The sequence below is a fragment of the Amblyomma maculatum genome, chromosome 2 (genome assembly GCF_055883805.1).
Source record: "Amblyomma maculatum isolate TAMU_Amacu chromosome 2, ASM5588380v1, whole genome shotgun sequence".
Taxonomy (NCBI): Eukaryota; Metazoa; Arthropoda; class Arachnida; order Ixodida; family Ixodidae; genus Amblyomma; species Amblyomma maculatum.
Window position 1 is genome coordinate 95693776 of NC_139345.1, and position 286952 is coordinate 95980727.

At 45.1% G+C, this 286952-nt stretch overlaps 1 protein-coding gene across 1 annotated transcript; it reads right to left on the reverse strand.

Annotated features, from left to right (window-relative positions):
• Window positions 1–20153: 20153 nt before the first annotated feature.
• Window positions 20154–210257, reverse strand: LOC146199309 (neural cell adhesion molecule 1-like). Its single transcript, XM_084592097.1, has 12 exons — window positions 210161–210257; window positions 197902–198252; window positions 173132–173242; window positions 131107–131316; window positions 85876–85979; window positions 75528–75714; window positions 37749–38129; window positions 34138–34274; window positions 30323–30476; window positions 29440–29757; window positions 23673–23783; window positions 20154–20275 (listed from the first exon to the last, which is right to left on the reverse strand). Exons 1-12 carry the CDS (start codon window positions 210255–210257, stop codon window positions 20154–20156), a joined length of 2283 nt encoding a protein of 760 aa, XP_084448223.1.
• Window positions 210258–286952: the final 76695 nt, after the last annotated feature.

Genomic DNA, 286952 nt, shown 5'->3' on the forward strand with positions numbered 1-286952 from the left:
AAAACACTGCAAGTCCGGCTTAATTCCTCCGTTCCAGCTTTTTGAACTTCTGAGTAGCGTTAATCGGCTTGGTCTTCACCAACAAGGAGAGGTTTTCGGTTTTCGCAACCCAAAGAAGACATATGCTTAAGCTTCAAGCCACGTGTGAGTGCTGTAAGAAAGGAGAATGGGAGCACGGTGACACAAAGTAACAGAGGCAACGTCAGAGGCCCGGTTAAGAACGCTGAGGCAGAGCAGCGCTCGCCGCTGTATAAGCACACGTACGGAAACGACGTGATTGTACAGACGCGTGCTCTCAGCATGGTCGCGTGCGGGTGCGAGCGAGCCAGGCACGCCACTCGCGGCCTCTGTATGTGTGCACATTCATTTTTGGCCCAAGCTCCATCTACGGCGGCAACGCTCAGCGATCCGTCGGGATACATAGGAGGTGTATTGATCTCGTCCAACTGCGTCTGCCCTTTGCGCGGTATTTTTTTTTCTTTTTCTTTTTGCTTTCGCTCAAGGAGAGGCTAGGCGCATGCCGAGCTGAGTTCGAAGGCGTTAGACCCCATCCTTAAACGGGCCCGTTTGGCGAACGGCCCCCTCTCGACTTCATCCTCCATCCTCGATTCCCTTGCTCCCCTCTCTTTTCTACTCCATGTGTGGAAAGCGCCCGCGCGCTCGTGGAGGGAGCCGAAGCGTGTCATCTTTCTTCGGGGGATTATTACGGCCGTTTATAGTGGCGGGGGATTTCGCGAGCCGATACCTTTCGCCCGCTTACTAAACGCTGTCGAACCTTGAAAGAGCGTAAACGCTCGCGCTTTCTGTCTTCCCTGATTTGTGCGCATGGAGAGGAAAGGATGAGAAAAGTTCGAGAGAAACGACCACTTTCGGGTACGTCTTGCATTTTGGTCTCTATCTCAGCGTTCCGCACCGCCGCATTTACCGGTTCACCATTCTATTTTTTCCGCCATGACGTTTTACCATTCAGGCTTGTCGCAAATTTTGCCGTGGGTTGTTGCTCACCGCTCTATAGGGCCGTATCGTGTAACGAAAATGCTGCACAAAATTTGGATGATATTTATTGCGAAATTGAGGATCTTAAGGTCCTGAGGTACTGAAATTCGCGGTCGTGCGACTCGTGCCAATTTGTTTGTCGTTCAGAAGACAGCACACGTCGCTTTTCTCAACTCCTCCATTGAGGAATCACGACTTGATTGTTTTGTACCTCTTTTCCGTTTAGTGGAAATTTTTGCACTCTTTTTTTCCCCCACTCAGTGTTGCTAACAACCATCCCGATGCTGGTCCAGTTTACGGTCAGCCTCTTTCTCTGGGTCCGTAGTCATGCAAGGGGATACAGCCGGCTGATAAAGAAGAGGGGTTTGTGTGATTACGTAAAACTGAAATAAGGTGTTCGCCATAATTTCTTTCTTCAGAAAGAATATCATTTTTGGACTTGATGACAAGACCACGCACTACCTCGTCGTTTTCGTGGAGTGTTACACAGTCTGCACAACTGAGAAGAGGTGAATGAGGACAATAAAAGCTGCCTATTTTGTACCCCACTTTATCGGTTCAGTAAGTGTATTTTGAACGACAAAAAGACACCAGTTTGCGTAACCGCAACATGAGAGGGACCTTTCTAGCGGACGTCACGATAAGTGATATTGCGCTGCCACGTGTTTGAGCTGCTTTCTTATGAACCAGGGATGGGCGGAAGGCATCGTGTACTGCGCCCAGCGACTAACCCGCTCAAAATGCTTCTAAGTGTTGGTTATTTCGGTCGGCACACGTTCTGCCGTGAACCACGACATGTATAATAAACCCTTTGTAGACATCATTGCATCTACACAAAACTAAGAGTCTAGTCGACATGAGCGGCATTTACATTGACTCGACAGAAGTGGGTCGACATCAGTTATCGGATCGAAAATCGATTAGGATTCATGTAACGCTGTTGGGTAGGGTCGAAAGATCGAGGGGTCGAGTCGAGTCATCTCAGGCCCAGGGGATCGGTTGACTCAACTCGATCCAGCCTGCAAACGCGGTCGAATTGAGTCGGCTTTGGGCACAGTGGAAGGGGAGAACAGTGCAGAAAGCCCTAGGGATGCGCAGGGGGAAAAAAGAACCAGAATCGGATGCCGCCTGCTAGTTCTTCGCCTCGACGCCAGGCGCCGCCGTAATCGCCACTCGTCGACGCTCGTCGGGTCTGGTCCATGTAAACCCTGTAGGGTCGATTCCATTCACTGAACTCAACTCGACCACCACTCTCTGGTCCATGTAAACAGGGCTGTAAACATCAAGATCAGCTTTTTAAGCTTCTTCGTGCAAGAACACGATTAAATCTAGCAATTTTAAGGCGGAAGCATTTAATGCCTCATCGTTGTAAGCAGGAGTTGTCGACAGAAATGCCATGCTTTTCAATTGGTCGAAATAGTCGTGATGTCACAGTGCTCGAATTTCAAACGGGGCCGATTGTACTTAAGCTAGTAACCATGCAACAAATTAAAGGGATGGTATAGTGATGCTCCAAGTAAGAATAATGACTGAGTTTAGCTAATTAACTAATTATTCTAGTTACCTAACTAGCCTAATTGATTAATAATTAGTTTCCTAAATGTAGACGCTGTCAAGCGAGGGTGCACTTACAATTGAGCGAAATGACCGTCATTTACATTAAATAGCTAATTAGGATAGTAGTGCTAATTAGGCAATTAGGGCAAGTTTGTGCTTCTGAACAGTAACTAAGGTTTACTACAAGTATGCCTTGTACTGGTAACTGACTGAAGTACAATACACCAATTAGCTAATTAATGTGCTTGTGATAACTAGACAATTGGTTATAGGCAATTAGTGTAAGTTTACGCTTACAGAATCGGGACTTTTGGTTGCCGATAATTACGTCTTACTGTCGAATGGCACCCGTCTCTAATTGCGGCTTCCGCCTTGAAGCACTTTAGTGAAACAAAGTTCCCCCTATATTCTTCTGTTTCTTTAGTCTTGGTTTGACAGATAAAGAGCAGAGGAGAAAGGTGAAGGAGAGTATATACTATATTGTTACGGGGAAGATACAAAAACGATAGTATTTCGCACAACTAGGGTTGATGGCAGCTCAGATCTGTCTTCTCTCAGCGTCGTCGTCTTTAGGCAGTCTGTCTCACTTAATCGTCCTCTGGCGCACGTTAAGTAATAATACGTATATAATAGCGCTATGACGCTTCTTCTCTCACATAATGGGAAGGAGTGGAAGTGACAGAGTACTGAAGGAATCCCGAGGAATGCATGTTATTGAGATAGTGTGCTCAGCGCTTTGAAGAAAACAAAAAGAAAGCCCAACGCGAGACGGCACGAAAGAGAGTGTACTGCGAAAAGCAATTGGTCACTCTGTTTTATACTCCGCCCCCTCCCTGGCGTGTTATACCCCAGTCACACGGGCAAGTTTAGTGACACTTTCACGAAGTGCACTTACATAGGAAGAGTGACACTTTCGGTGCTCTCTGTCACACGGCAAAATAACTCCTTCGAGTTCGATCGGGATTGAAAATCTCGAAGGCTATCGACTCAATCGCCTTTTTAAGTGACCGTGTGACTGGGGTATCATTTTGAAATGACGACAGTGCCCATGCGGATGCTGCAGCCCTATGTGGAAAGTAATTAGTTTTCACGAAAATACCTCAGCAAGCAGAATTACCCCAAGCTAATGCTCAGATTATTTGTGCATTTGAGTTCATGGTTTTCACTAAAAAAAGCATCGCGATGTCGCACGCGCTTTTCGCTAACATGCATGGTTACTGCTGTTTACATGCAAAACCAACCTCGCTTATGATATATAGTTACGCTACTAACTGCGGTAATTGGGAACGTAGCTTTGCGACTGATTTGCATCGTTAACAGAGAAAATGCCGGTAGCGCCTACGTATGGAACGGAGTCACCGGTGTTCGAGCGCGAAAAGTGCACGAGTTGTATGATTCAGAGCAGCGTGCATTTTTAACACGAAATCATGTCCGACGGCGTTTCTATGCAGCCTAAAATGTCCAGCTGTGAAGCACCCACGCACGGCAGCATCATCACGTCTTCACAGCGTTTGCTTGGCGGTAGTTGTAACACAGCGTCGAAAAGTGTCCAGTTTCCGCAGCATCACGAAAGTAGGCGAGAAGTTCGCAGCGTTCACGGCACCGGATGCTACTAGCTTGCCGCTGTATGCCGCCCGTGAGCGCCCGTGAACGGCAGAGCGCGCGGGGCAAGTAGCGCTTGGCCGTGCGCTCCTCCGTGCTCGTCGCTAGGCCTATAGTTTGTTTCGCATCGAAAGTATCAGTGGGCGGCGTTTTCGCATGGCCAGCTTAATAGGATATATGGCTCACTTGTGGCACTGCCTTGAAGGAAATGAGAATAATGAGAGAAATGTGCAATTCAAATCAACGACTCCTTAGGAGCGTAGCTAGCGTATACGTGTACTACAAGGGTGAGCTGCGCCGCGCCGCCGGCGACGATGGCTATGAAGTAGTGAGCAGAAATTTGCTTGTATCGCAGCAACTCCTGCTAGCGACTCGGTACGGGTCAACGATCCCCAAGAAGGATTAATTTCTGACATTGCTTTACTCCAGGGATTATTATTTACGGGAAAAACTAATTATCGCACACTTTTCTGACGCCGATGACAGCGGGGCCGGATGCGCCGTAAAGGTGCTAGCTTGGAGCTGGCGGCACTGGCGGCTTGCGGGAGCAAAAGCGGTGCTGTCTTCGGCCGGCGCTTGAGCGAAATGCTTCCGTGTCAAGTGACGACTTTCTAGAGATTGAGTTACAAATAACTCCAACTTCATTGATGCAGCTTGAGATACCGCATACCATCGAGGTGCAGCAGCAGACGAACGCCTTCGCCTTAGCGCAAGAACTGAGAGCGAGGGTAGCTATTCAAGTGTACGCATAGTTTTTAGTTCGTGACAGCTTAAATCCCTTGCCTATTAATGGAAACGCTCATAAATTTACAATAAACATTTCAAAACATTGTAATTCTCAAAAATGTATGAGTAATATGAAGTGCCCTGTTGTTGAGACTACACACTCGCCTGCCAGACAATGTGTAGGGAGTTCGCCAAACTCACTTCACGCCGAGTGTGTTCGGCAGCGAGTGTCATTAAAGTTCATCGTGTGACACGATGCGAATGACACTAAAGGCGAGTGCACTCGTTGAAAGTGACACTTAACTTGCTCGTCTGACCGAGGTATTACATTATTTTGAAGCGCAGAAATGAATACACGTAAACGGCCGAATTGACATTCAGCGGCTGAAATGCGTCGTTCTCTTTATTAGACGGCTTCTTTTCTTCTTTTTTTTTTTTTTGCAGCACACACACACAAACAAACGTGCAGCAATCGAAGAGAGCAGCACCGTAAACAGCATCGGGGTACGTCCATAGACCCTTATGCACAGTTATGCACTTGCAAACGCATTCATGTCGCTTCTTATAGACAGCACTGTTCGACAATGGGTCTTCTTCGGCCGCGAGCGTCAGAGTGGCGGCAGCTGCCCCAAGGAAGTCGAGGGAAATCATTCTCTTCTTTGGACCCTGCGTCTTTGGCCGTGCGTTATGGGGAAAGTGCCACTTCGTAACGCATCATCATCTGCACTGAAGGCTAACAGCAAACACACTGAGCAAGCGCTTCGGTGCTGACCTTCTTCAAACAGACATTATATTTCATCTTTAAATCGGGTGCGGTACTTTGTGAAAGCGAATGACAAATCAGAATAGATAGCGTTATCCATGAAAGTACGTCTATCCCCAGAGGTAGTTCTGAAGTAGTTGCCAGAAAGTAAAGGGCAAAAAAAGTTATGAAACACTGGGAAGGACGTTTTCGCCTCCATATAGACTTGCCGTTCGCATTTTAGCGGAGTTGGGACTGTACACTTTATATACCATAAAATAATCTCTAAGGCATCCAATGGACATTTGAAAGCCTTGTAAACCATAACATTTATATCCTTTCTAAAACTCGAACAATTTACGCCTCAGATGCAGCATGACAATGTAGACTACTGTCTACGTACATGATTGCTTTATAGGCACCTTCTATGGCCATGGCACAATTCAGTGTCACTGTTTGGTCATTAAAAATGGTAGGCCAGCATCGCTAACTTCAATCTGTTAAAAAGCAGTCGCTGCAAAAATGCCGACAGTCATGAAAGTAAGGACAAGATTTACATAAGATGTGCTTAAGGAAATCACCTTCACTGTTCTTAGTAGATTACACACTGTTCATTTGGAGATGCTGCAAATTTCTTGGCTTGTAAAAATCACAGTACTCGTTCAAAAGTTATTGAAAGCCTAATTGCCGTTTGCTTGCACAAGATCCATTGCTGGAAGTTATATTGCTCAGCACAGATACCACGGGTGTGGATGTAATGAGCCCCTACGAAACGGATATTTAATGCTCTAACTGAATGCAGAATTCTGTGCCCGTAATTCATTTCACTACGGTGAAGAAGAAAAAAAGCACCAGAAGCCAGTGGCGGGATAGTAAAATCAATTATGCCCAATTCAATTTCGTTCAATTAAAGAAAACGAACGGTTCTGTTTCTGTGATCGTCCACTCGACAGAAATGATTAAGGAATATTTTCTGTATGCTGTCTTTGTCACCATACATAAAGCAATGATTTAAAATATTGCAGCAAGTTTCAGCTGTAGAGTTGCAGCTGCAACCTGTTCTCTTGTGGCCTGGAAACTAATATTTTTTTTTTGTTTTTTTTTTTTTTTCAATCGCCCTACGCACATGGTCGAATTCTCGTCACCTACGACGATGGCCATCGGATATTTTTGTTTCACAACCACCCGATACGATTCTGGCGTGAAGAGATAACAGTTGCGTTGCAATCTGAGAAATAATTCGCCAATGAGAGCCCTTAGCGTAGTGTAGCTTGCAACAATGGTGGCACGGAGTCACAGATTAAGGCAGCTTTTATTGGCCAGGAAGTGCTGCATGAATTTGTGCCTCTTTGAGTTCTTTACCTTCAGTTAAATAACCACTCTTACCCAGCGCATTCACAGCACAAAAACCCAGAGAATGCTCAGTTTCTCTCCGTAGCCTCTAAATTACTAGAACATTGACCGACTGCAGCTTTTTTGTCATCTCTGCCGCGTTAAATAAACATCTTGCGCCTGTAGCCTTATTCTCTGTTCTTCCTTCATTTCTGGTTGATTTATTAGCCTCCAACAACGTGCTCTTTTTTTGGAGACAACGAGTATTTATTTGAACATTAATAACATCGCGTGTAGTAAAAGTACTATCACTGAGCCTCACTGACGGATAACAACAAAACGCAATAACAGTGCAAGTGGAAAAAAAATTTAAACATTAGTAAATATTCCGTAGCGCAATGAAATGACACTAGATGACTAGAAGCAAACATTTCATCCTGTACAAGAGCCTCATATTGGGGCCCATGAACAAAATAGAATTAAATGAAGAGGGAGCACTACGATGTAATAGCTAACTTTGTCATTTTTGCGTCCGAAACGTGTCAGTAACGATGGTTATGAATTCGCGCGAATTTGCTCAAGCAGAATGTCACACATGGTTGCACATTTTCGTCCGCGTTTGATTCGCCGGGACACGCAAATGCAGTACCTGCCCGTCACAATTCATGGTTTCAAAATACGCTTGCATGCACTCTCACTGAACTTATGCGCAGTCTTCAGAAAAACTGAAAATTGGTTTAGGATATTTTCTTGATACTTCAAGACGTTTCATGCGCTCCGCTAGGTGCCGTCGTGTAATTGTGCACACGCGGGATAGGAGTTTCTGCACTTGACTTCAACCAATAACTGAGAACTTATTATTTAGCTTTAGGAGTCCACACTTAAAGAAGGCGCGAGCAAAAGAAAAAAAAAAGACAGCCGTTGTACGTATTGTTTTGCTCGGGTGAAGTTATATCGACTAACTTCATTTTAACTCGACTTAAAGCTGGCCTCTTGGTGGCCTTCAGACTAAAGTCTCTTCACTGCTAAAAAACTGTCGAGATTGCAGCTTTCCTTTTCTTCTATTTAAGTATATCTGTTACGAAAGCTCGTTAACTCATTTGTGCAAGTGCATTTGTATTGCTAAGGGGCACGTATATCACTTTTAGCAGGTTCAAGTAAAATAACCGACATGGTTTGTTTTTTGGATTTTTTCAGCTTGTGAAGAAAACAGCACATTATTCGGTGCGACGCTCTACCAGGCAGACAATTAGCATGGCTGACAAAATAAAAGTTTAGAAGTGATACGAGAACATGTCAACAAAACAGTGAATAGATCTCTTAACTGAACTCACATTGAATCATATATTAATATATACATATATATATAATTTCATTGGCAGGCACGTGCGCTAGACGACGATGAAGCGGACGAAAATCCTGGAGCGCCAATTGTTTATATTGCTTTGATTGGGACCCCATTGAGACCTCATTGAGACAGCACAAAAAGAATAGACTTAAGACTATCAATGTGACTAGCACTGGTTATACCCGTAAGATTTGTTGCAATACTCAGTGAAACAAGCTAAAAGTGAATGTGGAACAAAAAAAAAAACAGTTGTGCACACGATTTCTCATGTTCTATGTTCTCCACCTTGCGTAATACGGGATATATTGCACCCAACACATCAAATCACTGAAACTTGAAAATCTCATTTAGAAGCAGTTCCAGTTCCGCAAACAACACTGCTTCTCGCCTGGTGTAGAATACCTTGCAATGCTCGATAAAGGGCCTCACACATTCACTGCCTCCACGGTTGTGGCTGCTCACAGGAAGTTCACAGGAAAGTATGTCGGTTTTGGGCAGTCCTCCTATGATAGAAAGTCCATAAAAGGCTACACAAAGCCCCTTCAGTATCAACAATTATCCTCCTGCAAGAATCTCCACCTCTCCATTGTCGAGGCAGCACGCCTGCTCGGCATTGTCGCATTCAATCGAGTCATTCGACCGCCGACACCACGCGACAACATCCGTCTTCTCGTCCTGAGTGAAAGAGAACAGTGGATCGAACACAACCAAGCACCGCGGTACCATCACAGAAGAAACTAACGCAAAGTCGGCAAAACATCACACGCACAACACATTTAGCCGATCACAGCGCGGCGTCCCCGGACCTCGTATAAGGCACACAGTTCTGAGACGGCGTCGGACGCGCTGGTCAGGGGCTTTTTTTCAGGCACGGGTCGCCCTTGCTGCGGACATCCCTCTCTACTTCCTCTTCTTCTTCGGGCGCGATGCTTGATTCCCATTGAACGGAGGCGCTGCGGTGTGCAGGATGCACTCTTATTTGTTCCGTGGCTTTGGTTCTTTCGCTAGGCGCCCAGGTAGCTCGTGGGGACGTATGCCGATCACCTGACGTCAAGACAGCTCAAGTCTGCGAGGAAGAAATACAGTTCGGTGAGACATAAACAATTCACGTTGAAACAAAGTCAAGGTCGACAAAAGTGAGGCCAACGGGGTCAGTTTCTAAGGTGAGCTGGAAGAACTAAGTTTACAACTTCATAATGTAACACCCTAAAAGCACAAAACTCTGTGGGTTTGGTGAACTCCTTTTTTGTGTATGAAAGAGAATTATGCTTAGTACTCGTATATGGTGTTTAATGTCACATAGGTCATACATAGGCTGTGGGGTGCCGTAGTGGGGTGTGTGTGTGTGGGGGGGGGGGGGGGGGGGGGAGGGACTCCAGTTAATTCAGGCTATTTGGAGGCATTTACTTGCACTGAAATCACACTGCACACGGGCGCCATGCGTTTCGCCTCCGTTGTGACACGGCGCCGTGCATGGATTCGAACCCGCGTCCTCGGTCCCAATAGTCAAGCGCTCTAACCACCGAGCCGCCACCGCGGTGCGGCTAAAAAATGAAGTTCTTGGCAGCTGACTGAAGATAAATGACAAAAGTTCATAGCATTCAATCCAGTGAATGCATGAAAACTCGTCTGAAATTGCAGAAAATCATCTTCGAAGCGTCCTTCTCCTCTGCCCTAAAAGCGCACAAAACAGCATTGTATATGCGAGGCCTGCAATATGCCACGCACTAATACACATGGCGTGATATTCGCAACGGCTCGCGTGACACTAAAAATTGGGTTTAGTGATTTGGCTTCAGAAAGCTTCCAGGAAGAATGAATATTTCATCCATAATTCATGTTTCTTTTTCTTTTTGCCGAGTAGTCAAACTCGTTAAAGGTATTTTTTTTTTTTTTTTTTTTTTTTACATTTCAGCGTTCTGTACTTCCATAGTCTGCTCAAAGTTCAGAGCCAAAATGGACAATATGTTTTCATTGCGACCAAGGAGGAGTAGGCTCCAAACTGGACAAATGGTTCTTCATGAGCTTTTGCAATGTTCAGAAAGTTTTACATTAATCTGTGCTTGAAGGGCATAAGTGTGCGTTTCAATGCGTCTGACGCGAATAAGGCTTCTAGTTGAGCGGCGCACTTCAATGTGCCTTAAGCCACTCAGACTGAACACATATTTACTTCTTATTGATCGTGCGTAAGGGCAAACACAAGCATGCATACAGGCCTCGTTTGTATGCACATGCATTACCTTTGCTAAAGACTTACGACACAACTTGGAGCTAGCGACCCCGTCTAAGCAGATTGAGGAAGGCAGCAGCGCCCACTACGCGTAACGCGTGGGTTCAGCCATAGAAACTCGACTAATTCGCCTCCCACCCTGTTCTGGTTTTCCACTTCGTTGTAACACCTTCAAGAAATGTTAAACTCCTATTCTTCTTTGTAGGAACCCTATAATATTAGGAAATAAATACCAACCAATGATATAACGTTGCGCACAGGGGATTGCGCATAAAGTTATATGATCCATCAAGGACAAATGTCGAGGAGGTGTCTTACGTCGATCGTTGAAAATAAGGCGCGAATCAAAGGGCGAATACAGTGAACTTCACACTTTGAAAGAATAACACAGAGCACTTGGTTATTGCAAAATGTCAGAGCGCAGGATGTCGTCTCATTTGGAAAAGGTCTCATTGAATAAATATTGCATTCATACGCGCGTACACACGTACCGTGTCGAGCTATTAACTATATAATTGAGCACAATAAATGAGGAAAGCAGGTGGCTATCATTGGCCGCGTAAAACAATTCAGAAGAAGTAAGCACCGCGTGCGTATTTAAAAGCACCATTTCTTTCTCTAAAACAACAAAAAAAAAATGACTGGGACAAATATAATGTTTTTAATACAGGATCAGTAGCTGCGATGTGTTGCAATAACCTCGCGGCACGTTGCCCTGAGCGGTCTGTTGTGACCCCAATTGGCTCAAATGTCACGACCTGGGGCACCCTCTCCAGTGGCGCTTTCTAAATAGGCGTGCGCGAGGGCCGGCATACAGCGGTGCCGCGGAAGAGAATGAGACCAGCTTTCCGCGCTGCTTTTTCAACGCTGCCATCTTCGTTCATTGTTCAGCTACTGAAGCATATTTGTCTTCCCTCTCCTGCTTCTGCACCCATTGTAGCTGCGATCATGCTTACATAAACAGCGTTGAGTACGTCATCGTAGCCGCCTCCCTACGTTTTTCCTTTCCCTTATTTTTTGGTCGTTCTTTGAAACCTCCTCTTTTTCCAAATCCCTTTTAACAACAAGCCCCGTCGCCTTCCGGGAAGGCGTGATTTATCGTCTCCAAAACTTTGAGCCGCAGACGACGGGAGCGACTCGTTTTTCCGTTTGCAGTACCCGCGGCGCGCTGAGTGCAAGCAGTTCCCTTGTTCATTCCCTTTCCCTTCTCCTGCTCCCTCTTTTTTATCCGCATGTTCTTTCGGTCTTCATTTCTGGCTCGACTGTCCCCGTCCCCCTTGTCCTTGCCTTCCAGCATTTCCCGTGTTTTGTTCTATCCTTCCGTCCTCGATGTCTTTTCCTCTTCTCTCCCCACTCCTCGTAGCCCGAATCCTTCCTTTCTTCCGCGCTAGTCTAGGCGTGCGGGGTTGTCTTTTTACCGCCGTCTCATCCCTTCCCTCATCACATCCCGAAAGTTTAGGCCAGATCAGGCGCGCAAGCGAAAACGTCGCGTTCATAGTCGTCGGCTGGCTTGTTCTCGCTTGACGGAGGCAGTTCTTCCAGCCGTAACGACGAGATGGCGCTCACATCGTCGTCATGCTGCGGTTGATGGCCGACAGAGCGGCAGGCTCTTTAGGGGACAAGAAGAGGGGCTTACCCTCACCCATTTTTCTTCGGCTATTTTCTTTTCGAGCGATTATTTGTGGCACTCTTTTTCTCTCCGTGCGCACAAGAATGCGAAGAGAGCCGGGGCAGAGGCGAGGCACTCGGGGGATATCTCTCGGCAGCCGACTTTCACGAAGGAACGAAGCTGAGAGTGCTGTGGCGCTGAGAGGAGAACCGAGAACAGGGAAACGGGGTTAGTTATGCGCCACAGGAAACGACGGGTGGATGTGGGCGATGAAGGCTGGCGTGCTTTACGGTCCACTTGCGCTGTCCACGAAAAAGCAGTAACCTCCCGCTAAATATGCGCGGTTTTGTGGCATTAGCTGAGAAGGCCGGAGTAAATCTGCTTGTCTTACTTGATTCCGAAGAGCGCACACAGATCAGGGAAGTGAACGCGACACCGTCCGTTGCTCGAGGGCGAGGCGAGGCAGAGCTGGAGCAAAGTAGAGATGCGGGGAAGCATAAAGAGATGTAAAAAAGTCACAAAGAACAACGTAAAAAAAAAAATATAGACGACATTCACGAGTATACCACACATTAAACTTGGCGCTGCTGTTGAAAGCGCTATAAACAGCAATACAGCACAGCGAATTCTTGCTGCACTTATTATTATAGTCTCCTTGAAACATGTTACCTATCTGGGAATGCAGCTAGTCGCAGCGAGAGAAAATTTGAGCTTACCTAAAGGAGCGTATTTTATGAGAACAAAAGCCTGAAGTCGCAAGCAGCCATAACTGATATGAACAAGAAAAGGAAGAAGTAAATAAACGGCATTGCAGGTCAAAGTCGGGAAAGAAGATGGGAATCAACGCCTTTTATTTATGCATAAAAAGGAACCTTGGAATTCCTCCTTGCAGGTGTTTGAAGCGCAATGAAAAGACAAGGTTGTGACCAGCATTGCCGCTTTTGCAGGTTCACTCGTGTTTCTGCATTTCTTCTAGTTTCTGCAGTGAGCTTAGCATGGACGGTGATGATAAATAATAATAATAATAATAATAATAATAATAATAATAATAATAATAATAATAATAATAATAATAATAATAATAATAATAATAATAATAATAATAATAATAATAATAATAATAATAAGCTTTATGAAAAGAATGGGATGGGGCAAATGGGATTGATGTGCGAGTTGGTTTGTAGCTATATTCGCCAAATATTTTCTTGTTCCTTGCTTAATTCGTTTTCCGGAAGGCCGAATTCTCTCTTGCTAAATATACGAGTCCGAAGAACGAACGATAAGATACGGAGCGCATTTGGTGTAACTGTGCTCTTTGTATGTTAAAGAGCACGGGATAGAAGTGTACGGGCAGCGGCGTGAACGCCTTCATTTATTCAAGAGATCAATATACGAGTGCCCATATCAGTCGCGCCCGTACCTTCTTGTCTGCCATGCTTCCCTGCCTACTACGCAACCTCTAATGATGTTTATGCGGGCTTCTTGATAGTCTCTAATTATATTCTGGTTTGGCTAGGGAGCTCAACGTCGCCACAGCGACTTAGGTCAGGAGGCACGCAGTAATAGAGAGCTCGAGATAATTTCCACCATGGGAGATTCTTTAACGCGCACTGGTATCGCCCAGCACGTGGGCTCCTTGCTTTCCACCCTAAATGCGGCTGCTGCGACGGCGATCAGTCCCTCCTCCCCTGGCTCAGTAGTTGAGCGCGCTCATTCGTGTGTCGTCTTCCATTTGTCTCTGTATATCAAGTAGCGCAGTATTCCACAGAGCGTATTAATCACCGAGACACCGCCATGGGGAGTCTGCTGTGATAATCGCGCTACCTTGCGTAAAGAGGGCCACAGCAATGGTCGATTCTTCTGTCAGTGCTAGGTGTATACTATACTGATCGATCCACATTTTATTAGCTCAGCGAGCGAGTTAGCCACGATGATCGTCAAGGCTTGTTGACCGACCCAGCTGCGTCGGTGTACACCCTCTTTTCCTCTTTCCTCCGTCTTTCTTTTATGGCACGAACTGTGGCTGCCCTTCTCTCCTCATGGAATAGCGGTTGCATGTTCCTTGTGATGGGATTGACTCTGATAGGTTTAGCTACCCAGTAAGGTATTTATTGCTGACTCCTAACGCTGCAAGGAACCGGCGATACGAGTTTTGTAGCGTACTGACCTGCTCGCCCTGCTAGTCTCGGCCTCTGAGCCCCAGTGTTGAGGATCTTTAACTTTATAGTCTTTTCGCTGAACCGACGATTGGCATGTACAGTGATCTCTTTTAGGCTTATTGCTTTATTGCTTTAAGCTTCTCTTCTTTCAGCCTCTTTGAATTAATATAAGGCGTTAGGTAGGAAAATAGGCTAATACTAAAGACGTGAACCAATCGGATGGTATATTTTCAATCATGCGTTATCTGTTGGAGTAACTGTCATTCGAGATACCTACTTGGCTGTCTATATTCGAGGTGTATAATGTTCTTAATTGGTGGTTGATGACTTTTGGTGGCTATGTTGCGCAAGCCAAAAATGGAACATTGGAAATCGATGAGCGCTCAAAAAAGTAAACCTCCACGGGGCGCCCTTCTTTCATCTTATTGAAGACGGGAAGTTGAGAGCACAGCCTATGTGAAAGGCAGAGGCGCCCCGGCCCAATCAGGATCACGCGCACTACAATAGGCAATTGTGCTCCTACGCCCCTCTCATCCTACAAATTGGCGGCGGGGGTAGCAGTAGGAGCACAATTCTCTATTATAGTGCGCAGGGACGAGAGGCACTTGTTAAAAAAAGTGCCTCATTATAAAAAAGGGGCACCTCTGCCTTTCGCAATGCTGCAGATATCTTGTGAGACGAAGTATAAGGTCACAACTTGCTGACTATTCCTGTGAAAAACACGTCGCTTCCTGTAGGCTGTCATGGAATCTAGCCTTTGTTTTTCTTTTGCGTCCAAATAGTGAAGCTGTCGTCGTAGATGACGACTATTATAAACAACGGGCCGTTTTCATAACTTTCTTTATGCCGTATGATTCCTATAATGACATTATATTATTTAACAGCGAACAGATTAACTACAATTAAAACTGTGCCTTCAATAACCACTTTTCTTTTTCAATACTCGAGGCGCTTAACACCCAACGCGCGCACAAATTACCAATGACTGTTTTGGACAGTTCTGCTTAGGCGATTTTAACCAATTTACACTGAAAACAATTAATTACGAATAAAGCATAACAGTCGTCCATTTATTCGACAATACCATTCGTCGTAATGAATGCCACTGAGACCGAAATTGGTGATTGCTCGATATGGTTGTTCAAATCAGTCTATACTTCTTGTTTCTGGACAAATGTGCATCACTTTCTAACTTTTTTTTGTATGTAGGTGTGCACTACGTCAGCATTCAAACTTCGAATTTAAGAAGTATGAACGGCTTATAATCAAACGGTGTAGAAGACAGCTTAGAAAAGGAAATACAATTTGCGGGTCTTTATGCATATTACCTCCTGATTTTTCCGAGAACTTGGGTGAATTAAAGTATAGCTATCCCCTTAGATGTCTAGCTTGTTTACATTGCTCGAGTGAATATAAGCAAATAAAGCAGCAAAACAAGGATTTGCAAGTCTACAGCTTCTTTTTGCCCAAACAAAAAAAAATAAATTCGGGAAAAATATTCTTCAAACTTTGTTCTGTTAATATTGGGATTTGATCTAATGGATGCAATCAAATGGCCTAAAAGGGAAAACAGAAGGTGGGGGAGGGGGTAAAGGTTCACGCAGCCATACCGGATCATACGCATACCATGCCATACCATTACAGACAATACGAAAACTGTAAACACTGCGGACAGAGAGGTACTTTAGATCACATAATCTGGCAATGCGCCTTTTCGCCTGGGGCAGTGGCCAACATTCATGACACGGAAGCTTGGGAACCCTTCTTCAAAGAGAAACCTTTGAGACCCAAAAAGAAGTCGTCCGCCTGGAAGCTGAGGCCGCGAAGAATCAATGTATCCTTGCGCGCTTCTAGTCGCGAAGTCCCAGCCCCCTATTCGGGTCTGCGTACCTGGGTGGGGGAGTCCTGTATCGGCGGCAATAAAGTTTCAAATAATAAAAGATGTTCACGCAAGCAGGTTATTACTCTGTCAACGTGAAAAGACTTAATTGTTCTTGAAGAACTGCAGCCACTCTACAGCAGCGAGCTGTGGAAGATATTCTCCTTCTGCGAAGTCGTATTTCGGCGCTGCAGCTCTCGAAAACCTATCTGAATGAGAATACTGTCGCTTTCCATGGGAGCATCAATCAGCGCATGAGAGCTCCTCGCAGGCGAACATCATATCGCTCTCTCCTTCATCTTCTTCAAAAGACACGCGCCTCCTACGTCCCCCGAAAAGCAAATAGGCGCATTCAAATCTAGTCTGATAGGATGTGCACCCTACTTCGTATTTACGTTTCGCATTTGGGCATATGCGTAAACCAATTTCACCTTCGCAGAACCAGCAGAGCGGCCAGCGCTGTCTGCATATATGCAGTATGCAGCCAGCGCTGTCTGCATACTCGTACTTCCAGTTTCTTTTCCTTCTGAAATCTTCGCGCATGCGCTCTCTGCCTGTGCCCACCGGTATACGAGCATCATCTCGTGAGCAGCCCCCTCTTGGCAGGAGCGTCACATGATTTGATATAGAAGCTGCGTAACTGCCTTAGCCATACTCAGCACGAGAGGTTTCTTGCTTACTCTCTCTCTCTCTCTTTCTCTCTCTTTACAAACACGGCAGGGTCCGCCTTTTCCTTTCGTCGCATATAAGGATCGTTGTTCCCCCTTCCCTCCCGAGGTTTCTTCTATTTCACTGCGCACTCCTTCCCGTCCTGCTTTGGTACGCTTCAGACGGAATCCCCTCCTCGCCTCCTCTCCAGGCTCTTCTGTCATTCTCGAAGTTATACTGTCGTGTTTATTATTTTTTTTTTTTATCGATAGAATGCCGAAGCAATAAAAAAAAGAAAAACGTTAGAAATGTGCTTCTGTTGAACGGAAGAACGGCACATTCGTTCTAAAAAAAAAAAAAAAAATGGGTGAATCGTGACCAAATGTCCAACGATAGAGCCTCTGTGAACCGGTGTGGCGAAAGTGCGTAGACAAAGCTAATATCTGAGGTATGTGACGGGATAAACAAGTGAAGTATGGCGCTCGATGGAGGCGTGCAAAGAGGAAAGAGAGCTGACAAAACGGGGAGGAGGAAGGAGAAGATGACGCAAATACGAGACGTAAGCAATCTTTTCAAGTGTATACATTGCGACAATGCTAACGTCTATTACCAGGAGGCAGCTGGACGGAAGGTAGTTCCCGTTCTATTTCTTTTCTCCCCTCCACGGCTTTTTTCTTTTTGTTTTCGCATCTATCGCCGACTAGATGGCGCACGTGATTGGGAAGACAAGTTGTCGGTGCCAGGCACACATCCAACACGTTTTTTTTTTTTTTTTTTTTTTGGTGCTGTTAGATTCCACGTTTTCTTTTTTTTTTTCTTCTTTTTTTTTCTTCTTATTTTTTTTTCTTTTTTTTTTTTTGCGGACAGGCCAACGTTAAATTCCTCGCCAGCCTTTTCTGCGCCCCCTTAAGGTCTTTGATTAGATGTGAGTAAACGTTACCTGAAGGTAACAACTACACCTTTGCGAAGCAGGAATGTATAGTTAATGTTATATAGTTACGAAAGAGACAGCAGCGTTATACGGACCCACTGTTTCCCCCATTTAACTGCTGCGAAAGGCCAGAATACCATGAGAGAAAGTACTGACAGAAGAAACTCTCGGCGCGCCTGCTTATTGGTTGCCTTGGTGCTGTAAAATGTTACGGCTACCTGCAGCAGTTATGCACTTCATCGACGCTTAATAAACATTTTTTAGAAAAAAGAAGGCTCTTATTTTCGAATGTAGCCACTCTCAAACTTTAAACACGTGACAGCAAATTGATAGCCCCTGTGTTAAAGAGGGCGTGATTTTTGGGTTTATACTTCTCTAACATTGTGAATAAATACAACAGTGAGCTGCGTCTGCTTGCACCGTCAGTGGCATGACCGTGTATGCTACTTCGGCTGTATGCGCTATGTGTACTCAAAAGAAGACCAGAGCAGCCAGCCTTGCTGTCCAAAAATAATTAGCCCGGTTTAATTAGTCTTCTCTAAAGTAAACAAGAATTGCCAAGTTCTTTTCGTAAGTGCTAATTTGGAAGGGCCCCGCGTTACGCTGTTCTAATGACCTGAGCGTGGCGCAGGGAGCTGTGTTCATTGCGAATCAACTGCATGTAATCAGTGCTGAGCGCTTATCGTTAACTGCTTATCAAGCGTGCGTACAAGAAAATACTTGATAACAGCAGAGCTGCGCGCCTATGCACGAGAAAGAAAACAAATTATTCGATGCGGTGTTTCTTCTTTTTAATTGTCATGCCAGTTTATTTCTACCGCCGTTAATCATTCGTAACGGAGAGCTGTGCTACCCCCCATAAAACGCGTACGTACTACAACGAAAAAAGTAGTGATTCAGTAATAGCAGCATTAAAGACGGATACTTGATCCTCGTCGTGAAGGAAGGGAAGGATAACAAGAAGATATGAAAAAGATGCTACAGTAGAGCCCTCTGGATTATTTCGATATTGATGAGGCTTCTTGAACGTGCAATTTCGTCGATTCGCAATCAGGAGAATAATCTATTTTGAACTACGATTTTGTTTTTATCGTGGTGTTGGAAGAGGTGGTGCACGGCATTGTGGTCCTATCGGCCTGATAATGCGCGAGCGTTGACCAGGAGCGACTATAAGGACATGCTATTGTGGAAAGGTGACACAGCAGAGTCATAGGCGACCACACGCTACGAATACAGAAACGCCGATAGCGGACAATTTCTCAAAAACAAAAAGAAAACAAAGTGTGTGGTGCAACTACGCCGTAAAATGTATTACAGCCCATGTATGTTAGATTACGAAGCATCACATTATACGGACATTTTCGGTTATTTTATTTTTCTCGGGAGTTCATCGGAATCCATACCCAGTATGATATCGTTGAAACTCTCGCCTGACACCATTGAAGAACACGCCTACACTCAAGCGAAGTTTTGTTGTGGTTCAGCGTCCTCGCATAGCTTACATAACATAGTCAGTGCGTCTGCGCCATTTCGTGATTTTTTTTTTCGTTCGGTTTCCATTCGCGAAGTTTTAATTCGCGTTCGGTTTCCATCTTGCTCTGCAACTATCCGAGCATGACGCACAAGGTGCTGACAGCGAGTCACTGCAACCAATGTGGAAATTAAAAAAAAAAGAAGAATCTTTGTTTCCCATGCAAAGAACCAGCGCGAAGTAAAGTTCATGAACTTTCGAGTGGAAACGCGAACTCACACTGGAACTCTGTACTGCAGCTAAGGAAATCGAGATTAGGAGAACAAAAGGAAGACGCTTGGTGATTTTGCTAACTTGTACATCTTTCCAAACTGAAGCCGTACAAACTGCCTATGGCGCTTCGTTCCTTCACCACCGTAACCCGGGACCAAGATCCTTGCTGAAGCCCGAGGGAAACAGGAGCGAACTCCGAGCGCGAAAGTTTGTTCCTTCTTGTAATTCGTCCTCAAAACGGTGAACCGTTGTGCGAACTGCACTTTGCATCGACTAATCAGGTGGGTGTTTTATTCAGAACAGATATTCGCGCCACAAAAATCCCCATAATTGACGGGCTTCTCGGCGGAACCTCATCTTATATGAAAATTGCTCGGATGCCAACTGGGAGTGCATTAATTCTACGTAAAAATAAATCCGGTACACTTTAATTAATGCTGTCAGTCAACCGGGTTCTCCACTGCGCCGATTTAGATATTTTAAGTGCAAATGTATTCGGGGTAAAAAAATTACTGCCTCTGCCGCAATCGAGAGATGCAAGCATGAAATGATTGCGGGCATAGCATGTTGTGGGTAGCGGCTAGCACTCTTCTGCTGTGGCGCATCACTGGTAAACCGATCGCTTTCCAGAACTTTTCTTGTCTCCCATTTCATGAGGCTTCATTGCTGGGCTTAAGAAGCTGTGATGGCGACGGCATTACAAGCAGAAGGGTACCCGGCCATGACGCGACGCAGGCCTGACAGTGCTCTCCGAGCGTGATGATACCGTCTGCTAAAGAGGGAAACGCCATGAGCTCACGCCTCAGCACAGTGACACACTGAGAGTGCGAAATCGTGACGCCATCCTTGGGGACGGCGTTGAAGACGTTTTTCCGCGCAGCGCTATTCTCACCCCTGGGCGCCAGAGAACTCGTCACGTTAAATCTCGTTCGATGATAAGATAATGCTGTTTCATGTCCCGGATGATGGGAATTCGGTTCACGGATGCTGGCTCTCGGTTTTGGCTTGACGTCACTTCAAGGTTGGTGACAATGGCAGCTAAAAGCATTTCATAGCTGAAAAATTACTGGTCGCTTTGCCTTTTTCATCAATAAAGAGTTTTAGCTTACCGTGATCCGCGATCCGCTACCGTGATCCACCAATGCGCATACCCAGATCTCTTGACGCCGATAGATGGCGCCGCATACTGGATGTCGGCACATAGACTTGCCGCGTCGGGACCAATCAGCTTGTGCGCCCCCGCCCGCGCACGGTAGCGGGTCACGGTGGCAAATCGCGGATCACGGTAAGCTAAATTTCTCTAACATGTGATGGCGATTCAATCTGCCGCTATTCAAAGCGTCTTTTCAAGTTAAATAATAAAAGTAGCTTTCCGTTTCTTTATTACAAATGGTGTAAATGGCCTTTTTCTTAAAATTCGCGGCAAAAGGAAAACGAAAGCTGGCTTGGTATCCGAAAAAAATATAAACTGCAGCTACTACTCTTGAGGGCTGCAGGGTATAACAAGCCAATTTTTTTTTAGTATGGAGTGCCTCATAGTTTTCGTAATATGTGCAGATTTTAGCTTATTTATCTCTTTTACGATGCCTTTTATGGAAAATTTACTGCATGTGCTTTTTTCGAATTGGATCAAAAACAAAAAAGCAAGCAGTATTTACCCAAGGAAAACTATAACTCCACCGAATATACTACCGTCCCACGCTAATGCACGTGCGTTTGAAATCTATTACGTTTTTCCATCTTCTGGGATACGAGTGGGACGCCGAGAACTACGAACAGCGTTACTGCGAAGTTGTTTTACAAAGAAAAATGAGAAATGCGAACGAACCTATTCGAAGGAGATGACGCATCTTTCTGCCGCAAATGGGATTTAGATCGGTCGTGCGAGTATGTAAGCATTCCCAGCGTTACTTACCTGTTGGTCTCCGGCCGGGATATACCCGTTTTGTCAAAACCGAAAAATAAAAAAAAGAAAGAAGCGAGATGAACGCTGCTTCCTGGTAGCGCGAAACCTCGTTTAACTTTGAACCTAACTACAACGTATATGGCTCGGAACCTCGTCTGAGTGGCGCAAGAAGCTGCAGTAGAAACTGGTTGAACGTAAAATCTCGTCGTATAAGAGGCTGTAATATCTTCTTGCAAAGAAAGGTCGCCTACTTTGGACCTAAATCTCGGTATTAAATATAATAAACAACCGCTTTCCTGATCTCGCGTGAAAAATAAAAATAAATGGCGATGGTGCTTGAAAGGTAGCACTACCAGCACGATGTGATTCAATAAATAATTGCTACGGTAATATTTACTGTGTTTTCTAAAATATTCTAAATACTGATCATTTACTTCTTCAGGCGATTGAATGAACTGCTTCAGTGATTCGCAGATATCTGTCACTAACTACAGCGCCGAGTGGGCGATTTTGCCGGAATTATTTTGTATCAGCTTATTTCTTCTCCAAGCGGATATGACTTGCCTCGTGACATTGCAGTTTTCTATTTGATTAGTGCACACATGGTCCGTCGAAAATATTCGGATCGAATCACAATCAAAAGAAATACAAGAAATCAGGCTTAACAGGACCAGTGATATACAGGCTGTCTACAAACAGCCCCTAGTTAAGTCTGACTACATACCCCGCATCGAATTTGTCGAACGCATTTCCTCTCGTTCGGGAACGTCGGCTAATTCTTCCTAACCGGTGCATAAGTTACTCTCTTACTTGAGAGCGTTCACTTCACGTCGTCCCCTGAGGGCGTGCTCGAGCGAAGAAAGCCCATACGAGCGACCATAAATCCCGCTCTTCAACGAGTGCGGCGGGTAGACCCGGGCGAGAACGGTTCTCCCTCGGATTCTCGAGTAACGAGGCATTCGGTTGCGCGACAGTTTCACGCGTTGTGTCGTTCCGTGCTGCCCTCTGTTGAAGCCCGGAGGAGAAGCCCGCGGGGCGGTGATGGAGCGCTAGCCCGTACCGCCTTCAAGCCTTCGAGATAGCAGCGCTCGAATATCTAATTAAATTCCCCGCATTCCTCAAGACCCGGACTGTAACGATCGTCGCCTCTCGACCTCGCAGGGTCGTTCGATCTCCGCACGGAGCGGATTAAAAGCCCCCCTCCCCCCTCTGTGCCGCCATGGGCGCCCATAATGAACCCCGCTGAACTCTGATATCCCCCTTCGCTTTTGCGCGCCCCGCACTAATTTGTAATCCTCCGGGGTAGGCTTTCCTAGCGAGAAACTGTATGGGCAACAACTGCTCGAAACGAAGGAAACAGAAATATACTCCTGCTCTATCATCGTCGCTTGTCGTTTGATGCGATACAGCTTGACATTCAAGTCGCGTCGAGACACACATATGCGTCTGAACGCTATGAGTGCTTAGCTAGCAAACTGCTTATTCGTAGAAACTCTAACTTTCGATATGATGTCACCACATCGAGCTAGGAGGAGGAATACTTTAATGCGACGGGTTGCTTTGTGTGAGTACGAGGGTATATGAAAGGAACAACACGCACACCAAACTGTCGTGCACTCTAACACACGCATGCAACCTTCAGACGTTTCTTTCCCTGCAGAACCGCGTTCATAAGAAAATTTATTGAGGTGGCGCCGAAGCTGCGTCACGTCAGATACCTACACTTCATGCTCAAGGCTTAGCTTACTGACCTGTCGGAGACCGAGGGCAGAGCTTGTAGGCAGGATATGTTGTATATCTTTTCGACGTCGGCATACTTGAGTCAGTGAGCTATCCCATGACATAACATGTGACTCTGACTTGGTGCAAAAGGATTGATTCGCTCTGCTATGCAGCTGGTAACCTTTCAAGCCAGTTAGCAAAGGTCTGCTGCTTAGCACAGCATTATTAACAATACCACGATTCGACAATCGTGGTGCTTGCTGAAGACGAATAAACACCAAATGGCCGAGTTAAGGTCGCAGCATGTATAATGAATGACTGTGCTGCTGCTCGGAGATCTTCATTTCGCTCTGCTGATGACTCGAACAGAGCTGCTTACAGCACTATTATAAGACAGGCGTTAGTGAGAGAACAGCAAAGCTTCAGTGTCACACTGTTGATAAGGCGAATATGATTTCCCATACATTGCATAGCATATCGTTTTTGTCACTATTTACAACTTCAAGTAAAGAAGGAAGGCTGTCGCAGAATGGGTACTTACGGCATTTGGATAATCCAGGCATCCACGTTAGTGACACCTGTCTTAGGAGCAACAGGAGGACGGTTAGCGTCATCAGGTGCGTCGTACACCTAGTCTTGGACGGAACAGCGCCTGTGAAGGGTAAGAATGGGAAGTGGGAAGGAGAAGAGACAGTGACAACTGTCATTCTGCGCTCTGAATCAAAATGAAAAAAAAAAGCGTGGTAGAACCAAAGGCTGTATTTTAGGTCCACAGGTTCTATATATGTTTACACCATGAAATCCCAGTGATAATAAAAAAAGAAATGAAGCCAAATGTCAGAAGGTGTGCTTCATAAGACGTTTTAAAATCTCCGTAAGACAATAGCAAGGCCAGGGAAAGAAAATACAGAAACTCTGTAGTGGTACTATCTGAAACCAAATGTTTTTTATCCTGCAGAGGGGAAATGACACATATCACTTCGTCCAATTCGATAATTCTTTAAATTGTAGCAAGCTCCTTTTAGTCGAGTAGATGAAATGGTTGCAACAGGAAGCTGAAATGTGAATGACTACTACACACTTCCCCAAAGATGTCAAATGGCAGCATATAATTAGCAGAAATCATCAAGAATACTAGGGCACTCATAATAAGTATTAGGTCTGCATAAAATATCCGATACTCTCTTCGCAGCAGTAACCTCGTTTTTGTCAATCAGCCCTAGGCGCGTTTGGTATCATTGCGAGCATGTAGACTCCTGATAATCCTCATACAATCCTGTATATGTGCATACCGACCGACCCCTAGTGTTCAAAAACGGTTCTACCGAAATCTGCTGCTGAGATTGGATTATTATAGAGAAAGCGATCGGGTGCCCTCAGAATCGTGAATGTGACAATGTTTTTGTCTCCAAAGTGAAGAAGTGCTCGGGTGCTCGAAAAGAGCCGCGTTACGTGACAAAATGTGGTCATAAGAAGGACGCGAACGTGTCCTAAGGGTGCTGAAAACACCGCTACAAATATCTAGCCGGGTCTATCTCAAAGAGGGCGACTGGCAGATACTATGGCACGCGTCCTGGAATGTGACACATGTCATGTCTAAAAAGCGCGCCGTCAAAGATTTTCAGAGTTATCTAAGCATTACGCAGATGAGTCCCCAATTTTTGAAAGCATGTCCACTGTTTAAAGACATTTCTCTTCTCTTCTCATCCTCTCTATCCGAGGTGTAAGACGGCTCTGAATAAATCTTTTTTTCACGAAAACCAACGTTTCGAAACTCGTTGGCATTCTGCACAGCCTTATCTCAAAGATGTTGGGCCCTAAAGAAGGTGGGTCCCAAAACTAATCCAGACGATGTTTCATACTCCGTAGGAAACTATTCCTGCAGTTACAAAGACGACGCGTGGACCTGTAGACGTGTCGTGGAGTTGAGCAATTTACCGGATATGGCATAGCAATGGGCGCTCGAGAAGCGTCATCAGCCAGAGCCACCTAGACTTTGCATCACTCGGGGCCCACTGTGTGCGAACAGTCTACAAATGGCGGGCAGTCAAGAGCTTGAGGCTGAAACTCGTCTTGGTGGTAGCAGGTTTGTTACGCTGAAGAAGTTGTTATAATTTCCACTGAGATTACTATGCCGAGACAGTGTACAGCCGGCAGGGACAGGAACGCGCGAGGCGTGCAAGAAACGCGCGGCATTGCATGCGGTTCGTTAGTGAGGAATCCACGTTGGTGGTTCGCTTGTGTTCGCAGCGCTGTCATTTCATACGTTCGACGTTCACGTATCTGGAAACAGTAGAATAAAACTCGTGCCATCGTTGATGGGTTTCTGGAAGAAGTAACAAGCCGCCAGTGCGGTATAACTACAGCGCCAGATGGTTCTATATCTGGTTCGATTGCACCCGTTTCTATGTCATTTCCGGCTCTCAGTAACGACCGCCCTTTTTCCAATTTCGGTTCAAGAAACGACGGTTTTTGCGTGTGATTCTTGAGATACTCGTTTCAGTTACGAGTGCTAAATTTCGTCATCAGTACTCTACCTTGATGTAGTACAAGAAAACGCTCTTTTTATGAAGCGTGAATGTTCACTTGTCGTTCAGTTATTGAAAATGAAAACACGCTGTCTTTTTCAGGGCGGTTACTAGCGATAATGTCTCATGTTTATTTCTCTCACGGGCATCGGTTGTTACTAAGGTAAACCATTATTGGAGTTACGTAAAACGCTCTAAGCAAACTGAATTTCTGTGTTCATTTTCCTTCACTCGCTGCTTGACATATACGCGAAGCGAACTGTAGCGGTATTGAAGAGCACGGGGTGCAACTCTATTGAACTTTTGTTGCTAGAAAACTCTGATACTTCGACATTTAATGCCTGCATTGTCGCTTTTCTGGAAGCACAATGTGTATTTATTGCTAGGAGATTGTTATTCGAAGTTGTAAAGGTTTTTACCGCCCCTTTGATAAAGAAGTCGTCAAGGAATCGCGTAAATCATGACGTAATCGCACATTCCATTATTGTTGCCGGTCAAGAGCGGCGCCGTATAGCAACATGAAAGCTGAAAGCTGCCGTCGACCATAAGTTGTAGGAATTCTTTAATGAACGTCTAGCGCCCCTTTGTCTACACAAGCCTTGCTATGAATCACATCATCGATGCCGATAATGGAGTTTCTAGCCTCTGTAGCTCCATAGAGCATGCCATATTTTTGAGAGCGCCAGGGTGCGGCTGGCTGTAGTTGGACAGTACGAATAGCTCATTGCAGATGAGTAGATCGTATCGGTCTCAAGGGAAGATGTGCGTGCTGTAGTTGACATTGCCACGCTACCATCACAACGTTTGATTGAATACACATCCCGTTTTCGTCCGCTAGCGCTGTTGCTTAAACATGAATGATCACCAACCTGCCCAAACCTCCGTTATTCTTCTGTTGAGTGGAGACTGCTAAGTAAACCAGGGGGTGTGACAGTCGAAGAAAAAATAGTTCGGGGTCAAGCAGTCTGATCATTTGTTCATTTTCTTTCCTGATGAATTTCTTCATCTGAACCAGCCGAGATGCCATTAGTGCTTACAACTGAAAAAATTTTCTCGAAAGCGAGCTATTATGTTCTTGCTCCACAGGCTGCATGTGAAGCTAAATGACGCATTACGCCATGAATTGATGTGCAAATATCTCGGATAGCAATTGCTAGAACTACATGCTCTCTGAGACGACAGTGCAAAAAAGAGGATTTAGAGATTAAAAATTCCAATATTTTTAGAGATTCCTGCAACTTCTGATGCCTATCAAAGGTGTTGGACATCGGTATAACACCTTTTAACAACTCCCGATCCTCTGCACCCCCCCCCCCCCCCCCTGTTCCGTTCCCATGAAGAAAAAAATATGCTTCAACGTGCATACAGGGAAATCGGTAAGCTACGACCGCAATTTGCACGCTTGAGCACAATGCGCAAATTAAAAAAAAAAAAAGCACGCACAGTTAAGCTAAAAAAGAAAAAAAAATGTGCGTTCAGTCTCAGTGTTTGGCATGGCTTAATAGTAAAATATAAGCTGAGGCTTCATAGATCAGCAGTTGAAATCCTTTCTGGCTTCTTTCTTTTTTTCCTTTTCTTGTTTCTTCTAATTTCCTAATTACCCAAACAGGGGCCTAGAGCAACCCCTTTCACTCAAATAAATGGTTTATAAATTCACTCATTTCCTTTTTTAAAGTATAGCGACCGTATTTTACAGCTGTGAGTTTCTAGAACGAAAGCATTATATCACAAGGTCTGACCGGGTCTTCTGAATCGTGTGTCTCTATATATTTGAGCACCTGCCGATTTGGCAGGTACTGCCAACTCGGGCTTCACAAATTAGCAAATTAGGAGAGTGAAATCGAAATGCAGCCACCCAGGATTCTTGGATCGCGAGTACGATACGCTTCCCATAGGTCACGCTGACACTATCGGACGGCTTGTCGCATTTAGGGTTAATCTCAAAGCGATGACCTGAGAACTAATATTTCCTGCCGACACTGGCTAACATTATTTCTTTAAATCGAATACAATATATTCAGCCGTAAATGTTTCTCTTTTCTCAGTTTACCGTAGTGCTTATTACCTCAGTCATGTGTGTTGCTCTGATCTCTCTCTGCGTAAAGTACTGCGCCATTCAATGCGTCAATTTTGTAAAATGCGCGGATATTTAATGCCTACCAATCTGATTTGTAGGCTTAGCTAAATGCGTCCCATCTTGTTATTGTTCAAAATATATTCTTCTCGACAGTATAATGCTTTTATTTTTCGTGTGAACTCTAACTGACGAACATTCCAATATTGCGGAAAAGTAATATGATATCCGCGGAGAGATGCACGTCGAATCAGCTGAAATGAACGCAGCCATTCGGCCGCAATTTATCCCCTTCCGCCCGACCGTCACGGCACGCGGAAATGGAAGGCTTTGCCTCAGCTCAAGCTTTTCCGGAACAATACCGCATGCGCTCGTCGAGCAGGAGAAAGCAGAAGCACTCGGCGCCCGAAAAGGGAAGTTAAAATGAAAAAAGAAAACAGCGCCACAGCATTGCTATTCGTCATTTTAGTTCATGCAACATGAAAAACTATATAGAAGAACTCGGCTGCTATTATGCCTCCTTGTCTGCCCTCAAATGTGGTTAGGCAAAATTTTTCTTTGAAACTCCCCTCCCGTTTCTGATTTCTTTAATTTTTTGTTGAGTTTTTGCAAATAGAACAAAAAACAAAAAGCTTATCTTAGTAAAATTGATTTTCTTCCCCACGTCTTCTAACGTTTTTCTAATTTCTTGTAGAGTGCTTATTTTCTTATTAGAGTTGAAATAAATATATATAATTTATATAAAAAAAGCCTAGTTGCAGCGACCAACAGCATATAAGTAAGGGCTAAAGAAAAAGAAAGAAATAATGTCCAGCGTAGCTGAGAGATTGGAATAATAAACGAAGGCAAGTATGAAAAAGATCCCGTAACACTGAATCTGGAAGGATAATCCGTGTTCTCGTCCGCACGGTCTTTTCTTCGGACATTTGTCCCGGGGGAAATGTGAATGTGCGGCTATTCTACGGGGGCAACGAACTTGTATTATTGAACGGGAGAAACCCTAGCGATTCCGGCTTTAACGTTTTGTTGAAGCGATACATGTGTTCAAATTAAGCGCGTATTCAAATTGGAGCGTTTGTCTCATCGTGCTACCCTCAACGTGCATAACTGCCGATACTTAAAATTGGCAATATGACTCAAAGGATGACTTCGGCTCCACGGAAGTGGTTGTTTGTCAGAAAAAAAAAATAAATTACCTGTATTCGGAGGGATTTTAAATGAAGTAGAATATCAGTACTGGAATACCGGAATATGTAAGCATTACGGAGATATTTTAATTAAAGTAGAATGTCAGTACTAGAATACCGGAATATGTATACATTTCTTTTGTTTTTTGGTCTTTTATTGTGAAACAATGGGGTGAGGGGTTTATTTATAGAGAACTAGATCTCTGGACATGTGACAGACTCTTTGCCTTGGCGCTCTTTCTTTCCTTTTTCTCCTTTTGTTCCCCTCCCCGCATGTAGGGCAGCCTACTGGACATCGCCTAGTTAACCTCCCTGCCTTTATATTTTATTCTCTCTTTCTCTCTCTCTCTCCCTCTCTCTAGCAAGAACGGGCGGTTGCTCCACCTTTTCTTCTCGCCTTATAACCCCCTTCTGCTCCAAATTTAGGTACTCTTCAGGACGTTTCCATCCCTTGAGCATCAAGTAACTGCCCCTTGAAGGGACCCGGCAGCGCGCATTGTTTCATGGTTTCCAACTCACCGCCCGTGAGGAGCTTCGAAGGCGGCGGGATGGCCTGAACGACGACTCGCGCCGGCTCCGAACGACCGCCTCGTTCGTTGACGGCGTACGCAAGAGCCAGGCATTCGGTGGCCGGCGGTATGGAGTCCACCTGGAACACAGGCCTGCCCCGGGAGCTCACGTTTCCCAACAGGGCGCCCGTGTCCGCGTGGAAAACCTCGAGCAGGTACCACTCCTGGCCTGCCGGACGGTCTTCCTCGTCGTCCTCCGAGCAGCGAACGAAGAACCACGTCATGGCCTGGTTCACCACCGCGCAGCCCGACAGTGCCTTTGGGGCCCCTGCGTTTGTCGGGCCCCTCTGTCAGCGGTCTTCTTCATTTCATTCGCCAGGGAGTGTTATTCCTTCAGACTAAAAGTGTGGTGGGTATTCAAAGTAAGGACACCTCGTAGTATTCCATTCAGAGAGGACAGTCACTAAATATTGTCGATGGCGATGAAACGTACTAATTCTGTGCGGAAATATGTCAGTCTACTTTAAGGATACCTGGGTAGTCGGGAAAAAATTGACACTCTCCACTAATCGCAGCATCGGGATGTTAAAGCCCGCATAGAATACCCCGCGTTAAGAAAATTCGGAGGGTCGAAAATCCGAAATGGAACAGCGCGGAATTATAGGCCATAATTTCCGAATAGGTATTTACGCAGCAAGTGCCACATAAAGCGGTTACGTAGAAATGGTAAAGACTGTGTAACTGCTTGAATGTTCTCGCAGCTATCTTGACGTAGGAAATTACGGCTGCGTGTGCTTTCATTTTTTAGCAGTGATTAGTGCGCAGGTTTCAGTTCACAATTATTAAAATATCTAGGTAATTCTCAGAGACGCGCAGAGTGACATAAGTCGTACCGTGCGGCTCGACGAAGAAGTTGCAGGGCTGCTTCTGTGCTCCGACCGAGTTATTGGCCCAGCAGATGAGCGAGACGAACTCAGTGGCGACGGCCGGCTTGTAGCGTGCAACGCTGCGGCTGCCGTTGGTTGTGAATGTCAGGAGGTCTCGTACCTGCGCAAGGGAAGCACTCAGCCGCCTATGTACGCTTTTATTCTTGTTACGCAAGACAGTATAAATGAAATAGCAGCGCCTCTCCAGTAGTACTAAGTCCTAGCTAAACATTGCGCTCGGGGCTGTAGGAAAGCCCTAGTACGTACAAGTTGCAATATTAGTATTAACATGATTACTAATACCTACAAGTGCCGTATTTTCAACTGTATCAGGGGCGGATATTTCTAGAACACTTTTGGTAGTGCATCCCATAAAACGGTTAGTGTTATACGCATTTGGTTTTTGGTTTTGCGCAGCGTTCATAAGGGAACTTTATTGTTGTGAAACGGTAGTGGTAGCGTCTTTAACGACTAATAAATCTGCAGCCATCTCATATGCCCCGAGAATCAGTAATACGAAGTGATGAAATATGATGACGTCCGCGCTCCTCGCCTATATCACCCACACTTCCAAGGCAAGCCTGGATAATCTGACTCAATTATCCAGTTGCCACTTACAAGATTGTTTTGTGGATACTGGATGCGAGTTTTCCACTTCATTCGTGCAATGTGCAGTAGTGCCCGAGCCGTTCTACCACTAAGATGCGCGAGTGTCGTAGTGCTTAGCGCTTAGTTACTAAGATGGTGACGATCAGAGCAGCTACTCTGAGTGCGAAGGTGTCTCCACAGTGCTGTCGGCAGATAGCGGCTAATATTTTGATAGAGTGCTGGAAAATGAATTTTTTGAGTAAAAATAAAGTGCTGCTGCTCTATCTATGCAACAGGTTTTCATTTTTATTTCTTCTTGAGGCATGACAGGTACCTCTCTCTCTCTTTCTCTCTCTCTCTCTCTCTCTCTCTCTCTCTGATTTTTCTTTTTTCAACGTAAGGAGGCAGATAACAATTCGCGATGGTCCCGCAAGTATGCGTAATCAAGTCCCACTACCTGACTGGGTAAATTGGGGTGCGTCTTAAACAAGGGCGCGTCTTATACATGCCAACATTTTTGTGTAAAGCTTCTAAATATAAGGGGTACGTCTTGTACACCGTAAAAGACGCAGTTGAAATAAGCCCTAGCGGACAAAATAAGGTTTCTGTTAAGTTCTAACTAAACGTTTGTAAGCCTTAGTGCATAAGTACAGTAAGAGTGTTATTACTACATTGTAGCTTCTGGTCTAACTTCCCCTTATTTTCTACGGCTTGTCGCTGTCATTCAGTAAAGCCTGCCTAACTAAAGCCCAGCTTCGCTATTCTCCCGGCGCACTTTGTTCGATTCGCTGCCGTAGGCGTTCCAGACACCAACAATACCTTTACTATAACGAGATTATTTTATTTGGCGTATTAGTGGCGAAAATTTACATCGTATAATTGGAAGGGGCCAGCTTGAAAGCACCGTCCGTTGCAGCCTCAATGGGAAGCAGTTTAGGCCTAAAAACCCCCAACGAGCGGTGCGCAGAAAGAACACCGGCAGGAGGCTGTTCGCTGCAGTGCAAAGAGGACGAGTGTTGGTGGACTGCATTGTTGCCTCTAGGCTGCTATCCCACCTGTAGTTATGTTTTGTACCTATCGGATTAACAATATATCAAACTACTTCACGCTCCCCTTGAATTTTAAGGTGCCCAGATTCGGCTGTACTAACGTATTGACCTGTAGTATCAAATTAGAGGTTTCACTTGTTCAAATTTACTTTTCCCACGTTTTGCCCTTTATCTAAAGATTCACCTCTCCCCACTATCGCTTAAAAAGCACACAAGTGCAACAAGACCAAACAATTCTGTAACCAAGAGAAAACCAGACTAATATTCTGGCAGTCATAATCTATCTCTCCATGAATTAAGCGGAAACTGCAGCTGCGAAAAGCCCTTTGCTTTAAGCATTTTGATTGTGAAATTAGTGTCTGCACATTACGCTCAGTTTTGCTTATCTTGATAACTCCTTTTGTTTTGTTGCAATTTTTTTATTATATTATCCGTAATTGTGCTTTGTCTCTCTTTGTATAACTATAGTCATACGATATAAGTTATAACTTATAAGGCTGAGTTAATTTTTTGTTGTTGTTGTTATTTTTGTTTGGGGATTGCACCACGGTTTTATTTTATTGCATTAGCTAATTTTCGGAAGTATATTTTTAACGACACGATATCTTCCCCCGCAGGCGCATCGCAACATGCCGCCTGTATTCCGTCTTGATTATTGGACAACCTGCCGCGTATTTCCATGGAGGAAGCGTAATTATAGGCTACAAAATATTTATTCACGTCAGCACTGTAGAGCAGACGACAAACGGCGATGAGTTAATATTGATTGTGAATGCGTTTTCCACGTTAGCGAAAACGTAGGAAGTTTATCTCGAGGTAAGTCAGCTATGTAACTATATTGTCGTACTATATAATATGTTTAAAAACTGCGGAAGTATTATCAATACTCTGAGATAAAGTTGCTCGCTTGTTGATTGTTGTTTTGGCCTGTAGCATGAGATCTATATACGGTTTTGTTTTTATTGTTACGATGTTACTAAAGCAAATCTTGCAGTAGAAAAATATGCTATAGTCCGAAGGAGATGTTTCTTCAAAGGCACGAACGCTAGCAGTCTCAAAAGCACATGCGTGCTCCGCGCGCTGCACGCGACATAACCGGCTCGCTGGCTCGGAAGGAAGGTGAAATCCAAGCTTGTACTACAATCGTACTTTATTTAGGTTCTTACTAAATGGTTGTGCTTCATTTATATTTGGTTTGCATTTACGAAACCTGCGACGCGAATTAGGTGCTCCGTGCGAGTAGTGTCAATCGAGCCATAACTAGGATCGCTTTTGTATTGCACTTCCAACATATTTTGGTTATGAATAATAATAATGTTGGTGCCTTTATTGGCCAATTTGCGGAAATCTGTAAAAGCGGCTCAGCCAAGCATGTTTTCTACCCCCCCCCCCCCCCAAAAAAAAAACAAAAAAAAAAAACGCCTCGTTCCTAGATATTTTCTTGGTCGTAGGGCACATTCACACATCATTGTCGATCGCGGACGTCGCACGCTGGATATCTATTGATTTGGTTGCTTTCAGAGTACTCGCAAAGCAGGGCGAGAGCACAGAAAATCGGCAAAGCAAGACACGCGCGGAGCGAAGAACAGGATAATCCTCCACCCCCTTCACTTCGTATACATGGTGTTAAACCATTCTACTCTTTTGATGCCTCTCTAGACGTCTTTGTAAACTGTCGACATTTTTGAGTTTATGGAGAAGGGCAAAATTGGCCCTTTTCGTTTCCACGAAGAACGCGAGACTTCTCAGAATGCCGTCATGCGGCTGGGAAACAGGTCTTGTGGAAACGCTTCCAATGAAATCTGCAGTTTCACACTTGAGCCCCGTCTTTTGGCGCTTCGCCTACTGTTGTGGCTACCCATGACACAATGCTGCTTAGTATCTCCGTTTCGCATCAGCGGAAGCGTTTTTCGTATCGCCAAATAACCGCCAGGCGCAACTCGATCGCCGCACGTGCACAGGAAGCTAGCGGAGCGTCTGCTCCGGCGACGTCCCATCGTTTCACATTTCGCCACCATGCCAGGAATGCGGCGCTGCCATCGCGCAGCGAAACTTGAGCTTGGGTTCCCTATACTAACATAGCACAATAGACGCTGTATATTTGAATATTGTTTTTTAAATATGAACCCCGAAACTCGTTCTCACCTCAGAGTTGTTTTTCATGACCCAGTGAAATGTGAGGTCTTCTGGGTCAGCGTCCATTTCGCAAGGAATAAAGAGCTCTTCCCGTGATGTCGAGTACCGGAACACTTCCTGCATCCCCTTTCTGCAGCGAGGCGCGTCTGCGTAGAAGGAGACAAAGCGGCGGCATATAACGACGTTTCGTTGTACAACATGAACGAAGCTGAAGGCGATTTCAGAAAAGAGACAAAGAAAATTCTGAACACACTATAATAGTTGTTTGCGCAAGAAAATCTAAGACAACGACTAACTCAGCTGAGAGGTCATGTAAAGCTGTGTTTATTTGGGTTTTAGGTTTCAGTAACCTAGGCGACGACATATGCGAAGCTGTTGGCTAAGTGAAAGGTCAGATGACGCGATAAGAACCAAAGCGACGATGGTGTCCTGCCTATGCTTAACAACAGCCGACTAGGTAAGGGCGCTTTGAAAATAGACGTAGGCTTCTGCTCCAACCTAACAGATACTGCAAGGAAAACAAAAGAGCGGCAGTGACGTTAACCACACATGATCTATTTGCTTGACATATGCTAAACATCAAACGGGCAAGGCGAACCCCAAAGCAGTTTTCATTACGAGTGGAGCAGCTGTTTTTATAGGCTTCCCACAACGCGACCATTACAGAGCTTATACCGAGAATGCAATAACGGATGCCTGACGAACACGATCAGTTATCTCGCAAGCTGTACGTGCAGATTTTTTCATCTTTCGCGTATAAAACTAAAAAAACTTTCATATCAGAATGATTACCTTTGCCGAACCGGAAATTGATCACTAGGCTAACCCATATAACAGAAAATTTACCCTCTCTCGTCGCATAATGCGCTAACTAGTCCAAGAAAGGCATAATGCGGTTGCTATGCGACAAAGCACGCTTCTTGCTCGCGTTTCCGCACTTCAAACGCGTTCAGACCAGAGAAAACCGTCGCCTTGTATTGACGAAGTTGTGGTTATAGTAAAACCGCAGCCAGCGTGTGCAGGAAAACGCAATTTTGCAAGCACCGAAATTATACCGGTGTAATCGAAAGGACCTCCACAGCACTCGCTGGCACTGTTTTCTCAAGAGAAACATCTACAAATAAATACAAAAAACCCCGGAGCAATCAAACCTGAGGCGCATTCGTTGCTGTCGACGGTAACTCAAGCCGACAGGCTGGCGCTCAAGCCGCGTTGCGAAGCGAGTTCTTCGCGATCGGACGTGAGCTTTATTTCCGTTTTCTTAAGACAAACGTGAACCTATACTCCTAGGAAGAGTCTCAGTGACCTCGGACACCGAAGAACAATGGCATTCCCAGAGAAAAGGGTGCGGAAATTCGATAGGACAGGTCTTATTTCTTGACGGAACTAGGTTTGCTGTAAACCTGCGACTGGAGGAAAGAAATGATATGCGGGGATAAGGAAGCAAAAACGTTTGGTTTTATAGGCTTGGTACATCAAAGAGCAGCAAACAATGCATTTTTGAGACAGTACATATGGGGAGATGAAAGAAACGTATAGAAAATAGACAGCTCCGAGGAAGCTCGGTGTACACGCATGCAAGGGCCCAAGCCACAAGAAATGGTATTCTAACGTAGTCGCCTTTCGCATGCTGAAACCTGCGCACTATAACTAGGTAGACGATGCCACATAAGGTTAGGTTGGATGATTTATTGTGGTGTTTGTGAAAAGTTCAGCTGAGTTAAGTCAGTAGTTTGAAATTTAAATGACATTGCAAACTTTCTTCCTGCTAATATTCCAGCCCGCTTGCAGGAGAGATACCGGATAGAGGCGTAAAAATAATCAAGACCTTATGTGGCAATACGGGAAGAAATTCATGTTTGGAAAAAAACATAGGCACGTGTGCTGTTGTGAGCAAAATGGGAAATAATATTTACGAAGGCTAGTGCGACACGCTCGAATCAATAAAGTCTACTATCATATCCATGTGACTAGTCTTCAAGAACTAGCCACCGCTTTCATGCTATGTTAAAAGGATCAAGGAGAACTAAACAATAGAAAAAGGCCCTCGATTAAGGCTGCTCAACGACAAGTGCGGGTTGTTCGAGTCCGGAAGCAAGACCCCTTTTTTCACTGTTCGCGAGCATCGCGATGGCGAGTGTCTCGTAACACGAAAATAAAAACAATATACGAGATTGTCTGTGCACATAGCAGGTAAAAAAAACAATAAAATACCAAGGAAATATAGTTAGTGACCCCGCTACCAGTTCATTCGTTTCCTGACTTGTGGTACCACCTGCAACTTGCTGCATGTCCTTTTTCGTGCATGTTGTCACAAGGTAACATTTGCAGCAGGAAGTACACAGAATAACAATTGGCCACCAGACATTGCAAGTTAACGTAGCTGATACAAATGCATTACTGTATAGTGTGTATCGCCACTTGTCAGCTCCGCATTGCTGAGCGATAAGCACCGCAGAATCGAACAGTCGCCGGAAGCAAACGATCTCCGCCTCCAATCCAGGCCATTTTTCATCTCGTTAAGTACATATTTGTAGTACAGCTTATGTCAGTATTTTTCAGGCCATGTAGTCTGATACGGATAAGTGATCGGGCCTTCTTTTAAGATCTGATGACTGCCTGCGTCTCAAGTGTTCTTGGAGTAGGAAATTATTCCGCTCACAGCAACTTGAGGTATCTCTAACAAAGCTGTGAGGCGGTATCCCACCCCTAAATTTCTATATTAACTGGTCTGGTTTGACCATTCCTCCCTCCTGCACAATTTGCAGTGAACAAGCATCATTAAATCATTTTTTTTTAATTTTTTGCCGCCGCTTCACCACGTTGAGAAGACGGTCGTTGGAAAAGCCATTGCAACAGCTTGGTCTTGGTTTAAGTAGCCCGATATTATTGTCATTTGGCACCACCATCCTTGGCCACACTCACAGGTCTGCTGTTGCGCCTTGCAAAAATTTTTTACTGGAACCAAATCATTTTTTTGCTTACTTTTTCTAATATTACGTATTCTACAAAACCAAATTTTAATCTCCCATGTGAGTTGTGACTTTTCCTTTATTTCATTTGCTTCACCTTTTCGTTATTTTTCTTCGGCTTCTCCAATTATTTTCTCTTTAGACACGTAAGTATACATCTAAAACATTGTCTGCTGCCCAATTCTTGGCCGATCCTCCTGTGTGGATATGTGCCCTTTGTTATTTGGTTAACAAGAGCGACCCTGCCACGGAGTGGGAGATGCAGCTCGCCGGAAAAGAGATTTAAATGGTGACAAATGCGACCCCTTTCAGCCACCGACACAAAACTAGGCGACCATAGAGGAAAACCCGTGCAACATCGCGCTTTCGCTATCCGAATTTTAGCGAAATTTCAGCATTTTTTTTTTATGATAGAACATTAGAAATACAGAAATATTTCCTTGGAATGTATCCCAGTGCTTGCTGAAGCAGTGAGAAGTTAATTTTAAGTCTCTTTTCGAGCAAGCCTTCCTAGCACTGTCGTGATGCACCGTGGAGGACTGGCACAACATCCTCATGGCACTTTATTGCCTTTGTCCTTGTGCCCTCAGCACGCGGTTCATTTGAAACAAGCGCGTGTCATCCAAGAAGATTATAGAGTGCACTTACATTGGACGCGGAGGTCGAGCGAGTTGCTGACAGCTTCGCCCCTGGCGCTGCGTACGTGGCAGGCGTAGCTTCCGGTGAACTTCGACGTGACGTTGCGCAGCACCAGGTACTGCTCCTGGAGAAGAACGTGCGTCTGCGGCTGCGCAGTTGCAGCGCCCGCCGAGGCCGGTGAAGACGCCGACGGCGCCAATGCCGAAGAGGATGCGGAGGAGGCGTTGTGCGCCGCGGCCACGTCCTCGAGCGGTTCGCCGTCGAGCGTCCAGAGGACGTCGCTGATCCACGGGTTGGCCCGGATGGCGCACTCCAGGTACACGTCCTGTCCTTCGTGAATGCGCTCCAGGTGCAGCCCTTGGCCCAGCGAGAGGCTCGCGCGAGGCGCGTCTGTACAAATGAGGAAAACAGAAATGGGGAAATATGAAGGGCCCCGCCGGGTGGTGCAGTGGTAAGACGCCCGACTACTGTCCGGAATACCCGGGTTCGAACCCGACCTCGGCGGCTGCGTTTCGATGGAGGCGAAACGAAGAGGTGTCCGTGTGCTGTGTGATGTCAGCGCACGTTAAAGATCCCCAGGTGGTCTAAATTACTCCGAAGCCCTCCACTACGGCTCCTCTTTCTCTCTTTCCACTTTCACTCCCTTCCCTCACGGCGCGGTTCAGGTGTCCACGGGTGGTGCAGTGGTAAGACGCCCGACTACTGTGCTGGAGTTCCCGGGTTCGAACCCGACCTCGGCGGCTGCGTTTCGATGGAGGCGAAATGAAGATGCGTCCGTGTGCTGTGCGATGTCAGCGCACGTTAAAGATCCCCAGGTGGTCGAAATTACTCCGTAGCCCTCCACTACGGCTCCTCTTTCTTTCTTTCCACTTTCACTCCCACCTTCCTCCCTTCCCTTATGGCGCGGTTGCGGTGTCCACAGAAAACAAGTGAGACAGTTACCGCGCCTTTCCCTTCCTATAAATAAATCAGTTTTTTAACAAGTGTGACAGATACTGCGCCTTTCCCTTCCTATGAACCAATTATTAAATATGAAGGCAGGTGGAAGATAAACTGGAAAAGCTTACTTCTGGCGGTTTAAGGTCTAAAAAGCTAGCATATATTGTCGAGTCCTGAGGCAAAATTTTATAACACTTTTTTTCTCATTCATTATTTTTCCTTGTCATTGACCAGTCTCGCCTGTGATAGCACAGCCAGCGAAAGAAATTTCTTTGGAACCACCAACACTGACGTCAAAGGCGTCAGCTGCCAGGGACAATGTGACAAAGAATATCAAAATCAGGAAATTAACCGTCACAAAGTGCAGGCACATAAAGAATTAGCGAATATATCACTTATAAACATGGTATTCTGCGAAAGCTTCACAGCATGACCAAGCTCGGTAGACCTTTTTCGTAGCCTGATTCAAATAGAATCAATAAGATGCGGTAAGCGCAGCATCATCGTCGCTGGCGTCCATAGCTGACTCTGAGCCGAGCCGCGATTATTCTTCGTTATTGGTTTGGTAAAACTTTATTTCCCACAGTAGGGGTCCTGGAGGACACTCGGGTAGGCGCCAGGTGTAGAGGGCAGCTCCCACGTCGGCACAGAGAGTCCGAAGCTCTCCGCCGCCGCGCGGGCCTCCTGGACAGCCCGAAGCTGATCATGTAGTGAAGCACTTTTTAACACTTTGTCCCCAATGTTCCTTGTTCTTGGCGTAGGCGTCGCTCGATGCACAACCACACAGCATATAGTTTTAGTCTACACGGTCACTGCACCGTTCACACACATGTCCGTCGTAGTCTGGGTCGATGTGCTTCATGCGCCAGGGGTTGGGGTATGAGTTCGTTTGGAGCAAGCGTAACGTTATACCCATCGATTGACGTCGTGGCTTGTTTTGAAGTAAGGAAGGCACAGTATATTTATAGCTACAAGTTGTCCTCTGGCTCCTCGAAGGTCAATGGCTAGCCCACGCTGACATTGGGTGTTGGTTTATAGGAAGGAAAGGCGCAGTATCTGTCACACTTTTCTGTGGACAACTGAGCCGCCTAGCAATAGTTTGTCCTCCTGCTCCTTGGTCATATCATAGTCATATGAATGTCGAATCGAAGCCCACGCGAACATCGTCTCTAACTAGGCGTAGCGAAGCTCTCGCTTCAATAGGCTAGTCAGCTTGTTGCAAATGATTCGAAGAAAAGGAGGAAGTAATTCCAAAAGGCCGTCAATTATGCGCGAATCTCAGCGTTATGTAGGCACTTAATCCGCCTCATCAAGACGTTATACTGAAGACCGAATTAAAACGAGGGTATAAAATCGGTTGTCCTCATGACACAAGATTAATTAACAATGTGGTTTGTGGGGCAGTCTCCTAACGGAGAATCTGTATCTGCAGCAGCGGCAGCTGAGCGGATGCTGGACTTCGTTGAGCCGGCTAATAAATCTGATACAAATAACGGTCTAATAAAATACCAGTAGATTGCTACATAGAGACAGGTGGGCGGATAACGTAAGGAAGTCTTCGGGGATAATGTCGCCGCAGCTTGTACAGGGTACGGTGGATCGGTGGATTAGGGGAAAGGCTGATTTTGTTTTTTAATTTGAATTTTTGCATGTGGCAAACAAACAGGCATTTGCCTTGATATTAAATCAATTGTGATAAGGAAGATGAAAGAAATGATAATGATGTTTGGTTACCGTAAATTCCGCAGTAATAGTGCCAGCCTCGAGGGCCACGCATGTCATGCAACCACACTTACCAGCACTTGATCGGCTAGCTAAATATCCCGAAATCTTCCCTCTATAGCACCAGCGAAACCGAACCAATTTGTTTTATTTGTGTGATTTAACGTCAAAAAGCAATTAAGGGTGCGGGGGATGAATTTCGACCATCTGGGTGATCTTTAGCGCGCAATAGCGCTGCACTGCACACGGGTGCATTGCTTTATTCCTGCATCGAAAACGGGCTGCAGCAGCTGAGATTGAACCCATTTCGTCGTGATCAGCATTCGAGCGCCCTAACTATAAAAAAACACCATGGCGTGTGCTAGTCCCAGTGGGACGTTACTTGCTCGACATATAGAGTACGTATAAAACGCCCAATCATGGTTTTTTAACTAGAAACTGAGGAATGAACGACAGATTCAATTTGTATTTTAATTTGCGCGTTAGGTACCGCCTTCACGTGCGCCACCCTACTGAGAGTAGTGATTGTGAAAGCTATGAAGACACTAATTTAAAGTCATGGTGCATATAGAGTTCTTCGTGTGTGCCATATATATTCTTCTTTCTCTTCCTATTTCTTTTTACTTTTATGATGATTACATTTACTTGTTAAAATGGGTTGTACGTGCTCGCATTTTCAAAAGCCTTAGAAACTGTTTTGTTGTATAAATTGTTGTAAAGAAAGAAGCAAAAATTTGTCGTGGCTCAAAACGACCAAATCTAGTTTGATAGTGTTGAAACGGCCAAGTTCGCATCCGATCGCGGCCGGCGGCCAATCGATGGGGGCCAAACGCAAAGGCACCTGCGTGCTGTGCGATGTAAGTGCACACTTAAGACTTACAGGTAATCGAATTCATCCCAACAGCCTCCTCTACGGCACCTCTTTCTCTTTTTTTTTTTTTAACTCCCACCTTCCTTTTTTCCTAATTACAGTGCGGTTCAGGTGTATGCCCAGGAGTGTTACAGATGCTGTGCCTTTCATTTCTCATCTACATATTACAGGTTCGTTATAGGAAGGTATCAACGCGCAATATCGATTTCGCCCGTATCGGGTTTAAAGGTCAAAGCAGGATAGGCAATTGATTTCCGGGTTGGCACCCTTGGAGTGCTCGATGGTACGCTTTAAAAATGCATTGCCACCACATATAGTCCCGCAAAGAGATTTGTGCGCATCACGTTTTTTATTATAATTTTTTTCGCCGAAATGTTTCACTCCCTAAAAACTGATCAATAATGACTGAATGCCTCTTCACTCAAGAGACTTTCTTGATTTCGAAAGACCAGTGCTACGCGATGTATCGTTTCAAGACGAGGTGGTTTTGCAAGCCTGCATAAAATGAGGAACAAGCGTCCATCTGAGCCAAGGTGAAATCTAGGGTCGCCTTTAAAACGTCTTCAATAATCAGTACCACGCAGAGCACGCATACTCACGCTTGCTCCACTGGCCGAAGCCAGTGTTCAGAGAGTTGTTGTTGCTAAGCTTCGCACTGACCTCCTTGAGCGCGCATATGTTTAAGTTAAATTATCATTGCGACAATGCGGCCTTCGTGGCGTTGCCACTCGCCAAAAGAACTGCACATCGAGCTGTTCCCGCTAGAATTCCAGGGCACACAAAAGGTTCGTTTAATAGACATTCTTCTTCGCGTCACCATTTCCTGTTTCAGTCTCTGCGCGAATACCTCCCGTAGGAAATAATTCCCCATGGTGATTGATCGAACCAATTACAGAATAGATAGGGTAGTCTTCCGTCAAAAAGGGGTTGGAAAGTATATCAATAAATGTTGCATTAATCAAGCTTAGCCGAAGTCGGTTGGACTCGCCAGGAGGTGGGATTTGAAATGAAGGTTTATATGCTGCACAACTGCGGAAACGTCCAGCGCTCTTGAATCGGACCTCGAATGAGCCGTTCTGCGCCCGATCGATGACGCGCTTCTTCGCCTGCAAGCAGTGTACGCTCCGCTCTGCATTTTAACCCACTCACCTGTATTAACGAACGTCAAGTCCATGCCTCTGTTCAAACCTAGCATTTGACTTGACCTCAATTCAGTGCGCGCCAGCCAGTGCCGCATGGCGATCGCTTTCTGCTTGCCTTTGTTCAGACTTTTTATGTCTCAACATGGCTGCAGCAGTTATACTAATCGAAGCATAAAAAGGCTAAACCAACCAGACAACTCGAGCTACTTATCGGTCAGGGCTGTTGGAACGATCGACGTATCGTGGGCGACTGAGGACTGCCGTACACAATAATTGATCTACTTCCGACTATAGGCTAGATGACTGTCACAAACACATTTCCGGGCTGAATACGAGACTTAATGTAACGTGCAGCACACCAAATGGGCATGGAGATGTCGATGCGCAAGCATTTCCTTGCGAGGCCGGAAAAGAGCACCACAGCGTCGGAATGCTCGTGGTTGCCTGCAGCAAAGCCAAGCAACAACTGCTCGGCACCGCGGGGATAGTAGGGCTGAAAATAGGTTTGGCTGCATCCAATAATGCAAATGACGATGCCGCCGGCTGCTGTATCAGCCAATTGCAACGCCGCAATCATCGCACGCAGAAGAAAGACCACCTTCATTGGACGATCAACTATTCTGTGTCTTGAAGCGCAAGAACCCCGAACGTTCTCGGTTCGCGGGACGGCTTTGACTGGAAAGTGCCCAGACCTGCATTACTCTAATTCATTGCTTCAGGATCAGTTCTTATTTTTTTTTTTCCTGCTTTCCTTCCTTCTAGGGGTGTAGCGTTTGCGCAAAGCATTACCAAGAGTACCGTGGTGCCTCTGTTCTCTCTCGCTACTAAGTATTCTCCTTTCTGCTAGGCTATAGCTCATTTGTGCATGCGGGTCCCCATCATGAGCGTTTTCGTGCATGAGAGTATATGTATTTTGCTTCTGCCTTATCCGCGGGAGAATACCGACAGTGTTAGCGAGGCGCGAGCAATACGACGCGCCCATCCAAGTTTAATAGAATTCCTCGGAAGCCAATCCGGGATTCAGCCGATTCGGGATTTTAAATTGCACACCTACTACTCTTCTTCGAGTCCACCCATGGCGACAGCGTGGAACAAATATACGGGAAGACAACGTAAAAAGGAAGAAGGCCTATCTGAAAACAAAACAAAAACCAGTGGTGTCGTTGCTGTCAGTTCCAAGAAAGGAGGACAATAAGAAATTGATTGCGAAACCGCCGAAGTACGCGAACGGAAATGAAGGGACGGAGTGAGGGTCGAGCGCTCTCCCAGAATTTGAAAGAGTGAAACAGAAATCAAAAACGACCCAAAGACGCAGTGGCGAAGAAACGGGCTTTTTGATTTTCGCAGTTGCAATTTGAATAAAGTTTAGAGCACAGCATGTGTTTTTCTTTCCTATACTGCATTCATTGAGCCACTGTCCTGATTAGGTGGGCGTATTTTGTACAAAAACGGAAAGTTTTGCTTTCTTTCGTTTCATACATGCGTGTGCGTAACCCTTCCTCACTCTTCATTAAGCGCACGCGAGCGTTCGTATGCGTGTTACGACAACGAATAGGCGCAGACGTATATATATACTTTCACTTTCTCCTTGACCCATTCCTGATCTACTGTATCTCCTTGCCTGGACAGTCGCCTCAAGACTTGAGGCGGGAGGCAGCCCCTTTCTTCAGGTGCACACATCTGTATCGATGCCCCCCGATACACACTCTTTTGTTTCGCCAACCTCTCTGTCCCCTGTGAACGTTTCATGCGTCTCTTCACACGCTCTCTTTCTTCATTGTTCGTTTCGCTCATTTCCGACCCGCAACACGAATAACCGTGACCCTGCTCTTTCCACTCAGCTATACTCAGCTTTCCTTCCTTTCGCTGCAGTCTCTTCTTTAACAGAGGGCGCATGGCGCGTTCCTCTTCTGGTGAGCCCTTTCCCTCCCTCCTTCACTCCGAACGGCCGAACGAGAGCCCAGCTTTCTCCGTCCCAGAAGTGGTCGATCACTGATCGATGCCTGACGCAGCGGCCGAGTTCTGTAAGCGGGGCCGCCAGTGCACCCCTCCACACACCCTTCGCTACAACCATTCTTCCTAGCCTGTACCCACCTCTCCTTCTCAATCGTTCCGTCTCTGGCCATCTACCGCACATCTATAGTGCAAGGGTGCTGTCCCTTCCCATTCTCGCCCTTCCCTCCTTCCTGTGCTCTCTGGCTTGGCACCGGCCGTCCTTGTCTGGCGGAGCGAAGCGAACGGAGCGCAAACAGAAAGCGACAGCGAATGATGCTCTAACCAACACTGTGACAAAAAAGAATGGAACAGACAAAAGCCCTAGCGCAAGAGCACACGGGAGTAGATCGGCAACCCGTTATACCGCGCATCCATTCGTGTAGCACCGGTGCTAGGCTGGCGGGACAGGACCGGACCGCGGCGCACTCTGCCCGGGCCAGTCGACCCGGCGACACCGCCGGTCCGCTTCGGGGAACCCGGTGGAAATGACACGAGGCCAGAGCGACGCGTGAGGACGCCAAAAACAACAGCGAGAGAACAGAACAAAGCGAGACAAAGAAGTAGGCGGATCGGGCCCTGCGGCGAAGCTGGCAACGAAAGCCGCCGCTAAGGAAGTGTCCGGCTGCCTCTCTCGTCCTTCTGCCCGGGGCTATGAAACACATACTCGCCCCTAACTGCTAACAGTTCTTCCGAGTTCGGTAGTAGGGAGTTCCTGCTGGGTAGCGTATATGCTTTGCGATCCCCGTTGGTAGCCTGTAGGTCTAACGCCCCGCGGGACACAGCACTGCTACGGTGAAAGTGAAATTATTTCTTCGAGGTAAAGGAGACGCTGAAAAAGGCTATTTCGTTCACCCCTAGCATACAGCACAAAGTTTACAGGTTGTCTGCTGTATGTGAGCTCTAATGAGAATGCCACATAATTTGGTTTCAAGTTATATGCAACTGCTCGGCAAAAAAAACATTCTTTTTGCAGCTCAACGCTGAGTGTGCAGGCGCTGGAAGAAGTTACAGAGCATTATATGGTATTCTGACGATAATTACACGTCCTCTCTTAGAAATCGGAAGGAGAGGAAAGTGCAGGTTTCAATGTACAGCACGTTATTTTGTTTTTTTTTTCGGTCTGTCATTGTTTCGTGCGGGTGCCTGTTTATTCTAGATATTTGTGTCTCGAGATCTGTAAGACATGAGTTAACACGCTGGCGGTCAGTTACATTATAGATGCTATCAGTGAATGGGTGTTCACCCGCTTCACGCCTAGACATTGTATTACCAGCAAGTGAAGGCAGGTAAAGAAGTCCATGCGTCTACTGCTCGCTCTCGCACCTGCAAATACGTGCCTCGAGCTCAATTAGCGACATGAACGGGCTTGTCTCGAAGCTCTCGATTGGTCTTATGCAGATCAAACAAAGTGTATTTCTACATCAGAGGCTGAGCTTCATATGTTCCCATACAGAAGTGATACTGCGTTGTAATAAAAGGATAGAACGAGCGCATTGGCTTAAACGCATCATTTCCTTGTTAGATGGCGTTCAGCAGCACACCACTCTATAGCACCGTAAAGAAGTCTGCTAACGAGTGTACACGGTCGTCCGTCCACCTTAGGGTGAACACTAGAGCAAGGAGTCGACGTCTTTCCGACGCTGTTGTGCACAATAAGACCGCGCATCGAAGCAAAATAGTACTGGACATATGGACATCCAAGTGGTGCTTTAGGTGACCCGCCACTTGGATTCGCGGCGCGGTCGGTTCAGACGTACACGTGTTCCAAGGGGAGCTGCTATGTGACTGTTAACCTTAAAGGGACACTAAAGACAGCCAAAAATGGTATGAAAATCTAATAAACTACATTTGGTGACACTGTCGCCGCATATCCGGCAGCAAAAAATTGAATAATTGCTGAGATATTGCGATAAGAAGTTGAGATTTTTTCTTGTTCCCGCCGGCCGAATTCAAACTGTGGCCTCCAACTACGTAGTTGGAGTTGAGTGACGCACACTATGACGTAAGCGGAGACTCCGTGATAGCTAGCGAGCCGGCGCGGCCCGCGGCGTCGCATCCCTCAAGGGCCAACTTGGCAACAGCGTACTCGCAATGACGGCCTCAGCCGAAATAAATAAAACGATGAAGAGAGTAATTTACCGAGCGATGGGCCCATAAAGGAAGGAAAAAAAAAACATAGAGCGCTTGTAATGCACAATACTTTACACGTTTCTCAAGCTTTTGCGCTCCTTCTTGCACTGTGTATAAACAAACCGAGCCCTCGGTCATCGCAACGCTTCCTGACATGTTTACATACAAATAAGATTTAGTTATCAGCAAAATAGTGTCCTCGCTGCTGCGCTTGTCAGTTTTGAAGCTTCGTCGCACTTTTTTCCTTCAAGGTTTGGGCTACAGCTCCGTGTTCAGCGAAAATTACGTCCACGGTAGCAGAACATGACCGAAGTGCCGGCGCCACTACATTTGCCAGCGCTGTGAAATTCCACACGTTAAAATGGATCCAGTGCACAATATAGTGCGCATAGGCATCCAGAACATTAGTTGCAAGACGTGAGAGCAGGCAGCATGCGCCGATGATCAAGAAGTTGTAATTTTTAGACCGGCAGCAGAAAGACTTTATTGTAAATGGGGTCATGACATAAAAACTAGAAATATTTCCAAGGTTCTCGTGGAGCGGCGTAGCCGAGGTCGAAGACGTACCCTATGATTTAATAATGCTTCTGGGCCTCCACAGCTTGTGGAAAACACGGATGCAAGTAAGGCATGAAGATATTAACATTCGCAGTGTACGTGAAAATTTTGTTGAAAGTGTTGTTTATCTACGGGAATGTATCTGCGCGCTCCCCAACCCACCACAGTGGGCAGAAGTTCTGGATGACCTGGTAAAATTGAAGAAATTTTAACCTCACACGCGTCACCTCAAGGGCAGCTGAAGTGTTTTATTAAGTATGACAATTTGTTGTTCATGTATACCTCGGAAATAAAGAAAAAAAAAAAAAGCGGCGTAGCCGAGCGGTTAGCGCCGAACGCTATGGAGCAAGCTGTTCGACGCTTCCGGCGTTTTTTTTTTTTTTTTTTACACAAATTGATCTTTTTTAACGTTTTGTAATGTATTTCTGGTGCTTCGTTATTTTTAGTTTTTACTTTTTACCCAAGGCCCTTTTTTTCGCCGGGCGACGAGCGCAATATATCGACGCTCTCCTTGGTATGGGCGGCAAGTATGCCCCTTTTGTTTACGACGCCTGCAAATTGCACGTTGAAGGTCTTGTTGACGCAGTATATGTTGGTCAGATGTGCCATGATTTAGTGAACAATTGAATGATAATGCGTTTTTCCTTCGGTACTTAGCATATGTATGCTTTTCGTGGCGTACGTAGCTGCAGTCAAGCGGTCAGGTCGCAGTCGAAGCGGCAACGGCGGCGATATGTTGGCGCAGAAGTGTGAACGAAGGAGTGTATCGGCGGTAGCGGATTTCGCTCGCTCGTGCCTCCGAATGCTCAAATGGGAACCATCAAGGCGCATCTGCTGCTCCAAGCTCGTAATTCAGGCGCTGCAGGTTCAAACAAACTAACCGAGTGCGCACGAAATGCCTGAGCCGAAACATAACCAAAACTGAAGTGGGCGCCTGTGGCGCCTCCAAGTATATTTTTGTAGTTGCCTTGCAACGTTTACGTTGTCTTTTCGCCGTCGTTTAAGTATGATAAAAGCGTGTTATCATCTTTGAGAAAAAATGTACTACCGCATTCAAACATGCAACGTAATTTGCATTTGTCAGCCTCCGGGTTCCCTAGCGCGTCACGTGATTTGTAGTTGCGAGCCTCGGCCGTTTGGCTGTGGTGGCGATACCTGTATTTCTGTTATTCTTCTTTACTACCTTATAACAGCTCTGTTTTCAGTAAGAGTGGTCTTTTTTTTTATCAGGAACTGGCATTCTATCGATGCTAAACAACAAAGCTAAACAAAGCAATAACAATCAGCAACAGAAGCCCCCCAAGCAGCACGTCAGCCGGAGAGATCAGCAGATCAAGCCGATGGAGCACCGCTGGTTTTCATCGGAGGAGGAGGAACAGCAGCTGGCAGAGAAACAGAGACCCCAGTCCCGATCGAGATCCAAGGGACGGGACTTGACAGCCTACTATTCCCAACAGAAGACACAACAGATCAGGCCCAACCAGCAGGGACCACCAGAAGCGATAGGGGCGACGCCAGACAAGCTAGAGCACGACAGCAAAAGGGTAAGCTGGGCTCAGGTTGCCTCTCCCACTGCTCTAAACGGGTATGGTCCATGCCAGGATTGCACTAGGCTCGAGGAACAAAATAGACAACTGAAAATAAAACTATCAGAACAACAGAAACGCCTTAATAAGGTGGAACAACAACTACAACAACTGCTACAAATGGGTCAGAAGCAAACTGCCCCCAACCCTCATCAATAGTATCGATACAGCCACAACTGGTACAAAATGCTGTAAACACCTCCGCATCTCAACCTCAACAGGCGAGTGTACTCCAAACGCAACGGCAGAAAACGCTTGCGCAAACTCTCGGACTTCACACTCAAGAAAACGCACCTAGCATTCTTACTCAAATGCAACAAATGATTATTCAAATGCAGAAGACCATGACACAACTAACCAAACAACTCCAAGACCAAAAAATTGCCACGCAAACTCAATTTGCGGCAGTTCAAGAAGAATTCAATTCGAAAATCCAAATAATAACTCAGGGGGTGCGAAAACGCACGGGAATCCCCGATGACCCTCGACTAAAAACCCACCGAAGGTCCGCTGGCATGACAGATCTCAGCGACTGCGAGTCAGTGGCGAGTAACGCTAATGGCTGCCTCCCCTAACCGGCAACCAAACCACCTAGAGCTCTGGCAGTGGAACTGTCGCTCCTTCAAGAGGAAACGCAGCTCCCTGCAGATGTTTATTCAAAACCAACCGATACCTCCGGACGTCATCTGTCTCCAAGAAACAGGATGCACAACATACCTCAAAGGATACCTCACATACACCCATGACACGGCACCTAAAATAGCTACACTAGTGGCCCCCACACTAACAGTCATACCGCACGACCTTCCCTTCAGTGAAATTAATCAAGTTCTCATCGAGATCATCTCTCAAAAAAGAAGAAAGCAGAGTGTGTTTGTTCTAAACCTTTACAGTCCTCCAAGCAACACGCAGGAAGATTTCAAGCCACTTTTACTGGAATGCACACGCATAGCGGGAACAAACCCCCTTATTATTATGGGGGACCTAAACGCTGTACATACGGCATGGGGCTACCACAAGGACACCCCGAAGGGAACCAAGTTGTTGGAAGCGGCTGAGCAGCTGGACCTCTGTCTTATGACGGACACCATGTCCCCCACTAGAATAGGAAACAGTGTAAGCAGAGACACCTGCCCAGACCTAGCTTTCATCAAAAACATAAGACATTGCACCTGGACCAACCTAGAAGAAACACTTGGCAGCGATCACAAAATCCTTAGCTTATCCCTAATGACAACCCGTATGAAAAGTAACATTGGCTCTACTAAAATAACAAACTGGGATAAGTTCAGACAAATTAGACGGCCACACGACGGCATCAAAACAATTGATGATTGGGTTCAAAGCCTGAAGGATGCTCATGCAAAAACGACCAAGACTATCAACACAACGACAAAAACCCCAGAAGTAGACAGACATCTCCTACATTTATGGGAAGCCCGAAAAGTCTATTAAAACGGTGGAAAATGCAAAAATTAAATAGAAAACTTAAAATGAAGATAGCACAGGTTACGGCTGAAGCACAAGAGTATGCTTAAAGCTCGCCAAGCAAAACTGGGCAGATTTCTGCAATTCGCTGAAAGGTACCCTAAGCACGGCTAAAGCATGGTCAATATTAAGAAGCATGATAGACACATCAAAAACCAAAACGGCCACAAGAAGAACCTTCCACACCATAGCCCATAAATACCCGGGCACAGATGCAGAGTTGATCACCGCCATGCACAAGAAATACATAGGAGACCCTACTCCGGCTTGCCAAACTTCATATGCGGGTCAACCAAACCCCTCCCTTGACTCCCCCATAACACTGGCGGAGGTCTACTCAGCCGCCCGTACATTTACAAGAAACACTGCCCCTGGAGGAGACAAAGTCACCTACGCTATGATTAGGAACTTAAGCACCGAACATCTGCAAGACCTAACGAAGTACATCAACGAAGAACTGTGGGAGAAGGGACAGGTCCCATCAGCTTGGAGACACGCGGATATCATCACCATACCAAAGGCTGGAAAGCCACCGGCTGTGGAGAGTCTCCGTCCTATCTCCCTCACTTCTTGCCTGGGAAAACTCTATGAAAAAGTAGTCCACCTAAGGCTCCAAAATTACATCGACGAAAACAACATCTTTCCTTCCTGCATGCTGGGCTTCCGCAAGGGACTCTGCACGCAATATGCTTTCCTCCGGATTAGGGAAGAGGTAATCAACACCATACCCCGAAAAGGCGAAAATTTCATTCTGGCACTAGATCTCAAAGGAGCATTCGACAACATTGGCCACCAAACCATATTGCAAGAATTAAACAATATCAACTGCGGAGAGAAAATATTCAAATACGTGAAGGCTTTCCTCTCAGATCGCACAGCCACCATAGGAATTGGAGAGATCCGATCACCAAAAGTACCCATGCCGAACAAAGGTACACCGCAGGGTTCAATAATCTCTCCAATGCTATTTAACATAGCAATGATAAATTTAGCAAAAAAACTGTTGACCCGCACTGATATTGGCTTCACTTTATACGCGGACGACATCACCATCTGGGCTACTCAGGGATCCTTGGCGCAAAAAGAAGCTCTGCAAGCCGCTATAGACCTAGTCGAGGAATTTGCCGGGGAGAGTGGTCTTCAATGCTCCCCAGAAAAATCCGAACTTATCAGGCTACACAGAAGAAATTACAAGTCCCCAGGAGAAATTCAGCTCTCTCTAGGAGACCAGATAATTCAAGAGAAGGACAAGATCAGAGTTTTGGGGCTGTGGTTGCAAAGCAATTTGAGAGTGGATTATACAATCAAAACACTCAAAACCACAGTCAACCAAATTTCCAGAATGATTAGAAGGGTGACCTGCCACCGGAAAGGGATGAGGGAGGAGGAAACCCTACGTCTTGTACAGGCCCTAGTCGTTAGCAGAATTACCTACGGGCTCCCATATCACGAAATTAGATTCACTGATAAAAGGGCCATTGACACTATCATAAGAGGAGCCTATAAAACGGCCCTAAACCTCCCGCCAACAACATCAACGGAACGTCTTTGGGCACTCGGAGTGCACAACAACTTCGAGGAGCTCAAGGAGGCGGTTCTAGAGAGTCAGAAACAACGCCTAACAACAACGCAGGCGGGTAGGGAAATCCTGTCAAAACTAGGGCTATGGCAGGCACTAAGAACTTCTGAGATCAAATCACAAATTCCGACATCCACAAGAAACAACATCTATGTGAACCCGATACCCAGTCACATGCACCATGAGTTACAGAAGGGTCGAAGGAAAGCCAGAGTCAAATCATTGGAAAAACAATTGTCTAAAGACGCGGAAGTTGTCTACGTGGACATAGGGGCTTACGGCGAACCTGGCAAGTTCACAATAGCTGCAGTTGACCACAAGAAGAGGCCAATTATTCAGGCTTCGATCTATGCCAAGGATCCTGCGGAAGCGGAATCACTGGCAATAGCCATCACCATAAAAACACAAGACAACCAAAATAAGTAATCACACGTAGTGACGGACTCCCAACCAGCCTGCAGGGACTACCTGGCCGGGAAACCTCACAAAAGAGCGTGTGCAATATTACATTCCATCTCCCAGACGCACACAATTACATGGACACCTGGACACGAAGGCCTAGAAGGAAATGAGGTAGCGAATGATCTAGCCCGAGCTCTTACAAACCGGGCGGATCCCCATCCCTACCTCACCCCTCTCCTAGGACCCTACGGCGACAGGCTGGAACACCTACGGTTAGAAAGAAGAATTTTCTCACTACCACACAAACACCTTCCTTCCTCGGACGCTATAGACTGGAGAAAAATACAAAAAAACACATTCCCTAATCTTCAAATTTTAAATAAGATAAGCCCAACAAAATACACGAGTTACTCTCCTTGGTGCGGTGCAAGCCCCACACTCTTTCACATATCTTGGGAATGCCAGGACAAACCTGACCCAACGTTAATAGTGCCATGCCCGACACGCGAGCAGTGGGAGGCGGCCCTGACCAGCGACAACCTGGACCAGCAAGCCTGGATTATCCAGCTAGTCCGCAAGTCAGCTGCTGCCAGCGGAGCCCTGGACTAGGGGCACCGACCACCCAGCTCCTGCGAATATTTACTGATTATATGCTCATTAAAAGTTTTCTCTCTCTCTCTCTATCGATGCAAACCCACTTCCTTTCTCTCTTTAGTGTCCCTTTAAGAGCGGACGATCCTGTACATGCAAGTACGTTGATTGCTCGGTTTACATGATCGCCACGTGCAAATGATACTGAGTTTCAGCCTTTGGTTCATTCTTCTTGTCGAGGTGGTCAAAATATTCTGCCAGAAACGATAGAGCTTCTTTTATTGACCCGTTATGTTGTGAATAATTTCCTACTCATAGGCTAATCGAAAGTCAAATTTGTTTTGTTGTGGACGTAGACAAGTTTCCCGACGATGCCGAAATTTCTAACTTTGACTATGCCTTCAGTATCCCATCAATATGCCGAGAAGCAAGGCGTAAAAAACAGTATAGCACGTACTCATTGATGAATACGTAGGACTATCGTTTCACATCAAGATGCTATTGGCTGTTTATTGAGAACGAAACTTAATGAGAGTCATAACGTGAAAGGGAAGCAGAGCTTGTTGCCAAGAGAGCCTGGTGAGTTAAATTATTGTGTCTGTGTGAGATATTTAGCAAGAATACAGAGGACTCACAAGGATCAGGCTCGCTTTTGACATGGTATTTTTCGTTTTTGCGCGCTTTGCATCCTCACTTGCTCCTCTATTATTTTATTATTGTTGTGGCTGTAGGAAGAAGGAAAAGAAAATGCAAGTGTCTGCTACTGCAGCTGTAGCCGAGCCACCTCCGCTGCCTCGTGCGGAGAGACGAGAAAATAGAGAAGAAAAAGAAGAGTGAGAGAAAGACGCGCGCCGCAACAGCCGTCGTCCACCACCGAAGCGGTGGCGCGGGTGCAATGACGGCCTACAACAGATAATTCGGTGGCAGGCTAGCTAGCCCCCGCCGCAAGCGGCGGTGACCAACCGATCCCAGCCCCATCAAGGTCAGAACCAGCCACCTACTCCTATTTTATTATTACAAAAACAATACTAGTCCCATTTTTAGCCCTTCGCGTAGCCACGGTCGGTAGGCCCGTTCGACCTTTGATGACCCCAGATGGCTGGGACGTCATACCAGCTGCGAGAGATGGGCTACCAAGTCCAGTCGTCGGGTGGTGGCGGTCGATAGAAAACAGAAAGAAAAGTCACGCCGTCTCGATGAAGCCAAGAAACGACAGCGGGCTACAGAGACAGATAAAGAACGGAAACAGCGTCTCGCTCGACGGCGCACTCAAGTTGTAGCTAGACGAGCGCGTCGCGCTTCTCTTGAGTCGTCCTCAACAGGTGACGACTCCGAATGGAATATAATGGACGCTTTGAACAGTGAAGACTCTCTGTCGACGTATTCACTCAGCAGTCAAGAACGTAGGAATGCAACTAGGCGGCAACGACGCGTTCAGAAAACAGAAGAAGAACGGCAACGACGGCTACACTACGAGCTGAACTATAGCGCAGTCTTGCTATTACCGCTTTCGCAAACTATAGCGCAGTCTTGCTATTACCGCTTTCGCAACCTACCGGGCTTAACTAAAGCTAAGCCCCAGCTAATCTTTTTTTGGTCCCACTCATTTTGTAAAATATTCACTAAGGCAAATATTTTTGATGAACCAGAATTGGAGATTTCATATCAAGTATATCTCCGAATACAACAGTTCTTCTATTGGCGCGAGTTGTACTGCATGAGAATATTCAAGAAAGGGAAATGTTTGAATGAAAAACAAGGAAGGAAACGTCAGGCTTATAAAGGTAAAGAGAATAACCTTTCTTGAAAAGCAAAGATAGTGTCGGGGCGTTAAAACTTCCCCTATGCCAGTTAGTAGCTGAGGGGCTTGGGAGATGAAAGAGAAATCGTATAGTGCACAAAGCGCCGTTGTTTGAAAGCATTGCGGCATACAAGCGTCTGCTGGCTCAGTAACATTTTAAACAAATGCTGGTTGCCTGTCAAAAGCAGTGAGCATTCTGGGCCATCACAAAGGACCAGGTAAACAATGCTCTCCGATGCTTTCTAACTACGCAGTCAATCTGACAAAACAAAAAGAGTTTGAAAATGTACGTTTGATGGAGGAAGGGGTGAGGAGATGAAACTGTTCGGTGTGACAACTAGAGAAGATAATGTGCGCAGGAAGGGTCTTGCTGTGTGTTTAAAAACTCTTCCGCGTAAAGTCTGCGGTGAACCGTTGCCTTTCTCTCAAAGAAAGGAAGAAAGCCTGAGCTGGAAACAATGCCTGCTCTTCAACCTATAGAACGCTCTCGGAAACACATCTTACGAACCACGTCCTACTCTTCCTTGAAAACGTTCGTCAAATACTTAGTACGTGACTTGTTTAAATAGCTTCCCTTTCCCGAACCGCGCATGGCTCAAAATAGCCTTGAAAACACATTCCGCGAACATAACGAGGCATTACAACTTGCAACTGCCAACCCCGGGTTAAATCTCGCCTCTTCATCTAGACTTACTCATCCATGAAAATTCATGTCGCACGGAAAGCCGTGGCAATGTCTGTGTCCGCTCTTCCAAGTGTCCAACTTCGATCCGTCGGCACCCCCGATAAGCACGTTCTGCGGTTGCATACGAATGCGCAATTTTCGCGTCGGTGGAAGAGAGGGGAGAGGGACGGAAGGTGAGAGAGGGTGATGCCAGAGTGTGCATACCAGACGGCTGCGATGGCACGCGTTCCGCAGCTGGCGTAATGGGCCGCCCAGCTGTTGCGGAGCGTGTCGACCGACTGCAGCGTGCCGTGAATGTGACGCTCTCTCTTTGCCGGGGTCTTAATACAAGCCGAACGGAGCAACACGCTCCCAGAGCATGATGCCCGGCGTCACGAGATGAAGGCAAACTGTTGGCCTTCTCGTCACGGGGAGAAGTTCGCAGTGCCGCGTGCGAGCTTGTACAATGGACGTCCACGGAAAGCGTCGTCGCTTGCTTAACCTCACCGGTTGACCTGTTTGTTGGGGTAGTGGTCGCACGAAAGTATCTAGGGCCAAGGCCGAGTACAAGGGCCAGGTGAGGGTATAATGTAATTGCAGTCAACTACATCTCGGGCGTAAGAAAATCAGGAAAGCAAAGCGGATATCAAGGAGGTAGCACGGAACGTTCCGAAAGTCATGAAATACAAATCGTACTCCAAGAAACGCCAGTTTCCATAATGCCAACCGTAGACGGGTAGTGACGTGAACTCTAAATGGAGGCACAACAAAGAAGTTGCAACTAAAGAGCTATCCCAAGGAGGACTGCAAAAATAAAAAAAAAATAAAATAAAAAAACAACTGTTTTTGATTCTTACCTTATAGCTTGTGGTTGTAATGGGTAACAGTTTTGTTGTTTATTTGAAAGTTTTTGACACATAGTAACTACATTTTGAAGTTTGTTCTGGCCCCGTTACATGCACGGATTAAAACACGCGACAGCATTAACGTAGTACTGAGTGGTACTGGCGCGCAGGGGACTAGACACCGTTTCCAATTTTGTCCATTCTTGTCATCGGTCTCTTCTTAACTATCTTTGCTCTGCTTGAGGTCAGCCTCGTACTCATTATATATTTCTTTACAATATTCATTATAAGAGGTCCCGTCCACAGTCTTTGACTTTGGGACCTCCTTCTGTATTCGTGTTTTGTTAACCTTTTACGTACAATAAAACTTCAAACTTCAAACTTACTGTCACTGGTAATAGGTGACTCCACTGAAGCTTATTTCATCTCTGCGCAGGTGTACAGCGTGAAATTTGTCACCTCTCTCAATCTGATGCGTCACTGAAGCTCATACCTGATGGCACTTGCTTCTGGTTATCAGCTCAAGCGTTCGTTATTATAATAAATCTACCTTAATACCGAGAAATTCTAAAAGCGGTAGCGTGAAAAATCACATGTCGCGAAAAATAGGTGTCGTCACCGTTGGTGTTTGAGTTGATAGCCATGCTCGACAAATGCCAATAGAAGCAAAGAGTTGCCAAAATTTAAAGGTTTGGTTTGGTTTGGTTTGGTTTGTGGGGTTTAACGTCCCAAAGCAACTCAGGCTATGAGAGACGCCGTAGTGGAGGACTCCGGAAATTTCGACCACCTGGGGTTCTTTACCGTGCACTGTCATCGCACAGCACACGGGCGCCTTGCTTTTCGCCTCCATCGAAAAGCGGCCGTCGAGGCCGGGATTAAATTAAAATTTAAATTAAAATTTAAAGGTGGGAGGGGGTAGCTACTAAAGGAAAGTAATTGAGCTGAAAATGAAATTGGGTTATTTTCGGTTGGCGTAGCAGTTGAACCCAGGGTCTTCAGATTGCGAGGCAAACACGCTGCCCTTAGGCTCGAAAGGTCCTTATTGCCTGTTTTGGAAAGTACTGAAAAACCTGACCAAGGTCCGTTGGCACTTTGGCACGTTGGTACTTCAAAACTTAGGCACTGCATTTTTTGAAGGACATCTATAAAGTCAATAAATTTCATCAGTGCCCCCTTGGTTCTTGAGTCAATTCAGTACAGGCGCACCTTTAAAAAACTAGAACCAGCAAGGCTTTGAAAATGCATAAACCATATATAAAGGCACAGCGCATAGATAGGAATCTCGTTCTAATCATGCAAAACCATGCTCTTTCTTATGAAGACGAGGTATGTGCGGCGCTCCTGTATAATGAATCCAGCAGCGCTGAAGTTTATTTTGGTGCAACGACTAGTGGCTGGAGCGACTAATAGGTTCATAGCAAGAAAATCAAGTTGTGTGTACGCGTCTACTTTCCCCCTCCAGAACTGCGCTTTGCTGAAATGACTGAGCAAAAGGTTGATTCTGAGGCCAAATACTTGGTGAGCTCGTCCTTTTCATCGTGCGTATTTCACGTATGCGTTCGCGTGCGCCTTTCAGGGCGTCGGCCGGGAGATGCTGCTGTATTTCCTGGGCCTGAAGCAAAAGACAACTTAATAATGGTCGATGTTTGGACGTAGTGTTATGTTCTGCTTCCATCGAGGCTATGTCGAAATTATAGGAGCAATTCACAACAATGACGCGTGAGAGGCTACAGCGTGATGTGGACCACGAAATGGCTGACACGAAACCTGAAGCTCAAATAGCCCACAAGTGGCCCTTCCAGCTGTTTAGTTGTTAGCGGCCAGCAAAGATCACTTCCCGCCTAGGGCATGCGAAGGAAAGGGGGATCGACGTCTGGAGATAACCACCGTCTTTATTAAGATACCAGTAGTGACAGAAGCATGAAACTCCCGCCCGAAAAGTATACGCAGGAAAGCAGTTCCTGTGTGCATTCGAATGTCTAGCACACCATAGCTAGATTCAAGTTTTGGGAAAAGCTTCGTGTGCTTGGAATTGTGTATAGCCAGGCCCGCCCGAGACAAATATAGGCTGGCTCGGGTTGGTCGAGGCAGAGGGCCTTCGAGCTGGCCTGAGCCCGTTGCATAGGACGGACATCATGAAAACTTTCCTCGCATTGGAGGCTCACGAATGGTGCCTTACAATAATGCCTTGTTGCGTCAAATTACAAAACATAAACGCAGCCCATTTGCTTTCTACAGCAGTTATATTTATTTATTTATTTATTTATTTATTTATTTATTTACATAAACAATTGAAGGTCAGAATCAAGCAGAGTGAGCAATAACTTTAACTACTCGCTTCGAGGAGAGGAAAATTTTCAGAAGAATTTGCTGACTATCGTAAACATAGAATATTTATATGAACTTCCTCGCAAAAGTGTCTTGCAGTATTCCACAGTTGCCACAGAACCTTTAAGCTATTCTACAAAGCCATAGCAGGCAACATTTCGTGTCTTCGTTACACCGCTCTGTCGCGCAGAAAAAATCACTCTGCTTGCTTGTAGTTGGGCTGTTGGACAAGTTACGCATTCAGTGCAGAATGTTTATTATTACATATTTTGCTTGCAGCGGTGCAGCGGTGGCGTAAAGGTAGAAAATCCGCCTTGCATGCAAGAAGACCGTGGATCGAATCCCGGTGCTATGCAATTCTCCATCGGATCAAACATGAAACAAAAATTCGCATGTCGATGGAATTGCATAACCAGATTCGGAGTGTGACTTGATGCCAGTGCACACTTCCGGCAATGAACTCCTTCACCAGAACAGGAGTTGGCCGCCCTGGTGCAGTAATTGGCCACACCTTTCATGATTAGTCCTATTAAACCCCGGCCCTCAGTCACCAGCGGCTGCGGAGCAACTGACCACGGCGGCGGTCAGCCCAGTGACGCAGCGGGGCTGCTAACAATTTCTGGCTCCGCTGGACCGGCCGCCATTGGAAACTGACCCTGGCAATCTTTAACGCTAGAACCCCAGCTAATGAAGATAGTTTAGCAGCGCTGCTAGAAGTACTAGAAGGTATGAAATGGGACGCCATAGTGCTTAGTGAGGTTAGGAGGCCGAGTGAGGCATATACTGTACTGAAGGACGAGCATGTATTGTGTTATCGAGGTTTGCCGAAGCGGCGAGAACTAGGAGCAGGTTTTCTTGTCAATAAGTATATAGCTGGCAATATAAATTAAATCTATAGCATTAATGAGAGAAAGGCAGGTATAGTAAGTAAGATTAATAAGTGGTATAAACTGAATGTTGTACCTCCATGCACCTCCATGTAGTCCCGATGATCAGGCAGTTGAAAGTTTCTGCGAAGATGCAGAATCGACAATGCGGAAAGGAAATACGCGGTATGACGCACTAATGAGCGACTTCAATGCCAAGGTAGAAAAAAGCAGGCAGGAGACAAGGCAGTAGGTGACTATGGCATAGGTTCCAGGAATAGCAGGGGGGATTTACTAGTTGAGTTTGCAGAGCGCAATAACTTAGGAGTCACGAATAACTTCTTAAGCAAACGAAAGAACCAGAAGTGGACATAAAGAAGCCCTAACGGGGAGACTAAAAATTAAATGTGCTTCTAACCCGCCGTTATTCAGGAGGTAGAAGTAATCGGAAAAGTACGATGCAGTGACCAAAGAATGGTACGGTCTCGATTTACTCTAAATTTGCAGAGGGAACGAAACAGATTAGGGAGAAAGGAGTCTATCAACGAATTAGCGATGAGGGAGAGGGTAGAAGAGTTCAGGATCCCGCAACAGAATAGATATTCAGCTCTAATCGAAGACAATGACATTAGACTAGAGGCAATGAACAGTTATTTGAGAGATATCATTACTGAGTGCGCTGCGGAAGTAGGTGGTAGGACAGTTAGATAGGATACCGGTAAGCTGTCTAAGAAGACGAAACATTTGATTAAGAACACCAATTATAAAAGCTTCCAATTCACCAGGCCAGATAAAATAGGCAGATATATCAAAGCTATATCAATAAGCTCAAATTGGCCGATATAAGGAAGGATAACATTGAGAAAATTAAGCATGCTGTAAAGAACGGGGGAAGCCTTAAAGCGGTAAAGAAGAAATTGGGCATAGGTAAAAACCAGATGTATGCGATAAGGGACAAGGCGGGCAACGACATCACGAATATGTACAAGATAGCCAAAGTAGCCGACTAGTTTTATACTGATCTCTACACTAGCCAAAGTAACCAGGACAATAATGAGATTGGCAGTAGGGCAACGTGGTGCGACGTTCCGTCAGTGACGAAGGACGAGGTTAAGAAACTATTAGAAACTATGAAAATGGGGAAAGCAGCTGGAGAGGATCAGATACCTACAGATTTGTTGAAGGACATGAGTGGGGGGGGGGGGGGGGGGGGGGATATCGTGCTAGAAAAACTGGCCACCCTGTATACGCAGGGCCTGGTGTCATCGATGGTACCGGAACCATGGAAGAACGCAAACATTATCTTAATCGGTAAGAAAAGGGGATGGTAAGGACCATAAGAATTAAAGACCAGTCAGCTTACTGTCTGTTACGTATAAGGTATTTACTAAGGTAATCGCTAATAGAATCAGGACAACCTTAGACTGCAATCAAGCAAAGGATCAAGCAGGGTTTCGGAAAAGGTACTCTACTATCGATCATATCTATACCATCAACCAGGTGATAGAAAAATGCTCGGAACATAACCAGCTCTTATACAAAGCATTCATTGATTACGAAAAAGCCTTTGACTCAGTAGAAACATCGGCGGTCATGCAGGCATTGCGAAATCAGGGTGTAGACGTGCCATACGAAAGAGTGCTGAAAGATATATACATAGTGGCTGCACAGCAACCATAGTTCTGTATAAAGAAAATAACAGAATGCCTATAAAGAAAGGTGTTAGGCAAGGAGACACGATCTCCCCAGTACTCAAAGACTTGGAATGAGAGCAATTAGGGATAAGGTTAGATGAAGAATACTTCAGTAATTTGCGATTTGCTGATGACATTGTCTTGCTAAGTAACTCTGGGGATGAACTGTAAGGAATGATTGAGGACCTAGACAGGAAAAGTAGAAACGTAGGCATGAAATTCATAATGCATAAGACTAAAGTAATGTTGAACAGCCTCGGGAAGGAACAGCAGTTTACGTTAGGTAGCGAAGCATTAGACGTAGTACGCGAATATGTCTACTTGCGACAGGTAGTAACCACAGATCCGGACGATGAAAAGGAAATAACAAGCATAATAAGATTGGGATAAATTGTATTTGGCAAACAGTGGCAGATTATGACTAGCAGCTTACCAGTATCGCTCAAGAGGAAAGGATACAACAGTTGCATCTTTCCTGTACTCACCTATGGGGCTGAAACATGGAGGCTAACGAAGAAGGTTCTACTTAAGTTGAACACAATGAAGAGGGCTGTGGAACGAAAAGTAGTAGGGGTAACATTAAGAGAGAGGATGCGCGCAGAAAGGGTCAGAGAAATAAGTCACTGACATTGTAGTAGAAATAAAGAAAAAGAAATGGGCACGGGCAGGGCATGCAGTACGAAGAGAGGAAAGCCGATGGTCGCTTAGGGGAACAAACTGGATTCCAAGGGAAGGAAAGCGTAGCGGCAGCGACAGAAAGTTAGATGGGCAGATGAGGTTAAGAAGTTCGCAGGGGTCAAGTGGGTGCAGCTAGCACAGGGCCGGGTTAATTGGAGGAATATCGAATAGGCCTTCGCCCTGAAGTGGGTATAGTCAGGCTGATGATGATGATAATTCCGCTTCTCCATATCTTTTATCTAATGATCAAGCAAAAGCAACACCAAACCGGACCGCATAACTTTTTGACAAACGGTTATGACTATAAGACAAACTGCTGTTGCTGAGAACCGAGTTCTCTTTGGCGCTGCAGGCGGCATTCGGGCAGCCGATGGGCTACGCGCTGTAGTTTTCAAAAGAAGGGTCATTAAGGCCAACTGTTCGCGTGTGCTTCATTGTGTTTCGTGATTAATGTTTCGAAAGTAACATAATGTTAGCAGTCTTTGCATGGTGCAATTTTCACCTGTCTACTCAGCAGGAGTGTTTGCCAGCGCTTACTGTGTACGCGGAACGAGATTTGGGCGAGCGCTTTGTACGCACGTGCTCAAGAGGACGTGAAACTCCGCGAAAACACTATTGTTGCGGTACACCGCTGAGGTGTTGTTTGGGCCGGCGAAACAACCACATAAACATGCCCCTTCCGACGAAGTTCACACAAGCCACTCACTTTTCCTAGCCTATACGGCCTATACTTGAACGCCGCCTTTTGTTAGCATGCTTAAGCGAGTGGTTGGTTGACACAAAGCTCAAGGAGTGCATAATGCCGCAGATTAAAACTAGAGCAATGATGCGTTTGGAGGACCGTTGAGAGTTTTAAGGATCAAGGGGATTCAAACACAACAATATTCAAGGTGAAAGCCTTTCTTGTATAAAAAGTGGTGTTAGCAGAGTGTGTTGACAGAGTCTATCATCAGAGCATGTAGGCAGAGTGCGTCCGCACAAACTGACGTCTAAGAAGAAAACACTACCTTGACTGGCTTTCGAACCCGCGCGAGAACGAACAGTTCGGCCCACGCACGAAAGCAATGTATAATCACCGCTTCTCTTTGTGTACTCAGGATAAGGAAAATTTACAGAAGAACCGTCAGCCGTATTTGACTGCCGGAACATTTTTTTTTTTTGTACGCAAGCTTGCCATAAGGCATATTATAGAAACTCATGTAAATGGTTTTCCGTGAGGAACCGGAGTAGGCTTCGGCTCTTAGCGTTGTCGGTGAGCCATTTAGAAACGTCCTCTTCCTTTGTTGTGGTTAGTCCCACTTCGCTCAGAATTCGTGTCCTTGATGCCCTTGTCTCTGCACAAGTTCATAGCAGGTGGCGAACCTCCACTTCTGCAGCTGGTGTGAAACAGTTCGGGCATGTGGTTGGTCCGATGTCTGCTCGCGATTCCCATCGGCATTTTACCGACGGGGTAAGGGCCGCCCCAGCTCTTATCCTTCTAAGGGAAACCTCCTCCAATCTCGTTAAGTTACAAGGGAGTGGGAATGTACACGGGGGAATGAGGGCACGTGTACTTTAAAGAAAATGCTAAGATGGGAACAGCGAAGCGGGCATCGAAAGGGAGCCTGGTGGGGGGCGCATTAGTGTTCGGAACTTCGTGTGTGAGGTGGTCAACTTTTCTCTGCTCAGCGTTCTCAGCATCTTCTTGTGTCCAATGTATCTGGATGCTTATCTTTGTTTTTTTATTGAGTGCGTGGATTTCCTGGGTAACACATAGCGAATTCGTCACTTTCTTCAGTTGCTTTATGGCGGCTAAGGAGTCTGCATAGATGTGGGCTTCTGGTATGGAATGTTTTTTTTTGTTTATGGCCTCCATAGCATCGCGGATTGCATAGAGTTCCATCACAAGTGGGTCCGGGTATTCTGAAACATATTCTTTATGTACCTTTAGTTCGCTGTGTGTTGGACTAATAGCTGCTGTTCTACCGCCATTTTCTATAATTGATGCGTCCGTATATGCAATGCAGGTACCTGGAAGTGCATCAACCAGAGGTCGAGATGCCAGCTTTTCTTTGCGACGAAGCCGAGTGGTCTTGTTTGTCGTAATAGTCGTGAATTCCCACGGAGGGGGGTCAGCCATTGGTGGTGTTTGAACTGTCACTTCGTTGTACAAGGATGTTAGGGGCGTAACGTACTTTCGCTTCATATTCCTTGTTGCCTCTCGTTGTTCAATTAATTCTGTCAACGTATTTATCTGTGCAAACTTTTGGATAATAGGGATAAGGGTAAGTTTTGGTAAGGCCGTGATAGTGCGCATTGCGTTTCTATTTATTGTTTCCAATTTCGCCCACTGCCACCTCGTGAGTCTTTGGAATTGGGCCTGGTGTAGTATCCTCGGCTGTAACACCGATTGTACAAGACGTCTTGCCATGTCCGCTCGAGCTCCTCCTCCACTAGACGAAATGCGTTTTATCAAGTTTAAGGAAGTCGCAGCTACTTTTTTCACCTTATGAACTGCCGGAACATGGCTAACGATATTTAATTAATATTAAGGTTTCAATGCACGGAATCTAGGAAGGTGCAGAGTTCTGCAATTTAGATAACTTCACAACACCTTACGATAGCTTCCTTAAAGAATGGTCTCACTGGACTTGCGTCCAGACCTGCGTGGCTCCCCATCATCCTGACCTATATACTGTGCAGGCCTAACGCCATTACAAGATAATGTGGACTAGCGTCTTTGTTTTCAATGGGGAGATGCCTGATACCACGAGGTTTAGCGAAATATCCTTCTTAAGAGAACTTTGGAGAAAGTCCCAGAAGAAAACTGCATTACAGCAGTCCAAGAAAACGTGCTCAATGGTTCATTCTTTTCGCACAAAATACAGTGTATTCTCGAAAGCACAAAAAATGGTTTTCCAGCGACCACGCTTTAACCAGCAAAGTCCCGCTACCTGCCCGCTATCCGCCCAAAGTCTGGAGTAGTGTTGCGTTGATCATCTCGAAGACTGATGAGCGTTCGGAAATCCATATTATTGGCCAGCGTTAGCGGTGGCTTTTGATGCTTCCCTAGCGCACCTGCTCCAGTTCTTCATGCAGAGGTAACCCCATTCCTCGTGCTGCAGCTCACGCCTCGTCATCGTGTAAAACTGCAACGCACACTATGCGCTGTGCAGTAAACATTGCCTCTTTCAAGAATTTCAATCTGAGCCGCTTCTTCATTTCAACTATAGGATAAATACACCATGCACATACACCATCTGGGAGGGTATGGACACGATCGGCGAGCGTAGTGCCACCACCGAAAGTACTAGTCCTCCGGCACTGAATTTGAGTTAACGGCCATCAACGAGGCCCTTCAACTCTGCATCAAATAAACAGGTCGTATCATCCACAGCTAGCACAGAACCGGGTTAATTGGAGAAATATGGAAGAGGCCTTCGCCCTGCAGTGGGTATAGTCACACTGGTGGTGGTGGTGATGATGATGATCATCATCATCATCATCAACCCCTAGTACCGACGCAGTGCCGATTCCAAGCGCAAGCAAGCGATGCCAAGTGCCCTCATATACTTCATGTCGGAGTCTGGCGCCCTCAATCACACCTAACCCACCCACTTCCACTCTAGGCTTCAGGTCATCCTTGATGAATGAATGAATGAATGAAGCCGCCAGGCGGTGTCACAGAACAGAATGAACAGAAAAGGATGCCGACGCGTCTAGTGTCGCAACAGCAGCAGCAACGCTCTGGATTCACATTTCTCCAGTGCTGGGTCTGCAGTGCTCTCAAAGGTTTGTTGTTGTTGTTTTTTTTTTAACTTAGAAGGGGGGGGGGGGGGGGAGACGAAGCGTTCTGGGGCTAGAAGATCCCGTTGTCACCTAACTATTCGCTTGCATTACCGAGCTATTCTGAAGATAAAAAAGCAAATGATCAAGCTCACCTTAAAAAAAAAAAACAACTGCGCTGCGGTTATTCTGCGTTGAATAAATAGGAAAACTATGCAATAAAATGCTCACCCGAAACAAGGATTTAACGAAAACCAACCGCGTCAACAAAGCAACATAATAATGCAAGAACGCGATAGTTATTTGACTGCTGCAGGAACCTGCGTGTGAAAAGTACTAACCTGCACACAAAATCGCCTAGTTTGTTGGAATGTCGGCAAGCGTTAAACCTTCGTCTTGAATAGTAATGCGCAAGTGCACGATCAGTAGGTTATGCTCGAAAGTTTTCAAATATCTGGTACCATTATATAACAAAATAGAATAATTCACTATGACATTTTCCTTCTCATCTCACTGCACATCGCGACAGCCTCTGCATTTTCCGCATTCTTGGCCAGTACCGACAAGTCGAGCTTAGTGCACCACTTATTTTTGCTGATCCGCGCGCGTGTCGCACGTTTTACACGACTTTCTTGCCTGCTCCATGGAAGCTGTTCTGTTTTTACTTTGTCAGGCTAACCTACTATTTTCTTCGTGTCGAACAAGTACTAAGGCCAGCCATGGCTGTCAATGTCCCTGCTGTTACTCTTCTTAGGACGGCCACTCCGAACCGACAGGGCGTCCTCTTTCACGCGGCCCGCCTTTTCTTAAGCGCTGAGCAACCAGACCTGCAAGTTGGAAACGCCTAAAGTGGGCGCCACTTGATCTTCTCTCCACTTGTTCTTCGATTTTATATTTTCTTCTATTGCTTCTCTCGTTGGTTCCGGAATGCGAAGGGTGGATCGAGGGGTGCATGAACGGACGCAAAGGAGCAGTTCGAAACGACGAATATTGAGCGAGGGCAGATAGGAGGCTTGTCACAAAGGGCAAAAGGAGGAAGGAAGCTCTTACGGAGGAGGCCAAGCAGACGTCAGAGAATGTGCTAGCTCAAACAGCCCATCGATAAGCGGGAAACCAAAACAACAGCAGTCGCATCTTGCAGAGTGAAGAAGGACGGCAAGACAAAAAAAAAAAAAAAAAGGAAGTGAGAGAAGCTGCCTCGGATTAGACAGCCAGAAGAAAGCAGCAATGATAAGGCAACACTGTCGCAGCGTAGCAGATGCAGTCAGCTTTCTTTAATGGCCTCTATCGCCACGCCCTGCGCATCGGGTAAAGCGCGCGCTTCCTGCGTGGTGGCTGCGTCTAAAGAGCCATTTTCCGCTTCTGCCAATTGCCATCTTTTGATCGTTCCTGTTCGCGACGCTGTCGCGTGGATGGCAGCACTGTCGCTCTTTTTTATAGCGACGCCCATATCGCTGCTGAGCAATATTGTTTCTTCGTGTGTAGGGTTGTTTCGAAAGTAGTTCCGAAACAGAACTTAAGGAACCATCATATAATTTTTTTTTTCTTCTCAGGTCCGGCTACACCGCGGTAAATACGCGCGAATAAGCAATTCAGTCCGTTGCCTCACTTTGCTACAACAACAACAACAACAACAAAAAACAACAGCCTTCCATCCCGGTTTGAAAACAATTTCAAGGACAACTCAGGGAGTCGTAAATATATTTTGGACGATATATAGCGACGATATATACAAAAAGCTTGCAGTCCTAACGGAGTCAGAAAGCTCTCAAAGATGCACTTCTACTGGGCTCAGGACTGATAAATACGATCTGGGCTTTGAAACTATTTCGAGACTTTTCAGACTCAGAGCGTTCCGCGGTTCGGCTCCCGGCAACCAGCTGCCAGCATGACTTTTTGCCAACTCAGCTTTGTTAAGACTGTTTCAGTTCAGTTCAGTCGTTCAGTCGTGTACGACTCTTCGTGACCCTATGGACCATGTCACGCCATGCTTTCCGGTCTCTCACTATCTTCCTAACATCATCTAACTTCGTCTGCAGTGCCTCGAGGATGCCATCTAACCATCGCGTTCGCTGCCTACCCCTTCTCCGGCAACCCTCAACCTTTCCCAACATCAAATCGTTCTCCAGCGACTCCTCTCTTCTCGTCAGATGTCCAAAGTAGCTGAGCATTAACTTTAGAATTTGACCCTCCAATGAGCAGTCAGGGTTTATGGTCGACAATATCGACTGATTTGATCTTCTGGCAGTCCAAGGAACTCTCAAGAGTCTTCGCCAGCACCACAATTCAAACGCGTCAATTCTTCGGAGGTCAGCCTTTTACACAGTCCAACTCTCGCATCCATACATCACAACTGGAAAGACCATATCACGAGTTATACGGATCTTGGTTGGCAGACTAATGTCTCTGCTGTTTACTAGGCGGTCAAGGCCAGAAGCAGGCGTCTCCTAATTTCATGGCGGAAGTCTTCTTCCGAGGTAATCTTGGAGCCCAAGAACAGAAAATCTGAAACAGCTGCCACTTCTTGTCCATTGATGCTCCAGGACTTGATAGGGCAAGGCGCCATGATCTTTGTCTTTTTAATGTTCAGTTTAAGCCCAAACTTCTCACTCTCTTCTTGTACGCGCATCAGAAGTCTCTTGAGCTCCACTTCACCTTCTGCCACTGAAGTGGTATCATCCGCATATCTAAGGTTGTTGATACGTTTTCCAGCAATCTTCACTCCAGCTGAAGACTCGTCCAGACCGGCCTTCCTCATGATGCACTCTGCATATAGGTTAAATAGGCAGGGCGACAGTATGCAGCCTTGCCACACTCCTTTCTCGATCGGAAACCAATCAGTAAGACCATGCCCAGTTCTGACTGTGGCCTCTTGCCGTTCATACAGATTCCGGAGGAGACAGATGAGGTGAATTGGAACTCCCATCTCTCGGAAAGTTTGCCACAATCTGCTGTGATCTACGCAGTCAAACGCTTTCGCATAATCAATAAAGCAGAAGTAAATGGGTTTCTGGAACTCTCTTGCTTTTTCCATGATCCAGCAAAGGTTGGCAATTTGGTCTGTAGTTCAAGCGCGATCGTGCGGTAGTTGGAACAATCTTTGGCACTGCCTTTCTTTGGATGGAATGGGGATGTAAATTGACCTCCTCCAATCCTGTGGCCACTGCAGGGTTGTCCAAATCTTCTGACATAATGTATGCAGAATGTTAACAGCCTCATGGTTGAGGTTTTGAAGTAACTCAGCTGGAATGCCATCAATTCCGCTAGCTTTGTTCTTAGCAAGGCTGGCTAAGGCCCATTCAACTTCACTCTTCAGGATGCCCGGCTCGAGATCAGTAATCACAACCGTCTTATGTTGGGTTTGCACATTCGGGTCTTTCTTGTACAGTTCTTCTGTGTATTCCTGCCACCTCTTCTTTATCTCTGAGGCTTCAGTGAGGTCCTTGCCTCGTTTGTCCTTTATCACGCCCAGCTTAGCACAGAAGCTTCCTTTGATATCTTTGATTGTCTTATACAGAGTTCTTGTGTTCCTTAATTGGCTGTTGTCCTCAACTGCTTGGCACTGTATGTTCAGGAAGGTATTCTTATCTCTCCTTGCTATTTTCTGAAAATCCGCATTGAGAACCTTGTATCTTTCTCTTTCCCCCATAGCTTTTGCCATCCTCCTTTCCTCAGCTATTTGCAAAGCCTCTTCAGATAACAAGTTTGCTTTCTTGCATTTCTTTTGCTTTGGAACCACCTTAGTAGCAACTTCTTGTATTATATCACGAACATCAGTCCACATCTCTTCGGGCTCTCTGTCTTCTAGATCTAATGCTTGAAATCGATTCCTCACTTCCACAGCATATTCTAATGGGATTTGATCCAGATCATACCTTAAAGTCCTTCTAGTTTTCTGCGTTTTCCTCAATCGAAGCTTAATTTTAGCAACAAGAAGCTGATGATCGGTGCCACAATCGGCCCCAGGCCTTGTTTTTACTGTTTAGACTTATCTAATTAATTCCATACACAGGTTTTCATAAAACTCCAAAATGCTCATGCGCTGAAGTTGGCTCAGGGTCAGTTCAATGCGTGCCTAGTCGGTAAAGTGAAAACTTGTAGAGGAGGAGAACTGGAACTGACAGCTTGTACTCACAAACAAAAGAGTGCGAAACCAACGCTGGCAAAGGCCGATATAATTGAACGAGAGAAGTCAAGAGACGCCATATATGTTATATCCCGAAGGGCAGCTGTTTCACGTGCTCCTTCAGCAAGCAATCTTGAGTCCACTTCCGTCTCTCACGAGCTAAATGTCAGCTGCGCTACAATAAGGGGATTGTGGACCTTGTATACTGCCTTCGTGGACACGAACTGTTGATCGAAAAGCCCCGTATGAATATTAACGAACACGTCAACGAACCGGGCGATTGAGTTCAATAGTCGCGGGCGACTATTGAACTCAATACGCGACCAGGTCCTGGCATCGCTCTCCCATCGATCCAGTGATCGACTAAGGGAACGGGGCCGGAACGATCGAGAGCGAAAAGCTGGTCTGAAAAATGCATTCGGTGTTTCTCGCCTTCCCCCTGCTGGAAGGAGAAACAATTGTATAACTTGGTATAGGAGAAAGGTTGGGCACCACAAATAGGCGCTGCATTATTAGCAGGAAAAATAGCGCTGAAGCGATACGCGTTACCTTGTTCGAAGGACCCCTGGTGGAGCATATTTTATTTAAAAAGGCTGAAGTTTGTGCCGCCAGCCTGCACTGCCCGAATGTGCTCAATTTCGCTCACCAAGTCGGTCGGATAAATTGTAGAGATTTTGATGATAATTCTGGTCGATTTTTTTTTCAGGTGCGCAGCTATGGTTAAAAACCTCCGAAGAGTTAGACAATAATACGGGCGTAGTACCTGCTGAAAAGCTAAAATAATTTGCAAAATGTGAAATAGATAAAAAGGTTAGCACGTTACGGCATAACATTATTTTCACAGCAAGGAATAAAATCCTGTATTCTGAAAATGGGCAAAGCAGAAACTTAGGGCACTATAAAGCATATTTCTAAGCAGAAATTTGTTCAAAAATCTCGCAGCCTGAAGGAGACAGAGTGCAAGAAACAGCGACGGGACATCCGTTGCGTTTATCTCGTTTTTGCGCTGCCTTGGCTTAGTGCTGTGCAACCACCACCCCTTCCTTCTTATAAATGAAGTCTGTTGAGAAAAGTCTGAGAAAAGTCTGTTGAGTTGCCCCAGCTGACAAAGACTGTGACAACGTATAGCTCAACAGGGGGTACCGTTTAACTCAATACAATGAGAACAACGCGAAAACACACGCACACACCCACCCACACACACACACACACACACACACACACACACACACACACACACACACACACACACACACACACACACACACACACACACACACACACACACACACACACACACACACACACACACACACACACACACACACACACACACACACACACACACACACACACACACACACACACACACACACACACACACACACACACACACACACACACACACACACACACACACACACACACACACACACACACACACACACACACACACACACACACACACACACACACACACACACACACACACACACACACACACACACACGCACACACACACACACGCACACACGCACACACACACACACACACACACACGCACACACACACACACACACGCACACACACACACACACACACGTACACACACACGCACACACACACACACACACACACACACACACACACACACACACACACACACACACACACACACACACACACACACACACACGCGCGCACGAGGGCTCAATATGTATGAGAAATGTGTTTCAGGAATTTTTCTCTTTGTCAGTTTATTTCATTGGCATTTCTTAGTAGCCTTTCTACGATTGATTGCTTCACCGGTAGAACCTATATTTATGATCACTTGAGCTAACCTGCCAGACCAGAAATAAAAACAATGGGCGTTTTACTGTGAGGTAACGTGTACTTGGAAACAGCAAATAAATTTTAGTTCTACTTGCAGCCGCAGTGATCGTTAGCCATATCTACAATATTGGAGATTTTTTTTTTTTTTTAGAATGAAAGCATAGTAGCCTTGTAGATGCATGGCGATTTTTTTTATGCCTACGGCGCATACGCAGTTTCACGGAGTGAAGCAAGATGCGGAACGCAAACTGGAAGGTGAGGTGGCAGGTAAAAAGCCCACTTTCCACAGCGAATGCGTAGAAAGCGTGCGTTAATGCCTTCTAGGTCTAGGCTGATACGCCTTCGCCATTTTAAAACGCTGCAGTGTACTTCCGGATGAGGTTCGTGTTTTTCGTAAACAGTTGTGTCTGCTAATGTTTTCATGACCTCTCTATACGGTTTCGAGCGCTAATAATGGCCCTGAAAGCTAACAAAAATTGTCGTTTACTTAGGAGCACTTTATCGCAGAACGGTACGCAGTACAGTCCTGTAGGCCATGACGACAAGAGTAAACACACGCGAGGCCGAATTAGAACATCAGATATTTATTTGTGTACTGAGACTTCTTATCTGCGAACAATGCTCTGCCCCATGCAGCTCGCCCGGATCATTAGCGGACGAAACAACATCTATAGCCAACGCTACCATAAGGAATAAGGCTCGGAAATGCATCGGTTCCTTTGCATGCCCCCTCAAATCTCTAACAAATGACGTTAACTTCAGGTGGTGCCGATCAACGACACGAGGCCTAGACGAGAGAAGGGGACAAACTCAGCGCTGTGTTTGTCCCCTTCTTTTGTGTAGTCCTCGTGCTGTGGCGCTGCGTCACCTGAAACTATGTCTGACCAGCTAGCCCACTAGTTTATGAAGTAACGTTTATATAGCACATACAGGGTGTTTCGAATTGTTCGACAGATATTTTTTTCACAAGCCTTGAAGCCCATGATGGGGCTCTCTGGACAGGTGGATTGTACATACATCGAGGTGGATGTTATTTTTACGGTAAAACACGATGGTAATACCATTAATAAAATAAAACGCAGTAGTGCACTACTTAATTTTTATTTTAGGGCACAACATTATATTGTGAAACTGAAGGTCTTCAACACTGAAGGTGAGTCGAGCTTACAAGATTTCTTAATCGGCATCGTGGTTCTAAATATCAAACGTGAAAAATACGCTTTTTCAGTATGCTAAGTTGGCTATTTGCCTCACTGCACAATGCTAAACGACATCCCTGTGCGTTATATTGTCATCAGAATAACGTAAACGTCTTCTACATCATAAAATGCGGGAACTCTATTTGTCCTTCATTCAAGCGACTCGAATTTACCGAAATGTAGAGCGGCAAAGAAATCTTTAGGAACTTCGAAAGCCAAATTTTAACTTTCTACCGGGATGCCTTTATGAAACATTAAAACCTTGGCTGGTCCTTTATTTTGACAGCTTTTAACTTCAGCTTGCATTCACAGCTTGAAAATGGCCGAATGGCAAATTAGGCCAGTTTAACAGATTGGAGTGAAGACCACTTGCATGCTCTCTGCTGCCTGCGTTGACCTTTCCTGACTTCGTTCTGGTCTGTGTTCCTCTTAATTGTGTCTGTGTTCCTCTTGAGCGCGTCAAAACTAAGCCTAATGTTATATATTTACACTGTGGTAACTGATGATGGCTTCACTAGAAATGGCCGGAGCATTGGTGGTAGGGCGAATGTTCCTTTATAGGCTATATGCAGCATGCAGGAGATCATACTGACAAAACGACAGCGCTCCGTGCCGTAGGTTCGAAAAATAAAAAGTTAGATGGATGAAGGAGGATTGAAGTTGATGGTAGAGGCGATGTGGTGAAAAAGGTGAGAGTGATGTGGGCGTGGCGCGTGTTTTCTTCGATTGCAATACAGTCGAACATCGCTGCAACAAAACTGAGCGGACGCGCGAAAAATTTCGTTGAAGGAGAAATTTTGTTGTGGCGAAAGCTGCCCCAAACACACTCGGATTTGACTGTATGCTTCATAAACAAAAATTATTCCCAAAAATACGACCATCTTCTTGTGTCTTCGTCCTTCGCATACCAGCGCCGTGGTGCGATGCTCGCACACGGTAAGAAGCTGCATCGCGATGTCGTCATCGTGGTCGCCAATGAAATTGAGAATGACGTCAAATGCGCAAATCACATCCAGAGCAGGAGGCGGGACAAATACATCTTATGCCTTACTCCTATTGTCCGAAGAATCGTCGTTATGACGAACTTCAAACTTCAAGATGGCGAATTTAGAAATAGTCTACAGCGTTTTGTTGAAGATTCGAAATTAAGCTGTAAGGGGCCCCTTGTTTTCTGCCGCTTCAGCCTCGTTGGAACTTTTTGAACTGGAAGGAACGTCACCTTTGTCGCCGTGCTGCTGTAGAGAGCATAAGGTACACAAGCCCAAATTATGGAGCAGGTGGAGGGATGGAGCGTGATCTAGAATTAATGCGAATTGACTGTCGCATCGGCTTGGAAAAGCAGACCTACGCCTTTTCGCCAGATGGCCAGCCAAGTCGTCATCAACATTGAACAATGACACCAATGTATGAGTTTGTTTACGAGTGCTTCACGTAGGTACAAATGTTCATTGAAACTAAACGGAGATAAGTTACATACGGCTGGCCATTCTGCTTAACTAATAATAAATATCCAGCCCCAACTCACTCAGCGAAAATTTCGTTAAAGCGAAAACAAGCTCGAAAAACGATTAGTTGTGACGAGAACTTGGTTACATTGAATTCTGTTGTTAGCTGGCGGGAAGCTAGAAATATTTTGTTGAAGCGGCATTCTTTGTAGCACGGTTCAACTGTATATCGGAGTCCATGACACCTCGCGCAGCTCGCAGACACCTTAGAAAATACAACCACTTGCCCACGTCTATGACAGGAACCCAGTAGACAAGACGCAGTATTCGTACGAAGAGCGGGGACAGCGCACTTGTCACAGATCACACGACCACACACCGGGATGCGAAGTATTAACAGCGAACAGTCCTAAGCTATTGTGGCTTCAATCTGAACGTTTTTTTACGGCAATGTAGGGGGGTACAGTCCTTGTAAAAAGTGCAGATCCCAGGGGGTCTGCTTCTGAACAACTTCATGCGGTTCGCGATGCATTTCCAGTGCTCCGATTCTCTTGATGTTAAGGCGATTTTTTATACTATCCTCTCCAATAAGAAGGACCTCCACTAAAGGTTAATCAGCCCCATTGGACGGATCAGAAACAGATTCCCTGGGCTCTACACTTTTGACAAAGGCTGTACATATAAAACTGTGCAATTCGCAATCAACAAACGTGATTCGCTTTCCCGCCGCAGTAAGTCGTGGCAGCGGATTAGAGAAATGCGATACCCTAAAACAAAACGACAGTTGAGTTTCTACGTTTAACGTAGAGACACTGCTCAGGCTGCAAAGCTGTTAATAAAGAAGGCGGAAAAGGACGGAAGCGCTCGCGCACACACTTGTTACGACCGGTTATTTAAGTGGGGCCGCTTATGATGTACTGTATGCAACAAAGGTTTTGCGCGATGCCCGTTCTGGGAACAATAATTTATCGCAGCTTTGGCTGGCAACCACACCGCTTGATCCTGTGGCGAGGGTGCAGAGCATGTTCTGTACATACGCTCATATTTGGACCTATTTCATATTTCAGGCGATTGGATTAAGTGCCTTCGCCTGATTACATATTTTTGCGTATGCGCGCATTCCGTGAAGCTTTATTTGCTGATAGTACGTTCCGGCTAACCCAGTTTATCCTTTCTTTTACTCGAAGATACTGAGGCAAGTTATACAAAATTAAACCTGCCCAATTCTAACTAGTTTGCCTGACAGCCGTTGTTTTTTGTGCTACTGTGTCTTAGGGCGGGTCAAACTTGCAGAAAACAAAAATGAAGATCAAGTCTATGAGCCATTGCTCATAGACGGGATTCTTTCGCAGGTTAGCTTCTTTGCAGCGCATAGGAGAATAAAAACGGAGGCCGTCTCCCACTCTAGTTAAAGATTTGGAGGTATGTACGTATTCCTGTGTTGTACGGGTGTGCTTTCAGCCAAAGTTAAGGAAACATGTGCACGCGAACGTGAGCAGCGCACGGAAAGGCGTGCTCCGATTCTTTCAAAGTGAACTCACGGTAGACGTTGAGCAGTAGCGTGTCCTCCCACACCTCCCCGGGCAGTCGCGTATTCAGTGCTCGGCACGTGAGCGTCGCCTTGTCGGCACGTGCCGTCAGCACGAGCAACAGAGAAGTGGCTGTCAAGTTGGTCTTCTCTTCAGTCAGATATGGGTCCAGGCGTTCATCGTCCAGCCACCATGATACCTGGGTTGCGCGAAATAGCCACTGTTAGTTGGGGCAAACAAACAGCAAAGGCGATACTTCAAACTACGTTGGCTATACTTAGTGTCCACTTAATCTTCTTAAGGATAGTTGGTTCCGCGTTTTGTGCGATGTCAGTGCACGTTAAAGAACCTCAGTTGGTCGAAATGTCCGGAGCCCTCCACTACGGCGTCTACTCATAGCCTGAGCTGCTTTGGAGCGTTAAATCCTACAAACCAAACCGATATTTGTTTCCGGTTCTTTTTTTTTTTTTTTGATAGCTGCATTGCCTTGCAGAGGTCTGACAACCACTAAGACAAAAGCGATCGCATAGCGGAAATATTCGGGCCCTGTGTGCTCTGCGCTCAGTTTCCACAACTGCCGGGACGAACATTGCAGAGCAAGCATTCATTACGGCGAGTCTCAGACAAGCGCTGTCTAGCCGAGGAATTTCAAATCACCGGGCACAACTGAGCACTGGAACTTAGAGCACGCAGAGCTCATCCTATGATGTCACCCTCGGGAGTGGAGTGGAAACGTTTCGCAACCCACGAGTGTCTGTTCTCCGTTTGCGGCTTTGGAGAGCGCGCAGGCTTCGTAGATATTACTGGTCTGATCAACAACCTCTTCTTCCAGGTATTTGCTGACTCTTCTGTGGTGGAAAATAAACCCGAGAACTTCCAAACACGACTAGGAAAATTTTTAATCGTTCGATTACTCTATTTGTAGCAATTACGGAGACAATCATATGCATAGATGCATTCCAGGTAAATGTTATAACTTCAGGTGATTGTTTTATGCCATTGAATATAAAGTGTTATTTCAAGGTTTCTTTTTTTTTCTTCTGAGCCGAAGAGAACGTGCTACGAACACACTGACGGCAAAGAAAAGAGCTAATGAATCATATTCTAGTCTATATTGCGCACGTATTCCCAAATTCTACCGTTTCCCTTTAAATTTCTATTATAATTTTCTTCTAGCTCTCATCACGAAACCCTGGCTAACCCACTCTTGAGGCTGTGCGTCATTTTAGAAGAGCTGAACAACAACGCATATCCTGCGCAGAACAATAATCCATAGAACATTCCTTGCTTTTCGCAGCCGTTTCACTATGATGAGAAGGTTTTTCGAGAAGCCACTGCAACAGATTGTCTTTAGCCCGACCTTTTTGTAGTTTGGCGCCGCCATAATTAGTAGAGCCACAGGTATGTTTTTAACTCCTTTCAAAACTTCTTAATAGAATCTAATCTTCTGCTTTGCTAATATTTTTTGTACCATCTGGCTTTACAAATTCCTCACTGTTCGTCTCCGGCGTGAGTTATAATTTCCCCGTTTTATTTCCATGAATAATTTTTTATTTACTTATTCCTCATTAATAATTTTATTTTTATGAAGGCAACGACAACACGCCACGTCTGCGGACCAAAGCGTATCGTTGATGCGGCCTGTTTCTTACCTATCGGTACGCCTTTAAGGTGTATAGAAAGACAACAGAGAGAAAGAAAGGGTGGTTTCGTCAGGAGGCTCCACTTTAACAGCAGATTGACAAATGTCCAATGGTGTTCTGGTGCTGCAGCACGTAAAGTAACAAAATGGCACTGCGGGCAAACTAATGTGGTTAGGTTGAAACCTCATGAGGTTGCCTACCTCAGCAAGAGGCATTTAAAAACCCCCTCAAAGCCTGTTATTTTATCGATCAGTCCGTTCAAGCTAAGTCAGCATGTCAGCTTCAAACGTGGAGAAAAGAAAGTAATCAACTTGCACAAATACAAGTTTATTGGCCGAGAGGAAAGTTCTTCAGGTAATTTACTTCCTCTGCGATTTGCCACTCCCAATAAATGTACTATGTAGTAGGAGGCAGAGCAGATTTTCTTTTTTTTTTTATCGTTTTGTCGATCATTCAGGTGCACGTAACGGGGGCCCCATAATTAACGAGACACTTCATCGGGACTCTAATGCTCTGTACCTATTGATTACGGGAGTGCGAGAGTACCATTCAGCTCCCTGTCGCGCTCTGAAGACTTTAGTTCGCTGCCTGGTAGGCTCTTGAAGTGCCTTCCGACTGTCAAGCATTAACGCCTCTGATGTTTTTCGGTTCAGCAGAAAATGTTATTCAGTAAATATTTCAAGTGGCGCTAATGCCGAAGGTTAAAGCGGCAGGATTGGACATGACTTCAGAAGAGTAGCGAGAATGCCGCGGTACATGATAGGCATCGCAAAATAATCCTATTTGTTCATTCAGTTTAGATAAGCAAAAAGAGTCAAAACTGGAAGAGTTCTATCAAGCGATAAAATTGAGCTATACCTTTATTAGAAGGGAGCTAAGGAAACAAAAAATAAAAAGTCGAGGTTAAAAAGGCAAAAGAGGTACCAGATAAAGAAAATAAAAAGACAGAGAAAAGGTTGTTATGGGTGAGAGATTGGAGCGGGAGTAATAGAGAGTGCAGAAACGGTTAGCCGGCTACGTCAATTTCATACCAGGAAGCCGGAAATAATGTTGCCACACTAATTAAAAACGAAAGTTCTAGTTGGTTGTACCAATGTTTTTCAAGGAAGCCGACAAATAAAAGTGATAAAAGGGACAGCTAGCATTATGACTTACTTGAAATATTATTACGACTGTTATTTTTAAACCAAGCCACCTCAAAACACATCGTATTTGCCACCTCTCGAATTTTAGCTTTGTACATTCGCTTATAAGCCCATTCTGTTTACAGCCGTAGGTGAACAAATGAGATCAATAGCTATAATTGCAAAAATAAGAAAACAAAACTGGTAAGTTCTTCTAAATCGGTAATCTAAACTGGTAATTTCTAAGTCGAAAATTTAAGAGGAAAAAAACAAGTTTCGAGAAGTACTTTTTACATTTTTCTCCCTATATTTCTTTCCTGTCACGTTTCTTTTTTAGCTACCCCTCAGAGATCAATGTTTCTTTACTGGAGTCTTTGTAAGGTATCATATCGGTCAAGTTTTCATTGTTTTCCCGAAGCAGTGACTCATTGTCGATGACCTTCGTGGTCAGAACTTAAGTGTACCCTGTTACGACCCTGCATCCGCATTTGCGCGCTCTATTGTTCGCCTGTGGGCATGGATAAGTGTTGTGGATATGTGGTGATGGTCCAATGGCTCTAAGTGAGCCTGTTTCCAGGAATCCTGTTTTGTAAGCCTGTTTTGCTTTGTGGACACCCTGCAAATTCGCCTGTGGGCATGGATAAGTGTTGTGGATATGTGGTGATGGTCCAATGGCTCTAAGTGAGCCTGTTTCCAGGAATCCTGTTTTGTAAGCCTGTTTTGCTTTGTGGACACCCTGCAAATGCCAAATTGACCCTGTCAAGAGAACGTCTGGAAAAACACAAAGAAACGTCCCCCTGCGGGAAATGCAGGAAGTGCTTTCTTTCTTTTGTTCACCCTTCCAGTCGAGAAGCCCTATCGTCCAGTGAGGAATGCCTACTTTCCAAAGGAGACGACAGAGTGACATGTCCGCTGACGTGCAGGACAAGAAAGGAGCATGACGCATACAGCCATTAAGTGATTTCCCAGGAATGCAGGAAAGATTTGCAATTGTCGAAAACGGACAATGCTGGGAGCGTATGCGGCGCCCACGTGCACTTGGGTTTCTGAGAAGTAAACCCACTAATCAGAACCAGCCTGTGGTTTCTTTGCTGAAGAATAGAAATGTACCTCCTCTCCTCGCCGTTCCCAAGCTTTTCCCGCCAACAAGTGATCACGCCCAACGAATTAATGCCGGACCAGTCAGTGCTTCAGACCATCAGTACAGTGATGTGTTCGATTGGATGCCGATATCTGAGGGGCGTGCCCTGGATTTGGTTGGTCAGCATCTTCAGAGAGGGGCTGGACATAGGGGGTTTTAAGGACAGTGCAGAGCCGAAAAAAGGGCTCTGGGCCCTGGGTAAACGGCTCATCCAGTCGCTTCTCGCTATGAACTCTTAACGCTTGCCATTTTGCTGATGTACCCTTCTTTTTCGTGTAAATAATCTTGTAAATAAGTTTCTCAAAGTGCCATTAAACCTGCTTGTACATATTTCACCAACTTCGAAGATTCAATCCTACTTCAACCCCGAGTCTCTGCACGCTACCAAGTGAAGGCCGGGTCGACGTAGCCCCAGCGTCACGACAACTGGTGACCAGCGGTGGGATCTGAATCTACAAGCCACAACATCTGATGACTGGAGGTGGGATCTGGATCTACAAGCTACAACATCTGGTGATTCGAGGTGGATCAGAATCTACAAGCCACAACATCTTGTGATCGGAGGTGGCATCTCAAGCAACAAGCAGGAGCAACAATCGGCCAACAAGAAAGCAGCTCGGAACATCGATCGCATGTGTGGGTGAGTGCTTGGCTTTTCTTCTGATGTGGACCAGGTTCTAGAACAGGGTTATATTTTAGAACTGGTAAAAAGTGTTGAAATGCCTTTAGGTTTGGTAGTTTGCACTGTTGTTTTGGAAGTAGCCGACACTCGGAGCGATCATGGACCTACAAAAGCTGCAGAAACCGGAACTGTTGCAATTGTGTGAGGAATTGGGAATTGATACAAGTGGTTTGGCACGAAAACCTTTGATTATAAAGGCAATCACAGATTTGGGAACCGATGATGAGGAGCTCAGTGAAGCATGGAACCTCATCGGTCAAAAAAAGGAGCAGCTCAGACAGCAGAAAGAGCGGGAAAAAGAGGAAAAGGAGCGGGAAAAAGAGGAAAAGGAGCGCGAACGTGAGAGGGAAAGAGAGGAAAAGAAGCTAGACATTGAGCTCCGGAAATTAGAACTAGAGTTGAGCAAGAGGTCGGGCGATTGTCCCCAGCTAGCGGTACCTCGTCTCAACAAGGAGGCAGATTTCAAGATGTCAAAGTACATGCAGCCATATGTGATATCAGGGGATATCGGTCTGTATCTGGCTAACTTTGAGCGAACCTGCGAAAAACTGTCCTTCCAGCGAGACACTTGGTCTCAGAGATTATTGACGGTTCTGCCCTGCGAGGCAGCGGAGGTTGTCGCGCGGCTAAGCAAGGAGGACGCGGACAACTACGAGAAGGTCAAAGCTTGCCTTCTGAGAAAGTATAGGCTTAGCGCCGAGGCGTTCAGACAACGTTTTCGGAATGCTACTAAGTCCAGGGACGAGAGTTACCCTGAATTCCTGTACAATTTAAGAGGTAATTTGAGCGAGTGGCTAAAGAGCACTGATTCCTACAGTGATAGGGACGCTGTAGTCGAGCGAATTCTTTTGGAGCAGTTTTATAACTGCCTCCCAGAAAAAGAAAGAAATTGGTTACTGGACCGAGGCGACATTAAGTCGGCAACTGAAGCTGCTGAACTTATTGAGGAGTATGCTTCGCGCCGACAATTCAGCAACCCAGCAGTGGATAGGCTCCGCAATCCCAAGTTCAGTGTGAATAACCGTCAGAAAAGGCACTTTGCTAGATTTGCAAACGAAGAAAGGAAGGCTTCTTCAGGCAAACGCCCTAGAAAGGACGGCAGTGAAAAAAGTGGGGAAGTGACCAACGCGCAGAACACAAAGAATAAGCTTAAGGCTAGGAAGCCGCTCACATGCTTTAGGTGTAATGAGCAGGGTCACATTGCCGTCAACTGCCGGAAAGAAAAGATTGCTTTCTCGTATGTCAGTGACTGCGATGAAAATATTCAGCTTTTGGAACCCTACCTGCATGACCTAGTAGTCAACGGGAAGCCTTGCAAGGTACTGCGCGATTCGGCCGCAACGATGGATGTTGTCCATCCGGCGTATGTGTCGCCTTCCGACTATACAGGACAGTGTGCATGGATCCGCCAGGTAGTGGAGGAACAGAGTGTGTGCTTGCCAATCGCGAACGTGGTCATCGAGGGCCCTTTCGGCAAGTTAACAACCGAGGCTGCCGTTTCAGGAAAGCTTCCTAAGTGCTATCCGTATTTGTTCTCCAACAAATCGGACATGCTACTGCGAAAGAGGGGCATCCTTTTCGGAGACAGAGTTGTGCAAGCCCTAACACGTTCAAAGGCGCGAGAACTAGCTACACTGCTCATACCAGAAAATTCCACAGCGGAGGAAACGGCAGTTAAAACAGTGGTCTATGTGGAAGATAGCGGGTCAGAAAACTTTGAGAGCGAGGCATTTCAGATAAGTCAACATGAAAGTGAGCTTGATAAGACACGGAATGAGGACGTTCTAGAGAGTAACCTCTTGCCGCCGGTGTCTAATAATCTCACGAGACTTTTAAGTGGAACCCGAGAGGACTTAGCTATGAAGCCTTATGTGCAGAGGGAAGCCGTGGTAAATCTAACGTTAAACCTTCCCGAGGAGATGGGGGACAACGTGATTTGCATCAGCGGAAAAGGAAGCAACGCTCAGGCGCTTCTCAAAAAGACGGAGCAGAGAGGAGAACTAAAGAAATCCCAGCTGTCCGATCTGGGCGAAATAATAACAGAGTTTGAGGCCTGCTTCGTGGACAGGCCAGGCAGGACTGATTTGGCTGAGCACGATATTGAGCTGACTTCAGACGTGCCAGTGCGATCAAGGTGCTACCGATTTTCTCCAAGGCAAAGAGAAATTCTGGATAGGGAAGTAACTCGCATGCTGGAATTGGGAGTAATAAAACCCTCGGAAAGCGATTATGCTTCGCCTATGATCTTAGTAGAAGCTCCAGGTAAAGACCCTAGGCCTGTGGTAGACTACCGAAAGCTAAATTCTCTCACCAGGGATCAAGTGTATCCTATTCCGAATATTGAGGAGAGAGTAGGACAGGTCAGTAGAGCGGCATATGTGACTACGCTGGACCTTACTCGAGGATACTGGCAAGTACCGCTCACTGAACGCGCCAGCAGATACGCGGCGTTCGTCACTCCGACGGGCAGCTACCAGCCAACAATGATGAGTTTCGGGCTCAAAAATGCTCCATTTTGTTTTTCCCGACTCATGGATAGGGTTTTAAAGGGGTGTGAAACATTCGCGGTGCCTTATTTAGATGACATTGCGGTTTTTTCCGACTCATGGGCGGACCATATGGTACATCTAAGAGCTGTACTGAGCCTTTTGCGTCAAGCTGGACTAACCATAAAGGCCGAGAAATGTTGCCTGGCAAGGGCGACCGTGGACTACTTGGGTCACAATGTAGGTCAAGGTTTCAGGAAACCCAGCGAGATTAAGATTTCTGCGGTAGCAGACTACCCGCGGCCGAGCACGAAGACGGAAATTCGAGCATTCCTGGGTCTGACGGGATACTACAATCACTACATCCCTAACTATTCAGCTTTGGCTAGCCCTCTGACCGACGCTCTCCGCAAGACAGAACCGACAAATGTAGTCTGGGACGAACAAAAGGACGCCTCCTTCGTAAACCTGAAGGCTGTGCTGATTAGCCGACCGGTATTGCGAGCTCCAGACTATGCCCGAGAATTCACGGTCCAGTGTGATGCCAGTGATCGAGGGTTAGGTGCTGTTCTCTGCCAGAGAGATGACGACGGTAATGAGCACCCCGTGCTCTACCTGAGCAGAAAACTGAGTTCTAGAGAGAGGGCTTATTGCGCGTCAGAGAAAGAGTGCGCTTGCATTGTATGGGCCATTCAAAAATTGCAGTGCTATCTTGGAGGGGCCAAATTCACCGTAGAGACGGACCATTGTCCCCTGGCTTGGCTGCAAACTGCGACATCGAAGAACAGTCGCCTTCTTAGGTGGAGCTTGATTTTACAGCAGTACAATTTTGAAATAGGATACAAAAAGGGGAAGTTAAATGGGAATGCGGACGCGCTTAGCCGCTCTTTCTAAGCGGTTCGAGATGTTCCTCACCATGTATCCAAATTGATAATCAGGTTTTTTTTTTTTCTCGTGCGCTTGTATATGTGTGGCTATGTAAAGCAGCACGTTTGGTTTTCTAGGAATACGTGGGTCCTGAACGTCTTGAGAGTGGGCTTTTCTCGAACAACAATGGCAGTTTTCTTTTGACCTGGTCTCTTCAGACGGGAGCCGAGTGCTTGTTTAGACATGTGGTTGAGTTTCAGACAGCTCGAGCAATTTGGCCTACAACAATCAAGACAACGCGACAAGCAACAGCGAGCTTCAAGCGTTCACGTGCAGGCCATTAAGTCGTCTCTTCATGCAGCAGCTGCGACTGCTGCCCTCCGAGACTCTTCTGGCGGGGGAGGAGGCTGTTACGACCGTGCATCCGCATTTGCGCGCTCTATTGTTCGCCTGTGGGCATGGATAAGTGTTGTGGATATGTGGTGATGGTCCAATGGCTCTAAGTGAGCCTGTTTCCAGGAATCCTGTTTTGTAAGCCTGTTTTGCTTTGTGGACACCCTGCAAATGCCAAATTGACCCTGTCAAGAGAACGTCTGGAAAAACACAAAGAAACGTCCCCCTGCGGGAAATGCAGGAAGTGCTTTCTTTCTTTTGTTCACCCTTCCAGTCGAGAAGCCCTATCGTCCAGTGAGGAATGCCTACTTTCCAAAGGAGACAACAGAGTGACATGTCCGCTGACGTGCAGGACAAGAAAGGAGCATGACGCATACAGCCATTAAGTGATTTCCCAGGAATGCAGGAAAGATTTGCAATTGTCGAAAACGGACAATGCTGGGAGCGTATGCGGCGCCCACGTGCACTTGGGTTTCTGAGAAGTAAACCCACTTGTCAGAACCAGCCTGTGGTTTCTTTGCTGAAGAATAGAAATGTACCTCCTCTCCTCGCCGTTCCCAAGCTTTTCCCGCCAACAAGTGATCACGCCCAACGAATTAATGCCGGACCAGTCAGTGCTTCAGACCATCAGTGCAGTGATGTGTTCGATTGGATGCCGATATCTGAGGGGCGTGCCCTGGATTTGGTTGGTCAGCATCTTCAGAGAGGGGCTGGACATAGGGGGTTTTAAGGACAGTGCAGAGCCGAAAAAAGGGCTCTGGGCCCTGGGTAAACGGCTCATCCAGTCGCTTCTCGCTATGAACTCTTAACGCTTGCCATTTTGCTGATGTACCCTTCTTTTTCGTGTAAATAATCTTGTAAATAAGTTTCTCAAAGTGCCATTAAACCTGCTTGTACATATTTCACCAACTTCGAAGATTCAATCCTACTTCAACCCCGAGTCTCTGCACGCTACCAAGTGAAGGCCGGGTCGACGTAGCCCCAGCGTCACGACAACCCTTTCTGCATAACAGCAATACCTTATCTCATCTATATATGCAACATTGCATGCTATTTTCATCTACATTTCTATTACAATGCTTTCTAGTGCAGCCCTTTATCGTAACCTTTCAGCCTTGGGATACGGCTTTCTTACCCACTCGCATAACGAATTGCTTACTTTTATGAGCAAAGTATGGAAGCAGTTTGTTTTCTTCTTCGTTTTGTTTTCTTTGCCGCGTATTCTATGCCTATGATACAAATGACCGAAGCAACGTGAGACGGCCGCGCAAGAATCGATACCTGCAGGCAGCGGATTGAGCGGCTGTGCTCGGATTACCGGCGTACAGTGAGCGGACAAAAGGGACGACCCAAAGAGCACCGAATGAAATGCGATCTCGAGGCATTGCACTAACGGCGACTATACGTTCTTGTGACCTTCCATAATTTTTCTAGCCCTGTAGCAGCAAGGGACCACTTATATAGGCTCAAACATATGTATCTGCCGCACGAAATTCCTAGAAGCGCCCTCTCTCAGAAAAACTCTACAGCGTGCCAATAAGCGTGGTAAATAATAATAATAAAAAATGAGACATTCAAGTGGTCAGACTGGAACTGAAGCACTTGGTCGTTGTGTTTCTTTTTATGCACACAACGAGAAGTGCACTTGGCTCATTAGTTTACCCGTTACTACGCTCACGTTTCCTTGAAACCGTACAGCATTTTCGCTGAGAGATCGATAAACCGCTTCCATGTTGGTATTCTTTTCAGCTATTTTTTGTCTCCGGCTACGCCAGAGAAACGATTCCTAAAACACCAACCCTGGTAATATCACAGACGGAAGTAACAAGCATCTAAGCGCTTCATATTTTTCTTCCCGAAAAGGGAGCGAGACAAATGTTGTTGCGTGTTTCGCCTTCACAAACAAGCTTCGCCGCCAACTTTACTGGAATATCGAACGGTCTTAGTTATATAAAAAAAAAAAAAGTTCCATACAGAAAAGGAGAGGAGAGGATGTTTCAAGTGGGCGTGATCGAAGAGCTCACCTTCGGTGGAGGTCTCGATCCGACCACTTCGCAGCGGAACTCTGCGGAGACGTCGACTTCAAAGGACCGGTGTGTACCGAGTATCTTCACCGAGACGGGAGGCACTGCGAACGCAGAGAATAATGAGGCGTATCAAAAACACGCTCGAGTGTCCAGTGTTTTCATCCTTGTACAGTGAGTAGCATATGCGACTAAGACGCCGAGCAGTAACTTTTGAAAGCTATGCGCACAGTAAGAAAGATTTGCGGACCCTTCAACACACTTTCTTTCGATCTTGGCGGTTGCTATTGACAAGTTATAGAAAGAAAAAAAAAAGCGCTCCCTGTAGCATATGTGCCAATTTAATGATAGGCTTGCACAAACAACAACAACAACAAAACTTCTTATAGCACATCGAGATGCCCCTTTGTTTTCACATTTTAGTACCAATTAATGCTGATCAACCCATGACCGACTTTCGAATGGTACACACTGTGATTTCCGAATGAAAAATAAAATAGTTATGATTGCCGTTGCGATCCTGAATCATAGCCGGTGTGCATATTGAAGTGGCGGTCAATTCTCGTGCTGCTTAAAAGCCTGGGTGAGATCTCAACGACTTCAATCAACATTTATTTTTGAGAAAGCGTGGACAGGTATTTGGCAATCCAGAAAGCTACAGCAGAACCTCCTGAGTGGCTCTCAAGGCTAGAGACTTTATTGTGTAAGTGGGACTTTTAGTGTGTCATATGTAAATAGCGTATGTAAACAGCATTTGTGTGATTTTTGTTGATTTGTTTCTCGTGAAATGCAAAGTGTCAAAACCAGGCATTAAAAAAAAAATCGAACCAGTTAAGTCTATTTTTTTCTCCATCTCGTACGCTTCATGTGCAAGCTACACGCAAAAAAAAAAAAAAGAAAGAAAACACATGCCCGCAGGCAGGCTGACATGCCTGAACACCACTCACTTTGAGGCAGCGGTGCCGGCGGTTAGCAATAACAACTACATGACAGGAGCAAGCCCATACTGAGCACTGCAGTTCACGTAAATTAAAGTCTATGCGCTGGAAGTACTACTGCACTTTCCGCAAACAGATATGATTAAACGAAAAATTGATGACGAATGTGGTCCTCATTTTAGTCGATGTAAAGCATATTATTGGTTTCCGTTCACCTAAGTGGAGCATCGACATTTTTTATTTCTGCCTCGATGGCCTCCTTCGGTTACACTTTTCTGTTTGTGGAATGAATGCTAAGAACTGGCAATAGAGGGAACAGACCATCGTATAAACTCAGTGGCCAGATACTTTTGCGACATTTCTTCTGATAAGCCTGTATCCATATCATGCTACTCATTACTAGCCAGACCTCGTACCATAATGTAACCTAGCTATTAAAACATTCGGACCGTCCTAGCTCTGTGGAACCAGCGAATAGGCGCTAAGAGTCGCGTGGTCAAATCTGCATAATATATTCTTTTCCCAAATTTTGTTAATTGTGAATAATAATTGCCTAACCATTGAAATATTGAATTCAAAAATAAAATGTCAAGGAGTTATAGGTGGTCTTGAAAGCAACTGACTGTATTGTTTGTACCAAGCTACTGTTTACGTAGTCCTTATAAGCGGCTTTAAATATAATCATCACAATAAAAAAAGCATCCACCTGGCAATAGTGCTACATATTAGCAACCCCAGAAGCCTCTCAAAGAACAAATACCGTGTTTTTCAGGAGCGCATTCGCCTATGTGACTTTACACACGCACTGTTCAAAAGATATGCGCCAGCAGCTGGTCACGTGATTGCTCTGTTTTAATACCAGTAAATATAGCTTGGTAAAGGATGTTGTGGTGCAAACAGTATAGCCCGCTAATTTTTGACACGTTCTATAACATCTCTATTAACAATTTATTCCTGATGCCATTGCTTGATAAATTGACCAATTAGTCGCTACTAATCGCTTCTGTTGGGAGAACGAAAAAAAATATTGCAGACTAGGCTGCCTGACTCCCAACACCCCTTAGTAGCTTTCACTTAAGCAGGACACTCATAGATATTAATAAAGTTCGGTCACTTTATGCTGGGATAACTGACTTACAAACGTCGCTATTTTCTATCCTAATGAATATGCACTTTTAAACTCGCATTTTGATCACGTCGTTGCATCCCATTGCACTTGGCTCTAGCGGTCAAAAAACAACCACAAACTTTGGTCTCAGTAGCCAAAAGCCGTGCATGCTATATACTTCATGTTTAACCGACTACTGGGAAGGCCCGGTCTGCATTGTCGATGCCTTCATTTCCTTGTAACATGCATAACGGGCGTGTATTTGCTTATAAAGTAATCTCATCACACGCAAGAAAGCTCGTATCAAAGTTTAAAACAGGAATCAGACATCAGCGTCAGTCAGGGCGCTTCAAAAGCTTAAAAAATATATTATTTGAAGACCTAGAAGAACTGGGATGGGGACCCTGCCGTACTTGGGAGACCCGGACGTGCAGATAATCGCAACCAGGTGGGCCGCCAGTATTATGATAAAAAAGAAAACACAAAAGCTTGAGGGCAGTGGGGTCATGCGAGATCCCGGGGGCCTGCATACCACAAATTCATGAATTTGTTTTTCATTCATTCACTTTATTTATTGGTATAATCTGCAAATATATATTGTTTAATGGATCTATAGCCTACACTAGTGCCGGATCCGTGTTCATAAATATGAAGAGTGAGGCGGAAGATTGCCCGCACGAATACAAAATAAAATGACTACATACTCCATGACATTAACACACACGCACGCACGCACTCACACGCACGAACACAAACAAACACACGCACACACAAACACACGCACACACGCACACACACACACACACACACACACACACATACACGCGCGCGCGCGCACATGCAGACGGAACACGCACACACACACACACACACACACACACACACACACACACACACACACACACACACACACACACACACACACACACACACACACACACACACACACACACACACACACACACACACACACACACACACACACACACACACACACACACACACACACACACACACACACACACACACACACACACACACACACACACACACACACACACACACACACACACACACACACACACACGAAGAAGTATTTAAAGCAAGTATTAAAAAGCGGCCACCACGGCCCTGATTTGATTCTGCGCCCTTGGGTTAAGCAGTCGAGCTCCCTGACCCCCGAGCCATCGCAGTGGGGTACATAGCAAGGAATTTGACACGTACAGGAGAAATTGACACGCACAGGAGAAAGGGACTTCTTGCAACCTGTAATCCCTGCAAATTGAGCTGCTCCTATAACAGAATAATTTACAGGACTATCGTATGACATGCACAGCTGAAAAATGTATGTCTTAGCGTATAAAGTTTTATTTTGCTGGGGAATGTAACATACCTATCCCAGAACCCCCCCCCCCCCCCCCTCCGTCTCCTGAAGCGACGACATGTGAAGGTGACCGGCAGACCCATCCCTCCTGCATCGATGTTCATTGCTAAAGTATTCGTTAAAACCTTTAGCGCCCCTGGTTGTGGTCCGCAACTAGCTCTGCGCACGACGCCCGGCGAAGGAGCAGTTGGCAACTGACTTCTGAGGGCGTTCAGCGCAATAAATCAGTTCGAAAGTTAACGTCATTGGGGTTAATTTGGAACTGATTTATGTCGCTGTACGCGCTGCGAGGCCAGGTGCCAAGTCCTTCAATGACGGCCTTCGCAAGGGAAGTTTACATATTTATTTATTTATTTATTTATTTATTTATTTATTTATTTATTTATTTATTTATTTATTTATTTATTTATTTATTTATTTATTTATTTATTTATTTATTTATTTATTTATTATTGTGTAAGCAATAGTACGCCAGGTTTCAGCCCGTCGCATAAACCGGGCCGGTAGCCGCGTTTGACCTTTAGAGAGACCGCAGATGGGGCGCAGAACAAGAAGAGGAAAGAACCGAAAGAGGAAGCTACGTCGGCGTTGCTTACGCAGCCTATTTGGTTTAAATAAAGCTAAACCCCAGCTAACTTTATTTATTTATTTATTTAGAATTTCCCATAAACAACGCAAAGTCCATTAGAGAGGGTGTCTGCAGCCAGAGCGTGACACGAGGGACGTCTACAAAATCCATGATGGCACCATTTCTTTCGACACCACCACCGGCAAACGACCGGGGCAACAAACAGTCGAAGTTCAAGGAGTAAGAATGTACTCATGCGAAATGCACATGAGTCGCCGTGGGCAATCATGTATGGCTGCGGCGGTAAAGAAAGATTCATCACACATGGCAAACAAACAAAAAAAGAAAACCTAAGATTATCGGTAAAATACAAGAACATAAATTGAAGCTGGCTCTCCTAAGTGTTCAGCCTCGTCAGCTAAACAGGCACCACTGAGTCCCGTCGCTGTTGTTGCTCAAGGAAACGCCGGTTCTGAAATAATACAGACGTCGGAAGCAACGTTGCGAGGAGGAAACGGTTCTAAGCGCGCATTGCCTCTGACAAGGTTGTAGCAATAAGCTCCGGAAACAACGTAACAGCCATGCAGACACCAGGCAGGCTGCTCGTCAGAAATATAATGCTTGTCTTTTTTTTCTTCTTCTTCTTCTGTGCTGCGGTCAAACGCATTAGAAGAGGAATTAAGCCCTGGTATTTGCGGCTCTCTTCAGTATAAGGGATGTTCCGGCATGGCTCTGCTGTGGCTCCTTGCGAGAAGATAATACTGTTTGCACCGAAATATCCAGAAAATATCGTTTAAGAGCTACACTTACTCTTGCATACTTTTGTTTCTTTCGCACCACTGACATGGCGTAATGTGTTCCTTCAAGAGAGACAAGCTGTTCCTAAGGACGACGAAAATACTAGTATGCAGGGCGTTTCAAATTATTCAATGCATATTTTTCTTTCAATACCTATGAAAGATAAGCCGGCGTGCTCACTTCAGATGAATTGCACGGCAAGGCGAACGATATGTAAGTGCGTTATAAAGCTTAATGATGAGATGATTAATTAACTAAAATTAACTAACCAACTTGTTATTTTATATTTTAAGAGGTATTGTTATATTGCGGAATTGGAAGCCTTCAACATCAAAGATCAATGCCCTTTTACATTTTCTTAGCCGGCATTGTCGCTCGAGCCCTGCCGGGATGGTGCAGTGGTAAGACGCCCGACTACTGTGCCGGAGTACCCTGGTTCGATCACGACCACGGCGGCTGCGTTTCGATGGAGGCGAAACGAAGAAGCGTCCGTGTGCTGTGTGATGTCAGCACACGTTAAAGATCCCCAGGTGGTCGAAATTACTCCTTAGCCCATTACGACTCCTCTTTCTCTTTCCACTTTAACTCCCACCTTCCTCCCTTCCCTTACGGCGCGGTTCAGGTGTCCACAGATCAAGTGTGACAGATACTGCGCCTTTCCCTTCCTGTGAACCAATTATTATATTATTATTTGTGGCTCGAAAATCGAACGTCAAAAATACGCTTCAGAAAGCTCTTTAAGTTGGCTCTCACACATTGCATACATATAAAATGGCGTTGCCGCATGTGATAGTGTCACCTAAATATTATTTACGTTCTCTACCTCATAAAATACACAGATTGTGGCTGTATTTGGTGCATAATAAAGTCAAACGACCCCATTTTGTCTTTAGTAGCTCGCGAGACTATCCAACTGCAGAAGGCTTCGTCGCACGTAACTTCCGTTGTGACTTCTCAGCGAGTTAAGCTTGCATTCCTAGCGCGGTTTCAGCGAAGAATCTGCAGGCGCTCGCTTTGCCTGAGCCGTGCGTATAAGGGCATCGGATAATTCAGTGAAAGCTTAAATTGGTACAAATAAAGGTTAATGTAGACCGTTGTGGTTAGATATATTTATTATCAAAAAGAGCGGCATAATTCACTTCTTTTAAGTCTCTGGCATCACGGATTGCACTTTGGCACCACTGCGTTGTGTCCCTCAATAAAGCGATGCATTACCAGAAAAGTTTTCATCGCTTCCTTCATCGCACTTCGTGCTGTTTAGTCTTGAAACCGGGATATGCGCATAGTTATACTTCCCTGATGCCTTACCGAACCACTAGGCGGCGGTAAAGGAGCGACACTGAAAACGCACAGCTCTACTCTATAGACGGCACCCGTCTCTTTGTGGGGGTACACCAGCCGCAACAATAGGCAATGCATGGCGTCGTCACTGGGCGACGCCCAGCCACGAAACATCGCCTCATGTGGTTACCACTTTGCTTGACTAGTATCGATTATACTTACCAGACAGCGAGAACGAAACTCGGCAGCTGAAAGAATATTGTATTCTTGCTGACGCGGATTTTGTTGCCGCCTCCTTTTCGCACACGTCCGACACATTATGCGCATATATGTATGCAGTGCTTTGGTGGTACGAATGGTTATGGTTGCGTCACTTGTCGTGTTATCTTTCGCGTTTGCGTAAGTATTGTTGAAAGACCGCTTTTACTCGTTTCAGATAAGAACAAGTATTATATATATATATATATATATATATATATATATATATATATATATATATATATATATATATATATATATATATATATATATATATATATATATATATATATATATATATATATATATATATATATATATATATATATATATATGCATATATATATATATATATATATATATATATATATATATATATATATATATATATATATATATATATATATATATATATATATATATATATATATATATTTATATATATATATATATATATATATATATATATATATATATATATATATATATATATATATATATATATATATATTAACATCCGCAAACTAAGAAGTAGAAAGGCAAAAACACGGTAGAAAACCACTCGTTTTCGTCTCACATTATCAAATTCCACCGCTACTGTAAGAGTTAGAGCGCATTGTGACGTTGAATATGTTCTCCTCAAGTTTCAGCACAAGCGGTAAAGAGAAAATTTCTGCAGGGATATTCTGGAGTCATCACTGAACATGTAAATCGTATTCTGTATTAATATACGCTATTTGGTATTGGTTTCGGTGCATACCTCGAGCTGAAGAGTGCAAGGGATATCCTATAAGCCAACAAAACGTGAAAACAACGGCGAACACTAGTGTTTGCTAGCCGTCGGCTTTCACTTGACAGAAGGGAAGAAGGAAGGAGAAGGGGGGGGGGGGGGGGGGGGGAGAAGGAGAAGGGACGAAACGGAGGAACGGGGAATTTCGGTAAACTGTGATGAGTGCCTCTATGCTTTCGGTGACTGGCCTGATGTTATTAATGCCGTCGTTATTTTTTTTTTTTTCCTCACTCTAAAAGCTTCGAGCTTTCACAGGCGCTCCTCCGGCCTTCTGTGCTGTAAAACACTGGGTTAAAGTTTGTTAAATCTAAACAAGAGCAAAGTTCCTCTTTCAACGAGTAAGCCTCTTCTCGTGGCGTAAAAGCAAGAATAAAACAGCACCGACACCGTTAAATTTTTTGCGTTGAAATAAAAAAAAATAGTTTTGCTGCGTCGAATTACCTGGCACGTGCGCTAACAGTATATTTTTATACTTTTTAGGCAAACATTATTATATCGCATGAACAGTCACCTAAGAATGCGAGGAAATGCAAAACAACAGTGGTTCTCCCGCCCCGCTAAACACAGTGCGTGCGGCGGGGTCAGAGAATATGGCCGAGAAAATAACCTTCGCCCGGCTCCGCGATAACTTCGCAGTCCAGTTCGGGATAACGACTGTGCTGCCACGCTGTGCCTGCCTCCGACAGCGCACCACGTGTGCACACACTCGATTCACTGACAGGCACCAGCGTGGTGAAAGGAGCCATTACCGCCTAATACTCATCTTGTTTTTAATCGTCCTTGCCGCGGCCATGGATGGTTTAGCCGTAACGGCGCCACGCCTGGCTAGTGCGCCAAAATCGCTTTCACGCCAGCCGAAAACGCTTGCTGAACCTTTACGTAGAGAAAGATTACGAGCAGTAGGGGCATATTTAGGAAATAAAATTTGGGTATGCTAACTGCAGAAACTAAAACGCCTCGGGCTAGAAACCGGAGGCTACTTTGTGCACTTGCCTATATTAAGCACGTCGTTGTAGAGTAGAACAAGAACGCTGGTAGGAGAAAAACATGGCACTTAAAGTGAAACTTGAGCGGAAAATTATCATTTAACCGTGGTGGTCACGCCGACCGTTGTCGTGAGGGCTGATGTAAGCATGTAGCAGCCGCTCTTTTTAAACGGATAAGTTATTTTTCTGCGATCGTCTTGTTTTCTTTTGTCTTTGTTCGTATCGCGCTTCAAGTAAGAATAGATTTGCGATGAGTAAATGAACACTTCCATCAGCGAACTTTCTTTTTCTCATATTGACCGCAAGAAGAAGGAGGAGTCCGCTATCACAGCCCGCACCCACAGTCAGAGTTCCTCCAAAGAGGTGATGGCAGCTGACAACGGAGAGCTCCTACAGGCAGAATGTTCCTGACGTGCTCTCACCATCGTGGCCTGATAAATGGAGGATGCCAGGCGAGCTCTAAGATGGCGAGAGATCACCCTTAATGACCTCGTGAATCTACTATTATTATTATTTTTCGGCCATGGGTTCGCTCAGGCCGCAAAAGAGAAAGTTTATTCTAGCTAGAGAAAAAGAACAAACCAGAAAAGTTCAAAAATGCGATGATCGTAGGCGAAAAAGAAGAAAATTTTGTGTGTGAGAAAAAAAGTGAAAGAAAAATAGAAATCTGTAGCTCGAGCTGGCATTAGTGCACTATACAGAGGCTAGCTCGCGCTGGGAGAAACAAGGAGGGAGCAGCAAACAAGAAACAAGTTACACAAGCGAGCAAACAGGAACTGCGATGAGCGTTGCGCGTGTGAGTAGCGAGCGGAGAGAAAAACTCCGCGTGATCTCGTTGGTTGGTTGGTATAGCGTCATCACAAGCTCGTTTCTGGGCCGACTTGTAGCAACTGGGTTTCTCGAGGGTTTTGGCTCGAAGTGAGCGGCGGGAGCCGTCGTTAACCCCCCCCCCCCCCCCCCCCCCCCCTCATCTCTCTCATATGCTCGTAGCAGGCCTCTCCAATCTGTCCTCCCTATACTCTCAACACGTCTATTCCCTCGTTTCCCCCTTGCCACCTACCGGTCCTCGCTCATCTCGCCTTTCCGGCCCGCGGAGGAGCATCGCGCACCTTTTTTGGCTGTAGCAGCTAGGTAGGGTTTTCCATCACTGAGCCCTCGACCAAAGGTGCGTGCCGGCGCAGCAGCAGCGGCACTCGACGCCGCGGCAGCTAAAGCGGGGAGCGGTATTCTTCCTTTTTCCTCCTTTTTATTTCCTCCGGAGCCGCAATCTCCCGCGCGTTTCTCGGCTAGGTACCCAGCCGCTGCTGCGCTGGTCCGATCTTGAGTAGGAAGAAAAGTTTTCCGTCTACCGAGTTTCTCTGGCTTGCCCACTGCTGGACGCAAACAGCAATCGAGAGTATCGGAAGGCTACTACTGCGTCTGGGTGCTAAAGTATAATGAAAAAAGGAGACCACAAGCCATCCTTTCTCTGTTTCTATCTCTATCTCTCTCACACACACAAACGCACGTACTTTCGATCCGGGCGCATCTGCAGTGCGGCTCAGGCCGCCTGACACGCTTTCTGGTCGTTCGTCGTCCTGACTGATTATGTGGAGGGCGAGGGCAAAAAGTTGGAAAGCCATCACTCGGAGCCTACGCTCCGCAAATCTGCATGGATGCGACCGGCACACTTCCTGCCTTGTTTTGATCTGCTTGTTAGTCGAACGCGTTGTTAGTGTTCTCTTACAGGCTGTGTTCTCCTTGTCTCCAAGACGGTCAAGGTCACAGCATTAAAGGCAGTAGGCGTCGTACAAAGGCCTAAGGAATGAGAGGAAAAGATTACTGGCTGCCTTGCATCTGCAACAGCATACGCGGAATGCAAATTCCCGCTAAACGGATGCAAAACAGTGCGAGAAACGCTCACCGGTGATTCCGGAAAAGGCCGGCAGTACAAATTTTTAATCACGAACACAAATCATACAAACCTTTCTTCACTTCTCCCTTTCGGCTATATCTGATTTTTTTTTCTTGTGCTTTTCCAGCACATATGTACCAATAAATGTAAGTGTGAAGCGGTACCCTGCTAGAAAAATACTGCTCGCTGTCTCGATATCTGTTGCCTTGGTACAGCCGAAATGGAACGAGAGAAAGGTGATGGCTGTTAATTCGCAAGAGGAGATAGCGGTGACTGAGAAGGAATGGATCAAAGGAAAAAGCTCGTTACCTCACACTATGGGGACACCTGAAACGCGCCTTGAAGTGCGAATTCGGAAGCAAAACAAGTGGGGAACAGAGGATTGCATAGCTAAGGACTGCACAATCCTTGATGGGTGTTTTTGAGAAAGTGAGTTCATCCGACGTATAGTTAGCGTCGAGCTGTTTCAAAACGTCACATGCTATCTTTTGCAACGTTTCAAGAACACCAGCGCGGTGGACTGAAATTAAAACCGCGATGTCAGAGAGTAAATTCATAGCGAAGCCGTAGTGTCTATAAACGATATGTGACGACGAACCTAGACAGAAGGGAAACTCAGGCTATAGAACGAATTTCCATCAACGTTGTTATGCGTTCTTGCTTCTCTAATAGCGTTGTAGAAGTACAGCTACAATAACTTCCTTGCAGTAGCGTACCGATCAGGAATAACTAATTCGAATCTGGAGATAACTACCGATTTGCTGAAGGACGGGGGGGGGGGGGGGGGGGGGGGGGGGGGGGGGGGGGGGGGGGGATATCGTGCTAGCAAAACTGGCCACCCTGTATGCGCAGTGCCTGGGGTCATCGACGGTACCGGAACCATGGAAGAATGCAAACATTATCCTCATTCATAAGAAAGGGGACTCTAAGGACCTTAAAAATTACAGACCGATCAGCTTAATGTCTGTTACATATAAGGTATTTGCTAAGGTAATCGCTAATAGAATCAGGACAACCGTAGACTGCAATCAAGCAAAGGATCAAGCAGAGTTTCGGAAACGGTACTCTACTATCGATCATATCCATACCATCAATCAGGTGATAGAAAAATCCTCGGAATATAATTAGTCCTTATACATAGCATTCATTGATTGCGAAAAAGCATTTGACTCAGTTGAAACCTCGGCGGTGATGCAGGCATTGCGAAATCAGGGGGTAGACGAGCCGTACGTGAAAGTGCTGAAAGATATATATAGTGGCTGCACAGCAACCATAGTTCTGCATAAAGAAAGTAACAAAATTCCCCTTAAAGAAAGGTGTTAGGCAAAGAGACACAATCTCCTAAGTACTATTCACAGCTTGCTAGAGGAAGTATTCAGAGACTTGGAATGGGAGCAGTTAGGGATAAGGGTAGATGGAGAATACCTCAGTAACCTGCGATTTGCTGATGACATTGCCTTGCTAAGCAACTCGGGGGATGAACTGCAAATAATGATTGATGACCTAGACAGGAAAAGTAGAAAGGTAGGCTTGAAAATCAATATGCAGAAGACTAAGGTAATGTTCAACAGCCTCGGGAAGGAACAGCAGTTTACATTAGGTAGCGAAGTACTGGAAGTAGTAGACGAATATGTCTACTTAGGACAGGTAGCAAGCGCAGATCCGGACTATGAAAGGAAATAACAAGAAGAATAAGATTGGGATGGAGCGCATTTGGCAAGCACTCGCAGATTATGACTAGCAGCTTACCGGTATCGCTCAAGGGGAAAGTATACAACAGTTGCATCTTACCTGTACTCACCTATGGGGCTGAAACGTGGAGGCTAACCAAGAGAGTTCTACTTAAGTTGAGGACAACCCAGAGGGCTATGGAACGAAAGATGGTAGGGGTAACATTAAGAGATAGGAAGCGTGCAGAGTGGGTCAGAGAAATAACTCAAGTTACCGACATTCTAGTGGAAATTAAGAAGAAGAAATGGGCATGGGCAGGACATGTAGTGCGAAGAGGGGATAACCGATGGTCGCTTAGGGTAACAAACTGGATACCAAGGGAAGGAAAGCGTAGCAGGGGGCGGCAGAAGGTTAGGTGGGCGGATGAGGTTAAGACGTTCGCAGGGGTCAAGTGGATGCAGCTAGCACAGAACCGGGTTAAGTGGAGAACTATGGGAGAGGCCTTCGCCCTGCAGTGGGTATAGTCAGGCTGATGATGGTGGTGGTGGTGATGATGATGATGATGAATTTGAATCTATTAGCCACTCACCGGCGTTGCATTTCTTTGTTCCCTGTTCAAGCGTTTTGTGCGTACAAAACACAGAACCAAAGAAAAAAAAACATTCGTTACTAAATTGCTCGATCGTGACAAATATATTCTTGCCGCGTCACGTGACAAGACCACCAGACGACGACAATTCTACTGTCGATGTATTTTGCTTTTTTCCCATTGGGCTATCAAAGTATGCCACGCCGAAGGAAATGACATCGCCCACTATTATAGCCACTGCTCTGGAATTTTGCCGCAGTTTTAACAAATGGTGGAATGGCGGTTGCCTTATCCGGAGAAGAACAATCGTAAAACACCAGCCGTTTGGAACAGATTTACCAGCACTGCATGCTCTCGAAAACAGCGAGAGATAAAATATTGTTACGTATATAAAACACGCTGCTTTTTACAGCGACCGCTGTTATTCGGGGCTTGCCTACAAGCCTCAGCCGTTGCCAAGTTTAGCTGGTAATTATCTTCTGCAATGATCATTCAAATATCGTTTCAGGAAACGCAGCTTCACTTCGGCCAGGCGTCCCAAATAGCAGCGTTCCAAATAGCATAGAGCATTTCTGAGAACGGTTCGTTTTTTTCTTGGTGGGCATACCACGATCACGTTTCGGCATTAGCAGGCAGAGTAATTATAGTTTCCCGAGCTACAAATTAATCGTCAAAGAGGCAGTACAATTTCAATAATGTTTGAACCTGGCAGAGCAAAAATAAAACTGCGGAAAAACGTTTGCTCAAAACGAAACCAACTAACAGGAAACGCATTAAATGCGAATATGCAAACCGATTTTCGCAAACCTGCGCCAAGCTATTGCATGAGCACTAACAACAGCTCGACCACAGTGTTAGAAGGAAGTAATGAGAGACCGAGGGAGGCAAGCTGCCCGGAGCGGGAGCATCATTACGTGCAAGCCAAAACACTTGTGCTTCTTGGCGAGCCGAAACAGGTCGTTAATGATCTTGAAATAATGAACGAAAATAAAGAGGAGGGAAAGACGATGCTCGGATGCGGGCAGCAGCAGGCTGGTTTAGACATCGGCCACTTAAACAAAGAAAGGGACGAACGCATTAAAAGTAGGAGCTCGAAAGTGGAAGGGACGGGGGAAAGTTTCGTGGCAGACACGAAGCGCCCACACACTCAAACACCGCCCAGGCTATCTCTCTCTGAAGAGCAGTGAAATTAAAAATGAGCCAGGAAGAAAGGCGATACAAAAAGCAGTCCTCCCGACGAAATCCAAATCCATTAAGACGTCGTCTTCTCTTCTCTCTCTATCTCTTCCTCTTTTCCAGAGAAAGGTTCCCGTCGCTCATTGCCAGGTTCTCATTACGCCTGCCGTTCTTGATTTTTTGCCGAGCCGCGTCCGGCTTCCCTTCTTTCTTTAGTTTCGCCACAATATTTCTTTTTTTTTTTTTTTTTAGAGAACGCGCGCTACCGAGGGCTATCCTTCTGTCCGGCTTTCGTTCCTATTTTTTATTTGTTCTTAAGAGCTCGCTCAAAAGCCGGCTTCGCTCCGGATAGTTTACCCGGCATGCTCTTCATATCCTCGCTCAGCCGCCTACCACGATATAAACGATGCGCCTCGCTTAGGCCTAACGATACATCAGGCCTCCGCTTTTGTGCAAAACTGGCCGCGCGGCCATGCGCAAAAATAATAGGGAGAGAAAGGAGGAGAAAATCAGCGTCCCCCTTTTCTCTCCTTTTTTTTTTTTTTTTCCAGGAAAGTGTCCCTGCGCTTAAAAAAAAAAAAAGAGAGAGAGAGAGAGAGAGAGACGCGGTGAAAATTGGAGGAAGGGAAAGAGGCAGTTCCTTCCAGCTCCCCAGCCATCAGCAGGACATTCCGCCGCGACCGCCCGATGTTAACGCTGAAGGCAGCAGCGCCAGTTTAATGACCACCACCCAAAGCGTGAATCTGAAATGCAGTCATAGTTGAATTGGAGAGCGAAAGCCGCTCCGCGCGAGACGATAGTTGGCCGAAAGAATTAACCCTGCGCGGAAATGTTCTCTGGCCTGTCGACAAGAGGAAAACGAAAAAACGACGCTGAATTCGGGATGACGAAGATATACACTTTACGAAGTAGAAATGTAAGAAAAAAGCTGTGAAAGAAGCTCTGCAGACGGGAAAATTCGTAAGGGCATTCATATGTTCATTTGCACGGCTTTTTTTTTTCTTGTTCGTTTACCACGTCTTTCCTTTATTGCGTTTACTCGAGAGACGCTTAGCAGTTTTTGCTTTTCGATAGCCGTCTGTGGATGAGTGAATGTGTTCTTAATTAACCCTAATTGCCCTCCGACAGGCCCCAACCTTCCCAGGCGTCGATGTTCGCCGCTCGTATTGCGGTAGAAATAAACGCTGGCGACGAAAGGAAGCCACTCCGCGCATACGAATGAGCCGAAATAAATACAGCGCTGATTTCTTTCGAAATAGTCTCTCCTTCGTGAGCCACCCACGCTTAGCACTAAGGTCAATAGGGTATAACCTACTTTGGTTCACAAATTGTTTTAAACGTTCAGCTTATTACCAGGTAGTGTTTTAACCGGCCTATTACCATAAATTTAAGCCAAAGCTGTGCACCTGTGCAGAGTTGCGTCTTGTTGGAATGTTACGATTTGCGCTGCAACTCTCTTCCTAACTGCTTGAAACCTTCTTCTGTTTCTCTCTTTTTTATCATCTATATTTAAGTGATAAAAAAATATAAGCTGGGTACGTTTCCTCACACGCAACGTGGTCTTCTAGTTTCATGGTTACTTCTGTGCGACTGAGTCTTGCGAGCCCCGTTAAAAAGAGAACAAGATTTTACAAGTATTCCCGACGAGTGCGAGGGATATATTTCGCAGCGCATGAATAATGAGCATTGCTAAAATATCGAATTAAACTCTGCTAATCGGTCTTGCTAGTGCTTGATGCTAGGATATTTTTGCTTTGAGGAATGACGTAACTTCTCTTTACGTATAAGCTGCTTTGGCCTAACGTCCGAAGACAGGTTGCAGGCGTTTACCATTTCTAATGTACAAAACTCCTACGAGTAAAAGAGAAAGGGTCCCATACAGACGCCCACCAAGCTCGTCTTCGTTGCTCCTCACCACGAGCTAAAGTAGAGTACTGCTATAATGCTCTCACTTCAGGTTGGTTTGTGAGGTTTAAGGTCCCAAAGCGACTCAGACTATGAGAGACGCCGTACTGGAGGGCTCCAGAAAGTTCGACAACCTGGGGTTCTTTAACGTGCACTGACATCGCACAGCACACGGGCGCCTTGCTTTTCGCCTCCAGCGAAAAGCGGCCGCCGAGGCCGGGATTCGATCCCGCATCCTTGGGAACAGTAGTCGAGCGCCCTAACCACTGCGCCACCCTGGCGGGGGCTGTTCTCACTTAAGGATGTACTCGAGTCAAAAGGCAGCACTGAAAGTTTTAAGAACAAGGAATAGCGCCACGGAGAGTTTTTTTTAATGTGTTTCAGTTCGTTTTCACTTCATTTTTTTTTTTTTAAGAACAAGCAATAGCGTCAGGGAGAGTTTTTTTTTTTTTTTAATGTGTTTCAGTTTGTTTTCACTCCATTTGAGCAGGATGCTGAGAGTCCCTCGCACTGAGTCCCTCGCACTGAGAATATGCGCACTTACTAGCGCACTCACTAGCGCACTAGTATACTAGTATCATCTGCTTTGGAAAAATCGAGAACGGTAGTACATGCGCGTGAGACGGAATATGCACCCACGGAAAAATAAAGCCATTAGAAAACGCAACCCCTGGATTACACGTGCTGTAATTCATGCAAAGCGCCAAGTTAATAGTCTTAAAAAATCGATGAAGATAAAATCTTGCTCAGGAACAAAAAGTAAACTACCTCGAGCAGTACAAAACCTAAAGGTACAAATAAAGGCAGCCAAATTACACTACTTTTCCTACACTCTACCCAAATTTATAAGAACTGCTCCAGCAAAATTTTGGTGTTACCTTAACCCCAAGGTTACCAATGATAATCCTGTCGGAGAAGTAGATATCACTAAAAAAACGAATACATATTGAATGGTTATTTCGCTTTGGCGTTCATCAAGGATGATGGTATAGTTCCTCCTCTGAGTAAACAGACATCAAAAAGTATTGAACCTGTAAATATAACTGAGAGTGGAGTACTGAAACTGCTACGTACTATATCTGGACACTAAGAAGGGGCCAGGGCCAGATAAAATCCCAAATTCCTTTTTGCATAGGTATGCCGAGTGGGTATCCAAATACTTACATATAACATTTATTAAATCCCTCACAACTTGTGCTCTGCCAAATGAATGAAAAATAGTCAAAATAATACCGATACACAAATCAGGAAACAGGTCAGATGTTACTAATTACAAGCCCATCTCCATCACCTGCACCGCGTCTAAAATCCTCGAGAATTTATTCCTTAAGCACAGAAATGTTTTTCTCGAAACTAACAACATATTGTCTTCATTCCAGTATGGCTTCCGTCAGGAGTTTTCAACCGTAACTCGGTTATTAGAATTAGTGCACAGCTTACCTCAAACCATAGACAACCAGAACCAAACAGACCTAATACTCATGCCTTTTCAAAGGCGTTTGATCGGACTTGATTCGCGCTTGTAAAGCAAGCTGTTGTGTCTGTATATATATTTCATATGCCTTCTCCCACATCGTCACCCATCATGACCTTCTTTCTTCTCTCCTTCCGCTTCCCCAGTGCCGAGTAGCAGGCCAGATTTGAATTATTCGGGCCAACCTCTCTGCCTTTTCCTTTCAATAAATCCATCTGGGCATGGTGTTACTGATTGGTTTCCGATTGAGAAAGGAGTGAGGCAAGGCTGCATACTGTCGCCCTGCCTATTTAACCTGTATGCAGAGTGCATCATGAGGAAGGCCAGTCTGGACGAGTCTTCAGCCGGAGTGAAGATTGCTGGAAAACGTATCAACAACCTTAGATATGCGGATGATACCACTTTAATGGCAGAAAGTGAAGTGGAACTCAAGAGCCTTCAGATGTGCGTACAAGAAGAGAGTGAGAAGTTTGTGCTTAAACTGAACATTAAAAAGACAAAGATCATGGCGTCTTGCCTTATCAAGTCCTGGAGCATCAAGGGACAAGAAGTGGAAGCTGTGACAGATTTTCTCTTCTTGGGCTCCAAGATTACCTCGGAAGGAGACTCCAGCCATGAAATTAGGAGACGCCTGCTTCTGGGAAAGAGAGCAATGGTTAGCCTTGACCGCCTAGTAAATAGCAGAGACATTAGTCTGCCAACCAAGATCCGTATAACTCGTGCTATGGTCTTTCCAGTTGTGATGTATGGATGCGAGAGTTGGACTGTGAAGAAGGCTGACCGCCGAAGAATTGACGCGTTTGAATTGTGGTGCTGGCGGAGACTCTTGAGAGTTCCTTGGACTGCTAGAAGATCAAATCAGTCGATATTGTCGACCATAAACCCTGACTGCTCATTGGAGGGTCAAATTCTAAAGTTAAAGCTCAGCTACTTTGGTCATCTGATGAGAAGAAAGGGGTCGCTGGAGAAAGATTTTATGTTGAGTAAGGTTGAGGGTCGCCGTAGAAGGGGTAGGCAGCGAACGCGATGGTTAGATCGCATCCTCGAGGCACTGCAGATGAAGTTATGTGATGTTAGGAAGAGAGTGAGAGACCGGAAAGCGTGGCGTGACATGGTCCATAGGGTCACGAAGAGTCGGACACGACTGAACGACTGAACAGAACTGAACTGATGCATTTTACATTCTTTATTTGCTTTGTATATATGATCATGTCAGTGTGTGTTCCTTATATGCTCTATATATACTTCTTTGTACTAACATATGCCCACCTGCCACAATCCCGAATGGGATTAGTAGTATCTGTAAATAAATAAATAAATAAATAAATAAATAAATAAATAAATAAATAAATAAATAAATAAATAAATAAATAAATAAATAAATAAATAAATAAATAAATAAATAACTAAATAAATAAATAAAATACCAATGCTTGTCGACGACGTAGAATTCGACTCTGTGGCCCTGTGAGACTTTGCACTACCAAGAAATTATTCTCTCAGATCGAGCTGCCCCGGAAAAATTGTTCTTTGCATATTGTGATTCTTTTTGTTCTGCAATTTTTTCACACACAGCTGGCGTCCATCACCCCATGCATCATCTCTCTCTCTCTCTCTCTAAAGCGCACGCCCATGGATGGCGTTAAATCTAGCGGTGCGCTTACTGTGCATTGCGTAGTCGTAGAGAGTGGTTGTTATCAGAGGCGCTTTTTATCGAAGTAGGTCAGAGAATAAAGCAAATCGACTGGAGGCTAGGTGAGTGCATTGATCGTAAGCAATTTCAGTTGCCCCAGAAAAACTCCATCATTTACGCGTGTTCAATAAGTACGAGACTTCCTGATTATCCATCATCGCTACTACAAACTCATGCCTGTAAGAAACCTTCAATGTTCTAATATTAATCTGCGATCGAAGTGCGCAAACCAAATTAATAAATGCCTTTAAGGGAAGAAAAATGAGAAGTGCTTCTAGCCGGCGAAGTTCTACGATCCGCGCCCAGAGTGCACTTAGTAATAAAAATTTGGGAACATATATTAAAGCATAAACCGCATCCTAGACACGTGCTTGCGTTTCCGTCGCCCTAGTTTTATACTGGGTGCTCGGTAAACTTCGTTGCTTCATTTTTTTAAACTTGATGTTTTCAAGAAGCCGGATTCGTTTATATTTCCAGTAAACCGTAAAACAGAGTAACTACAGTTAATGAGGGTGGAGCAGCAGCAACCTCTATTACTATGTCCCGGTCTATCTCCATTGGTAGTTTCAAGCATCATCTTCTAACGTTCCCTCATTTTACTGCTTTCATTACGACTCGAGTGAACTAAAGTGTAGCGCCAGGACCTGTTACACTGACATCTAATTACACGTGCTCAGGGGGCCATGAGGAAAACTGCATCCACTATTTGCACTAGTTAAAAATCGATTCTAGGACTCTTTCGGTGCATGGTAGTGTTTTTCCTGCCGTAAAACGCGCATTTATTGCTAGAAAAAAAGATAACTAAAGTTTTCTTCCCACCACTGGATTAAAACTAGCGTCCCTTTCAAGCCACCCGCATACGAAAGAATCCTTGGCGTAACTGCTCCACCCTCTATATGTCGCCCTGTTCATTGTATCCGTTCTCTCCAGCAACCCGCCAGTAATATGTTTTGTGTATTACATACCCCGAAAAAGTCCCTTCCTTCTCTTAACTTCATTTCGAGTATCACTGCTGCTCTCTTATATGGTCTGCCTGAGTGAAATATACGTAGTACTTAGATTTACGAAATCCACGTAGTACACGAAAGGAAGCAACGACGGAGGCTCAACCCATGACTGTTTATTATCAGGCGCCCGGACACGAGTTTATAATTCGATAGTCACTTGCCACGATTGCAAACTTCTCTATGTAATCCGAAGCAACCCGCACAACCCAACGTAGTAGAAACCATTCACCGTGGCTCACGGAACTATCTTATCTTTCGATCTTGAACGCAGGTTGAATCCGGCGAATAAGAGTGCTCTGGAGGGAGGGGGGGGGGGGGGGGGGGGGGCGTTCCAGAGCAATGTTATACTAGAACCTCTAGCAACGTTGCTCTGGAGAGCCTCCCAGCAATGCGTACCTTATGCGTCCAAAATGCCTCTAAAGTATGAAGAAGAAACCTAATTTCGTCATATAGCCATTGAAGATCCTTCGCGCCAAATGAACAGTCTAAACTCAAAGTAGTGTTTCCGCCGTTTGACAATCACGTTCAACGTAATTTTTCTTCCCACTCCATTTGTGGACCACAAAACACAACGAAATTAAAGGCTCCAGCTCAATTCAAATCATCTAAAGCTCGCTAACATGTACAAACATCTGTGCTCGTGGATGTAATTTTATTTCAGTCTAATAGAAATGCAGATATCATAGTTGTATAGTCCAAACTAAATCCCGCAGTGCCATGTTCGGCAACCACACGTCTTAGATAACCACTGAGGCACCATAACGGGTGAGCAGAGGAAATTTGCAGAATTTAATTATCATAAATATTTTAATAGCTGTACGTCCAAGCTGCAACAAAAAGCGCGATGGCTAACTTTATTTGTACATTAAGCGTCCAGGCAAAAATAACTCTATTTAGACGAAGGAATTTAGATATCCCATTTGGAAACTGTCATACTTATGCTTCGTACTGACGAAAGCAAGAAAGTGTTTCGATATGAGAACTTTAAGGACAACTTACGTTTTCTTTTTTTTTTTTTTTTATTGAGGCTTATGGATCCACATATCAGACATGTCTTCAATCTCTCATAATACAAGAGAAGAGAGCTTTAATCAGCAGCATCTTGTAGAGCGTCACGATATATGTTCACACAATCGAAAACAATGACTAACGTGCGCTGACATCGCACAGCACACGGACGCCACTTCGTTTCGATGGAGGCGAAACGAAGTGGCGTCCGTGTGCTGTGCGATGTCAGCGCACGTTAAAGATCCCCAGGTGGTCGAAATTACTCCGTAGCCCTCCACTACGGCTCCTCTTTCTCTCTTTCCACTTTCATTCCCACCTTCCTCCCTTCCCTTACGGCGCGGTTCGGGTGTCCACAGAGCAAGTGTGACAGTTACTGCGCCTTTCCCTTCCTGTGAACCAATTTATTTATTATTACTTTGCGTGATTGCCGCATTGCTTTACTTGTTTACAAAATAACACATAATCAGACATTTTTCTTTCAACTGCTTTCAATTCTCCCCGTAGTAAATCACGTTCTGCTTTTGGACGGAAGTTGTCGGTACCACTTTCTCATAACGACTATGGCAAGCGGCGCCTGAGTGCTGTGAACACAACGAACGACCTTAAGCAATGTATATATCCCTGCCACCTTTTATACCTCAAATACAATAGCGTTACAAACATATTTTTGGCGTGACATTTTTAATTTAAATTCTCACTGTGCACGCTGTAAATTATATATGACTATTAATATATGTCTGCATGTGCATATATTTATGAGTCTGCACATATATTATCATGATGTTTTGTGCACAGCAACATGCTTGCGCTATAATCTTATGGGTTAAGAAATGTGTGATGTAGACATTTTCTCTCTGCTCACTGCGTACTTTATATGATTCGTCATATTAGTTTTGATAATCTTCTATGGTCTGCAATATGAAAAGATTGCAATTTCTTTGTGCGTGCATGTGTGTGTGTGTGTGTGTGTGTGTGTGTGTGTGTGTGTGTGTGTGTGTGTGTGTGTGTGTGTGTGTGTGTGTGTGTGTGTGTGTGTGTGTGTGTGTGTGTGTGTGTGTGTGTGTGTGTGTGTGTGTGTGTGTGTGTGTGTGTGTGTGTGTGTGTGTGTGTGTGTGTGTGTGTGTGTGTGTGTGTGTGTGTGTGTGTGTGTGTGTGTGTGTGTGTGTGTGTGTGTGTGTGTGTGTGTGTGTGTGTGTGTGTGTGTGTGTGTGTGTGTGTGTGTGTGTGTGTGTGTGTGTGTGTGTGTGTGTGTGTGTGTGTGTGTGTGTGTGTGTGTGTGTGTGTGTGTGTGTGTGTGTGTGTGTGTGTGTGTGTGTGTGTGTGTGTGTGTGTGTGTGTGTGTGTGTGTGTGTGTGTGTGTGTGTGTGTGTGTGTGTGTGTGTGTGTGTGTGTGTGTGTGTGTGTGTGTCATGGAGTATGCAATCATATTTTTGTATTCGTGAGGGTAGCCTTCCGCCCCACTCATTTATATGTATGAACACGGATTCGACACTAACCTTAGGCTATACATCCGTTAAACAATGCATATTTGCAGATTGTACCAATAAAAGGGAATGAATGAAAAACAAATGACTGAATTTGGGGTACGCATGCCCCCAGGACCTCGCATGACCCCACTGCCCTCAAGCTTTTATGTTCCTTTTTGGATCATAATACACTCCGCCCGCCTGGTTACGATTATCTGCACGTCCGGGCCCCCTTCACGTACGGCAGGGTCCCCATCCCAGTTCTTTTAGGTCTTCAAATAATATTTTTTTTTTTTCAGCTTTCGAAACGCCTTGACTGACGCTGATGTCCGATTCCTGTTTTACACTCTGATACCAGCTTTCTCGCGTGTGATGAGATTACTTTATAAGCAAATACACACCCGTTATGCATGTTACAAGGAAATGAAGGCATCGACAAAGCAGACCGGGCCTTCGCAGTAGTCGGTTAATTATGAAGTATATAGCATGCACCAGGCAGGGCTTTTGGCTATTGAGGCCAAATTTTGTGGTTGTTTCTTGACTGCTAGAGCCAAGTGCAATGGGATGCAACGACGAGATCAAAATGCGAGTTTAAATGTGCATATTCATTAGGATAGAGAATAGCGACGTTTGTAAGTCAGTTATCCCAGCATAATGTGACCGAGCTTTAACAAGGTGCAGATGGTCCTACTTAAATTAAAGCTACTAAGGGGTGTTGGGAGTAAAGCAGCCTAGCCTGCAATATTTTTTTTCGTTCTCCCAACAGAAGTGATTAGTAGCGACTAATTGGTCAATTTATTAAGCAATGACATCAGGGATAAATTGTTAATAGAGATGCTATAGAACGTGTCCAAAATTGCAGGCTATACAGTTTGCACCACAACACCTTTTACGCAGCTATATTTACTGGTATTGAAACAAAGCAATCCCGTGACCAGCTGCTGGCGCATATCCTTTGAACAGTGCGTGTGTAAAGTCACATAGGCGAATGCGCTCCTGAAAAACATGGTATTTGTTCTTTGAGAGGCTTCTGGGGTTGCTAATATGTAGCACTATTGTCAGGTGGATGCTTTTTTGATTGTGATGATTATATTCAAAGCCGCTTATAAGGACTACGTAAACAGTAGCTTGGTACAAACAATACAGTCAGCTGGTTTCAAGACCACCTATAACTCCTTGACATTTTATTTTCGAATTCAACATTTCAATGGTTAGGCAATTATTATTCACAATTAACAAAATTTGGGGAAAGAATATATTACGCACAGTTGGCCACGCGACTCGTCTGTTCGCTGGTCCCACAGAGCTTGGACGGTCGAAATGTTTAATAGCTAGGTTAAATTTTGGTAGGAGGTCCCTGTTACAAACAAAAAACTGTAACCGAAGGAGGCTATCGAGGCAGAAAGAAAAATGTCGATGCTTCATACAGATGACCGGAAATCATTAATATGTGTTATACCATGTGAAATGATGACCACTCCAAAATCAAGACGACTACAAGCTCCAGACACAAAAGTAAGATGGTGACTCTGCGACCATCGCGAACGACGGATAGATGAGGCAAAAATTGGGCTCTTGTAAAGTGTCGTACCTAATTAGGTTGTGCACGTACGCTCATTGTTGTTGAAGGTAAAGCAAATCGATCTCTAGTTCGGGGTTATTATAGGGTCATCATGCGTATCATGGCTATTCCAAGCAATAGCCATAGCACTACCAACTATGAAAGATAACAGCAGCAGCAAATAAACACTCAAACGCGTAAAACCAATTAAACCAAGACGCGTGGTAATGCGTATAATGCGGGTTAGTAAGAAGCACTCTCATAACCGAAATGAAATGGGAGGAAAAGACATGAAAGGCTATATACCATGATGGAATTTGCCGAGATGAAAGAAGTGAGCATGACGGCGGTATCTTAGTAACTATGCAATATTGCTTGGCGCCCTAAAACGCACCGAGTTCTTTGGCGCAGTGTGAAGAATGGCCGGCAACATAAAAGGATCGCTCTCGCGAGTGAGCGGGAAAGCAAAAAACAACACATAGTAAGTTATGTGGCGCTCCGTCTAAAAATGGTGACGGATGAATGCCCGAAACAGATCGGCATGGGCAATACAGCGCTGTCTCTTTTTGAACGTAGCAAGAGCAAACGTAAAAGGTAAAAATAGGTATGAAATAACACAATACAAAATAACCCGGCGTTATTTGCAGAGCCCACATATTTTCCGGTATGTTTTTTTTTTTTTTTTTCCTGTTCTCTTGCTGTTTAGTGTGGCGCAGTACGTATTTCTTGTAGCGAAATTTTTGAATAAAAAGAGGGTTTGTCAGTTAAACTAAAAATAGAGATAGTCGAGACCTGCCGCCGCGAGACTAAAAGATAAGCAAATTTTTTCTTTATTGTTTTTTTGGGACGTTGTCATAGTTGTGTCATATTCAGGCGGACACAGAGATGATGGGGACAATACCAGGGGGAAAATGTGAAAAATAAAAGCTTGTCGGCTGAAGAGGCGGCAGAAATAACTTTTGGGCAAAATGGAAAACAGATGACGAGGCTTTTCGCTTTTGTCGTAAGTGTTCGCCAAGAAACAGGATTCGGTGCCTTTGTTCCTATTATGTCCTTCCTCCCTGCCAATCCAGAACAGCCTACCAAGGCTCTCGTGCCCCATACTTGCGCCACGCAGGCAGACGCTGGAGGAGTAAGGATAAAACGATAATAATAACGATGGGAAAAAGTAGCGGGAAAGAAGAGAGTTAAAAAAAAAAAACTTCATACAAGAAATGAGGATATATACAGCAACAACGAGAACTGCAAAAAAAAAAAAAAAAGAAAGAAAAATCTTCTTGGCATGTTTCCAGGCTCTCGTTCTAGCGCCCATCTTATGGCTGCGAACGCCAAACGAAAGCTGCTCAGGCTTGTGGCAAGCTCCTCCTGGCCCTCTTTTATTGTAAGCATAAAATAAAATGAATGAAAATCATCTTGTTGTTCGTATATTGCTCACGCGCATTGTAGCAGGGTCATTTTTTCACAGAAGTAGTTTCTGCTGTCATGGAAAGAAATGCTCGCAATGACTGCCAGATAACTTCCTGCGGCAGGAATGTGGAGTTGGCGCCTCTCGCGTCTACGGCAATAACATACTGACCAACATCGTAGCTTGAAAAAAAAGCGAAACAGTTAAGAAACTTGGTTAAATTAAGGTACATTACCACAAGTAACATAACAATAACAAGAGACTTGGTTACATTAAGTTAAATTACTACAAAATAAATTAAAGCAGCGTCCACTTTAGTGATGCATTCGCAAGGGCCATAGGTTTAAGATAGTTGTTTTAAAGCTGTGACGAATGGTCTTGATGATTCTAGAAGCTCCTTCCCACTTATTAAAATAGTAACAATTTTTTCGTTTTTTAATCACTGTAGTGCAGTGTAAGTATTTCTTAGCGCCGAATTTTTTTTTTTCCACTGTTACGTTTTGATAAGCTTATAATAACCATTTTTAATGCACTAGTAGCCAAATAAATAGAACGGCCGTGGCTGCTCGGAGTAGGTTTATTCCGTTTGGCACATCAAACAAATTTTCTGGTTGGTGAGGCAACGAGATTGACGAAAGATCGTTGAAATAACACTGTAAAACTCGTTGCGCCCACCAGCGTCGCAGCTTCCGCAGAAGCAAAAAAGAAAAAGAAAACACGTACTCGCTTCAAACCTACTAAGCACATGATATAGGCAGCTTATTCCAAGCCAAATAACAGTGTACTAATTGCAAATCCCAACTAATCACCGTTATTTAGTTGTATGCAGCTAAATTTTGCACCACAGCATAACGCCATAAATTCTTATATAACGTTCTTGGATATTCTTGGTTAATTCTTGGACAATTCCTTCCGTTAATAGATGAATTACGATTAATATTTCTTTACTACAGTATCAAGACATATATCGTCGGATGCTTACATCGAGTACGATTGCACTACACTAATTACAGTCATTAATTCAACTGTGATTAAGAATTGAATTTTATTTTACAACTTCATCGCGCATCGTTGAGAACGTTTGGACGAGCAGAATCCCAAAATAACGTACATCTACCGCTCGATGGTTTTGTGTAACCAGAGTTTCATGTAACCCATATAATATTTATTTCCGCATTTATAAAGTTCTTTACGCTAATAAGCTAATAACAAAACACCAAGACTTTATTTCTACAACCGAGAAAGTATGTAATTGTTCCTTTTATTGGTTATACAGAACAATTTAAGAATTTCAACAAAAAAGGTGGCCTTACTAGATACTCGTGGTAAAATTGGTCGACAAGGTGATGGTTGAGAACATGTCAAATTCAAAGAAACATTACTTGCTGCGCTCTCCAATTTGCGTAAACAGGCGCTTTATTTGCAATGTGAAGGACGCTAAACCCGTCTTACACAATGAAATCCGAGCTATGTAGAGGTTCCCGCTATTTAATGCCGAAGTAAGCAAGTATTTTGAACATTTGCCTAATATTTCGCTCCTTCGAGTAAAAGGTACCCATTTTTACGTTAATTTGAAAATAATTAGCTTTTCTGGGACCTGGATACGCTATTGAGACAGAAATATGTTTACAATCGAAGTTGTAAATTACGCTATAAATGGTTCGAGGTGAGGGCACAATCACTCTTCTTACTTGAGTCAGCTTCGCTTATCTCGCTTCGCATTGCTCAATCCTGGTCACTGAAAGGCACCTGATCATGCTGTGGGGAACCATGCATCCCGGTGGTTGCGGCAGTTACCCTTACCTAGACGCTGACACTCTAAATTATTTATTTTCCTTGAGGTATGTGAACATATTTAATGAGTGTGAAATTTCTCGAGAAAGAGCGGACAGGCTACTTAGCTCTCGCTCTGCCCAAAATATTAGGGCGAAAAAATGTAGGCGAAGTGTAGACAAATCTCGACGAAGGCGTAAGTTAGGTTGGAGCGATAATTAAGCCATTTACACTCTATGAAGCCTTCCAGAATTATGAAGGCACACAAATGGTCCAATGAACGCAGTGGTGCATAATGCAAAGCTTTTTTTCCCAAAATTCAATGGCATGTGATGATGCTAATAGTGACTGATAGCGAGATCGTGCACTATTTTAGGTCCTTCCTTGCAGAGCTCAAGTGGAGTAGGCTTGTGCATGGGGCATTTAGGGTACTAAAGTATATACCAGCTAGCGCAGTACTGATTTCAGGCGCAGTATCCTGAGTTTACGCGTCGAATGCTATCTGATGACTAAGATGATACACACAAATATGCCACGATTCCGCAGTAGATAGACAGAAATTCTACAAAACTTAAATCTGGTATGAGAGAGGAAAGGAGAGAGGAAGAAAAAAGGCAATAAAGCTACACTCTAGCGAGTACCTAAGTGATGGGCACTAAAATGGGTCTAAAAACGCGCTAAGAATTAGTGCAATGTAGTGAGAAGAAATTACCTGCCAAAGAAATAAAATCACTTTGAAAATATGATCTTCGAAAGGTTGCAGTCTACATTAGTACGATGTGAATGTCGTGGCACAATATGTATTAAGTACACGCCAAATCAAAATAACAGAAAACACAAGATGAGTGGGATTCGCTCAGTTTCGAAGGGACAGAAAGGTGGCGGGCGGACTTACGTGTTTTCCAATCCTCTTATTCAGCTCTGTTTGAGTGTGGTCCGGCACTTTGTTGCTTTACCTTCACTTCATATTACCGTTAGCGGACGCACTTCACCAGACGCATACTCCCCGGGTCCTATTCCTGTACGTCTTACTCTTACGTGTGGCATTCGCGTTTCGGATGGCCATTACTGACTTTCTCGTTACAAGTGCAAGCTGACCGTCGCCATATTCAGGAACAGTGTTGCGTGGCATATTAGCTAAGGCTAGGAGGGAAAAGGGATAAGACGTGCCTTAAACACCGCGCACGTGTCCCTGCGCCAAGTAGACCGACCTATAAATGAGCGTCTTCTTTCTCTCGTCTTACTCCGAAAGAACGAAACAATCGTGCATTTGGTGCCAACATTTCTTGATCGCCATTCCTACAGCGACCTAATGCGATAGTTAGTAGGGTTGGCCTACGGTGAGGTTTCTTAGCTAAGCACAACGACATAAAGGTGGAATCTTTTGTGTTAACATGTTGCGTCCGTAGTCACCGTCTTCAATACTCTATTCTGTAACGGAGTAACACATGCGATTCTGTCTTCCGGTCTTTGCAGCAGAGTTACAGAAAGGCTTCCGCCAGTACCATGAAAATAACAAAGTGCAGAGCGAGAGAAACATTAGTGAGCGTTTGCGTGATGACTACACGTGCACCTCCAGAATATTCGCTGTCATTACGGCAGGGTCACTGTGAGGGAACAATGAGAATTCCTGAGAGCGGACAAGGAAAGGTACTCCAGCACTCCAACGCATTCGGGCCGCAGATAAGGAGCTCGTGGAGCCCCGCTCGCATTATATCGCTCCCGAATAGGGGCTCGCTCTGCTCGTGAAGTGGAGGACGGTCTTTGTCGGCAGAGCGCGGCACGGGCAGCCTTAGCGGCGGATAATAACGGTTACAATAATGCGAAATGACGCGCCGGCTGCTTTTGACAAACGCGAATGATGTGCGCTGGGAGGCGTAACGCTAACGCAAACGGAGACATGCCAGCTAAAAGAAAAAAATTAAACACGAGCGACGCGTAAGAGAACGAGATCAAAGGAGAAAAAGGACATTACAATCTTCTCCGAGTTTTGTCCACGCTTGGTTTCTCGACCAAGGCAAAAAAAGGATACGCCAACAAAAGCAAAATGCTGGAAACTGACTCAGACATAACCCGCACCAAAGGAGGAGATGTTCCAACGCTTCCTTTTAAACAGAGGCAGCGGTGGCAAAAGAAGGATAGCTATAAAGGAGACTGCGAATTCCGGGAACAGACAGCTGCATAATGATAAAGGAAGCAAAGAGGAAAAAACAAAGGCATAGAGGGGCCCATAGAAAAGGACGGGACGTAGTAATAAAGGCAGAGCTTGAAGGGAGGAGTCGGGGCACTTTTTGTGAATATGAAACGAGAGGTCGTCTCCGGCGCTGCAGCTCTCACTAAGAGTCGAACGAGTGGCATCAATCTGAAAGTGTATAATGGGAATACTGATGTGAATAGATCCGCGTCGCGGTGTCCTCTGAGCTTTTGAGGAAGACGCCCCTGCGGCAGCGCCTCTCCAAGTCTGGTTTCCAGCAAGAGCAGAAAGCCTCATTTTTTTCCCTGTCCAGTTTTTACGAAATTTGTTGAACAGTGACATTGAAGCCTCTCTTAGGGCGTCCATACTTTGCAAGTCATAGCGTGAAGGTGGAAAGCCCTCACCAGTGAGGGGGCGGGGTGGATTGGTGCAAATTTTAATGGCTGGAAACATCCACGCTTGTTTCATAACCCTGTGCCAAAGTAGACGAATGTTGAGTCAGGGTTGTGTCTCAATTATATTATTACCAAGAAGACACTGAAGAATGGCCTATAGCGCACCCCAGGTGCTTTGAGCTTTCTTCGACGAGAGTCAGTAGTCATCTCAATGTGCCTCTGAGCAGCCTGACGACCAACACGCACAGTCTCCACAGAGCACCGTTTAAGCTCCACTTTCCCCACTTCATTCCGACGAAGCTAAGCTAATTTATCATCGAAATTCCCGGTCACCGGGATTGAAGTTAATTCTACTTCCGCCCGCTTGCTTGTCCTGTGTCGCGGTAATAAAACGTGCTACAACGTTTCCCTCTCGCTTCTAGTTACCACAACAACTGTGAACTATAGAAAACGAAATCATCATCGGGAAGATTATGAAAAGGAAGACATTAAAGAGCACGCGCTTCGGCAGTGACGTCTCGCGTGCAGCAAAAAAAAAAAAAAAAAAGAAAGCTGTGATTTTAGGCATACCTTTGAAACCTAATAAAAGAACAGCTTCATATTTTAATCGACCTAAAACTGCGTACAAAAATATCAGTAGGTCGCATTTACTTTTCACATACTAAAAAAGCAGGCTTCTGTTTTCTATTACTGACAGAATGGTCTTCTGATTATTTCCATCGTGTTCATTAGGCCAAAATAGACTCGAAAGCTACGTATTTATAGAAAACAGTTCAGGACCGTACGCACTTAGCATCGAGTTAGACCAGTCATGACTGTTTTATGCGCTAACAACTCCAATGGAGTAAGGTTACCGAGTGGGGTAACAGAATGAACCGCCTTTCCCCACGGACTCTGCGACGTCCCTTCATCTCGGCGGATTAAACGCAGAGAGTTTATCATTTTCTTAACGACGTCCAACGCGCAGAAGTCAGACCTCTCAAAGAGAACTGCTAAACCAACTGAGGACGGAAAGAATGATTGCTCTCCGAAGCAGTTTATTCTTTCCCGCAATTGAGTAAATTCATTACAGAAAGGCCTAGGGGAAAACTCTGCGAACCACCGTCGGCACTCGTGCGGAAGATGACTGCAGCAGTGCGAATTGGCGCTTGCGACATGTCTAGGTCTGCGGGTGACGTCAACAGGAGCACTGCTTTGGTATGTGCGAATTCCTTTTCCTCCGCCGCTTAGACCCATGTTAGTAGCGCAAACTATTAATCGGGCTTCTGGGACTTACTTAAACGGCAGCTTTAGCAACGTGAGGGCAAAGAATGTGTGCCGACATTCTTATCTCTAACTTCTCCTGAAACCCGCCGGATGGCTTCAGAAGGGTTCACGAAAATGTTTGCAAATTTCCTGTCCGCCGCAGGGACTCCGAGGCTGCCTGCGGCGGGGTCATCGTAGAGACCGAAACAACCCGCGCTAATGACGATGACGGCTTGGCGCCTAGCCAGTTGGAAAAGTAGACCTCGCCATTAGGCGCTCGTTAAAGCGTGGATCCACTCGAATGATCAGGTCGGAGAGGGCGACCAGGACGGCGAGAGTACGCGGGCCACGTCGATAGCCGTGCCGTAAGGGCGCATTGTTATCAGGAAACGTGTCCCGCTGGCAAACATTTCGACAAACAGATTACTCGGCAGCACAACTCTCGAGAGTGTTGCCTTGCGTAAGGGGCAGATGATGATTCGAACGACGGATTTATTGGAGGTGTGGGAGCGAACTTTTTCGTCCACGCAACACCTCTGCGACATTGCCTAGTTCTCCTCTTTGGTGAAGTTGCATCAGCACAGGACCATTTCGGTAGTGACATTAGGAAAGCAGTTTACAAAAGTGTGGCACGCTCTAAGTATCGAAACACTTTCTACAAGTGCACCAAATACCTCAGATATTGTTTTTTTTTCTTCTCTCACTCATGAAAGCATTCGTTTCTAAGAACGCGTCGACGAACACTTGGAGCTTTCTAAGATCCGCTTCCGGCAACTCAGGCGTTCCGGTTGGAACCCATCAAAAGGCAGACAAATTTCCGGGCAGCAAATGGGCCACTTTAAGCCATTAAACCTCCCTGCCGGATACTGAAAGGAACATCTTCGACTGCGAATGTTTTCTAAACAATAAAATTGCTTCTCTCACATGGCGACTTCCACCGCAAATATTTGCAGTGTTTTTTTTTTTTTCTGTGATTTTTTCTGGGGAATCCCGTAAGCCCTAAAAATACTCGAAGAAAAGGAAGGAAACGAAGGTGAAGCTTTTAGGCTTAGGAATTGTCTTACCGTTGGCGCCCAAGTCGATCGTAACTTGTTCAAACTACTCGACGCTTCAACACCGGGCTCGGATTCCACCAAAGGCACGTGTACAGATTTTCTTCTGCATTTTTATCAGCTACAAATGCTTAACTAATAGGGTAATCAATAAATTCTTGCTCACGGACACCACGAAAAAAATATAGAGAATAAGTGCTACTGTTTCGGCAGCGTATGCGTGAGCATTAGCGTTCTCCATTGTGGAGAAGTCATTGACGCAGACATGTCGCAATCGCGCGAGCGGGTGGCGTGATATAGTCTGCTAACCACCGCGTTACACGTGTCCCTCGCTCCATTTTCGTGCTGAAATCCTCTCCAGTTTGACCGTCCGTACTCTCTCCACCCATCACCTCTCAGCTTCTCTTGGTCTTCCAAAGTCAACTTCCCTCTGGCCGCTATTATGAATTAATGCGCAGAGGAAGATTTTTCTCTCTCTCTCTCCACATCGCCACGTGCCAGTGAAGGTTTCAGATGGATGGAGAAATTTTTAGAATATGAGGCTTCCAGCGAAAATACGTAAAAAATACATGCCCCTTTGCTTTCATTTGTGTGTGTGAGGTTAAGAAGTTCGCAGGGCTCAAGTGGATGCAACTCGCACAAAACTAGGTTAATTGAAGGAATATGGGAGAGGCCTTCGCTCTGCAGTGGGTATAGTCAGGTTGATGATGATGATGATGACGTGTCATTGACCTTTCGCTTCCTAGTTATGCTGCAAATCAGAGGGCTTAAAACCACTTACTCAGAGGCGTGAGATGTCGTTATTTGTACCTGGAAAATGAAGTTCAGTCAATGTACTGCGACGAAAGGGCCAATTGAGTTAAGATTCCAAAACGGCTGACATTTTCAGAAAAAGTGGTAGTTGTGCACTTAACGACAACCTCTGGACAGTTCTATAATATTTCTACAGCCCGGCTCTTACAGCACTAAAGAGTCAACAAAAAGGTCCGCCCACTGACCGCCGTGAGATGGGATGCAGAACTATACATCGAGCACGCGGCATAACAGAGACTTCAGGAGGAAGAGATGTAGGAAAGCGCTGAAACTTCGAGTTGTAGAAAACACCTTTCACCAAATCGGCACAAAAACAATTATTACAGTTGCAATCACGATAAAATAGAGATTTTAAGCTAATTTGTCACCGGCACCTTACATTGCTTCCACGTTTTGTTATCCTTCTTTACACGTTTCGAAGCTCTTCACATTGCTCTCCAGTTAAAGAAAAAAAAATTGTCTATCTCTTGCGTGACTAGTTAATGTGGAGCATCACTTTCCTTATGGCAACCAAGAAACGGGCTTTCCTTGTTAGCCGTCTATGACGGAGTCCTTACGAACCCTCAATACCAGAAAGTCTCGACACATGAGAACAATTGTTCTATTTGCTTTATACAGATTCATAGCTTAAAAGCTGTGATAGGAATATTTGCTCCACGGCTAAAAAACAAACTTTGTTGCTTAGCTACTTTTGTAAATTCCTGATATTTTGCCAAAACCTAGTTGCTGACCGCATAGATGTTAGCTCAAGCTTTTAGAGGTTTCTATTCTCAAACACCTGTGACAGATTTTCTCTTCTTGGGCTCCAAGATTACCTCGGAAGGAGACTGCAGCCATGAAATTAGGAGACGCCGGCTTCTGGGAAAGAGAGCAATGGTTAGCCTTGACCGCCTAGTAAAGAGCAGAGACATTAATCTGCCAACCAAGATCCGTATAACTCGTGCTATGGTCTTTCCAGTTGTGATATATGGATGCGAGAGTTGGACTGTGAAAAAGGCTGACCGCCGAAGAATTGACGCGTTTGAATTGTGGTGCTGGCGAAGACTCTTGAGAGTTCCTTGGACTGCGGGAAGATCAAATCAGTCGATATTGTCGACCATAAACCCTGACTGCTCATTGGAGGGTCAAATTCTAAAGTTAAAGCTCAGCTACTTTGGTCAACTGGTGAGAAGAGAGGAGTCGCTGGAGAAAGATTTGATGTTGGGAAAGGTTGAGGGTCGCCGGAGAAGGGGTAGGCAGCGAACGCGATGGTTAGATGGCATCCTCGAGGCACTGCAGATGAAGTTATGTGATGTTAGGAAGATAGTGAGAGACCGGAAAGTGTGGCGTGACATGGTCCATGGGATCACGAAGAGTCGGATACGACTGAACGACTGAACTGAACTGATTCTCAAACACAAACCGCATGTACAATAAAAATATATTTAATCAGGAGCAGTTATACGAATTTTCTTCGTTTAAAGTGATTAGATCTAGTCATAATTCTTCTATATATGGCATAATATCCCAAGCAGGAAGCAAAAGCTGCGCTGTTGGCATTTCGATGCCGGTACAGCGCTTATACCGGCTACACCTGACATATCCCGGTGTATGAATTCATGACAACGTAAATAAAAGTGCTGCCTCGTTAGGGGCTACTTATAAAGCAAATTAGAAGATAATTTTACGAGTTGTTACGCGCGCTGAGCAAAATATTTCCTGTAAAAGACACAATACAATGCTCTCCAGAACATTGCAGAAAGTATAGCTACCAATTAACATGGTGAGTCGAAGGCAAATTTTGTAGAATTGTGAACTAGCTTGGTGAAATTGATGAGCGTGACTAGTACGACTCAAACAAGAACATAAACTGCAAGAGTCACGTGATAAAACTTGGACCTTTTTGCTTGAATAAATTAACCACAACTACTCGAAGGTACCGAGTTTTCAGCAAGCAAGGTGAGGGTGGCTAAATGATCGTCAGAGCATTGTGTAGTTATTTATTAGTTGCACATAAACCCAGTGTCATTGGCATTGTCATACTGCTTTCTAATCCTGCCTCCGCTCCTCTCTGGACTCTTAATTATTACTCAAATCAAAGCCGACATGTAAAATAGAGTTCACGTATTTATTAAGATCGTTCAAGTCTTCTACCCACAAAATTGCCATTAAATAGTAGCTGGCAGCAAAAATAAACGCTGAAAAAACATGTGTTTTCAGAATTTACTTGCATTACAGACGATTATGAGGTTGTTTTCCTGCAAATTAATGACGTCGTAGTTGCCACTTGCTACCTCTCTCCGGATGGTTCTGTCTCCGAAATTCTTGTGTTCTGCGATCTTAGATACTTTTTTGTCATTTGTTAACCAAAGTAGCTACAATGTGATACTTGCCGATGATTTTAATGTTCATATGAGCAATAATAGCCCGAAGAAAATAGATTTTGAAAATGTGTTGGTATCTAACGGTTGTATAAATCCCCTAGCCTGTCCCACTCGAATAACACTGCCAACGCAAACAATTCTATATTTGGTAATAACCAATTACGAACAGAACCTTGTTCCCGCTGTTGTTGTTAATTATGCAATTAGTGACCACTTGCCTGTGTGTTGTAGCATAAGAATCGGTAATCGGGCAAACCTCCACCACAAAGTGCCTGCTATTTATAAACCTGTTACACCCACCCTCTTAGAAGCTTGCCACAAGGAGTTAGAAACAGTCTGTCGGGATAATGTCCTTCAAGCAGCAGACGCCAATGTGGCTTATGACCCTTTTTAAAGCTCGTTTCTTTTGTTTTACCAACGTCATTTTGTTTTAAACGCTGTAAGGCAGACAGGAGTTGTCGAAAACCTTGGGTGACAAAGGACCTATTGAAGAAGATTGAAAAAAAAATAAATAAATAAAGCATCTTTTTATGAAAATCCTCCTATCTCGTGCTCGCTGCGTTCAAGAGATTTCGCAATGATTTCTAAGCAGTTGAAGAAAGCAAGAGACCTCTACTATCAAAACGTTCAGTTATAGCGGAAAACGCACCGACCTAATATAACTACCTAAATGCGCTCATGGGCCGAAGTCAGAAAAAGGAAATAGTTGATGAAATTCTTTGTGAATGACAAAAGGTGAATGGAGAAGCAATGGTTAATATTTTCAATAATTACTTTGTTCACAAAAACTTAAATACAACGCAGACAGTATCCTATAATACTTTAGGAAACGAAAACTTAGTACCCTATTTTTCGAATCAACAGATGCAAATGAGGTGTGTTCTGTTTTCTTGAGTTTAAATAATCCTCATACCAGTGATGCTGACGGTATACAAATAAGACCTGTGAAGTATAGCATACGTATACACAGCCCTATTTCGGCGAATATATTTAATCTTAGTATTTCTACAGGTGTTTTTCCTTTCCTTATCACCTTTTTTTAAAAAAAGGTGATAAGAGTGTCTTATATGCGGGCCGGTATCATTTCTTGTTCTTTTCTGAAGAAATAGAGAAAATTACAGTAAATCGTATATCGTGCTTCTGCAGAAAACATAATCTTATCATTACCTCACAGTATGGCTTTAGAACGAACAGGTCTACAGAGTTAGCTTTGCGGGACCAAGTGGAATATATTCTACAAAAGTTTGAAAACAAATGCATCATTATAGGCATTTTTGTTGAGTTCACTTAGGCTTTCGATTATATGAGTTATAACGACTAATTTGAAAAACTGAATCATTATGGAATACGTGGACTTGTTTTGGCACTGTTGAAGAGCTACCTGTCAAATAAGTTTCAATGTGTTGAAATGAATGGATTCGCGTCTAGCAGAAAAAATAATATTTGGGGTGCCACAAGGTAGTATTTTAGGTCCTGTGTTGTTTAATTTATATATTAATGATAGTTACGCGGCGGCAGGCCGATGAAACAGGAGAACAGAGGACAGAAAGATCTTCCATGACAGTGAGATGATGTTTAATGAAACGCTGCCGGGCCTAACAGGGGCGCTCCTGTCCGCGCAACTGCCCGCTTCTTCATACTTGATATCGTCCGTAACATGACCCAGGGCCAACGAGCGATCGTCCGGATAGTGGACGGGGAAGTGTACGATTTTTATTATCCAAAAGCATAGTGATTGGCGTCTGGATGCTTGAAGAAGAAGGGGAAGAAGGAAGAATAGAACGGCTTGCCGGCAAGATGACTCCCGATGAACCTTGGCCAAGGACACTCTCGGGCCACAGGTTCCCACGACTCGATGGTGGAGGCCAAGGCACGCACCGCATGGAAAAGGCAGGGGATGGTGTCTTGAAGTGTAGCGGTGTCTTGGGTCGGGGGGGTTTTTGGTCGGTACATCAGGTCAGTGGGGTCACATATGGTCGTTCGGGTCTCTCCTTGTGTCTTGTGGTCATGTGTGGCCGCCTCGGGTCAGTCTCTCCTTCAACGTGTCTTGTGGTTGGGGCGGGGTGGACGGGGCGGAGTAATGGCAAGGTCTTGCTAGGTCCGGCAGGCTAGGGAACAGCCATGCGATGCATCCTAACATTTCGCCGACGGCGCAAGTATTCGCAGGGCGCCGAAGCACCGGACCAGGATGAGGGGGTGATGAAGTACCTCGTACCTCCAATCAAATTGTTACGCGGCGACAGGCCGATGAAAACAAGAGAACAAAGAACAGAGAGATGTTCCATGACAGTGAGTTGACGTTTAATGAAATGTTGCCGGGCCTAGCGCGAGCGCTCCTGTCCGCGCCACTGCCCGCTACTTCGTCCTTGATATCGTTCGTAACAATACTGTACACATTTGTTCAGACATTAAGTTCATTATATACGCCGATGATACGAGTGTCTTGGTATCTGAAGCTGAGGGAATCCTTAAAGCGAACAGTTTTTTTCGTAAATTAGACTCCTGGGCTTGTAACAATCAACGGAAAATTAACGCGAACAAAACAAAAGTAGTTGTTTTTCGAACAACAGGAAAACAAGTTTCGTTACAGGAAAATAAGATTTAGGTCTGAACCGATAGACGTGGTAGACATTGTTAAGGCTCGGGGGTATATTATGCGAAGCATATTAACGTAGGTGTCACAAGCTGCCTCACCTATTATACAGCGGAAGATGCGGGAGCTTATGGCTGGAATATAGAGCGAAATTCACGGGACTCCGTCGCTCCTCTGGACAAGATTCGACAAGCCGATGGGGCAGTGACCGCCTGTCCTTGACGCGGCTGCTGCGTAGTCGGCCGAGGGTATAAAATAACCGACAGCAGAACGCCCTCACCAGTGCGTTTGGGAAGATTCAAACTTCCGGCCACTCCGCGGTGCTCCGAAAGCGTATTGTGTTCTTCGGGCCCGCGATCGACGCATCGTCCTCTGCACCTGTACGGCCGCCGCTACCGAGCAACACAGCCTTCGACGCCTCAGCAAACAAGAAAGACGTGAGAACTTCGGACTGTTGTTCAATCGAACATTATTTTCGCTTTGTTAACTTTTGACCTGACTTAGTAGTATTTTACGCTGTGTTCTTATGTAACTTTTGCTCATACTTATAATATCTGAAATACCTGCTTTATTATCTTTATAGTCTTCATATTTTTATCACAGTGTTTTGTTCATTGTCGGGTTATTTTTTTTTCTCTTATCATTTATTTCTTCGTCTTTATCAATATCTTGTCGTGACGTTGTATTCTCTTTCATTGTACTCTATTATTATCAGTGTAATTTTGGTCTGCTATTTATAAACCTTTAATTGTTTGTAAAAGAAAGTGACCTATTTGTACTTATTCCTCAATCACACACCGACACACGTGCTTCACGGGTTGACCGGCCTAACTTTTAAATGTGTTCACAACCCTCATAGAGGAACGACGAGTAATCGTAAAGAGGATCCCGCACCTCTTGTGACCGTAAAGGCGGGGGTTTGTGACAGTAGGTTTCGGGCCTTCGCGCGACGCCCGGCGGTGGCCACCATTGACCCTGAAGTGGGATCACGTGACATGACGTCACGTGATGACGTCACACCGGCTGCAGATGGGGCCTCATATCGCGCCGTCGGTCGCCTCCCGGCGGTGGCCAACACTGACCTTGAAGTGAGATCACATGATGTGACGTCACGTGATGACGTCACACCGGCTGCAGATGGGGCCTCATATCGTGCCGTCGGACGTCGCCCGGCGGAGGCCTCCACGCTTCGGTTCGCACCGTCGCGCGCGACGCGGCGGCGGCGCCACCATCGCTGCATCACGTGATATGTGACGTCACGCCAGGGATGAAGCGGCGCGGGCCCGCCGTCGCGTCAGTCTCTGTGTCCGCCAGCGCGCCAGCGTCTTTGCGCCGGGCGTGTGTGCGGTCAAGATGCCTACGACGATTAACCTAAAACCACGTCTCCGTTACTTAGCCCCATCCAAACTGAGGCAGCTGCTTAACATGCTTCGCATCCGCTGGGCTTAACCTTGATAAGCCTCCAATTTTTTTTTTACTTCAACATTACAATGGGATAATGGGATGATCATATTAACAATGTAATAAGTAAATTGAGTTGTATAACGGAAATTTTAAATCGCAACCGCTATACTCTCCCGAAGAAAGTTAAACTCATGATGTACAATGGTCTCTTTACCTCCTACCTGAATTACTCTCATTTACTTTGGGGAACTGCAACAAAAACAAACCTACTGCAGTTACAAAGGCTACAGAAAAAGATATTCGAATCACTGCAGATGTAGAATACAAAGCACCAACTTCTCATATTTTTTCATCGCTTAATGTGCTAAACATAAACAGTATAAGGTGTGCCGCCAGCACCGTTTGAGTATCCAACGAAACAGTTCGACTTGGAAGAAATTGCAGAACTATGCCCTAACAATCCAGTTTACAGAACTCAAATTCCAGAACAATGGAATGTTCCAAAAAGCCACAAAACGTATGGACAACAAATGCTTCGTAACACACTTCCGCGATTATTGAATACTGTATAAAATGATGGCATTGACATATTTATTATATCTCTATCATCAATGAAAATATATTTCACAACATAATAACTTATATAGTTTTCAGAACGGTACTTTATTAACGTTAATTATGCTGAGTATATTACCAGGTGCACGTTGATTGTCTGTTTTTTTTTTTTTTTTTTTTTTTTCAGTGTATTGTCTGATGTGCATTTTTTTAACACTTGCAACCTTTTTGTGCCCACTTTCATTTCATCCTGCTGCTGTACACGCCCAGGGGGCCGAGGACTTCTCAAGCCGCAGACACGGCATTTCCCGCGGCCTCCTTCCACTTCTTTGCGGTGAATAAAGTGCCCATGATTGATTGATTGCTTTATTTTGGTTTATGGGATTTAACACCTCAAAGCGATTAGGGCAATGAGGGATGCCGTAGTGGACGGCGCCAGACAGTTTCAACCACCTGGGCTAAGATTCTTACCGTGCACTGGCACCGTGCAGTATACGAACGCTTTGCGCTTTGCCTCCATTGAATGAGATAGCAATGAAGCTCACTGATCGTGCTGTTATTTTATCGGCTTCGCTCGCGTTGTCAGCGCGTTATAAAACTCTCAGACTTCCAACAAAGCAAAGGTTTATTTGCGTACAACTCCCATTTTACATCAGCATATGCTTGAGCTCTAGCAGTAATTCTTCTCTGCGATGGACGCATGACTGCACGTTTATTTCTATGTTATTTTTTTGTATAGGAATCATGCTTTCGTGACCGTTTGCAATCAAGAGGGCTCTTCCGGATCCTCCTCGTTTCTTCTCAACCTTAAAACGGAGTTCGTGCCCTTGCGCAAGATAAACTAGGCATTGCGCAGACAAGTAATGGCAGAGAAACAGCAGGTGGTAATGATGCCTTCTTTTATTTATTTTTTTCCTTGGAACAAAAGCGTCGCTTGCGGACAAAACTGAAATTGCTTTAGTCACGCAAGAACACCCTAACAACTTCACTTCTGCAGCGTCATTGGACAATTCAAACGTTGAACAGATAAAAGGCACAAGCGGTGTTTATACCGCTCTGTCTTCACCAGCTTTCTTAAAGAAACTTTCGTTGTCTCTTGGATTCAAGCTCCGTGTACATTTTGGGGGCTAAAGCAGTTCTTCATAACAAAATACTTTATTATCGCACTAAGACTATGAGCGATTCCTTGCTTCGTGAGGGGACAATTTTGTGCGGAATCGTTCTCAAAGTCTGGCTGAGCAGCAATAATTGGGCTCTGGTAATTGCGGCTCCGTAGAAACAACTTGGAAGCATCTGCTTTAAAACCAATGGTTCTGATAAAAAGTATATGTAGGCTTTCGAGAACCAGTACTTAGCGTGACTTGAGCTGCAATAGCAGGTAATTCTTTTTATCAGTGGTAACGAAACGTTCGGTGCCTTCTCGAGTTCTCGTGCTTTGCCATTTTATCTGTGCTGATGATTGGTTTCCACTCAAGAGATGATTTCAGCATGCCTTATTTTTGCAGGTGCCCACGCTTCGTTCTGATCATTCTTTCTTAAAACCGGCACGGCTGAGTACAGGGAGCAAGGAAGCCACTTCTGGCAAGGATGGCCACCCTTATTTCGTCGTTGCATCTGTTTGTAGCACTCGGTAAGAGGCAGTTCACACACTTCACTGTCTCTTTCATTATCAAGGGCGGCGAAGAAAATCGGCAGGGATACCTTTCACACCGAAGCGCTTTCTCATCCGGCATGTGGCAGAGCAACATGTGGGTCTGGCAGCGGCATTGCAAACGGCTCATGGAAACACGTGTGCTTCCTTTTGCAGATAGTCGCAAGTGTCGCTGGCGCGTACTTCCTGAGCAATGTTCCCTCTTCAAGATTCCTTCACGGGAACTGCACCCTCACTGGCCCTCAATTCAGTAATTGCTGTCAACCGACAGATGGCAATGCATGCGTAGCCTCAACTGCCTCCGATCTTGCCTGCCTCGACCGCGCATGGCACAACACCGGAACGTCATCGACAGGAATCCGACGGGACATAAAAACGACGCACCGGCCAATCCTCTTCAGTGGGTCTGGCAGCGGCATGATAAACGGTTCATGTAAACACGTGTGCTTCCTTTTGCAGGTAAGCCACAAATACGCTTTCGAATGTTATAGGAGCGATAAGCGTTTCTTGTTGCTGCTGCCACACCCTAGGCACTTTGTGTGTATTTTTTCTTGCGCGCTGCATTCCTTACGAATTTTGTTGCAACTGTCCGGATATGTCGAGACCAATCCAGGCGCCAAGCCAGAGGAAATGCTAACAGAACTGCTAGCCGGACAAGCACGAATCAGCGAAGAGCTTTCCGCGCTCCACTCTAGAATGGCTTCTTTTGAGCAGCGTATTACCAACATCGAGGCGTTGGCTTCAACTGCAAACAACGCTCTTCAGCGCGTTCATGATCTCGAAAAAACTGTTGAGACCCGTCAATATGTCATTACCAAACTTGACCGCAAAAGCGATGACCTGGATAACAGATCACGTAGTAATAACTTAATCATCTACGACTTGAAGGAACCATCAAACGAAACGTCTGAGGAGCTGTCAGCTTCTGTATCGGAGTTGCTGTCTTCCAAACTTGGAATCCAATGTGAAGGTATTGAACGCTGTCACAGGCTTGGCATCCAAAGGAAGGAAAAGACGCGACCTGTAATTTTTAAACTGTTAGACTTTAGAACCACGCTTTCCATTCTCAAAAACGCCAGAAAACTAAGAGGTCCTGATACGTACATTAGCGAACCCTTTTCTGCGCGTGTACGAGAAATTCGAAAGGCTCTCTGGGACAACTCTGTTTGATATCCGCAAGGAAGCAGATAAGTATAGATTGCAGTATGATTTCCTGATAGTCGACAGTGTTCGTTACACTTGGGATGATGCTTGAAAAAGGATCATCAAGGCTACAGTGTCTAGGGACACAGAGTGACTCGGTAATGAGCAGAAACTAACTCTTTTAAATATAAATGCTCGAAGCTTGCTTAACAAGATTGAAAATTTCAATTGGCTTGTATAGTGCTACAGTCCGTCAATTATTTGCGTAACAGAAACGTGGTTGAACAACACCATATCAGATGTAGAATTTTTGCCTTCAGATTACTCGGTTACCAGGAACGACAGACAGTTTGCTGAAGGCGGAGGCGTAGCTCTGTTTATTAGAAAAGGAATTGGCATTTTTATACTGGCAGAACTTCCGAATACCCAGTCTGTTTGGTGCCGGATAAACATTTCTAGTTTCCTGACAGTTGTGTGGACTGTATCCCGCCCGCCCGGTTCTGAAAACGTTATCTCGCACATTGCAGAATGCATAGCGGAACACAGGCTCCACAATTATAACATGATTATTGCAGGTGATTTCAATACTCCTTGTATAGATTGGACCTTGCTAACTGCAACAGGTCGTGATAAGGCTGTTTGTGATATTCTAATTATTATGGCTGTATCATTTGATTTAACACAAGTGGTTGAACGTCCAACTCGAGTAAACTGTGTTCTTGACCTTGTTTTTGTTAACCGGCAGCTGCTACAGTAACGGCTTTCAGTGTGATTCAGTCGAAGGTCTGTCAGATCACAAGGGTGTTTTCATGCAATTTAACGTGGTCTGCGATCCCCATAGACCAAAATTCAATATGGTTAAAGATTTTAACCGTGCAAACAACCTTGCAATTGTTGAATTGCTGGATTCGTCTTTCGGAGATTTCGTAACAGGCAGTGAAATGTGCGGTGTTGATGCTTTGTTAGAGCAGTTTCCTAATTTAGTATATAGCTGTGTGCGTCAGTTCGTCCTCCCAAACTGTGTGAAACATAACCCGAAGCATCCATGGCACACAAAAGACATAATTCACCTCATAAGACGCATCAAGCGCATGCGCAAGCGCAACCGGTCACGAGACGTAAGCCGAGATTCACAACTTTCTTTACTCAAGTCTGAACTGAAGTCAAAAATGACAGAAGCTTAACACTTTTACTTCAACACAACACTGGCAGTATGCATGAAAGAGAACCCATCGAAATTTTGGAAAACAATATTACCCTCTTCTTTTGACTATATATCCTTCATTATCAACGATATGCCTTGACTGATCCCTTAACCACTTCTGAAGCCTTTAATAGCTACTTTCATTGTCTTTCATCTTGATGATGGTACCAATTCTCCTTTTATTCACAGCTCCAAACACGAGTTACCCAGCCTCGAAGTAAGTTATTCCGGGGATCACAACCTGTTATTAACAATTGATACAACTAAGAGTGCGGGACCAAACGCTATACCTAATATGTTCTTAAAAATGTACTCAGAATGGAGTGCTCGTTACCTTACAGTAATTTTCAATAGATCATTGAACACATCCTCCGTACCCCAGGCTTGAAAAATTGCCGATGGCATCTCGGTGTTTGCATATGGCGATAAACAACAAATAAGTAATTACCGACCGATCTCCCTAATTTCCACTTGCTGCAAACTACTTGAGCACATTATGTACAAACACATTATTCAGTACCTAAGTTCTCATAACCTACTCTCACACTGTCAGCACAGTTTTCGATCTGGTTTTTCCACTGTTACTCAGCTCATTGAATTTACTCACGACACAGCTTCCACATTAAATAGCCACGATAAAATTATTGCAATATTTATAGATTATCACCAAAGACTTTGGCATGGTTTGCCATAATAAGCTTCTTCGTAAACTGCGTACCATATGTAACGGAAATAAGTTATTTGACTGGATAATCGACTACCTATTCTTAAGATCCCAGCTTGTCACTTTCAACCACACACAGTCATCATCAGTCACTGTAACTTCAGGTGTGCCCCAATGATCTGTGCTTAGGCCTCTATTATTTATAATTTTCATTAATGATGTAGCAAATGTTAATAATGACACCACAGTAAAGTTACGCCTATATGCCGATGACTGCGTGCTTTATCGCAGCGTTGCTAACGTCCCGGGTCAGCAGGAACTAAACAAAGTATTTTTAATTGTAAGGCATGGCAAATGAAAATTAATTTCACTAAAACAGTTGCGATGACCTTCAGTAACAAAAAGAATCATCTGCATTTCACACACAGTAGCAATGGTAATTGCTTGACCCATGTCAGCTAGTTCAGATACCTGGGTGTTACGTTTTCAAGTAACTTAGAATGGCATTAATAATATTAATTACTGGAAAAGCACTTCGCAAACTTGGCTATCTCAAACGAACCTTAAAAAATGGCACGAAGGAATGTAAATGAACTGCTTAAAAATCACTAATTCGGCCGATCCTGGAGTACACCTCAATTGTTTGGTCCCCTCATCACGTTGGCGACATTGACCGTTTAGAATTAGTTAAAAAAAAGCAATTCAATTCATCTTCGCCCGGTACGATCGCTACTTTTCGCCTTCTTCACATATGCAAACCTTATGATTGCAAAAGAACATAGGCGCACACGTAAACGCATCATCACGCTGCACAAGATCGTTCACACATCATGTGACATCAGGGCACCCTTCTTATTTGTGCCCTCAAGTGCATGTGCAATCCGACGGAACCACGAATTAAACATTGTCCCTTTCAAACCTTGTATAGATAGCTTTAAATTTTCTTCTTTTTTTTCTTCCACTAACTATTGAAGTTTGGAATCGATTGGACGGCCCACTTCGCTCATCGTCAATTGAAGAGTTCGTTGTTCAGTTGCCTAACAATTTGACCTGTTGATCTGTTTTGAATATTTATATGCTTTCTATTTTTATGTTACTGATGTTATTTGTTTCTACCATTGTATTTACTCATTCCTGATTTGTCTCCCCTCCGAGATAGCAGTATTTGTAAATAAAATAAAAAAAACGCGAGGGAGTGAGCGTGCGTTCAATGCATACTCACGCGTGAGATCGACGAGCACGGCCGACTCGAAGGGCCCGCCGATGAGGTTGCTGGTCTCGCAACTGAGTTCCATGAGCAGGTCGTCACGCGTCAGGGTGTCAATGACGATGGAACTGCGCACCACGCCGTCCAGGTCCCGAGAGCCCAGGTCCGTCTCGCGCATGAGCTCGGCACCGTCGCGACGCCAGGTCACAGTGGGCACCGGTACACCTGCGCAGAGAGGAGGTCCGACCGGATACCTTTTTGAGACGGGTACTTTTTTTTTATATCTGCGCCAAAGGATCAAGTTAGTGAGAAGAGTTTGATTGTCACGCAAATGTTAGCTCGAAAATAACTCACAAGGGTACTTTAAGGAGTGGACTAAGAGTATCACGATGAGAACAAGGCACTGAGAGCTCTCCAACCACATCGGCATCTGAAAAGATCACTGTGAAAACTAGCGAAGTTCTTATTCGCGAAAAAGATTTTGTCGAATTTTGCAATCCTAAGCGCACAAAACTGTATTAACTGTTAAGCGTAAATCTACAAAAAAGCAGCATTCATTCATGACGGTCGACGCCTTTATTCTGTACAATTTTGATCGCGCATAAATCAGCCAGACCGGAGTAATAATTGCGGTTGGATTTTTGGCCCAGCTATCTATCCTCAACAGTGAATTTATTTCCATAATTATATATTATTATGTAGCAGGAGCTCGTGTGAACTGTAACGGATATAAAATTGTAAAGAATGAATACCACATCTGGTACATTAAACCCAACTTGAGATCAGCGAGCGGTTGGCATTATCCTGAAATTTCATCCTAATTAACTTCTAGTACCTGGTCGATGGACGCTTGCACATCCACTTTTATATGAACGAAGTTTTCCAGCAATTAAAAGTTCACTTTGCACGTCACAATTAAGACGCGAAGATGGCAATGGTCGCATATGACTCTAATTGACGAAAAGCGGGGAAAGCTAATCTGGGATCTTGATTGCAAAATATCGGGTTTCGACGGAATAAGTGGCTGATGCGTTCGATCGCAAACGTCCCACTTAATGAAAGAACAAGAACCCTCAGGGGTCGTGAAAACGTAGAGATGAAAATATAGTATTGAAAGCAGTATTCGAAAAATGTAAGGTAATCGCACCGACCGAACAAATATTCTCACAATGGCTGGGATTCTACTCCTCTAAGCTAAATACGCTAAATATACTGGGCATGAGAGATGCTTGCAGAGAAATAAACAGCACGGGCAGCATACCGAAATAAATAAGAGAAATCATTAAGGTCAACCCGATTCCGAAAAACATGCATCCGAAAATACACAAGGCCAGAAGAGAGGCAAGATCCGAGGCACACGAAAGAAGCCTCGCAGGAAAAAAAAAAAAAAAAAACATATTGTACGTCGACGCGACCACATACAAAGAACAACGCGGAGCGGTAGCCATTGTGGTTGATCACCAGCTTGAAGAAGTCAACTGCGCCTCGATCAAGAGCAACAACATTCTCGAGGCTGAGGAAGCGTCAATCGCTCTCGCTATCACCCACCAGGGTGAGGCTACCACAAAAATAATTACGAACTCGCAAGAAGCATGCAGAAGGTATAGCAGCGGACGCATATCCACTGTGGCCATCCGCATACTCAAGGCAAGAAAAATCAGCTTTTCGATATGCTTCATAACGTGGACACCAGGCCATGAGACTGTCAAAGGTAACTAACGTGCCGACGCCAATGCCCGAGCATACGCCAACCGGGGGGCTCACAACGACGGGGAACCGGACGCAGTCACTAGACGCTATGGAGGCATCATTGAACATCAAAGAGCCTTAAGGAGGATCTATCCACCTCCCCACGAAGACCTCAATAGAGAGCAGTCGGTTGCCTGGATACAGCTACAGGCTAACACATACCCCAATCTGAGTCTACTCAGTAAAATCCACCCCACTACATATGAAAATGAATGCCCACTATGCGGAGAACCCCCTACACTCTACCATGTTACATGGGCCTGTCAAGAAACGCAGGTAGCACCAATAAACACCACACCAACACCGGAGCAGTGGGAGGCTGCGCTGTGCTGCTCGACGCCTGACGACCAGCTCAAGCTGATTGACAGAGCGCGCAAGACGGCAAAGGCCACTGGGGCCCTGGACTGAGGGCCCCACCAACGCCGGGAGAATTCCCTTTGTGTAAATGAAGTTTTTCATTCATTCATTCATTCCTCTAAGCACCGCTAGTGTGTTAATTAATTTTTATGCTTTTTTTCCTTATATACTTAGCGGCTCATACATCTCCATGCTTGGAAAATAGGTAAGGCTATGTATGAAGCGAATAATTCGTCACATGACAACGCACCCCGCGTTGCCAACAACAAGCGACCAAATAAACAGCAGGTACGCATTTTCTGCAGCGACGCTTGCTGTATTGGAAGCTTTCTAACACTTCGAAAAAACAAAAAGGACACGCTGCTTGCTTCCTGAAGCCGAGGCTTTGCTGCGTTACCTTACTGTTTCAAACACTGTTAAAAACACATGAAAATATAATTGCAGTAAGTGCAAAGAGTTAGGGGGAAAAAGGTAGAGGTTGCCTCAGTATCGACCGGTTTGTGCTGTAAATAAAAGTGCGTTGTTTTTTTCTACCCGATTCGACGCCGATGTTTTAGATGCAAGTGATGCAGTCGCGAATTTGTCCGATGCTTTCCCGCCATACCGATTGTTTCGCAGCTACTATGGAAACTCGAGACTCCGAGTTATAGCGGTCGCGACACAATAAACAGCTTGCGCCTCGAGTTGCCTGGCACAGTGTGTGCCAGGAGTCTGAATTGATATTTACGATCAATAATGTAAACAGCATTTGGTTCCTCCAGTTCTGCTTCTTCGTGCATACCAAGATACTTTGTTGGGCGAGTTGGTTCATGATTAATATAAACAGCGCGAACACGAAGACAAAGGACAAGATAAAAGACACAGTACAAGCGCTGTCTTTTGTCTTCGTGTTCGCGCTGTTTATATTATGTCTTCGTGCATGCCTCGTTGCCCAAGCAGATGCGCACTGTTTCGCAGAATTGGGATGGAATATTTTGTGTGCGCCCTTTCCGCCTTTCCCCCTTCTTTCTTTTTCCTTTGATCGAAAGGTGTATCAGAGAAGAAGCTTAGAAAGCGGTTAGGTCTGTCTTCAAAGAGTACCATGGCCGAAATTTGTATGCCTTTCTTCACCGTCTAATGTAGTCTGCGTATGTGCAGTTTTTTGGGTGAAAGTCGAGCCACCCGCGGAGCCGCCCAAATATGCGCTGTGGGCGGTCGTGCTATTCAGGCGGTGCTGCGGCTCATGGGTAGGGCAGCGGAGCTTCACCGCAGAAGGCCGCGCATCCCTTACCGCCACAGATTAAACTGACCCACAGCCTTATCAAAGAATGAAAAGTAGGGGATCTCGTATTTAATTGCTCACTCTGTGCTTTGTTGCAACACTCCTGTCAGCGCCCTTTGACAATATCCAAAGTAAGGAAATGTGGAAAAGAAAGAAACAACCACTGAATCCAGCTCGCGTTTTGTTATAAACAGTGCAAATTAGCACTTCTTCATAACAACTCGGAGGGGAAGGTATTGGCGGGGCCGTTGATACACACTGTGCATGTGTGCTTCCGTTGCGCAACCTACTGGACGTGTTCCCCTATAATTCGTTTCATCCAGTCAGCATACGATATTTTTAGTCTAGAAGCTTGTTGCGAATTTATCAGTTCGTGAGCTTTGATCGATAAATCGTTTGATTGATTGATTGATTGATTGATTGATTGATTGATTGATTGATTGATTGATTGATATGTCGATGCTCTATGGCTTTTGGCTTTTAATCTCATGAAGTCTTCTGACACCCCGAAAAAAAAGACTATGCAATCTTAACCTAGCTGCAGTACTCACCTTTGACAGAGAGATGGTCCCTGATTATTGCAAACGACGTCACAAATGTTTGACGTAGAGATGATGCGATGATGTCAGAGTAAGAAAGAAGCACCCCGAAATGTCAACCCCTTTCAGTTTCTCTACCCATACGTATACCGAAACGTTAATTTAGAAGCACATTAATAACCCTCTTCATTGAATAACGGCTGCTATATCCCAGTTGCGTTTGGGCGGTATAGCGAAAAACAGGGATACTCTGCTTCAATCGCAGTTCCGAAAAGGCGTTTTTCGTAAGAGGATTTTGTCTCATGCATTTGCAGACAAGACGAAGTCTTTTTGGCAGTCGCAGCAGAGTAATAAACTTAGGTTCTTCATGGCTTTTTCGTCAACCTTCATCAAAGAAGCGAAAGGTAAAGAAACAGGTAATCTGAATGATACATTATTCCGCCACCTTTCGCTTTGTTCGCAGGCCGCGCTCTTCGCCATTAACTCGGAGAAAAACCACACTCAGTTGTAAATCTTTCACTTCGCCCTTTAAAATAACGCTCTCACTGGACCTCTCCCCATTCTCGATCTCGCCATGACATTGTTTCGTCGTATCCCAGCCACCAGGGCGTCAGTGAGGAAACTAGCACTCAGGCGGAGGACGATTTGCGAGGCACTTTCCCGTGCAAGTGTTCTCTTGCGAGCTGCTTGAAAAAGAGGCCTCCTCGGATAGAGTGAGATAGACAGAAAAAAAATAAATAAAACATACGACCGACCGCCCGAGTGTACGGGTAGTACCGGCCCCCATTTGAACGTACTGCTCGATTGGCGCGGAGTTTATGCTCTGCAGACCAAAGCCACCACTCTTTCCGCCCATCAAAAAACCGCACACCTCGGCAACATTCCAGGCGCATACCGAACGCGAGAAAAATGAGGGGGAGGTGGACTAAAGGAAGGAGAGGGAGGAGGAGGGGGTAGTCACCACTGGAAGCTTCTTCCAAGCCCGACTCGACTTCAGCCAGGAACTCTGCGCCATGAAGTAAGGAGTGTAACATGGTTTGCCGCTGCTCGTGATCGACTCTTGTGTTGTTCTTTGCCACTCGGCCCTTTTCCACCATCAGTTCGTCATTTGTTTCACCTTCCCTTATTTCGTATTCGCAATGGTCGAAGTTGTAGCGCACGCTCGGCCGCTAAGTTGGGAGGAAGAGGAGAAGAAAGAAAGGCGGGGAATGACAGGGGAGTAAAAGGAGCAGGGAAGATGGCAAGAGCGAACAACGCAGCTATAAAAAAAAAAAACAAACAAAAAAAAACGAAACATTGCATTGCACTAGTTTGACTATCAGATCGGTTCGAATGATGCGCGTACTTTATCTTCAATGGGTTTGCACCCGCAACAATGGTTTCTTTCTTTTTTTCTTTCTTGCAGCATAGTGAAGTGGAGTCGACACTTATTTTTATGAGTATGTGTTGCTTTCTCTCTCAGTTTTCTTCGTGTTTTTTTTTAAGAACAGACGTTTGTACCGCCCGTCTATTTAAGCCAGTTTTAATTTCGGTTGTAGGTGAAAAATCTAACGCGGATGAAGAAAATTAAGGTAAAAGCTTAACCTTTCTCACCTAAGAATCATCAATGAATGTGGTACGAACAAGCCTGAGCTCCTAAACACCAAGAAATAAATGTTCCCAAACTATTCCGAGCGTGAACTTGCGTTACCAAAAAGTATAGCACATGCTTTTGGACGAGTGGTTCAACATGGCAGATAACTGGCCTAAAACGACGGGATGTAGGGTTTGTTGGTCCTCTCTTTGAAGCAGCACGGTGATTGGAAGACGAGAAAAACGCAATGTCTGGGTGCACCCAGCATCGCTGACTAATATTTGCATTTGTTCATAAGAAGAAAAAAACACACATTTGACGCAAAAGCATTAAATTGGCCAAAAGAAAAAGTTAATCACGTGCTACAGTTAAGTTACACAGATTGCCGATGCGACTCGTGAGTGCGATCTGTGCTCCATATTTTTACCTCTTGCACATGATGTGCGATTTAAAATAACTGCAACAACCTTAATGTGTACGAACAATTAAAATGCAGATAAATACCTTTTTTCTCGCGTTTAACTAAAGTTAGATTCGTCTTGATATCGACCACTGACTTCCACAAATAACATAATTACAGGAAATTCAGCGCAACACAAACACACGCAAGAAAAGGGGCACCACGGGTGCTTACCCCAACTGTTCAATCAATTGAAAGTATCGCACATATATATTCTTCTCGGCGAAAGCGCACGCGTACAAGGTATCAAGGAGAGGCATCAATCTTATTTTTATCAAAGAAAGCGTGACAGACGTGCTTTCTCAGCGTCATAAAGAAATACCAACATGTCACTGACACAATTACATGTGATAACCAACTAGCTCAGCAGCTAACTTTCTTAAGGTACTTTTCCGCAAATCAGATGCCAAATTATCTAGGTTCTATGCTCTCATTTTCTTAAAGGAGGCTACAGTTGTTACTAGAGAGATTTAGCTTACCATTATCCGCGATCCGCCATCGTGACCCTCTACCGAGCGTGGGCGGGGCGCACAAGCTGATTGGTCCCGACGCGGCAGGTCTATGTGCCGACATCAAATAAGTGGCGCCATCCATCGGCGTCAAGGGGATCTGGGCATGCGCAGTCGAACGCGCGGTGGCGGATCACGGTAGCGGATCGCGGATCACGGTATGCTAAATCTCTGCTAATACAGCAGGAACACTACTATAAGGGTTCAAGTTATTGAATGGACGAAAACTATGCTCGTTCTCGCCGTTGCACACCACCCCCTCCTTTTTTCCCTTTTTTTTTTGCCACTAAAAAAAAGAACATTTCATGAGGAAAGATGATCTGCGCACTCCACAATTCTCTTAACACAGAAACCATTTTTACGGATAGGAGGCCACATGTCCACGCGCGATTAGTATGCTAGAGGCTCACGTCCAACATTTTTCTACTACCATGAAGCAAATTGACTTTAAATATTATACCCGAATTTCTTTCTCCTTTGTCATGCATGTATTCCTAAAGCTCGGAATTTAAATTTACTATTGTGATTTTTTTTTCTTCTTTTTTTTGTTCATTTCTTCCAGGACACTCCTCGTTTGCAGGACAGATCAGCAGAGTGTCTTTATGCGTGGCTCTTCAACCGACTACTCTGGTCAAGAGTGAGGAGTTTTCGACAGCTACGCATCATACATCATTTCCTTATCGACCCGTCGTCTGTGTGCGCCGGTGGTTTGAGGAGGCCACGCCTATAGACGGCCAACTCGCTGCTGCAGACGCGTGAGTGATCACACCAGCTTTCGTGGAGCATACGCATGATAGGAAAGCGAATTGACATGCATGCTCCTCGTTATTCCGTGTGCTTTCTTTTTCTCGTTTTATGGTCAAAGTGAAACGTTTGTCTTTCTTTTGTTTTTGGGCCCTCGTTCAGGAGAGTAATGAAGCACTGAGAAGGATGGCTATCAACCCCGAAATACAAAGTTTAGTCAGTTTTGGTGACTAGTACATTCCTGCTTGAGTTCTAGAGGTAACTAGACAATCAAAGCGCTCGCACAGTGAAACGCCACAGTGATGTTGCCACCTAGATTAAAAATAGTATATCGCAACCCCTGTGAAATGTAGCGGTACTGAACGGTGCCTAAATGATGATTTATGTAGAATGACACAGCAAGTGCGTCTTTAAAACAAAAGCGATTTTGATGATAATAAACTGAAATTTCGTACATTTTGTTTAAGATGGAAGCCGTTTGTGACTCATGAGCGGCGTAGAGAGGGAGTGTCAGCAGAAAATGTTCGCAGAAAATGTTCGCACAAAGTGAAATCACAAAAAAATAATATCTCGGCACCGGGAATCAAATCACTATCCCTCCAATCCACAGCCAAGCTCGCAAACCACTACTCCAATCCGGGCTTTTTTTTTCTGAATTGCATGAAAAAGCTTCCGTAAAACAAGAAGACCCTACGCCGGACTCATCAAAAACAGATCATAATTTTCCTTGTCTAGTATGAGAATAATAGTAGGCATGGCAATGACGTTGCAGTTAGTGAAAATAGTCCTGTATTTTTTCAAAGAGTTTTCGAGCGATCCTTCATTACATATTGTTTAACATTTCAATAATAAGCAAGATACCCGCAGATCTTTCATTAGCAGGCTTGCAGTCTTGGCCATTAGCTTCTGAAAACAGGCTTCAGTTCCTATAAGCATGACTTATTTTGTGTGTGTGTGTGTGTGTGTGTGTGTGTGTGTGTGTGTGTGTGTGTGTGTGTGTGTGTGTGTGTGTGTGTGTGTGTGTGTGTGTGTGTGTGTGTGTGTGTGTGTGTGTGTGTGTGTGTGTGTGTGTGTGCGTGCGTGCGTGCGTGCGTGCGTGCGTGTGTGTGTGTGTGTGTGTGTGTGTGTGTGTGTGTGTGTGTGTGTGTGTGTGTGTGTGTGTGTGTGTGTGTGTGTGTGTGTGTGTGTGTGTGTGTGTGTGTGTGTGTGTGCGTGCGTGTGTGGAAAGGGCTACTCTGCAATACCACAATTAGTTACAATAGTAGATACTTTTGCTAAAGAACTGGATATGAATGGTCAAATAGACACAATATTTATAGATTTTAGCAAAAGCATTTGATAAAGTTCACCACAAAAATCTCATTCAAAAACTAAAAACACATTAATCTTCCAGACATTTTTATATTATGGATTGTAGATTACCTCACCAATAGAGTGCAATTTGTTTCAGTCGATGGGTGCAGCTCCAGTTGCCTCCTTGCCACCTCTGGGGTGCCTCAAGGAAGCGTCTTGGGGCCTTTGGTTTTTCAGATTTACATCAATGATATTATTAATGTGGTTACTGCAGGAACGCATATTCGCTTGTTTGGTGATGATTGTGTCGTATTCCGTCAAATTACATATACTAACGATCAGAATGAACTTGACCGGTGTCTTGAAAATATTCTTGATTTGTGCAGTGAGATTTCCATGGTTCTTAACACTGAAACTGAAAAAGAAAAACAGTTTCGATGCAAATAACACATAAAAAGAACCCGATTAACCACGTGTATACCCTTGGATCATCAACACTAAAGCAGATTATAATTACAAATATCTAGGTGTAACAATAACAAGCAATCTTTCCTGAAACTGGCATCTAGATAACACAGGCTCCTCTGCATTTAAAAATCTATGTTTTCTGATGCATAAACTAAGAAATTTTTTCTCACGTAAAACTGCTGACGTATAACGCTTGCATCAGGCCAAAGCTTGAGTATGCTTCGGTTGTATGGGACCCATTTACTAAACTTAGAATCTATAAATTAGAAATGGCTCAAAGAAAGCTGTTAGGCTCATCTATTCGAAATTTAAAATCACCGACTCCCCTACTGAGATCATGGCGGCTAACAATATTGAGTCACTTGAACCGCGAAGAGGAAAATATCGCCTTGAGTTTCTTTATTCTTTACTTAACCATAGGCTAGCTCTAGATTCTTCGCAGTACATATCCCCTCTATCCACACGGCATACCCTACATCATCACATTCACTTATTGACGCCATATTTTGCGAAAACTGACTGTTTTAAATATTCGTTTTTTTCGCGAACAATATCCGATTGGAACCATGTTTTGGCACCGTTATAGTTCGCAAAACTATTTTCCTCATTTTTATGCATACTTCTTTTGATTTTGTTCTGTATATTTGGTGTTTTCTTTACAATATATGCCTGTCCTGCTTGGACCCTGTAAAGGGTATGCAGTATGTACTAAATAAATTTAAGTGCAGACAAGAAATGAACAGTTCCAACTCCACAAGACAACTAAATTTGTCATCGACATGCAAGGTGACAGGCACTTCCTTGTCTTCGAAAATGAACAGAGACCATGACAGAACTTTGAAAAGATGTTGAAGTGTATTATATCTTCTATCTCTATACTTATTTTTCTATAGAAGAGACATGCTTTTTTGGAGAGTGACAACACTTTTTCTTTCTCATCCCTCCGCCTTTCCCTCTCGATTTGGATTCTCTTTTTCTTTTCGTCTAAGGTCTACAGACAAAATCTTTGGTCAGTCTATTCGCATGCGGCACCGGGCTTGAAATTTTTATGGAAACTTCAGAGTATCATGCAGCCTAACAGTGCAAGTGAAGTGTGGTTACCAGTTTAGATTCATGACGATGACTTTGTACACGGTAACACACGTACACGGTATAAGCTTATGCTGTTCTAATATTGTACCCTCATTCTGCCTTCACACACGCACACACTCATGCTCGCGAATGCAGGTGTCCTAATTCTTCGTTGCAATTGCGTCATGAATAACGGAGAGGAGAGATAAATCGTATAACACTGCTTGGGAGAAGGAGCAGGTAAGCAGCCACCGTATGAGTGCGTTGATTACCAATGCGTTTCACCCGGAGAAGACTTCGGTTCAGTCCCCTCAGAGTGGCGAACGCTACAAGCATGCGTTTCGAACAGCGGGTGACCATCTGCGCTTGCGGATGCATGGTCCAAGTTCATGAAATGATTTGTATCGTTGTTTCAGAGTCTTTTAGAAATAGTGTCATAAGTCCATCGCGACCTCAATAGCCTGAAGAGGAAGCACTGACCCTAGAAAACATATGTGAGTTTAAAATGTCGACGCCACTTACAACCGCCTCGTTAAAAGGTTAAGTGAGGTAACCTCCGATGCCGCGTCGGCGCTCGCTATTTTAAACGCTGTCCTGACATTCCTACTGAATTATATGGCTGCGCACATTTTTCAATCTAATTGAAAAGGGTTATGGCACCATGAAATAGCATAATGGATAGATTATTCGCGCGGAAAAATGTGGAACAAAGGCATCTGAGTAATTTCCTGGTTCCTGTGGCGTAACAAACCTCTAGAAATTATGTGCACAGGAAACTGCTTTGATAGCAGAACCTAAACTCTCTTAGGGAATAATTTAGGGCTGATCCTTGCATTCGCGTAGTCGTTTTGCAGGCTATAAATATGTCCCTATTTCATAGCAGTAATGACGCTGAAAGCGCATAATTCAGGCATGGTAAGACCGCGTGGAAAGTACTTACTTTGAACAGGATGCAAAACTAGCCCACCAAGAAGCTTGAAAACGGGTTGTAGTAAATGCGTAATATGAGCAGAACATAACCGCCAACGGTACTGCCTTGAATGCTGTAAAAACACCAATAATAATTCATCAGTGCTACCGCCAAATGTTATTACGTTCCTCCTATTGCATTCGAGGCTTGCGGCATGCACACTAGTTGTAAAATATTTGATTTCGGTTAAAACTCAAGTAAAACATACTATGCCACGGCACAAACCGGATGGTCGCACTAATAACACTATACGCCGCAGGGGCCAAAGAGGCGAGAATCGAGAAAAAGAGATTCAAATTGTTTCTTGCGCCGAAGCAGAAGGAAGTTTCAGGCGACTAGAAGCACCTTAAAAGCACCACTCATATATTGCAAGCACGCAATATATAGTCTCCCATGCACCTGAACAAAACTTTGTCCAGTCCTCTTTCACTTGATTTTTACTGAGATGTTCCAGTACCGTCTTATTCATTGTACTGCTTTCTGTGACGTTGGTGCCTGTATTGCTTATACGACATAGAGCCCTGCTTTAGAAATGAGATTCAGAAGCTGTTTGCCAAGCCTTTTAAAATGCTTACCTACTCTCAGTTTTGTTCGTGCATTTGGATTATCCTTTGAAGTGGGCCTTTACTGAGCATTGCTTCACCACCTACCCTGCTCGAACTGTATGACGACGATCTCTATGAGAGCATCAGTGAATGCAGGGCCCCATTTCATCGTGTTTCATCGGTCTTTCAGAGTTTTGTTTGCTACGGTATTGATGTTTGCTGTATTATGAGCATGCTAAAGCTTCCATTTGCTTGAAGTAACTAGATAGCAACTGCATGCCAGGGTTTGTAATGGCAGAACAATGGATATAGTGGCATGCGGTGGCCACGCGGCAAGCTCCACAACGGCAGCGCGATAAGATAATGCAGATAGGGAGGTGTATATTTCTGGTTCTGGTGTCACTGAACAAATGCAAAAATATATATTATTTGGGCACGCCGATTCCGATTCCCTAATCGCATATTATGGCCTGTCGTAGCTGATTAAATTATAGGAAGGGAAAGGCGTGGTAGATGTCTCACTTGTTTTCTGCGGACACCTCAACCGCGCCGTAAGGGAAGGAAGCAAGGTGGGTGTGAAAGTGGAAAGAGAGAAAGAGGAGCCGTAGTGGAGGGCTACGGAGTAATTTCGACCACTTGGGGATCTCTAACGTGCGCTGACATCGCACAGCACACGGACGCCTCTTCGTTTCGCCTCCATCGAAATGCAGCCGCCTTTCGATGGAGGCTAGGAGGGACAATAACGCATGTTGGATGTTTCGTGATGGAAAGGAAAGTAAGCTTTAGAAACAGAAGCGATTTATTTATTTATTTATTTATTTATTTATTTATTTATTTATTTATTTATTTATTTATTTATTTATTTATTTATTTATTTATTTATTTATTTATTTATTTAATGAAAGGCAATATTAAGTTGTTGCCAGCCTCATACGCAATCCCTCCGAAACCACGTCTGTGCTCGGCGGAGGTGGCTCGCCAACGAAGACGTGCAGGCATTTCACGCCAAGTGCGGAGCAATGTGCATCGGGCCAGCAAGCTCGCTAAGCTGCAATTTTGGTTAGGAATGATGCAGAATAGAGGCATTCGTTTGATGGCATTTCAGGTTCAGTGTCTCCTTTCATTTCGTGACTCGCTGTAATGTTTTTCTAGGTGTGAAATGGAGAACGACGAGGGGCCGGGAAAATATGATGGATTACGGAAAATGACGCAGTTTAGCAGAGTGGAGATGTGTACGTGTTTTCGTGCATGCGTCCGTACGAGAAGGCTGCGATATATCAAAATACAAAGCGAAGCGCCTGCTATGCCGTGAATTCGAATATTTTCGACGTTCGGCTACACTTTCTGCACAAGGGTAGATGATATGGGCAAGGTGAAATGCTCTATTTGAGCGCCCGGCTTAGCGTAAATCTCGGCGCCTGTAGCAGATTTCGCCGTATTGAATGTTATGTCAACGTGCCTACGTCGTAGGAGATAATTGAAGGTTTTAGGACAGGGGAACTGAACGCTTGAGAGCCTGAAACAAAAACGGTCCCAACAAAAATTGCGGACGCTTACACCCTTGGCATTTACCATGGGGTTTTTTCTCTGAACAGCGATGCAGGAGATGCCGTATTGGAAAATTGCGGAATAATTTATATCACCTACCATATTCCTTCCAATCATTTTCTTTTTCTACGAGTAAATATGCATCTAAAGCTCTCTCTACTACCCGATTTGCCTCCGATCCTCGTGTGTGGGTATGCGCCATCTTTTATTTGTCAACAACAACAGCGACGACAACCTGACGATCTTAAACGTGCACTTACATCGCACAGCACACGAAAGTCTGTGTTCTGTCTGCATCGAAACGTGGCGGCCGCTGTCGGGTTCGGGAACTGATACTCCGGTCCAGTAACCTATCGTCTTAAACACTGAGGCACCACGGCGGATCCCTCTGCATGATGCCTCAGCAGATGCAGGTGAGGTGCGCTACGCCTGTGCTCTTGTAGATTATGTGGTCTTGTAGAGCTCGTAGATTTTGTTGGTCAACCAATACGACACCTCATAATAACTCGATCACGTTAACCTGCATCTCAGTGGAGAACTCATAGCGCTGGCGTGTTGAGGAAGTCGGAATTCATCAAACTGGTTTACCTTAACACGTGAAACGGCGGCAATAATACGTAAACAAATAGCGCTGAAGTAATAAAAAGAAAAGCGTGAGATGGCATCCGAACCCAATACCCTTGAATCCAGAGTCAGGAACTTCACGCAGGCTCATTCTTTAGGCTTTGATAAAGCGAACCTCCATATCTGTGTGTCCTGCGGTCCATCGCATAACGCAGTAGCTTAGGACTGTATGAGCATAAGTATGTATTGAATCATAAAAGCAATAATTAAGAGAGCAAGCACCATCTCGAGTCCATCCAATCGCTATATCGCTCAATGTTTCGACAGACCACATTATCCATGATATACTTGCGAATGCCGCGGAAGGATACGTGAGGGCAAGGACTGAGTCCCCAAGACCGATAATATGTGCTAAAGAAGCTGCTAACGGGCTCCATCAATGCTGTCGCACAATGCATTCCATCAGATAAAGAGTCTAAAAGAGATCCCCAGTTTCTTCTTTGCTGGTTAGTGGGGACGACTACTATAACACATTTTAACAAGCACGTTAAATGTAGCCATGAATTAGGTGGACGTCTGAAACTTCCTCTTATGACCACAGCCAAAAATAAAATTTATGCGTGTCTGAGAAGTCGTTAAAATTATTATATGCTTAACTGATGGTACCTAACTTTAATTATTTAGTATGTTCTACAGAAATGAAACGACGGCGGCCAGTATGAAATATCTAATGTTCTTTTGGCTGAATAATAATGATGAGGTACTGATATCTTTGATTGTACAGAATACCATTATCCTTATCTGCGCGCACCATGCATTTACTGTCAGTATGCCTATACCGATAATCTCCAAACAATTTGCGTATGAACTTGCAAAAAAACCAAACAAGAAGCAAACTTGAATTGACCTTTTCAAACACAAATGCGCAATTAATGCTATTGTTGTAGAAGACCTTGAACAAGGCGATACGTCGTCAACAGTCAATGGAACGTTCTGCGATCAGTCGTGAGACGTGTCAGCACACGTACGAGCGTCGAAGCGAGCTTCGTTGTCGTTTTCTTTCCTGCCCGTCACGGGCTTTGAAATGCGTGTCGTCGTTCTCTTCAGCAACAGGCGCTGAACATATCAGAGCCCAATACCTGTTTTACAACTTCCCCCGGGCGAAAAGACGCCATCCTGGCGGCTCATGGCGATGTGACGATGGCCGGATCGTAGTAAGGTTTCAGGCGGTTACTGTGTACTATTTCACGATTTCGGCGACGGTGGTCAGTGGATGGCGTAAGGGGTTCGATGAGGTAGTTGACGGGGGATGTTTGCTTGACAATACGGTAGGGGCCCTGATACTTGCTCAGAAGTTTGGATGAAAGGCCGGGACTGGAGAAAGGCACCCATAGCCAGACCAAAGAGTCTGTACGCTAAGTAGGAAGAAGTGCAGATAGATCTTGGGTGGTTTTCTGCTGTTGCTGGGCGTGAGAAGTGAAGGACCGGGCAAGCTGGCGGCATTCTTCGGCATAAGTTGCAGCTTGTGAAACAGTCGTGAATTCGGAAGAATCCGGTCGGTAAGAGAGAATGGTGTCCATGGTACAAGAGGGCTCACGACCGTACAGGAGGAAGTATGGCAAGAAACCGATGGTTGCTTGTGTGTCAGAGTTATAAGCGAATGTGACGAATGGAAGAACGCAGTCCCAGTTGGAGTGGTCGGAAGCGACATACATTGCTAGCATGTCGCCCATGGTGCGGTTAAAACGCTCAACCATTCCATTTGTTTGCAGATGGTACGCGGAGGTGGCGCGGTGAACGATTTTGCATTCTCTAAGAGCAGCTTCGACAACTTCAGAAAGGTAAGCGGGACCTCTGTCACTCAGCAATTCTTTGGGAGCCTCGTGGCGAAGAATTATATGATGTAGGATGAAGGAGGCAATGTCTTGGGCTGTTCAGTTCAGTTCAGTCGTTCAGTCGTGTCCGACTCTTCGTGACCCTATGGACCATGTCACGCCACGCTTTCCGGTCTCTCACTATCTTCCTAACATCACATAACTTCATCTGCAGTGCCTCGAGGATGCCATCTAACCATCGCGTTCGCTGTGTACCCCTTCTCCGGCGACCCTCAACCTTTCCCAACATCAAATCTTTCTCCAGCGACTCCTCTCTTCTCATCAGATGACCAAAGTAGCTGAGCTTTAACTTTAGAATTTGGCCCTCCAATGAGCAGTCAGTGTTTATGGTCGACAATATCGACTGATTTGATCTTCTGGCAGTCCAAGGAACTCTCAAGAGTCTTCGTCAGCACCACAATTCAAACGCGTCAATTCTTCGGCGGTCAGCCCTTTTCACAGTCCAACTCTCGCATCCATACATCACAATCTTGCGCTGTAGCAGATCTTAAAGGCGCCGTTTGGGCGTAGCGTGTGAGATGATCGATTGCAACGATGATCCAGCGATTGCCTCTTGATGTGCTAGGAAGCGGGCCGTATAGGTCTAACCCAACACGCTCAAAGGGCTGAGCTGGGCAGGTCAGCGGCTGCAGAGGAGTGGCGTGTTGGCGAGGTAAGTGTTTTCGGCGCTGACACTCTTGGCAGGACTAGACGAACCGACGAACATAACGGTACATCCCACGCCAGTAGTACCGCTGTCGCAGGCGAGTGAAGGTTTTCAATAAGCCGGCGTGCGCACACTGGGGGTCGTTGTGGTAATGGGAGCAAATCACGGAGCGTAGATGGGTCGGAATTACAAGCAGCCACTTTCTACCATCCGGAAGGTAATTCCTACGGTAGAGGAGCTCGTCTCTGATGGCGAAATGGTGAGACTGGCGACGGAGAGCGCGGCAAGGAGGTCGTGAAGCGCGGCCAGATAAAAAATCCAGGAGTGAAGCGATCCATGCGTCTTTGCGTTGCTCGGAAGTCATATCGGTGGGCATGTCGGTGGGATGTAGAACGGATATAGCAGGAGTGGCTTCAGACGGCAAGGGAGAACGTGAGAGAGCATCAGCATCGGCATGTTTACGGCCAGAGCGATAGATGACGTTAATGTCGTATTCTTGGAGCCTCAGAGCCCAACGGGCCAGTCGGCCAGAAGGATCTTTCAAAGAAGACAGCCAGCAGAGGGAGTGATGATCGGTGACGACATCAAAAGAACGGCCATACTAGTAGGGGCGAAATTTTGCTATTGCCCAGAGAATAGCGAGACACTCTTTCTCGGTGACGGAATAGTTTGCTTCAGCTTTTGTTAGGGTCCGACTTGCGTAAGCGACAACGTACTCATCAAAGCCAGACTTCCGCTGAGCGAGTACTGCGCCGAGGCCGACGCCGCTGGCATCAGTGTGGATTTCCGTGGGAGAAGAAGGGTCGAAATGACGCAGGATTGGCGGAGTCGTCAGAAGGTGGCGGAGTGTCGCGAAGGCATCATCACTTTCTCTTTGTAGAAAGTGAATAGAAAGGTGTAGAAAGTGTGTAGAAAAGTTTAAAAGACTTCTTATGACTCTTACTAGTGGGCTAGCTTTTCTTGCGAAACATTTTTCTATGAATGCTGTCTCAGCTGTTATTTTGTCTTCTTCGGACCTGCCTGCGAACAACAAAGCGTTGCGAAAATATTTGGCCCCTCCAACTATTCTGTGAGAAAATTGAACATTAATTTTATCGTTTCTTGTATTCCCATTTCAGTCCGTAGTGCTGAACTTAACGGAATTCAAATATGAAGTTGACGGTCACAAGCCACTGTCGCAAATGCGAACAGAACCTAATCATGCATCATATATGAAAGAACATTGTTCTTTCACAAAACATTTTCGGTTCCCTAGATTTATTTCCGACTTATTGCAAGAAAGTATAGATTCATACCTTTCCTACATCAGGCCAGAACATCAAGCCAGACTCCGTCCGTACTGTTTGACTGGATGCGTGAAAGCAAATGAGCATTCACGCATGATTTCTTTCTCGTATGACTTGCTTCTCGAATCATTTGCTTGTCATGATTTGTTTCTGGCATCATTTGTTGTAAGCATGATTTATTTCTCGTGTCTAGCATCTTCAAGCTAGTCGAAACTATAGCTTTTATTTCTTTAAAACGCATTAGATTGCTTTAATTGTACTGTGAAGAGTATGTCAGTAAACTACCCGGGATAAAAGTAAACCTAATCACCATATCCATCCAGGCACTAGTCCACTGGAATAACTAGATATAACAGCCGTTTATATTCGAGTACGCAGGATGCATAGCCATGCAGCAGGAGAATAAGTTACTCATCTGCTGTTAAGCTGACCCCATAAAAAGATTACCAAGAGTATGCATGATTTTCAGTGGGAGCTCCCGTAAAACGGCGGCGGAATACATAGTAAGATACAGGGTACTCGTCATAACCCAACACCCATTCACTCCATCCTACAGTTTGCGTCCAAAGGTAGTGTGAATTATTCAGCATTTTTATTTTTTGCTTTTAGCCTTTTTCTTTCCTTTGGCTCGTCCCATCTCGTAGATGTTGTTGACGCACAGGCTTGAGCAAGCCAACCATCCAGCACGGGTACGGTGCGAGGGACGTTTAATTGCTCCCCTAAATACTCCCTCTGTCCGTCCGCCGTTTAACACACCGTCGTAAAAAGCGTCTGGTCGTCAGCAAGCAGTGCGGTTGTTTCGCGAAAGTTTATAGCGACTCGTTAGTGGCGCTGTGCTACGCCCACCTCACGCGAAGAGTGTCGACCGCAGGCCGACGAGCTGTTTCATGGAAGCTTTACCCGCTGCTTAACTACTGCGAGCTACTTTACAAACGCCTTTTAACATGTGCTCTCGCAGAATGAATATCCTTCTACCGCTGCAAAATCCTCACAGATTCCCCTTATTCAGGCTCCCTGGGATATATACTTCGCTTCGACAATTGGCTAAATTTTCTGAATCCGGCGTATTTTAGCTATAAGTCCTGGCTTAAGGCAAAGGCTCTGGAAAACAAAAATCCACTTGTTTGAAGAAAATTATGAGGTCCTACTTCGAGGTACCCGGCAGATAACGTAGCAGACAACAGGACTTTCTCGCATCTCAAGTTCGCAGTTAATTAACGAGATTTGACTTGGAAAATAAGCTCTGTTTTATACAAATAGGTTAAATCCGCTCAAAAATGGGAGATACACTGCCCTACGCAGACCAGTCGGGAAGAAGGCGTTCCTTCCCAATTGTATAAGACGAGGAATGATGATTCGGCGGAACACCTTTTTGCTCAATATCCCAAATGCTTGCTTGGACGCCAGCTCGTTGTACTCAAGAGGAGACTTTCAACAGTTTTCTCTCTGAAGTTAGTTTTTTGCTCTTATATCTAATAATATAAACACCCAGAAATCAAGTTGCTGGAAAGGTTGCGTCGATGATAAAATGATCCTCTCGGTGACTATATCGTATCTCACAGAAGCTCCCTACTGGTGCGAATATGGTATGAGCGGAACAACGAGCAGCGCAGTGTGCCTATCATGTTATGCATGAAGATGGGACAAACACTTCTAATATACCGTCCGCATTGCTCCTTGAAGCCACGAAGGCAAGCCAATGGGATGCGATTTGCCTCTTACCGCGGTCCAGAAAGAAAACTAAGGACTTGGCTTCCTCCCCCCGTAAGAGAATATGATCGAAATGAAAGGACGCAGAAACAGGCACCAAAATATTCGCCGCACTCGACTAGGAAAGCAGACGCGCATACCACCCACCAATAGCCCATTTTTCTTTAAGCAACGAAAGAAAGTGAGGATCTTACATTTCGCGGCTCACTCTCCTCTAGTCTATTGCTGCGTGTCCTTGTCTGGGAACAACGCGGCATCTTTATTTTACTTCGTTTTGGTTCTTCATTTTCCTCTACCTTTCCCACCTTCCCTCCCTTCCTGCATCGCGCTCTGCCTCCCTCCATTATTGCCCTCGAGAATGGTGTTCTCAGATTCGCATTGTTTTCTTAGCCTGAGTGAGACGGAGAAACGCAAGACGGATAATGCTGGCGATGAAAGTGGCATAAAACAACGGGCGATGGAGGCGGCGGCCGCCGCCGCCAGCGCTCGTTCGGCAAATTTATTTCTCAAGGTTCAAGGCGAGGCGAACAGCTATCTTATCTTACGCAGCTCGCGCGAGTCCTTTGCCGAATATTAATGAAACCCGGAAAAACCGAATATATGCGCGTGCACAGTCTCGTCAGGCTGCGACGACGAGGTACATATATCTCCACGCGTCCGTTTCCGCTCCGCTCGCGGCTTCCTCGCAGCGCTACAGCGATTTTTCGGACGTTTCTCCTATACGGTTTCTCCACTGGAGTAAAGCTCGTTTCCCTATAAGTAGTGAGGCAAGTCTATGCGCCAAATATACGTACAAAACGTGAAACATATAACCTTGCTAGATTATGTTCTTCTCTCCTGCTTATTTATTGTGCGAAGGAGCGCAGCTTTCTCACAAATTCTGGCGTATATGATCTGTTATATATAAAAACAATGAATTTTTTCTTTAAACCCATCATTTGCTAGCATGCTTGTTGTTCACATCCCCTCTCCAAAAACAGGCGGATATATAGCAGTGGCACATTCATCCAATCGTCTTCTAAGACTAGCCGGCTTCAGAATTTAAAGCAGTGGAGCGCGTACTGGGTTTAACGTAACCAGCTGGTAATCTGTTGGTCAGTGAGCAGGAAAATAAGCAAGGAAGTTTAGTGAAACTTGGAAAATGCCTCTTTTTTTTTTTTTTTTTTTTTCTACGGATGCTATATCAGGCGTACCACGGTAACAGGGAGATACAGCTCAGAGCAACCGGCAATCCGCCTCAGTGATGTGTTCCCGTGCACCACCAGCGCGCGCATCCTAATTGTTTCTTACGTTCGTAGTGTATGGCCAACCGTGCGACACATTCTCTGAATCCGTGCCACGAAAATTCAGTTTGACACCGCTGCCAATGTCCGCATGCATCCAGTTAGTCTTTTCAAGGAACTTGAACAAATAGTAGCACAAAGTGAAAGACGCAGTTCAATTAACATTGATTGTGTTCATGAAGCAAGGCTTTTACATAAATAATGCCAAGTTGAATAAAACTGTCGGTATTAGCGACAAATCAAGTTCTTTTAATTTCTCAATTTTCGTGTTTTTACGGAGAACCCTGGTACTAGTAGCAACAGAATATTAGAAAAACGACCAGATTTGTTAAACTGTTCTCGAATCTTACAAAATTCCGCGTTTTCTGCACCATACAAACTGACCACACTTTTGCAGTTGTGTATCGAAAGAAAGAAGAAAAAAATTAAGGAACACGTAAACTGCGCCTTTAAGGGTATGACGCGAGTGCTTTAATGGCTCCCATCCGCGGCTGCTTTGCACATTCTCTCTCTACCCACTTAAGTTTATCACTAAATGCTTAGCATATTCATTGGTTATCTTGCATATACTTATCTTGTCCCCATACTCATAATCGTAAGCATTCACCGCCCCGCCGGGGTGGCGCAGTGGTTACGGTGCTCGACTACTGTTCCCAAGGACGCGGGATCGAATCCCGGCCTCGGCGGCCGCTTTTCGATGGAGGCGAAAAGCAAGGCGCCCGTGTGCTGTGCGATGTCAGTGCACGTTAAAGAACCCCAGGTGGTCGAAATTTCCGGAGTCCTCCACTACGGCGTCTCTCATAGCCTGAGTCGCTTTGGGACGTTAAACCCCACAAACCAACCGTAAGCATTCACCGCATGATCCCTCCCATCTGAAAGGAGCTAGCCGAGTTTGAAGCTCCTACCATTTCGGCTATGTCATGTGGTCTCGGGATTTCACACATCCTATGAAGCTTTTTCCGCCCGTGTCACCTGCGAACTAATACCCTGCCACAGACATTCCTGCAATAGTTCGTGCACAACGCCGAAGACAGCAGTTACCAATGTTTTGAACGCACCTTTTAAAGTGATCGCTTAAAAGCTGTCGTAACGCCAAAACCTCGCCGCCACTGGATGTAACGGAATTCCTTTATTGGTCGAGACAAATGGTAACGTAGCTGGAGCGGAGGTGCGCCAGTCATTGGCTCCCCGTAGAAGGATAATATGCGACGGGTAATTGCATCAGCAGAGAAGCCACACCAACGCTGGGTCTTTCGTCTACAAATTAAAAGTAGAGCCAGCATATTTTGAATGCAAAGCCGCGTCGGCAGGGATGCTTGCAGACACCTCTAGGACTCCGACTTGCACTGCTATGAGGCCATTCAAATTTAAGAAGTGTACATGGGGACAGGCCGCAGTGAGACAGCGAGCGCATCAGTAATTTAACAAAAGGGTGATAACTGCAATGCTATTACATTACTTCGTACGAACAATAACGAATTCCTGTAGAATTTCTTTTTCTCGTACCGAATGCGCCAGTCGAACTAAATGCCCTCTAACATTACCATCTACTCTATTTTTGTTCCCTTTAAAAAAATGTGCCGCGGTATGATGAGCCCAAAATAGAAAACGTTCTCTATCTCAAACACTGCCATTTGCAATTGAAGAAGGGTGGAGAATTGGGCAAGTTGGTATTGGTTCCTACTTTGCTCTACCCTTCCAATATGATTGTTATTCGCCTCTTCTTGCAGCTAAGGCGCTTGTTAAGCCTAATAGAGAACGATGCAACCGTTGCCGGTAGGAAAGTTTGCAAAGTTCGCATGCTTACGGTGCTACCTTTCCGGATTGAATGTATGTCATTCTTTCAAACCTGAAGTGCAGTAGAATAATATTCATTTCAGCAATCGCCATAACCATTTGCGTCCGAAGCACCTTCAACATTCATGCATCTCATTTTTTTTTTAAGATAAAAGTAGTTTGGGCACGCACATTCACCTTGACCAGGGAAAGGAATCCCAAGTGCTTCACTCGCGCTTAGTTAGATCACGATAGCGCAATCTTCGTCTCTTCTTATTCTAAAGAAAAAAAGAAAATCTATTTATATATGAACGCAGGCGCAAACTAAAACGCGTGCGTAACAATTACGCACAGAGAAAAGTATACTTCTTGAGATTGCAGGAAAAAAAAAGTATGATAAAGAAATACCTCACGGAGCAGAAAACGTGAAAGGTGAAAGAACGTCTAGATCAGTATTCCAGCGAGTACCTGCACAGGAGGTACTTGTGCTCGTGCAGTAAAAAACAACCTGCCCTACGCGTAAGAGACCTTTTGATTTCAACGACAGAAACAGAAAATGACGGGGAAAAGGCAACGGTCAAAAAACAAAATCACATAAGCGAGAGCATTGACGCGCAAAACTCGGTCTTGCAGAAGTCACGGATGTGTGAGGCGGTCAGTACCGAAAACGAGCGAACAGCGTTTCTGTCCGAACGTCTAATTACGCCTACGCGGTCAAGGCAGCCTGGAGACCTAATCACTTCTCAAATGGCGTCACACTGGCTCTTAATGCTTCTATTTCAATCTCTGTGTTTTGTTTTTCGCTTTAGTAGCAGTCTCCCCACGTCCCGTAGCATGTAATTTCTCTCTCACTCTTTCTCTATTCCACTTGGTTGCCCTCCTGAGCTCGCTCACGCGCACCATTACGCCGTGCTGAACATGGGGCTTTTGTCACATCGCGGACACAGCGTAGCTCACTCGGCATGCACAGACATACGAACAATGATGTCCTTGCTAATAAAAGCAAAAAAATATATACCTAGGCCAATAATATGGCACTGAAGCATGGCATTTATGCGGTGGCTATGGAAATCCCTTGCATTATCATGCGGGGTCACGTTTGTTTTCTACAAACCTAATTATTTCCATGTTACAAACCATTTGAGTTCATTGGGAGCGTTTCACTATTTTTTTTTCACTGCAAACACGCTGTGAATTGATGGTTAAGACAACCGACTACAGTGGCGGTAGACGGGGGTTCTTATCTGGCCAAGACTGCCGCGTGTTGGCGGAGGTGGAACGCAAGTCTCCCCCGCGTACTGCACAATGCCAGTGCACGTTAAAGAACCCGAAGGTGTAGAAATTATCCGGATTCCTCTCCTAAGCTTCCCTCATCACCTAAATCGCTTTGGGATATTGAACTTTGTAACCAGTCCAAACCCAGCACGTATATGGCGTTTGATAACAAGTGCCGTCACTAAAGCGGCCTGCAACAAGGCGTTGATCAGAACAGACGCACAAGCAGCTTCGCTTGGTTCTGCTACCGTAACACTGCGAAAAACAAAAATTCAATACCACAGTCACCTGGACCTCTTGACTCAAATATGGCGACCATTGTGTTACTGCAAGTCGGTGATACAGTTATCGTAAAACTTAGTACAGTTACCCGGAAGGCAAAAAATGTTTTCTAATAGTGAGAATTCAGGCAGGCCACAGTGATCTGGCTAAGAGACTCGCGGGGAGAGACAGCGGGGTTGATTTAGCTGGCAGGTATTTTGTAGGGGCTGAAGCAAGGAAAGTGAAAACCGCACGTGGCTTAGGTGCAATGTTCCTGCTCTGCCTGAGTGCGTTTTGCGTGTGCCACGGTTTCATATAAGCAGGCGCAACTGAGCTCGCGACAGCGACGCATCCACAACTCAACAGGCAAAAAAAAAAAAGCGAAAAGAAGGAAAGGGGAAAACTGCGCAGGCTGTGAAGAAAAATGATTCCTGGCCCGACGCGCGTCACACGAAAGTACCGAGGCGGCGATGCGTGGTGGGTTTCATTTAATCGCCCACTCCTTCCGCTTACGCTATTGTTCGCCTGAGTGAAAATAATGTATTGACGTATAGTAGAGGGAGCGCTGGAAACAATTAATAAACAAAAATTATGACCAGGATGGAAGCATAGAAGTGATATAGCGAACAGCAAAATGATTAATTCCGGACAAAAGGAAAGTGCGTGTCAAAGCAATACTGCATGACGCGAACGCTTTGGCGTCACTCGTGGCAAAAGTGGCTTCAATCTGAAGAACGACAGCACCGCAGGGGAGCGAAGAGGTGAAATAATTTGGCGCCTCTGTGCAACTGTAATGAAGAAAAATACGATACGACAGTGAAAGCAAGAATAATACTGGCTGTCCGCTGAACTTTCAGAATGTTGCCTTTTTGGTGTTCCTGCTGGAAAAGATGTTTTAGCTCTTTTTCCCCCTGTAGCACTTTACACTTTATTGCGTCTGCCGTGACTTGGTCATCGTTCATATCACTTCAAAGCTGTAAGCCGCAGTCGTTTGTCACACACCCAAAGAGCGTGTGGGTGCGTTGTTAATAACATTTTCGCGCTGCTCGTATTTTCAGACTCGTGTATCCGAAATACAATGTCTACCTAACGAAAAGAAGTTATAGGTACGGTATATCAATTCTAAAATATTCTCATATTTTATATTATACTGCCTGCGAGAGGCCTTTTCGCACCTCCTGATTGCTCCCAGTATAGTAGGAGAAGCTTTAGTTCAAAATAAAAAACCTCAATTGGCTTAAGCATTAAAAATCAAGTTTTCGCTAGTTTATTACTTCCCATTGGTGTCTATAAATTTCTCCGAATTCAAATTGCAGTACATGGTGCTTGCCCCTTCCCCCCCCCCTCCTCCTCGCGTACCCAATTTACCAGACAGGCCAGTGTTTTCTACGGAAGTAACATAACATTAAAATCAAGGCGAATATGCACGTCCTTTATGGGAAAGCTCGAGAGATCCGCGTCTTATTTGCATACCCAGTTAAAAAGCAACATTTATTGCAGACTTTTCTGCCTGAACGTATTGATAGGTTCAAACTCGGCACGACGCTTCTGTGTTCTCCGTATATTTCGCTGGGCACGGCAGTAACATTTTTTGCAAAAGTCGCCGTAAACACTTTTTTTTTTTCTGCTTTTCAACTCGACGCAAGATGCAGTCAGATGACATGCAGATGGCATATTTCCTTCCCTCTAATCGTTCTAATCTGCATTTACCTCGTAAACCAGGAAAAGCTCGTCATGAAAACAGAAAAATCGAAAGAGAAATCAAATTCGGGGATGATCACCTTGTGCTGCTATCCGACGCATTTTACGACGCGATGAGCGACAGTTTTGACGCGCTGCATGACGCTCTTGGCGCTGTAAATTTTTTTAACAGTCACGCGAATCGAGCCCGTCATTCCCCGCTGCGGCGATTTTCCAATTTACGGAAGTGCCCTAGCGAATCGAAGCTAGGTGCCGTGGTGTCAAATATTTGAGCTGATGGCGATCGTTTTATGGGTGCCCTAAATGCGTGCAATAACAAGAAAAAAAAAAACGGTGGTGGAAGAAGGGACGAAAAGAAAAATAACGAGACACAGTTTTCGATTAATCGTATCTTTTTACTTGCATCGCCCTCTGAAACGGCTTTCTTTGATATTTGGGACTTTATTAGTGCGCAATGCCATTCAGCAGCACCCTTGCAAAAGCGAACGTGACGCCTGCGGTTTATAGGAGAGCTTCACCTATCGCCGCGCTTTATTGCGGAGTGCACGCTTTACAGGAGCCGCACGTGTCCCCAGAGGGGATTCGATCAGTAGAATTGCGAGGAAAAAAGAGGATTCCAAACGGGATTCATTCCTTCCCCGTAAAGCGCGCGGTGGAGAGGGGGGGGGGGGGGGACATGACGAAGGAGGCTTCGAGGTACACGCCGCTGCCTAATTATGTTATTCTAAGTGACGGCAGAATGATTTGTCGAAATTCGCTTCGGCAAAATTGCGTCTGGGACGCTGTCGGCTGGCAGATGCTCTCCGAGGCCGTCCCAACCGGGAAATGGTTCGTTCTTCGTAATCTCGGCGCTTTACCGAAGCCTTGTCTGCCGCATTCTCTGGGCGAAACTCCATCGCGTTTCCCGCACTGACTTCTAGTAATTTATTAGCGAAGTTCATGGAAGACGTTTTCCGACAGAGCAATCGATAATGAAACTTTCTAATGAGACTCAGTACCTGACAGCTTGTAATGATTTCGCAAGACGCGAGCAGAACTACTGAATGCATATTTGATCGTAAACACTGATGGTAATCATGTGCCTTCGATTAAAGGTTTAAATTTGAATGGTGAAAAAGAGAAATAGCGAACGCTTTGAGTAATGAGAAGTTAAGCAAATATTACTTTGGTCCCGGTTGATACTTATCTCGGGTTCTCTAGCGGTGACAAAATAAGTTAAATTTTATGTAATTTCCTGACGCATTAGTACACATGGCTCACTGCAAAACCACAAATGAGTTTTTTTTTTTTTTTTTGCAGTTTTGCTTTGTTTATATTGTTACGGACGAGAAAGAAGGAAGAAGCGGGCAGTGGCGTGGGCAAGAGAGCTCGCGCTAGGCCCACCAACATTTCGTTAAAAACGTCATCTCATGCATCATCGAACATCATCTCTCAGTACTCTTTCTCCTGTGTTCACCGGCTTGCCGCCACGTAGCATTTGGTTGGAGGTGCTGGGTACATCGTCCCTCATCACCCTAGCGTGAACGTTCGGCGCCCTGTGTCTGCTTGCGCTGTCGACAGCGGGTTTCATGGAGTGCATCGCCTGGCTGGTCTTCAGCCTGCCGGACCCGACGCGATCATGCCGTTCCTCCGCCCGTCCTCCCCGTCCTGTCCATACGACAGAGGCTGACCGGAGACGGCATCCACACGACCAGAAGACAAAGCGACAGATCCGATGACCATGTGACCCTATCGACCGGATTTGCCACCCGGGACCACATTGACCCAAGGCGCCGCCACACATGAACACATGACCCCTGCCCATGCCATGCGGAGCGTGCCTGTGCCTCGGCCATCGGATATTGGAGACCAGTGGTCCGAAAGTCTCCTGGAAGAGGACTCATCCGAGGATCGTTGTAGCGGCAAGCAGTTTTCTTCCTTCTTCCTCTTAAAGCATCCAGACACGTACAACATCATGTCATGGGCTCATCAACATCGGCAAACTTCCTCGTCCACAATAGGGACAATCGCTCGGTGGCCCCGTGTAATGTTACAGACCAGGAACGAGGAAGCAGCGGCAGGAGCGCTCGCGCTAGGCCCGCCAACGTTTCATTAAAAACATCACCTTATGCATAATCGAACATCATCTCTCAATTCTTTTTCTTCTGTGTTCACCGGCTTGCCACCACGTAACATTATTGTTATGTGGTGACAAGCAAGAACATGGCGGCAGGGTAAACGATGATTTAATGGCTGGCCCAGCGCGAGTGTTCCTCTTGCGCCACTGCCTATCTTCTTCGCAACACTTCCCGGGGCCACCCCACTTCATATGAAAACGAGATAGCGTTAAAGGTCCTGTTCTCCACAGAAGAATTTGGGTCGAGATTGCGAGGAAAAAATCATGGCCATGACTCTGGCATGTGGTAGTTGACAGGTGACTTGGGCTTGTACTGACTGATGCTACGGGTGCATAACGTAACAGGAGTACAAAGGGTCCCGGTAAAAACTTCCCCACACAAAAAATGAAATAAATTGTCCCGGAGTAAACGACCCCGGAAAAAATGCCCCCCCCCCCCCCCAAAAAAAAAAAAAAAAAAAAAACGCCCCCAGAAGAAATGTCCCCTTTTGCGAAGTAGGAAGAAATGTCCATAAACGGGTTCCATCAAACGTCCTCTAACGTCAATCTTGGCATCACCTGTACCTAGGTTTATCAGGGATAAATTGATTTTACTATCACCTACTTTTGCGGATTTTACGCATTCTGCGATTTCAACTTGAACTGAATTGCTATATTGTTGCCACAGTTTCTTTTTTTTTTATTTTCCACGTGCTATAAGGCGCAGATTGCAATTCCCCGTGGCATGCTCCAATACTGTATGGTGCAGTGCTTTCATCCACCAGATTTGAAGTGGCTGAATGATAAAACATCATACTGATGCGGGGAGTTCATAGCACAAGAAATGTTTGTAGCAAACATTATTTGCTGAGGGAAATTGCGTTTCTGGATCATTCTGTGCTTAAATGGCATCTCTGGTTGAAGTGTTTTGCAGTAGGACGTTTCACGACATAAACTGCGCTGCCCTGTCGTGGTGAGATCTGGTACTCTAATAGCTGTCCCGTAGAAAGCGTTTTTTTTTTTTTTTGTTTGTTTGTTTGCGAGATAAAGGGAGCGATGACCACCACCTTCAGTGGGCCGAACGTTGCGAACAGTGCTTCAAGTGACCACGATAAAAAACCGATTAGGGATGGGCCTGCGGACACTAGTAAAGCGCCTCCATCACCACCGTAAGAGTGTCGGAATTACACACTGCCACCATCAAAAGGGTTGACGCCCGTCATCAGAACAGCTGCGAGGATCTTTCAGTGAACCTTCCTGCGGTGGGCGGTTCTCGAAACATGCCGGTTCGACGAGTTGATTTTACATTTCTTAATGAGTAATATTAGCCAGCTGATCAGGCCTGTCTTATTGTGTGCTTAAAGAACTGAGTAAGTGGGGACTAGGCACTATTGTTATTAATAATTTTTTTTTCGATCTGAGCTTCGAAGCGATTGCTTTCTTTGGCAAATTTATGGCTTCGGGATGCCTTTTTTTTTTTCCCCAAGGGCCGTTTCCTAAGGAGCCTTTTGTTCCGGAGACGTTTTTTTTTTTTTTTTTTTTTTTCGGGGACGTTTTTACCTGCATCCGAGCACATAATATGGCGAATTGGCAGACGCTGCAAAATCAGGCTTCAACTTTTAGATGCGTTCGCAAGCTCGTAATCCGACCCACGTGTGCCCTTAGACACCACGTTGCACACATTGTTAAAACAACACAAAGGCACGTTCTTTTGACTTGATTACTATATAAGATTATCGTTTATGTAATGTGGTATCTTACAACTGTATGCTAATGAGTGTGGTTTGTATAATGGAGGTACAAAAACGTTTCATAATTAATTGAATATCAGAAAGAATGTATGTGCGCTTAAGGGGATCCGCAAGGCTTCCTGTCTGTGTATGTTATAGCGAGCCCCACATTTCTTCATAAATATTTAAGTGCCGAGGGAGCGGCGGGGCTGGGGAGTTGTATTTGAAGCCGCGCCACATTCTAAAAGGCGTTCAGCTTCAACTATCTCATTAAGCTTGCGGCTCAAGATCCGGCACCGACAGTGGTAGAGTTACACTGGTGGGATTATCCAGCTGACGTAAGAAGTGGGGGAGATTCCAAGGTGGCCTCTATATTAAATATAATTCTTATCGGCTGCAAAGTGTCTCGTGTTCGCTCTACAAACATGACTGCAAGCAAGCATCAGGAGTAGACAATATCTTAAAAAAGTGCCTACCACGGATCATCTCCTACTAACAAAAATCCGAGGATCCGCACAGCGGGAGAACAAAAAAATATGAAGAAAGTGAACAAAGGACAGTTGGCATCGAAGTAAATCTACTTCCTGAAATACAAATCCGCCTCGAAAGGGAACATTCGCGCCAAAGTGGATATGCGTGGAAAGCGAGCGCTCGTACAAGTTCTCTATGGGAATCTCCCGTCAGGACCTCGCTGCCTGCCTACGTCTCAAGGGCCTTTTGACATGAATCAGGAAGAACTGAAATAAATAAAGAAATAGGCTACTGTTCTGTCTTCCTTTTTTTTTTTTTCATGTCTTTGCACATATTTATCTGTCATTTTGTTGACCTTCCGCTTTTGTGCCGTTCCCTTTCTTTCTGTGTACGTGAGCGGATTCCGCCTTTACTTTTGGCTCATTAGGGATCTAAGAAGGAAAGGAATTCGCCATATTCCTTACTTTCGTCTTTGTTTTACGGTTCCGTTATGGACTGCGTCCCTTAGCAGCTGCTGTTTACTCCTACACGATGTCGATCGCAGTGACAGTCGCCCACCATTTCGTGGGAAGCGCAGAGCAACTGGGAAGAAATAACATAACCCCAGTAGAGGAAGAAAGAAGAGAAAGCGCGCTTCCAGTCCGTACTTTATATGTCAACCTACAGGAATTTATACTTTACCTTACCACTCTTGTGCCGTACTCATAAAACCAGCTTCACTCCTCGAAGCTTTCCATTTTTAGCCTACCATGGGAGTGTGGGGCTTGGTTTTATCGTTTGTTTCTGTGCCTCCTTCAATTTGAACAATATTTCTTCTGGCTGCCTTTTTCAGTTAAGTTACATTAGGTTATAAGAAAGCAGTATCGATCTCATGAGAATATTACCCGTGTCAGCGGGTAAGCTTCCAAGGGTAAACTCAGAAGTTCTGCTTCATTTGTACTTCACGAATGACAGCAAAAGCAAACACTATACAGGATCTCAAGATCAACTGCACCACTGCATAGTTTTGTGTCTCCTGAATACACCTATAAATTGTATGTTTAGTCTTAAAATTAGGATGACACGTGATGCGCATGTCTGGGGAAGATGGGAACTGCTGGACATCAAATGGCTAGCAGAGATAACAGCTTTCGACGCTCCCAACAAGTATATAATAATTTCAGTTCACGCCTTCTAGAATTTATATAGAAGAAATAAAAATTTTCGAGACACTTAAGCCCCAACTTTAAGGGTATGACGTGTACCGTTAATGGTTTTCATCTTCGTTTCCACTTGTGATTCCTCATTCGCTTACATGCACCGTCCTACTCGCTTAGTCACTAATATTTTAATTTGTGTCGTTATTATCTAAATGTACTCATTAACCTATAAAGCTAGGACATCAAATTTCCTTAAAGACCACCCTACATGCGTACAAAGCCTCGCTCTACTCAAGTCTTACAAATTTGTGTGCGCATATTAGCGTGTCAGACCCGCGTGTTACACCCACGGCACCCAAGGAGTCGATTCCAACCTCACCCAATCGTCTCAAAGCAGCTACCGGAGCTAAGAGCTTCTGGCCCCTCGGCCATGACATGCATTCTCGGGATGTCAACACACCGTTGGCCAATGCGTGCCCGGCCATCTGGCATGCATACTACTACCCAGCGGAAGCATGCCCGCGAGTTTTGGCTTGCAACGCCAAAGCCGAGACCCAATTTTCAGCCGAATGGAGCCTTTAACGATATCGCGTTAAAACACCTGCGCACTATTTCGTCGTAAGAAGAAGTAAGCATAAATGCTTCGTTGAAAAAGCCTAGCCATGTTCTGATTATAACGGCTCACAGAGGGGGATATCCACACAGAAGCATGGCCAAGGTATTTGGCTTCTGAATGTGCATTGTCTCGTCCTAATCTGTTGAGCTATGACGCACGCGAAGCCTACCTGGCTTCTTTCGAAGCTTGCGAAACCTAGACTATATGCAAATTTTCTTAATTGAACAGCGTCAGCAATACTTTAAAATGAGCCACTTGTCTCAACTGGAATAGGAGTGTGATTTGAAACTACCGACTAGCAAAAATGGTGAATACAAAGGACACAGGAGACACATGTCACCGCCTAGGATGCTTTTGCGCCGCAGCACAAAGCTGCTTCCATTCTTGGTGAAGGTCTACGTCTTCAGCGTTCCTGACTGCATCTGACTCCTCAAAGTGGATGCCGGCTCATCAGCAGTCTTTTCAGCGCCTTCGGCGGAGTTTGGCTGCTTTCTCTGTTGTGTGTGCACACACACAAATTGGTGTCTGCGACATTAGACGAGTATGCACAATTCTTCACTCAACTAGCTTAATTACAGCACGACTGGCAATGTAAATAAGCCACAGCAGGAACGCATGAAAGGAGCTGAAGGCGGCCATTCACGGCACCTAACATGGCAGACCAGCAGCTCAACGCACTGCGCCAGCTGCTGAAGCATTGTGCCGACTTGTCTGCGGAATCAATACACGAAGCAGCTTTGTTTGGTTCGGCACTGTTTTGATGCCGCTAGGGAACTCCGGTATGTCAATTGTATTTCCTACTAGCTGTGATTTCGACGAATATCTTCGAAAGTTTTTAGATCAATTTCCTTTCGCGTTAATTTTCCAATTCTTGCTTGGCCTCATGATCGCCGCGGTTTCATTAAGATATTTACCTGAATTTGAATTCAGAGCTAAACCAATAGTGGTATTTAAAAAAAAAAAAAATATGCGGCAGTAAGCAGGTTGACCGTGATATTCTCCTCGCTCAGCTGCAGACAAGAAAACGAAGCATATACCTGAAATTTGAAAGAACACATATATTTTTGTTGTTTATTCAATATCATCGGTATCAATATCAATATCATAGCTAAATTGGACAATTTCGAAGCACGTGTGCCAACACGTCGCGTTTCATTTCGCTTTTTATTTCGAGACTAGGGTTTCAAGGTCAGGTTTAGGGAAGAAGAATCATGGAGAAGAAACGGGCATGGGCAGGACATGCAATGCGAAGAAAGGATAGCCGATGGTCGCTGCTGGTAATCAATTGAATAACGAAAGAATAAAAGCATAGCATGTGGCGGCAGAAAGTTAAATGGATGGGTGAGGTAAATTTCACAAGGGCCAAGTGGATACAGCCAGCAAAGTGCCGGGTTCATTGAATGAGTATGGGAGGAGGCTTCGCCCTTAAGTGGGTATAGTTCGGCTGGTGGTGATTATGATGTTGATGATGATGATGAGGATGATGATAATGACGATGAAATTTTTGTTCGGACCAAACAACGCATCTAAGAAGGGCAATGTGATATCGGCGTGTTCTGGATCTGTTGCGCACGGATTGAAGTTATGAAAGACGACGATATGCGATGCATAGCGGAATAGACCCCGTGAGATGATTGGCTGCGTCACTAGCATGGTGCTCTCGTTCAGTGGGCAGCAAAACTGATCTCTTCATGCCGTCGCAATTTTGAAACCCAAGCTGGGTGCAGTTTGGCCATGATTCACTTGTTTTTCTTTCTGCAAGTCTAGCTGTCTTGATGAAGGCACACAAACTATGCCTTATCCTCGAACAGAGAGTGTCGGCCACTAATAAACATGGAATTAAAACGTAGGTTCGAAAAAGAAAATAAAGTTATCGCTCAGCTACACCAAAAACATTCGATATTCTTGCTTTTTTAACGCAATTAGCTTAATTTCAATATCCAGAGGGTGGGGCTTTCCAACACGGAGCGAACGCGAAATTTTAATCAGCGGACATCGAACACACAGCACACAGCTCCAGCAGAAACCATCACCTCCTCACCTCGTATCACAAAAGGAAAAATGAAACACGTTTATCACATTTGAAGTGCGAGAAAGAAAGCGCGGAAGAAATACACAACGTAAAAGAGCACGGAACAACCAACAAATGGCTTCACGGACTTGTCTGTCTCCATGTCTGTGATAAATGTTCAGTGAAGACGCTTTTTTTTTTTTTCCTTCGGTCAAGGATATTAACAATCTGACGACACTCAACTCTTCCTTTGAAAAGCTTGAAATGAAAATAAAAATCCTCCTGCAGACCTGGCAGTTTACCTCATATATAGAATTAAAAACTGAGCGCCGCTCGAATGTGATGAATTGGCCGTCAGGTGGCTGACATTGAAACCAGTATCTGTTTTTGATAGTGGGTCTATATTTTCTGTTTTGCATGTAACTAAATTTTCATGCTCTGACATCCGCTGTTAGTCGGTACCGGCTGCACACTAAGTGGCACATACACGAGCTAACGTTGGTTATGCAAAATAAGCATGGTTGGAAAAACGTAAAGACAGTTTTTGTGCGCCTAAACCACATTAGCCAGCGTCAGAAATAAAATAAAACTTCTTAGCGTGTATGGAACGACCGAAACTGCCCAAACGGGTGCAAGTTCCGTGATCGGTATTCGACTGACGCAAGCGAATTTCCCTTTCTTTAGCGTTATTCTCGTGCTATTGCTCCTTTAGAGTCGTTAATACGAGTTCAGGCTATTTCTTAAGGCTCATTGCAACGCTATTACAAAAACTTTGCTGTGGCTTAGCTCTGGTTAAGCCTGAGTGATTGCGAAAGCAATACCTCCCTGGCTGCGCTTGGCTCTGCTGGTGGTTTGGCATGGCTTCGCCTTTTGTGCAACTAAAGGATTTACTCGGGACACAACATGGTTTCTACTGTTTGTTTATTCCAATGAACACGCTCTTCTATACGGCGCTTTCTTCTGTGATAACTGTATCGCTCTGCACTACTCATAGGCGTTTCTTCGGCATTCAGAGAGTCCATGAAACTCCTCTCGCTCACTGAACTTCTAGAACGCCGCCGGGCTCGCCATTCTGCGGAATAGGCGCGTTGCTTAGCCAACCGCTCTTGCCTTTCATCTGTCTCCTCGGCACTGCGCCGGCGTTTGCGCGCAGCACGTTGCTCCAGCGACGCCTTGTACAACTCCTCAGACATGACTTAGCGGAGCGCGCCTGCATCGCCCCGTTTATCCTCTCCTAGCGAGCGCCTTCACGCGGCGGGTTGAGGAGGCCGTCACGTGGTAGCCGCCGCGCCGAGCGAAGGAACGACTACGGCCGAAGAGACGAGTTGGGGCCCCTGCTCTCCTTTGGTCGTGACGTCACGCTGTCACGTGGTCGTGCACCACGCGTCAGCGTGACGTCACGAAGCGAAGGAACGACCTCCACCAACGGCAGAAAAGTGCTAGCAGTATTGCTTTCGCAATAAAATATCGAACACCCACCGTGCGTCGTCATTCGGTGCAACCGCCCTGCCGCAGTAGACCAGTGGGTATGGAGCTCTACTGCAAAACCCGAGGAAGCGGTTTGATCCCGTCTATGACGAGTTTTAATGAAGATGGAACACTAGGCGTCAAGTGCCCTTAAGGGTACTCAATAGTAACTTAATTAGAGCGAACTGTGCACGAGTTCGAAATTTCTGTAAATAACACGGGAGAGGTGCCATACTTATGGACTTTATAGATTTCTGTAGACTTTCTCGTTATAAGCTATAGGACGAATAAGCTGTGTTCCTGAAAATATTCATGCAAATCAATTTGATTTACAGGTGCCTTACGGAAAGAAAACAATTCGTCACATTTGAAGGCCCCTACTGTGAGAATCGTTCTTTTGAATCTGGCGTTGCACAGAACTTGATTTTTGTCCCTCTTTTCTGTTTTTTTTAATATATAAATGTAGTCGGGCCAAATGCTCTTATTATTATCAAACTAATTTAACTTGACTGTGTTCAATTCTCGAAGGTAAAAAAAAAAAAAGCAGCTTTAACCGAATATTATGCTGTTGTCTGTATTGACTGGTGTCCGTTGATATTGGGGAAAGTAATTTTATGCTCAATGCAAAAAAAAAAAAAAAAAAAAAACATAAACTGATGTTTAGTTACTCAGCTGCAAAAAAATATATATTTTTTTTTTTATCAGGCGTAACGCAAAACACGCAATTTTGAATAATTATATCTTGCAACAGCAATTTGAAACAGTCTGTCGGTAACTTAACATCTAATAGTACCTTTCGCAAATAATTTGTTTTCTGAGAACAGCCATAAAATTGTCTACATAACCTCTTTTACTTATATGCATATAACATCAAAATAAAGCACCATTAACGAGTGAAGAAGAAGGACAAGACGGTTCGCTTTGCAGCAACCCCTGGTGCGCCTCGGTAGTGAAAAAATCCAGCATAAGCCAGCTTGTTTGCCCTAACGCAGCGCAAACTAATTTATTGGCTAACATTTACGTGTTAGCGTGTAAACCAATCTAACATAATGACTGCAAAGTGTGAGAAAAACAATTATTTTAAATATTTTCTTACTTTCTAGTTACAGTAACTAAATAGAATGAGTAACTGATACAAAATTTACTCAGTCCTAATCAAATTGGTTGTTTGCTGCTTGCCTTGGTTGCTCTAATTTGGTTTTCTTCCATCTATAGCCGCTCCGTTCCGTTCCGGACACCCTGCGAACTCTCCACGCCTTCGTAGTTTGCATTAAGTGATTTTTGTTTGACTAAAAGATGGCTATTACAAATTGACGCTCAAACAGATGACGGTCACAGTTTTTTTTTTTTTTTTTTTTTTCAAAGGTGTCACATAAGCTTTAGACATTCTTAGTTAAAGGTTGAGCATTTCGCTTCTTTTTTTAACTATTGTTTTTTTTTTCTTGATGTTTTAGCTAACAGCGCACTGAGACCTGTCCTCACCTTCGAGCTGGATTGATTTCATGTGCTCTACCGCTACCTGTGCAACGCAAGTTTCTTCCACGTCATTTTTTACTCCCACTGTGTATTAGCATTGTGAACTCTCACCACGATAGATGCATTCGGTTTAATCTTTTGTCATATTTTTTCGCAAATATATGCAACATTGCGCACGCGCCGGTATAAACGATATACACATAATTGAATATTTCGATCTCATCCACCTCTATTCTTGTTCCGGTGTCCATGAAAGCGGCATCATTAAAGGCCTTATAAATCAAATTAAAATATTTCCTCTACGTCAGCTTCTCACTTCTTGTCTTCTTTGTGCTAAGCAGCGCCTTTGTGTAATGACCACCCAGAGCGCGCAGAGCCGCAAACTCAAAGCTGAGCTCGGAGCAGCGAAGAGATTAAAGGATGGCCAGAGGCTGCCCTGCCCCCCTTCCCCTCTTTCAGCGCACTCTTTTAATCGCGCTGCAGGCGCCAGTGGGTGTCCGAGGGACGTTGGGAAAAACAATGCTCCCGGGAGCGCTTCTCACGTGCTTGGCGCGCCCATACGGGTCCCGCTAATTCCGAGCGCTCGCAGCATTCTTGGCGAGCCCTGCTCTCAGGGTATGGCTGGCAGCGACGAGCTGTTCTCCCGAGTGGAGCTGAAGCCGCGCTGGCGACAAAGCAAACAAGTTCTGGCCGGTCGTGCTAGCGGCCGCCAGCGAAGAACAGGGCGCTGCGTTCACCCAGCCGAGGCCTAGCGGGGCTCTGGGGCAGGCCTCGAGAAAGGAAAGGGTGCGTCCTGGGAGGAGGGATGCCGGGGTGGGGAATGGAACGGGACTGGTCGGAAGGGTTGGAGGAAAGGGGGAACGTCCCGGCGACGAGCGAGTGGGCCCGGGGCCTAACGGCCTAAATCTCTCCGACGGTCCGCCCGGGTGGGAGGGTGTTGCCAGACGGTGATGGAGTTACTGGGATGGGGCTGCGCAGAAAAGATGACATAAAGAAAGAAATACACGCGGAATGGGTAAAAGAGCTTGAATGTGCGTGCTCACGGGCCGCGTCGAGTGAAGCTCCGAGAGTTAGTCTTCTCCCTGTGTGCGCTTCACTCGGTATACACGACGGAATAGTGCCCGATAAATATAAAGCGTTTCTGAGCTGCCCGGGCAAGGGAGGCGTCGAGTGGGCGAATATCTCGGAGATGATAACAGCTGCAAGAGCACAGACACTTAAATCGCTTTCTCTTCTGCCTCTGCCCTTACTTTTTTTCTTTTTTACTCTTAACTCTGTTCTTTTCTCGGCAAGGGTTTCGAGCGAAACGCCGGGACTTCAAAACCTTGAGGTTTATGTGCGAGGCTTTGCTGTGGGTGTGCCTATACGCGTACAATGTCTACAGATACTTCTTTAGCTGGCCCACTGTATGCGTCTTTTTCACGCACTTGTGCCTGGCGTTTTGAAGCAAAAAACATTCCGCTCTTTTTCTTGCATGAACCTCATGTCCGTTATTTTGATATATATATATGTAAGAATACATGCGCTTCCTCGTTTTATGTAGGTTCACATGATTATGCGCACTTTTCATGCAATTTCTGGTTTTAGAAGCAATTATCAGCATATTCAGGAATACTAAACAGTTATACTGTATAGCTATTCGGGATTCACTACGCGAACGCATTAGGGATGCACTTGATATTAATTGGCTTTTGAGCGGCCATATCCCAGAGCTTAGCCGAGCTTAGCCGAGCCTAGATATTAAAACGTAGAAAGTTGTGAAATACAAAAAATAAAGAGGGATATTGATCCTACTGCTATCGTGCACGCTTCCTTACCACAAAACAGAGGCAAAAGAAAGATTAGGTCTGATAACCAGCCAATGTGCAACATCATCTCTCCTTTTCTCACTCTGAATTCCCACTCGATGAGCAGCGATGTAACGACTCGACATGTTTTATCAACACGCGGATGGTCACTTCGAAGGCGACTTTTCCACTAAATCGTATCTATAATGTTATTGTCTTGAAGAGAAGAAGTTTAAAACGTGAAAGGAAAACAGCACGGGTTATAAAACAGCAAACGAAAAAAAATGATAACAGCACGCGACGACAAAATAGAGCGGCAAAGCAGCATAGCGATATAATAGCTCAGAGACCAGCGTGGCAGTGCGACATAATAGCACAGAACAGCACAGTGGAGGATTATGAATGCTATCCCGATCCTAAGAAGACTTAAATATGAAAATCACTTGTTTCCTGTATGCTCCATTTTTAAATGTATTTGTCTACCTTCTACTGCACCTGTGCGATTTGTTTTTGTTTTTTTCTTGTATTTAATTTCGAAGTGATCTTATATCTGTTTTATTGCAAACGTGTATCCATGTACGGTTATAATTGATTTTTCACATGTACAAATCTGTGCCGTGAATTTTTGTATTATATTATTCTTTCACTGTACTGTCCTATGCATAGTAGGCCACCATGCCCTGCCTTGTTGTATATCGGGCACCAGGCCTTTGTGAAACTGGCATGACGGCGTTTAGCTCAAGTGACCCTTCAGAACTTTTCTGAATAATAAAACAGAATTGAATTGAAGTTTACCAGCATCTAATTGCAAGCCAGAGAACTTTGCTTCCGACCATTTCGCGATGCATAGACTTTCACGGTTTCCATGCCGGCCATTGCGATTTACGACTGCACTGATCTTCATTTAATACATAGCATGGCAGCCTTTTTCTTTCACGGCTTCTTTTTGACGAACAGTATAGTTTTGAATTCAGTTCGTGCTTCCTGCCTTCCATAAAGGTGTTATATATTTGGAAAACGTTTTACACACCAGCGACTTGTGGCATAAAGGAAACGATGCCCACACACCCTCGCCTACCCGAATATGCTGCTTAGGATAATTGGTCTCGGTAAGATCCGGCCACGTTTTGCACAAAAGGTGCTGCAAGGTTTCCGATGAACGTACTTGTTGAGTATTTATTTATTTATTTATTTATTTATTTATTTATTTATTTATTTATTTATTTATTTATTTATTTATTTATTTATTTATTTATTTATTTATTTATTTATTTATTTATTACATACTGTGCGACCAAAGATAGTACAAGCAGGAATGCACTGCCGAATTTAACAGTGTTCTCCTCCTTACATTGTTGTCTCTGCGCAGTGGCTCAGTTGTTACGGTGTTTTCCCGCTGATCTCCAGGCCGCATTTCAAAAGAGGTGAAACGCGTGGTGCCCGCGTATTTCGCGATGTCGGTGCATGTTAAAAAACCCAGAATTTTTGGCCCTCTGAAGCATTAAAGAATAAACTAGCGCAGGTGGACTAAACCTCGACGAGAACTTTACGTGGCACAGTTCCTAATCGAAAAATGCAGATACAGCGCACTGGCGTAAAAGCACTCTAATCTTTTCGGAGTATCTGCACCAGGCAGCAGCTTTGCATTTATGTTATTTATCTCAGTTGTCTTTTATCTCAGTTGTTTTTTATCTCAGTTATCTCAGTATCACAGTCAGTTGTCCCATTGCCAAGCGTTACTGCGCGACATATCTGCTGAAAAATTACGAAGACATTAAAGTACCTTCTACTTCGCTCACAGGCAACTTCCCGTGTACAAGATAGAAACGAACGATGCACTCATAAGCGGCTTGGATGCCGTCAGCCATCTCTTATCAGTTCGGAAACTCAGTCAGTCGTTCATGTCGCCCTTTCTTGCAAAAGTGTCCTGGCAATATATTTTTTACCTATAAACCAGTCTATCTTACGTTGGTATAATCTCGAGCAGTAACAGACCCTTACAATGCACTGCGCTCTACTTTTCTACCGCCGAGCTGTTTTCGCTGTACTGTTTCTTGCGGGGCTGTTTTGACGCTTGCTGCTTTGTCATGTGCTTGTTTTCAAGCGGCCTGTACCGCATTTTTTTTTTTTGTTCCGCCCTCTGTCCAGCGTGTCTATTTGTCCTCCTTTGTATGGACATGCTCTCCGACAGCGTTCGATGCTTTCGCCTACCAGTTATTCACTAAGAGCGCAGCATACGATTGGTCGGTAACTTAAGTGTAACATAATGTCAGTCTGAAAATTTAACCATGTTTCAACTTTCGCGTAGATAGCTGAAATGTAAGGAAAAGCACGCAGATCCCGGTGTTCACATTAGGCGACTATGTTTTTCGGAAATCCGAAACATTACCGTTAAAAACTCTGGTTAACTTTATCTATTTTTGCGCCCTGTATAAAACCTATTTCCTGATCCAGCTACAGTAATTCGTATCTTCCATAACTTAATATTGGTGTTTATTTGCTAATGGTATGATAAAATCATATTTACCGCGAAAGGGCTTTTGAGTGAAAATTTTCCCATAAAGTTTAGCGTCACGATAAATGTCAATTTTTCTTCCAATATTCCCGCTGCAGACGTCAAGCTTCTTGCTCATCATCATCATCATCAGCCTGATTATACCCACTGCAGGGCGAAGGCCTCTCCCATATTTCTCCACTTAACCCGGTTCTGTGCTAGCTGCATCCACTTGACCCCTGCGAACTTCTTAATCTCATCCGCCCACCTAACTTTCTGCCGCCCCCTGCTACGCTTTCCTTCCCTTGGAATCCAGTTTGTTACCCTCAGCGACCTTCGGTTATCCTCTCTTCGCACTACATGTCCTGCCCATGTCCATTTCTTCTTCTTAATTTCCACTAGAATGTCGTTAACTTGAGTTATTTCTCTGACCCACTCTGCACGCTTTCTATCTCTTAATGTTACCCCTACCATTTTTTCGTTCCATAGCCCTCTGGGTTGTCCTCAACTTAAGTAGAACTCTCTTGGTTAGCCTCCACGTTTCAGCCCCAGAGGTGAGTACAGGCAAGATGCAACTGTTGTATACTTTCCTTTTGAGCGATACCGGTGCTTGCTATTAAATTCCTTGCTATTAAATTTCAAAAACTTTGATTTGTATGGCGGTTTGCCTTTTTTGAGCGCATGGCAAACGAATAAACTAAATTTTGCTACACGTCGAGAAGTTAGACTATTGCTATCAATATGTTCTTTAGTACTTTGCAATATTATGCAGTTGCTTTAAAATATTTTCAAAAATGCGCGCCCATGGGCTACCCATATGCCGCCCATAACAGTATTCTGTAATATTCCACAGTACGTGACAATCACGGTCACCGTGGTGACAATTAAAGAGTGTCCCAGAATCGTCAACCCGGTGGTAAAAGGAGAGGGATTCTGAATCCCCGAGCTCCCGAATCTTCTGCGTGTAGATTTTAGCGCGGAATTCCTCAGTAAGTTAGCATTACTCGTGCAACAAGCTCCAAGAACCATTGCAGGCGGTTTGGACCAAAACTTTATCTTCTACTTTTGATGTCCGTGCTAGGCTTGCATCTAGAGGACCGTGTTTGATACTAGCGCACTCAAAACAACGAATGCAGACGGCGCGTAGTTAGGATGTGGAAGAACCCTTTCATTGCGTTATGGCTATGTGCTGTTTCAAAGCTCCTTATATGAACCGGCTGGCCCAGTAACAAACCTTAATAGAGACACAAAATACACAAATAAGCCTTACCTTTTTCAACGAGGCATACAAGGGTGAGTGACTCGCCGATTATGAATGGTCCTATGGTGCCTTCGACTACAGTTCCAGCTGATGTCATGATGATGGGCACACTGGGAGCCACTGTTAGAGAACAAACCAAAATACATTCACGTTACTTATTAGGAAAAAAAGAGATGAAATGACGTTATTAAATATTTCTGCAACTTAGGATTTGTTCTCCAATGAAAACATTTCGGCACATAAGTATGAAATGCCTTGGGAATCAAATTGACAGTATTTTTGGGGGGAAATATACTGCCTTCCAGCTTTTTTTTCTCTGAGGAGTGAATGTGGTAGTAAAAGAAACGGGAATGCACTACAGGGGACGTAAATATATTATTCAGAAAATATATAAAAAAAACTTTCCGATTATGATGGAAAGTTTGTGACAAAAGAAAGAAGTTGTGAAACGTGATTAGCTGCACCTAATTAGGTATTCTAATCTTCAAACCAAAACAAAATTGGGGTCACTGTTACATCAGGTTTTTTTTTATTTCAGTTGACAGAAAAGGATTGAACGACATACGTTCCGCAGCTCTGTAATACATGAGTGTGACACATGTTAAGGAAACTTTTTAACTGTTTTTTTAGCAGCGGCTGTTTCGTCGCTTGCAAGTATCTATACCTAAATATTTAAATGTTTCATCCTAAACAAAACCTTATGAGGTACTTTAGCGACTAAAGTATCGAAAGGCGACAGCCTGAGAAGCCTCATTTGGTCTAGCGTTCCTACCATTGCAATCCCACACTTGAACGCGCGCCAAGGAGCGCCACGCGACACCGCCGCAAAAGCGGGACACACTTTGTCCACCACGGTATGAGCCATTGAAGGCTTTTGCCTTAAAATTAGTGTGTCTCAGAAAGCGTACCCTTCCTGTCCTATAATATGCCTCTCATCGTGAGCTTCTTTTCGGCATTCGTTGCAGTGCTACATATAATTATAATTGGTTTACAGTAAAGGAAAGGCGCAGTATCTATCACACTTTCTCCGGCAAGTGTGAGCTTGGACAGTGCACCATCGCTCCTGTTGGGTGACGTTCCTTGGCGCGCGTTCAAGTGTGGCATTGCAGATGGCAGGGACGCATTCCGCCTTGGCCCATCAGAAAGCCGCGAAAGTGGGACACACTTTGTCCTCGACAGCATGAGCCATTAAAAACTTTCGCCATAATAAGAGCCTGTAACAGCCTTTGGCCTCCCCAATGTAATACCATTCATTAATTTTCATCTCTCGACAAACGTATTATACTAAGCGCCAAGCATGTGCTCGGAATTATATTCGAATATTGGCTTGTAAGGGTACGTGCACAGATACCGTATGGAGCCCCGCCGGGGTGGTGCAGTGGTAAGACGCCCGACTACTGTGCCGGAGTTCCCGGGTTCGAACCCGACCACGGCGGCTGCGTTTCGATGGAGGCGAAACGAAGTGGCGTCCGTGTGCTGTGCGATGCCAGCGCACGTTAAAGATCCCCAGGTGGTCGAAATTACTGCGTAGCCCTCCACTACGGCTCCTCTTTCTCTCTATCCCCTTTCACTCCCACCCTCATCCCTTCCCTTACGGCGCGGTTCAGGTGTCCACAGAGCAAGTGTGACAGATACTGCGCCTTTCCCTTCCTATGAACCAACCAACCAACCAACCAACCAAGCCTTTAATATTATTTTGCTTTTCTTGGTACCTCTCCATTGCCTCTTTACCCTGTCGCACACAACTGGCGAGAATACGAAAAAAAAAAAAAAAAATGGCTGCAGAACCACGTTTTAAATGCGGCAAATGTTCTGTAATTTTGTTGTAGGATCAGACATTTCTGAGTCTTTTTTTCTGAGACGTCACGTCCAGTCTGCCAGCCAAACTGCCACAGCTGGCTGTGATATCACGTCGTCAGATATGTCTGCATGCTGACCTCGCCGGTCGCCCCTACCGTGCCCAAGACTTCAGAGACGCCCTTCGGAACGTGGTGGATTTGGAAGAAATAAGCTCTATCGGACAATTTCAAATGTCGCATGTCTGGATGGTTACATGTAAATCGGCGCACTCTAAAGCAAAACTAGTCTCATGTGGAGATTTATTGGTTAAGAACCGTCGCTATGTTGTTGTGGATCCAGAACCGAAGGAGATAAAGGCGAAACTTCTCTGGCTGCCTGAACGCTTGGATGACTCCTTTATTTGTGAAGCTCTACAAGCTTATGGCAAAGTCACCTCGATTTCGAGGGAAAACTGGAAAGTTGCCGATATTAAACAGATGAAGACGCTCAGCCGAGATGTGACTTTGACTATTGCCGAAGGGGTTAGCGTTGGTGACGTTCCACATCAGCTAACTGTGTGTGGAGTGCAGAACCTCGTTTTGATACCTGGCCGACCACCTCTCTGTCTCCGCTGCAACCGTGCAGGACACATTCGTAGGCACTGCCGTACGCCGCGTTGCGAAGATTGCCGGCGTTTCGGCCACACAGCAGAGGAGTGTGTGGTTACATACACGGACAAGCTTCGGCACCGAGTCCGGCCTCCTGAAGAAGCATTACGGGAACACATCATGGACGCGTCTGAGATAATCGATGCGTCTGGCGACCTTCCCGTCGGCGTTGTGGCCGAGTCCTCAAGTGCTACTCCACAGGATACTGACGAACAAAATACTGCTCATGCGTCCGAGGGTAATGAGAACAACTCAGCGTCTCAGGCCTTGGACGAGATGTCGTGTCAAGCTTCGGACAAGGAGCCAACCGAAGACGATCCACCAATTGTTCCCGAACACCCAGCGAACGTCACCGCGGATATTGTGACCCCTGTGGCCGTTGCTGTGCAACAACGTCCAGACCAGGGCCAAGTTCCTGTGGCTGGCAGGCTCGCGGCTGTCGACGAGCCAGTCTTGAAACGCCGTGCATCATGTGCCTCCGAGTCCAGTGAGGAGGACGATCAAGCTGGCAGCAAGCATCGTCGTCACGGTCGAGCGTCGAAGCACAAAGGGAAGTGCCGGCGTTCGCGGTCGAGGAGGCCTGGCGGTGGTTCGGGGGCGGCTTCGCCGTCTTCCGAGAGGCAAATGGAATTGTAGGCAAAACTATGTGCTGTCACCATGGCGGTCTCTGAAGAGATAGCGCTTGCAACTCTCAATGTACGAGGTCTTAGGTCTCGCCAGAGACAGATGCAACTTCGCCGTTGTTGTTGTTGTTGTGGCTGTAGGAGGAAGGAAAAGAAAATTCACGGGCCTGCTACTGGCTCTGTAGCTGAGCCACCTCCGCTGTCTCGTGCAGATAGAGGAGAATATAGAGAAGAAAGAAAAGGAAGAGGGAAATAAAGACGCGCGCCGCAACAACAGCCGTCGTCCACCACCAGCGGTGGCGTGTGCAATGACGGCCTAGAACAGATAAAAATTCGGCGCCAGGCTAGCCCCCGCCGCAAGCGGTGGTGACCCACCTGTACCAACCCCATCAAGGGAGAGCACTGAACTTCGCCGACTTTTGCACAGCAGGCGTCTAGATATTGTGGCAGTCCAAGAGACGAAGATAGAGAGAGAGGAGGAAACCGAGAGGGCGCTACAGCCGTTTTTGGCCGATTTTAACGTCATTGTTGCGCATGCTGTGGGCTTGTCGGCAGGTTGTTTTCTGTTTCTGCGAAAGACGCTGCCTTGTATTGGCCTAACTTATAATATCGACGCCGAGGGTCGGTTGATATGTTGCGATCTTCTACTCTTTAGGAAGCCATGGCGGATAATTAATGTTTATGCTTTTAATACTGTGACACAGCGCATAAGCTATTTTGAACACATAGCCAGCTTACTTGACTGTGACCGACATATTGTGCTAATGGGTGACTTCAACTGTGTTTGCAGCCCTAGTTCTAGTCCAGACGCAAGCAGTGACAGGAGTGGGGAACTTCTGTTCCGTGTTACAGAAGATGCGGGACTGGCTGATACAGGGGCGTCCTGCCGTGCTTTTAGATCATTCACCCACATTCAGGGGCATTCTCACGCTCGTCTAGACCGGATCTATGCATCTTGTACATTAGTTTCCCGCTGGCTTGTTTGCGAAACTATACTGGTTTCGTTTTCTGATCATAGCATGGTAGTAGCCCGGCTCGGTGGCAATGACCATTCAAAGTTTATGCCGCAGTGGGAACTTTGGAAGTTAAACTCATCGCTGGTAAATGATCAAGAATTTATCATTCGTGTGCGCTCACAGCTCCAATCATGTTTTTCCAGAAATCTACCATTGTTCGCCGCTTGGGAAATGTTTAAGCAGGAAGTACGTGCGATAGCAATTTCACTTGGCTCAATTAAATCTTTCTACAGGAAACATCAGGAGGAGACACTTAACAAAAACTTGTGTAACCTGTATGAGCTAGAATGTTAATCCCCTGGATCATATACGGACGAAATTGCTAGTGTCAAAAGTGAGTTACAAAGGCATGCTGCGGAACGATACAGGAGTGCCTTAATTCAATCTCGTGTCAAGCGTGCTTTTCACTGCGAACGGCCGACGCGGCGAGCTTTGCTTGATGAACGTCACCATGCGACTGCAAAGATGATTCCGGGAATTATGCGTAATGGCACATTGGTTACGAGTACGAATGAAGTTACGTCCGCATTCGTGGATTATTACTCGATGTTGTTTAGTGCCACTCCTCCTGTAAGAAATTCTAACATCTCGCGTTTCACATCCCTTATGACCCCTTTATCAGAAGATGATTGTTCTGTAATTAGTAGCTCTTTCACGCAGCAAGAGGTAGAAGTGGCAATTGATCAATTACATCTCTCAAAAACGGCTGGTCCTGATGGCATTTCCTCTGAATTTTACAAAGCTTTTAAAACTGTTCTTGCTCCTATCCTGCTAGATGTCTTCGCGATAAGTTTTGATCTAGAAGCCCTTCCCGAGACTTTTACTAAATGCCACACAGTCATAATTCCAAAGAGTACTGATGGAGAAAAATTACGCTCAGTGGAAGGCTATAGACCAATCACACTGGCAAATGTGGATTACAAGATTTTCGCCAAAATTTTATCAAACCGCCTACAGTTCGCAATGTCGGTTCTCATTGGCCCTCACCAGACGTGCGGCTTGAGGGGCCGAGCCATACAAAGTAATGTACAGTACTCACGGATTGAAATAGGACAGTCGGAGCGCGTGGCCGTCGCTGCATGAAGCGCCGCCCGTGGATGCTCATGGAACCAAGGTGCTGCATTGTGGTATAGCGCGAGGGGGAGAACATCTAAAAAGCAGAACTGCTCCTTCCGGTCGCCAATAAGCCGGCCTGTTGTTTACCACACTGCCTTGCATGCAGCGACGGCCACGCGCTCCGAGTGTCCTATTTCAATCCGTGAGTACTGTACATATTGCGCGCACAGTCCTCGAGTCGTGCTCCTGCTCTCATGATCAGGTTGCTTTACTTCAGGTCGACCTCGCAAAAGCATTTGATCGATTTCGTCATTCTTTCCTGTTTTCTCTTCTGGAACGAGCGAACGTTGGTTCTGTAGTACTGAAGGGGGTGCAACTTTGCTATAGAAATTGTTCGACTCGCCTAATTGTAAATGGCCGCCTATCAAGCCCCATACCAATCAACTCTTCTGTGAAGCAAGGCTGTCCGATGTCTCCACTGCTTTTTGCTCTTTACTTGGAACCACTTTGTCAGAGTGTTTTACATAACAGTAGTATCCATGGCTTCCCTCTCCTTGGAAATGAGATTAAAGTGCTTGCATATGCGGATGATCTTGCGTTTTTCTGCACTGACAAACCAAGCATAGAAAAAGTTATATCCAGCATAGAAGAATTTGGCGTTGTTTCTGGTGCTCAGATGAATCACTCCAAGAGTTCCGGCCTTTGGTTTGGTTCGTGGGGCTCAACACCACCCCTATATGCAGGAATTAAATGGTCATGTGTGCCCCCTAAATATCTAGGCGTTCCACTGCATGCATTTAAGTCAAGTTCAAATTACTGGAAAGCGCGCGTTCCAGTAGTCCAGCGTTATGCTAATACATTTGTCCCCTATCGGCTTTCAATATTCGGTCGGGCTCAGGCCTGCAACATGTTTTTGGCGACAAAACTTTATTATGTGCTTCAGGTCCTCCACTGTGCTAGGCATTACATCCAGCGTTTTCACGGAATATTTGCGACGTTTATTTGGTCATCCAATTTTGAACCGATTCGGCGTGATAACCTAATCAGACCTGTTTGTTCAGGGGGGCTCGGCTTAGTGCATCTGTATGTAAGGCGGTTAGTTGCCCGTTTCTTCTTTTTTCGTGATTGTTCACGTCCGATTATTAGAGCATTCCTACAAGTTAATTTCATGAATCTGCTTCCCGACTTAGTGGTTCCTTCAGATTTTGCTGATCGTCCGCAGTTACTAGGATTTATGCAAGAAGTTTATGCTTCGGTGAGTTTTTTGACAGTACGATTCTCGAATGAGTACTTATGTTCTGTTTCGCGCAAGATACTATACAAGGATTTGGTAGCAATGCCTTTTCCGCCATCACTGTATCGTTCTTTATACTTTGGCTTTAAGGGTCATGATGTGTCAAAAAGGGTGCGCAAAATGCAGATTTCTCCTTGCACGAAAACATTTTTCTTTAAATTACACACCGAAGCTCTACCTGTTAACACATGGCTCCATAGAAAAAAAATATTTTTGTATCTTCTGTAAACTGCCGTCTGTGTAATGTGCCCGAAACAATTGAGCACTGTTTCATTAATTGCAAAGACGCAATTCTTTTTTGGGATGTGCTGCAAAGAACTCTAAAGAAAGACTTTGTTCTAGATTCGTACAGTGTGCGGTATCTTGCTGTTACAAAATCTGATTACGAACCATATGACATGTTTTTCCTTATTGGACTTCATAGTTTGTGGAAGACACGCATGTCGGATCGCAACGCTGAACCTATTGTTCAACCTAGACTCCATTTTAGCAGAATGTTGCTGCAACTGAAGGCCACTTATGATGAAAATGGCTTTCAACCTGATTGGTTTCCTCTGGTGACACGGTGCTTATTTTTGCCTGCCTTTTAAAAAGTTGTGTCTTCTGTTGCGCATCTCAGCAATGGCTGAAGGAACTGTAAATAGTCTGTGTACATAACCCTTTCTGTGTACATAACCCTTTCTGTGTACATAACCCTTTCTGACGCCGCTGCAAAAGAATTAAAAGTTTCCACAAGGACAATTTCAATACCATTCTCACGAAGAGATGCAGCAAGACTTGTAGCAACTGAATCATGGCGATTGCAACGCTCTCTGTGGTGTGACCCGAACCATCAATATCGACCTCTACACCGAATAGACCCCACTTGCGTCTTTCGAATTCCTCACAATTTGAACAGGTGGCATCAAAACTGTCTCCACAGAATCCGCTTAAATGTGTCATACACAAACTACTTCCTACATAAAATAGGCATAGCGAGCAGGCCTCTGTGCTCTACATGTGATGTGTGTGAAAATTTTGAACATTTGGTAACCTCCTGTCAACGATTTACTGCACATCGCAGGACACTGCGCAATAATTTAAGCTTACCTAAAGAAACAACCTTGCGCCTTGAGCATGTCCTGGGTCCTTGGTGCGACGGATCGTCTGCTGCGCGAGCTACCAAGGCCTTACTAACTTTTCTGAAGGACACAGGGTTGATTAATACCCTTTAAAACTCATCTGTGTGTGATTATGTGCGTGTGAAAGTTAACTTTTCTTAAGGACACAGGGTTGATCAATACCCTTCAAAACTCATCTGTGTGTGCTTATGTGCGTGTGAAAGTGTGCGACAACGATTCTCTTTTTTTTTCTCATTTATTTCCCCTTCCCCTCCCACACTCTGTCACCCTCATCCCTCAACCCTCATCAGGAGTAGCATGCTAGGCTTACCACTAGGCAGACATCTCCTGTTGCCATTAAAATATCTCTCTCTCTCTCTCCTTTCTGTATAATAAATACCATGTCAGAAAAATAAAAAAGTAGCGGTAGCCTTGTGGTAGAGCATACGCTTCGCATTCGGGAGGTAGGTTCGATCCCTGGTGCCACTGGGTACCCACGGAATTTAAATCGATACAAGCTTTTCCCCGGCCTGGTGTTCGACTCTTTTATGGTGAAATGATTGGGGAAAAAGCCACGTAATGGCCTTCTACCGCGTGAGGCGGTCTTCTTGTTGTTTGGCAGTCGGAGTATTGTTTTCGCCATAAAAGCTGCTGCTTACGTCGAGCGCGGAACTTTTATAAGCTATAGAAAAGGCAAAAGAAATGGAAACATGAGCGATCATCGATCACTTTTGCAAATAAAGTGCAGGGCTGCGGTGAATTTTAATGCAAAACAGCTAGAAGCTCCATCAAAAGAAAACAATGCAATTCCACTCGCATAATTCTTAGAATCGGAAGTGACGTCGCCACACCGGGAACCCTGTAAATAATCTGCGCCAAGCGGCGCTGTTTTCCGCGTCAACTCGCGCAGGTCGAATATTTCGGAGCACGCGTGTCGGTTGTGCTAATAAATATCTTGTTCATGCCGAGGAGCAGCTGTGCACTTCTTCAAAAAGGCGTATTCCTCAGAGAGAATTACCAGACAGCGCGCCACATCAGTTTTTTTCCCCCACTCTAAATGTTCGCAGCGACAGCGTGGCTACGGCGGGCGATATTGTTAAGGTAAATGAAACAGAAAAAGCGCGAGTTTTAGAGAATAATTGATTGCCTACACCTTAAAACTTCGGGGCCGAATGTAAGTGCATGAAATGAGGAGGACTGTACCATGCCCCAAGCGGAGCAGTTTTTTTTATATGATGTACCTTGCGATGCGCTTTGTGCTTTTTCCGCTTCTTCACGACAGACTACGTGGGAAGTTACTGGAAACTTACTGGAAAGTCATAGCACTGTCATTAAGACAAATGGGATCTTTGTAGTCTTCGCAACTTCGCCGAGTGCACTGTCAATTGATTCTCGCTAGATGAAACTGACGTATGAGGTAGCAACCGAGGTCTCGCGTCACAAGGTGGTCATCAAGGACGCTCTCATTCTGCTCTGTTGGGTTCAAGAGAGCTACACATGTGCATATTCAGACGCTTTCCTCGAGCTTCTAGCGAATATTATTCTGTTGAGCTACATAATCAAAATCATACTTGAAAATTTCTAATCAAATGCGCGACTTGTCTTTATTCTGCATTTCTCCTAACCGGTGTCACTGTGAGATGCAAAACCCCATATACCATCTTTATTCTGATTAGGGCAGAATGTTTTTTTTGTGTGTGTGTGTGTGTGTGTGTGTGTGTGTGTGTGTGTGTGTGTGTGTGTGTGTGTGTGTGTGTGTGTGTGTGTGTGTGTGTGCGTGCGTGCGTGCGTGCGTGCGTGCGTGCGTGCGTGTGTGCGTGTGTGCGTGTGTGCGCGCGTGTGTGTGTGTGTGTGTGTGTGTGTGTGTGTGTGTGTGTGTGTGTGTGTGTGTGTGTGTGTGTGTGTGTGTGTGTGTGTGTGTGCGTGCGTGCGTGCGTGCGTGCGTGCGTGCGTGCGTGCGTGCGTGCGTGCGTGTATGTGTCAATATACCATCGTCAAGATGCTAGCGAAGTTTAAGTGCAGTATAGGATCGGTGTTATTTCACTTGTTAAGGCTCATCAAATGAAAAATAGAGAAAAAGTTGCATGTCATGCTAATTCTCAAGTCGAGTACGTGCTACTTCAGCAGCATCGCCTTTAGCGGTTTGGTGCAACCGCTGAGGTTAACTCTAACATATTTTGCGTCCTTTCCATAAAGAATGCTCGGGTTTAAGCGCGGCAATGTAGCATCTACCAGTGGCTCTCCTTCATAGTAATTCAGAAAGCACTCACACGGCATGTCGGGGGTGAACGGGTCATGATGCACAGAACACGACAAAAAATTAACGAGCTGCCCTGCTCGCCGCGAGACAGAACCACGGCAATTAAAACTAGGATCCACAAACGAACTGGTCGTTTCAGTGCAGAAGTGCATTGTAAACCACGAAGGCAATCTGTTGTCAAAGAGGTTGCACCGCCGAGTTCAACGGCTGCTGCCCGGCGCTTTAAACTCTATCCCACGGCTCGAAGCATGTGGAAACCCTAGCTATTTTATTTCTTGTACCTCTCGGCGACTTGTCGTAAAGTGTTTGCCCAACTTGCCATACCATCACGAATTACTCTCGAAAACAGCAAAGTCCCGGCGGACCCAATGTGGATGGTCCCAGCGTTTGCCTACACAAGGACACTTACCATGTTACCCCGCCCACGCATTTTAACGGAAACTACTGCCACCATTCTGATTACCCGAAGAGATATATCCGTTTCTGCACTGACAGGCGCGTAGGGGCCTCCGAGTACGACCGCGAAAGCATCGCAACAAACTCAATGCAACGGCATCAGCACCTTCTAAGGATATCGCATTACTCACACGTTTTGTATTTCCATCTCCCAGATAATTTACTTTACTGCACAGGTTCCCGAGCCTAGCCTATATCACTGTGCATTCACTTAAACCGGATGATAGCGGGCTCCTTTTCGGTGTGGACATCACAAATTCGAATGGACTGACAGAAAAAGTTTCAAACCCGGTATTCTCAGCACTCAGTGCTTCTTCTGCTGCCAAGAACACGTGAAAGTTGTCATAAAGGCCCAATGAATTGATTTTTAAGAAAAACAGAGATTGAGTATAGTTCCCATCGGTGTTAATTAAAGTTGAAGAAAATATTTGTGTTTTCTAACTTTTTTTTACACGACCAAGGCCTCACTCACAACGCTAGGACTTAGTCACATCGAAGATGAATAAACAAAGAAGCACTGATTCAAACCCCGAGAGCGCTGCTAACACTCGTGTTCAGGCACTTCATTACTATTCATTTAGCAAGAAGGGGCACTGCATTAAGCCCTGGTTTAGAATTACCTACTTGAGAACCCAGGGGACTCAAGCTTGAAACGTTATTTTTCTGTCTAGCGGGCAAAGCGCACCCTGTATGAGCCCACCAAAAAAGGGTTCTTGAATGTGGAAAGGCCCGCTGAAATCATTGTACATAATTTAATTTAATGTTCACAAAGTAGACACCATGGACGACAAAAAGGGTCATTGCTCTGGTTACGATCTTTATTTTTTGTTTGGTTGAACAGCAATATAGTGAATTTTATATAACACTAAAGAGGCAAGGTTCGAACACATTCAGATTACGAAAATATGCATAACATGGTGAAGTGCTTCTATTAATATGCTTAGAACGTACTTTGACTCCATTCCAGCATGGGTGTTTTAACAGGACTTTCAATCGTTACTCAATTCTTGGAACTAATTCATGACCTATCCATGTGCATTGACAGTCAAAAATAAGTGGATATAATGTTTTTACATTTATGGATAAATCAAAGTGCACACTTTGCAGCAGTATTTTCACTGACTGAATTAGATATCGCTTGTCAGATCGGTTCCAATATGTAAAGAATAACAATCAGCGCTCTATACTTGAACCAGTATCATCTGAAGCGCCTCAGGGCAGCGTCTTGGCTCGAGTTTTATTTCTTTTTTTTTTTGTTAATTATCTACCCTCTTATGTCTATGTTAATATCAAAAGTTTTGCAATAATTGTATAATTCATCGCGAAATTAATACTCCCGTTGACCACATTGCCCTAAACCGCGCTGCAGAAGTTGTGTCCAAGTGGTGTGCTGACCGACAAATGATCCTGAACATTAAGTCAACCTATCTCGCAATAACAAGGAAAAATGTCCGTCTTCGTATTCCTATGTTGTTATTAATATCCCCCTGATGCGAGTTAATAAATATAAATACGTCGATGTAATAGTATTGCATGATTTCAGATGGGAGTCACGTCAACTGTGCCGCATTAACCGCATTAGAAGAAAGAATCAAACGACTTCCATCCAATGCTTTTATGCGATCTGTTTTGGAATATGTGAAAGTGGCTTGGTTTCCTCTTACGAAGTATATCCATGGGTAAATTACAAGCCATCCAAAGAAAGGCAGCTATGTTTATGTTTAACAAGTACAGGTTTACTGACTGACCCACGTAACTGCTAAACGACGCTTTTCTCACTGCGGAAAATAGAGCCAAACTTGAGAAATTAAAGCTGCTTTATCAATTACTGCCCAACAAACTTAATCGTGATGAAACTAAGTACATATTGGCCTCAGTGGCGAAAGCGACTAGGTATAAACATACCGAGACACAAATGTTATACTCATTCCGCCTTGGTAATTTCATTAATAGTAGTGCATCACTCGATATCTTTGGAAAACTAGCATAAACTCACTTAGGTTTATTATCGCATAATTGACATGTCAGCCCAAATTAGTAGCTTCTTCTCTATTGCTGTACTATTCTGTCAAATCATTTCTTTCTTTCTGGTGCAATTTGAGCCATGCCTAATCAGTGTGACAGTATTGTCAGGTGTCAGACATCTTCTCAGATATTTCATCGTCATGTTATCACGTCGTTCTGTTTTTGTTGTGTCGCCGTGTTCCATCACTTGTCATGCCACCACGTAACAATATTCTTTGTACCAAATGCCCTTCCTATTAAAATATCCAGCTGATTGAAATAAATAAATAAATAAAGTCAATGTTTACGGCCTCAAAAAACGAGCTTTGCAAAACAAATCTAGAAAAGCGGCAACCCGCACACTATTTCGCGTTTATTCTTACAAATTGGTTAGGGATTCTCAGGCATAACAGCCGTCAAGCTCACGTGTACTGGATTTCCGATCAATCGATTATTTATTTCTCTGAAGCCTAATTGAAGCTATGCGAAAACTACACGCACTGACGATTCTGTAATACGGAAAGTTGAGCTAGTTGGTACATGATTGCAAATTACGAGCGCTGCGACGGAGAACAACAACGAGAGAGTAATGACAAGGACTTGTCATTACTCTCTCGTTGTTGTTCTCCGTCGCAGCGCTCGTAATTTGCAATGACGATTCTGGTTTTAATCAGAGCTAGAAGCATGCAGTCAGCTTTGTGCTAGGCAGATAGCGAGAGAAAATCGTCAAAGCTGAAGATGAAGTCTTCCTTCTGAAATCACTAGTTCCACCAACGGTCCCGTGGAATGGTTGCACTAAACCTTTAATCCATTTGTCTCTGTAGTTCGTTTCGCTCAGCATTTCTAAAGAAAATTTAGTATTGAAGTACATAAGCCATCGTCTTTTGAGACAGTATTTCGTATCGTTCCCGCTGGATGAATCCAATCACGTCGAAAGAACTTGCTAAGCAAGCATATCCGACGTTAGCAATCGAAGTATTTCTTTATCCTCCATTGATCGTTCTTCTTGAATCCCCGTACACATCTCGTTTTTTTTTTTTTTTCTATTCATTCGGAACACTGAAGATTTTCTTTTTTGTAATCTTTTCATGACGTTGCTTTTTTTTTTGCGAGCAATTTCCTTTCCTTCTCATCGTCAAAGCTACACCTACATTAAGACAAAAGCCCTGCTCATTCTCCTCTAATTACGCTGTCCTGTGCCAGCTGCGGCCGCTTCATCCCCGCCGACTTTCTACTGAGTATTCGTAATTATATTTGATATCACTGCTGGCTACCACTTTCGTAGTCAACTGCGACATCGTAGAGGAGTTGCAACATTTATCAACACATAAAGGGTTCTAAATATCACTCGGTAAGCAAAAGTTGCTGTGTACCAAGGTTCCTGTCCGCGTTAAATATCCCGAGTGGTAGGCGTCAATCCGGTGACCGCTACTGCGAAGTCTATCTAAGGTTGCGATGCGGATGTGTGTATTCTTTGTTCCCAGTAGCGATGTCAGAAATAACTCTGTTTGTGAGCCATCTACAAGTATATATTCTTACGGACGAAGAAGAAGCAGGCAATGCCGCGGGCAGGCGCGCTCACGCTAGGACCGCCGACATTCATTAAATATAATCTCACGGCCATCGAACATAATTCCTCAGTTCTTTCTCCTGTATTCACCGTCTTGTCGCCCCGTAACAATATACATATGAATTGTTGCATATGCGTGTCCTGCAACTATCAATATGTTTGTTCCAGTAGACTACGATTTAGCCCATCGATACAGATCGATGCCAAAGCAATCGAGTGGCCAGTCGAGGTGATGAAGGGGCTCCAGGTTCGCAGGCGTGTGCGCAGAGGCGGCTAGCGAAGCTGGCTATCGGCACACGAGCGTATGTACTTACGGATGAAGATGCGCACACCGTTCCAGTGGAAGTGGAACCATGGCAGTTCGGAGGTGTCGAGCACACCCACACTGGGGTGATTATGTTAAGAAGCGCAGATAACAGCGCGGTGGTGGCGAGGAATGGCAAGGACTCACTACGGCTGTTGGGTATGTAGTAGCTGCGGCGGAAGAGGAAACGATCGCGAACAATTGCGAAGCGCAAAATGATGTGCTTAACGACAAAGGGTGTGAGTAACCGTCGATGTCTGCGTGTTTTGGAGATCGAGCAAGGATACCTGGCATGATCCAAGCGTCCTTCCGCAGACATGGCGTCGAAAGACAAGCAGGATAATAAGGTGTTGAAGACCGGTAGAAACAAAACTTTAGGCTAGCGCGCGCGCGCGCGCGCGTGCGTGCGTGTGCGTGTGTGTGTGTGTGTGTGTGTGTGTGTGTGTGTGTGCGTGTGCGTGTGCGTGTGCGTGTGCGTGTGCGTGTGCGTGTGCGTGTGTGTGTGTGTGTGTGTGTGTGTGTGTGTGTGTGTGTGTGTGTGTGTGTGTGTGTGTGTGTGTGTGTGTGTGTGTGTGTGTGTGTGTGTGTGTGTGTGTGTGTGTGTGTGCGCGTGTGCGTGTGTGTGTGTGTGTGTGTGCACGTGTGTGGGGAGGGTTACAATTAAATGAAATTATATTATTAACTTTCGAATTATAGCTTTCAACACAAATATGAATTGGAAAGCTTTCGAACACCGCTAATATCCACCCACCCAGGTGCTGTCGACGAGGCTGTCTTAGCGTAGCCCCTTGTATTCAGTAAAAATAAAAGCAGGCGAACATTGAAATACCACGGCGCGCTAACTTCACGCGCCCGAATCAGTCGCGATTACAGAGCTCCCATAGGCAACTTGGTGAAACGCTTTCATATTGGTTTCTTCAGAGCTACTCACGACAGAGCTTCGCCTTGCTGCTAGTTGCAAGACAAGCGTCAACTCTTGCTAACCGAGGGCCTTTCCGGTATACCGCCTTGTCATGAGGCACGTCTCGATGTCCATTATTTTCGTACCGGACCAAGAATAAAGGTGTCCTCATTAGGCTCCTAAGGTGTCGTGGCGCACCCCTGATTCCAACTCATTTCAGAATAAGATGCCTATTCTAATTTACAGATCTCAGTTTTCCATGTATAATAGTACATACCTACGTGACAACATGACCAGAGGGAGCAAACAGAGCACTGCAATGTGATTGGGTCTGTCGCCATGTCACTCTGTTGTGTTTCCTTCACTGAAACTTTATTTGGCAATATATTTTCGGCAACGCCATTTCGAAACATGACATATATATTGTTTTTAATAAAACTTTTTGCCTATTTTCTTCTCGTCTCCTTAATCTCCCCAAGGCAGCGAGCTGGAATACAAAGATAAAAAGCAAAACATACACAAAAAAAAGACGGTACAATTTTCGACTGACTTTTTATGTGTTACATCGTACGTCAAAACCCTAGCTTTTGAGATTTGTACGAATGTTTTTTCTTTCTTTTTTTTTTTTTTGCACATGACATTTGCACTCTAATCTCAGCACGCATGACTCGAAGAAGCGGATTACAAAATTGCGTTCTGCTATTCTAAAACGACCTTTTTTTTTTAGTGACAATTGAGATTTCATGCTGATGTAATAGAAAGCAAGAAAGAGGTTGCAGGGAACGGACGAAAATAACGAAAAATAAGAATCTAATTAGCTGGCGTGATTCTTGTATATTCTACAAAATATTGTACATGCTTATCTTGCGCGCTCAGCGTTGGCATATTCCAACCGTGAATACAGATGAATAATACATTTTCTCTGCGGACCGGAATTTAACGCATTTATATCGACGGTTGCTGCAGGAAATGTACGCCAAACCAGAACAATTATTTGTAATGAGGCTTTTAAACCTCCCGCCACGATCAGTGCTTAATTTTGTAAGTATACCTATCGCAGACGTCACGCGGTACAACATTCCATCCAGACTCACCCTTCTTGAGTGAGTGCGTTGCTGCTGTCATCGTCACTGGCACCATATCTAGCTCAATTGCTTGGACGAATAATTAACGTTGGCGGCCCCAAAATAGCCCATTTCAACCACGTTCTTAAACCTGCAGTTTCCATAACCGATCTACGACGCTGGCTGCCACTACCTATCCTTGTGCTGCTGTCGCCGCCGAAAGCATGCAAGTCAATAATCTCAGGTTTGAAGAAAAAAAAAATCGAGGCTTGGTGTTTGGCAAATAGAGCTGTGCTGTAGATGCTAATACCATCTATGAGCCACTCAGCGCAGCATACGCAATGAATCACGAAGGGGAAAACAAATAGGCGCAATGACAGCAGAAACTAGCCGGTAAGAATACGATAGCCAGAAATAGCGCATCGTACTGCAATTGTTTGAACCAATTTATGTAAGCAAACAATGAAACAGCCCAAGCCTCGAGTCACCGAGAATCAGTTCGTCTGGTGGAAAAATCTGCGTGTCGGAATAGCAACGCATTAAAAGCATAAAATCAATTCGCCACTACGTAAATAGTAACCAGGACTATAATATATATATAGTCCTGGTTACTATTTACGTAGTGGCGAATTGATATATATATATATATATATATATATATATATATATATATATATATATATATATATATATATATATATATATATATATATATATATATATATATATATATCCCGTCGGGGTGGCGCAGTGGTTACGGCGCCCGACTACCGTTCCCAACAACGCGGGATCGAATCCCGACCTCGGCGGCCGCTTTTCGATGGAGGCGGAAAGCAAGGCGCCCGTGTGCTGTGCAATGTCAGTGCACGTAAAAGAACCCCAGGTGGCTGAAATTTCCGGAGTCCTCCACTACGGCGTCTCTCATAGCCTTAGTCGCACTGGGACGTTAAATCCCACAAACCAAGCCAACTATATATATGTGCGTGTGTGCGTGCGTGTGTGTGTGTGTACGTGTGTGTGTGTACGTGTGTGTGTGTGCGCGCGCGCGCGCTCGACGACAGAGAAAGACAATAAAGCCAGATAAATCGGCTGGCTTCTCTGGTAGTGAAAGCAAGTCTCACAAGCGAACAGGAACGCAAAGCAGGTGCTCGTGGTGGCGACTGAAACCGTGGGCGGGAACTGAAGTGGGATGGGTTCTCACAAAGTACTCCCTGTTTAGGGAGAAGCTCTCATGAATGTTTAAAGGTGGAGCCTGATTTTACGGGGTACTGGTGGTTGCCATCTTTTCCTCTCGTTTCTGTTTCCTTCCTTCAGCTCTCGCCATGAACGCAATCGATTTTGTTGCTTCGCCGAATGAAGAGGGCTAGGGGAGCTAGTCGAAGCATATGAACTTCACAACCGCAGTCCAAGAGAACCCTCCGAGGAATTATTGTTGCAATTTATGTTGCAATTTATCTTTCCACGTAGATTCGAGGACGAACCAGAAAGGATCTCGCCTTTCCTCTGCTCTTGAAAAATAGCCACAGCAGCTTCCTCGATTCTGCTATTTTTATTACGCTAAGGTATAATAATAGTAATAATGATTGGTTCACAGGAAGGAAAAGGTGCAGCATCCGTCACACTTGCGCTGTGGACACCTGAACCGCACCGTAAGGAAAGGAAGGAAGGAAGGAAGGAAGGAAGGAAGGAAGGAAGGAAGGAAGGAAGGAAGGAAGGAAGGAAGGAAGGAAGGAAGGAAGGAAGGAAGGAAGGAAGGAAGGAAGGAAGGAAGGAAGGACGGAAGGAAGGAAGGACGGAAGGAAGGAAGGAAGGAAGGAAGGAAGGAAGGAAGGAAGGAAGGAAGGAAGGAAGGAAGGAAGGAAGGAAGGAAGGAAGGAAGGAAGGAAGGAAGGAAGGAAGGAAGGAAGGAAGGAAGGAAGGAAGGAAGGAAGGAAGGAAGGAAGGAAGGAAGGAAGGAAGGAAGGAAGGAAGGAAGGAAGGAAGGAAGGAAGGAAGGAAGGAAGGAAGGAAGGAAGGAAGGAAGGAAGGAAGGAAGGAAGGAAGAAAGGAAGAAAGGTGGGAATGAAAGTGGAAATTGAAAAAGTGAAGTCATAGTGGAGTCGTAGTGGACGGCTACGGAGTAATTTCGACCACCTGGGGATCTTTAACTTGCGCTGAAATCGCACAGCACACGGGCGCCACTTCGTTTCGCCTCCACCTAAACGCAGCCCTCGCGGTCGAGATCGAACCCGGGAACGCCGGCACAGTAGTCAGGCGTCTTACCAATGCACCACCGCGGACGCTAAGGTTTACTGATCGGCTGTCTTCATCCATCATTTGGGGTAAACAACCGTAAACATGGCAATATTCAACGCTACTCGCACGGAAGCTGCTTTACAGTAGCCTGGCGTTCTTTATAGAGGTCTTGTTCTCTGAGAACTCAATTTTGTTATCAGACTTTACTATATATCGTCCCTACATTTCATATCGAAGACATCATAGGCATATATTGCCAGTGATCATCCTCATCGTTATTTTTTGTTCAAATTCATTGCGCATGCAGAAGAATAAATCAGTCAACCATGAAATTGTTGGAAACACCCTTAAGTAATGTTTTGCAAAAAACTTAGAGGACGTTTAAATAAAATACGTGTTCAAAATTAATAGCATTGAATGTACGAAGTCGATCTGCTCTGCCTGTTTCTCTTTATCCGCCATTGCTGTCCTGCGAGGCATAATTACGTGGTCGCCATCTTTGCTCACATACTCCCATGGCACTTTCTGAGATATTCCCCTACCGTAGATGCAGGCGACGTTGATTGTTTTTCCATTCCAAGCTGACACGCGGAGTTTGTCTACAGACACGTTTGCACACAACCAAGCGGCAGCTTCCAACTGACGCCGAAGCCACCACCACGATCGTGTACGCCACGCAAGTACCTGCCAGCTGCCTGCACACTTGTCAACTCGGCCTTCTCACACGGCCTTGATGTCACACTTCGCGTCAATATATCATTATTTAACTATTATGAGAAGCGACATCGCTAAACACCTGACGCGACGTTGGTTCTGACGTCGTTTGTGTGACAACTGCACTCAACCAAGTGCAGCTACCAATTAATGCGAAACCCGCCACCACATTTTCTCACGTCACGTGACCAGTGTCGCTGCCAATTCGGTGATGTCACAAGGTTTCACAATGGCACACACCCCACCGACTAATGAGTGAATTTTGTGACATGATATCCGCTGGTACGCCACCGCCATTTTCTCTCATGAGACCAGAAATTACAGGTTATTGTATCATTTACTGATAACAATTGCAATTAACCTCCAGGGTCGTATGCAAGATGTTCCAATAATGTAATTATTATTGTAAAGGGCGCGTCGCGGTGCCTCAGTGATTAGGCGCTCGACTACTGAGCAGGAGTACTCGCCTAGGCGATCTTGTTTTAAGCAAGGCGAAACTAACAGAAACCGGTGTGCTGTGTGACGTCACTACACGTTAACGACCTCCATGTGGCTTATGTAATAGTGAGCACCCATTACGTCCTGTCGTCTGTGTAGCCACGGCCGGTCTCGAGGGAAAACGCGCGCTCTCTAGGCCGACCGTGGTGTAGCTAAAATATCGCATGTCATGCTCCACGTTAAAAAGAGGCGAAATAGTAAAATAAAAAAGTGCGCAACTCCAAAAATGTGCGCAACTCCAAAAATATAAATTTACATATCGGGTTCTCTACGAAAAATAGAAACAGGGTTTATTTAAGTTAACATTTTCTATATAAAAAAAACTGTTTCTGATTGGTCGCATAAGCATTCTGAGAGTCCTCAACAGCTGATGGTGCTGTAAACCGACCTGTAGCTCATTGATTTGGCAAAGTTCAGAGACATCAGTGAGATCAACGGCCCCCGGATACGGAGGAACAGTGCGAAAACTTATGCTATCTGTATTAGCGCTTGTGCAGCGCATGGACTTAATATTAGTTGTGTCAGTAAAAATGACTCGCGCACTATACACCTAATCTTCTCCGCTATGGAGGTGGAAAGGCAATATCGGTAGCACTTCTTCTTCTTTTTTTTTTCAGTTAGAGTGGTGCCAACTCACCAGCGCGCCAATTTTTGCTGAAAAGCAGTTTTGAAAACTAAACGCAAGTTCCTTCTCGCCTAATTGCATATCTCTTTCTCACGAGTAAAAAATTTCTGATGTTTCTCGTGTCAAAATTCAAATGGTACCCATCCGTCAACACTGCAATCTACATGGATTATTTCGGGAATGAAATAGCTCCCGAACGGCGGAAATTGAACAGAAACAACGAGCGCTGCAAAAAAAAAAAAAGAACAAAAAAAGAAAGAACACTTTCTCACGACATCAATGCTGCCGAATACTAAGCTGTGGAAACGTGAGACAAGGGAAGAAGCAAAATGCAGAATAATAAGAAGCATGGCTGCAAGCCCTCTTGAAGCGCAACGGAGGACAAAACCACCTTGGCGCGATGAAAGCGGCGACAAGCGAAAGGCGCATATGTCGCGATTGTCCTTCAATTGCGATCCATCATGGCTGCGGGTAATCGTGCGTGAAGATGCTTTATATTCCGGAGATCCATCCACGCATGAGAAACCACGCTACGCAAGACAAAAAATAAGCCCCTAGAGACGACGAAACGTCAAAGCAAGAGGAGGACGAGCGGGCCTCAATATCTCTGTTATTGCTTTCAATGCTCGGACTTCCATCTTTTCTGCTTCCGCCTATGCTGCTGAGTAATTTTTTTTTTTTTGCCCTCATTCTTAAGCTATGCTTGAGTTAATATCACCCATTACATTCTCGCGCGGACGAGAGGGGGGTTCAAAAAGAACATAGAATAATTAAAGGTGCCGTCATGATTGTTCTCCGAAAAAGGGAAAAGGAAACTATAAAGGGATAACTGAACGGTGATAGAGAGAGTGGGAGAGGGAAAAAGAGAAAGCTCACAGTTAAGAGCGAAACAATTGGAAAGGAAAGCAAGAGGATTAAGGGATCCGAAGAAGTGAAGACACCAAAGTGACAAGCAGAGCAATCATGCGTATTGAACAGAGTTTTCTTAAAAAGTAGCCGCTGTTATTGACGAAATGGAAAAGATTTGTAAGGGAAACACCCAGAAAGAAAACCGAAGCACGCTGAGGAGTAACCGAAAGTGCTCGAGGACCTTAAAAAATTGCAACAAAGCGACCGGATGGGAGGGGACGGCAGGAGTGAGGAGGGAAGAGGAAGCTGGTCTTCATGTGGTCCATAGAAGAAAATTGGTTCGTGGCGTTCGCAGAGGTGATCTCCTAAACTTATCGAGCACTGGCAAATCCCCTGGTGTTGGAGTGGAGCGCAAAATTCATTTTAATGTTGTATCGTGGGCCACAAAGCGCGCCTGCCTGGACGAAGAATTAATCTTTTAATGCCACGAAGACAACACGTGGAGTGCAGCCCCCTGCTCGATCGAACGCCCGCCGAACAATGGGAACCCGCTTTCATATCCCGCAATCACCGCAAAGCGTGGCTTTGATTCGTCGCTTTTCTCTCTTTTTAGTTTTCTTTTGCTCGCACTTTTTATTACCATCACTTTCTCTTGCGTTCGTCGAAAACTTGAAGGCCTTAAAAGTTCTCAAAACGACGATTTTTTTTTTCTCATAGGTGCAGCCACTGAAGATGCAAGTAAAAAGATTACCACTTATATTAAATAACCTTGATTGAACTCTTTCAAGACGGAAGCCAGCTTTACTTGCCATATATTTTTTTATTCATCTTTGCGGAGAAAACATTTCTCGTGCATTCAGAACACAGTAAAGTGTGTGTGTGTGTGTGTGTGTGTGTGTGTGTGTGTGTGTGTGTGTGTGTGTGTGTGTGTGTGTGTGTGTGTGTGTGTGTGTGTGTGTGTGTGTGTGTGTGTGTGTGTGTGTGTGTGTGTGTGTGTGTGTGTGTGTGTGTGTGTGTGTGTGTGTGTGTGTGTGTGTGTGTGTGTGTGTGTGTGTGTGTGTGTGTGTGTGTGTGTGTGTGTGTGTGTGTGTGTGTGTGTGTGTGTGTGTGTGTGTGTGTGCGCGCGCGTGTGTGTGTGTGTGTGTGTGTGTGTGTGTGTGTGTGTGTGTGTGTGTGTGTGTGTGTGCGTGTGTGTGTGTGTGTGTGTGTGTGTGTGTGTGCGTGCGCGCACGCGCGTGTATATACATATATATATATATATATATATATATATATATATATATATATATATATATATATATATATATATATATATATATATATATATATATATATATATATATATATATATATATATATGTATGTGTGTATGTATGTATGTATGTATGTATGTATGTATGTATGTATGTATGTATGTATGTATGTATGTATATTATACACGCAAGGGAGTATTTGTAGCGCACTTTATTTTAGACTGTGGAGTATTTCAGGGCCAGTATATCATGGAATACATTCCGTCTTATTCCATTTGATTCCTCAAGATTGACTCGAGCGACTTCACTCCTTGCGTCCTTGCGTTACTGGTTCAAACCCACTAATGGCGGATGTATGGCGTCGCTGGAGCCAATCAGAAAGAGGTCGATAAACTAATAATCGCCCTCATGCAGTTTAATTACGGCATTTCTCCGCCAGAAATGGCCTTTTAGCTTTGCAAGGTCTCGTCAAACTAGGTTGTAATTTTCGCCTTTTGATTAAGTCCTTCCGGGTTTGCATCTGATTGGGGAGGTTATAGCTGTGCGCATTCCCTCTTTGCTTTCTTTCTTCCCTAGTCCTTCTTTAAAGCATGAAGTTGGGACAATTGTATTTGGTTTAGCATAACTAAAAGCCGCGCACAGAAAAGGGCACAAGGATGAGGTACGACAGGGGCGTTACTAACAACTGGGATCTATTGCACTGGTAGAAATACAAAACGAAAAAGATGGGCATCAACCTCACAACACACCTATTAATCACCATCACAAAGAAAATACGGCAAATGCAAATAGGTGATTGCGAAGAATATTATGAACACGATCTCTCCAGTTAGGCAAGCTCTTTTCCTAGAATTGCTATCTAAGAAGCGCGAATCCAATCCTCACCCGTTCTGCTTATTGAAAAAGCTTCAGCGAATTCACTCGTGTCTTGATCCCGGTTTTTCGTAAGAATCGTGCAGCCATGAAGATTTGGTTTCCATTTTCCCTTCTGCAGTATCTTCAGTGCAGGATGAGGTTACGCATAGTGGCTGGCGTCCGCAATGACTCAGCGCTGGTGTGTCTTCCTTTTGTTATGTTCTGTGAGCGATTTTCGGTTATGCTAAACGGTTGAAAGTTTCGCTAAGGTGGATTTTTTGGAGAACGGGTCTTTTAACACGGTCGCAATTAAAACCACTGGGTTCTTTTTTTTATTTATTTTACTCGAAGACTTGCCATGTGGCATAGAATGGTGGCTGTCTTTAACTTAAAGTAAGTCATGTAGATTATTGTCACCAAGAAACCGGAGCAAGCTCCGGCTCTTAATGTTGTCCATTAGCCCCATGTGCAGGTCTTGCACCCTTGTAGCCCACAGTCCAACCTCCTGTAGCCGTCTTATTATTAACTGCTGCATTCCTGGGCATGTCCATAAAAGGTGGCGAACATCCACCTCGGCGGCCGGCCTTGGACGCTTAAGGCATGTGCTCGGCACTGCATCTTCTTGAGAACCTCATCGGCACGTTACCGACGAGGTAAAGGCCGCCCCAGTCCTAATACTTGTAAGGGACACATCATCCATTCTCGTTAGGTTATGAAGGAGGGCGTAAGTGCACGGAGGAATCAGGGCACGTACACTTTTCCTTACAGCGGATGCCAAGATTGGAAGATCGGAGCGGGGGTCAAATGGGAGGCTTGTGGTCGAGGCATTCGTATCAGGCGCTTGATGTGTAAGGGTGTATGTTCTTAGCGTCTTCTTGTATCCAGTGTATCTGAATGCGTTTTCATGCGACCCGTGAAGGAGTGGTGATTGAGTTGAGAAGCGTTAGGAGCGACGAAGCGCTTGGTGCAGTATACATATTTCATTGTGCATTGAGCAATTGTGAATTTGGGAAGGGGGAGGGGGGGGGGGGGAGTACAGTTTATATTCAAAAGCCTTTCATCTCAAGTGTTTGCTTTTTTGAAAATGAGTGCAGCCCTTTCGGCGCCCATAAAAAGCTGAAATCCTTGAATGGGGGGCGTCATGACAGTTCTGATCGTAAAGAGATTTAGAGGTTGTTGCACGTGACCTCAGACCATCTGCATTAAGGGTTATTGATTAAGGGTCGAAAGCGACTTTTTTGTTCCTAAAAACTGTTTAGGAGTGTCGCAACGCTTAAGAAGAGGACAGAACATTGTTTTACGTGTTTCGTCACTTCTGAACAGACCGTAGCACTCAGGTTCTGCTACCACTTTCAGTGCTACTATAGCTGGACACAACTTAAGTCTGCCGTAACCGACACACACAATTCCTCCACGACAGGAAGTAGTTCATTTTTAGAGCTTTTCTGGTTGCCCAAATAAAAGAAACATATCCGTCGGCGCAAATCAGGAGCGCAAGAATTTGTGCCTATGGCTTGTTCAAATATTGAAAATCGATTGTGATTGTACTGTTTAGCGGAGTAATACACACACCCTGTACCCCTGCACATATTTAGTAACTGCCGTTCTTTTTTTAGTTGTTTCCTACCGTAGTACTACTGCCATGACGCACTCACCGCCGACGACGAGGCGCACGGTGGAGTTCCTCTGCGCGCCCCCGTGGAAGGCCACGGTGCAAAGGTAGTTGCCGGAGTCGGAGAGCTCGAGGCGTGACAGGCGCAGCGCGGCCGGCGACCGGGACACCGAGAAGGACGCGCGGCCGGCCCAGTGGACGCCGATGGCATGCTGGCCATTCCAGATGCCGCGCCGCTGCGTGTCTTCCACCATGTAAAAGGGGCTGCTGTGATCGGCGCTGCCGTTGCTAGCCGACGCCGGCGCGTACCACAGCACCTTGGCGGGGCTGTCGTCTCGCTCCGAGTCCACGTCACACGGGAGCCACGTGTCCTGGCCACGCTCGCCCTTGATCACTGCACAGTCGCAGAAAGGAGAAGAACGTTGTTCGTTAAAAAGAAAAAAAAAAAACGAGCTCATGGCAATTCCGAAACTACGTAAATATTGTCTTGTAGGTTAACAAAACTTCATTTTAGACATGATAGAAATTCATTACTTGCTTTAGGATAAAACATACACTTTTGTTTCATGTAACAAGGGCGTTGGTATCAGTGTAGAAAGACAAGCAGGGCATTGTCGTTGACTTCAGCTTGCAGCTGAGTTAATTTGCAACTACGCGCAAATAAACAAAACACCACACAGGAAATAGGCCTCTCGTCTTAGCAATACTTGGGCACTTGGCGACGAAGGATGCCGGTTTAGATCTCTTTAATGTCGTTGGTTTCCTTCTAGACTGCGTTGTTTTTTCATACCCTTCTTCCTATATTAATAAATAAATAAATAATGCAGTCACTCCGCTATCTTCCCAAGGATTAATAGAGTGCAGAATTGTCGCCAGGCTTCATGTGTTTTCTGACCTCTAATATTGGTTCTGTAATTGCTCTCAGGGAGCTTGATTACTTCTTTCAACACTTTCAACTACTGGTAGGCTACTTATTGCTTGCATCTTCGAGGTCTATGGTGTTACTTGCAACTACTGCGTAAAGTTATTTGCATGACTTCAGGTCAGTGCAACTGTCACTGAATTTAGCGCACATTTTGGATGTGCGTCTTGCAAAGGTTAGCTCTGAGAATACAGTGCTTTTTGGAACAGCATGCGTTAAAGAATCCCGCACAATATAAATAAATCCGGAGCCTTCCACTGTGGTAACCTGCATAACGGAAGCGTCGTATCGCGACGTTAAACCCCAAGATTTACAATTTATTGTTTCTCGGCGGATGAGGAGGCGAGGGTTCAGGTTTTCTCCGCCAATAACCGCTAACGTTAGAAGCGTATGTCTAAGTTCCATTTTACCTGACGATCTCTATGTATTCAGACGCATGTAAAAAAAGTCGTTTTTAAAATGTTTCTGTCCTACAAACCGCGTCAACCAAGGAAGCTACTGCGCTCGCGCCTACATGGTTCCGAAACGTCCATCGCGGCGCTCTAAGATATTTTTGTCCTTACCACTATCTTTTGTGTGAAAAATGCACAGCAGTTTTCTTTTCAGTATCCGAAATTTCCGTAAATTGTCGACTCGGAATCCCGGCAAAGGTAGTTTGTAGAATTCCATGCTTAAACCAAGTGACAGAGGCCAAGGTCGGCTGTCTTGCATCCGGTAGCAACCATAAACTTAATTCCTGGAGAGACTACACGTACAGAGGAAACACGTCCAGGAAGGTCATGGGAGTACCGCGCACATGCTTCCAGAAGCATTATTGGAATACCACGCAGGCGCTTTCAGAGGGCAATCTCAATACCATGCACGCATTATTTTCTTCGTCTATACTCCCGGTTTGTGATCAGAAAAGAAAGAAAAACATGCATTGCAAGATTAACGTCCGCGCACACCCCCACTGGTCTGCATTTCGCAAACCACTTACGCGGCGAATGCACTGGCGAAAAGCACACTCTCTCGTGCAACGAAAACGCAAGCAAAAACCGCACCGTTTTCTCCCGACCACCAAAGAAACGGGCTGACCTGTGAGGCACTAAAAAGGGCCCGCCTCTTGTTATCCCGAGGCAAAAACACGGGCACTCTCGCGTCGAAATAATCGACACCAAAGACAACACGGGGACGAGCGCCCGTTTTCTGCCGCGGCTCACTGCTCTCAAGCCAAGCTGCAGAGTAAACAAGGGGCCGCCGACTTCACGCGCCCCCTTCTCTCTTCCATTCTATGCTTCCTTTCTCTCTTTCTCTCTCTCTTTCTGCACCTTCAATTCGGCACCCTTATAACCTTCTCAGCGGCCTCAAATTTCAGCTCCGCTAGATTTGCCTGGCCGGCGCGAACTCGCCGAAATGCTTCACGCATCCTCTAAGAGAAAGAACACTATCAGTAATAATGGCAGCAGCAGCAGTAGCGGTCATAGAATGAACGGCAAGAGGAGAATTTCCAAGGGAAAGTGTAAACTACTCAGTTAGTCTCCAGAGGGGGCGCACGCACGCGCGTACGCTTCAGCCTTCAAGAGTCTTTCGTGGCTCGAGTGCATCTCATTTGCCAGGGAGCATGCAAGCCCTTTACGCAAACTCCAAGAGCAGCGGTCCGCGAATCGAGCCGAGCAAAAGGAAGGCGGCAAAGACGGCATCGGGGTGTGAGAAAGCGAAGTTGGTTATTTTTTTTTTTATATATATAATTTCGAGCGGAAACTGTGAGACATTTCAATCCAATCAGCGCGGCCGCGGCGGAGGCGAATACCCTATTCTTGTTTTCGCCTCAGAACTGCTCTGAGAAGCACAATGACTGAATACGAGGCTCTGCACTTGTGCCTCTGCTTTTCTTTATCTCTCTCTTCCTCTCTACTCATTCACCGCATAAACAGTAGACTGCTACAGGGCTTAGGTAAAAGTAGAGAAAGTGCAGAGTGAAGCAAACAAAAAAAAAAAACCAAAGCAAGAACTTTTAATTTCTACAGGCTATTGCGGCAATTTAAAGCACACGCTCGCAGGATGAATAACACCCTTCTCTAATCGCGTTTTTATGGCTGTGTACGAGTGTCATAAAATTAAAACAAAATGTTGTTGCACTAAATTCTGGATTATAAGCGCACCTAAATGCAATTTTATTGTATTTGCTTCGCGATTGTGGTTATAAGTATTATGAGATGGCAAAACTGCAACATAGGGCGCTCCTTATAGATATATTAAATGTATATCGCGTTTTTTACGAGTGCAACCAATATTACCAGTACTTTTCGCGGGGCAATTCTCCAGACTACTTATTTAAAGTCTTTTCATTTTTGTTAGTAAGACACCGCGGTCATGGAGCACTTGGCTTTGGGCTTGGTTAGCAAGATAAAAATGAACACTTTTGTTAGTGTTCGCCGCAAGCCATGAACGCTTAATTAACGAGGGAACTATGCAGTCTTAAGAGTCTGAATCTGGTACTCCTGTAGGGTCTACCATTATTTCTGTGCATTGGCTGCAACGAGAAAATTAGATAAAAAAAAAAAGGTCCGTGTATGTGACATGAAAGGGATTTGCGAAGTGCAAAGTGCACCATTCTTAGAACTGTTACCGAAAAATTATCACTCTGGGACATGTTCATCGCTAGTTAAATATTTGCCATCAAGGTTCTTTAGCGGTGTTTAGCAATTTTCATCAAAGTCCAGCAAAACAACTGGTTGTGCCTCGCTGGTTGCTATAGGAACTGTGAAGCCAGCCGTTTTTGAGCCACCGAAGCGACGAGTTGGACAACGGCATACACAACAGGTAATACCCAGAAATGTGGTGCAACAAACACAAACACATGAGAAGAGGCAGGACCAACTAGCCCCTCAAGCAGTTATTTTGAGACAACAGGTAATCTTGGGTCGGGGCACCTCGTCAATATAGCCTCCAGACAATTTAAAGCAGTGGCGAAAGCTGAGCCCAAACGTGGAGCAGCGCGACATACAGCATGGGCACAAGCTTGGAGGTAAACACTAACACGCAAAAATAATTAAACAACTAAATAAACTGCTGTGATCGAACTAAACAAGGGTAAATATAAAATGTCTCGTTTCTCCGTTAACGTAAAGTGATTTGCGAAAAGCATTGGGCTGAATTTTGTTATTGTACTGCAACACCTAATTGTCCCCTGTTTATCAATCTGTTTGCTCTGGCAGTTCTACTTACACGTGGCACCAGATTCCCCCTCTTTCTTACCAGGGTTATGAGACATGACCGTCTTCGCGCAGCGTTAGGACTGCTATCATATCATTTCGCCTTAAGCATCCATCTTATAGTCAAGTTAAAGGCTAGTTTGTGATAGGCATTCAAATTGACGAGTTATGTTCATCCAATAGTACGCCGTGCAATAGAGACGTTTTGCCAAGCTCAGCGCCAGTGTCTTAATGCTGGACAACCAAACAAAGCCATTTCAAGCCATGTCAAACAGTGCTTTTGCATATCTTAAATAGTTGAGGTGGAGTTAAACCCCGACTAACTTGCGGTCTGACTCTCTTTCTCTCTTTATTTACCTATTTCTTTCATTTAAGCCACTAGCCATTTCGGTGCGATTGAACTGAACTACTATCAAACTCTAGAACTCCTCCTGGGTTTTTGTTTGACTTTTATCTTCGCTAAGGTTGGTAAAAATACAGTCGTACTGACCTCAGAGCACATTATATTAAACCAAGAACGCTGTGTTTGTTTAATAGCAGTTTGTTTGACTCCCAAGTCGTGCGCGAGAACACATTTTATCGATTGATCTGCTTCACAAAACTCCACGGGTTCTCGGCCTAACTATATTGACTATAACGGTCAGACTAACTAACACCCAATACGGTTATATACAAGATCTGTTGATTGAGCTGCGAGAAAAAGAGGGTCATGTCAAGTCTAGCTTTAAGAACGCCAAGCTCTTCGGCTGTGTTTCGACGACAGCTAGAGCTAAACCAACAGCCTAAATAAACACTTGCGGCACCTACGTGTCTATCCTGAGCATTTTGGCGTCGATTGCGGGCTGCAGTTTATTCATTGTCAACAAGCGCGGTACACCAAAACGCCACGCGGTGCTACCGAGGCACGGTGGACAATTACGGATCGATTTCGACCGGCCCCGCTTTCCTTTGCTTCGTGGTGAAATCAAGTCGGGCATGGGGTATTATCCAACGTCAGTCAGACCGAAATGCGGCCCCAATATCTAAACTATTGTCGTCCGCTAGCCAGCAGCAATACAGCTGGGCCACGCAATTTGGGCCTCGGGCGACCCATTCATGAGAATGGCTCCTGCAGCATGCATTAGTATCCACGGAGAGGAATGGTTCCGAATTTTTGTATTTCTGCAGGAAACATTGTGCGAATAAAAAAAATATAAATTTACCTATTAAAGTTATCAGTAATAGAGTTTTCTCCCTTCCTCGTGTGTGTTCATCGTATCACGAAATAGACACAGCGCGAAGAAACAGGACACAAGAAGACCCATACAAGACGGGACTGGCGCTGCTGCCAGTCCCGTCTTGTGTCTTCTTCCTGTGTCCTGTTTCTTGGCACTGTGTTTATTTAGTGATAGTTATCAACCAACTAGCCCAGACTAAGATCCTAATTGAAATTGTTCATCGTGGCTGTATTTATCTTTATTTTTTGTTAGTTCCCAAAATAAAAATACACAGTTGTTCGAACCCATAGCCCTTAGCGCATGTGACGAGTCCAACTGACAACGCAGGTGGAACAATGTTGGTATACTTTACGATGGCAAGCTAAAACAACGACATGCTTCAGTAATAGAGCGATAACTGGTATTCTTAGCTACAATTCATGGTGTGTTTAGTTAGAGCACTATGCAGTCACCCATGAACCAAATTTCTACATCAAATCACTCAAGCCAGTTGATTCCTATACTTGCGAAGAGCCTGAAAAACGGGATTGCCCCCAAACGGGAGTTGCCCCCGGGAGTTGCCCCCAAAAAAGTTTTTGCAATTCTTGCTATACTTCGTTCTGGACATTATTCCATGCATGGACGCTATTTTATTTTAGAAATATCCGACGAAACGTATTATTAGAAGATGGTAGGTTAAAGCAGTTGTTAACGGCGCATCTTGTAAATTTCATTGCTGATCTTAACAATTTAAGGAGTAGAATATTATTAGATCTGATTGCATCAACTTTCTTCAATTTGTGCCCCAATCATACGGCCAGTGTGCGAGGTTGCAGAAAAAACGGCCTACGGGGGCGAGTACTATTCGAAAACTGTTATTACTAGAATAGCACATTTTTGCAGGTGACACACGGGGTTTAAATAAGTTTTATATATACTGCCTCATGCCATACATCTCACTATGCGCAAAGACGCTAAACAGAAGGCGTAAAACTGTATCAACTGAAGCGGAAGCTTTCGATATATACCATGTGATCCTTTTTTTTTTTTTTCTGTTAAAGTTGCTAGAAACATTAAAAGAATGTAAGTTTATTTACCCCTTCATGGATCACTGCCTTGTCGTGGCGGAGGGGCTTGCGAAACTCGATGAAGTCGTGAGCTCTGCTGTGTAGGGCCACCCAAGATAGACAGGTCACGGCAGAGAGTTCTGACAAAATGTGATTCACTGGAGAAGATAATGGCAACCCACTCCAGTATTTCCTGCCAAGAAACCCCTATGGCCAGTCACAATACCATTATCAATATGGCGCCGGAAGATGAGCCCCCCCGGTTGGAAGGCGTCCCACATGTTACTGGGGATGAACAAAGGGCGATTAATTCCTAGTATCTCCAGGACGAATGAAGCGGCTGGGCTAAAGCCAAAAGGACGCTCAGTTGTTGATGTGTCGGGAAGCGACCGGAAAGTCCGATGTTGCAAGGAGATATATCACATAGCAACATGGAATGTAAGATCTATGACGCAAGGTAAACTGGATATCGTCAAGCGAAAAATGGACAGATTGAACATTGATATCTTGGGTATCAGCGAGCTCAAGTGGACCGGAATGGGAGAATTTAACTCCGGCGACCATTATGTCTTTATTGTGGGCACGAATCCAAGAGAAGGAATGGGGTCGCTCTCATAGTAAACAGAAGAATGGGCAAAGCAGTGCTAGGGTACAACTCCAAAAACGACCGAATGATTTCACTTCGGATCCAAGGTCACCCTTTCAACATAACAGTTATCCAAGTCTATGCACCGACCACTGCTGCTGAAGAAGCTGACGTTGAGAGATTTTATGCGGACCTACAATGCCTTTTAGACCGCACCCCATCATCAGACGTCGTTTTTCTCATAGGAGACTGGAATGCTAAGGTCGGGAGTGAAGAAATATCCGGAATTACAGGCAAGTTCGGTCTTGGTGAGCCAAATGAAGCTGGGCAGAGGCTAGTAGAGTTCTGTCAAGAAAACAACCTGACCATAGCGAATACTCATTTTCAACAGCACAAGAGGCGCCTGTACACATGGATTTCACCGGACGGGCTGTACAGGAATCAGATCGATTATATTATTTGCCGGCAGAGATGGAGAAGCGCTATACAAGCAGTAAAAACAAGGCCTTGGGCCGATTGTGGCACCGATCATCAGCTTCTTGTTGCCAAAATTAAGCTTCGACTGAGGAAAACGCAGAAAACTAGAAGGCCTTTCAGGTATGATCTGGATCAAATTCCATTAGAATATGCTGTGGAAGTGAGGAATCGATTTCAAGAATTAGATCTAGAAGACAAAGAGCCCGAAGAGATGTGGACTGATGTTCGTGATATAATAAAAGAAATTGCTGCTAAGGTAGTTCCAAAGCAAAAGAAATGCAAAAAAGCAAACTGGTTATCTGAAGAGGCTTTGCAAATAGCTGAGGAAAGGAGGATGGCAAAAGGTATGGGGGAAAGAGAAAGATACAAGGTTCTCAATGCGGATTTTCAGAAAATAGCAAGGAGAGATAAGAATGCCTTCCTGAACATACAGTGTCAAGCAGTTCAGGACAACAGCCAATTAAGGAACACAAGAGCTCTGTATAAGACAATCAAAGATATCAAAGGAAGCTTCTGTGCTAAGCCAGGCGTGATAAAGGACAAACGAGGCAAGGACCTCACTGAAGCCTCAGAGATAAAGAAGAGGTGGCAGGAATACATAGAAGAACTGTACAAGAAGGACCCGGATGTGCAAACCCAACATAGGACGGTTGTGATTACTGATCTCGAGCCGGGCATCCTGAAGAGTGAAGTTGAATGGGCCTTAGCCAGCCTTGCTAAGAACAAAGCAAGCGGAATTGATGGTATTCCAGCTGAGTTGCTTCAAAACCTCAACCACGACGCTGTTAACACACTGCATACATTATGTCAAAAGATTTGGACAACCATGCAGTGGCCACAGGATTGGAGGAGGTCGATTTACATCCCCATTCCAAAGAAAGGCAGTGCCAAAGATTGTTCCAACTACCGCACGATCGCGCTTATTTCGCATGCTAGCAAGGTGATGTTAAAAATCCTGCAAGGTAGGCTGCAGTAGTATGTGCATCGGAAGCTTCCGGACGTGCAAGCTGGGTTTCGCAAGGGCAGAGGAACTAGAGACCAAATTGCCAACCATCGCTGGATCATGGAAAAAGCAAGAGAGTTCCAGAAACCCATTTACTTCTGCTTTATTGATTATGCGAAAGCGTTTGGCTGCGTAGATCACAGCAGATTGTGGCAAGCTCTCCAAGAGATGGGAGTTCCAATTCACCTCATCTGTCTCCTCATGAACCTTTATGAAGGGCAAGAGGCCACAGTCAGAACTGGGCATGGTCTTACTGATTGGTTTCCGATTGAGAAAGGAGTGAGGCAAGGCTGCATACTGTCGCCCTGCCTATTTAACCTATATGCAGAGTGCATCATGAGGAAGGCCGGTCTGGACGAGTCTTCAGCTGGAGTGAAGATTGCTGGAAAACGTATCAACAACCTTAGATATGCGGATGATACCACTTTAATGGCAGAAAGAGAAGTGGAACTCAAGAGACTTCTGATGCGCGTACAAGAAGTGAGTGAGAAGTTTGGGCTTAAACTGAACATTAAAAAGACGAAGATCATGGCGTCTTGCCCTATCAAGTCCTGGAGCATCAATGGACAAGAAGTGGAAGCTGTGACAGATTTTCTGTTCTTGGGCGCCAAGATTACCTCGGAAGGAGACTGCAGCCATGAAATTAGGAGACGCCTGCTTCTGGGAAAGAGAGCAATAGTTAGCCTTGACCGCCTAGTAAAGAGCAGAGACATTAGTCTGCCAACCAAGATCCGTATAACCCGTGCTATGGTCTTTCCAGTTGTGATGTATGGATGCGAGAGTTGGACTGTGAAAAAGGCTGACCGCCGAAGAATTGACGCGTTTGAATTGTGGTGCTGGCGAAGACTCTTAAGAGTTCCTTGGACTGCCAGAAGATCAAATCAGTCGATATTGTCGACCATAAACCCTGACTGCTCATTGGAGGGTCAAATTCTAAAGTTAAAGCTCAGCTACTTTGGTCATCTGATGAGAAGAGAGGAGTCGCTGGAGAAAGATTTGATGTTGGGAAAGGTTGAGGGTCGCCGGAGAAGGGGTAGGCAGCGAACGCGATGGTTAGATGGCATTCTCGAGGCATTGCAGATGAAGCTATGTGATGTTCAGAAGATAGTGAGAGACCGGAAAGCGTGGCGTGACATGGTCCATAGGGTCACGAAGAGTCGGACACGACTGAACGCCTGAACTGAACTGAACTGAAGTTTATTTATGTTTGTTTATCCCTGGGACTATATTAGAGCCTAAAGCGGACGCTGCATAAGAGACAAAATTAGTTCGCTAAATAACTAAATGCGTTAATTATTGTTTTAAATTATTGTTTTAAATTTTTATTCAGCCCCGCCGGGGTGGCGCAGTGGTTGCGACTACTGTTCCCAAGGATGCGGGATCGAATCCCGGCCTCGGTGGCCGCTTTTCGATGGAGGCGAAAAGCAAGGCGCCCGTGTGCTGTGCGATGTCAGTGCACGTTAAAGAACCCCAGGTTGTCGAAATTTCCGGAGTCCTCCACTACGGTGTCTCTCATAGCCTGAGTCGCTTTGGGACGTTAAACCCCACAAACCAACCAACCAAATTTTTTATTCAAGGGGTGTGTTCTATTTACAGAATTGAACCTCTTCCTCCAAACAGTATAGGTATAGCCTAGAAAAAAATATAATTTACAAAAATTGTAGGGCATGTTACAAGGTCCACATATATCAGCCTGATATGTGGCTTCGCATCACAACTCAGCAGAAGCGGAAGCGTTCGGTTTAGGTTGCACTGTCTTTGAGGCAAGATTGCGAGTTAAATGACTCTGCGTACTGGAGAAAGGCCGCAGTCGAAGTGAAACTGAGAACGGACAGTGCAAAAGACCTCTGCGCTCCCGTCTGGGTCTCAGGGGATGTCACCAGACTGATGAAATCTCTGGGTGGAGCGACCTACGTCTCACAGACAGCCAACTCTCTGTTACGTGGGGAAACCATATCTCAGGGTGACATTTGTTGGCTTTAAAACGTGCGGTACAATGTTTTAGGTATTTTTTATCGGTTATGCTATTTTGGACTATACTAAAGGTCGCCACAACGAAACAAAAATTGCATTACTTCCAGAAGGTTCTCACCGTTTCGCCGTCTAAATAGTTATGCAGGTATTAAAAAAGACAATTAATGTTGTTAGCAGCGGGAAGCCCTAACCGCAAAATTTTAGGCTCATGTATAAAATACCGTAGAAAATATCACGGTTATTGGAGATTGTAACATCTAAACATCGAGATTTACCTAATGAGTGCCAGGCGGGCCAGGGCATGCATGTTGCTTATACACGCAGAAAAGCCTGTAGAAAAAAAGATATTACTCATGAAAACAAAACCTGCCTGCATGAAAATGGCAGAGGACCTGCCGGCTACCAGCCTGCCTATTTTGTCGCTGCGAAACTTACTATTTTGAGATCAATTATTTGCTCGCTGACTCGAAATATAAAGAAGCTCAAATGCATCGAGCACAGTGAAATCATTGCAAGCTATATCACATTTCGGCAAAATTTTCGTATTTTAAGACTTACACTTTTGTCTACAAAGAACATTAAACGAATAAATAGGTTAAGGCTAACCAACGCGTATCAGCGGCTCTACCCGTGGCCCACTGAGCTGTATTTTTATTAATATTTTCTGCTTAATTATCACAAGAATGAGGACAGACCATTAAGTATTTCCAAGAATACGACGAATGTTATTCTACCGAAATGTTGAACGGGGTAGATTTGGGTCCGTCTGTCAGCGTTTCATGCTTAGAAACTAAGCGGCCATGAGACTCCAACTTCCGCTTCCCAAACGGGTATGTCAGGGCTGCTTGGTATTACTCGAGTATGGATATATTATTATTACCGGTCAAGATATTTCGCAAGCCCAACATGCGGATATGTCACTCAGGGAAGCATGAATTGTGCATAGGTATCTTAGTGTGTTTCCGTAAGAAGTAGTACTCGCTGGGTATTTACCAAGAACAATTTACAGATCAATCAGGGTCCTCGCTCAAAAATGCGCTCTCCTTAATAAAATATACACGAATTGATTCGGTCTCGTGTTTATGATTGCCTCTTGCCTAGAATGATCTTTATGACTGGGAAACACATTCTATCCTAAAGTTACGCTGGGTTGAGGGATAAGTCAACCTTTTGTGCGAAGGGTATAGTTCTTAATGGATAGTATACCCAACACTCGAACCAAGCAAACTAAGTTCATGATTAAACCATAACTAGGCTAACGTGGCCTGGACAATCATTTTCATTTTGGTCGGACATTTTTGGGGCGTCCAACGCGAACCTCAACCTGAAGTTGCGTACTATGAATGTGGATTCCTACGCGCGCTCACACGTAAAGCCACTATGTGGCTATATTTGATTCATATCGGTATCGAGGCCTCATACACTAAATTTGGCGATGGAAAAAGGAAAAAAAAAAAAAAGAACATCTCTAGCCCTGCCTGAGGCATAACGGCTACAATTTGAAACAAATGCTCAAAGTAATGAAAAAGGGTTTAAACAGCTTCGAAAAAATGCCGTATTCCTCCATATAAACTTTCGTTAAAGAAAAACTGGGGGTAGGGGGGGGGGGGGGGGGGCGTCATATATTGCCCAGCCCGATCGTGGTCAATAGTACAGGCAGGCTTCTCAGTGAATTATTCCCCGCTGAAGCTGACGCACAAAACAAAACAAGTGAAAGTAAATGTATAAATCTAAATAAATAAATTCATCTAGAAATTCTTTCTCTGATGCAGCCAACTATGGCATAGCGCATTTGATGACATTGTTTTCGAGGCTGTTTATTGCAAACGTGAAACGAGGAACCTTCTACGGGGGCCGACAGCTCCGCCTCTTTTACCCACCAGAGCCTGAGCCCATTTGACAAGGCATGCAGGGCGGAGCCGCCTTATTCTTTACGAGAAGTTCCTCTTCCTCAAACTCTTCCTCCCCGTTCACCATTTTTGCTACTGGCAGTCAACGTCAATGAAGTCGTGTAGCGGGAACCCGTCTCTGACGGCTGACCGCGCCGGGCACTTACCTCGATTGCATGCATGAGTAAACACTGATGACGATAAAGGGCAGCAATTATACGGGATGCGAGAAATGCGCACCCGTCGAGCCAGCCCGGTCGGTGCATGTCAGCCTTTGGCCGACCTCCACACACGACAGCACCCAGAAAGAGCTGTCATTACTGCAAACGCCTGCACGGGACCGCGCCCTTCGAACATCGTTGGTTATAAAGTGCGCTAGGATGGGATGAAACCTTAGTGCAAAGCTTTCCTACTTGCCTTTACCTCAACCCCGATCAGGTAAGGCGTTCACCTGTGCCATCAACTATCTTTGTTGTCAGAAACACAGTCAGAAGAATTAAGTCAATTTTACAAACCTCCCTCCAGTTTTGCTTAGGCTGAGCTCACTGTAAGCATTGTATACATAAAACTTTCCCGACTTCGTGCCTACGTTGCTTTCTGCACATCGATGGACATGGTTTTGTTTACATGGCGTATATTATTTTAACACAACACCTGTGATATTTGGTACAAATACATGAAATGCTGAACCGAATCCTGTTCATCATTATGTTCTCCAATATTATCAATAACTTGCGCTCATTTGCCCGAGCCTGGCACTCTATATGTTTCGTCTAATGTTACGTGTTTCAATTTCATTCTTAATTTTATGCTGCGCCGTCCTGAATTTGTTTGAATGCTTCCTTGTTAGCGTTAAGTTTCGGCGGCTTCAGGTAGCTCTGTCATAACAAGCAAGGTTAGTGCAATGTTGTAGCGAAACCCTTCGTTGGATGAAAAATGGGATTTTAGAATTGACGTCAAAATGTTTGAAGCTATAACACAAGAAACAGATAGCGAATCTGCCAAATATCCAGCATCCAGAAGTTACCATTGAGAAAAATGTTTAAAGTAATAAAACAATTTTACGAACTTGGAAATCAGAAGAATATTAGAAATAAAATATTTTTAATACTTCTTTAATTATTCAAGTTTGAGAATATATGGGATAACTTCAGTGTGCCGCATTATCTCGGTAGTTCTCTTCCTCCTATTTCTGATCTCAAGAATATACTTAGCCGACCAAATGCACATACACATCATACACTTTTTCTATAACACCCTGTTCTGTTGTAGCTTTTACGGTTCAAGAAAATGGCCATAAATCAAGATGGGTCACATTGAAGCTTACAGAAATTATATATATATACTTTAAAATTGTCCTTCTGTGATAATGTTACCGTTTTCCAGAAAGCAAAATTGTGGAGCACTGCTTTCGCCTATCCTTTTGAAGACGATGTTTATGCAGCACCATTGGTAAAACTTTAGAAACGTTGCTACATATTATTCAAATTCTTTCTCGGCTCCCTGGAAAATATTAAGCTTTGAAATTGAATAACAAAATTGAAACCACCATCAGGCCTTAAATATTTTATGTATAGCATATTTTTTTTTAATGCGCACAAATATGGCCTCATTATGAATGAGAAGCTGCTCCAAACATCAGATCCACGTAAAATATCCGCATTTCGCAACGCAAAAAGGCGTATATTTCAGAAAAATGACTACATTTTATTACTATCTCTTCCTTCTGTACGCTCTCTAAGAACGAATCATAAGCATTTGTCGTAGCCGCAGAGGGGTGATAAAATGATTTTAGCGTTAGGTAAACCTTCAGTCAAGTATCAAGGGCACTTAAAGAGGGAAACTGATGAACCGGAATATAGCGAAACATGATAGCTTATATCATTCTGCATGGCTCTTTTGGCAGTGTCAGCCTAACCACCCATAGGATGGGAGGCGACGTCTGCCGCTGTAAAAGCGTTCACGTTGTCCCTATGAAGGGAAAGAAAAAATGCTTCTTTATATGCTTTATCTCATGACCCAGAAGCCCGCTATGTTGCGAGGTAGGGGAATTAAATTATTGCCACATAACTTGCACTCAGCGAGCAAGGTTTCTTATCTACCACCTCCCGATGTGATTTGGAAGCCCTCCTTTAAAGCCGTACATAGAGACACGTGTTAGCCGGTACAAAATGATGTAACCCTCGTACCCACAGGCACTTCGGAACATTCCCGTAATAATTCTTGTTTGCTTATTAAAGTGTGGAACACAGTACTCGAGGCTTTTTAAAGTGCTTTTGACTTTCTTTTGCTCGCTCTCAAAGTGCGAAGACCATCAGGAGGTCTTAAAAAAATAGCATTCGAAAATCGCGACGCGGAAGTTAACGCCCACATCTGCAGAAGAAACATCGCAGTTCGCCGAGCAGTGCTGACTGGGAATTAAAATTTATTTTCCTCTCTACTGGTGCTTTTTTCCCAAAAGTCACCTTCTCCACGTTATTACTACGCCATTAACTGGGGTAGGGAAAGATCAAGCCCGGCGACCACGTAAACATCGCCCAACGTAAACAGTATACGCAGATAGCAGTGCGCGACAAAGCCATATTTCTTTATGATCGCCGTAAAAAGAGCATCTCGGCGTCGCACATTGTTGCTTGTCGCTTACCACGCGTTTCCCTTTATATATTCGGCCCCTATTACACACTCTTCGCGGAAGGTACGGCCATGTTTTTGCTTCGGTTACTTTTTCTTTTCTCCGGGGTAGAATTTTTTTCGGTTCCTCGTCTATTTATTCCTAAATGTTTCCCGACTTCCCAAATATTTCCCTTCATTTCAACCAGCTGGCCTCCCCGCCTTCCGCAAACAGTTGTCTTTTCGATATTGTAGCTTTTGTGGTTGCCCTGCTGCCCGCATTTTCCCAACCCATTTCATTCCCCCTTCCCCTATAGCTCCCTCATTTCCGACCATCACTCGCGGTCCACGAACTCCCCCCTTCCTCCTCTCCATCACCAATTTACGACATCAAGTATTCTCACCCGAACTGAGGTATATCTACGCAGACAGTTTCCTGAGCGGAGTTGGAGCATAAATGAACCACGTTGTTTGCTGGAACGCTGGCCTTATCTGCAGTGCGGCAGTGTTGCGTTTCGAAGCATCTACAGCCGAAAGGGAGGCCAAGGATAGGAAGCAGGGGAGCGAGGCATGGTGGAGACCGCTGGTCAGATGTGCGTGCGTATGGGTGTGCGCGGCGTATATTTCAGTTAATAGGCGCGAACACTCGCCACCTTTTTCGGATAAATAACCGGGTCGCCCCAGTTTATTCTCCAGTGCGAGTAACTTTATTTTTTTTTTTTTATCGTCTGTTTGCTTGGCGCCATTGAATGAACGACAGTTTTTCTCCCCAAAGCAATTTTTTGCCGTTCCATTGTCCTATGGAAAGGTTCATTCTGTTTGTCTTGTGTTAATTAATATTTGGCGGAAGAGTCCATGTAAATTAAAGTGTGGCTTTGCTACGTGTTCTTTTTTAATCAGATGTTATTGCCAGAAATTATAGAGGGCTTGCACGTACCCACGGCTTTTTTTCTGCACCGTACATCATTCAGCGTCTACAGTGCCGGTTTCGGCGATTAAAATTAAATTGACGTAATCGCGAGTAGTTATGGTTGGGAATAGCACCTAATGCTTTGCACGTCAAGCTCACTTTTATTAATCTTTCAGCAGTGACCTCATGTATAAACACTTACCGCTCCTCTTGAATTGAGGTATACCATTTATTTTGAGTGAGTGAGTGAGTGAGTGAGTGAGTGAGTGAGTGAGTGAGTGAGTGAGTGAGTGAGTGAGTGAGTGAGTGAGTGAGTGAGTGAGTGAGTGAGTGAGTGAGTGAGTGAGTGAGTGAGTGAGTGAGTGAGCGAGCGAGCGAGCGAGCGAGCGAGCGAGCGAGTGAGTGAGTGAGTGAGTGAGTGAGTGAGTGAGTGAGTGAGTGAGTGAGTGAGTGAGTGAGTGAGTGAGTGAGTGAGTGAGTGAGTGAGTGAGTGAGTGAGTGAGTGAGTGAGTGAGTGAGTGAGTGAGTGAGTGAGTGAGTGAGTGAGTGAGTGAGTGAGTGAGTGAGTGAGTGAGTGAGTGACGTAGTTTGCATGACACAAGGAAATTGTCATGAGAAGTAACCCTGGCGAGCCTGTAAAGGGCGACCGAGAGATGAAAAACAAAATCTGAAAAGTAAAGCCCGGCTCCACTTCTCCACAATCGAATCTTGTTGAAACAGAGAACGCTACGGCGCTCGGTGATGAGAAAGCCAGAAGGCACTGGGCTACCGTTCATCCAGTTAAGCTGTATGTAGTTTACGAGATGCTGGTTAGACGTGCATCTCGGACTTTGCATATAAGTACGCGTCGAATGTCTACCCAGCAAAATGCCAAACATTGAAGCCTTTGCACGCTCCTACCTCAGTGCAGCGCTGGATTTGCTTGCCAGCTTTATCGTCGTTGATGATGTTCGACTACCCAGCGGCAGTCTCTAAATCAAAGGTACTACAAACTTTATGAATAGAGATACCCGTTTTCTACTGTATTTTAGCGTAGCATAATCGGTTGCAGGCTCCTTCTCAAACTTAATTTGTGAAATTGAAGGGTACTTTGTTTTCACAAGTCTTTAGATTAGCCCAAATATAACCTTAACTGCGCCCGGCACAATCCGAGGAATATGAACTGTTTAGACGGTATGAACTGCATTTTAGATGCCCTCCCAATCCCTTTTAATGCTTGAGTAGAAATTGATAGAATTACTCTCCGCACTGTTTCAGAAGAGCAGACTTCTGTGCAACACACGTTGAAACCATTTCATTTATTGGCTGTTTCGTATTTGCAAAAGCCCTCTATTATGTTCAAAAATATACCAAATTTAAAAAAAAAAATGAAATATATTTTAAAGACAGCGAGAAACACAAATCACACACCGAAAACGCGAAACCGAAATTGCAGAGGCTTCTTGATGTGACATCTGCAACGACTTAATAGGCTGGTTCGATCAGCTGCCTGCGTCGGAATCATCCATGGTCCGAATTACTGCCACGCTGTGTACCTTTGCAAAATGCCAGAAAGAGCGGAAAGCAACTCTTCAGCGACCAGTGTGCTTTTAAGAAAGTGATTCATCGAACGGTTTTCAACCGGGCGGTTCTCCCTTTATGCAGGAACCTTAGCCCTGAAAGCCAGCAGAGCCGCATGAGGGCCGCGTCATCTGCAAGATATAGTCGACTTACTAGACTCTGATTAAGTGTCGATGTCATTTGGTGCGCATATATTTCATATGCGATTGCCGGAATCAAAGCGGTTGTTCGTGCGGCGAGTTCCGGCCAACTCAACATGATGAGAGGATCTGCTTCAATTATGCTGCACCTCGCCGGGGTGACGCAATGTCGAGCATTCTGTTTGTAGCGCTTTTTTGTTGGTTTTGTTTTGTGTTGGTGATGACCGGCAATAAAGAAAGAAAAAAAAAAAAGCCGGGATGGCGCAGTGTTTACGGCGCTCGACTACTGTTCCCAAGGATGAGGGATCGAATCCCGAGCTCGGCGGCCACTTTTCGATAAAGGCGACAAGGTAGGCACTCCTGTGCTGTGCTATGTCATGACACGTTAAAAACTAGAGGAGGTCGAAATTTCCGGAGCCTTCCACTACCGCGTCTCTCATAGCCTGAGTCGCTTTGGGACGTTAAACTCCAAACCCAAACCAAGCCAAACGAAATCAATTTTGTTCCCGCAACAATGCAGAGCACAGCTTCACGAAAATCACGAAGGATCAGCCATATTTGATTGCAAACTTTATTTATTTTAAGTACTTTGTGGACTCTTCTCATAATTTCTTCGAAGCGTTTTCATGAAGGATTGGAGTTTCAAATGGCTATAACGTCTATTGCAGTTTTTTTTTTTCTATTTTTATTTATTATTATTTTTTTCGAAATCGGACGGCCGAGAAAATGATGATTATCATCCGAACGTTTTCATGCTTGGAGACTCACGTTTGAAGATTTTTTTAGTAATAACCAAGCCGCATGCTGATGTAGGTCAATTGCAATATTCTTGCTGTTCATTACACACTTTGGCTGTGTTATTGCCACGCGGGAATGAAAAAAGCATTAACGCACACATATGCGCATATCAAAGTGCCATATCGTCGCCAGCCGGCTGAAGCATGCTGGTACATTACGGTTTGGGCGTGTTGTAATGGGCGAGTGAAGAATGGAAAATAATGCTCTGCCACAAAACCAGTGCGGTAATGATAGACGCCGTACAGTGGTTGTAGAACAATATACATTTAATGCGTGGCTTATAACTGATATGGCTTTACATAATAACCTGCGGCGCAATGTTACCATATTGTCACTACTCCCTGAAGCAAAAATGAATTTCAGCATTTTGCCGAATTCATCGTATGTATGGTGGTGTATCACCCGCTATAGCACCACACCAGTGCCCGTGATTCACCAGGACGTTTTGAGGGGTTAGTTGGTACATGATCTTGATTTTTATAACACTGAAGAAACACCACAGGAAGAAAGACACAAAAGGACAAAAGCGCATCCTTCTGTCCTTTTTTGTCTTTCTTCCTGTGGTGTTTCATCAGCGCTATAAAAATCAAGATCGTGATTCACCACTGTGGCGTGTACATCACATGAAGCTCAAAGCGGTAAGCTAAACTTGTGTTAGCGCACTCGCATGTTGCGAAACCGCTTGCAAATCCCTGGATCTGCTCGTACTTTACCCAGAGCTGTTCAGTAATATCAAGGAGGTATGGGCCTGAGCAACACGTGACGACAGCAAAAACGGGGTGGAGAATCACTCGATTATGAAGCATGGTTTGCATGTAGGGCCGCTTATCTTTAAAGTGGAATTGCGAAAAAACTGCGCCTTAAGCAGGTGTTGATTGTAACAAGGATGATCGGGATGCCGTGAAAAATAGATTCATGAAATTTCATTTTTATCTATAAAAATAAAAAAATTGCCAAAGCTGCCGTTGTGGCTCGAGCCATTGGGTGCATGTGCCGGAATTCGACAGTGAGGTCACTGCTCATATATTGTACTTATGTAATTTTTTGCTTATAAAACATTCAACTCTTTTTATGTGACACGTCTATAGATTTGGCTCACTTGACTGGGGAGATTTATATTTGCTAAAAATCTGCTCTCTTCGCCTTGAAACTTTACCAGACAGTAAATTTAGCTGCCCACTCAGTTTCGCTTCGAAGATTCTGCGTTAATGTTTTACAAAAATCTGTCTTCTTTCCCGTGAGCGCGCATCATTTTTAAGCATATTTCTGGCTGTTAAAATGATCCTTGAACTTCTCCTCACTTCAGATGTTTTTATACCTATCGTCAGGAGCATGTTATACAGTTCGCAACCTGTGCGAACTGTATACCTAAAAACCTACGTGATTATTAACTGTCGTAGTGTATGTTCTCTCAATACGTTGTGTGTGTGTGTGTGTGTGTGTGTGTGTGTGTGTGTGTGTGTGTGTGTGTGTGTGTGTGTGTGTGTGTGTGTGTGTGTGTGTGTGTGTGTGTGTGTGTGTGTGTGTGTGTGTGTGTGTGTGTGTGTGTGTGTGTGTGTGTGTGTGTGTGTGTGTGTGTGTGTGTGTGTGTGTGTGTGTGTGTGTGTGTGTGTGTGTGTGTGTGTGTGTGTGTGTGTGTGTGTGTGTGTGTGTGTGTGTGTGTGTGTGTGTGTGTGTGTGCGTGCGTGCGTGCGTGCGTGCGTGCGTGCGTGCGTGCGTGCGTGTGTGTGTGTGTGTGTGTGTGTGTGTGTGTGTGTGTGTGTGTGTGTGTGTGTGTGTGTGTGTGTGTGTGTGTGTGTGTATGTGTGTGTGTGTGTGTGTGTGTGTGTGTGTGTGTGTGTGTGTGTGTGTGTGTGTGTGTGTGTGTGTGTGTGTGTGTGTGTGTGTGTGCGATGAAAGAAATATATAGCGCCTGTGCCGAGCTAAAGGCGGATGTAAAATATCATCATTATCATCAGCCTGACTATACCCACTATTCAGGTCAAAGACCTCTCATATTTCTCCACTCAACCCGGTTCTGTGCTAGCTTCATTCACTTGACCCCTGCGAACTTCTTAACCTCATCCGCGCACCTAACTTTCCGCCGCCCCCTGCTGCGCTTTCCTTCCCTTAGAGTGCAGTTTGTTACCCTAAGCGACCATCCGTTATCCTCTCTTCGCACTACATGTCCTGCCGATGCCCATTTCTTCTTCTTGATTTCCACTATAATGTCAGTAACTTGAGTTATTTCTCTGGCTCACTCTGCATGCTTCCTATCTCTTAATGTTAACCCTACCATTTTTCGTTCCATAGCCCTCTGCGTAAGTAGAACCTTATTTGTTAGCTTCCACGTTTCGGCCTCATAGGTGAGTACAGGTGAGATGCAACTGTTGTATACTTTCCTCTTGAGCGGTACTGGTAAGCGGCTAGTCATAATCTGCGAGTGCTTGCCAAATGCGCTTCATCCCAATCTTAGTCTTCTTGTTATTTCCTTTTCATGATCTGGATCTGCGGTTACTACCTGTCCTAAGTAGTCCTATGTAAAATATAGGCGACGCTTAATTACATTACGCGTTGAGAATGCGACAACTACAGCATATTAGAGAAAAAAACTTTACAGCGCACATACCTCAAATCTGAGTACTGCGTACATATTGGGTGAAGAGAAAAAGTGGCCGACCGCCGAGAACAAGAATTAACTATCGTCAACACAACTGAATATCAAATATCTACCATTTTAAATCAAGTACGCAAATTATTTGACTTCAGTATCAACATCTTCAAGAAAACATTGTGTTGTTTTGATTGAATATAGTATTGAATTCCCTTAGTGTGCTTGTGCTTATGCCTCTGCTATTATGCATTGCTGTTACCTTGATATTAGATTAACAAACGTATTGGTAGTTATGTTACGACTGCCTTTTCCATATTACTTATGTGCATTTTGTACTGTTGCTCTGTTTTGGTACTGTGCTGCACCTACTCGAAATCACTTTTCTGGGAGCGTGCAGCCTGAAAGTCATTGCTATAAGCGTCTATGCGCAATGACTGTTGTGCTAAATTGTGTAAGAAGCGAGAGCCGTCATATGCCATTCCGCCTCTCGCTCTTTTTTCATTTCTTTCTCACAACGTAAGAAACAAATATATCAAATACTCAAGTCGGCTCAGCTTTCCTCTCCTCCTCCGTCACTGCTGCTTGCTCTATAAGCTGTGCGTGCGCAGTCGTCGACACCTAATCTTCAGCGATATAATTCCGTGGTGGCCCTCTCCACTTGTGGAAATTCCCGAATATGCTTCTGACTCCATTCCACACTTGGCAGGCGACGGTGTCTAGACACGTCTATACAAAACAAAGCGCATATGGGCCGACGTAGACTAAGTCCACCACCGCGCTCGGTCACGTTACGTGTCCGGCGCACCTGCCAACTCGGTCATGTCACTTCGCGGCACGACTCCCCAAGAACATCGACGAACCGAACAGCGAATTTTATGCTGCCATACAACGGTGGACGCACGATGCCGTCGGGTATTAATGCTGTCACGTTAAAGGCTCCGCTCTTTAGAAAATTCGTTGTCGAAGTCGCCGTTGACATTCTGAGCGAATATGACGTGAATGGTTCTCGCAGGTGACGTTGCCGAAAATCGATTGGATGCCTAGTTCTGTGACGTCACCGGACCACGTGACATTAAATTTTTAATCTTTAAACTAGTAGAACCGTTCTTTCACGCGCACGAGGAGGAGGAAGATGAGAAGGAAAGGCAAGGAGGTTAAAGGGATGAGATTTCGCAAAGGAGAGCCAGGGACGGGAGCCTTTAACGTTGCTGCATCATGCCCTCAGAAAGCGAGCTTAAAAGTTTCGCACAATTTATTTTTCCCTCGGATAAGGTTTCAATGATATCGCATTATTAATACGTATTTGTGTCAAAACGTGCGATATAGAAACAAGCCGTTATCTCTTTCGGCTAATAAGATTCACGCCTATTCGGTAAATATTGTTGTTTTTGTTCTTATAATTTGACCAGACAGTTCCTGTCCAACAGAAGGAGTGCTGGAAACTACATTATACCCCAGTCACTCCGCTTCAGGATAAAACAAATGACCATTCACAACTTCGTCAGCAGCCGCAGCATGAAAAACTGCTTGGCAATTTCGTTCGTGCCTTTCGTGCGAAGTTTTCCACGGGGCTTGCTGCTGTTTCGGCAGCAAGAACAGCAAGAACAGAGTTAAGAGAAGACAGATGCAGTAGACAACCCGTTCTGACGTTATTCCATGCCCCTGTGAGATTCAGGAGAAAGAGCAGAAGTGCGATTTGCATCCCGGAAGTGGCTTTCTGTCCATAGCATAGCTTTTCAATAACAGGAGCCCTGAACACTTTTCCCGGGTTCGTTTCAGTATTTGTGCTGCTTTCGTCTTGCCTGACTTTTGTTTTCTTCATTTCCTTTTTTTCTTTTCTTTACTACGTTATATTCAAGGAATACATACATCGTTGCGTTTTCTTACAAATTTCTTGATACACTGGATTTGGCTGCTCTATGTACGCCATGCTATGTGCGTGGGTATTTCACACAAAGTCTTGCTGATAAAAGGAAATTTTCCTTTATAAATAAACAGTAAGCTAGTTCTTTCAGAGTATGACGCATGCTGAGTTTTTTGTTCTGCGTACTGTGTGCCGGCTAATTTCTCCTTTCGTGTTTCGATTTGCTGCTGTAGTACGGCTGAGAGGAAAATATAGTACAGTTTCACGGAAGAAGCCTTATATCGTCTAAAGTGAATTCTTTTATTTTTTTTTAATATGTTTTAGGCTGCTGGCACAGTCATGGTGCGCTCATTTCTCATCACTTCTGTTGTGCGCTTTGACGTACGCGGTACCGCTTACGAGTGCCTTTCAGTGCACTGCAGCCGTGGTGGAGCGGCTCATGTCATGCTGCTTCGAAATGTTTCTTTTTTTTTTTCGCCGACATAAAAGCCAGACTGCAAACAACAAGCAGTATTTATCGGTTCACAATGGGAAAGCGGGAGTCTCGGACATCTTAGAACTTGAATTTGAGAAAGCAGCTCAGACAGCAGCAGCTGCATATGCATAGATGAGAATGCAAAAAAAAAAAAAAAAAAAAAAAAAAAAACCTTGCGCGTGCGCGATAAACGAGGGCCCGATGGACGAAGTTAATCTCCAGCTATTGACTTCACAGCCTGCTTTTGGTAGGGAAAAACTCTTCACTTGATTGACACTTTCAGTCACCGATTTTCTATGCTTATTTGACCCTTTTGCCGCCTCTACTGGCATTATAAAAACGCTGATTGGCTTATTTTTCTTCTCGGCCATGAGTAGACCTTAGAGCTAAGAGACCAAACGCTTCACTCGCGGCTAGAAGGGCAGTGATTTCCGCTTTTCTCTTTCTTTCTTTCCACCATTCCATTTAATTGCTTCCTAATGACCTGCGGCGCACCCTATTTGACATATGCATTGTTTTGTTGTTTCCGTTGTTTGCGAAATAGTTTCACAATGCCCAATTAGCATTTCGTGCCAACGGATTCATCGTTGGTGGCCTGCATTGTGGACGACCGGAGCGGAGAAACTAGGCTAAAACAGGGATAGAACCGTTGCATGTGTCTACATCATTGCGCCTGCTCTCTGCATCTTTCAGCGGGCTTCTAATGTAGGCCCGACAGAAAGAATTTCGGAGAAATACAAGTTACGGCTTGGCACAAGCTGCCTTAGGACTCATTCAGGAAAGTTGCGTTTTCGCAAGAGAATAAACAGGCCTCCTCATCAAGGGAATCTCTTCTTCCTCACGAGTTATACGCGACTTTTCATTGTCAGCATCTCGCTTCAGATGCGGCGATAGACAGTTTCAGTACTCCCATTCTGCTAAGTTTGCATGTACGTAACGTTTGTACGTAGAAGGTCAACCAAATTTGATGCACGGTAGTCAGTTTTGTAGTAACATTTGCACTCCATCCCATATGCAGAGAAAAAAAGAAACACGCTTTCTATATGTCCTGATTAAGCGGGCGGATTATTTTCGGTCCCCTGACGCGCATACGTCTCCAGCGTTGTCCTCCCGACGGGTCGGATTTAGTAAAAAAAAAAAAAAAAAAGTTATAAAACACACGTTTGATTTACGTCTCATTGTCGTTGTCTCCCAGAGGAAGTAAAAAATAATTATTTTTTTTTACAACAATAAGAAAGAAGTTGAAGAACAATTCTTCATGCGCAATGAAAACAAGCATGGAAGAGATATCTGGAGTTCTGCCCATTTAGAAAAGTGGCCTCGCTATTACAATCCACCCACGGGGACCCAACCCTAAGCTCCGTTTCAAAAAGGAGGAGCAGTGCTACACTCTGTCCAAACTAGAAAACAGTTCCTACGCCATCGCACAGTAGTTTCTTGTTCTAGACGGCCTCAGTTCTTTCTCCTTGTTCTTCCTTTCCCCTTATGTTTAGTGCAGTGTATACTTTTTCTTCACTCGAAAACAGCTCCAATTTTCCTCTTCTCACAATCATAAAAACTCCGACATGGCGCTGCCGTTCCGAAGCTAAGCATCATGATTAAACACGGCACAAAGTGTGCCAATGCTCCAGTAACAAAGACTGACGACGACATCAAAACAGCGACAGTGGATAGCTGGCGACAATGCACGCTTGCACGAAGTGCCATTCAAACAAACCCTCTCAACACTTTCCTAAACGAGCGTGACCAAATTTCCCGCGTCAACAATGTGCAGCGAAGTGTATGTCTAGTAGAGACACATGCACGCCACTGGCATACGGCTTTGTTGCGCATGGTCACAACATTTGTTTTCTCTCTCTCTCGCAATCTTCTCTCTTTTACTCTCCCCTTACCTTTTCTTTGTTGCAGACGCTGGACAAACTTGTTTTCAACATATTCACAATGTGCCAACTTGAATTGTATCAAAGGCGCTTTTTTCCTTTCCCTTGTAAGGATGCAGTTAGTGCACCTTCCCTTTCCTCGGTACATTTTCCAGTAAGGTATCTTTTTCTCTTTTAAAAGAAATGCTGGCCAAATCAGCTGGTTAAACTTTCCGTCAGTCTATCGCAGAGCCCCTTCCTAAGTACCCTCTGTCACCGCCTACGCAAAGGGAGTGCACCTTACAGCCTTAATTATAACCGGTGTTCTATGAAAAGAACCGATCACAGCAAGCGCAGAGTCACAACAATAATGCTATTTGGTATGCACTTCTGTGGGGGCTGAAATTGAGAAAAAAAAATTTGGAAGCTCACAGTGGTAAAGAAGGCGTTAACCACTCCAGGGAATATGAAGAACGCAAATGGTTGTGTTCGTTTTTCGCCCTACGTCACGCAAACAGGCTATAATTTATATTTCATTCATTCGTTTCTTTTAGGTATCACTTGTATTACGTTTCACGATGAAAAGGCCGGTGCATTGAAACCTTTTAATTGATGACAGAGCTTTGTTTTTGAAAGATGCGCAATAAGCTTACATGTTGAACAAAAGTTGTAAAAGGAGCCAGCTGCAGTGACAAAGCAGCCACGCAATCCCAGAAAGAAATTCTATACTGCGGCAAAATAAACTTCGTGCAGAGGCTTTAAAACATTGTAGTTCAAGGTTTCTTGCTCTTCTGTTGTACGTATTATTTTCTTTATCATCATCATTGAGTTGAACTTCTGAGGGGTATAGGGACAGGACAACGAAGGACTTGATGATCTGATATAAGGAAGTATATATGCTACCCACTTTAATTTAGAACTTTCATTCTATTGTTCTTTCCACTGAAGGCACCTGCCCTGAGTGAAAGTTATGCAAACACAACCACCCCTTTTAGCTTCTTCAGGGGGCCATTACACTCTGCATTTAGAGGGCGCACCTTATTAAATTTTGTAAAGCAAGTTTTAGGACTGAAGCTGTTTGCATCCAACGCAGGGAGAGGTCATAAAGCCTTATTTGCATCGTGAAGCATGCGTACGGAACTTGGGAAGCACCAAATAAAAATTAAAAAGAAACAATATATGTGTAAACAAAGTATTTAGGCCTACCCCCTTATAATATCGGCTACGTACACAAACACGGTGCGCTGTAATCTTTCATTCTATGAAAGAACCAAAATTTTTGGTGCTCTGAATTAGATTACGCCCTGCGCATTTCCTACTACGCAGCGCCGAGCATTTTTGTGGCCCGTTGAGCTAAAATAGTTCGAACCCTGGGCGTCTCGTGCCTTCTTCTCTGCTGCCGTACTTGGAGTAGACGGAGCGATAATCCGATTTTTGGCCTGCATTTTATGATTTTAGAACTGGGTTCGTAGCTTCAACTCACCGGGAACTGATAAGTGCACCAGGAGTAGGATACTACATGGCGCCATTGAAAGACTGATAAGGGCATACTTGCTGGAAATTGCGCAGCCTCTAAGCGTCAAGCGTCACCGCAGGAAAACGTTTCACATTGATACTCCGCAGAGTAGAGAAGCGGAAATGCCCGATAGCCGAATTGGCAAGACGTCAATGGTGTTCATGCCTAGACTAGTATCCTGTATTCAGTAAACGAAACGCTACGCCAGCAGAGCGGTTGCTACATCATATTACTCTGCGCAGATTAATGTATTCATGGTATGAAACATAGATCTGATTTTTCGTTTATGCGTATAGAGCTAAGTACCCACTAATGGATGGTTTGTCTTGCGATCTGGTACCCGTAATTGTACAATTGTCTTCAAATTGCATATTGCAGGCTTCTTCTTTATCGTCGTTGCATATTTGCTTCTCAACGCAGTACCATGCGCAAACAACGATTTCTCCTCCCTTTAAACACTGGTTAGCAAACACGACGTCATGGACTCGCTTTTGCATACCATTGCGAGAGTCCACTGTAAATTTGAACCAGCGTTCAGAAAATCATTTCCAGTTCACGTCACTAACGACAGCGCCAGTCTCATAGACATATTGTTACGAAGCGGCAAGCCGATGAAAACAGGAGAACAGAGGGCAGAGAGATGGTCGGTGACCGTGAGATGACGTTTAATCAATCTTCGCGGGCCTAGCGCGAGCGCTCCTGCCCGCGCCACTGCCCGCATCTTCTTCCTTGTCGTCCGTAACATGACCCGGGGCCACCGAGCGATCGTCCCGATCGTGGACGAGGAAGTTTAGCGATGTTAATGATTTTATGGCATGATGATGGACGTGTCTAGATGCTTGAAGAAGAAGAGGAAGAAGGAAGAATAGAACGGCTTGCCGGTACGATGTCTGATGCGTGGGTGATCCGCCTCCCTTGGAGCTGTCAACCATCCGTCACCAGAGTCCATGGGACCGATGGCTCGAGGTCACGTCGGGCAGCTTGGGCGGGGGTTGCGTGTTCGTGTCCATCGGTTCCTTCGGGTCATACGGGTCCTTCATCTCGGTTCTGATTGGTATGTCTGTTCTTGTCTTCAGGTCCGGGCTGGGGGCTGGGCGGTGGTCGTTGTTCAGGTCTGGGCTTGAAGGGCTGGGGCGAAGCTGCTCGGCGATGTCCCTGGACCCTCGGTGATGGTCCCGGCTTGAAGATGGCGTCGACGCTCCAAGGCGAGGATGGGGATGCCGTACGCCGCACCTCCAACCAAATGTTACGAAGCGGCAAGCCGATGAAAACAGGAGAACAGAGGGCAGAGAGATGGTCGATGACAGTGAGATGACGTTTAATCAATCTTCGCGGGCCTAGCGCGAGCGCTCCTGCCCGCGCCACTGCCCGCTTCTTCTTCCTTGTCGTCCGTAACAAAATCAAGTCAGTATGAAGCGGTATAACAGTGCAAAACTTGGATTTCTAGCGAAGTAAAAGACAAACGAAAATCTCGCTTCGGGTCCAATACGCGACCACTATCATTTTCTTACTTAGTCAGTGACCCAAATCTTCGCCTTGCTCTACTACATTTTCCCGCGGCAAAGACAAAAAAAAAAAAGAACAAGGTTTCCTGCCGGCGTAGTAAGTTATAACTGTCTAACACGCCGCAGGTTGCAAGCTTCTCAGCCCGCACTTCCACGCTTTCGAGACCAGCTGGAAACGTCCTCTGATGCTGGAGCTGCGCCGCATCAACTTGCCTGCAAACGCACAAACTGCTTGCTTGAAGCTGAGCCGCTTCACCCGCAACGCCAGCACAACCCACGAGCCGCCTTCGAAATTCCGATGCTGCTTCGGTGCACGCTCGTTACCCGGAGAGCTGCGTCCACCTCGCAGCGTGCACGCTGGGTCGGCAGAATGCGCCCGTTACCTCGTTGATGGCAGCGTAGCGTGACGCCAGGAAAATATCGCCTGGCAACACCTTTCTCGTAGTTCTGCCGGGGGCGGTGGGACCGCGGAGTATGTGATGGCGACCCAAGGAAGAAATGACGCTGAGGATTATCAAGCGAAAACATTTTTTATTACTCCCAATGCCGCTGAATAAAACGCTGCACGTTGCAACGCTGCATGATTTCTTTTGCATTTTCTTCCACGTCCCCGAGTTCTTGCGTATTTAAGAACCGTGAAAGGTGCAGGGCATAAACACTTCGCGTCTTCTTTTTTTTTTTAATACCATTCACCACCATGCAAATAATACGCACTATCCTACTGGATGTCTGTTAATTTTGAGGTTGAGGTGAGGTAAATGAGCTCCTGGGCCATGCTGGCTGGTCCGAAGGCATTCGAAATAGAATTTTGGCTCTACATCACCTCAAGATATATCCGCAAAGTTAACAGGCAGGTCCGGTAGAAAAATGCAGATTATCTTCGGGTGGTGAATGGTGTTAAAAAAAAGGAGGCGAGATTTTTCATCATCATCATCATCATCATCAGCCTGATTATACCCACTGCAGGGCAAAGGCCTCTCCCATATTTCTCCACTTAACCCAGTTCTGTGCTAGCTGCATCCACTTGACCCCTGCGAACTTCTTAACCTCCTCCGCCCACCTAACTTTCTGCCGCCCCCTGCTACGCTTTCCTTCCCTTGGAATCCAGTTTGTTACCCTCAGCGACCATGGGTTATCATCTCTTCGAAAAACATGTCCTGCCCATGTCCATTTATTCTTCTTTTTTTCATTTCTTCATTTCTTCTTCTATTTGCGGGTATAAACAATGATTCTCATTGAAAACGATTCCATATTGCACACACCCTCAGATGTGAATTGCAAATCACTAGTGCAATGTAAATAAATGAAAACAAAATGATTTGAAGATGACAGTTAAATACAGGATTCGAACTGGTGCCGTACCTGTTCAATAGCGGAGTCATATCGATATCACCACTAAAGTTCCTTTGCAATACAAGAGAAGACGTTAAGCGCTGTTAGTTTTGCTCTTACACGTTCTCACAAATGCTCATAATTTAGGCAATGTGACGCAGCTGACCTCCTGCACTATGCCACTAAAAAGTTCGGTAACACGTTTAGACCTCTTATACTTCTTTTCTCCCTCCATCACCTCCTTCCACTCCGTCTTCTTGTCCGTCTCTTCATTTTTCTCATTCTTGGTCTTCTTTTCTTTCTGCTTCTGCTTCTCTTTCTTTTGTGCGCTGTATATATTAGTTCAGAATAGGCGATTCAGGTTCTACATTGGTTTCGTCCACAGCGGGTTCTCTAACAAACTGTAGGGGAGGTCGATAGAAGACCTCGCCTGCCCCACTCGAGCATAGCGGATTTCGCCTTATCAGATTACGCGAAAGCTTCTCCCCCACGGTCTTTCTCTGCAATTGAACATCGCTGCGAGCGGCGAGCCCTTAAACCATGGCTTGTCAACAAAGCGTTGCCAATTGGTCACGGATGTAGTAAATGTTCAGGTCGACAATAGGAACTGTTAATTACTATGGTTGCAGATTTTAATTTTCTGTGTGTGTGTGTGTGTGTGTGTGTGTGTGTGTGTGTGTGTGTGTGTGTGTGTGTGTGTGTGTGTGTGTGTGTGTGTGTGTGTGTGTGTGTGTGTGTGTGTGTGTGTGTGTGTGTGTGTGTGTGTGTGTGTGTGTGTGTGTGTGTGTGTGTGTGTGTGTGTGTGTGTGTGTGTGTGTGTGTGTGTGTGTGTGTGTGTGTGTGTGTGTGTGTGTGTGTGTGTGTGTGTGTGTGTGTGTGTGTGCGTGCGTGCGTGTGTGTGTGTGTGTGTGTGTGTGCGTGCGTGCGTGCGTGCGTGTGTGTGTGTGTGTGTGTGTGTGTGTGTGCGCGTGTGTGTGTGGGGGGGGGGGGCGGGGGCTCTAAGCGGTGTAATTACTTCTCCAGCAGGCAAAAGGTGCGAATGAGAGTTCGTTCAAGTCAGTCTAGATGTCTTTCTCAGCGCAGAACTGCTAGTCATGTTTTTTGTATAGCACTTACGCGCAGATTACAAATTCGTGTCAGGCTAAGCACCACGATGAACCTGGTAACCATGCCGCACCTCAAACAAGTATCAGCGGAGCGTTTCTGCAGCAGTGTTTGGTTTAGGAGTAGCCGTCAACGTTAATGATTCATCACGATCTCGGTCGCTTTGGTACTTAAACGTCACAATCCAAGCCAAACCATTTTGGCCACACCAGTTTTCGTAAAACACTTTGCGTAATACACGTCAATTGTTTCATTCATATATTTAACTCAAAAAGCTTCATTCTGAGTTCCTGAAGAAGTCATCATGCAATTGTTGTACACATTTTTTATAAAGTCAGGAAGAATCACACAACTGCATACATTCAACGATGCGGTTGCATGGTAAATGGTGAAAGGTGTGTGTATGGTTAAACTCGCTGCTTCAAGCCATTGGGCGCAGCCACATAATCTTCTGTCTGGCTTTAGCTGCCCCACATAGAGTATACTTTGAGTCGTGCGATAAATGACTGATATGATATGATATTATACGATACGATCTGGTATTATATATGATATGGTATGGTATTATACGATATGGTATGGGATGATATGAGATGATATCACAGCATATCATATCATATGACATATGATATGATATTGGGATGCTCGTCGATGTATAGCTTTGCCACAAACGCGGAGAAACCGGCAAAGAAAAGATATCCTTTTTCAAAGCACTCAAGCGCCGCCCATTTCCCACTGTGCTACGACTACAATGGCAGCCCGCTTGAATTAAAATGCTAAGAGCACTTCGCTACCAATGTTGTGCTGCCCTCCCCAATCGCAAATCTTGGCTTCCAATGTAACTCCACAAAACCACGCAGAAGGTATGAGCAAACATCCACGAGTGGAGGCACAGCGAATGTTTTGGCTTATCAGGCTCAAGGTCATCAAAAAGAAATTTCCCAGATGCGTCTCACTCCGTTATGAAAACACTTCAATCTCGAAAACGTTCAATCGATATGGTGTTCCCGTATAAATAGAGATATTCAATTCCAGTACCCATCGAAGTAAAGAAACAAACCTCTTTGGACAGCACACTGCGATAAAGCCCAACTGAGAGCACGAGGCAAAGAAAAATGAGGTACACGCGCCCATGTTCGACGCTAATGAATTGTTCCATGCCCTTTCTCCAGCTATTTTGTATAAATACAGATCTAATTGCTCTGATTTTGACAACACCCGTCGTGGAAACGGAATAATCTGTCGTTCCATCTATTTATGACTGCACAACGTTCGAAGAAACTTTCTCGTCAATAACCCGCACCGTCAATCCAATTTTTTTTAGTCAAGTAGTCAAGGGTTCGACGAAAATTCGTCTGGTCAGGCATGGTAGTTGAGTAAAAAGAGTTTCAGTCACTGACCAAGTCAATATGAAAAAAGAAGACGTTTCGGAACCCCTACGGGTTCCTTGATCACAATGAGGCGGACAAGGCGAGGGAATGGAAATTTAAAGGCGAAGCTGGTGACGTAATGATTGTGAATAAATTAATGGCATGTTTCCTGTTGTGCGATTCATGATTCCGGTTGTCGTCTGGATGAAAGATGACTCAAGCAGCAGCCGCGTTGTCAGATTCTTTTCTTTAGCTAAGATTGTAGCATCATCCCAGGCAATTTGGTGTCCCGTCTTGTGCGCGTGTTCTGCCAGTGCACTTGAAGCAATCTTATTGTTCCGGACATCACGCTGGTGTTCTTTCAATCTTCGTGTGAATTTCCCAGTTTCACCGATATAAACTTCACTGCATTCGCTACATGGTATCTTATAAACCACACCAGGGAATTGAACAGAAGGCAGGGGGTCCTTAACATTAACAAGCATATTGCGAAGCTTGCAGGTCGGCACGTGTCCAATACGCAAGTCATATTTTGAAAATACGCGGGAAAGAGCTTCGCTAACACCACGCATATAAGGGATCCTTGCGCTGGCCGAAAAAGTCTTGGGAGTGGTTATCCTTGGTTGCGAAACAGTTTTCTCAATCCTCGAAATAAAATGCGTGGGATATCCATTCTTGCGAAGCTCGTGCCGTACCTTCTTAAGCTCGGACTCCCTGTTTTGGTCGTTGCAGATCGTTCTGGCCCGGGTTACAAGTGAAGAAACGACTGACTTCTTGTGAGCCATTGGATGGTTCGAGTTAAAATCCAGATAACGTCCAGTGTGTGTGGGCTTGCGGTACACGGTGAACGAAAGGTCATGGTTTTTTCGGGTCACAAGCACGTCGAGAAATGGTAGGCAGTTTTGCTTTTCGAACTCGACAGTGAACTGCAGAACCGGTTCCACTGAATTTAAAGCATGTAGAAATCGAGAGGTGTCTTCTCTTCGCAGGATGCAAAAACAGTCATCCACATAACGGTAGAATACTTTTGGGGCTGGCGTAAAACTTTTTTTGCTGGCGTAAAATTTTTTTTCTAACCTTGAAATTCGCATTAACCTTGAAATTTTATTTAAATTATTCTCATTTGAAACCTTACATCTGGAAAATCGGTTCCAAGTCACCACTGTCGTAATGGAGTAGGAAGAGGGAACTTCAATGAAAGCATTTAAATTGAGCGCTGTCGGTGAAATTCTTAGTTCCAGATCCCATTACCTGTTGCATTCCTGCTGAGCCTTCTGGACCAGTTCCCATTGCCGGTCTCGGTCCGAGCAGGAGAGCTCAGTGTTCCGCTGTTCCTATGCACGGACAGGAATAGATACTAGCTCCCGTAAGTGTTACGGTGTAATGAGGCGGTTAGGGTAGTTTGCACGGCAATATCTATCTTATCGTTGCTGCTACGAAGGCCAACGTTCTTAAGCCAGAGCTCCAGCTTCGTCCACTTTGTCGTCTTCGCGTCATCTCCGTTTTCTTCTTGCTGCTTGTCCTCAGGTCAAGACTGTTTCTCACAACAGGTCCATACACTCTAACTGAGTGTGACCTAGTCAACATAGTGAGGATAACGTGAGGCATAATGCGTGGGAAATAAGGTATATAGCTGTTGAGTCGGGCATTGAAATCACTCTCCTTTTCTGTGGCTAGACGTACAGTACTCACGGATTGAAATAGGACACTCGGAGCGCGTGGCCGTCGCTGCATGCAAGGCAGTGTGGTAAACAGGCCGGCTTATTGGCGACCGGAAGAAGCACTTCTGCTTTTTAGATGTTCTCTCCCTCCTGCTATACCACAATACAGCACCTTGGTTCCATGAGCATCCACGGGTGGCGCTGCATGCAGCGACGGCCACGCGCTCCGTGTGTCCTATTTCAATCCGTGAGTACTGTACAAAAAAAAATTTGGGTAATGGGCGCTATCTTAAGGCCCATGGGGAAATTCCGATGCACTTATCGCTATCGCTTCTTAGCCCCAAACAGATCAAAGATTTTAATACATTTATCAGAGCACAAACACTGTAGTTAGAACAAATGCGAAGCTTCCTTCTCACGAAGTACAGCTAAGCCTTCCAAAAGCATCGATTGCTGATAGCCGGTGCATGACCGCAGTGCGAGACGGTACCATTTTTCTATCACTCTGCACATCGAACCGAAATTTTGTACTACGATTTTGATTCTGCGTAAGAGAGAAATGAGCTAGCTCGTGTGTGCGTATCGTCTTGTGAATTGTACTAGTTGCTCCGTGCGACTACCATTCATCCCACACTGTGCATCTCTTCTCTTTTTCTTGACTAAAGAGTAGTCTACACTGTGCAACAGATTGAAGAATACCCTACGGAGACAGCGCTAAGATGTGCCGTAATTGTGGATTGTGTGTGTGTGTGTGTGTGTGTGTGTGTGTGTGTGTGTGTGTGTGTGTGTGTGTGTGTGTGTGTGTGTGTGTGTGTGTGTGTGTGTGTGTGTGTGTGTGTGTGTGTGTGTGTGTGTGTGTGTGTGTGTGTGTGTGTGTGTGTGTGTGTGTGTGTGTGTGTGTGTGTGTGTGTGTGTGTGTGTGTGTGTGTGTGTGTGTGTGTGTGTGTGTGTGTGTGTGTGTGTGTGTGTGTGTGTGTGTGTGTGTGTGTGTGTGTGTGTGTGTGTGTGTGTGTGTGTGTGTGTGTGTGTGTGTGTGTGTGTGTGTGTGTGTGTGTGTGTGTGTGTGTGTGTGTGTGTGTGTGTGTGTGTGTGTGTGTGTGTGTGTGTGTGTGTGTGTGTGTGTGTGTGTGTGTGTGTGTGTGTGTGTGTGTGTGTGTGTGTGTGTGTGTGTGTGTGTGTGTGTGTGTGTGTGTGTGTGTGTGTGTGTGTGTGTGTGTGTGTGTGTGTGTGTGTGTGTGTGTGTGTGTGTGTGTGTGTGTGTGTGTGTGTGTGTGGTTTGGTTTCCAGCGCGCTGCTAGTTATATGAAAGCCACGTTTTATTACGAGCAATATTACCATACTACTACTGCTGTCATCATTTGCTTTTGCCGTGTAAGGTCCTTAAAGAGTGCGCACCTTCTGTGCACTCTGTCTTTTTTGTTCCTTTTTTTTTTTTACTTGTCTCTATACGCTGGTCTACTGATCTGGCGGCGGTAGGTCACAGGGCCGTTGCTGACGACATTCAAGCACAGTTGCCTGTTTGCTACTCTTACCTTGGGGAAGTCACCGACGTGTATTATCTGTGCAGCCACTTCCAGCTGTTGAAAAATTCATGTAAGTGAGAAATTCCATTTCCGCGGTAAACTCCCCCGTGGTCAAGGTAAATTCTGACTCCCGCAACGAGAACGACGTGTATAACGGGAACAAGCTATGCTTCTCGCTCCCCCACCTCCCACACACAGACGCACACATACATAGCCCTTCTTTCTTTTTGCCGCGTTTGGCTTGCATCGACGACGGCACAGCCGTCTCGTTGGCTGCGAATACGATCAAGCCAGCATTAGTGACCACCATTCCGAAGAAGAAACAAAAAAAGCATGGGACCTAGGGGTAACGCGAATTTTACGACCCACGAGATCCGAAGTTCCCTTAGGTCCCTCGTAAAAAAAATGAGGGAAAAAAAAGAGGAAAAGAGAATTCACGCTTGTTTCAAACTCAGTCTAATACGCCTAGCGATTTGTGACGCGACGTTTTACAACTCCCACCGAAGTTTACGTTTGCCCTGTCGGTTTTTTATAGTTACTGTTCCTTTCATGCGCTTGCATTAAGGATCAAATTTCCTCCTTCCTTTGTTTGCTACTTCTTTATTTTATTTTATTTTTCATTCGCTCCTATTTCTGCTTCTTTTCTGATATTTGGTTCATTCATATTTACATTATTAGGATGTTTATTTGTTTTATTTATTCCTCATCCCATAAAACCAGCATGAACGGCTGTCTTCCGGCTGGCTATTACGAATACTAAACTTCCTATTTACGCCGCGAGATGCTTTCTTGGTGATGGTGTAAAATACGTACAAATTTATCATTTTGATAGCAGAGCACAATCACGCGACATGAGCCAAAATACCTAAAGGAATGAAACTGTAAGAAAACAAAAGTGTTATCTAATAAAAGAAAGAAATCCAATTGCGCATTTGAGAACTCCAGACGGTGCAAAGACTTCTCGCGCAAGACATTATGAACGCGTGACAAGCGGTTGACTGTTCTCGAACTAGATAACAATTTTACGATGCACGAATGTATCTCATGCGGTCACTCCACTACCTTCCCAACGTTTTTCGTTTTAAGAAAGCCTTTAACGGCTCATACTGTCGGTGTTCGTTCGTCGGGTCACACTATAGCTGTCAATCAAATGAGGTCATCACACGAAACCGAAACTAACGTCATCAGAAAAATAAAAATCCGGTCTCTGCTGGGAATAGAACCTCCACCACTCGGATACCAATTCGAGCACTTCAACAAACTACGCCACGCCCGGAATCGTGAAACACACATTATAATATTCCTTGTCTACAGTGAGGATGATAGTAGCAGTGACAACGTCGCTGCAATTAGTGATAATGGTAATGACGGCATTAGCTATTTTATTAAAGGTGTGTTTAGTTGATAATGATAATGAGAGCAAACATGATGGACCCTGTGCACCATCAACACTCAAGCTTTCGCATTTGTGCAGTGTACATTCCACAGTGCTCTCGGGATTTATGAAAGTAAACGCTGCAGAAAACACAGAAGGCATCGAACGGATATAAGCTGCAAACGCTCATGGTGCATTGTCTTTATTGCATTTCAAACCCCTTGTTTGTTCCCGCTATTTGCTCCTGAAAACTATGTAAAACCAACCATATCTCAACTTCAAATTATGTCCTAATGCCTTCCCTCCCTAAGTAACAAGGGTAAAATGTCAATGGTACACTGTCAATCACACTTAGCGTGAACACGGCTCCGCGTGGCCAAGCACGTATTTTACGCCATTGGACATTATCTCTTCACGAATCAATGCGAAGTGGAACATGAGTATCGGAACCTCGGAGTGGTGCATCGTGTCGTACACCATTTGGCGTCAATTTGCACCTGGCTTGGGCGCAATGACGTTATGTACGTACTCAGCAACGCGGATCCGTGCTCCTGCCAAGTGTGAATGACCCTGTACATATGCTACACAAAGCCAGCTTTCTTGGAGATTAATTTTAAGTGAGAAGGAACTATGGATTGCTGGAAGATACTGTTGTCTAAGCATTGAAGGGAATGATCCAATCTTCCAGTGCCCACAAAAGCCATTCTCTTAGAGTTTGTACTTAGATCGCATCAAATAGCTAAACCTACTTTATAAAACCAATGCTATACGTTCCTTACTATAAAAAACGTAAACAGAAAAAAAAAACGTACAGTCCTCAAGAGAGAAGATCTGCTGATATATTGGTGACTAGAATAAAACTCTAAGACATACGAAAATCATGGCATTCTTAAAAAACTTCTCGTTGAAAAAATCTGCTTGTCTATAATTTTTGGGTAAGTGCATGTTTTTCAACGCGTAACGTTTATACTCGTCATGTGTGTATTTTTATGCAGCCGAAATATTGCATGTCTTTTAGAGATAAAACTGAATCCTTTAATCCTGAATAATCCTGATTAATATAAAAGTCACGCGGCTTTGTATCGACTTCCTGCCTTATCATTAGACAAGATTGTTTTTAGTCTTTGTTCTCTCATATTCAAAATTCTTGTAGCCCTTGCGGCAACAAGAATGCAACTCCGGCAACTGGCAACTCTGAGCCACGGAAGAAGGGAAGAGAGAAGAGGGAGGAGAAAAAGAAGGTCTCAAGAAAAATTCAGAAGACGCCAGGAAGAAGACAGAAGAAGAAGAAAAGGGGAAGCGATTCCCTCATGTTGGGTACGTGCCATTTTTCAAGTGGCCATCAATACGTTTGGTTGCTTTCGCTACACATATCTGCCGGCTTAATTCACTGGAGCCGCCGTCAATTTCGTTCACCTTGTTCTAGCTCTAACGCACTCATATAATTAGCAGTGCCGAGCAACGACCTTCTTTTGCATGATTCCTGATTGATTCATCAGATTGTGACGTCCCAGCCCACGTGTCCCGGCGCGGGTAAATCAGACAGCGCTTTCGTTCGTATCAATGGTATAACCAGTTTAAACCTCGTATAGCTTTAAAGCGAAATCCCTACTGCCCACGGTCACACCCAATCAAGAATGCTGTGGAGCCCCGCCGCGGTGGCCCAGTGGTTAGGACGCTGGGATGCTGTACCCAAGGATGCAAGGCCGAATCCCGGCCATAGAGGCTGCTTTTCGATGGAGGCGAAGAACAAGGATCCTGTACGCTGTGCGATGTCAGTGCACGATAAAGGACCTCAGGTGGCCGAATCGCCTGTGCCTCAACAACGGCATCCCTTATAATTAGAGTCGCTGCGGGACATAGACTACAAAAAAAAAAAAAAAAAAAAAAAACGAAACAAGGGTGCTGTGACCTGCATTTACCTAGATTTAACGAAAAAAAAAATTCGTCGGAGCGGACCCCATTCGAACACAGACATTCTTCGTGGGATACTTGTACGGAACGTCGCAGCTATCATTGCAACCGGCATCACCGGGTGCAGATTGAAACACAAATCTCGTCGCCTCCATCAACTTCCACCTGCTCAGAGTTCTGCACGTCTACTCGGTTTAAGTGCGCTAAAACCCTGCCATTGTTTTCTGTCATCGAGAATTTCATCTTCACGTCGTACCTCTAGTAAGATTGGCTAACATGAAGATCATTCTGTGCACCAAAAATTCACGCTCAGACGGCATCCAGGAAAGGAATAATCCTAGAACATCCGATTCAAGCGGAGCTTTGCTACTTACTGTCTTCGATAATTAGATGTTTCTCATATAAGTCCGCTCTTCGTTCAGCTTTATTAGACAAAATGCAAAAGAAGAGAGACAAAAAAAGTGAAACAAAGGCAACTTGTCCTAATCGAGTTTGCGCACAATTACTAAGTTCTTAACCACCTACATTCTTTTGACACCTGATCACATGAACACCGATCAGGGTTATCCGCTTTGCGTAATAACCTGTTTTCGTTGCACAAGCGGACTGCATGTTTATCGTGCGGTAGGCTTTCATGTCCGGCCACTTGCGAACAATGAACGCGACCACGCCAAATCAAGAGCCAAGTTTGCGGCATGTAAGAGTGTTTATATCTAAGGCACAGACTGGTAATCGGGGGGCCTCGTTTTGGCAGTGAAAGCTACACTAGACTAATCAGCGGCGCAGTAGCGGCTATTATCTATTACATGTGATTATGTATGACTAACTTGTGAGCGATATTATTTAAGTGGCACTACGGTGGAGCTATTGCCGGCAAAATCGGCAAGGCTGATTCCACATGTAGTCCGCAACAACCTCAACCTAATTTTGAGTAAGCGTCATTAGTCACTACTGCCCATGCTCCGTAACCATGGCAACTAGTTGCTTTGAGCCACAGAAAAAGGGAGGAAGAAGAAGAACTGAAGAGAGAAGAGTGAGAAGAAGGAAAAGTCGGCCAAATGGAGCAAGAAGATTCGAAAGACGCGCGCCTGTCGGCAGTGGGTCTCTCGCCAAACAACCCGTCAGGTTATATTGCTTGGACGCAGTTGCCTCATCATTGTTCTTTCTTGAACTTAATTAGAACGGCCAACCGTTTTTCTTTCATTTATTACCACAGTTTTCTTTTTACATATTCACTGATGCCCTGAGGCAATAAGCAACATTATAAAAAAAAATTCGGAAGACGCTAAGAAGAATAATAAAAAGGCAAGTGAAAGGAAGAAGAAGAAGATGGGAAGAGAAAGAATAGGGAGGTGGAGAGGACGTAGCCGGTCAAATGAAGCAAGAAGATTTGGAAGGCGTCAAGAAGGCGTGCCGAATCACCGGTTAAGGCATACGGTTTGCAGCCCGTGCATCACCGACGAGAACGTTCGAGTCGGACTTCGTGAACAATCGTCTGGTAGCTTACGCTACACATAACCAGGCTTACCTCAATTTAATCGCCATCATTTTCCTTTTGCAGTATTGAACCTCAGCAATAATGATGTCATGAAGTTTCAATTAAATAATAGAGGGAGGCTATAACTACATCACCCACGCAGAGACGCTGCATGAGCATTTATGGTATAACTATCTTATACCTGAAAGGACTATACGAGCCAATAATGTAGCCAACACCGCTATCTTAAGTGGGAGGAAGTCTGATGAGGAAAGCATGAGTGAACGCTTGTGCTCCAGTGGGAATTCCATAACTATCGCGAGAATTGTGGAGCCCATTTCTTCTGTTGGCCCCTGAGAGAAAGTCGTTCAGATTAGGACAGACTGCTTCGTAGTATGCTGAGGGCGACAACCTAGTCACATTGGGCTTTTTTACTGGGTTTTTATTTCTTAAACTTCCTCATTCTTTCTTCCGGTGACAAAATCGCTTTAGTACTTGAAAAGACAAAAAACGTTTTGAACAACTAAACTATAAGATTGATATAATGTGTGTGGATTATCCTTTTTTATTATTTTTTCATTCCTTCATAGGCTTGTTTGTTCATTCGTTCAATTATAGCTTGATGCCTATCTCAGGAACGAAACTGCCAGAAAGGCACGCGACATGTAGACCAATTTGATTAACACACTTCGTTCTCACAGCCCGAGTACACGCAGCAGATTTGCCTTATAAGTAAAGCTGTGCTTACTCTGCCCGAGTTCTCAGGCAAACGTTCGGCAGCTTGCCGAGCAAACAGAGCTGCTCTCGAGAGAAGGAAAGCGCATACGCGGCAGAGACGCGGTGAGAAAACAAATTACGCCAGATGTCAACAGACGAGTTGGCAGCTTTTCTGCGCCACAAGCAGCGGTGCACAGGAGCGATTCGGAGCAGCTTCTTCGAGCAGTCTATCTTCAGGTGTCACTTCCGAGTTCATTAGTTCGTTGCGATTAATGTCCGCCGAGGCAAAGACGATAAGTTGCACCGTGCAGAGGTCTCGGAGGTGACCTTTTGCAATTGCCGTAAGGGGTAAATATGAACCAGACCTACCGAGCGAAACTGCCCGTGCTTTGCCGTGGTGTTTGTAGGCAATAACAGCCGGTATCAAGCTTCACTGGGGGCTTTCGCCCGAGCGCGTCTGAATGCGAGACTTACCGTCGCGGGGTCGACGCTTCACCTTGTGCTATAATTGCACGCGAGAGCCTTCTTGGTGACCCGCTTCAAAAAACACGACAGGGCGTCGAGTGGAATACGGCAGACAGTGGGAAAGTGGGAGAGACTGGAGAACTCCAGGAAGCAATGAAGAAGGAAGGAAGGAGGCAGGAGCGACTGGAGGCTGAAAACACGGCGCGACATGAGAGCGAGTGGTTCGCGGACGACTCTGGTGCCAACGCGCTGATCTCCTTTTAGAAGCGCAGCGCATTTCACAACCGGCTGAGCTTTCACTATATAGATAAGAGACGTCTTTTTTTAGGAGCGGCACCCGCAATCGTCATACGGTGGCTTGGTTTTTAATAATCACCCACCGCCCCTTTTCGGTCTTTTTTGTTGTTGGTGTTGCCTGCTTGTTTTTGTTTTAAAAAAGCGCCATATCTTTGAGCGAGACGGAAGGCAGGTTGCCTTAGCGCATCCGCATAGTGCACGACTGCAGGTCTCGGACGTAGACAGATGCGGACGTGTCCCCGCGTATCGCGAGTGCGGTCGGAGGTCGGCCACATTAATCACGCCTACGGTTCCGGAGCACACACGCGAAGTTGCGACAGCCCCGAGCCTCGCATTCTTTCGGACGTTCACTTGCGAACGTTTCTCAGCGTTTGTCAACAATGTGCTCTGAATAATATGCGAGCGCCTGCCTTGTTGAACTTTCTCTCTTTCTCATTACTCCTCGCAGATGGCGCTAGTGTAAAATCACTTTCAACTCCGATACAAATTACGGCTTTGCGGGAAGGCGAGTATATGAAGGCACAACTCGAAGGACGATGGCAATTTAATATTAGCTGCTGACCTAGCGAAAGCGGTCTGCCCACTTCTTAATCTTCCTAGTATATGACACGACCTGTGCAGGGCACGGTGTACAGGACGCACTATATAGTGAAGTAGCGGGCAGTGCGAACAATAGTAAGGCAGTAGTGGCGTCTTCTCGCCCCGGCCCTAAGCCGAGCATGCTATTAATAGGCACACCTGTATTTACTTCATTTCAGAGCGACAGCTCAAATGAATGCAGTTGTCCAGTACAGGCGGACTCTATCCCTTTTACCCCTCGCTAAATCTGTGTAGTAGAGCATTCCAGTTAATTCATAAAAACACGAATGTTGTATCTCTGCTAAGGGTACGTCCGGTATAATAGCAACACAACTGTTTTATCGTTACATAGTTTATGTCGAGTATAACAGAGCTTTGTTAATAATGAGTCTCAATTAATAGCAATAATAATTGGACTTTAGGCAGCAACATCTTCATATATCATTCGGCAGCTTATATTTAGTATTATTGCTGTCGACTAATTATATGTGTTTAGTAATTACCATTAATTACTTTATGACTAAAATTTAGCTTTGTGCGGCAGTATCAGGTCATATATCGTTCGATAGCTCTTATCAACCATACTGCACTACGTATACTTATTAATCATCATTAATTAGATAACTGTGATTAAAAATCTAACTTTACGCTGTAACTTCGTCATATATCATTTTAAGGACCCAGATGAGTAGAATCCCGAAACAAACGCTAAACAGTGTATCAATACAAAACTGAGCCATCGCTCACCTAACTTGGTTCAACCATATTAAACCCCTATCAGTTTTTTACTGCCTCCATTCTTGTCTCATAGTATTTCAATTAAAACGGCCCCACGGCCTTGTTAGTGATTCCTCCTACAAGAGTTGCCCGAAATTCAACTGAGGAGATGCAAAACTGCTGCGCCTGTGACATCTTATGCTCCTGTGTCCATCGATGTTGCGACTTTCTCACAGTGTGGTTGCAATGTGTTTCACATAAGGTGCGAATATAGTTACCGCCATTGTTACCACGCCCTTCAGTTCGTTATCTGTCTCCTCTCGCTGCATCTCCTCTGTCGTTACCGTGGTTGTCAATTCACTTTGAGCAGTGCGCTCCGTTGTAGTCAGGTATAAAGTGCAAAAAGCACAATGCGCTCTTTACTATGGGCCCTCGTTTATACACCTGTATCTCAACCGCGCTCCTCCAGTTGTTGGCCTCTGTCACAGACTTTGGAACTTCACGCCCGTGCTACGTACGATCATGGATGACAGGAGGAAGAGGCACTTATCTGCCTCCTCTTCCTCCTTTCTGAGGCTTTGAGGTGGCGGTCGTATTCCAAAAATAAATACTTCTGACGGTGACGAGCTGAACCGTGTAGGTGTTAACCCATGTTGCAGTGTATGCATGAGCTGACGCCCCGGTATTCATGGTTACGCTACAAGTGCTGCACTCGGCGCTCGCTGTCATCGTTGCGATTTTCTTGACTTGGAACTTCCAGTCGAAGGCAGTGACGTTGACCACCTTGTGGCCCTTCTCACCGACGCTATCACTCTCTCTCGCGCGCTCCCCGAGAACAGTGAAGTCTGCGAGGTCCTTTTCTGTCCAACTAAGAAAGACGGCTCGATTGTGGAAAATGAAACATGACACGCAGCCGTTTCTTATAACGCTAGATGTTTTATTTCCTCCTTTTCGACTTTATGTACCTACAAAAAGACCCGATTCATTTGGCACACTTCTGTCCTTTCGAAATCATACAACACGCCACAAATTTACAGAATTTACAGTTTAGTACATCCATCTTTTAGAAAATATATGACATAAGAAAAATATTGCAGCTTCATCTGATTGCAGCTTCATCTGCTAATAGCAAGTTGGGTAATTTCTGGCAAACTGTCCTAACCCGATGTGGGTTCAGCACAACTCAATTTTTGCTGCTGAGATAACTTGATTGTCTGCACCCTGCACACAGCCCGCAGGGCAAGATGTGCAATGCCTATACGAAAAATATACGCGCGCGCGCAGCAGTTATTGCGAAACAGGCTGTCGCAACGAAATGCGCCCATCTTTTCGGAGTGAAAGATGGTCGCCACCAGTGAGGACTTCATTATAAGCAAACAAAAATATTCTACCTGAAGGGTGTGCCAGAATCTGTCCTCTACAGCACCGCCATATTAGATAAAAAAATGTATCAAAGAGCACCAGTCATACTATCTTAAGCGTAGCACTACCAGCCAATTCATGCCGTCTACTAGCAATGACGTTATCGATTACGGATAAAAATCATTATGTTTACACCGTGAGAAGCGGCTTTTTAGTGCCAGTTTCTGACAATTTAAAAAAAGAAAAGGTTTCTGCACCAAATGGTCCTTCTTGCACGCATAAAGACACAGGCACACCAGGTCACCCAGGTACAGACACACATGCCTGCATGCATACATACATACATACATACATACATACATACATACATACATACATACATACATACATACATACATACATACATACATACATACATACATACATACATACATACATACATACATACATACATACATACATACATACATACATACATCGCACTGCGGTTGCGTTACCTATTAGAAACATGTATAGCACAGTCGGTTGATACCGGACTTCAACGTGTTAATCCTGCCGAAGAGCATAATTAAACTGCCCCTGTGGATGTTGTGGATGTTTAGCAGACATCTCCCAAGGTCTTAGATGTTGTCACATAACAGGCTGGCTTGCCGCAGGAGCCTTTAAATATGGGCACAAGCAAGGCATGCGAAAAGTTTGCCAAGTGTAAGCCCTCTGGATAACAGCGCATATGTTATAATTTCTCCTGACAGTAGCTAAAAGTAATTTTTGCATCGGCTTAGCTCACATCGCTCTCTGAATGTCACGGGTTCGATTCCTAGGCGACGAAGTCCACGTCCCGATAGGTGCAAAACTCAAAACGTGAAATTCTCGTGAAAATGAGAGACCCACAGATAGTGTGCAATTTTTGTTTGTTTGTTTGTTTGTTTGTTTTTTTGCGATAAGGCGCCTTAAAAACAAAGCCTATACAAAATCCTGCCCGAAGGCACGTTAATCGGCCCTATGCACCACTGAAACTCAGAAACCAGATTTCTGTCGTAAAGGTGTCTCGCATTCGAATATCGGTGAACTGTCTTCTACGTTCTGCATATTTGTCCCTCAACCATGCACCTCTAACAGGTGCACACGACAGGTCCATTTGCAAGTCACCAGTAACTGCAGCTTTCGGGTCCTGTACGCGTTCAGATGAATCCGCAAAACGTATGTTGAGCCCTCGTACTGCTGGCGCGCCGTCTGATGTTTTCTGAGCCCACACACACACACACAAAAAGGAAGATACTGTCACTCCAACCGTCTGAACCTATGCTTTCTCTGCTTGCACTCTTTGTGACGGTTGTTTTCTTTGACGTCATCGCCGCGGCAGCATGGGATGAAAAGTGAGCGCGCGTACCGAAAGCTTTGCCTGTAGCAGGTCTGCCCACGTTGCTGGCTGAAATGCTGCTGCTGCTGCTGTCGCTTCGAATGCGACACCGGACACGATGCTTCCAAGCATCAAAGGCGCAGTCAGCAGCTGTTGCCGACGCGCAAGTCCTGAAAAGTAAACTGAACTCGCTGTCAAAACAACGGGGGACGAGAGCGACTGAAACCGCACCACCACACGATCTTGTTTGCGTACCAGGACGTAATATCGTCGGATGAAGAAAAGAAAAAGAAATGGAGAAAGGAAGGCAAGTACTGCTTACTGCCTAGATGTCTGAGTTAATGCTCTTTCGTTTCAAGCCCCCCGGTCCCAGCAAACGTAAAATTGTGTGTACGTTTAAAAAAAACAAAAGTGGTGACACATATCATCCCATACACTACGCGACAGATGTAATTTCCATTTCCTTGCTTGCGACAGAAACTCCGCCCGGGTTATTGTCGTGCGCAGCTCATCTGTTTATTTTTCTTTCCTTTTTCTATAGCTATTCCTTACTCACTGGGGGAACAATGTTGTCGCGACGGTGATAAACACTCGTAAAAGGGCTGGCGAAAAGTATGAACTAACCCGGAAGTTGCTAGCGCCGGTGCTGGGGCGCAAGTTTTCAACTAAGTGCGCCCAGTCGAGATGCACGACCACCCTTCTGCTCTAATGACATGCTCGCAACGCCCCTGTAGCTGCGTCGAGGCGATTGAGACGGCGCGTGCAGTGTCTTTAGGGCTCGCCTCATTTCGCACACCGGGTTCTTTTTTTATTTCAGCGTTCGTTATACAGTGATGAGCATGCACTATTATAATGTGAAGGCATATCGAACGTAAGTGAGATGAAAACACACTATCACTACAAATTTGGCACCCAGAAAACTCAGCTCGGTCAAAGAAGATTGTACCGTGTAACCCAGAGCACCAACCTAGAGCCGCCGAGTAATTCAAAAGAGTTCCTTGTCCAATTTGGATAATTCAGGGCTCCTACCTACGAGTCGGTGGTTTAAGCGAGGATTTGGATGTCCACCCCAAACTGTCGGCTTATTAGGAGGAAGTATTGGCAGCCCACCCAAATATTTCCGAGTCAATCTTGGCCCACTCGTAAAATTTAGCAGGTCACGCCTGAAATTCAGAGTAGGCCGGAGTCAACAGTTGAAAAATATTTGGAGGTTTATCCGCAAGTTCGATGAAAACCATTGAACAAAATTTGAAGGTTCATCCGCAAGTCCAATGAAAACCATGACCCACTGCCAAAATTTGGTGACAATTTAGTTGCTCACTCCCAGATGTGTGGACTGAAGCGAAGCTTTCCTCGAGTTGTTTCGTATTAACCGCTAGTAAGCGCCATTAGTGTCGCTACGAATTTAAGCTCGAAGTTTTCAATCAACCAATTAAATCAGCCAGAGTGGGCCAAGCAAGTACGACAAAGTAAAGATTTATGCATTATTATATTAATATACGCAGTGAAGCGACTAAAAGGGTAACTAAAATTAGTGCGAAGCGAAGATTGTAAGAAAAGAAAGAATATGAGGACTTAATTCATGCACCGCTATTTTTTTTTCTGTTCCTTGAGACCGTCGTTCCCCATTTTTATTGTTTTAACGAGACAGAAGTGAAAGCTAAAAAAAGGCACAACACACAGATTGTAAATTTATTCCTCTTCACTAGCTTAATACGTTACCAATTTTGATCGTATACTGTCCATGCAAGTGCAGATATCTCACAAACAAATTTATTCCCAAAATAAAGGGTGAAAGCTTAATGATGGCCACCTTTCAGGAGGAAATCCCCTATTGTTGTATTACTCCTTGCGTACGGAACTGTCACTTGCTTGCGCCCTTATTTATCCATTGACATGCACACGTTAGTCGTCACGCTCGTCGCTTCATGTTCCGGTTCTACCGCAGCTACTGCTTTAACCCAGGGGCGCGTAAATATAGCGCTGCCGGTGGCATAGCTGTCCTCTGAAAAGAGCTCTCGGCCCAAAGTGGCATTCCTCCGGAAAAGCAGAACATGGGAGCCGGCGACAGCTTGTCTCCAAAGAGGCGTCTACAGCAAAGGCATTTGTTCCGAAACTCCCAGCGGTTATTGCCTTTGCAAGCTCAATAGACGCGGTTACCCACAAGACCGTCTCCGGCTTTCGTTGAACTAAACAACAGAGGCAAACTACCTTCTGTGGCAGCTATAAGCTCGTTGCGTCGACTGTACAACACCGAGCTTATTGCCGTTGTTTTGCTTCGTGTTCAGTCGCACGCTGGTCGCCCTGAACAGAGCGGCTGAAAGAGCTAGCAGCTTGACGCCGGAAAGGGATGCTGAGGCTGCGAAGTAGCCTCACTCCCCCCCCCCCCCCCCCCCCCCCCCCCCTTCACGTCCTCCGTCGCTTCCGTGTGGCTCCCTTGAAAAGCTCCCGCCGCGTGGCCGGGAACGCGCCTGCTCGGGTCAGCTCGCCTTTGTAAGGGCGGTGGTAGTGAGAGGAAAGCCGGCTCGTCGCTATAGAACCCCTTTGAGCAAACTTTGAGCCCACAGTTCGGGAAGTTGGTCTCATTTCGTTCTCAATGGAGGAGGACTCAATTTTCGCATTGTATGGAAAACCATGAATGCCGGAACACCGGTCACGAGAACGGCGCGAAGCTGGCACGTGCAGTACCGCGATGCGGGATTATTTCTATGGCAAAGCATAACTTTAATAATTAGGCAGCTTGATCAATCACGGACGTTTTAGGTCTGCACATGGCTGGAAAAATTGCGAGGAGGGCTTGGATTACTGACCCAGATTAGCAACTCTACGCTTTCGTCTACGTTGCTGCAGTTATATGCTACAGTACTTGTCGGTGAGTTGTCCTGTAGTGTTGTCTTTTTTTTTTTTTCTTAGCATTGGGAAGGACCTAGAAAGGTAATGCGGCAGGGTATCCGACATATAGCACTAAACTCCTGATCTTTAATACATATTGACTGCGCAGTACGGTTATCGAACCTGCTGACTAAGCGATTATTTCATGTTTTCTGAAGAGACAATTTGTCTTACCCTCTTTCATTCTTGAAAGTGCGCAGACAAAGAGAAGGTTTGCTGTCCTAAAAAGGCCCTATATGAAGGAAACCCTGAAGAGTGTTCATGCCAGTTCTCGGCGAAAATGGTCTTGTCTCATTTGCTACACTTTTGAAGCACTTCTGACCTGTAGTATTTTGCCACTAATTCATTCCACCGGGTAGAGGACAGCTAAAGTTCTTTTTCAACACTATAATGCTCACTCCTCTCAGTTCCGCATCATTTCCTTGTTTCCTCTTCTGCAACGATCAGAGCCCGACGTGGCTTATATCAACACCAGTTGCCCGTCGTCGAGCCAGAGGCCAGCAGAGCTGCGGCGATCACTGTTCGCTGCAGCGCCCTTGCGTAGCGATTGCCGCCCACCAATCATCCAGAGGCGTCGGCGATCAGTGGTTTACGAGTCAGGTCAGTGCTCATCATCCCAGCGGCCGCACCCTTCCATGTATTGGGACTCCGGCTGGCACCGCTTCTCCGACGCCTCCCCCCACCCTAGTAATTGGCGTCTCGGCAGAGCTACGGTCGAGCGCCGATTCTGCTACCGCGGCCTATCAATGTCGGCGCCTGGGCGCTGCCAAAGCCCGTTCCGCAGCCGTGCGCCTTGCGAACATAAATGGTCGCTGTGGTGTTTTTGACTGGCGTCGATCACCACGCCTACCAAAGCGTCTGGGTGTAGCGGAACGCAGCGCGGGAGATTTCATGCGACGGCGAAACAGCGAGCAAAGCAGGAACCGTACTCTCACAGAGCCGGATGTCGTGTGTGCGTGCGTTCCCAGTGCTTTTTTATAGAAAATGTCTAACACCGGTCGTGAATAAATTTAAACTACATCGTGGAAGACAGAGTCGGTTCTTTCTCTCGTGCTTCGCGTAATAGCACTGCGCACTTGCAGATGAGCCCCTTCTATAAGAGATAAATTTTCAATGTGCGTAGGCAATCAAGAACTTGAATTTATTTGCTTCTTAAGGCTCGTCTTCTAAGCACTAGAATAGGATGTCGCAAGAGAGGGAAGAAAATGAGTTCGTCAATTACTATTCGTCTTCTCAGGCGCCCATGTTCTATGCAGACACAACATTGGTTCAGGGAGAAGAAAAATCTTTGAATAGGGGCTCCTTGAGAGTTTCATTTGTCTTCTTTGATTCTCAGCACCTGTTTGGCTTTGTATTTCTGAATTGATCATTACCATGTGTCTTCCTGCTTTTTTTTTCTGCCTTTGTTTTCGAACAGTTATGCTTTGGTGCTAGATGCTTGCTCTTCATATCGAGCCTCAAACGAGCCGCACAATCGCGCCAGCGATTTCTTTTCTTTTTGTCCTTTGTTGCTAGAGAAACAAAGGCGCAGTTGGCAGCATTAGCGTCTGCAACCGAGCCAAACTAATCGGAGACACCCCTGACAGCTTTTTTGTCTGTGCACGCGCGCGCGTGTGTGTGTGTGTGTGTGTGTGTGTGTGTGTGTGTGTGTGTGTGTGTGTGTGTGTGTGTGTGTGTGTGTGTGTGTGTGTGTGTGTGTGTGTGTGTGTGTGTGTGTGTGTGTGTGTGTGTGTGTGTGTGTGTGTGTGTGTGTGTGTGTGTGTGTGTGTGTGTGTGTGTGTGTGTGTGTGTGTGTGTGTGTGTGTGTGTGTGTGTGTGTGTGTGTGTGTGTGTGTGTGTGTGTGTGTGTGTGTGTGTGTGTGTGTGTGTGTGTGTGTGTGTGTGTGTGTGTGTGTGTGTGTGTGTGTGTGTGTGTGTGTGTGTGTGTGTGTGTGTGTGTGTGTGTGTGTGTGTGTGTGTGTGTGTGTGTGTGTGTGTTTGTGAGCGCGCTCTTTCTTTTTTCGGAAGCCGATGCCATTCAGCGTTTCTTTTTTATATATAAAGACCGAGCCCATATGGAGCATAATGCTATCCAACGCTACATTTGTATGGACTCATGCTCTCGTCTACAAGGCTGTGAGCCACCGCAAGGCTCTTTGCACTGGAGAAAGCCGACATGTTTTGTTATCTGGTGGCACACCGAACGTGGACCTTCTTGTGTAATCCACATCAATTAGTTTGAAGGCAGTCCTCGTAAATGCTTCGACAAGTGCAGATGATGTAAGCCATATGTCAGAGACCAGGTTGTTAGAGTGCCTATAGGAAACGCGAAGGCAAGAAACAGTCCGTCGCTAAGGCTATCACACTAAATCCCAAGTTGAGACAAACGTAGAGAGGCCCAGCAGAAAGTAAGGTAGGCAGATTGGAAAGTCTGCGGGGATCAGGTTTGTTGTACTGGCACAGAACCTGTTGCAGAGCTATTGGATACGCCTTTTCATTGCAATGGGTGCACTGATGCTCACTATTATCCTGGTGATAATGATGATGATGATAGTGATGTAGAATTTCGACATTTTTTAGGTGCACTGAAATCTGTCGACCTTTTCGTTTTTTTATAAGATTGAAGCCATTTTATTACCCGTCCCGGCACCATCCCACCCCCTGCCCCCCGACCATCCGACCACCCGTCCGTCGGTGCGAATCAGCGGCGCATTGCTTACGTGCACCAAACACTCGCTAACGTTGTCCTGAGCGCTCGCAGTAGACTGCAGGCCAACTGCGTACAATTTGCCCTACGTTCCGCCAAAGGAAGAGCAGAATTTCTTTTAATTGATGTCCAGATAATCATTTATGCCTTCTTTTGTTCCTCTTAGTTCCCTTGTCAGCCCCGCCGGGGTGGCGCAGTGGTTAAGGCGCTCGACTACTGTTCCCAAGGACGCGGGCTCGAATCCCGGCCTCAGCGGCCGCTTTTCGATGGAGGCGAAAAGCAAGGCGCCCGTGTGCTGTGCGATGTCAGTGCACGTTAAAGAACCCCAGGTGGTCGAAATTTCCGGAGTCCTCCACTACGGCGTCTCTCATAGCCTGAGTCGCTTTGGGACATTAAACCCCACAAACCAAACAAAACCAAACCTAGTTCCCTTGTCCTTTCTTAGCAAGACTGCGTCAGGTGTCTTCGTAAAAAGCAATCACACACTGCTTCCCATCAACCATGATAATCGCCTGATTCTGCTGCTGTACCTCTAGGAAACTCGGAGCAAATAAATTTTCACTCAATTTTAAAGTAATTGTCTCACACCGGATACGTCACCTCCTCGTCGCCAAAGACGTCGTTCACGAAAGGCGTCACCGTGCAGTCCGCCAGACGTGGTGGAGTGGCGGAAAGAAGAGGGACTGGAAAAGAGATAGGGCAAAACCCTTCCCGAAAGGGTGCGTGTGTGGATCCGGGTGAGCACACAGAGCCGCTCGGCCAGAGGAGGCTGCCCATCAATTATGCACGACGGGGTTCCATAAGCGCGGTTAACCCGACTCGACCCACCCTGCCCCCTTCTCTCCAGCGGCTGCACCGGCGAGCGACAGCCATTGCGACAGCGTGAGGGGAAGGCATCAATGCATTTGTCATGACGCCGACAGCATTGAGACGACAGCAGCGAAGGCGACGGCGCCTGTGGACAAGCCACGCGGTCGCCATGCGTGCCAACGAGATCCGTCAACCCGTGCGAGGAGCGAAACCAGCAGTCGCCAACGGCACCAAGGAGCGACGGACAGTTTTGCGGTGTACGTGCAGTAGTAGAATGCATTTTTAAGCTTACTACGTGCTAGTGCGTGCATGCGATGAACACCAGGCTTCTTCAGCGGAGTTGTTTTGAGACGCATAATACTACTGCGTATACGTGAAAGTACTTAGTGGTACTGCGGCTAATAGGCAAAGTTACTCTAAGTAATTGGCATAGGAATTCTACGAATGTTCGAGCGCTCCTTTAGAGTTATTCACAGGCGAGATGGCAGACGTAGAACAATGACGTCAGCGTGGCAAAGAAAAATTATGCCACATATTGTCTAACAATAGTGAGACACAGTTTCGACAGGAAGCGCGGTGGCACGCGAGGTATTCGATCATTAGCCGGTTAACAAGTTTGTTCACGGCACGTCATGTACTGGGCGAAGAGCGAAAGGGCCATGCCACATAATTCAACGTTCCTCCCGCTTGTGCACTGCATGCAACGGCTTGCAGGTGACCGCCGGAAGCCACACGAATCAATTAAACGCCAAGCCACTCCTCGTGCGCATATAAACTGGTTGTTGGATAACCTGTATTTTCACAATGATCACAGAGGGTGGACGGGTAGTCTTTCCTGTCGTGATGATAGCGCCATTGCTAGTACGCCTCCTGCGCTGCCTGGCGGACCTTAGATCGAAAGTACAACACTTACATCTTCCAGCCTAACGTTTTCCGTTGCTAATAATGTGACCATGTGGCATCCAGCTACGTTGCTACGAACGGACAGCAAGAATGCTCGTGCGTACGTCGAATTGACGAACCTGTTTCTCAGCAAGCTACATTTGCTACTGGCCTAACCCCTTGCGACAGTTTTTCAAAAGGTTGGTTTAACAAAATTGCCTATTTTCTGGTTGTTTAATGTACCACGAAATTTTGAGGCGGGACAGTTTGTCGCTTTAAAGTAGATTTAGAAATCCACAGGCCGGTCTGACGAGGCCTTCCGTACTCAAGTTTAGTTAGGTATGGTCCGTCGCCTTGGCTGTGGTCTCGTTAGCTGTTGTCATGGGCTTACGCTTGTTCCCTACGTGTTACCTTGTAATCGGCTTTAACTATACAGTCTAACTGTCGCGTTTTATAAGCGTCTGTGCAGATGCTAACCATGATACTGCTCCAGCGAGCCGTTTAGTGGTCATACGAGCTTTACGCTTTGCGAATCCTTTCATCAAGCTAGTCACACTTTTATCTGCTACTAATGGTACAGGAAGTGTGCTTTTTTTCTAATTTTGACTAAGTAAATTTTGTAGTCACTGTTATGTTTATCCTGTGTTCAACAATGATCATTATTGGCTCTTTAGTCTTAAGCCGGGCAAAAAGGAAGCTGAAGGCTGCGGTTGCGGAACAAGGCAGAGAGTATCTTTGGAGGTGCTACAGTTTACCCCACTTTTGCTGAAAAACACGCAGTGCCTTGCAGACTAATAGTCTAATTGGCCGATGGAGTAGAGATGTAGGCCAATTTGTTTGCCGTGACCCTGACAAGGGTGAAAAGCATCCAGAGGGATGCAGAGGGAGCCCGTGCCTGTCCTTTGCGCTGCTTTAGAAGTGTTGCGTTTTTCTTATGCTGAGCAAATATCAAGTCCTGACATAAATCACCTCTCCATTCATCCCGCTTTTTATTTCTTTAATTTTTTTTGCAACCCAAAAGACAAAAAGATACTCCCATTGATTCGTAGTTCTACAGGCGGTCCACTACGCGCCTTTAACCGGCCCAAACGCTCCTGACTTGTAAAAAGAAGAAGTGAAGCTGTGCAGCTGTTGCTGCAACACTGTACGGCATCTCATCGTTCTCTAGACACGCGTACTCAAGGGCCGATACGAGACAACATTGATTCGGTCATTTGACGGCCGTAGAACAATAAAGTGCCACCGTTACCCGAGTCGTAAGAAAGTCTGCAGGGCTGTGCAGAACAAATGGACTCACCGTTTATTGCATTGGACGCAACGACTCAAGACAGAGTCGCAAACCATGATGACTTTTGTATTGCCCGTACGCCTGTCTTTCGTCTTAACCACAGAATAGCACCCTCCTTCTCATACAATGCGTCCTATTTCAGCCGAAGAAACTAATCGCATACACACTGCATTGATGCATTTGGCATCAATATTTTCTGGCCAAGCTGATTTTGAATTAAAAACTATGTTTAAATTTTTTTAGGCGCCGTAGCCCCGTGTCCGTGGGAGATACCTTATGAAAGATCTGCCGGCACAAGAATAATTGGCGAAAAAAAAATCGTCTTAGAGGCACCACAAAATGATCGACAGGAACTCGTTTTTGTATGCTTCCTCTCATCTAAATCGCACACAAGCAATCATCTCATATAAGAGCCTCCGCTTGCCGGTCCCATGCGCTATTTTATAACTCCTGACCCCCAAGAATATGGCATCGAATCCTGACTTCAGCGCCCGCGGTTTGACCAAAGCACAGTCAAGACATTGGAACGAACTATAAAGGTCAGCAGGATATCGAAATTATTCCGACGATGTCCACTACAACGTCTGTCCTGTGCTTTGTGCAGTTAGGAACGTTAAAACGCCGTAAAATTCTGGAATTTTGGATGTTTAAAGGTTTTCGATGAGTGGTAGCGTGTGTACAGGGTTTCTTCATCCCGTCCATTCTCTCAATCGAACGCACCGAGTGAAGAGACCAGAGGTGGAATCAAGTGGAATCAAATAAACGTATATCAGGTCGCATTGGCCGCGGACAGTCTCCAAAAAAGATTACACAAGTCTACCTTTGCACAAAATACGAATTCAACGAATTCCGACCACCTTCTCTCAGGTCTGTCGCTCGGCGCGCCGCACCCTTCCCTTTTATTTCTTCTGAAACGAGCCTCCATTTTCACAGAAAGAGGCCCAAGATTCTTCCGTGTCTCTGTTTGTTGTTTAATTCGTTTCATTTTGTTTTGATATTTTATGCCTTTCGTTCAGGACAGATACAAGCTCGGTTTCAACCAGGAAGCGGATTTTGTTCGAACTGGTCTGAAAACTTCTGTTTTTAATTTTTTACACGGGAACACTGAAAGACTTCAGAAAGGCCCACAGATGCCAGTCTGGCTTTTTGTATCCTTGAACGCGGAATAGCTTTCGCTGCACAATAGGGTCAAACGTGAAATACGCATCCACTCTTCGGTCAAGGAACCGAAAATGTACAATGCAACAAAAAAAAAAGAAATCAAAGTATTTTGAACTTTACGACAAACTAAACTAAAAGAACTATCCGCGCCCCAATTCAGAAAGTAATGACACATGGCAAAGAAGTAAAGGCCGTATTTTTTTCGTGACAAGCAAATACACATGATGGTAGCGATAGTTATATCTGACGGTCTCTTTTTCTGTTAATATAATATCCCTCAGTGTAAAGTGGTGCAAACTAGTGGCGAAAAGATACGTTTCTAGCAAGATAGATTTCTTGGTTTCAACGGACACGTTATTAACTCCTTTTTTTGCTGCGGGAAAGGAGTCAATTTTAGAGCAGGGCACGCAAAATGTTTTATGACAAATAAATGCAAAATATTTGATTTTTCTTCATTTCAGCAGACCATAAAGTAACTAAGCTATCTTTATGACCTACAGCAAAGAATATAGTATATGTATCGCGTACAAAAGGTATAGTCTCTGCACCAGATATGCGACTTGCACAAGGACTCAAATAACATTCAATATATTCACTCAGAATATAGACGAATAACAACCTAGAGTATGCGTTTTATGCTTTACTATTAATAACCTAATATCCACAGTTACAGAATTCTGCATGTAAGCTTCCCGGCTAGCAAAATAAAGCGTTCAAGGGAAGCGCTGTGACTGCTCCCCACTGCTGTGCCAAGGTCGACCCCGCTATATTTTAGAGAAAACTATTTAAAACACTGAAGGTGGCGCGAAATAGCCCAAAACATGTTCCTTTAGGGAATATGTTTTCCTCCTATTGGGCATTTTACAATAATACCTTTGAGGTGCTGCAAGTACTTGTAAGCATTTATAAATACAAATACCTTTCCTGTATCAGTGCAGAAAGCGGTGAATATTTTCCGCTAGGGAGAAAACTAGAGTTAAAGACAGGCCCCTGTGATAGTCCGGACTGAGCAGGGAAATCATTTCTATCCTAACTAAAATATGAGGATGGTCGTCACATTCTCGCACAGTGCTTTTTACTGCAAGTTAATCTTTCAATGCCTTGCAATGGCGAGAGCACCATCATTGGCGAGGAGGACCTCTGTGAGACGAGGATGCCCCCTTGGGCGCAGCTACACTTGTCCGGGTCACACCATGCTGGCGATTTCCGTATGAAATTTAAAAATGCTGCGATTTCCGCTGGTCGATTGAAGCTAGGCGTCCGAAACGGAAAAGAGGGACATTAATTACTAAAGAGGGAATCAGCTTTGGTCGAGAAGCGGAACATGCAGAGCTCATGGCGGAAGTAATGCTGAGACAATTTCGGAAGTTGAATTCTTATACTAACGCCAAAAATTGTTGTTGCGACTGATAAATAGGCGGGAGTGTGGCACTCTGTAACGTGCTCTGGAACAATTTCAACGCCGTAGACGTTTTTCCATAAACGCGCTTGACATACGTGCGCAAAAGAAATAATAAAATAAAACAATGGCGGCGCCCAGGGCCCTCTAGCTGTGACCCCACTGAAACTGCTAAAAAAAGCCAGAACAATCCCGCAACCTTCGGAATTGACGGCATCGCTGACTGTTGAACTCTCAGCGAGATCCGACTCTGTCTTCAGCTACAGCACCCAAAGTTGTTCCAAAGGACTCGCGGGACGCTCGCGACTGATCTTCGTCGTCCAGTAGAATTTGAAGATCACGCCGGAGCAAGAATTTCGCTTTGTACCGGTGGAAATTGGCATTAGTGGCGTACGTCAGTTCTGTAGAATCAGCCAGAATTGCACATAACATACATTTATTGCCATCATTCCAATTGAACGATGAAGTTAACCCGGGAAGTCCAGCCACTGTTTCATTTTATGCCGGTGCAAAAATACTGGAGGAGCTGTGTATTTTTCGTGGATATAAGACTTATGGCACTATAGAATGCCCTTGAACATTTTTTTGGGTAAAATACCTATTAAAGAGGTTTACAACACGCTGCCTTTTCATGTTGCCTGCTGAAAAGTTATCTCTTTGAATGCATAAAAATAAATTGCACAAAATAAATAGATAGAATATTTTTTACCCGAAAGAGCTTTCAATTTTTACGGTGCCTATACAAGTTTATTGTTCAAATTTTGACGAATGGCTAAAAATTATTAGGCAAAACATCGAAACCTCATTGCTTTTGACGTGTGCGGGGGCTCACCTGGAATTAAAGTCCAGTGAATGATCTATTTTCTCTGTGCGAATAATAATAATAATAATAATAATGATAATAATAATAATAATAATAATAATAATAATAATAATAATAATAATAATAATAATAATAATAATAATAATAATAATAATAATAATAATAATAATAATAATAATATATGCGACCTCTCCTATTGAAACTCCTTGGGCTGCAAGGTGTAGCGGAGCCAGCTTGTAGCTCTTAAAACAACGTGCAAAGTTTTTCTCCCTTTTTCGATGTGAAGCATGTACTGTTAATAATGAACCACCTATTACAACTTCAATTACTTGTGCTTTAAGCTCATTTGACATACTGCACACCATATAGCGGTAGTAATCGCATGCCCGATTCCGGAAACAAGACTAAATTCTCCTCGGCAGCGCATATCGCTGCAAGTAGCGGAGTTCCTTACTTAAGTGCGAGAACGGGTTACGAATTATTAAAACTAGAATTCTCGCTCCACTTCCGCACTTCTATATAAGTACCAACAATGTTCCTTTTACTCGCTTTCCTTCGTCCGTATGCTTCCTCTTTCGATTCGCCGGAAAAGGAAAAAAACTTTTATGGCACAGAAAGAAATAAGCTAAACGTCTTGTGATAGTGACCGCAAGTGCGCATTAAAGGATGACTTTGAATAGCAGTTAAATAATGGCTGTCACACTAAAATACATTCGTAGCATCTACCAAACGGGTGAACGTGAGTCGAGTTTTGTGCTCCCTTCCTCCTCACTCTTGAGATATGCCACAGTTAGGGGTATGTGATTTTGTTTTCAATATCGCTGAACCAATTACGCATGCACAGCTGTCATTTATCAGGGCCGTTATGCACGTGACGAGCTTGATTTATTCATGGAAGAAGCCTAACTCTTAGTACAGTCCAACTATGAACCACGACGACGAATTCTCTATGAGCGAAACCGCCAGGGAGGAAGCATTATAAGAATTACCATTAATGTATCTGAGACGTCACAGAATCCAGATAAAGGTAAAAACTCCATTTCTCCATGACAACTCTTGCAGTTTTCAGATTTTGAAAGTTTCGAAGGTTAAATAGCGGCAAGTTTTGTTTTCTCCACCAGCGGAGAATAACGAGAGCGTAAGAGAGACAGATATGGAGAAAAGAATTATTGAAAATAAAAGAGAAAATTTACCTGGCCTTGCAAAATACACTGCTTTTCAACTCTGCAGGAGAAGAAGAGGTCTGGAAACTAGCAGAGAGGGGTACGCAGTATTAAAGCCTTAGAAAAGGAATAAAAGACAAAATTATAAAAATAAACATACTGCGGATATTAAATTTTGGAAGCCTGCCTCTAAGCAATGAGTTAGAAAAAATAAAGCTTAAATGCTATGCACCGCTAATTCTTTGACAAAGTACAGTGCACTGAGAGTGCGCATTGGTGCGCAACACGGAGGTTTTAGTTGTTTTTATCATGGGAGCCCAGTGTTATCAAAACAGACAAATGAAAAGCTGCTTGCGTGTCTCTGCTGCCTATGGCAGGCGACGAGTCCTGATGCGTCTACTGATGGGTGATTGATGTCATAAGATTTTCACAGTGCGCTGTTTCGTCAGCCATTGAAACATAATAAGCTTCACACTTTCGATTTAGCCGCAGTTGTCGAAATACAGACGGTTCACTTGTCCTCACGAAACGAACTCAGCGTTTACTAAGTTGATGGAAAACGACATGAGAACTGCGCATACAGTATAATTCCCGGTATTATGGTGGATAAAACAATCTAGCCGCCCTGCCGATGTTCTTGCTTTACAAGAGGGTCAACGCCGGCACAGTCCAAAGGCCAAGCCAAGCAAGAACACACATGACAGTGGTTATGCGGTGAAAGAGTATGTGCTTTGGAGGTGTGTGCGTGCGCGCGTGCGAGCAAACCTGCGCAACACAAGTTTGTACTTGAATATATGTATTTGCTTCTTCAGTAAATTTCCCAGCTTCATCAATATTCAACATGCCGAACCAAAGAAAAACTGGGCGAACTCCCGCAAGCTGACAGCTGCGCATAAAAAAATGTGTAACGTAAAGAAAAAAGAGCTGTGTTAACACACAGAAACCCATAGCGCAGAATTTTGCCCCCTTAACGAGTTAAGCCAGCGAAGTAGAAGAGATATAGCAATAAAAGAAAGCAACGACAATACAATTAAAGAAACATATGTAAAACCCATATGACGTGTAAGTGATTAGCTGTGATACTTTCCTTTGATAAGCTTGTGCGTATTTCTATTTGTGCGTGGCATGCATAGCGAGATTCTTATCAGACAGGCGGAACGTTGGCTAGACGTTTATCATTAAACATTGCCGAACACCCTGCTTCAATATGCAAGTAATTTTATCTTGTTTGATAAAATTACTTGCATATTGACTTTGTTGCACTAAACGCTCCTGATTATTTTGTGCACCCTACTCATTAATTTGTTCCACCTTTTGCATTTTCTTCTTTTGATTTCTATTTTCGAAATGACACAGCTTAATAACTCCCAGCATAATCATTTGAATCACTTTCGAGTAATCTGTTATTCAGATTGATCTTCGGTGTGTTCTCGGTTGAAATGCTAATGTTACAAAGATGTTAATCTGAAGCATAAATACTTTTGCGCCAGAAATGCGTTAGCCTAATCTGGTAAGGGTGTACAGAGTGACTCGAGCATTTAATAATTTGGTACAAGTCTGGAGGACTCCTGCTAGCAAAGGTTTTTCGGTCGCTTGTTTTTGGACGTTTTCTCAAAAATGTTTAGTTTCCATAACACTTTTCTACAAGCCCAATGAGACATGTTAATATGAAAAAAAGTATATATTACTTCTAATATAATCTCGAACATTAATATACTTTGCCTTAAAACGCGGAGCAAAAGCGCTTATGACAGCATGGAACGGATATTTTACCTGTAGTACTGCAAATCTGAACGCAAAAGAACACAGAACCATAAGTTTAAGACTTGGCTAGTTGTTCTGTTTGCATAACAACAAGATCTGAGTCATACCATTTTGTTTGCTGCATAGCTCTAAAACTAGCGTAACACTAATGCCCCGAAAAGGCGCATACATGCTGACAACTGAACCGACCAACTGAATTTGTAAGCAGTATAGCCCCATTTTAAACACATTTATCTCAGCGACAAACTTAGCCTTCATCGGTAGTAGTGGTCCGGTAGCGGCATCAAGTGCCTTCAGTTGGATGTGTTTCGCCTTCTACAAAGCAATGTGCACTCTGCGCTTTCACCTTTGATAGTGAGATCTGTGGAGAAGCAGTTTGAAAGTAAAACATTGGGTGTATTTATTAAACCTTTTATCTTGTCTGATATTGTGTTTTTGCACTGCCCAACAAGGAAGCAAATTAAACCTTGCTGCACGTAAATCATCCACAAGGTAAATATATTTTTAATGAAATCGTCAGTGGTGACAGACAGGTCGAAAGAATTCCACCTTTGCGGTAATGGTACACAACAAAGAGAATCTCATATTTATGAAAATAATTTTGTACATTGATGACATAAAGCCCTGCATTCAAGTTTTACTTTCAGAGCCAATACCACTTTCCTTGCAAGTCACGTTGTTATGTGCTTGTCCTAGGCAAGGCCTCTTAAAATTAGAACCTTCTTGGTGCATTTCCAATAAATAAAGCAGTTTTTTTTTTTTTTTGCGCTGTAGCCAAACCCATACTTTTAAAGACATTTAAAGTAGTGAAAGTAGCTGTAAATTTCCTTTTAAAGGTAGAAGCTGTTATATTAGAGCTTCTAGAAATCACTAGCCTGATAGCGTGGTGGACGCACACTCGTTTTCTATCTTTAAAGAGAGCTGGAAATATTTCATATTTATGAATGGAAGCGTGATTCCATCCTCATTTTAACATATTCACTTGTACCATCACTATTTCTTTAAACATTTTCATTTCCTCTTTCCTGCTGTTTTCTTGACTGGTTTCTTTAAGATACTAAGCGCTACGAATATTAACTTATAAAGAATTTAGCGTGTAGCGCACAGCCAGAGCGTGACGTGCGATAAACAGATAAATAAATATTGCCATGCTACACTCGTCTGCAACACAGCCTCCGTTTATGTAGTGAAAACGCTCTAAGCAATCCTGTAGTGCGGCCACTTAAAACGTGATGTGCGTGAAACACAAGAAGCAAATCAGCACGGGTGTAGTTCTCACCTGGCACAGACTCCCCCGTAGTCTCGGCCCTGGTCGTGTTAATCCATGACAAACCTAGCAGCCCCATGATCGACAGCGTCACCGCACAGCGAAGCCATAGCAACGCCAGCATACCCACTGCGGGCTACTCCACGTCCGGCCGCTTGCCGGTACCGTGCTCGGCGCACAGTTTGTCCAGCGAAGGAGTTCCTCACCACTGGCGCCAAAAAAGCGTCATCTACGGAAAAACGTAGGTGTCGCCTTCCGCTGAACAAGCGAACACAAACAACTCCGTTGTCAACAATGCCGGCAAAATCTACCACGCTTTGTTTTTCTCCTCCGCACACCAGCCTTGCAACTACCCCGCTGTACAGTTCAATGTTTCCTCCGGCGTCGAAACGGACAAGTCACCCGTTGCAAACACTCGTCAGAAGAAGAAGCAGAAGAGGTGGCGAATCAAATAGGCATCGGTCGAAAGCAGCAGGATGCCCCGTGGTTGTGGTTAGGAGAAGCGAAACTTGGGGCGTTCTGGCGCCGTCAGCCTCTCCGCGTGCGAGGCATGCTACGAGTGTTCAAACGCACAGCGCGAGAACAAAGTGCTGTAGGAGTTTTGAAGAAAACAGCCGAAGCCGGAGCGGGCCGATACCGCTGCACGGAGAGCGGCGAGCAACCGGCGCAGCCTCTACGCTACGACTACCTGCTTCAAGGCGCGCGTGGCACAGTTTCGAGGACGGGTCCGTCGCCTGCGATGTCGTTCGGCCGAAAACTGCCGCGCGGCGTCTTTTTGTGCGAGAGAAAGAGCGAAAAATAAAGGCAAAGGGTAGGGAGAGATACTAGAGAGAGATGATGGCTGCGAAGAAGGAGGATGGCAGGAAACGGGCCGGAGTCTGCTTCGGGGCCCTCCACTAGATGTCCCGCGCAGCATGGGGGCGCGGCTGCAGCGCCATCTGAGAATCGCTGGTCAAACTGCAGCGTCCCATCCAATCCCGCCGCCCGCACAAGAAAGTGACGATGGCTGGGCTGCTTTTCTTCGCGTCGTTGTCCGCCCTTGCGTCTGGTAGGGAAGCCGTTTGTTCCTTTCCCTTCTTTCTTTTTTTTTTTTCCTCAGAGAAAGCTCTCGTCTCCTTTGCGGCCACTTTGTTGTGTGTACCCGTGTGCTTCGTGAACGGCGCAGCGGCGGCGCTCTCTAATCAGCTCGTGTATCTTCTGCAGTAGTGGCAGGCAGGCAGCTTTGGAGAAACCCTATCTACAAACAGAGGCTCACTCCCTCTCTTTTTCTGTGCTGTGCGGTCCTGCTGCCGAAACACAATTATGTCCAAGCCGAGCACTGAGTGAATGCCGAGGAGAAACTATTGTGTAAAGCTCGCAGCGTGCGGGCCTCAACAGACGCGAGCCGGACGCAAAGGAAAATAAAACCTCATAACCTTTCTCTCTAGATTGCCTTTAAGAACCCTCATCCTCGACCTCCGCGCCACTTTTCTCCACTCTTCACTTGCGTTCCATCTATATGAGCTAGCTTTTTCTTTCTTTCCTAGCTGCGCCTTCATTTCAAAAGATATATGACCCTCTTGAAATAGGACTGGAGCATGTTCCCAGCAGTTTTTCGCACAATAGTCGAATTACATTGAGAGGAAACAAAACGCGGTTCTGTCTGTCTCATTTGATTTGGCTGGTAACACTGTAACCAAAAAAGGCAGTCCTTAATTTCAGAGACCCTACAAGTTGGGCAGTTTTCGAAGTTTACACGTTTGCACCGCTTATCGCTTAAAAGTGGCCGTCTTTTGGCTATTAAAGAAACTTACCTAACTATCAATAAGTTTTCATGCCTATGTCTGTTCCTGAATTGTGAGAGTGTGTTTTTCGAAGTATTCAATATACCGTGAAATACAGGAAGTTATACTGTATAATACTGTAATCCCAAATATTTTCCTCGGGTAGATAAGCATTTAAAAGTATAACAAAACTTGCCGAAATAAAGAAAGCTTGATTCAATCGATATTTTTTTTTTTCATAAGCGTATTTGAAAACTTACAAGACCGCATGAGGATAAATCGGCGGCATGCAGGAGCACCTGAAAGAAGCCGCATAATTTACAGTTGAGGCTATGTAGCCGCGAGTAAGGGAAACATATTTTATTACAGTTTATTGTAAACAGCATACATAACCTAAATACCCCTTTACAGATATTTATTCCACCACATAACAAAGTATATAAATAGATAGCCATGTCAGCCAGTGTGCCAGTCAGTGTCAGTGTGTAGCGGATCTTTTTAAATCTAATCATATAGTATTTATTGCTCTCATTATATGCTAAATGTCAAAACCAGAAGCATTCCCTACGCATTATTTTCTTTTATTTTGCACACTGCGCGTTTGATGCTCACCTCCTGTTCTGAATGAAAAAGGTAAACCAACTCACCGTAGATATTTACTCTTACTCACGTTAATCATTTTAAGCAGATTTGGCGGCCACCGTGTCTGTTTGTAGCGACAGCGCAAATATTTGTGTGCATTAGCGTGAAAACGAGCGAAGTGCGTTTCCGTGCATCTTCGAGACTGCACGGAAATAGAACAAATTTCGGCCACATGAGATGTCTGCACATAGCTGGTACAAAATCAAATTTACTTCAGGAAGAAGAAATCTGCCCCTAGTCTACTATATGCTTACGTGTCCTATAAGATCGCTGAAAATAGAGACATTCCTTTAAGTAAAACAATCTGGCACAGCCTCACGTGTTCTTTGAACCCTAGAAACATATTCTACCCTGAAACCTCAAAATACGGCTTGTTTCCGTTTATAAATTTAACGTCAGAAAGCGGCTCAGGTTATCAGGGATGCAGTAGTGAGGGGCTTCAGAACTCACAATACCTTCTACCCCAAGGCAGACATAAAAAAGGTTTAGTTCTACTTATTTGCCGTTAGTTGTAATTAAAAAAGATTGAGTTTTTCTTATCAGGAATTTATGCTTGACTTAAAGTCAATAATTTTCCAATTTCTTTCAAATTTATGCAGGTTCCCCAGCCTAATGGTATCCGCTTAATGCCAAGTGTACGGAACACCTTCTAAAGTGCGTGAGCGGGAACTCCTGCACTGAAGTTGCAACTACCTCTTGGACATTACGTGACCAAGGAAAACTATTCCGAAAAGATGAAAATGCGTGCCTTTCCCTCGTGCGTATGAAGTAATCACTGCTTGCGTGTGGCTATAGTGTGGCCGGTTATACTGGAAAGACGTGCTTCTGAAATACCTGAAATAATGAGAAGGAAGCTGAGGCAGCAAAAGACCACGCCAAGTAAAATTGAAGTCCTGCGGATGTTGCCGAAAACGGCCTCATTCTATCTCAGCACACTTCTCTAAACGCAAATGTTTCATTCCAACTATCCCAACCAACTTCCCAAACCAAAGTACATACTTCTCACGTTCCACGAAATGTGGTACTGAACAGGGTGCTTCACTGCATATACGAATTGCTAAAGGAGAAGCTATCCCTGAAGAGGGCTGCATGGTACTGAAAACGCTAGAGTGGAATTTCTTACAGAAATAGCGGTTATTATCATGTCCAATATAGTATGAAGCCGAGTGAGTGAGTGAGTGAGTGAGTGAGTGAGTGAGTGAGTGAGTGAGTGAGTGAGTGAGTGAGTGAGTGAGTGAGTGAGTGAGTGAGTGAGTGAGTGAGTGAGTGAGTGAGTGAGTGAGTGAGTGAGTGAGTGAGTGAGTGCATGGATGTATGTGTGTGCGTGTCCGTTAAGCAGTGAGTGGAGGTAGTCGTTTGCGAATGAGTCAGAGTCAACATGTGATGACTGTGTGTGTGTGTGTGTGTGTGTGTGTGTGTGTGTGTGTGTGTGTGTGTGTGTGTGTGTGTGTGTGTGTGTGTGTGTGTGTGTGTGTGTGTGTGTGTGTGTGTGTGTGTGTGTGTGTGTGTGTGTGTGTGTGTGTGTGTGTGTGTGTGTGTGTGTGTGTGTGTGTGTGTGTGTGTGTGTGTGTGTGTGTGTGTGTGTGTGTGTGTGTGTGCGCGTGCGTGCGTGCGTGCGTGCGTGCGTGCGTGCGTGCGTGCGTGCGTGCGTGCGTGCGTGCGTGCGTGCGTGCGTGCGTGCGTGCGTGTGTGTGTGTGTGTGTGTGTGTGTGTGTGTGTGTGTGTGTGTGTGTGTGTGTGTGTGTGTGTGTTTGTGTGTGTGTGTGTGTGTGTGTGTTTGTGTGTGTGTGTGTGTGTGTGTGCGTGCGCGCGCGCGCGCGCGCGCAAAGAGCAGCTGCGCGATAGTGTGTGAAACAGAGTAAATTAGGGAGTGGAAGTGAGTGTTTGAGCATTAGTGTACGTGAGTGAGAGCTTGAGTCTGTGAGTGGGCATGCGTTAGCTAAAGAGAGCGATTTGTGTAGATTAGTTAGCCTGAGTGAATGAGAGGGTATGCGTGTGTCAATGACTAGTGTGAAGCTATGCGAATGTGCAGATATGTGAGCCGAATTCATATCCACAAAATTCGTCTTAAATGCACTTGAGCAGAGGTGGGCAGCATCATGAAATTGGGCTGAAACCTCATGAGGTCACCCATCTCTGCTATTCGATATACAAAGGTTCTAGACACTGAGTGCCTATAAATGTAGCTCTAAGAAATGTTTATTTTTTTCTCAATTGAAGGTAACAGTTGCGCCTCAGACTGATAGACGTTCAGTATTGTTCTGTTGCTAGACGATGAAATTGACGGTTTAAATTGTGGGCAACCTCATGAGGTTTATCACCTTTGTAACTGAGCAAAACACAAAAAGGCCCTGTGTTTTCTTTCTGTACTCTGCTGGTACGAACACGAGACGACTAGTGCTATTGAAAGTTCATGTCGTGATATAAGGGCAAATTCAGATTAACAGAACATATTTTGCCTTATTCAGAGACGTGAGAAGACAATAACCTGTTTCAAAAGACGAAATATAATTTGGACAGTTCAAACGTGGAAGGCCGTATTAAGAAACCGCAAAAACAGGAACGAGCGAATTTTCTGGAACTCAAGAGAATACTACTAGATGGCGAACAAGTTATGGCAGTTTTAAAGATCTGTTAGCTGTTCTAACCCCTTCATGGGTCACTGCCTTGTCGTGGCGGAGGGGCTTGCAAAACTCGATGAAGTCGTGAGCTCTGCTGTGTAGGGCCACCCATGATGGACAGGTCACGGCAGAGAGTTCTGACAAAATGTGATTCACTGGAGAAGGTAATGGCAAACCACTCCAGTATTTCCTGCCAAGAAAACCCTATGGCCAGTCACAATAGCATTAATGATATGACGCCGGAAGATGAGCCCCCCAGGTTAGAAGGCGTCCCACATGTTACTGGGGATGAACAAAGGGCGATTCCTAGTAGCTCCAGGACGAATGAAGCGGCTGAGCTAAAGCCAAAAGGACGCTCAGTTGTGGATGTGTCGGGAAGCGACCGGAAAGTCCGATGTTGCAAGGAGATATATCACGTAGCAACATGGAATGTAAGATCTATGATGCAAGGCAAACTGGATGTCGTCAAGCGAGAAATGGACAGATTGAACATTGATATCGTGGGTACCAGCGAGCTCAAGTGGACCGGAATGGGAGAATTTAACTCCGGCGACCATTATATTTTTTACAGTGGGCACGAATTCAAGAGAATTAATGGGGTCGCTCTCATAGTAAACAGAAGAAGGGGCAGAGCAGTGCTAGGGCACAACCCCAAAAACAACCGAATGATTTCACTTCGGATCCAAGATCACCATTTCAGCATAACAGCTATCCAAGTCTATGCACCAACCACTACTGCTGAAGAAGCTAACGTTGAGAGATTTTATGCGGACCTGCAATGCCTTTTAGACCGCATTCCATCATCAGACGTCGTTTTTCTCATAAGAGACTGAAATCCTAAGGTTGGGAGTGAACACATATCTGGAATTACAGGCAAGTTCGGTCTTGGTGAGCCAAATGAAGCTGGGCAGGGGCTAGTAGAGTTCTTTGAAGAAAACGACTGTACATAGCGAATACTCATTTTCAACAGCCCAAGAGGCGCCTGCACACATGGACTTCACCGGACGGTCTGTACAGGATTCAGATCGATTATATTCTTTGCCGGCAGAAATGGAGAAGCGCTATACAAGCAGTAAAAGCAAGGCCTGGGGCCGATTGTGGCACCGATCATCAGCTTCTTGTTGCCAAAATTAAGCTGCGATTGAGGAAAACGCAGAAAACTAGAAGGCCTTTCAAGTATGATCTGGATCAAATTCCATTAGAATATGCTGTGGAAGTGAGGAATCGATTTCAAGAATTAGAGCTAGAAGACAGAGAGCCTGAAGAGATGTGGACTGATCTTGTAATATAATACAAGAAGTTGCTACTAAGGTAGTTCCAAAGCAAAAGAAATGCAAGAAAGCAAACTGGTTATCTGAAGAGGCTTTGCAAATAGCTGAAGAAAGGAGGATGGCAAAAGTTACTGGGGAAAGAGAAAGATACAAGGCTCACAATGCGGATTTTCAGAAAATAGCAAAGAGAGATAAGAATGCCTTCCTGAACATACAGTGCCAAGCAGTTGAGGACAACAGCCAATTAAGGAACACAAGAGCTCTGTATAAGACAATCAAAGATATCAAAGGAAGCTTCTGTGCTAAGCTGGGCGTGATAAAGGACAAACGAGGCAAGGACCTCACTGAAGCCTCAGAGATAAAGAAGAGGTGGCAGGAATACACAGAAGAACTGTACAAGAAGGACCCGGATGTGCAAACCCAACATAAGACGGTTGTGATTACTGATCTCGAGCCGGGCATCCTGAAGAGTGACGTTGAATGGGCCTTAGCCAGCCTTGCTAAGAACAAAGCTAGCGGAATTGATGGTATTCCAGCTGAGTTGCTTCAAAACCTCAACCACGACGCTGTTAACATTCTGCATACATTATGTCAGAAGATTTGGACAACCCTGCAGTTGCCACAGGATTGGAGGAGGTCGGTTTACATCCCCATTCCAAAGAAATGCAGTGCCAAAGATTGTTCCAACTACCGCACGATAGCGCTTATTTCGCATGCTAGCAAGGGGATGTTGAAAATCCTCCAAGGTAGGCTGCAGCAGTATGTGGATCGGGAGCTTACAGACGTGCAAGCTGGGTTTCGCAAGGGCAGGGGAACTAGAGACCAAATTGCCAACCTTCGCTGAATCGTGGAAAAAGCAAGAGAGTTTCAGAAACCCATCTACTTCTGCTTTATTGATTATGCGAAAGCGTTTGACTGCGTAGATCACAGTAGATTGTGGCAAGCTCTCCAAGAGATGAGAGTTCCAATTCACCTCATCTGCCTCCTCAGGAACCTGTATGAAGGCAAGAGGCCACAGTCAGAACTCAGCATGGTCTTACTGACTGGTTCCCGATTGAGAAAGGAGTGAGACAAGGCTGCATACTGTCGCTCTGCCTATTTAACCTATATGCTGAGTGCATCATGAGGAAGGCCGGTCTGGACAAGTCTTCAGCTGGAGTGAAGATTGCTGGAAAACGTATCAACAACCTTAGATATGCGGATGACACCACTTTAATGGCAGAAAGTGAAGTGGAACTCAAGAGACTTCTGATGCGCGTACAAGAAGAGAGTGAGAAGTTTGGGCTTAAACTGAACATTAAAAAGACAAAGATCATGGAGTCTTGCCCTATCAAGTCCTGAAACATCAAGGGACAAGAAGTGGAAGCCGTGACAGATTTTCTGTTCTTGGGCGCCAAGATTACCTCGGAAGGAGACTGCAGCCATGAAATTAGGAGACGCCTGCTTCTGGGAAAGAGAGCAATGGTTAGCCTTGACCGCCTAGTAAAGAGCAGAGACATTAGTCTGCCAACCAAGATCCGTATAACTCGTGCTATGGTCTTTCCAGTTGTGATGTATGGATGCGAGAGTTGGACTGTGAAAAAGGCTGACCGCCGAAGAATTGACGCGTTTGAATTGTGGTGCTGGCAGAGGCTCTTGAAAGTTCCTTGGACTGCCAGAAGATCAAATCAGTCAATATTGTCGACCATAAACTCTGACTGCTCATTGGAGGGTCAAATTCTAAAGTAAAAGCTCAGCTACTTTGGTCATTTGATGAGAAGAGAGGAGTCGCCGGAGAAAGCTTTGATGTTGGGAAAGGTTGAGGGTTACCGGAGAAGGGGTAGGCAGCGAACGCGATGGTTAGATGGCATCCTCGAGGCACTGCAGATGAAGTTAGATGATGTTAGGAAGATAGTGAGAGACCGGAAAGCGTGGCGTGACATGGTCTATAGGGTCACGAAGAGTCGGACACGACTGAACGACTGAACAGAACTAGCTGTTCTAAAAAACATTTTTGATGCAAACAATGATATATTCCGCCGACGTCCAAACGTAATGAAGCTAAAATCATAGTTCTTTGTCTTGTGCATCAAACATTAGTACTTTCCTAAAAAAATGAAGAAATGATAACACAGCGAAACTTCATTTGTAAGCATACGATCCAGTATTTGCGAATGAGCAATTTCTCCTCCAGGCTAAGCAGCTCCAGCGTCTAGGGAAACTCAAAAAGACTTTAAACAATATAGAAGCTTGCATTGAGGAACCGATACAAAGCATTTGCATGGGGAATAGGTAGTCTTCATTTTTACGTGTAAGCTACGTGACTGACGAAAAAGAGATTTCTGAAGGAACTAAATAAAGCTGATGAGCAACTCGTAATTCATAGAATCATCGCTACAACACAGCTGCTAAAGGTAATATATCGTAAGCACCTTCATTTCCCGGCTACAATTGTGGCTTCTGCGCCATCTGAACGTGAACGATGTAAGAAATAAGCAAGATCAATTGCATGATTTATATTTCGTTGTCCATTTATACGTATGTAGTGCTCTTCATTGAACTACACTTAAGAGTACATAAAGAAATCCTTTTTCTTAGAACATGTTGCATATGCAGTAGTTACTTGAATCTACGACGGCCTCAATTCTGAGCCGAGACCCGAAAGTTGAAGGCCTTGCAAAAACAAAAAAAATGGAGAAGAAAGAAGAAGACGTGTCGCTGAGCACCGTGGCTACATCGTGTCCACTAAGATTTCGAACTACGTCTGCAGTCCGCGCCCACACAGCGGCAATCAAACTCTTGAAGAAGAGCATAAAGGCCAAACAACCCGTGCGTGGCAAGAAGAGCATCAAGGACACAGCCCTCCGGGTAGACGCTGCAGAATGCCGACGCGGCCATGCTGCTAGGCCTACTGGGACTCGGCGGAGCCGCAGCTCTGATAATATGGCAAGAATGGGGACGCCAATGGACCCTCCGGTAGTCGCTGTGACTTCTGCAAGCACAACGGCAGGCTGCGGTAACGAGCCTTTACCTGGAGCTAGCACTTGGCCACAGAGCAACGTAGACATTACTTCGAATACGAGGACAACGCTCGGGCCGCTACCCGAGCTAAACGATACACATCAGGCTATGGATGTGCAACAGGAAGTCGTCACTAACGCTTCTCAACGGACACCCCGGCTGGTCAAACTACCTGGGCCACCAGTCAACACACCACCGGCGAAGAAGGTAAGGGCCGCCCCTGATAAGCTAGCATCCGCTTATCCAACACCAGCCTTGCAGAAATCCTTCAGAGTGCATATCAGACCTACAGTGCAGTTTGATATCACTAAGATACCCACCAGAACAATGCAGAGAGTAATAGACGCAGCGCTTGGTACCACAGGTTACCAGGGGTTTGTAAGCCACAGGGCATCTAATACTGTCACAGTACATTTAGCCACCATTGAGGATGCACGCAAAATGACCACAGTAACACAGATTCCAATCACGACAGAGGAGTATCTTCCTGTCCAGACGTATTTTGCGTCAGGTCCAAATACTCAGCGATGTGTCCTCTATGACCTAGACCTACAAGATTCCCCGGAGACGGTGGCCAGAGACCTAATATCAGGAACACATACTGTGTTAGCCGCACGTCGTATGGGGAACAGAGGCACTTTTCTCATCACATTACAGGGACCAGATACTCTTCCGGACAGATTCTACTACAATGGCCGCATAGTGCGACCCAAAACGTACAAACCTAGACCGGTTCACTGTTACAGGTGCTACAGAGAAGGTCATATGCAGAAATTTTGTCCATATGGAGTTAACCCCGAATACATAACTGAATCTGGAGAAGCGAAATTCAAATGCGGCCTATGCAAATCTGATGATCACGATATCACTTCATCTCAGTGTCCGACAAAAAAGCGAAAGCTCGAGTTAGCAAGGGCTGGACGACATAAACAATATGCACCGTTAATGGTTAAAAACAGATTTGCAACTCTGGCCGAAGAGCTGTTTGATGACCCGCTAGAAGAAGAAGAGCCTGTTGAGGTGGTTGCACAGAACAGTGCATCTTTTGCTTCTACGCTAAAACATGGACGACGCACAAAACGGAGCACAGTGGCATTCACTACTGATGATTTTCCGGACCTTAAAGACTGCACAAGCCAGCAGGATGCAACAGAAAAAGAAATTGCGATGCTTTCAGCACAAATTGCACAGCTGCGACAAAAGAAAGCACATATAGCGCAACGACGAAAGGAGAGCTCAGAAAAACAGAAAGAAACGCTTGCAGGCAGTACGACAGCAAGGTTAGTGGATGCTCCGAATTGTAAACCTGCCGATAACATACCTATTTGGAAGGCGGTACTGGACACGCTTACGCAACTGACACACCTCATTCAGAGCAGCTTACATCATGGATAGAAGTAGCCGAAACAAGTGGCAACAGATTACACAATGGAACTGCAGAGGGCTCTGTAATAAAGTTGGGGAAATAAATACAAAATTATTGTACGGTAAGCTACAATCATGGGCGTTCTTGATACAGGAGCACAATAGGTTATATTCAATAACAGGATATATAGGGTACCATTGTCCTTCTATCCCTGATAAACGAGCAAGAGCAGAGGCCGAGACACCAGGAAAAGCTGCCGTTTACATTAGGGCCAACATTCCCCAAACGCCACTTGACTTGAGCAAGTGGTGCAACACTCAGCAGGAAGTAGTTGCTGTACTCACGCGTCCGAACAAAACGCCCCTTATATTAGTGTCCATGTACGCTAGGCCAAGAAACACAGTGCTTAATCTTGGATGGGTTAAGCATATTCGCCATTCATACCCTGGAATTGCGATACTAATCGGTGGAGATTTTAACGCTCCGCACACCGTATGGGGATATGATTATGATTCTAAAAGGGGTGATCAAGTTCATACTGCCTTCACAGAAATGGAATTTGCACTGCTAAATCATCCAGGAGTCGCAACACTACCTGCAACACAAACACACTCACCAGACTTGACGTGGTGGAAGGGCCCTGGTGCACCACTATGGCAGGCGGAATTAGATGCGTGGGGTAGTGATCATGTCCCCATTGGTATTGGTCTTAATTTGGGACATATGAAGAAAATTCGAAAGAAAGCGTCTGTTACACATTGGGATGGTGTACGGCAGGATACTCGAACGCATTCAGTTAGCCCGAATACTCTCGTTACTACCCTTCAAAAGGTACTCAAGGATCACACCATTACAACTACAGTGAACGAAGATCAGCCAACTCCCGACCTGCACCTACTAAAACTTTGGGCACGCCGAAAGCGGGCCGAGATACAGGCTGGTCGCCATCCTGAAGACGTGCAAAGAAGAATTGAGGTAAACAGAGTGACGGCACAGGCACGCCGATATGAAAAACAGCTGGCTCATAGGAGATGGGATGAGTGGTGCAGTCGTTTGGGCTCAGGAACGAATAACAAGGCCCTCTGGAGGACTTTCCATGGCATGGAAAAGAGGCGGCAGGTTAAAGATCATGCAGAAAGTATTAGACTCGCATTACAGCTTACACCAGAAGAGTTTGCAGATCAGGCTGCTGCCCTTTTCTTCCCGAACCACGCACATTATCCGGCGCCTTCACCGACAGTGGATGCGGTTGATAAAACAGGAATAACATTACCATTTACAAAATTGGAGTTATTGGCTGCTATAGAAGAAGCGAATGGTAAAACTGCGCCTGGACATGACGATATTCCTTATGAAGTATTCAAGAATTTAGAAGGAGCCGCAGTTGACGGCTTGTTGGATGTGGTAAATGAGGTATGGCAAGGAGGAGACATTCCACTCGGCTGGAAACACTCGGTGGTGGTAACAATACCAAAGGCTGGGAAACCTCCCACAAGTCTAGAATCTTTGCGGCCTATCTCGCTAACACCCACAATTTGCAAAATCTATGAAAAGATGATAGCCACCCGCCTGTCATGGTGGTTGGAAAGTAATAAAAAATACCATGCTCGACAAATTGGGTTCCGAACAAACCTTGGGACAGAAAATGGACTGGCTGTGCTCGCTGAAGAGGTCATACACGTGTCGCCTTATAGCCACCTAGTGCGCACTGTAGTGGCTACCGACATGGCGAAGGCATACGACAACGTGTTACATGCAAAGATTCTTAGCAACATGGAATGTATGGGCATTCCCTTGCAGGTCATAAAAGCAGTACATAATCTGCTTAAGGACAGGACGTTTTCTATCCGGATAAACGGAAAACAAATTGGCAATTACACCTCGAACAGAGGCGTGCCACAAGGGTCAGTGTTAGCACCTTTATTATTTAATATCGCACTGATCCCATTGGCGTGGAAATTAGCTAAAATACCAGAAGTGGGGTTCATGATATACGCAGATGATGTCACGATTTGGTCTGTTCATAAACAAATTGACAGACAGATTCGGCATCTGCAAGAGGCTTTAAATACCATAGATGAGTACGTGCAAAGTGCAGGCCTGGAATTATCACCTCAAAAGTCCAGTTACATTCATGTTGCCAACAAGAATGGAAGAAAACAATTGGCAACGCAAAGAGTATCCCTAAAGATTGGAAATCAGGCACTGGAAGAGGTGGACGAGTTGAGAGTTCTTGGCCTAGAAATTCACAAATCCGGCAAAGGAACACAATGGCTTCATAAAGTGAAAAAAGTAGCTGCGACTTCCTTAAACTTGATAAAACGCATTTCGTCTAGGGGAGGAGGAGCTCGAGCGGACATGGCAAGACGTCTTGTACAATCAGTGTTACAGCCGAGGATACTATACCAGGCCCAATTCCAAAGACTCACGAGGCGGCAATGGGCAAAATTGGAAACAATAAATAGAAACGCAATGCGCACTATCACGGCCTTACCAAAACTTACCCCTATCCCTATTCTCCAAGAGTTTGCACAGATAAATACGTTGACAGAATTAATTGAGCAACGAGAGGCAACAAGGGATATGAAGCGAAAGTACGTTACGCCCATAGCATCCTTGTACAACGAAGTGGCAGTTCGAACACCACCAATGGCTGACCCCCCTCCTTGGGAATTCACTACTATCACGACAAACAAGACCACTCGGCTTCGTCGCAAAGAAAAGCTGGCATCTCGACCTCTGGTTGATGCACTTCCAGGTACCTTAATTGCATATACGGACGCATCAATTATAGAAAATGGCGGTAGAACAGCAGCTACTAGTCCAACACACAGCGAACTAAAGGTACATAAAGAATATCTTTTAGAATACCCGGACCCGCTTGTGATGGAACTCTATGCAATCCGCGATGCTATGGAGGCCATAAATAAAATAGATTCGATAACAGAAGCCCACATCTATACAGACTCCTTAGCCGCCATAAAACAACTAAAGAAAGTGACGAAGACGCTATTTGTTACCCAGGAAATCCACGCACTCAATAAAAAAACAAAGATAAGCATCCAGATACATTGGACACAAGACAATGCTGAGAACGCTGAGCAGAGAAAAGTTGACCACCTCACACACGAAGTTCCACACACTAATGCGCCCCCCACCAGGCTCCCTTTCGATGCCCGCTCCGCTGTTTCCATTTTAGCATCCTCTTTAAGGAAAAGTACACGTGCCCTCATTCCCCCGTGTACATTCCCACTCCCTCGTAACTTAACGAGATTGGAGGAGGTTTCCCTTAGAAGGATAAGAGCTGGGGCGGCCCTTACCCCGTCGGTAAAATGCCGATGGGAATCGCAAGCTGAAATCGGACCAACAACATGCCCAAAGTGTTCCACACCAGCTGCAGAAGTGGATGTTCGTCACCTGCTATGGACTTGTGCAGGGACAAGGGAATCAAGGACAAAGATTCTGCGCGAAGTGGGTCTAACCACAACAAGGGAAGATGACTTTTCTAAATGGCTCACCGACAACGCTAAGAGCGGGAGCCTGCTCCGGTTCCTCACGGAAAACCATTTACATGAGTTTATATAATATGTCTTATGGCAAGTTTGCGTACAAAAAAAAAAAAAAAAACAACAAAAAATATTTCCTCACATGCAAGCCGACCTGAAAGTAAGAACCGTGCAAAAGATAATGACTACAAAATGCAAATCATTTATTTTGCAACCACTATGCCGCCGCTCGCTCATCCGTAATGTCGCTAGGCTTGTCTGCGTGCGCCCATAGGTTCTAAAATGTTCTGTTCCTTCAAGTGCGTTCCAAATGTAGCACTTTGGGAACGAGTGTACCGCCTAGACTTCAGTTATGTCATTTAGGATGATGATATCTTGCTCGCTACTACTTCTAGTGGCGTGGGCTTGATTCTGCCCCCGGTGGTTAGCTCGCGCATATCAGGGCCACTCTTTAAAAAACATTCGCAGCTGATTCCTAAACCTCTTGCTGTTGGTGACTCAGGTAGGATCGGGACAACTGTACTAGTTCTAGCGCACGCACCTTTCACTCCGTCGAACAGATGTCCGCACTAGGAACCGAAAACGAGGGAGCTACGCTGGCGCGAAGTTTTAGGGTCCATATGTGGCACGGGAAATATGTAGGAATCGCTACGAAACCGTAATTAAACCTAAAGCGTGGAGCTAAACGTACCACGCCCACTCCTCGCAAGTTTGAGCTGCCGTTCATGTCCAAAGCAGGCACGGCCAGGTCAAACCAACTCTCTTAAATAGTTTTGTTGGCTACAGCCAAACGTAATAATTGCTAGAAGGCGTCCTTTTGATGGAGTGAGAAGTAAGGGCACCACATGCACAACATTTGTTTCGCTTTCAGTAATTTATTTTGCAATAATAACTGAATTTATAAAAACTCGAATCTAAGCCGGTATAACAGCTTTGCATCTAGTATTCTTGAAAACGTTGTCTGCCTAGATTCTACTGAAATATGGTCGCGGTATCACATGGCTGCGTAGAACAGCAGCTTGTATGGCCGCGCACCGTCTTTGCCAAAAGTAACCAGGCTGCTGCGAAGGCTGGCGGAGCAAGTGCGCGGCCGTGTGGCGGCGTTGCGCTCCCTGTGGCTTATCGGTGCTCGTCAGCTCCGAGGGTACAACAGCTGACGTAACTTCGCACCCTCACTCTCGCCCGTTGGATGATAAACACTAGGCGCGTATGATGTGCGGGCTGCGGTTTCACGTGTGCGAAGCTTGGTTATGCCAAGCGAGGGCGCTCAGTATAGCGACGGGGCTATTCGCTCTTCTCGGCAACTGCCCTGAAGCAGATGTCGCGTTTCTCGCTATATAATTATACATGCTTGTGTTCTGCAATCCGCTACTGAAACACACCAGCAGAATTGCGCTTTCCTGCGTGTTTGATGCGCCTGTACATAAAGAATGATAACGCACCTTGAAATTTCAACATGCTTTCTCCGAGGTGCCTTGCGTACTGCAATTTTACGGACGGCAACTCCGGTACAAAGTTATGGGAAAGCTTGTGAACCTTTCCAAGCCACCTTATCTCTCTTTTAGGCTTGCAAAATTGTGCTAGTCCCTTGGGGAGGCTGTGTATAAATAAGATCAATGTTTGATTCTAACAAATTCTTGCATTTGCTTGTAGGTAAGTTTTGGTATAGGTAACAAACGATAATGAAAGCTTCCTCACGCTTAGCCATTATATGCACATGACTGCTTTCTCGTTCGCGGAACCCTTATTTCAGAGCAGCATTGTCTGGCAAATCTAGCACATATTCGTCCTAGAAACGAACAAGGGCTCACCGTGTCTACTACCACCTGCTTTTCTGTTTTCCGCAGTTGCCGAGAAGAGATAATAGCCCCGTCGCTATACTGAGCGCCCTCGCTGGGCACAACCAGGCTTCGCACGCGTGAAACCGCAGCCCACACATCATACGCGCCTAGTTTTTATCATCCAACGGGCGAGAGTGAGGGTGCGAAGTTACGTCAGCTGCTGTACCCTCGGAGCTGACGAGCACCGATAAGCCATAGCGAGCGCAACGCCGCCACACAGCCGCGCGCTTGCTCCGGCAGCCTTCGGAGCAGCCTGGTTACTTTTGGCAAAGACGGTACGTTCCCCTGCAGCTGTATTTTTTATCAAGACCCTTTGGAATGCCTGTCTCCTTTCAAGAAAGGAGTGGCGGCCTCGAACCTGCTTTAGGTGCTGACTCATCATCCAGCCCGCATTTTAGTTTTTCTTACTGCTGTCACTTTTTATTTTCTTTTTCAAGCGCCGGATCACTGGTTCCAGGCTCAGAAATTCATACCGAAGAAAGACTTTCATACCTTGCCCTGCTTCTTTCTCTCTCCTTGTACCCTGGAGCCATGCCGTATGAAGTGATTCTTGATTTTTCTGTAGTTGATAACAGTTCCAGGTACCTTACTGTACATGTGGCAAACGTTTTAAGTGTTGGGTGCGCCGGCGGAGTACAGGGAACAAAGATTGGAACACACTAAAGCTTATCATAAGATTTCTACGTGATAGCGTTACATGGTGAGATACAAATCCTACAAAATAGGGATGATCTGTGAAATTTGAAGAAGCCAGGAAGTTTACGCCCCAGTGCGGTTGTTGACAGACCGATTTTCAGATGAGTACTTGTATTATATTTTGTGCAAGGGTCTATACAAAAGATTGATAGCGATTGTTTTTCTGTCACATTTGTATTATTCATTACACTTCGGTCTTAAGGGCCAAAGCGTGTGAGCAAAATGTTGACTTCTCCTTGTATGAAAACGTTTTTCTTGAAATTACGCACGAGCACATGGCTCTATAAAGAAATTATTTTGGTATCTTTTGGTAACTGTGTTAACTGCCGTCTGTATGGTGTGTCTCAAACAACTGAACAGTTTCATTAATTACACAGACGCAATTCTCGTTTGGGACGCGTTGCAAAGAAGTATAAAGAGACACTCTGATCTGAGTTCTTATACTCTGCGATTTTTCTTTTTTTACGACGCCAAATCAACAACCCGCCCAGCAACACACTTTGATGCAGTTCTTTTTTAGTACATCGGGCCCTTTTTTTGACGTCTGCTATTCGCAATTCGTCTGTTTGTGCCAGCCTCATCGTCAACGCAACCTGCCGAGCACGTCTATTTTCCTACGCTGTCAAGAATAACTGCCTACAACCGGTTGCCCTCGCTTTGACTGGACCTCTACCCTCTTAAAAGATGACATTGTCCTTAAGAGCAATCTAGTTGTTCATTACAAATCGTGTAAAGGTTGTGTTCTGCTTTTTGATCTGTACACAATACTAAAATGTTACTCGGAGAAACGCACAAGGGAAATATTTGAAGTCCTTATCATCACACAGAAAGGGCCTTCATGTGCAAGCAAACCTTAATTATCTTTGTCGCGAAACGAGTTGGCCAATCTTAGCTCTTAATTTACGAGGCTAGTATTTTTGGGGAGTCTTTTTCGATTTTTAGGTTGTCGTTTCTCCTTTCCTGTTTTCTGCGCACCTGTCATTGTGTATTTATACGCGTGTACCAATCAGTTGTTAGTCAGCGTTCGTGTGTACCTTCTCCTTACGTGTCTTGTGTTTTCGTGCCGTTTTCTTTTGCGATGTTGTGGAAGACACCCATTATAGATGGCAGCGTCAAACCTGTTGTTCGACTCAGAATTCACTTTGAGCCAAATGCTGCTCTACTTAAGGGACAACTATGAAGCAAATGACTTTCAGCCAAACTGGCTTCCGCTGTTGACATTGTGTTTATCTTTGCCACCCTTTCGGTTGTCAGTTCAGTACAAATAGTGCCGCTCAGAAATAGCTGAGGGCTTTGCAAATAATCTGTGCACATCACCCTTTATGCGCAGTATTACGTGCAATAAATGATGTGTAAGAAAAAACATTGCGTGCTGAAATGCACGCAATCACTACTCAATCACTACCTCGCATTTTTTTTGAAATGGGAGAGGTGGTGATTCCGCTCGCGAGGTGCAGAGGTTTATATGCGCCACTTACGCAATTAGCTTTTTTTTTTTTTTGAAAAATGAATAGGTTCAGCACGACAACTCTCCCCCCCCCCCCCCCCCCCCCTAAGAAGGAGGAGGCCGAAGAACTAAAGAAACACAATACTACGCATAGCGAATGTCCTGTACCGGTGTCACGCAGGTGAACTGGCCCATCAGCTGTTCCGAAACTAGCCAATCCCGGGGCCAATACGATGTGAAAAATGAGGGAACTGAATTGCTACAGAGCAGGAACGAATGCATTGTTTTATATTAGCATAAGGTTCAGGAATATTTCAACATCCGGCAGAGTGCCTCATATGATAGAGGAAAACAAAAACTGAGCAGGAGTACGGAATGCATTTAGGTGTGACAGGCTTTTCTGTACAGGCGCTGACCGCAGCCGGAATTGACGTTTAATGCAAATGCACGAAACAAGTTATTTTTTTTTTTTATTTTAGATCGCTTACTTCGACATTTCTAAAATATTAGAGTGAAATTTGTGATCGTCGGTAACGTCGACAAGAACATGTATATCACCGTGCGAAGCCCCTCAATCAAGACAGCTTCCAGAATTAGGCGGTCACATAATACACATACGCAGATGTTCTTATCGAAGCGGAGAGAGTAACGCCGAATACTGCAGCTCAGTTTGGTGTGTGCGCTACTAATGTGCACTTGACAAAGTATTCCACTGGACTACAGCCGGCAGGTATCAGAGACAGCCTGCCTGCTTTTTTTTTTTTTTTCTGTCTTTCTTCTTTTGGCGTGGTCAATCTATCCAAGAACTGATCAGGACCACCCGCACGCTAGTGACCACTACTTTCATCATTTTCGCTTTTACATTGATTTTCTTGATAAACACCCCGGTTAATTATGAGACAAATTTCTTCCCACCAAAAACACATACCTTAAGTATCCAAGGCCGTCCATTGAGTGTATAATACTATTCGAAAAGGGTAGTTATGTCCACGTTAAGAAGCCTTTGTACACTATACAATAGCAATCGCTACATCTCCCCAATGCGTTCAATCTGCGCCAGGCTTTCAGAAGGATTCTTTGTTTGAGCCCCTTTCGGAGTTCAATTAACTTCCACGCACGCCGCTCCCGCACTGCAAGTGAGTGAGAACCGCGCGAGTCGAGAGTGCACCACGCATGAAGGCCGTCGCAAACAGGTCACTGGGCAGGTTTCGGATAAACGCTAATCCTATTCGACATTTTTATGGAAGGAACGTGAGCCAGACTCCAGGGGTGCTTTGCCTCAGCGCCATGAGGTTATATGTTCGTGAATGTGTTTGAATAGGGGTTTTGTGCGCAAAGCCGCATTCATAAAGTAGACGGAAGCAAAAGATTTTTTTATTATTATTCTTATCTTTTTTTTTTGCACCATTGAAAAGTTTAAACGTTAAATTCTGTTTAGTGCAAGAAGCACTGATTATCTTTTTCTACGGCCGATGGACTTGTGTTGGCAGTGATACGTAGTCCTCCCGTGAGCGAGAGAGTGTGGTAAAGGTAATAGTGCATCAATTTCTTTGCGGGCTTAAAAACTTTGGCGGAGGCTCTTATAACTTGATGACCATGTCCTCGTAAGTAAACTGAAAAATATTCATGACTTTTATTGCTTCTTCATATGTAGTGCCTGTATTGTATCAGTCGCGCATGCGCTCTGGCTGTTATCATGCAGCCGCTTGTAGGCTATATATACCAGCAAGCATTCTCGAACAAACGCCCTTCTTGTTGCTTCCACGCTACGTGTTCGTTGTTGAACGCCGGAACATGGTGTCAGGTGTGGGATGGCGTTCACGTATGCAGTAACGCGCTGATCGAAGTGGTGTCACTGTGCACTGCATAATGGATTAAGTGAAGCCACCGCAGCCGCTGGTGCTGTCCGGTAGCACCGCGAAGAACCAGAGCCTCTTCAAGCAGCGGTTCGAGCTGTTCCTGCAGGCCACGGAGTGAACGAAAGAACCAAGGACGAAAGGAGCCAGAACCGCACTGCTGCTCCCCGTAGCCGGAAAGACGCCCTAGAGGTATTCAACAACTCTTTGTTTTCGGAGAACGAAAGCAAGGAAGATTATCAAACTATTACAAAGACTTTCGAGGAATACTGCAAAGAGCAGCAAAACGAAGTGTTCGAGGGGTATGTCTTTCGTTCAAGAACGCAAGCTGAGGGCTAACCCTTCAAACGCTTTTCACGGGACTTGAAGAGACTTGCATGAAGATGCAATTTTGGAACATTAAGTGACTCCATGGTCAGGGACCAGGTTGTCTTTGGCACAAATAACCCGAAAGTGCGCGAAAAGATGCTGAAAGTTAAGGACCCTACTTTACTGAGGGCAGAGGAAATTTGCAAGGCTGAAAAGGTATGTGCCAAACAAAATAATACATGGGCTCAAGCAGAGAAGCAAGTAGCACGAATTGAAACACGCCAGCAAGGCAACTTTGCAGCCTGTGAACAGTGCGCAGAATGTTCAGAGCAAGACGAGGCTCAACGGGAACCAGAAGTTCCTCGGATGAAAACACGCCGGCAGTTCAAATGCTCTAAGTGCAACCGCGTCCATGAACGCGGCAGATGCCCAGCATTCGGCAAAACATGCTTCCGGTGCCGTGGCGCTAACCATTTTCCGCCTGTTGCAAAAGCGTTTCTCAAGTAAGCGAAGTACGTACGCGGCAAGCAGGAAGGTTTTGAAATACTCGACGTAAGCTTAGGCAACAGATTCATTATTAATTTAAACAGCGCGAACACGAAGACAAAGGACAAGATAAAGCAACAGGACGATGTATTAATAAGAGACTATAAGAACACCGGAACAACTTGGAAAGTGGCAAGGACAAAACGTTTCTGGTATCACATTGCCATTCATGTGAAACAATGAAGAAGGAGAAGTGCACTCCTAAGTTTGACCAGGTTAGGGTTTTGTATCGCCACAAAGAGAAGATGACGACAGAGATAGTGGAATCATATTTTATTTCAACGGACAATAAGTGTGTCAGCAAGACTTCTTTTGCTCTTTCAAGCAAAGAGGTGTCTTTTTTGAGTAACTTTTTGTGCAGCAGGTGAACCCAGGGATTGTTTCACGTGATTGTTTCGTTTTCTTCATGTTTGTTTTTTCTGAGCCTTGGAGTAAAGGGCTTAGGCATAGTTGTGAGTCAGCGCTTGTACTGTGGCTTTCTTTTATCTTGTCCTTTGTCTTCATGTTCACGCTGTTTAAATTAATAATGAATATATACCAACTCGCCCAACAAAGTATCTTGGTTAGGCAACAGAGCTGATTGGGTTTTTCACGCGAGAGTGGCTTCCCAAGTAGTGTCTCTGAAAGTACGCACAGGCTCGCAAGCGAATTTATTGTTTTACTCCGTTTTTCAAAGGCCGAAAGCGAAGTCTGGTTTAAGAGCAAGCCCCTCCGTCCTCCACTCATACACCGCTGACGTTATAAAGCAGATTGATGTCGCTACGCTCCAAGTGGTTTCGAACGACCACTTCGACTTCTTCATTGTAAATAAGGGCAACCAGGTCATATTGGGACTGTCTGCAAGTAAAGCGTTAGGTCTGTTGTCGCGTTCTGTGAACACTGTGCACACCAACAGCACTGACCAAGTGGTTAAGAAATTTCCCGAGTTGTTTCAGGGCATCGGCTGCCTAGCACGCCCTTACCACATGGTTCTGCGCGAGGATGCAACACCGGTAGTCCAGCCAGTGCGATGGGTGTCCTTGGTGTTGCTCGAGCCCCTGCGAGAAAAGCTGGATCGGATGGAGCGGGCTGGCATCGTGGCCAAAGTCAGCGAACCCAGTGATCTAGTGAGTCCGTTTGTTGCAGTAAGAAAAAAGTATGAGAAACTGCACATATGTATTGACCCCAGGCGAATTAACGAGTGCCTAAAGCGAGAACATTATCAAATGCCTAAATGAGATGGCATTGAGGCTGAGCTTGCGGGGCCGCCTTTTTCTCTCGCATCGACGCACATTCCAGGTTTCACCAAATTCCCTTAGATGAAGCTACATCAAAGGTATGCACAATCGGAACACCCTTTGGGCGCTACCATTTTTTGCGACTTCCCTTCGGCATTGCTTCGGCGCCTGAGGTTTTCCAGAGAACTATGAATGAAATTTTCGACCAGTCTCCAGGGGTCCGAATCTATGTCGATGACATATTGATATGGCGGAGCACAAGGGAATCCTCGCCTCCGCACAGACTTGCAACAAGCCAAAAAGGCCGGCCTGACGCCCAATGCGGCGAAATGAAAATTTGGTGTCACAGAAATTGACTTTTTAGGTGACGTCATAAACAAAGACTGAATAAGACCATTAGGTAAAATGCCTCAGCCAAAGGACGAAGCCAGCGTTCACAGAATGCTCGGAGTAGTGAACTACTTCGGAAAATATATACCGCATTTAGCGGAAAGGACGACGCTTCTACAAAGCCTCAATAAAAAAGACGCCCTTTTTGAATGGTTTGAAAACCATTGTAAAGAATGGTAAGTTGTCTGTGACACACTGAGCGGTCCCCCTTTGCTAGCCATTTTCGATCCTGCTAAAGAGACCAAGATCGTTGCTGATGCTTCGAAAAATGGGATTGGTTCTGCCCTTCTTCAGAACTACGGTGGTAGGTGGAGGCCTGCCCCGGTCACCTATGCATCACTCACAATGACAGAGGCAGAACAAGGATACGCGCAAATCGAGAAAGAAGCAATGGCCATTACTTTCGGCTGTGAAAAATTTTATTCATTTCATTTACGGCCGCAAGTTTACCATCGAAACAGACCACAGACCGTTGATAGAAATTGCTTCGGGAGGCATTGGTGAGATACCACCAAGACTGCAACGAGTTTGCCTGCGCTTGCTAAGATACGATTACTTTCTTCACTTTGTTCCAGGCAAACAGCTGTTCCTGGCCTATATGCTTTCAAGATCATCGCCAGTCGTTCCAAGCGAACATGATGACTTCACTGATGACGTCGACGTTCATGCAGTGAGCGTGACTTCAGAGCTGGTAAGCAAGAAAATGTTTGATTGACTGGCAGAAGCGACAGCCTCTGACCCAGACTTGCAGACAGTGTTGCGGCAACTAAGGAATGGAGACGAAATTGGAGGCTAGATGAAACCTTTTGGTCTGTCCTGGGTTATTAGAAGTTAAGGGTATTATTATGAAGGGGACAAAGGTCGTCATTCCGAAGAATATGAGGGCTGAAATATTGGGTCGCACCATGAAGGTCACTTAGACATAAATAAGTGCAAAGCGAGAGCCTGTCGCTTGGTATTCTGGGCGAGACTGAATACTGAAATTGAAATCATGGTGAAGATCTGTTCTGTTTGTCAAAACTACGCATACAAACAAGAAACGAAACAGTGGTGCTTAGGCCGATCCCAGAACATGCCTTGTTCAGAGTGGGTGTTGACATCTTTATGTACGGCGGAAACTCCTACCTGAGCATGTTCGATGCGTTTTGAAACTTCCCTGAAGTTGAAAAACTTACCGACACAACGACATTCACTGTCATTGCTAAGCTTAGCTTAATTTTTGCAAGGTATGAAATTTCGTAGTCTGCACCGACAACGGTCCTCAGTTTTCATCGCATGAATTTGCTTTGTTCGCCTCTAGATACGACTTCAAGCATGTGACGTCCAGTCCGCGATTCCCACGGTCCAAAGGTCTCGCCGAGAAGGAAGTCCGAATTGTCAAAAGAATAATGAAGACTGGAGAACTTAACGAGAACTTCTGGTTGGGCCTTCTCGGTTATCGCTCGACTCCACTAGCCGAAGGCCAGTCCCCTGGATAGCTTCTTCAAGACAGAAAATTACGCACTCGGCTACTAGACTTTGTGTCATGCTCCAGTCAACGGCGCCAACCACGCCCCCAGCAAAGGCCCTCCAAAGGGAAAAATCTGCCCGAACATAAAACAAAATACAGTTGTAAGAGTACGAGGGAATGCATGGAACTGCAAGGCTCGAGTCATATGCCTGGTGGCACCAAGGTCCTATCGCATCCTTACAGAAGACAACAAAGTGCTTCGTCGCAACCGACATCTTTTAGCCCCACGGGAGCCATTCCGAAGCGACTTAACGGAAGTTGACTCTGGCCGCGAAGGCATTTTCAAGGAAAACGTGGAAGTGTCGCAGTCTACAATACAGCCCACGCAATTTGTGCCAAGGCGATCCAGCGGACAAAAGAGACAGCCCAATCGTCTTCCCTACGACCAGAATTTCCAACAAGTGTCGCGTATTGCGCTCTCAGACTTTTAAAGATTACACCGAGGAAGATGTATTGTATAAGTCGCGCATGCGCTCTGGCCGTTATCATGTAGCCGCTTGTAGGCTATATATACCAGCAAGCAATCTCGAAAAACGCCCTTCTTCTTGTTGCTTCCACGCTGTGTGTTCGTTGTTGGACGCCGGAACAGTGCCTGAATTCTCAGGCCTTTAAAGGTCAACTCCGGTGGTTTTTCCATAATTTTCTGTTTTTCATTGAATTACATTCCTCGGCACGTCCCGACTTCAATACAAAAAACTGTTCTTCGAAATTCCAATTAGAAGTATTTTATAAAAGAAAAACAGCAAATCGAAACCGAAACTGCTTTCACGGCCAGAAACGACGTCCCAGGTGACGAAACGGTGACGTCACACTCAGTATTAGAAAAACACTCGTACGTGCATTGGATGGTGAAAATAACGTATGGAAATCGTGAAGCATTGCATAAAATGTCTGAGGTAGTTCAATATAAGCCTCACAATTTTATAATCATGCGGGAAGTGAACATTAACGCCGGTATACTGTTTGTGACGTCAGAACCTCAGTGTTGCCGGCAGAAATAGTCTCAACTTAAGCCATGAAAACAGCATATTTTAAAGTCGTGTTGCGCGCGACCGGATTATCGTACGGCGCCCAAATTTTGTAGAATGCGTCAGGACTTAGAGGAGAATATACGGTAAAATTTTTATTAGAATATTCGAATGTCAGAAAACCTCCGGAGTTGCCCTTTAACTGGCGCGTTTACACAAACGGTGGTGTAGAGGAGTTCACAGCAGATGGCGTACACTTGAAATAGAGAGAGAGCTGCTTTGAATTTTGCTCAAGTATCCCTGGACACAATGTTTTCGGGGACACACTTTGTCAGTTTGCTTCTTAAGGCGTGTGGTCATTACACTAGAATCACTCAAGGTAAATTATCTTTCGATCAAATCGATTTCATTCATCAAAACACCGCATTTTTAAAAGAAACATTACGATAGTTGTTGTTTTTCCTTTTAAATAAGCGGGGAACTTTAACTGTACGCATTTCTTGTATATAGTAGCATGTATTTGTTTTTCTTGAAAAAGTAACTGACTTGAGCAGGCGAGCCTTCTTTTTCTCATTATTATAGGCTATGTAGTATTTTATACCAAATCTTTGTCCTGCAAAGCAAGAAAAGATTCACTCCAACTGAAAGAAATCGACGTGGTGTTCTAAACATTTACTTGGCAGAAATTATTCAAACTTTTGATAAATTAGATCAGTAAGGAAAAGAAAGTTGGAGCAAATATCTATCGTCCAAGACTTCATCGACAAATTTGACAGAGCTATGCGTCTCTCTCAGTTTTGCGATAACGGGCCGGAAAAGTATTGATAAAGAAAATAATATTCTTTGAAATTCGAACACTTTTTCTATTGGTCAGCAATCCAGTCCACGTCTTTTTCTTTTTTTCGTCGATATCTAAAGTCCTTCTTCGACACCAGTCACCTCCCCACTCTAATTGAAGAAAGAGCAAAAAAAAGATGAGCAAAAACCAGCCACCTCTTGAGCTGACTGCGTATGAGCCAGAAGCCGTGAAAAGCTTCTGGGCCGACATGGATCGTTACTCAGCGCCAACATACCTCACTGCATGGGCGGCCTCATATGCGTACGGGGCCTCATTAAAGCAGAGCCATATTTATCCGGCAGAATCTGGGCAGATAGATAAAATATATATATTTTATTTACCACTTCTTTATACTTCCTCTGAAGTCAAGTCATAGACACACACGAAAAAAAAAATATTATAACGATAGCGCTGATGTACGCTTGCCGCACATTCAGAGCCGTGTACGCAGGCAGGCCAAGTTTTCAGCTCAGCACCCTACTTCTCTCGTCTCTCCACTGACTACGTACTTCCCACAGTTTCTATTCCGTCAATGATGTGGTTCCTGCGGGAACGGGGGTGGGGACTAGGCGCTCCTTTTTTTCTTTCTACTCGAGTTGCGCCAAAACCAGAGGCCGGAAAGGCAGGCCAGGCGAATCCATCTATGCCTACTCCTGTATGTACGCGCTCGCTCAGTCTTGTGCGTAAGTTCAGGCGCTCGCGCGAGCGGCTATTGCTCCCACAAGGGCCCCTGCGCTAGGTCTATCGAATATAATGACTCCGACAGGCTCCCTGGACCTGGGAGCGGCAGCAGCAGCAGCAGCTGCTACTGCGACTGCTGCTGCGGTTGTGGATCGACGATGGGGGTGGTGGCGGCCACAGCACGGGGTAAGGTTTAGTGTGTAGGAGGAGGGGCGCACTCCATAGCGAGTCCTGTTTGAGGTCGTTTGCATTTTAAGCGTGCCGGCACACGGCGGCCGCGCTTTGTTATGGGCGGCGCGATTTATGCGACCCGTTCGTTCAGCCGTGAGCGTGCGCACGTGACGGAATCGATATTCGAGCCGCCCGGAGATCGCGCGGCCGATGCTGAGGTTAACGTGGTCGTGACGCGTCACGATTGTCAAGCTGCGCTAGCGCGTTCGGAAATTTTGGCAGGTAGTACACGCTCTGCGCTACGCGTGAAGAGGCGCACCAGGCGATGAGTGGAGGTGAAGGGAGAAACGAAAAGTTTTGGTTTGCAAACTTCTCTATCACCCGTTTTGTGCTGCTTGCCGTTGCAGTATTTGCATTCGAGGAAAGTTTTTGGGTCTACAGTTGGTACACACGTGCTAGAAAAAAGAAGGGAAAATTAAGATTCAAAGTGAGGCATGATAAACCGAGACAATCAATCTCCTGATTTTTTGTTTTTTTTTTGTTTTTTTTTAGTCTCTTTTCTGCACAAATGTATTCATTTACACTCTCTGTCACCAGACGGTCTTACTGTGAAGAAGAAGCATTCTGTTTTTATCAGCCGGGAATACAAACGGGAAATCGTATTGAGCCATACCAAATTTCTCTTTGATTAACTTGTCGCTCGTCAATACCTGTCATCGACATTTAAGTAACTCACAAAGGCGGATAGCTTGATCGTGCTATATGCCTTGTATCTTTTTCGTCTCAATTTTCACAGTGCACTTTTTCGGTTAGCACCTTTCCTGCAAAATAAATTTAGATGTGAAACTGCTGTCGCAACGCCGATTAGTATTTATCTCAGATTAGTGAAGTTTTCGAACGCACTCAAACGTCAAATGAGCTCACGG

What these genes read in the sequence shown, in the direction of transcription:
- LOC146199309 (XM_084592097.1), bottom strand. Translation starts at nt 210,257, where the DNA reads ATGGTGAACGGGGAGGAAGAGTTTGAGGAAGAGGAACTTCTCGTAAAG. An exon ending in CGTGCGCCTCGTCGTCGGCG is followed by an intron (nt 173,243 to 197,901) that starts GTGAGTGCGTCA and finishes GTTCTCTAACAG; the next exon opens with TGGCTCCCAGTGTGCCCATC. An exon ending in CGTGCTCGTCGATCTCACGC is followed by an intron (nt 85,980 to 131,106) that starts GTGAGTATGCAT and finishes CTGCGTTCGCAG; the next exon opens with TGCCTCCCGTCTCGGTGAAG.